Source organism: Mustela lutreola, chromosome 10, assembly GCF_030435805.1.
Source record: "Mustela lutreola isolate mMusLut2 chromosome 10, mMusLut2.pri, whole genome shotgun sequence".
Lineage (NCBI taxonomy): Eukaryota > Metazoa > Chordata > Mammalia > Carnivora > Mustelidae > Mustela > Mustela lutreola.
In genome coordinates, this window is record NC_081299.1 from 79,444,052 (window position 1) to 79,723,593 (window position 279,542).

Here is a 279,542-nt window from a genome sequence, read left to right on the forward strand (position 1 = left end):
AAAGTGATTTTGCTTTCAAGATGCAAAGTTTTGTTTTATCTTTTTTAGAGAGAAAAATGATGTGTTTGAACTGTTCAAGAGTGCCTTGTCATGGGTCCATAAAGAAAAAATCATATATATATATATATATATGAATAACTTAAAACCTAGAGGATTCTGTTTATGTCAAAAATCAACATTCTTGGGTGCTTGGGTGGTATAATTAAATATTTGACTCTTGATCTCAGCCCAGATGGTGATCTCAGGGTCCTGAGATCCAGGCAGCAGGCTCTGTGCTGAGCATGGAGACTGCTTAAGTTTCTTTCTCTTCCTCTCCCTCAGCTCTCCTGTCCCTATACTCTCAAAAAAACAAAAACAGACAAAAAATAAACACAAAACCCCACAACATTCTTATGAACTGCCATACTAATATTTGTGTGTGACTATATATGTGTGTGTAAAACACCTCTAGATGTTTGTTTGCTAAAATGTACCTATACTATTTTAGAGATTGGTTATAGAAAGGAATACTTTGGAAGCTGATTAATCTTTATTATTTTTATAACAAAATATAACACAAAACATACTTATTCATTTGTGATAGTTTTCACTTTTTAATCATTTTGCCTAAAGACTGTTGAAGTAAATAGTGAATTTTAATATAAAAATTTGCAAGTTACAAATAATTATTTAAAATATCAATTTAAGTTGGTTATATGAATTATGTTTAAATTTTATAGCAATGTAGTATAATGGAAATTTTCCTTGAAATTTTTGGCAGAAAATCTAACTTTCTGGAGAGAAATGAATTGTTCTAAGTGTGGAGTTCTGTTCAGAAACTTCGGGAGAAGAAAAGTGTTCATCTAGGAGATAAGACTTCATGTTCATTTGGGAAATTGTCTAACAGTATAGTTAAGGATAATCTTCAATGTGAATGGTAGATTATTTTACTTTTTAAAGGGAAAGCATGCAATTTTGGCTTAAATTTGGCTCCACATGTCTTAACTTTTATGACAATATTTAGATACAGTAAACCTTAGTATTGGAATGGTTCTGAATAATGAGACATCCATTTTATAACTATATTTTCCATTACTAATCTTACTTGTAATTGCTAAATGCATTCATGATGTCTAGGGAGTGAGAGGAAGGAAGAGGAGAAATGGATAGCTGCCTTAGGTGATACAAGTAATATTGAAGGAATTTTATTTGAAACAGAGGCAGTATAGAAAAATATTGGAAAAAGAAAGTGTGCAGTCACTGCTTTACATACTTTTCACTGAATGGTATACTTAAGCATTTAAAACTTGGCCATTGGAGGAGAGTATTTGTGTACTTCAAGCTGGATTCCGAGAAAGGAGGCTAAGAATTCAGCAAGAATGGCGGCCTGTCAGGAAGGCACAGGTTATTTGCCTCTTCACCCCAAAAGGGATCACAGCCAAGCAAGGACAAGGATTGAAACGGAAGAGATTGGGGCACCTGAGCAGGCCGTAGAAGGGGAGGAGTTTCAACTGCTGACACTCCGGTTTGGAGAACTTGAAGACACTCAGCTGTCATAACACTGAGGAGTACTGGGCTAGTGACTGGACTGAGGCGTGTGTGTGTGTTTAGGAGACCAGCAATTAATGCTAAAGCATATGTTAGGAGCTGCTAAGTGTATCTGGTATCTAATAGTACCCGCCAAACTGGCTGATTGCAGTTAATGATTGCTCAGAAAGGCCAGGAAATTAACTCCACGTAGGAAAAAGGAAATGGTGGACCTGCCTCCAAGAGTCCCATATTCTGAGTGAGAGGTCCCTGAAGTTCCAATAGGCTCTTTTGCATTACCGGAGAGGAATCTGGTTCCCGTTCAGATCCCACAGACGAGGTGCCCATTTCTCCGCTGGGGCAAGCTCGGTTCTTTCCTGCAGGTGACAGCTCGCCTCGCCTTGGTCCAGGTCTTTCATCTCTTGTTATGGCAACATTCCAAAATGAATGCTGAAAGATCTGCCTCTTGTGATTTCCTGACAGAACTTATACAATTGCAATGTTTTATTAAAAATAGAATCGGGGCACGTTGCTTTCACATTTGACGTTCAACCTCTACACATGTTGGTGATTCCCAAGATCACCTTACCAATCAAGACTTAAAGAAAAAACCTACCACAAAGGTCCGACTACGTAAACCCAAGGATTTGTAGAAGGCATCTATGTCAGGATTTCTCCCAGGTGGAGGGCGCAAGAGGCAGGAAGGGAGGGTAACTGGAGTTGCCTCATCTAAGGGGTCTCAGGGTAGAGAAGGGCGGTGGGCGTCTTTCCCTTCTCTCCCTTCCACCTTGGAGACGCAGATGCGAGTGGCGGACGGCGGTGGAATTGTCCGAGCCGCAAGGGGCAGGCGGGAAGAGACCTAGCCCCGGAACCAGCAAAGTGGAAGACCCCTACGCGAGGGGATTCGCCCGCGGAGGCCCGGCGAGCGCGGGTCCGCCACGATCCCAGGGTGCATCGCGCCCCGCCCCCCTCCCCTCTCCGCGTCCCGCCTCCCCTCGGCCCAGGCCCCCTCCCTGCTGGCTCCGGGAGGCGGGGACGCGGCGTCGGCGGCGGCTTCTCCAGTCGCGGCTTTCTCACTCACTGGGGAGCCCGGCGGTGGCGGCACCTTCGGAGGCAGAGCGGCGGAGCTGCGAGCCCGTCGGCCAGCCAGTGGGAGGTCGAACAGACTAAGGGCATATCCGACAGACGGACGGACAGCGAGCCGCCAGACGGCCCGAGTCGCCTCAAGTTCCGCCATGAGCTGGGGCACAGAGCTGTGGGTGAGTCCGGGTGAGGGGCGCCCCGCGCGGACTCCGGCCCGCGAGGGGCGCGGGCTGGGCAGGCGCCGCTGACCGTCGGCGCCCGAGCCCTTGGGGCCATCCCCGCCCCTGGCGCTAGCGGAGGGCGGGGGTTCCACTCTTCTTTGTGTGCAGACCCCTCTTCCCTCTCGGCCGGGGTGGAGTGGCTGCTGGTCTGCGCTCCCGCCTCTGTCGCTGCGGCGGGGCTGAGGGCAGCGCCTTGGACGGCGGGTGGAGCGGCCCGCGGGCTCCCGCGTCCGCCGCCACCCTCTCCCTTTCCCTGTCTCTCCTCGGTCTTCACTTTCCGGACGCCTGGCTCGTTGCCGGGCGGCGCTCCTCTCCCTTTGTATCTCTCCGCCCGGAGGCGGGGAGGGGGTCCATTGTCCCCAAGTAGCGCCGTTCCCGGGCGGGGAGGGGCCCTGCCGCGGCCCCCAGCTCCCGCAAGGGTCCCCGGGGCGAGGGCGTCGCCGGGCCAGGACCGCGCTGGGAGCCTCGAGGCGCCGCCCACCGCCCTCGCCCCAGGTAGGGGGAGCCGGGCGGCTTTGTTTCGAGCCCGGCCTCCGGCCAGCCAGGCCCGGCCCACAAACCCATTTTCCTCTCGCTGTCTGTGTGCCCCGAACCAGCGCGTGGCTTTGGGGACTCCGGCTGGGCTATCCCCGGCTGCTACCTTGGGCTGGGGGTGGGGTGGAGGTTTGCTTTTGGAATCAAAATTAAACTGATGGGTCGACGGGGAAGCCAATTTTGCCAAAAGGAGCGTACGGCTTCCCGATTGCTTTACTTCCCCTTCCGCTGTTCTTTATTTTCCATCGTTCTCCCCGTTTTCTTTCTTTTCTCCTCGCCTTTCTTGGGCGCTGAAGGTTTCAGACAATGCCCGGTGTCTGGCCAAGGTGCGGGTGGACTGTAATAGGTCGGAGAATTCGCTCTCGATGCAGCTTCTCAAGGGTGGAGGTGTGCAGGGCAGTGATTTCTCAGGTGCAGCGGAGGGACCCGGGGCATGGGGGCGCTGTCCCGAGAGCCGCTTGGTTTCAGCCACTCCCCTTTTTATCCCACCTGTGCACACTTTCCGTGCCTTTTGTTAGCGAGGGTCTGGTGAAAGCCAGAGAAAGGGGAGGAAGAACTTCGTGGTCTCGACGGGAGCATTTAGGATGCGAATGAAGGTAGATTGGTTAATTGAAGGGCATGTGTTTTCTTCGGTTATTTTTCCCCTCTTACTCACACGCTGGGAATCTTAGAACTGAAAGAGACTTGAGTTCATCTAGTAGAACACTTAGCCAGCCCAGGAATCTCCTGCAACATTCCCGACGAGTGTTTGCCCAGTCTGTAAACACACTACTCAAGAGAAAGTAACTCAGACACACGTTTCTTAGATAGCATTAATTGTTCGTACATTAGAGAGGATTATATAGTAAATGAATTATGTAAAATTTAACCCTTTAGATTCTCAGGCATTATTTGTCTTTTCCCTTTGATTTTGTACATTTTGTAATTGATTATAGTGCATCATCAATTAAAGTAGATACAGCTTTTTCATTTTTATAATTAGAAAATATTTTTATTTTTACATACTTTTAAATGATACGTTTCAGAGGAAGCAAAAATGTACTCAGAATATTTCTTTTAAAGTACACATAGGAAGAGTAGAGTAATATTTAGATTTAACTTTTAGATTTAAGAAGCACTATCATACTACAGAAAAACAGTTTTAAGGAGAAACAGTATTTTACTGAAGATTAAAATGCGATTTTTAAAAGTTTTTTTAAGTTATAATTTAAGAATATACATTCAGAAGTGATTAGCAGTCCCCCAGTGTCTCCCGTAATTTGGTTACTTTCAGCATTTGAATCGTTTCTCAGCAATTTGGAAAGGTAAACTGTAGAAGAGATGGGAATTTCTGATAACTAAAAATTGTCTTTGAAAATTATGAAAAAAAGATTTTAAATTAAGTTTCCTCTTAAAATTTAATGCACCATGTTTTAAAGTTTTTAGTGGTTTTTGGATTTGAGGGAAATATTTGTTAGAAGCTAAATGATAGAGGATCAACTAGTATCATCTGATGCTTAAACCTTAAATAAATAGAAATTGGTGTAAAGGGCTATTGTTAGGACCAGAAGAGACCTTAGAAAATTTTGACTGGACTTCCTGTTTTTACTGTTCTGTTTTGAATAAGGATATTGTGCTTCCAGTGGATTGTAACAAACACCTATACTGTGCTCTTGTCATTGAGGAATTTGAGGTTGGGAGAGTTCTCTTGAAATTCTGAATTTAGAGACCAGTTCTAATTATTTCATGTTTAGGATCACATTACTATCCCATAGGTTTAATTAATGGGAACATGTTGTTAACAAAAATACGATGAATGCAGTTATGCACTGAATCTTAAGTTTTTTTCTTATATTCTTTGGAGTTTCATTGATATTTTAATGCTTCTTAAGTCTTATGTTAAATTTGAGAATAAAGTAATAAAATAGAGAACCACTTTATACTGACTCTGGGGGAGAACTAATAGTGATAGACTAATGGGTTATGTCAGACTTTGTTGTGTGTGGTTGTGAGAGGATACGAATTTACTGGTACTAGATTTATGCTCTGGTTTAAGGTACTTTAGGTGTTCCAAATGAGCATTTCAACATTGAATATATGCTAGAGACTTCTGGGTTCTATGTCCTGGGTAATACCAAACAAAGAGATGACAGTGTCTTTGTTTCTTCAGGCTGCGATGTAATTAATTATAAGATAGCATCTTAAGTGTTGTTTATTGTGTTGATTTTTTAAAATTATCACAGGAAGAATGGTTGGATCAAAAAGAGGCCAAATATGAATCCGTGATTTCACAAATCAGATTTTATAATTATTAGTCCCTTTTACAAGGGAGAAAATTAGAGTTGGAGAAGTTCTGTGTTCAGTCAATAAGTTTTTTTTATTTATTAGGAGATACTTTTATGATGGTCTGAGAAACCAAATTTTGCCAGAAAAAAAATCCGTGTATGGTTTGTGAGTGTGTATATAGATACGAAAAAAATATGACTGAACACATTAAATGCATATCATGATTTATTCATAAATTTGCTCCCTGAGGGAAGTGAGGTGACGAATCTGACATAATTTGTTGGGTCTTTTTTTTTTTTTTTTAAGATTTTATTTTATTTTTTAAGATTTTATTTGGCAGAGAAGGACACAGCGAGAGAGGGAACAGAAGCAGGGGGAGTGGGAGAGGGAGAAGCAGGCTTCCCGCAAAGCAGGGAGCCAGATGCTGGGCTTGATCCCAGGACCCTGGGATCATGACCTGAGTTGAAGGCTGAGGCTTAACGACTGAGCCACCCAGGTGCCTCATTTTGTTGGGTCTTACAAACCTTTCTTATGCCTTAGTTTCCTAATCTGTGTGCTTTTTGCCCTTAGTTTTAAGAGTATGTAATTTCAAGCCATTGTTACTTTCATTAAATTATTAGTTAAATGCATTTGATAAAACTTACGCTCCCTTTTTAAAAAAGATTTCATTTATTTGAGAGAGTGTAAGTGAAAACAGGGAGAGGGGTAGAGACAAGCAGACTCCCTGCTGAGCAGGAAGCCTTACTCAGGATTTGATCCTGGGCCTATAGTCTTGTGATTTGAGCTGAAGGCAGATGCTCCACTGACGGAGCCACCCTAGCACCCTGCTCATGCTCTTTTGGATCATAGATTCATTAGATACCCCCAGTCTTAACCCTTAATGCTTCTTTTTTTTTTTTTTTTTTTTTTAAAGATTTTTTATTTATTATTTATTTGACAGAGAGAGAAATCACAAGTAGGCGGAGAGTCAGGCAGAGAGAGAGAGAAGCAGGCTTCCGCTGAGCAAAGAGCCCGATGCGGGGCTCGATCCCAGGAAACTGAGATCATGACCTGAGCCGAAGGCAGTGGCTTAATCCACTGAGCCACCCAGGCGCCCCCCCTTAATGCTTCTTTATCTTTGTCCTTATAGCATTTATTTAATATCTGCGCTGGGGGCACCTGGGTGGCTCAGTGGGTTAAAGCCTCTGCCTTCGCCTTGGGTCATGATCTCAGGGTCCTGGGATTGAGCCCCATATTGGGCTCTCTGCTTGGCGGGGAGTCTGCTTCCTCCTCTCTCTGCCTACCTCTCTGCCTACTTGTGATCTCTGTCAAGTAAATAAATAAAATATTTAAAAAAAAAATGAAAATCTGTGCTGTAAGTGTACCAGACTTAATAGTCTTAGAGTATAGAACTGGATTAATCTCTTTGTTTTCACTGACTAAAACAATGCCTGTAGGTGATCATGCATGTTTTGCCCAATTGAATTAATAGTTCATTACTTAGGATATTGATTACTGATTAAAAAATGCATCCTGGAGGAAGTCTTTATGGTTCTGAAGGCCTTTGTAGGTGATGATAGATTAAGTGGTCTAGATAACAGTTTGAGAATGTCCAAATAAGTTGAAACCAAGATTATGAAGTTAAGGTTTACTGTTTGGTTCAAAAACTTTTACAGCTGGGGAAAAACTGACCTAACGGGAGTTCTTTGACTTTACCTGACTTACAGTTCTGTGATGTGACTACAAATATAGCTGATGAAATGTTGGACCACATTAATAGATTTGTCTAGAAAACAGAAGTGTAGTTCCATTGCAGTCCTTGTGGTTAGACTATTTCTGTAATATTGACTTGAGCATTACTTCACGTTTTTTAAAAAATCTATGCACTCGTGTGGAGGAGTTTGACAATGAAAACTCCTTGTTAATCAATGTTAATGATATTGCTTTTTTCAAAGACCATAAAATTGCTGTAAGAATTTAAATTAAACAGTAAAGTAACTATTGAGCGTCTGTTAAGGGGAAGCACTGTGAATGTATGGTGAAATTTATGAAAGTTTATAATATCAGTCCTGCTGTGAGGAAACAGAGTCATTTTAAGGTGATATTCTTTCCTAACGCCAAAATACTCCTCTGTGTTTGCATCACTGTCCAGAATGTCTTCTGTTGATCAGTTCCTCTGAACCCCCCCACCTTTTTTCCAGAGTACACATTCTGGATAATATCTTTCTTATGGGACTACCACTTTATGTTATAGTTATTTCTTGTACATTCAAACCTTTGGAAAATAGTCATAGTATAAATATGTTATATTCCATTTTGTTGATAGAAATTGTTGTGTTCAACATTGTATTATAGCCCTTTTTCTTAGTTAAGGAGGCTGAGAATTAATTTGACACCTGTTTATGCCACCATTTTATCCTGACTGTATTAAGATGGAAGCTGGAGAATGGCCTTTGACCTCTGCATTTGCTGCTTCCTTAAACCACTCAGTTCCACTCCCCTTCCCTGCCTTTATTTTGGAACAGTTACACTCTTTCTTCCTCCCCCTGTCTAAAAATGTGAGTTTGGCTGGACACTTAAAAACCTATTTTACCGGGGCGCCTGGGTGGCTCAGTGGGTTAAAGCCTCTGCCTTCAGCTCAGGTCATGATCCAAGGGTCCTGGGATCAAGCCCCGCATGGGGCTCTCTGCTCAGCGGAGAGCCTGCTTCCCCCCTCTCTCTGCCTCTCTGCCTAGTTGTGATCTCTCTCTCTCTGTAAAATAAATAAGTAAAATCTAAAAAAAAAAACAACAACAACCTATTTTACCAGGGTGCCTGGGTAGCTCAATCGGTTGATCATCTGCCGTGGCTCAGGTTGTGGTCCTGGCTCCTTGCTCACTGGGGAGTCTGCTTCTCCCTCTTCCTCTTCTTTCCCCCTACCATGCTTACTTTCTCTCAAATAAATGAATAAAATCTTTTAAAAACAAATCTATTTTACCTACTTTTTCCTATAAATGAGCCCCTGTTTGCAGGCAGAAAATAAGAGAATGGTAATTTATAACTATGTCACCTACAAGTGCTATCTTATTGGTCTTCAGTCTTTAAACATTTTTAGCTCAGCAAAAAAGAAAAATTCTGTTTTGGGGAACACAGTTATACCTACAGTGTATTAAAAACTAGTGGGAAAAGATTATATAAAGATACTGTTTTATAGGAAACAAAAGCTATTCCATGTATTAGTCCAAGCTATGTATATCAGATATAACAAAAAGATACTTGGCATGGGCTTTGGAATAAGGAAGGTTTTGCATATAGCTGCCCAAGTTCCTAGAGGGCAGAGATCGTGTCTTATTCATTGCTTAATCATTGTCTGATTCATTGCTGTATTTTCCCTGTCAGCACACTGCCTGGCATAGAGCCTGATGCTACTCAGATCTTTAGTAAATGTTTGTTGGATTGACCTGAGTATAGTGGTTAGGTTTGGCTTGAAATTGAGTATATGGGATGGCTGAAAGTAGTGATGCAGGGTAGATTGGGACCAGGTTAAGAGGCTGATTTGGCTGAGTGCTTGATTTACATTAATCAGCAGAAGGGGGTGGGGTGTTATTTATTTATTAGCGTATAATAAACTTGATTTTTAGACCATTTAAAACTCCACAGAAGGAAGTTGTAGTTTGTGTTAGTAGAAGGGATTATTTCTTCTTTCTGAATGCTTTGGTGGCAGAAGGAAGAATCCCCCTGGGTAATAAAAGGTGAAAGTTTATTGATTTTATCACCTCTGCAAGAATATTTGAAGGGTGTTCGTTCTTTTAACAGTGTTATTGGTCCTGATACCAGCTGTATTTTTAAAATATATGTTATTTCTGCAGTTTGTTTATACTGTTTTCCCTTCTCTCCCTTATCTGTGAGTTAATATTTTTACTTCCGTATCAGTTTAGTTCCAGTGCTTTTTCTGAGGCTAAGAGGTGTTCATTGGTAAATGTAGTAAGTTTTGATCCTACCACTTTTGCTCTGAAATAGCTTCATGTGTGATTTTCTCATATAATAAAGACATTTTGGAATATTTTGAGGTATCACCTTTAATTGGTGGTTGAATGGTAGATGCTTTAAAATTGCAAATTGTGCTTAAAAATCTGTTGATATAGTTAATTTTAATATTGTCACCTGTGCTTTTAAGCATTTTTCTTTTTTCCTATAATTTGTATTCTGTGATTACTTTTACATGATTTTTATTGACTAGTTCTTTAAAATCACCTCTTTTACACCATAGGGAGCTGCTGTAAGGCATTCTAAGATGGTATCTGATTGCTTTTTGTAATGTAGGATTCAGCATTTAGAATTTGTATAGAGCCCAAGAGAAAGAAATCTAGAATACTAAGAATAAAAGTTTTTGTAGAATGTGCCTATTGAATCCAGATTAGTTATTAATTTGGGGGGCTTAGGAACCATTTTTCCTTAAGTTCTTATTAGAAAACTAATCATCAGACTTTAATAGTGCCTCATTTGTTGTAGTTTGAAAAAATATAAATGTTTATATAGAGTCAGATTTCCCTGTTTTTCCCACACCATAATTTTGTTTCCAGAGTAGAAGTCATCGGTTTTGTTCCTGCTGTATCCTTGCTGTATACCTAATTTGTACAAAGGGAATGGGCATATAATAGGCACTGAAATACTTGTTGAATGAGGAAATCAATGAATTACTATAACTCAGCAGATTATGTTTTGAATACTAAGGGTATTTAGGCATTTTCCCCCAGCATGTATATTTCTTACATCTTTGTTTAACTTTAGGGATCCTTTGTTTGTTTTTACTTGAACTCATGAGTCTGAGATCGAGTCAATGCTCTAATGACTAAGCCAGCCAGGTGCCCCTTTACGGATCGTTTTTATAATCTGGAAATAAAACTGATTGTACTTATTCATATGAAATTTTTCTCTTTTAGGTTTGGAATTCTCATTTCCTTGTTTGGGAACAAATGGTTATTTTTTAGTGATAGCATATCTTATGACCCTTTGGATTCTAAAGTTTTTTTAATTACTAGAGAGAGAGGGTGCATGGGCGCGCACACACATGTGAGAGGCAGAGGGAGAAGCAGACTTCCCGGAGCCTGAGGTGGGGCTCCTTCCCAGGACCCTGATATCATACCCTTAGCCGACAGTGGCTGACACTCAGCCACTCAGCCTCCCTGACCCTTTGGATTCTGAAAATGAGAAGAGTTAACATTCTCTTGGTCATGTAAGGATAATGTAAATTGTCTGAGACTTAATGAATAGGGAAACATAAAAGCTTGGTTTTTGGTGAGTACAAGTGCTGATTCTGAGAGATTCTTCTTCTTCTTCTTCTTTTTTATTTTTTTTAAGATTTTATTTATTCATTTTACAGAGATCACAAGTAGGCAGAGAGGCAGGCAGAGAGAGAAAGAGGAGGAAGCAGGCTCCCTGCCAAGCAGAGAGCCCGATGTGGGGCTCGATCCCAGGACTCTGGGATCATGACCTGAGCCGAAGGCAGAGGCTTTAACCCACTGAGCCACCCAGGTGCCCTGATTCTGAGAGATTCTTGATGAATGTTAGTGGTGATTAGTTTTTTTTCCATTAAAAATATAAAAATCAAAATTATTGAAACAGCTATGGTATTTTTTCTTAAAGATTTTGTTTATTTATTTGACAGAGAGAGAGGGAGAGTACAAGCAGGAGGAGGGGCAGAGGGAGAGTGAGACGCAGGCTCCCCATTGAGCAGGGAGCCCAATGCAGGACTTGATCCCAGGACCTGGGAATCAGGACTGGAGCTGAAGGCAGCCACCCAACCAACTGAGCCACCCAGGCAACCTGAAACAGCTATGGTATTTTAAATAGCTTCTGAATAAATACATACTAGGGGCGCCTGGGTGGCTCAGTGGGTTAAGCCTCTGCATTTGGCTCAGGTCATGATGTCAGGGTCCTGGGATCAGCAGAGAGCCCGCTTCCCTCTCTCTCTCTCTCTCTTTGCCTGCCTCTCTGTCTACTGGTGATCTCTGTCAAATAAATAAAATCTTTAAAAAAAAAATAAAAAAATACAAACTAACTTTTGAGTCAGCTTTCTAGACTTAGATCATGAACTAAATTAACATCTTTAGTACTGTTTGCCAAGGCTAAATATAATCAACATTTGTTAACTTTTTGAATCTGAAAATGACCTTCTTTTACCTTCATTTTTTAAAAGTTTCATTCAGACACATTCATACATTAACGTGTACAAATCTTATATGTACAAAATTAATTTTTTTTAAATCAACACACTCATGTAATTGCCCTTAAGATCAGGATACAGAAGTTTCCTTCATGCCATTTCAAGTAAATATCTGCCCAAAAGTAACCACTATTCTGACTTGTATTGCCTTTGATTACTTTTGTAGGTTTTTTAAACTTCACATGAGTATATGTTCATGCAGTATATATTCTTTTTCATCTGTCTTCTTTCATTTAACATGTTGTGTGTGGCAGTCATCCTTTATGGTTAGTTTGTGGTGTTCTATGTTATGTATAGGATTTATGTTTTCTTCTATGTGCCTGGGGTCACTCCTAGTCTGGGACCATCTTAAAACAAGTTCAGGGCTAGAAATTCCTTTGTGTGGTTGTTGGGCTTTAATTTCTGCCCCCATATCTTATGCTTTTTTACCAAAACAAAGATCCTGATTTTCAGGATTGGCAAACATCCTGAGATCAAATGTAGCTTATATGCTTTTCTCCCCCTCTTTTTGAGTTCTCATATTTTGCTTGTGACTTTGTAATTCCTTGTTATCTTGACTTGTCTTCTGATGCTTTACATTTTTGAAATATATTTTTATCCATATTTTAAAGTTGTTAATCCACTAGAATAGTGATAGGTGATCCAAAAAACTTAGTCTGCTACTGTTGGAAACTGAAAATTGTTACATTGAGTTTTTAATTATTTTGCTATTGTGTTTTTAGTTTCTAAGAGTTGTTCTTTGTTGTTGTTTTTAGTGTACTTTTTTCCCTTTTATTTCCTTTTTAAAGTAATTTCCATGCCCAGTGTGGATCCCAGTGTGGAGTTTGAACTCATGATCCTGAGATCAAGAGTTAAGCTGAAATCAAGAGTTGGATGCTTAACTGACTGAGCCACCCAGGAGCCTCTATTTTCTGAATGTACTTTTTTTTTTTCTGCACCCCTTTTTTACTGAATGTACTTTTAACATAGCATCCTCTACTTAATCTTCTCTTAGTTCTTTTTGAATACCCAAAATAGGTTTTTTTGTCTTATTGTGTTTAGTTTTCTTATCCCTGCGTAATATTGGTAGCCTCTAAGTTGCTTTTACCCCCTTTTTGCTAGTTTTGGTTCTTGTTTTTCATGTTAGAGACTTTCCTTAAATATTTTGTGATCCCAGGATCCTGGAAAGATGTCTCTCAAGATTAGGGCATACTGAGTTCTGATATGCCCTACCTATTAAGTTTAGGGTTTGGGCTGTTTGAAGTTTTGATCCCTTTAAGGGTTTTTGCTTAGTAGATCCCCCTGGCATTGTTCATATCTTCTACCTCCTTTCCAGTCCTATTGTGAAAGCTCAGAAGGTATCTTTCTTTTGAAGTCACACTTATCATTGGTGTTTATGGTGCTAGGGGCCACAACTTGTTTTTTTTTTTTTTAAACAGGTGCTTAAACAAATATTTTTATTTGTTTTATACAACAAGATAGTCTTGTATCTTGTAACCCAAGCCAGTGACTCGAGCAGTCACTGGCTTGGGTTAGCACTTTCAGTACTGTTTTGGACTTTACCTCAGTTGGAGATTGCAGCTCCAAAAATCATGTCTGTTTTTAATGCCCCCCCCCAAATGGGGGGGGTAGGTAAGAAAAAGAAAGAGGAACAACATTAAATATATTTGCCTCTTTGTCAGGAAGACAAAAGCTTTCCCAGTTTCTACAACAAACTTCCCCTTAGGTCTCACTGTCCAAAACTGGGCACATTGCCACCTGAACAAAGTAGTGTTTTTATTAGAAAGGAAAAAGTTGAATAAGTGGAAGGTGTCCAAAAGTACAGAATTTATGGTTTCTGTCCCCAGTGAATTAATGATTGCTTTGTAGAGGCAAATACACGCATACATATTTATTTATGGCTATTTGATAAATAGCAAGGGAGTTAAGAAAAAGCAGTAATAGAAGTGTTGAAGCAGGTATTTTAGAGTTGAGGTCTTTCAGAGTCTAATATGGCCCACTGTCATTTTAAGAGCTTGGTGGTGAAGGGCTTTTGTGTCTCACCTGGAGTTTATAGCCCACCTTTTGTTTGCCATACCTTGCCCTGGCGACATCACCTGCCAGAATACATGGGTGTTTTGCCTAATGGTCAGAATTGATGGTCCTGGCTTGTTGAAGTTTACCTAACCTCAGGCTGAGTGAAGGAAGGCACTGCCAGGACTGAGGAAGGGGTACTGAAATAGAAATGCAGAAGTTTATTTTGTGAGGAGAAAGTTTTCCTGGATATTGGAAACAATAAAGATCTCCTGTAATGACCCAGGTTTCTTAGTCATGTAGATATAATACCAAGCTATTAAATTGACTCCAGGAAGAAAGAGACCATCAGCCTGGTGTTACTGGCACTTGCTTTTCTTTTCTTTAAATTGTTACATTAGAATGGTACATTTCTTACAAATAATGAATATTCGTATATTATTGTTAACTAAAATCCATAGTTTATTCAGATTTCCTTAGTTTTTTTTTTTTTTTTTAAAGATTTTATTTATTTATTTGACAGAGAGAGATCACAAGCAGGCAGAGAGAGAGGAGGGAGCAGGCTCCCTGCTGAGCAGAGAGCCCAATGCAGGGCTCGATCCTGGGACCCTGAGATCATGACCTGAGCCGAAGGCAGTGGCTTAATCCACTGAGCCACCCAGGCACCCCCAGATTTCCTTAGTTTTTACCTAATGTCTTTCTGTTCCACATTACATTTAATTGTCATGTTTCCTTAGGCACTTCTTGTCTGCCATTTTTTTCGGACTTTCCTTGTAGTTGACCTTGAGAATTTAGAAGGGTTTGGTCAGGTATATTTCAGGGTGTTTCTCTGTTGGAATTTGATGTTTTTATATGTGATCAGACTGGGGTTATGGTTTTGAGGAGGATGATCATGTGCCATTATCATCACATCATTTCAAATGTACGTATCAACAGAATTTATTACAGTTGATAGTGATTTTGCTCACTTGGCTGAAGTAGTGTTTGTTGGATTTCTTCACTGTAAAGTTATTTTTTCCCCCTCTTTTTATACTGTATTCTTTGGGAGGAAGTCACTGTTGTAGTCAACACTTAAAGAGAAGGGAGTTATGCTCCCTTTTTTATGGTGGAGTAGTTGCATAATTTATTTGGAATTCTTCTGCATGGAAAATTTATCTTTTCTCCATTTATTAATTTACTCATTTGTTTATAGCAGTGTGGATTCAAGGATAAAATCCAATGCTACTTCATTTTTTTTGCTCAGATTGTTCCAGCTTTGGCCATTGGCTGCTGTGTCCCTATAACACCGTTCCACCACTAAGGACTTTTTAAAAAAAAAGATTTATTTTTTTATTTATTAGAGAGAGATCGTGCGTGCATGCGTGCGTGCGCGCCAGCAAGGGACAGAAGGAGAGGGAGATAGGGGAAGCAGACTCCCCACCTACAGGGAGCTGGACATGAGGTTTGATCCCATGGGACTTGATCCTAGGACTTGAGATCATGATCTGAGCTGAAACCAAGAGTTGGATGCTCAACCAACTGAGCCACCCTGGCACCCCAATAAGGATTTTTTTTAAAGAACAACTTTACTTCTTTGGACTGTAAGATGGTCCAGGCTTTTCTTGCGTATTTTCTGTCCCAGTCCTAGAACCAACCATTTCTCCAAAGAGCTCTGGTTCCTTTTATTGGAAAATGGTATTAGAGACCAAGATATAGGTGGTAGATGTGGTTGTTACTGCAATTTTATTCTTTTATTCTCTCTCAGCTGATAAAACAAAGAAATACGTATGTATATACTAAGCTCTGTAGGTGTACTGTAGCTATAAATATTTCTGTAATAATCTGTGTCTACATTAAATATTTAATGATATCTCTGACACCAGTCGATTTGCATATGTATTCTTCTAGCCCATTCTTGCTTATCTGGAAATTCCCACTTGGGACAACTCCCTTTGGCCACCATCCATTTGCTTGATTGTTCCTTTTCAGTATAGATGTAGTATAGCAATATCAAAGTTATTAACATGTAGCCCTCTGTGGAACAACTTTATCAACTAGAGTACAGTTCTTATATGCAGTTCCTTTTCCCTCGCTTTCTATGGACTCCTAATTTTCAAAGTTACTTAGGTCAGCACCATTTATTCCCTCCATTCCCTTCAGTGAACTTGTTAGTACTTTTTTTTTTTTTTTTTTTTTTTAATCTCAGTCAGTCTGCATTCTTTCTTGGGATCCTCTTACTTTCTCAATGATTTTTTTTTTTTTTAAATTGCATAGATGCGGCACCTGGGTTGATCACTTGGTTAGGCGTTCATCTCTTGATTTCGGCTCAGGTCATGATCTCAGCGTCGTGAGAGCAAGCCCCATGTGAGGCTCCAGGCTGGATGCGGAGCCTGCTTAAGATTCTCTCTCTCCTTTCCCCTTGCCCTCACTGTACTTCTCCCCCACCCTGTTCACAATCCCTCTCTTTCAAAAAAACAAAAAAATTTTTTAAAAAGTCTCATAGACTAAGGCTCATTCCTTATGCTGTGAAGTTCTGTAGGCTTTGACAAAGGTATAATGTTATGTATCCAACATCCCAAGATGATAAATAATAGGTTCACTTTTTAAAAATCCTCTGCGGCCTATCTCACCCTTGTTAGGATAGCTACTATGAAGACAACAGAAAAAAACAAGTGTTGGTGAGGATATGAAGAACTTACATTCCCACTAATAGGTGGGAATGTAAAATGGTGTAGCTACCGTGAAGAACAGTATGATGGTTTCTTAAAAATTAACAATGGAATTACCATGTAATCCAGCAGTTTCATTTCTGAGTATTTACCAAAAGAGTTGAAAGCAGGGTCTTTATTGTTTGTGTGTTTATTTTAAAGTAAGCTCTACAAAGTGGGGCTTGAACTCAGTGACACTGGGATCACAAGTCATATGTTCTGTCTATTGAGCAAATCAGGTGGTTTGAAAGCAGAGTCTTGAGAGAGATTTGTATACCCACGTTTATAGCATTATTCACAGTAGCTGGAGGGTAGCAGTCCATATATTAATCAACAGATAAATGGATAAGCAAAATAATGGTATATAGCTACAGTAGAATGTTACTAAACTTTAAAAAAGAAAGAAATGCTGACATAGGCTGCAAAAATGGATTAACCTTGAGGACATTATGGTAAATGAAATAAGCCACAAAAAACCATTGCTGTTTGATTCCACTTGCGTGAGGTACCTCGAGTATTCACATTTATAGAAGCAGAACATAGGTTGGTGGTTGCTGAGGCAGAGGGGAGGAGGGAATGAGCAGTTATTGTTTAATGGGTGTAGTTTTAGTTTTGAAGATGAAAAGAATGCTGATGGATTGTGGTGATGGTTGCACAACAATATGAGTGTACTTAACACTGAATTGTACAGTTAAAAATGATTAAGATGGTAAATTTTATATTTTTATTTTCCTCCACACATATATATATATATATATAATATCTTCATATATATATATATAATATCTTCATCCATAATCCCCTGTATATCCATATCCCCTGTGCTATTACCTGTTCATCCCTCCCTACCCAACTACTGATTTTTTTTTTTAATGGGCTTCTTTTTAAATTAGCAGTTTTAGGTTCGCAGCCAAGTAGAGCATAAGGTAGAGATTTTCCATGTGTCTTCTGCCCCCAGGTATGCATAGCTTCCCCCATTATCAGCATCTTCCACCGCAGTGGTACATATGCCACAATTGATGGACCTACATTGACAGATCATTATTACCCAAATCCATAGTTTATGTTAGGGTTCAGTCTTGATACTATACATTCTGTGGATTTAGGCAAATGTGTAATTACATAGCCACCATTTTGATATGATAAAGCATAGTTTCACTGCTCTAAAAATCCTTTGTGCTCCACCTATTAATACTCCCTCCTTTCTAACCTCTGACTACTGATCTTTCTTTGGACTTTTCATCAACCTTAAAGCCAGTACCCATTAGGAGTAACTTTCTTTCTTGCCCCCAACCTCAGTTTTAGGAAACCACTAATCTACTCTCTTTTGCTACTCATTTGCTTATTCTGGACATTTCATATAGATGGAGTCATACAGTATGTGGTCGTTTGTAACTGGAACTTTTCAATAAGCATTATGTTTTCAAGGCTTATCTGTGTTATAGGGTATATCATTAAAATTCATCTTTTTCATTACTCAGTAATAATCCATTGCTTGTATGTACCATATTTTATTAACCTCTTCATCAGTGTATGGACATTTGGGTTATTTCTGCTTTCAGCTCTTATGAATAATGTTGCTATAGATATTTGTGGATAAGTTTTTGTGTAGACGTAAGTTTTATTTCTCTTGGGCATATAACTTGTGGAATTACTGGTTATATGGTAACTCTGTGTTTAAATGTTAGAGGAACTCCCGAACTGTTTTTGCATTTTATATTCCCACCAGGAAAACAGGAGGATTCTGATTTCTTCACATCCTTGTCAGAGCTTGGTATCATCTGACTTTTTGATTATAGCCATTATAGTGGGTATGATAAACCTCATTGTGGTTTTGATATGCATTTACTTTATTGACAGATGATGTTGAGCATCTTTTCAGGTGCATTTATATATCTTTGGAGAAATGTCTTTTAGCTTCAGTTCTTAATGTTCACCTTAATTTGCTGTGGTAGTATGTTATTAGTAAAATATAAGTAAAAATCAGTATTGATGGCTATAGTACTGTATTGAGAAAAAAATTTAATTGCAGTGCTAAGATGGTACTGTGTTTATATTTATTTGATGTTTCTCATTGAACTTGTCAGCCACTCTTTCATACAAAAGAGATGTTTGATTTTTGGCCTTTAGTTTGAGAAACTTAAATTCCAAGTGTAAGCGTTAGTTATGCTCTGTTTTTGGTTTAAGAAACCTTTCAGCTAAGTGACACTCCACTTGGAAGCACTTGTCATTGTCAAGTAGAGACTTTATGTTGTTTCATCTCAGTAGTTTCAGCTATGAAAGGCTAAGAAAGGTAGGGTCTAGGAGATATTTAAAAATAATGAAAAGTTCTGTATAATTCATAAATGACCGTTTGAAGTTTGAATTTTACTACAGAATTTAGTTAACGTCTGGAACTAAGATAACTTTGCAGATCTATTCTAAGAAGACTAATGGGTTATATTTTTTATTTTTTTGGAATTTTTTTTTAGGGATGAAAGTTAACATGCTGCAGTATTTATTTACTTTTTATTTTACTTATTCTGTTTAAAATAGAATGTTAGTTGTTAACTGGAGTCACATTTTTGTTTTTTGTATGTACCATATTTTATTATTTTAGTATTTTGACTATGTTATCTAGGTCAAGTACCTATGTGTTTTCTGTTTTTGTGTTTTTCCTTTTTTCTTTTCCTCTATCCTGATTGTTTCTTGGTTAGGTAAAATGTATATCTCTTTCTGCATTCCACTTCTGATAGTCCAAAGGATATTGTTTATTTTGTGGACTTTATACCCTTGAACAAGATGGCTCCTTTCTAGTTTCACTCAGCTTTTGACTATTTGGCCAGTTTGCCCTGGAGATTCTGATTCATTAAGTTGTAGGGATGTTGGATAGTCAGCCACCCGGAGTTTTATAAAATTGTGCTGGTGATTGTGGCTCTTACCTCTGGCTGAGAAACATTGTTGTTAATTAGTAGACCTTAAAACAGCTGGGTGACCATTAGAATCATCTGGGAAATTTAAAGGCAGTAATAACAAACTTCTAAGCTCTGCTCTAACCTCCATGATCAGAATCTGAAATACTTTTCTCCATTGAAAGCAACCAGAGTTCCCTGGAGAAATAACTAATTCCAGGACTGGGGCAGGGAGAGTGCAAGATGAGCCTGAACTTTCTTGTTCTACAGGTAAGGAAGTGCTCAAAGAATGGTGAGGACATGTCAAACAGCTGGCAGCTTAAAGGGGCTTCCACTGGCCAGTTTAATTAAGCATCAAAATAAATAATGATGTTATGAATGATAATTCATGGAATAAAATAGGAACCTGTGAGTCCATATGACAAAAATAAATAAATGAATAAATTGCAGATCTGATGAGAAAGATAATACATAGTTTCACAGTTAATCACAAAGGCAAAAGGAGTGCTTTACAATGGAGAGGCTTGGTAGTTACCACTTTAATCAAGTGATCAGTTAGCATCACCAGTAATGGGACTAATTGAAGTCATGTGCCACCTGACTGAAGTCAATGAGGAGACTGCATCATTTCCTGCCAGAGATGCTTAATCTGAATAATGAGGAAAGATCAAACAAACTCGGAATTGATGGTCATTATACAAAATAACTGGCTTGAAACCTTCAAAAGTGTCAAAGGCATTAAAGATAAGGAACGACTAAGGAACTGTTACAGATTGAAGGACACTAAAGAAACGTGACAGTATTGGCACATATCATTCTAGACCTGGTCCTGTAGTTTTAAAGGACATTGTTGGACCAATTGAAAAAACTTGAATGCAAGGTCTGAGAATTAGATAGCAATATTACATCATTGTTAATTTTCTGATTTTGATGGTTGTATTTTCATGTAAGAGAATTTCCATGTTTGTAGAAAATACATAGTAAAGAATTTGGGGGTGAGAAAAGTAAATGGGAGGTACGAGAAGTAGAAACAGCAAGTACACAAACAACTCTCTGGAGGAATTTGCTAAGAAAGGAAATAAAGTGGGACTAGGTGGGGAAATGGAGTAATGGACTTTCTTTCTTTTTTCTTTTTTCTTTTTTTTTTTTTTTTAAGATTTATTTATTTATTTATTTGACAAACAGAAATCACAAGTAGGCAGAGAGGCAGGCAGAGAGAGAGAGAGGAGAAAGCAGGCTCCCTGCTGAGCAGAGAGCCCCATGTGGGGCTCCATCCCAGGACCCTGGGATCATGACCTGAGCCGAAGGCAGAGGCTTTAACCCACTGAGTCACCCAGGCGCCCCAAGTAATGGACTTTCTTGTTTTTTTTGTTTTTTTACACGGGTGATATTAATGGGATGTGTGTTTATGATGAATAGGAAAGATCTGGAGGATTGGGAAATTGATAATGTGGAAGAGGGTACAATTTTAGAATGTATTGGAGTAAAAAATGGTGTGGGGTCAGTGCCCAAATGAAGGAATTGATCTTAGGACCAGGGACCAAAAGAGCAGAGAAGAAGGTAGAGCACGGACTAATAGTTTAATAATGTGAAGATGAGGTAATTATAGATTGCTTCAATTTTCCTAGTGAAAATAGAATCTAAATTAGTAGTTGAGAATGAGGGAAGATGGCACTGGAGGTTTCATGAGCAAGAGGAAGCAAATTGTGAAGAGTAGGAGAGTAGACAGACCAGGAAAATGTAGTGGGATTAAAGGGCAGCCCTAAAGGCCCTCCTGAGTTTTGCAGTCAAAAATTTCACAGTGAGACCAAGTAATATGGATGGCTGTTTTTCTCCAGCTCTGTTCATTTGAGGCCTGTGGAGGAGTTAGACAACTGTAATCGGGGTTGAGTTTTATCAGAACTACAACAAAGCAAGAGAAGGGCAAAAGAGTTGTGGATGCTTGCATCAGAATGATTATTGTGATAGACCAAATGAGACCATTTAACACTGACCCTCTCCCCCTTGAGTTTTATTAGAAATGGGTACTTACTTTACATTGGCTTGCTTATTACATCTAAGACTTACAAAAAGAGGCAAGTTGGGTTCTCTCCAGCAGTAACTAACTGACTTCCTCTACATACAGTGCTAACTGTATTAAGATTATTCATTTAGTACATTGAAGAATGTTTGGAAGTCCAAAGAGTTCAGTTAAAACACTGGGTAAATTTTAAAGATTTTACTGGCTTTTTCCAACAGTTCATGACTCAGGCAGGATCCAGCCTAGCAGATAGAAAGGATCTCTGAGTTGCTGTACAAAATGAGAGTTTTGTAGGCAGAAGGGAGCAGAAACAAGGAAGTTACACTAGTCAAAATAGCATAGTGGTTATTGCAAGGTTACTTTCCTTTAGGGGATAACAGGGGCCTATCAGGCAGATTATCTAACTAGTGCTGATCAGGTGATTCCTGATTGGCCAGTTTAAGATTTCATTTCTGGGAGAGCCAAAACTGTAATTAAGTCTCAGTTTGGTTATGTGGAACTTAGCATAAACAAATCCATTTTGAGCTGGTTGTCTTGTTTTTAAACATCCCTGTTGCCTTTATCCTGAGTCAGAAACATTAAATGGTATATCTCTGGATATGTTAAAATTTTGAAATTGTTAAATTCTCAGATTTTGTTTCCTTGTACTAAAAATGTTTATTATGGAGATCAGACATCTCCCTTACTACTGGTTTTCAATATTTAATGCACATTTCCAATTCCAGGTTTTCGCTGCTGTCATCTTCTCTTTAACATCTGACCCAGAGTCTCATCACCCCTATTTTCCATTCTTTAAAGTTTAACTTAAAGCTCTCTTGGCTTTGTCTCATTTATGTGTGTTTTAAACCTGTAAAGGCTCATAAGGGGGACACCCTGCTTCTCTCATGTGCCCTTTGTACCTAGGTCACTCAGAGCATTCCTGTTCCCTTATGTAGTGTTCAGATAATTTCTGGGGTTCCAATCTTAAGATTACCAGTGTATCTTCTAGAAGGATCATAGACTAGGTTTCTCAAACTTGGCTGTATTGACATTTGGGCAGGGTAATTTTTTGTTGAGGCAGAGTAGGAGCTGTCCCGTGTACCATAAGAGGTTTAACAGCATCTCTGGCCTCTACCACAAGATACAAGTAGCAGTCCCTACTCCCTCTTGTCACCATTGGGACATCCAAAAAGGTCTCCAGGGACTCCTAAGTGGTTCAGTAGGTTAAGTGTCAGACTGTTGATATCAGCTCAGGTCTTGATCTAAGGGTCATGAGTTTAAGGCCTGCTTTGGGCTCCATACTGGGTGTGGAGCCTACTTAAAAATGTCTCCAGACATTCTCAAATGTCCCTTGGGTGGGGAGGGGTCAAAATTAACCCTAGCTGTCAAATGTCCTCTGGGTGGGGAGGGGTCAAAATTGACCCCAGCTGAGAACTATATAGTGGACTGTTGAACGTTTTTCCTTCCTTCATTCCTTCCTTCCAAGTACGCTCCATGCCCAGCATGGAGCCCACTGTGGGGCTTGAACATGACCCTGAGATTGAGACCTGAGCTGATAATCAAGAGTGAGGCTTAACAGACTGAACCACGCAGGTACTCTGTATGTTGAACTTTTAATAAAGATTGTGAATTTCTCTTCAAGCCTGACATACATACAACCTGTATGTAGTAATTTAGATTTTCAGAAGTGGTTGGATATGAGTGTAGGTTGTGTAAATCTTAAATCATTTTAAGTGAACTGGTTGAAGGTATCTTTAATATGATAGTAGGACATTGATAGAGTTTTACAGAGCTGAAATAAATGAAAACAGCTTATTCTCAAAGAAATCTGCTAGTGAGTTCTTAAAGCAATTAATTTGTCCATTTAGTTTTTGTAATTTAAAAAACTCTGAATTTCTTCAAAGAAATTGCATATACAGGAACGCCTGGTTGGCTCAGTTGGAAGTCTGCATTCTGCCCAACTCATCTCAGGATCTGGGATGAGCCCTGAATTGGGCTCCTTGCTCAGCAGGGAGCCTGTTTCTCCCTCTGTCTGGCACTCCCCCTGCTTGTGTTCATTCTCTCTGACAATAAATAAATAAAATCTTAAAAAAAAAAAAAGAAAAGAAAAGAACCAAGAAAAGGATCCAAATTATTAAAAAAAAGAAAGAAAAAGAAAGAAATCACACATACATACACATGTATAATGACTGAGCAATGTCTTTCTTAATGACTCTGAATGCATCTTTTCTGTGTTGGGTGGAAAGCTATTGGATGGATCAACATCCAGTATTAACTGATACTTGCTATTAAGAGATAAAGTATCCACATAGTCTTTGTATTTAATTTTTATAGCCTCTATATTGTACCTTGACATTAGCAAGAATAAAAATAAGAGTAGAAAAATATAACTCAGGAGCACCTGGGTGGCTCAGTCAGGTCATGATCCCAAGTCCTGGCTCTGCTTATCAGGGAGCCTGCTTCCCCTCTCTCTCTGCCTACTTGTGATCTCTCTGTCAAATAAATAAATAAAATCTTAAAAAAAAAAAAAAGAAAAATGTAACTCAGTTTGAAATTTGATTAATATAAACTGAAATACTAGCCAATAAAGAAACCATCCTATTTTTACAGAATCATTAATTTTTTAAAAAAATTTATATAGTCACAAAATAATTAAGATCACTGAATGATCTAATCTATAATCTATATTTAATCCTAAAGAAGGACAGTCATTCCTTCTCAAAACTTTATGCTATAGATGACAACGCATAGCTCCTTTAAAAAGTTAAAAGTCCAGGGGCGCCTGGGTGGCTCAGTGGGTTAAAGTCTCTGCCTTCAGCTCAGGTCATGATCCCAGGGTCCTGGATGCGAGCCCCAAATCAGAATCAGGCTCTCTGTTGGGGGTGGGGTGGGGAGAGCCTGCTTCTCCCTCTGTCTCTGCTTCCCTCTCTGCCCAGTTGCGACCTCTTTCTTTCGAATAAATAAATAACATCTTTAAAAATAAATGAATGAATGGATGAATGAATGAATGAATGAATGAAAGAAAGAAAGAAAGTTAAAAGCCCCAAGATTCTCAGGTCCGTTGAGGACTTGACTTTTGGCATATCCAAGAAAACACTTAACAGGTGTTCAGGGCTGTGTTAGCTTGCTTTCCCACTATTAGTCTCATCTGGTAGCATGTTAAAATTGTCTTAAAATTGGAGCACATGCCACCTTTTAACAAAACAAAACAAAACAAAGTTTGCTTAAAATAAGATCAGGAGTTTTGATATATTGTTTGATACAACTTCATTGTTACATCATTGTGTATGTGATAACTTCATGAGAATTAAAATAATATCCTTATTCACTTAAAAAGAAGTCAAAAAGTGGGGTTCCTGGGTGGCTCAGTTGGTTAAGTGTCTGACTCATTTTCTGCTCAGGTCATGATCTCAGGGTTGTCAGATGGAGCCCTGTGTTGCATCTGGCTCTTGGCTCAGTGGGGAGTCTGCTCCCCCTTTCTCTCTCTCTGCCGCTCCCCCTGGTTTGCATTTTCTCTCTCTGTCTCTCAAATAAATAAATAAATATTAAGAATAAAAAGAGAAGTCAGAAAAGTCTATAAAACTGGAGTCAGTACTTGTTCCAAATTAGTCAAAGCAACATATGGAACACTTACCAATTATGTTTTCTACATACTCATTTACTTTCGATAAAAACCCTATATAAGGTAGGTATTGTTAGTATTCCCTACTTTACAGATAAGGAAAATGAGACACAGAGACTGCGTAGTTTGAGCAGTGTGCAAGAGCCAGGAAGACGTGGGATAGGGACTCAAATCCACATGGTCTGGCTACAGGATCTGAATTCTAGACTGCTCTACTATTCTATGTCCTACACATACTGCGGGTGGCAAGTGTTCAGTCTGGGATTCATTTTCATCTGCCAACTAGGTCTCCCAAAATGAACTGGTATATACTGAACAAAATGCACATTAATATAGATAATGGTTGAAGAAAAATATTTGAAAAGCATACCTGATATAAAAACTCAATGTTAACTGTTGAAGAGTCAAAAATTAGGGTCTTACAAAATTATAAACAATTTTGTTCTTTCTGCAACTCTTGGTAACTGAGAAAGATCTCTGTATTATTTACTATTGTTGTGAATGTTTTTTTCCCACGAGGAAAAGGTCCTTGTTCTGAACTCGTGAGTGTGATGTATTAAACCCGTTACCCTATCCTATTTTAAATTGTTTACATTTCCCAGAATCTCGAAACCTTTTCCAAGTGTGGAAGAAAAATAGTTTAAAAAAAAATCTTTTAAAGTAAAAATTGACTAGTGCATATATATTGAACATTTCCTATGTATGAACACTATGTCAAACACTTTCTTAGTTAATCTTTACTTAAAAACACAGAGCTTAAAACAAATGACATTTTCCAAACTTGGGATTTGCTGAGATGGTAGCTCTAAGTGACAGTACTATATGCCACGGAGGTCCCAGTGAAAAGCCTGTATTTTTGCTTTAGTTTCTTCCTGCTTATTTTGCCTGTGTTGAGAGTACTTTAATCCCACTGGAGAACCATGGCCCTACTACCCTTCCCTAGTTCCTGCCAACACTCTAGCTCCTGGCACACTGTTGTTTTTAGTACACCTCACCCACCAAGGTAAGATTGATGTATTCTTCTTCATACATCTGCCATATAAACATAACAACTCCAAGCGGGACTTACACTGATTTCCCAAAGGATATCTTCTTGGCGCTTTTGTTCCTCGCGTCAACCAGATAGGACATAACTGTTAAGAAGAACTGCCTGACTTGTTTATGAGGCACCTGGCTGGCTCAGTTGGTGGAGCATGTGTCTGTTGACCTTGGGGTGGTAGGTTTGAGTCCCAAGTTAGGTATTGAGGTTACCTAAAAATACAGTCTTTTAAAAATATTTTTTACTTATGGGGCGCCTGGGTAGCTCAGTGGATTAAGGCTTCTGCCTTTGGCTCAGGTCAGGATTCCAGGGTCCTGGAATTGAGTCCCGCATCGGGCACTCTGCTCAGCAGGAAGCCTGTTTCTTCCTCTCTCTCTCTCTTTCTCTCTCTCTCTCTGCCTGCCTCTCTGCCTACTTGTGATCTCTGTCAAATAAATAAATAAAATCTTAAAAACAAAATGTTAAAAAAATTTTTTTTACTTAGCACACAGTACAATATTGGTTTTCTAGAGTAAAGATAAAATCTTAAAAAAAATTGTATTTATTTATATATAATTAGGACAAATGTTCCCAAACCTAACTGTGTATCAAAATTCCTGGGTACCTAACTCCAGAGATTGATTCAGTAGTTCTGGGGTTGAGTCCTAGCAGTCATTATTTTTTTAAAAAACTCCTAAGGTGCTTCTTTTTCGATTTTATTTATGTACCTGACAGAGAGAGATCACAAGTAGGTGGAGAGGCAGGCAGAGAGAGAGGGGGAAGCAGGCTCCCTGCTGAGCAGAGAGCCCGATGCGGGGCTCGATCCCAGGACCCTGGGATCATGACCTGAGCTGAAGGCAGAGGCTTTAACCCACTGAGCCACCCAGGCGCCCTCCTAAGGTGCTTTTTAACTAATGATCAGTGTTTGGGAATCTTCTCTTTGGACAGTTGATTCTCAAATGCTGGTCTCACAATAAACATTTCACAAATATTGCATAAAATGAGAAAAATAAATACTACATGGTGTTTTTTAAAAATATAAGTTACTAATACTAATGTAAAGGACTGTCTTATTCTGAAATTATATTTTCCTTTGGGGGATTGTGTTAAATTAATTTCTTTTATAAAATGATGATAAGTGGAGGCAGTAATTTATAAATTTAATTTTTAAGTGTAAAGACATAAAACAAACCTAAGGTTGACAGTATTTTGTCATTTTCCAAATCTAATCTGATATCGTGGTGGTCCATGAAATTCAGAAGTCCAGGAACCTCATGCTTTAGCGCAACTGCTGAGGTCAAGTAACAAACCCAGACAGTTTATCCAGGGGCCATTTTCCCCAGTTTGCCTTGGCTGTTCACTCTTCCTGCTTTGTACTCCAGGTAGCCTCAGAACTACACCCCATGCTTTTTATAACTTGGAAACTTGGAATTGTCTCTACAGTGGTACCTCATATTAAAAAATTTAATATGAATAAGTCCTTACATTTTTTAATGGATAACAGTGTTGATCATTAGACTGTGAAATAAATGAATTTTTAGTAATTAAAAAATTTAAATTTAAAAGTAGCAAAAATGTAATCAGCTACATTCATAAAAAAGTGAGAGAGTCAATACTTTTATAGAGTTGACTGTTACCAAGAATTACAATGTTAGGTTTAGGGCCCCTATCCATGCCAAGATTTGGATAGTTTTATCTTTCAGCCTTTAGCAATTTTATGGAGGAGAACGAATTTCCCAAGTCAGGTGGACATAAATGTTACACAGAATTAGCCATTCAGAAATACCTGGGGCATGCTGAGATTTATATAGCAACTTTGAAAAATCCCCAAAATATTTCTTCTTAGGGGAAGTTTAATTTTGACTCAAGTTTTCTTTAATTCACACAGTCACATTGACAGGAAAGATACTTGATGATTCAGATACATACTGAGGTTTGCTTTCCAAAAGGCAGCCCTTGAATCATACATCAAAATTTCTAACTCTTCTAAATCTATTTCACACTTCCCTAAGTTACTGCAGTTCTTCACAGTTAATGATTTTACTGAACTGGGGACCACTTGGCAAGAAGAAATGAGTAAACCTCTATTAGTCACGTGTTTACGCACATAATACCGGCCTGAGTCTGAATACAAATACAAATCATTAATGCTTTTGACTTCCTGCAGTGTCAAATGCAAAGACTCCCAACTTCGTACCCTTCACAAACCACTTAACCTTTGAGAACACATTTCTCTCTGTACAAAAGAAGGATAATACTACTGACTTAAGAGGGTTGTGGGTGAGGATTAAATGAGATAGTACACATAAACTTCCTCCATGCTTTGGGGTACTGGAGCATATATCCTTTCAACCATATTTATACATTCTTACTCCTGAACACTGGGGGCTCTACAAGTTGGGTCTCTCAGGATCTTTTAATTTGAAATCCTCCTAATTTATTTTATTTTATTTTTAAAAAGATTTTGTTTATTTGATAGAGAGCACAAGTGGGGGAGTGGCAGGCAGAGGGAAAGGGAGAAGCAGGCTTCCCGCTGAGCAGGGAGCCTGACATGGGGCTCGATTCCAGGACCCTAGGATCAAGACTTGAGCTGAAGGCACATGCCCAACTGATTGAGCCACCCTGGTGCCCCCAAATCCTCTTAATTTAAAGAAGCAGCTTATTAATCTCTCCAAGTTTCTACTTAATAAGGTTTCCAGACTGTATTTCGAATCTTCCATTTAGCGCATGATCAAATAATGGTTTAAAGTAGAACTGTTGAAAAAAAAAATCCTGATTACTTTTGATGCATGTTACTAAGAATCTTATCTGTGTTACCATAGAATCACTCCAGATAAATGCTGTAGTAGAAGTGCGTAACTAATAAGTAGCTGAAGCTTCCCCTCTTTTGTTGTAGGTGTCTCTCTGTATTATAGAACAGACTTCTATTTCATTTCTACATAAACAGTTAGATAGACCTCAGTTAACATAGGCCTATATAAGATTTTGGCTAAAAATCTCAGTCACTTGATTACTACTCTCTGAATATTTTAATGACAGCACACTTTAGATTCAATCATTAGCACTACCAGCCTGTCAATAATCATTTGGTATTAATACCATCAGAAAGAAAGACAGTATTGATGGCTGAAATGATAAAGAATTTTTAAGAAGAAAAATTCAGGAAACTAATGGACCGTTAATTATGGGATAAAATAACAGTTCTCAAAGAAATTTAATCAATTTATTAAGTCATACTTACAACCCTGTAATTAATTGTATTCTGTGCTTAAATGAAGGCATAGTAAAGCTGAAGAGAAATTGAGGTTCAAAATAGGTTTTTATCTCTGAGCTGGGAATACAACAAAGCAGACTGCTGTCCATTTATAATACCTTTTTAGCACTTTATTGTATTTCCTTGCCACCTATGAATAAACAGTCTAATTCTGAATAACTTTTGGTCATTTTCCTCAGTGCTTTTCAGAAGTAGGAAGATAAATTGAGAGAAGAAAAAGGAAAGTATTGTATGTAAAATTTCAGTCTATTTCATTTGAATACAAATTTGCCAAAAAAACATAGTGCTAACTTGAAAGTTTTTGTTTGCCTTTCCAACTTTTCTTGGTTTTCTTGTAATTTCATAAACAAGTACAAGTTATTCCTTTTCTGTTGACGGTCATTTTGCTTTAGACATTAAAGGTCTAGGTAAGAATTTTAATAGTCTTTGAGGGACGCCTGGGTGGCTCAGTTGGTTGAGCAGCTGCCTTCGGCTCAGGTCATGGTCCCGGCGTCCTGGGATCGAGTCCCACATCGGGCTCCTTGCTTGGCAGGGAGCCTGCTTCTCCCTCTGCCTCTGCCTGCCATTCTGTCTGCCTGTGCTTGCTCTCTCTCCCTCTCTCTGACAAATAAATAAAATCTTTAAAAAAAAAAAAAAAGAATTTTAATAGTCTTTGAGCTTACTTTATAGATATAACACTTGTTAGTATATTTTCATGTACAGTGTAAAGTTTACTCCAGTGCTGTTTTAGGAGTAAAAAGGGATCAATCTTAACAGGAAGTTTTAAAAAAAAAAAACAAAAAACTCTGAAGTTCTATATTATTCACTTAGAGTACTATGTATGGTGATGGTATATGAAATGAAAGCTGGTATTAGCTACCCCACCTGCTCACAAGCCAGTTTTTGAGGTTGAAATAAGAATCCTATAGAATCGATATGGAAAGGGCAAGGTGGCCGTGTAAATTTAAAGTGGTATTCATAGTGCTTTTTTTTTTTAAAGATTTTATTTATTTATTTGACAGAGATCACAAGTAGGCAGAGAGGCAGGCAGAGAGAGAGGAGGGGAAGCAGGCTCCCTGCTGAGCAGAGAGCCTGATGCGGGGCTCGAACCCAGGACCCTGGGATCATGACCTGAGCCGAAAGCAGAGGCTTTAACCCACTGAGCCACCCAGGCGCCCCCATAGTGCCTGTTTTATGGTAACATGCAAGAGAATTCATTTACTTGGCCATTTCCTTTTTACTCCACGCCTAACACCAATAATATAATTGCATTACATAAAAGAAAGAATAAAGAACTAAGTCATGTATGTTTTCTGAATATTCCTGCTTTTGGATCTTAAGAGACTCTTGTGATTAGATTAATGTATAATACGGGGTGCCTGTCTGGCTCAGTGGGTTAAAGCCTCTGCCTTCAGCTCAGGTCATGATCTCAGGGTTCTGGGATCAAGCCCTGCATCGGGCTCTCTGCTCAGCAGGGAGCCTGCTTCCCCTCTTCTCTCTCTCTGCCGGCCTCTCTGCCTGCTTGCGATCTCTGTCAAAGAAATAAATAAAATCTTTAAAAAAAAATTAATGTATAATACTTTTGTATCATATAAAAATATACTTCAGTATTAACAATTATAATTTCTTGATTCTACAGATTAAAATTTTCTGATACGTTTAGGAAAATAAACCATAAAACTTCAGTCTGGGCCAGTGCTGCTTCTTCCAAATATAATAGAGCATATATAGACACAGCTAAATTATCTCAGTACTTAAACCATAATTTTATATGCTAGGAATAGTGTAAGGTCACTCTTTGGAGTTACTCCCATGAATATACATACCAACAACTAAGTTTAAATAATAAATATAGTCTTTGAGAGCATTTACTTACTTAAGTGTACTAATTTTTTTTTTTAAGAATTATATATTTTAGAGATAGTGCAGGGGTGGGCAAAGGGAGAGGGAGAGAGAGAGAACCTTAAGCAGGTTATCAGCTAAGTGAGGAGCCCTACATGGAGCTGACGTGGGGCTTGATCTCAGGACCCAAGGTCATGACCTGAGCTGAAATCAAGAGTCAGTCTCAATGGATTCAGCCATCCAGGTGCCTCCTAAGTGTACTAATTTGAAGGAACAAAACAGGAACAAGACACTTGTATCATTAATTGAGCTCTGTTACTTTGGGCAAATAGCATAATCTTGGCTTCAGTTTTCTCATGTGTAAATAGTGAGGCTGACCTTTGATATCCCTTCTAGACATATGATCTCTTGGTTAGATTTCATACTTAAATTGTGCTCACAGTTTTAAATTTGAGTATGAAATGGGGGAAAGGGGAAGAAGGCCAGGATAAAAAGGAGAATGAACTCAGGGGAAAGAAAACCAAGAAATCAAAGAGATTATATAAAGAGATGCGCTTAGTACTGTTCTAGAGAATGTTCATATTAAAAATTTGAATGTTGTATACATAGGGACTGGTTCTTCTCTTGACCCTGCCTTTGTTAATCATGTTCTTTGGTGTCAGGACAGAGGAGAAAATGTCTGCTCCAGGGGAATGATACTGTGTTATTGGTGTGAGGGTAGAGGAATGGTGGCACAGAGCTGTCCAGGATAAAAGGTAGCAAGGACTGGATGAAAGTTGATGGGTTGCCTGAGTGGCTCAGTCGGTTAAGCATCAGGTCATCATCTCAGGGTCCTGGAATTGAGTCCTGCATCAGGCTTCCTGCTTTGCAGGGAGCCTGCTTCTCTCTCTCCCTGCCACTCACCCTGCTTGTATTCTCTCTCTCAAATAAATAAAATACTTTTTTTTTTTAAAGATTTTTACTTATTTATTTGATAGAGAGAGATCACAAGTAGGCAGAGAGGCAGGCAGAGAGAGGGGGGGAAGCAGGCTCCCCACTGAGCAGAGAGCCCGATGTGGGGCTTGATCCCAGGATCCTGAGATCATGACCCAAGCTGAAAGCAGAGGCTTAAACCACTGAGCCACCCAGGTGCCCCTCAAATAAATAAAATACTTTAAAAAAAGGAAAAAAGTTGATGACCAGAGGATCTGAGCCAGGGCAAAAGAGTATAACGTAAAACTAGATTTATAGTAGTTAATCCTATTCTGTAGTCTCAGCTTTACCCTTAAGAAACCACTGAATTACTGTGGGCTCAAGTTTGAGATTTGCGAAGCAGAGCAGTGCTAAACAAGAGGCTGAAGTGAAGCAAGTGAAAATCAGTAGGATCCTCAAATTACAAAGAACTGAAATGAGAGGGACAGGTGGGAAGATGGATCATCAATATGGATGTTATGGTATTGTCAGAAGTGATAGAATTAAAGTAGATGTTAGATAATTTATAGGTGTAGTCCTTCGACCATTGTTACATAGAACAGATAACATTCTGATAGTATGTACATTTATTTTGGGTTAGTAGAATAATTTTAAAGGTATTTTAAAAATTCATTTTTAAATGAATTTTTCTCCAGAGAAAAGTTATCTTGTAATTTAAATGTCTTGTAAATACAGTATTCATATGTTGTTTGCTTAAAGACATAAAATCTGTATGTTGATCACTTTCAGATATACAGATATGACCACAAAAAATTAACCATCACTGCAGTATTTAATTATTCTGAGAATACTAGCCAATGAAGTTAAAGCGAAATTGTGATTATTTAATTTACTAACTCTCCTTCTCACTAAGTATGTTTTTGCTAACCTTGTGTCCCTAGTGCCAAGCTTAGCACTCTTTCACTTGTTGAATAAATGAGTAATAATAGACACCAGTGCCAAGCACTGTGTTGAATGCTTTATATCATTTAGTGGTCTCATTTTGGAGTCCTGTAATTAGACCAGTTTTACAGTTGTGGAGCCTGAGGTTCAGAGGTCAAGAGATACTAAATAATACTATCTAGGTGGGGGGCACCTGGGTGGCTCAGCTGGCTAAGTGTCTGACTTTGGCTCAGGTCATGATCTTGGGGTCCCAGGATCCAGCTCTGTGTGGAGCCCTGCATTGGGTTCCGCATTCATCCAGGAGCCTGTGTGTCCCCCTCTCTCTGTCCCCCCTTTCCCCCCTGTACTCATGGATGCTCATTCTGTCTGTCTGTCTCTCTCTCAAATAAATCAGTAAAATCTTAAAAAAAAAAAAATACTGCTCTGGGCAGGAGATGCAAAGAATTATAAATAGATCCTGCATTTAGAGCTTGTAGTCTACTGAAAGCTGAATAAATGCTTTAAATGAACACTGGAAACATTAGTAGTCTATTTGTGTATAGTTATTGAAGTATTGATGTTTGGTCCAATATATCAGACGAGATCGGGCGCGTTCAGGGTGGTATGGCCGTAGACAGGTCCAATATATCATATGCTATTTTAATGCATTGATTTGCCACTATTTTTGTTAGTATAACACAGTTGCTTTGGAATCTAAAAAATATGAATCATTTGCATCTTGAGATGTAACCAGGTAGTTGTTTATGTACTCCACATTAGAATTTCAGGTTAAAGGTTAGTATTCTATAATTACATAATTTTCAAGAGGAAGTTGAAAATAATTGATAAAGTATAACTCTGTAGCAAGAATAATTATAATTTAATTCAGAGATTATGAGCATGAAAGAACTAAAATGATGTATAGATAAATGTGTTGGAACCTCCATCTCTACATGATGAAACTAAAGGAGATAAACACCAATCTACAAATGTTCCTTTGAAGTAAAAGCTATAACTTTTCTAACAGTAAAAAACGATTTTAGTTCCCGTTGAAACAAAAGACAGTTCAAAAGATTTTCTCAAAAGCTTTTCAAGAGATTACTTGAAGATTAAAGCATCACAGGAAAATATGTGATGGATATGTGGTGGTTGCTTGTAGCTATCTCCTCATTGCTGTCTTCAGATAGAAAGTGTATCAGCAGCTGGAAAAATGCATAAAAATATACACAACAAAAAAAATGCTGTTGGCTCTTTCAATGAAAGATTACTTTAAAAATGTCAAATGAAATTTTATCTTCAAGTGTCATAATTAAATGATCATCAGTTTATGTACTCTTCAGTTTATTTTAGAATATTTTTTATTAAATATGCTAGTTTATGTTAAAAATAACCCTATGTTTTACATTGTTTTGTAAATTTGTTGTGAAAGTTGCTATTTTGTGATGTTTAGTGTTGTATTTATAAAAATATATTTGTAGTCTATATTTTAATTTTTTAAGAAAATTTTAGAGAGAGGGAGAGCTTGCACATGCAGGGAAGAGAGGCAAAGGGTGAAAGAGAGGAAGAAGAATTTCAAGCAGGCAAGGCATGGAGTGAGATGTGGGCCTTGACTTTAGCACCTTTTACCAGGTGCCCCCCATAGTCTATATTTTAAATGCTTTAGTTTCACTGATTTTTTTTTCGCCTATTTTTTTTAAGGCATTATAAATAGTGAACACTTCAGAATACTGGTATTAAAACAAATGTTTCTATTGTAAATGAAGTAAATGCCAAAATAATATTGGTATTGGTATTAAAATTCGTATTTTAGTATTAAATAAATTTTGAAAATGTTTTCCTAGTAGAAACTACATTTTTGTTATCATTTGGAGGGGCACCTGGGTGGCTCAGTTGATAAACAAGCTGCCTTGGGCTCAGGTCATGATCCCGGAGTTCTGGGATCGAGTCCCACATTGGGCTCCCAACTCCATGGGGAATCTGCTTCCTTCTTGACCTTCTCCCCTCTCATGTTCTCTCTTACTCGCTTTCTCTGAAATAAATAAATAAAATCTTTAAAAGAAGAAAGTTAAACTACATATTCATTGCATACATTCTTTTGCATGTTGGGTATATTTTGCCATAAAAAGAAAAATATATAATTGAAAAAAATGTACTGCATAAGCTGTACCTTAAGAGATTTGGGTATTCAGAGAAAAGAGGAATTTTTTGTATTGGTTATTTTATTTCTTATTTCTCGGTGGTTTTTTGTTTTTTGGTGATCTCTACCCAGTGTGAGGCTCAAACTCATGACCCTAAATCAAGAGTCACATGCTTTTCTGAATTTGGTTATTTTAGAAGTATATAGGTTAGAGATTTTAAAATTTTGTCACCTTTTTTTTTTTTTTTTTAAAGATTTTATTTCACAGACCGAGATCACAAGTAGGCAGAGGCAGGCAGAGAGAGAGGGAGCCTGCTGGGCAGGGATCACCCTGGGTCACGATCCCAGGGTCCTGGGATGGAGCCCTGAAGCAGAGTCTTTGCCTTTGACAAAAGACTCTGAGCCACGTAGGTGCCCCATAAAATTTTGTCACTTTTCTGAAAATATTTTGTATCAAGTTGGTTTTATGTGCTCTTTAGAAATTTGTAGCTTATAATGATGTACTCTGTGGTGACTAACCTAATATGAAAAAATTGTTACTTAATCCCTTCAATTTTGACTTACCAAAGAATCCTATCATTTGCTTCCTTTGTGCACATAGTGAGTTATTCAGAAATTAACCAGATGTTTTTCTTTCTGATGGCCACTTTTAATTTTTTAAATTTTAATTCTGGTATAATTAACATATAGTAGTATATTATTTTCAGGTATACAGTATAGTGATTCAGCAGTTCCATACATTATTCAGTGCTCATCATGATAAGCTCATTATCAGGGAGCTTCAACTATTTCACCCGCTCCCTTCACCTACCAAACCCTGTGGTAACCGTCAGTTTTCTGTATTAAAGATTCCGGTTTTTTTTGTTGTGTCTCTTATTTTTTGTTTGTTTTGTTCTTTAAATTGCATTTATGAGTGAAATCATTTGTCTTTTTTTTTTTTTAAAGATTTTATTTATTTATTTGACAGAAAGTAGTAGGCAGGTAGGCAGAGAGGCAGGCAGAGAGAGAAAGGAGGAAGCAGGCTCCCTGCTGAGCAAAGAGCCCCATGTGGGGCTCGATCCCTGGACTCCGGGATCATGACCTGAGCTGAAGGCAGAGGCTTTAACCCACTGAGCCACCCAGGCGCCCCGAAATCATTTGTCTTTTATTGACCTATTTCATTGAGCATTTTACCCTTTAGATCCATCCATGTTGTTACAGATGGCAAAATTTTCAATCTTTTTTAAGACTGAATAATCCATTTGTGTGTGTGTATACACACCACAACAGTTCATCCATTTATCAGTGGACAGTTGGGCTGCTTCCATGATTTGGCTATTGCAAATAATGCTGCAGTAAACATAAGGGTGCATATATCTTTTCAAATTAATATTTTTGTACTCTGGGTAAATACCCAAGGTGGAGTTACTGGATTATATAGTAATTCTATTTTCAATTTTTTGAGGAACCTCCGCCTAGTTTTACATAGTGGCTATACTGGTTTGCATTCCCACCAGCTGTGCACGAGGATTCCTTTTCCTTCACGTCCTCACCAGCATTTGTTTTTCTTGTGTTTTGATTTTAGTAATTTAGGTAGGTGTGAGGTAATACCTCATTTGTGGCTTTGATTTGCATTTCCCTGGTTATGAGTTCCATTGAGCATCTTTTCATGTGTCTGTTTGCCATCTGGATGTCTTCTTTGGAGAAATGACTGTTCATGTCTTCTGCCTATTTTTAATTAGATTATTTTATTTTTTGGTGTTATTTTAAGTTCTTTTTATATTTTGGATAATCTTTCTCAGATACATCATTTTCAAATATCTTCTCCGATTCAGTAGGTTGCCTTTAGTTTCCTTGATTGTTTCCTTCACTGTGCACAAGTTTTTTATTTTGATATAGTCCCAATAGTATATTTTTAATTTTGTTTCCCTTGCCTCAGAAGATATATCTAGAAAGAAGTTGCTGTGGCCAGTGTCAGTAATCTTTGCCTGTGCTGTCTTCAAGGATTTTTGTGGTTTTAGGTCTCACATTTAGGTCTTTAATCCATTTTGAGTTTATATTTGTGTATGGTTTAAGTAAGTAGTTCAGTTTCATTCTTTTGCATGTAGCTGACCAGTTTTTCCAACACCATTGTTGAAGAGACTGTCTTTTTTCCTGTTGCATATTCTTGCCACCTCCTAAAGATTAATTGACCATATAATTGTGGGTATATTTCTGGACTTTCTGTTCTGTTGATCTGTGGGTCTGTTTTTGTTCTAGTACCATACTGATTACTACAGCTTTGTAATATAACTTGAAGTCTGAAATTATGATACTTTGGTTTTTTCTTTTTCAAAATTGCTTTGGCTATCCAGGGTCTTCTGTGGTTGCATACAAATTTTAGAATTATTTGTTAAAGTTACATGAAAAAAAGTTGTTGGTATTTTGATAGGGCTTGCATTAAATCTGTAGATTGCTTTGGGTGGGGTAGTATGGACATTTTAACATTATTATATTAAATGCATTATTATAAAGCATGGACTGTCTTTCCATTTGCTCTCTGCTCAGCAGGGAGCCTGCTTCCTCCTCTCTCTGCCTGCCTCTCTGCCTACTTGTGATCTCTGTCAAGTAAATAAATAAAATCTTAAAAAAAAAAAAAATCAACATAGAAGCCAGAGTGATCTGTTTAAGAATCTGAGTCCTGGCAGGTCATGCTCAAGAACCTCCACTGTGTTTTCATCTCAATCAGTGTTAAAGCCCATGTCCTTATGGTGGAAGGTAGAGCTCGTGCAATTCTGACCCCATACATTTCCCATTTTAACTCCTACTTTTCCCTATTTTCATTCATCTGTAGCTTGCTTATTCAGCTTCTTACTCTTCTGAAATACATCAAGCATTTGTAGGCTCAGGGTCTTAAACATTTTAACGATTAAACCTGAAATTGCACTCATTCTTCAGGTAGGCAGAAGCACTAAAGTTGTAGATAGTGTATCTATCCAAAGTAATAAGCAGGAGGGCAGAATAAAAGCACATAAGTGTTCATGGTAAAAATAGAGTTGGAGAATGAGGAATTATCTTCTTTTTTTTTTTTTTTTTTTTTTTTTTTAAAGATTTTATTTATTTGACAGAGAGAGATCACAAGTAGGCAGAGAGGCAGGCAGAGAGAGAGAGGAGGAAGCAGGCTCCCTGCTAAGCAGAGAGCCCGATGTGGGACTCGATCCCAGGACCCTGAGATCATGACCTGAGCTGAAGGCAGCGGCTTAACCCACTGAGCCACCCAGGCGCCCTGAGGAATTATCTTCTGATTGTGTCTTTTAGTCAGGTAGGAAGCAAGGTTATTGGTTGAAAGAGAAATGGATAGGAAGTGGTGTAAATTTAAGCTGAAAGGGTATAAGATAGTTGGCTGGGATAATGGGATGGTGAATGGGTTCAGGCTAAGTAGTATTTACGCCTTTTGAGTTAGTAAGCACACATTTTCAAAGGATGACCAGTCAGTGTGGTTGTTTGGTTGGTTCCTCTGCCTTGTCTGTCTGTCCTTCCTTCCCATCCCACCTTTTTCCAGCAGCACGAGGAAGGATTGGTAAAGAGTTAAGTATAAAATCAGTGTTGAAATTTGGCAAAGCAAGAGAGGGCAAAGACACCTGAAGCTATTTGGATGGAGTGATTACAGTGATGGCTTATGGAATCCAGGCTGTGTCAAGATGGAAATGAAGACAGAGGGGCATGGGCAGTAGAAATTGTCAGAATCAGTGGATTAAAGTCTCTGTGGGGTCAAAAATTACTGGCCCTGGGGAACCTGGCTGGCTCAGTCAGTAGAATATGTGATTCTTGATTTCCGGGTAGAGAGTTCAAGCCCCATGTTGGGTGTAGAGATTACTTTAAAAAAAAAAAAAAAAAAAAAAGGCAAAACAAAAACAAAAAAATCAAAAAACCAACCAAAAGTTATTGGCTTTGGAGTACTGGAGTTTGTGAGTTGGCAGACAGGATTGACCATCTGAGAATTAGAGTCTTGGAATTTATTGGAGGAGGAGATGTTTATAGTTATTGCTAATAACAATGGGGATGACCGTTGGAATGAGTTGCTGAGAAAGTAGTAGGAAGAGAAGTAAGAAGTAAAATAATGTGCGCTAGGTATTGGAAGAATTATCTATAGAGATTTTGAAGTTACTGAAAGCTTAATTTTAGTTGAAGGGTGGCTCAGTTAGTTAAGCAGCTGCCTTCAGCTGCCTTCAGCTCGGGTCATGATCCCAGCGTCCTGGGATTGAGTCCCACATCGGGCTCCTTGCTCTGCAGGGAGCCTGCTTCTCCCTCTGGCTCTGCCTGCCACTCTGTCTGCCTGTGCTCGCTCTCGCTCGCTCGCTCTCTCTGACAAATAAATAAAATCTTAAAAAAAAAAATTTAGTTGAAATTTAAAAGGTAATAGGTAAGTTTTCCAAATACACAAGTTTGCATCCATTTTTAAAGAACAGGGGGCATCTGGGTGGCTCAGTCAGTTAAGTGGCTAACTCTTGATTTCAGCTCAGGTCATGACCTTGGGGTCCTGGGATTGAGCACTGCATCAGGCTCCTTGCTCAGTGAGGAGTTTGCTTGAGGATTTTCTTTCTCCCCCTTCCCTTTCCCACCCATTTGCTCTCTCTCACTCAAATAAATTAATCTTTAAAAAAATAAACCCACCCATTAAAACCACAAGGAAACAAATCAAATAATTAAGTTGTTCATTTGAAAATTAAACTATTCCTGTTAACTTTGGTAGATGTCTCTGAATTACAAATTGATTTTTTAGTTCCACGAGGCTTAAAAAATATTTCTAGTTTCATATGAATCTAAGAATGAGAAAAGTCAGTTGTGTTAGATCTTAAGAATGTTTTTGGTAGTACTTTGGTATTCAGAAGTGCTGGAGAAACTTTGGCAGAAAGTCCGAGCTATAGAGTAAGCCCAAACTGGGACAACAAAGTCATTATTCTGCTTTTTAGTGAAGAAAGTTTTTTTTTAAATAGTCATGACCCTTGGTGCTTTACCAAAAGTACTTTATTGGGACTTCATTTGGATGCAAGGCTGTGTCAAAGTAATTAGAAAAACAAGGATTGAATATTAAATAGGACTTCTGAAAAAAATTATAACACTTTGTGATGCATACTTATTTTTAATTATATTGCATTAAAGCTATAATTTTATAGATAAAAGTAAGGTCACTGAGTAAATTTAGTATTTATTATTTCATCACTATACAGTAGAACCTTGGAGCAACATATAATTCGTTTGATTTATGCTGAATAGTGTGGACATTTAGCTGGGTGATGCCAACTTTAATTTAGGGTGTTTTCCTTGTGTTCCCAAATGAATAAGGTAAAATAACTTTAAACATTTTACAGAATTAAAAAAACAGTACTTGAAGGAAACAGAAAGTAATAGTTTTCTTGAATTTAGATATGAGATAGCATTTAATTAGGGCATACCACTGAGGGGAGAGAGCACATTTCATAGAAGCTGTGTAAGGATGAATGTGTTAGGAAAGGAAGTGAGGGGTTAATGAAGGCAAGGAGGTGGAAGAAGTTGTACTCTGTTAGTAATCTAGAGTAAATCCATAGAAATAAGAGTAATGCTAAACATAGAATGGGGGGGAATAAAGATGAATTGCCTCTTTTGATAAAAGGGCAATTTGATAACTTTATTTATTTGTAATCCATAGGTGGTTTCAGAATACTGGTTAATTTCTTTAGTTTGTTTTGGGCATTTCCAGACATTTTCCACTATATAGTCCAAGGTATTTGCTGGCATGGACTGGAGAGAAATGTGGTCTCAGGCTTTGAAACTGAAGGGATTAGAGGGTGTTACCAATGATCCCTAAGGCTTTATGATAGATTCCTTTTTTTTTTTTTTTTTTTTTTTAAGATTTTATTTATTTATTTATTTATTTGTCAGGGGGAGAGAGAGAGAGATTTTATTTTCTTCATTTATTTATTTATTTATTTGTCAGGGAGCGGGGAGAGAGAGAGAGTCTGAGCTTTAGCTTCCCACTTTTCCTTTCTGGGGGAAAGTTCTTTGAGAGTTTTTCAGTTTGAGAGGGAATTTAATTTATAATAGGAAATCTTAATAATATTCCAGTTAAGTTCACTGGGCAGTGTATTTTCTTGCTGTTTTCAAGTCTACTTTGGAAGCCAAGTGATAATGAAAAACTTTTGTGAAAGAGTCGAATTGGGAGTAGTAATACCAAACTGTGGTAGCCAGATGAATTCTATCTGTGCTATTTAGGTAGAATTTACCTTTACAAGTAGAATTGTAAAATGATTGAAGGTAGGGAAAGGGATAAAAAGCAAAAAGACTTGGAGATGATTTATTTGTAAATAATGAATCCTGTTAAACCATAGGTGATTTAGAAAAAGAAGAATAGTTAGAGATAATAGAGAATGATGATTTTTGAACATTTATCAACATTATAGACTTTTGATATGGGAGAGGAAGAAAGCACCAAGTTATTAGTCAATCTGGAGATTATTCTTGAAGGCTAGGAAGTGATGGTTTCTTAAGCAGCAGGTAGAAAGGAGTATCTTGAGGATTGAAAGAGTTTTGCAGGACAGTGATACTTTGTGATATATTAGTTTCATGTTTACTGCATTGTAGAACACTTAAAAACATCATCATAACCCTATTGAGGTGTGTCATGGGACTCCCATTTTAAGATGGACAAAGTTCAGAGAACCATGGCGAATTGCCACATCTGGTAAATGCAGAGCCCAGAATCTGAACCTCAGTATATTTTATTTTATGTAGCTTCATTGGGTACCTGCTACAGTGCCAGGCCTCTAGTGCCTTTAGGAGTTCAGAGTTGAATGATACGTGGTTTCTACCCTCAACAGAGTATGGCAAGTAAATAAGATAGTAATTTTTTAAACTTCTGCACAGCGAAGGAAACAACCAACAAAACTAAAATGCAACCTACTGAATGGGAAAAGATATTTGTAAATGACCTATCCCATATAAATGGTTAGTATACAAAATATATGAAGAACTTACAAATCTCAGTGCCTTGGAAATGAATAATCCAATGAAAAATGGGCAGAAGATGTAGAAGAAGAACTACAAATGGTTAACAGACACATGAAGAGATGCTTAAAATCGGTGATCATCAGGGAAATGCAAATCAAAACTATGGTTATCCCCTCACATCTGTCAGAATGGCTAAAATCAACAACACAAGAAGCAATAGGTGTTGGCGAGCATGTGGCAAAAAGGGAACCCAGAACCCTCTTGTAATGTTTGTGGGAATTTAAACTGGTGCAGCCACTGTGGAAAACAGTATGGAGGTTCCTCAAAAAGTTAAAAATAGAGCTATCCTGTGATCCACCAATTACACCCAAAGAATACAAAAATACTAATTCAAAAGGATACATGAAATCTGATGTTTATAGCAGCATTATCTACAGTGGCCAGATTATGGAAACAGCCCAAGTGTCCTTTGATAAATGGGTAAAGAAGATGTGGGTATGTGTGTGTGTGTGTACACATACACAAAAAAGCCATAAAAACCGAAATCTTGCCATTTGCAGCAACATGGATGGAGACAGTATTCTGAGTGAAACAAGTCAATCAGAGAAGGATAGATACCATATGATTTCACTCATGTAGAATTTAAGAAACAAAACAAGCAAAGGTGAAAAAGGAGGCGGGGAGAGAGAGAAAGGCAAACCTAGAAACTGGACCCTTAATCGTAGAGAACAAAGTGATGGTTACTGGAAGTGAGGTGAGTGGGGGGTTGGTGGAATAGGTGATACGGGGATTTAGGAGCGCACTTACTGTGATGAGCATTGAGTGATGTATGGGAGTGCTGAGTTATTGTATATCTGAAACTAGTAATTATACTGTGTGTTAATTATTTGGAATTTAAATAAGAACCTAAGGAAAAGATTGTAACCTTTGGGAGTCTTGGGGACCCAGAGAAAGACCAACACAGCCAGTCTGAGAATTTTGGATCATTTTCTGGAAGCCATAGTGCCTGAACTAAATCTCAAAGGAGGAGTAAGAAACAGTAAATATTTAAAGAGGTGACCAAGGAGGGTGTTGCATCCAGGGGAAACCACGTAGGTAAAAGCATTTAGACATAAAGTTGTGTGAATTATGCTAAGAAGTTTAGCATTTATAACCTATTTCTCTGTAGATCTAAAATAAAGAGGTGTGGGCACCTGGGTGGCTCAGTAGGTTAAAGCCTCTGCGTTCCGCTCAGGTCATGATTCCAGGGTCCTGGGATCGAGTCCCGCATTGGGCTCTCTGCTCAGCGGGGAGCCTGCTTCCCCCTCTCTCTCTGCCTGCCTCTCTGACTACTTGTGATCTCTGTCTGTCTAATAAATAAATAAAATCTTAAAAAATAAAATAAAGAGGTCGGTAGAGAACAGAAGAGCCTAGGTTTTTTCCCTTTTAGACCTCATTGCTTTTCTGAATAAATATCAGAAGCTGATTAAAATATTTGTGGATACAATTGTAGACTTTTCAGTGTGTTTTCACCTTCTTTTCTAGGATCAGTTCGACAGCTTAGACAAGCATACACAATGGGGAATTGACTTCCTGGAAAGATATGCCAAATTTGTTAAAGAGAGGATAGAAATTGAACAGAACTACGCAAAACAATTGAGGTAAGTTAAAGATTTTTCAGTTTTCAGAAATGAAATTACATTTTTAAGTAGTTGAGTATTAGATAAATGTAAATTCTGTGGCGCTTTTTGGGTCAGAATTTGATTGAATTAAGTAACTGATCTTTTAAATCATCAATTTAATTGAATCATTGCTAGTACCACAAGATATATTGGCTAGCTAGATCATGAATAGACATCATTCCAGAAGCATTTTAAAATCCTAAAATCAGGAAGCAAAATGCTAAGAAAAAGAAATACCTGAGTAATATAATTTTTCCCTGTAACTTTTTGCTTTAGTAATCTTTCAGAAGCATTGAAGATTTCTTCAGTTTCTCAGATCTTCAGAGTTTCTATACCTTGGAAATCAAGTGTGTTGAGCTCTGTTTCTAACAAAAATTAGATATATATTACTGATGAAAGTGATGTTGGAGTAGGTGTTAGAAGATAATAATTTTAAAGGGAAAATTTTAGCCTTAAAGCAGATGGAATTTATCTTAAGATTTTGTTCAAGTGGAAAATCATTGTTAGACTACAATTTGACAGTTTTTGCTAGAACTTAATAAAAATGATGCTTGAGGGGCAGAGGGAGAGAGAATCTCAAGCCGACTCTACACAAAGTGTGGAGCGCAACACAGGACTCGCTCTCACAACCCTGAGATCAGGGCCTGAGCCGAAACGAAGAGTTGTCCCTTAACCAACTGTGCCACCGAAGTGCCTCAAGTTTCCAAGTTTTTCAGTGGAAGTGAGAAGAAATAGAGACAATGCCGTGATGGCGGTATGAAGTGGCAATAAAGGAAAAATTTAATATATTATAAAAAAGAATGAAAACAGTATTTCCAATATCAAAAAGTACCTTGTCAGTAAGGGAATGATGAAAAATACTATGAAATATGCAGTTTAAACAAATTGTGTGTAGCAGGATAAACTTAAAAGGCTATTCAGTCCGTCAGTGTAAAAAGCAAGTTTTGTAGAACTGAATGTACAGCAAGATCTCCTTGTTCACTCAAGTTTGTTTATACAGTAATATATAAAAATTGTATGTATTGTGAAGAGATCTAGAATATACCCCACATTGTTATACAGTGGTTATCCCTGGGGAATGGGAGTGGGATTTAAGGGAAGGAACTTAAATCACTTATTACTTAGACTTTTGAATTACTGAAGGCTTTTCAATGATTATATATTATTTTTATAGTTTAAAACACTTGTTCTTAAGCTAAGAAGATACATTCAAAAGAAAATTTTGTCACAAATGCTTAAATAAAAATTGGTAATTTATAAAGTAAACTTCAGCAATCTGGAATCTCTGGATTCAAGGGTTTCAGGGAAGGCCAAGGTTGAACTAGAGTAATAGGACTAATTGCAGATTTCTTTGCCTTTCTGTTATGTGACTGAAAATGAAAATAACCATTGTAATTTTCACGTGTCAAAATTGATTTGAACACCACTTCATTGAAGCAAGGGTGGCTAGAACCCACAATTACATGATATGGAAAATAAAATTTTATAGTGAGAAAGTAGGCTTTATTATGTATAGATGTGTAGATCAGTGATTTGCATCTTTCTTCTGTCTCCACATACTAAAGAAATTTGGCACATTTCCATTTTAACAGTGCCTCTCCAGGGTAGTGATTTTCAATACAGGAGGATTATTGGAAGGTGCTAAGGAATTCCAGTAAGGAAGAAGTGGGAGGAGGCACGTGTAACTTGAGACCACTACTCCCTTCTCTCCTTCTACATTGAGATTTGCTCCTTTGGCTGAATACTTAGTAAATGATTGAATTATCAGCTGCTCTTTATAGTATCTGTTTGTTCAAAAGGAAGAAGTTTGCCTTGTTTATTTCCTCTTCTTTAATGGGAAAAATTCTTTTGGTTAACTCCCTCCTGTTTTGCTACTACAGAAGACAGTATTTTTCATAGTGCGGCAGCCTTTTTTTCCTCCTAAATAACTATATTCAGATTGTTGTACCTTTACATTTTAGGTATGTTGTAAGATTAAAATTTGTCAGTCTTAAGTACCTTCTGTTTATTTTCTTTCTCCCTTTTGTCGGTTTTGATGGTTCTGGTTTAACTTTATTTTGATTTTTGGTATTGATTGATTTTGGTAGTGGTTTGAGGATAGTAATAAATAGAAAATAAAGCATCTATCCACTCATGGAGACAGAGATAATCAAACCATTCATTTTAATTGATGATATATGATGAATTTGGAATACTTGTAAGATGCTTTTTGGTTTGCAGGGCATAAAAAGCTGAAGTTGGTCATTCTTTTAATAAACTTACACTATTTGTATGGCAGAGATTAAAATTTGTTTAGTAAAAGAAGCTGATGTGATAGGTATGTATCATTTTATATTATTTATTTTTTAAGATTTATTTTTTTTGAGAGAGTGAGTGAGTGGGAGGGTACGAGCATGGGGGGCAGGGGCACACTGAGCATGAAGCCTGATGCAAGGCTTGATCCCAGGACCCTGAGATCATGACCTGAGCTGAAACCAAGAGTTGGATGCTTAACTGGCTGTGCCAACCAGGTGCTCCATTTTATTTTTTTCTAGTAAAGATTAAAATTACAATACTAAGTTCCATCATAGAGATTGCTCTATGAAATTATATTCTCCTACTTCCACCCCAGACCATTCCTTTTTGGTTCAAATGGGGCAGTGTGGTATACCAGAAGAGAAATAGATTGGACGACAGAACTTAAAGCTACTTTTATTTTAACTAGAACAGAAATCTACAGATTCCTTTTGATGTTATGTTCTGTACCAATGCCAACTCTGGCCAGCATAGCTGGTACTTTGAGAGCTCGGTGATTATAATTTGAATGAATAAATAGTGAAATGGTCTGTATTTCAGTTTAGTTTAGAAATTAGGTTCTCTGGGGGCACCTGGGTGGCTCAGTTGGTTAAGCAGCTGCCTTCGGCTGGGGTCATGATCCCAGGGTTCTGGGATTGAGCCCTGTGTTGGGCTCCCTGCTCCATAGAGAGTCTGCTTCTCCCTACCCCTCTACTGCTCTGCCTGCTTGTGTGTTATCTCTCTCTGTCAAATAAATAAATAAAATAAAATAAAAATTAAAAAAAGAAATTAGGATCTCTGGTCATATGCTGAACCTTGTACGAAGTGCTGTCTGTCCATTCTAGAGTTTTTGTCATGTACATCATTGTGATGAGGTTGTTCTACTAAGAGCTGTCCCAAGTATTTAGGGTAGACTTAGATACTAAATAATCCAAATAAAACTGGTTTTTATTTTCTATTTAGTCTTTACTTTCTCATGCCTCTTTATCAGAATTTTCTATTTCTTTCTCACTTTGTTTAGTCTCTCAAGAACCCAGAGAGCTCATCTTAGTATTTATTTGGTGAAAGTGGAGATTACTCTATCTTTAAAAAAAATAATAATAAATTTATTTATTTATTTATTTATTTGAGAGAGAGCACATGTGAGAGAGCACAAGTAGGGGGAGTGGCAGGCAGAGGAAGAAACAGCAGCATGCTCCCCACCGAACATTGAGCCCCACATAGGGCTCCATCCCAGGACCCTGGCATCATGACCCGAGCTGAATGCACACACTTAACCCATGGAGCCACCCTGGTGCCCTGAGATTACTTTAATTATTATTATTATTATTATTATTTTAATTTATTTGCACAGAGATAGAGATCTCAAGTAAGCAGGGAGGCAGTCAGAGGGAGAGGGGAAAGCAGGCAGAGAGCCCAATGTGGGGTTTGATTCCAGGACCCTGGAGTCCATGGCCTGAGACAAAGGCAGAGACTTAACCCACTGTGAGCCACCCAGGCACCCCTACTTTATTATTTTTAATTTATTTATTTTAGAGAGAACATGTGTGAGGGAGGGGCATGGGGAGAGGTGGATGGAGAGAGACTCTCAAGTAGATTCCCCGCTGAGCACCGAGCCCTAGTGGGTCTCAGTCTCATGACCCTGTGTCATCATGACCTGCGTCAAAAACCAAGAATCCACCCTTAACAGACTGAGCCACCCAGGTGCACCTAAAGTGGAGATTACTTTTATTCTTTGGTTAGCTGTTGTTTAACTCTCTTCTGATGTGGTCACTTCTGAGTTTTTGATCAACTGCGTAGTAAACCCTAACAGTGCCATTTGGATAGAGGCAGGAAGAACTATTCCCCATATTTTGGGGGTTTAGATGAACTTTCTTCATAGAATTAGAGCCTGTGGAAATTCTTTCATTTCTATTGATCTCCAGTAATCACTGAGCTTTCCTGAATACATATATCTCAGTGTCTGTATTGGATGATTTATTGGCTAAATAATTATGCTTCTTAATTCTAAAGTATCATCACCTACTTCTTAAATGTAAACTTCCCAGGGCGCCTGGGTGACTCAGTTGGTTAAGTGTCTGCCTTTGACTCAGGTCATGATCCTGAGGTCCTGGGATCCAGCCAAGCCTCAGACTCCCTACTCCGCAGGCACCTTAATTCTCCTCCTCCCTCTTCTGCTCCCTCCTGCCAATCCTCTCTCTCTCAAATAAGTAAATAAGGTATTTAAAAAAATAAATGTAAACTTTGCAAAGAAAAGAGATTTTTGTTTGTTCTTTGTACTGCTTCTAGAGTAGTGCCTGGCACAGAGCAAGCACTTTTTTCTGTATTTACTGAACACTTATGTAGCGTTTAATGTGTCAGCGCTGTTCTAGTGCTTTTACACATACTAATATGTTTTGTTTTCATAAAAACCCAGAGAGATGTCAGTATTATTTTAAAGCTTAGGAAACTTGAGTTACAGAGAGGTGAAGAAAGTTAGCTGGATTCAGACTAGCTGCTAAGTCTGGGCTCTTGATAGTATGTCATGCTGCTTCAGCAGAGGGAGAATGAATAATTCTCTGTTGAGGATTTTTTTTTCCTATCACCAGTGCCTAGTATCACTGACAGATCTTTGGATCTATTTTACTAGAGAGTATAATAAATTATTTAAAAACTATATAACATAGTCTTTACAACTAACACATCTATTTATAATGTTACAGGTAACAGAAATTTGATTAAAATGTAAGTTAAATTATGCACTTCATAAATTTAGATCTAGTTGTATGTTTTCCATAAAGATAAGAATAGGTTGGAAAAAAAGGTTAACACCTTAGAAGTCCTTCTTCCTTTTAAGAGAATTTTTTTAAGGGAAAAAAAAAAACCTTTCAAGAAGCCCTGTTTATTTTCATTTCCTTCTTGAGATGTTAAGAATACTTTTGAGGGCACCTGGGTGGCTCAGTCAGTTAAGGGTCCTGGTATTGAGCCCCTCATCTGCTGGGCTCCCTGTTTACCAGGGAGGCTGCTTCTCCCTCTCTTCCTGTCCCTCTCCCTGATTGTGCTTTTCTCTTGCTCTCTCCTTCTCTCTCCCATAAATAGAAATCTTTTTTTTTTTTTTTTTAAGATTTTATTTATTTATTTAACGGAGAACACAAGTAGCAGAGAGGCAGGCAGAGAGAGAGAGAGAGAGAGAGAGAGAAGCAGGCTCTGCACTGAGCAGAGAGCCCGATGCGGGGCTCGATCCCAGGGTCCTGGGATCATGACCTGGGCTGAAGGCAGAGGCTTTAACCCGCTGAGCCACGCAGGTGCCCGCATAAATAGAAATCTTTAAAGAAAAGAATACTTATGGGTGTTTTTAAATTTCATGCAAAAAGTGTTTTTTTAATTATGAGAATTTAAGATAAATAATACTTTTTACTTTTATTGTTCCTATAACCTGTTATAAATTGGTGTGAGGGATAGCATAATGTTACTTTAGTTCTCTCTGATTCTTAACTCTCATCTCTTTTCTCCTGATGACTTAGAGAGCAAACACCATGACAGCTGGAGAGCCTTTTCTTTAATGTCACGTTACTATATTTTCTTGATATGTTTGGATTGGACTTCATGTAGTTATCATTAGCATATTTTAGCTTTTTGATAGTTTGTTTTTTGATCATTGACATTCTTCTCCTATCCTTCTTTGTACTTTTTGTGAGCCATAGAGCTCTATTTATATCTCATTTCATGCTGTTACACCTAAAATGCTGCTGCCTGCCCTTAGCCCTCCTAAGTTAATTATCATAACAAATTACTAACCTCTATTTTTAATGACTGGATTGTTTGAGGGTCCGTTTCAGTTTATATATGCTTCTGTCTTTTTTTAATCTTCACAAGAGTTTGATGATATTTGTTACCATTGTATTTTTAAGACCTGTAAAGTATTTTCCCTATAGCAAAGTGTTGGAAATGAGTCACAATGTGGAACGATTCATTTAACTAGTAAAGAAACTCAGGCTCATCACCTTAATGAGAACCGCAAACCCTGTTCCTGATTATTCTATTAAAATGTTTCAGACTTTTTTTTTTCTGATTAAACAATGAAGCAGAACCTAACAAGTAAAACACAAAGCTCTTCGGAAAGAAAGTTCAAATCAGTCATATTAAATATTTTAATAGTAAACTTTCCATTGAAAAGAATTTGAAGACCTCATTATTGTTCAAACAACTACAAAAATAACTTGATTGTTAATGGTGTTGGTTGTGTAGATCCCTTCATTAATCTCTCAGCTCTTTGATAATGCCTTGAGTAGTTTAATTTCCAAATTATTTTTTGTACCATTTGAATTATGTAGCAGTGATTAAAATGAGGTAAAATGTTTGTTATCCTGTATGTATAAAACATAGGTAAACCAGACAGATATTCCTCCTTATTTGAATCTGGTCTTTGAAGATGTCATATAGTTGTCATTTAAGAATCTAATATTTAGGGGCGCCTGGGTGGCTCAGTGGGTTAAAGCCTCTGCCTTCGGCTCAGGTCATGATCCCAGGGTCCTGGGATCGAGCCCCACATTGGGCTCTCTGCTCATCGGGAAGCCTGCTTCCTCCTCTCCCTCTGCCTGCCTCTCTGCCTACTTGTGATCTGTTGAATAAATAATAAATCTTTAAAAAAAAAAAAGAATCTAATATTTAGAAGGGAAACAGCAGTTACCCATCTTAGTCATTTTAAGTGTACATTTGAGGTTCCGTAACTATATTTATAACACGAAGCAACCAATCTCCAGAACTTACTCATCTTAAAAAAACTAAAATTGTATACCTGTTAAAAACTCCCCATTTTCTCCTTCTCTCAGCCCTTCTAGTTCTACTTTGTTTCTGTGAATTTGACTACTCCAGGTACCTTGTAAGTAAAATAGAGTATTTCTTTTTTTGCAGCTGGCTAGTTTCACTTAGCATAATTTAAGGCTTATACATGTTGGAACATGTTTAGAATTTCCTTCCTTTTTAAGGCTAAATATTATCCTATTGTACGCATGTACCACATTTTGTTTATCTGTTAATGGGCATTTGGGTCTACCTTTTGGCTGTTATGAATAGTGATGCTATGAACGTGTGTATACAAATACTTGTTTGAGTTCCTGCTCTCAATTCTTTTGAGTGTATACGTAGAATAGGAATTGCTGGATCATATAGTAAATCTGTGTTTAATTTTTTAAAGAACCATCATACTCTTTTCCTTAGTGGCTGTGAACTGTTTTACATTCCCAGTAGCAGTGCCCAAGGTTCCAATTTCTTCACCTTTTGCCAACACTTGTAGTTTTTGTGTTTTTGTTTTGTTTTTTAAGTGGTCTCCTCACCTAACATCAAGACCAGTGTGGGGCTTGAACTCACGACCCCTGAGATCAAAATCAGAGCTGCTGAAATCAAGCATCAAGTGCTTAACCAACTAAGCCTCCCTGGCTCCTTTTGTTTGTTTGTTTTTGATAGCAGCCCTCTTAATGGTTGTAAGAGATCTCATTGTGGTTCTGAGTTGCATTTCTGTAATGATTAGTGATACTGAGTATGTTTTCATATTTTTGAGGCCCATTTGTGTATCTTTGAAGAAACTTAAGTTCTTTGTCCAATTTTTTTTTCTTTGTCCAATTTTTAAATCAAATTTCTTGGTTTTATTGTGACCAAATTTTAGGTGTTTGAATATATTTTCTAGATTTTAACTCCTTACCAGATACATGGGTTGTACATTCTTTGTCCCATTCCCATTGGTTCATTATCTCTTCATTCGTTGATTGTAACCTTGGATGCACAAGTTTTATATTTTGATGTCTCCTTCACTTTTTCTTTCATTGCGTGTGCTTTGGGTGTCATATCTAAGAAATCATTGCCAAATCCAGTGTCATGAAACTTTCCTCCTATCTTAAGAGTTTTGTAGTGTTACCTCTTTATGTTTAGGTCTTTGATCTACTTTGAGTTAGTCTTTGTATGTGGTGGAAGGTAAGGTTATTCGACTTTATTCTTCTGTACATGGGTATCTTTTCTGTTTAATTTTACACTATATGAGAAAAGATTTGTGGCTGTAAGTGATAGAAAACCCAGTTTGAATGATAAGTATAATGAGAAATTTATTGACAAAAGAGATTTGTTGATTTATTTGTTGATATCTTTTATTTTACTTTTTAATTGAAGGCCTGGGGTGCAGCTAGGTCACGGGAAAAAAGAGTCAGTACTGGAACACATCCAGAGCCCATTGTTTTTTCTTTTTTAAATAAATAAAATTTTTTTGGGTTGGGGAATGCATCTGTTGGTGGGTTGCCTTCTATTCTTTGGGTGCAGACTGGATTTCTCTGTAAAGTAGGAAATGCAGTCACCAACAGGTTAAGTTTTATGTCCTAGATACTAAATTCTTACTGGCCTCAAAGCTGTATCAGGTCCCTGTGGAGGCCAAGAAAAACAAGGCTCTACCCACCTTGAGTCTAGCCCTGACATAAGTATAGCCATCTTTGGCAAAGCAAAAGCTGGTACCTTGCACCCCCTCTCCACCCGCTCCCCTCCCCTTGGTAGTATGTGTGACATTCCTCAGCCACCCCTGGCTGCCCTAAAAGAAAAACAAATAGTTAACTTGCAGAGATCACAACCCTGCAAGACAGGAGTCTCCCTTGGTTTACAAATGTCCTAGTGATTTACAACAAAGAAGCTATCTTCTCAATAGCCCAATTTCAAGAGACAAATAACTCAGTTCCTTAAGCCCTAGTGTCTGCCCTCCCCACCATAAAACTGAAGTAGGCTGAGGCAGAAGGAAATGTAAATAAAGTTAAATTTCTTCTTAACCTAAATCTCACTAACAAGGACACTTGATGGGAGAAATGTGAAACTTTATCTCTAAACCTCCAAGATAGTGTCACCAATCATTCCCAAGCATATGACCCACTGATGTACATCTAAAGGGTCTCACAGAAGATTTTTATTACTGGTAATGAGTAACCTTTTCCCCAGACAATAGCTAGCCCCTCAAGGTCCTGGAGACTTTGCTTCCAAAATTCCTTAGAGACTTAAATCATCTATAACCCCCTTTGTTCTCCCCCACTGCTGAGTCTACCCCTACTCTGCCTTTTAAAAACCCTGACTGTAATCTGACTCGGGGTCCAAGTCCCTACTCTGCTGCGTCGGGTATACTTGGGCCCAAGCTTAACCATGTCACCTCAGGGTCCAAGTCCCTACTCTGCTGTGTCGGGTATACTTGGGCCTAAGCTTAAGCTTGCTGAATAAACCCTCATGTGATTGCATCGGTGTTTGGCTCCTTGGTGGTCTCTCAGATGCGAAAACGCGGGCATAACGGTCCCAAGACGTAAAAAATCCAGGAAGAAAACTCTTTCTCCCAGTGAGATTTAGTTTTCTGTCTCTGGATCACTTAAATTTAGATCCACAAATAGGGCCACTTGTATTAATCTGGCAACTCCTAAGGATGTTAACAGATGTGGGGAAGGGGCAGTTAAGAAGAAGGATGCTGATCAGTCTCAGGTCTCTCATACTACCATTCTGCCAGGAGAAATAGTATGATTTGTATCCCATGTTACAAATATGATATCGATCGCCTGTTAAATAGGCATTAGAACTCAGCTTCTCACATGTGGAAATTGATTGAAAATGTATAGACGTGATTTTTAGCCTTTAAAAATCTCTGAGATACCCTATACTACATCATTTAACTGTAATACGTGGTTTTAATAAAAGTGAATTAAAGTTTTGAGAAATTATTTGAGATATTTTATAATTTTCCCTAAAACCAAAAAAATAAATAAACACACGACAAACTAGAATGGATAAAAAAGATTAAAATCAACAATTTAAATTTGGATTAATTATATATATATATATATATATATATATATATATATGGAATACTGTGATTTTTGGAGATGCTCATTAAATTTAGAGGCGTTCTCTGACTACTGAAGGAACAATGAACAATGTTAATTCCTCTGTATCCAGAGTACATGATCCTAAGGTAGTTAGAAAACATGGGTGAAACAGACATATATCAAAACAATGTACCAGTCTGTCTATGACTTTTATTTTATTTTATTTGGGGGAGGCAGGAAAGCAGGGTTATATTGAGTATAAGCTCAAAGCTCCTGAAGAGGGAAGGGACCTGGGAGGGTTGACCTGTAACATTTATTTTAATTTCTCTGATATATATTGGATATGTACAAAATTTTGTATTTTAATTAACTCCTAATTTATAACACCCTACTCAAAAGCATATAAACTGCTTACATATAAACTATCATAATTGGTTCCTTGGAGAATCTCTGGACATGTTAGAAAGGAGAAAGTTCTGAAAAAGAATAATCTAGGGGAACTGACAGTAAGGGCAGGTTTCTTGAGAATGAATTGCCTAGCAGATCTTTAGTTTAGGAGTAACCTGAATGCTTTGCACTTACATGTTTAAGACAAGCTACTCTGAGATTTTTTTGACCTAATAAGCATATTATGTTGAAAATGCAATGCAGGGATTTGTGGGAGCTATTAGCCATTCACACTTGTTATGAATCTTTTCTCACTTTAGACTGTTTTCTTAGACGGTCCAAAGATGAGCAGCTGCTTTGAAGGGATACGTTCTTTTTGTATATCCTTATCACTAATTTTTTTTTAAAAGTTACAAAAATAATGTATGATCATTATAACATATTTAAATATAAGTCCCTTCCCAGTCCTTCTTCCTGGAAGTGAGTACAAATAATAATTTGTTGTGTCTTCTTCCAAAATATATGTTTTCTTAAGAATTAAAGTTCTGATTTGATGGAATATAAGCAATACATTTTGGACCATACTTCAGTTTTTCTAGTCAGGGTTGCCTTGGATGGAGTCAGGTGGCCTGTATATGGTTTCTGTGGCCTCTGGATACTAGGGGTTTGGGAAGATTTTCCTATAGATGGGTGACTTTTTAAAATTAAGAGTGGCAAGAGTGATTTAAAAAAAAAAATGCTTAGGACTAACCCTGCATGCACAAAAAGGTAAAAGTAATATTATTTTCTTCTTCCTCTTCCCTCTTGTATATATGTGCTTTTCCTCCCTGAGGCTAGAGTTTAAATTAATAGTTTTTATGTTATGTTTAAGCTGTGTTATGACTTCTGTGGTTAACCTCTGGTAGTTATAATTCTAAGAGTCAGAAACCCAACCCAGATTGGATTAAGTAAACGAAGGCATTGATTGGTTTAATGTGACTGAAAAGGTCAGGGATCTGGGTACTCAGGAAAAGTGTTAAGAATTCTTTTTTCCTTGTTTTGCTTTCCTCTCTGTTGGTTTAATTCCCAAGCAGTCTGTTTCCACATGGTGGATCTAAGATTATATCTTCTCAGGTTAGCTTCAGCAGGAAGAGAACCTGTCTTCCCAAGAAGTACAACAGAAATTTTAAGATTGAGTTTTGTTAGCTTGGAATAATGGGACCAGATCAAATAAAAATTTCTGGACCATAGCATGTGGCCAGCTGCACTGTAACTACATAGACATGACATTGGGAGAGCTCTAGTTTTGGATCTGCTTAGCCAGTACTGGAATAAGTAATCCCAAATCCCAGGAGTTTTACACAACAAAAGCCATCTTGATTATGCAGTGTCAGCTATAACTCTCTAGGGAAGCCCATGTGGTAACTCAGAAATCTAGACTATGTCCATTTTCCATCTCAGCATGAAGCTTCCACAGTTGTTTCAGCAGGGAATGGGAGAGTCCATAGGGTTATGCATGAGCTCTCAGTGCTTTAGTCTGGCAGTTACACAGAACTTACAACCCACTATACAGTGTTAGCCATGTGGTCCTGCCTATCTGCAAGGGGACTGGGAAATTTACAAAATAACATGTTTTTTTTTTTTTTGATGAGCAGAAATGTGCCTGCCATAAGCTGTTTAAAAAAAAGCTAGTGAGTGATGCAAAACAACTGATGTCCACATAGCCTTGGATTCTAAACAGTGCTTAAAATGTTGATATGTCTAAACAGGTTCAGAGTTTGAAACTCCTTGCTCTTTGAAATGTTCTTTGCCTAAGTTTGGCCCGTTTTTGTTTAAAGTAATTCATGGATTTATGGTTGAAAAATCACAATCTTTCTTTCTTTTTTGGGGGGGGGAAATGACTGACTTTATAATTTTTAGATTACAACACGTTTATAGGTTGGAGACTGTAGTTATCATAAGCAGGGTGCTCATAAGTTAGTTACCTTGTAATTGCTAAATTCCATTGACATTTTTGGTACCAGTGTTTTTACATCTCTTTGATGAATTGACTATTTCTTCTTAGAATTTAAAAGAAAAAAATCATCTTCAGTGGTATGTTTTCTTGGGTTTTCTGAGTGATCTCTCTTAAGAGTTGAAAAACTTTTTTTTTTTTTTATAAAGTGCCAGATAATAATTTTGGCTTTCTGTGCTATATGTTAACAACCATTCAGTTTTGCTGCTATTGTAGTGCAAAAGCAGTCACAGACAATACATAGTTGAATGAGTGTGGTGTGTTTCAGTTAAGTTTTATTTGTAAAAACCGCTGGGTGAGCCATTTTGTTTACATCTGATCTGCCCAACTGCTCATCCTTATCCCTCTTGTTGAGCAGGGGTTTTTTTTTTGTTTTGTTTTGTTTTTAAGATTTTATTTATTTAACAGACAGAGATCACAAGTAGGCAGAGAGAGAGAGAGAGAAAGAGAAGCAGGCTCCCCGCTGAGCAGAGAGCCCGATGCGGGACTCGATCCCAGGACCCTGAGATCATGACCTGAGCCGAAGGCAGAGGCTTTAACCCACTGAGCCACCCAGGCACCCCCCTCTTGTTGAGCAGTTTGTCCTTCCCTCTTAAATGTATATTTCTAGATTATTTTTAGCTACCATCTCATTTTGTACATTTTGGGTGGACCCATTTTCATTCATTATTGTTTTAACTATCTTAGGTGTTGAAACAGATTTGATGTGGGGTTTGGAGTGTCCCCCGCCTTTTTTTTTTTTTTTTTTTTTTTTTTTAAAAGGGAGGGAACGGGGCAAAGGGAGAGGAAGAAAATCTTAATCAAGCTCCGTGCTCAGCATGGAGCTGACCCAGGGCTGATCTCACAATTCTGAGATCATGATCTGAGCCAGATCAAGAATTGGACTGTGTACTGACTGAGCCACCCAGGCACCCCTCATGTTGTCCTTTATTAGCTATCTGACCATGTCTGAGTCATATAGAATAGGGCTAATAATACCTGCCTGTAGGTTTGCTCTAAGTATAAGATTATGGAATACTTTGCATAGAGATTGGTGAATAATATATAGATGACAAATGGTAGTTCTTGTTTTTGTTATTGCCCTCTAATGTGTTAACTCTCACATATGTATCTGGATCCCAGAAGTTTCTTCAGTGTTCCAGTTTTTACTACATTTCTCTGTTGCACATTTTTATTCAGCTCTTCTGTAGTGTTAGTTAAGAAGCATTCCTTTTCAAGTAAGAGTCTTCCCACATAACACTAAGTTTGGAAAGGGATTCTAGAGCTTAGTGATATCAGTGGCATTGTGAATTTCTTGATCTTGGTTACAAGATGTTATAGCTTCAGTCATCCTATTGTCACATGTCTGTTTCCAAAACAGTAGCAAAGTGTGAAAAAGGGACTTCTTCTGGAGTAATTTTTTCCCTTTTATTATAAAAAGAATTAAAAAGTTAGGAACTAGAATCTCTAGGACTTGAACACTTTAAGGTGGGAGAGACTTGATATGTAGGGTGATTGCTAGATTTTTGGCTGAAATGTCGACGTTGATGGTAGTACTATTAATGTAAGAAAAGAATAAAGTTTATAAAGAAGATAAATTCCATTTTAGACTTGTTTTGATGTACCTGTGGCAGATGGATTGCTATCTTGTGGCCTGTCCTTCTCCTATAATAGCTTTATTGACATACCATTTACATACCATAAAATTTACCCTTTAAAGTATACAATTCAGTCGTTTTTAGTGTACTCACAGAGTTTTCAAACCATCACTATTACTTAATTTTAGAACATTTTTGTCATTGTAAAAAAGAAACCATTGTACCTGTCTGCAGTCATTCCCCATTTACCCCTCCCTCAAGCCCTGGCAACCACTAATCTATTTCTCTCTTTGTGTATTTGTCTGTTCTAATTAACTGAGTTTTTTTATCTTTTTCTGTTGATATAGCAACAGAAATAATTAATGTGTAGCACATAGATTTGCTCATGTTTGAATTAATAAAGTAATTCATCCACAAAAATGATTTTTGGTGGTGTTTCAGATAATCATGAGTAAGAACCACAGGTAAAGGGTATTTAGTTAGACTTCCTTAATATGGCATAGAAGGGCCTCTGCTGCCTCCCATATACCTTTCCAGCCTGACTGATTACCATTGTTTGATTCACGGTTGGTGTTCAGCAACATGAACCGATTTATAGATCTTCATAAATGCTGTAATTTTTCTCTTCCGTGCCTATGCTTATTAGATCTTCTCTATTTAGGCTCCTCCCAGGGCTTTCTGGTTGTCTAGTTCTTGTTCATCTCTTCTCAGGGTATGTCAGGAAGTAAGAAATTTCAGACTTTCTCTTTTGGGGAAGCCCCTCCATAGAATCTTCTGTTCTTACTATATTATGTTATGTAAAAGTGTTTTATATATTTGGTTTCTCTAGGCTAGAGATCTCTGAACTTTTATTGCTTACCTATAAAAACTGAACCGTGCATGCATAATTTTTTTTTAAAGATTTCATTTATTTTTTAGAGAGAAAAGAGATCACAAGTAGGCAGAGAGGCAGGCAGAGAGAAAGAGAGAGGGAAGCAGGCTCCCCGCCGAGCATAGAGCCCGATGCAGGGCTCGATCCCAGGACCCTGAGATCATGACCTGAGCCGAAGGCAGAGGCTTTAACCCACTGAGCCACTCAGGCACCCCCTTTCTGTTCTTTCTTAAGATTTCACACATAAGCAAAATCATACGGCATTTGTCTTTGTCTTACTTATTTCATGTAGCATAATATTCTTTAGGTCCATCCATGTTGTCACAAATAGCAAGGTTTGATGCTTTTTTATGGCTGAAAAATATTCCTGTGTGTGTGGTGTGTGTGTGTGTGCGCGCGCGCATGCACGCACAGTCCACATCTTCTTTATACATTCGTATATCGATTGGCACTTAGGTTGCTTCCATATCTTGACTATTATAAATAATTCTGCAATAAATGTGGGTGTGCATACATATTCTTGAATTAGTATTTTAATTTTCTTTGGGTAAATATCCAGAAGTGGAATTACTGGATCATCTGATATTTCTATTTTGTAAAATTTGGAGGACCATCCACACTATTTTCCACAGTGGCTGCACCAGCAGGGCGCATATGTGCCCTTTTCTCCATGTCCTCACCAACACTTGCTTCTTTTCCATTTTCTTTCTTTCTTTCTTTCTTTTTATTTTAAACATATAATGTATTATTTGTTTCAGGAGTACAGGTCTGTGATTTATCAGTCTTACACAATTCACAGAGCTCACCAAAGCACATACCCTCCCCAGTGTCTGTCGCCAAGCCATCCCATCCCTTCCACCCGCCTCCACTCCAGCAACCCTCAGTTTAACACTTGTTTCTTTTTTTTTTTTTTAAGATTTTATTTATTTATTTGACAGAGATCACAAATAGGCAGAGAGGCAGGCAGAGAGAGAGAGAGAGAGAGAGAAGCAGGCTCCCTGCTGAGCAGAGAGCCCAATGCGGGGCTCCATCCCAGGACCCTGGAGATCACGACCTGAGCCGAAGGCAGAGGCTTTAACCCACTGAGCCACCCAGGTGCCTCTTAACACTTGTTTCTTGTCTTTTTGGTACTAGCCATTCTGATAGGTACGAGGTGATTTGTCGGTGTTTTGATTTTCATTTCCTTGATGTTTAGTGATGTTGATCATCTTTTCATGTGTTTGTTAGCCATCTGTGTCTTCTTTGGAAAAATGTCCGTTTAGATGCTCTGCCCATTTTTAATCAGATTGCTTGGTGGTTTTTTTGGTGTTGAGTTGTATGAGTTCTTTATATATTTTAGATATGAACCTCTATTGGAGATATCATTTGTACATTTTTTCCATTTAGTATGTTGCCTTTTCATTTTGTTGATGGTTGTTTTTGTTGCCTTTGCCTGAGAAGACAGGCCCAAAAATGAAGTGCTAAGACCAATGTTCAAAAGTTTACTACCGGGGCGCCTGGGTGGCTCAGTGGGTTAAGCCTCTGCCTTGGGCTCAGGTCATGATCCCAGGGGCCTGGGATCAAGTCCTGCATAGGGCTCTCTGCTCAGCAGGGAGCCTGCTTCTCCTCATCTCTCTCTCTGTCTGTCTCTCTGCCTATTTGTGATCTCTCTCTCTGTCAAATAAATAAATAAAATCTTTAAAAAAAAAAGTTTACTACCTATGTTTTCTTTTAGGAGTTTTATGGTTTCAGATCATTAATCCTTTTTTTTTTTTTTTTTTTTTTTTAAAGATTCTATTTATTTGACAGACAGAGATCACTAGTAGGCAGAGAGGCAGGCAGGGGGCTGAGCAAAGAACCCAGTGTGGGGCTCAATCCTAGGACCCTGGGATCATGACCTGAGCCCAAGGCAGAGGCTTTAACCCACTGAGCCACCCAGGCACCCTTCTTTAATTCATCTTAAGTTTATTTTTGTGTATGGTGCAAATAAGTCGTTCGCTTTCATTCTTTTGCACATAGCTGTCCATTTTTCCTAATAGCGTTTATTGAAGAGACTGGCTTTTCTGCATTGTATATTCTTGCCTTCTCTGTCAAGGATTAATTGACCATATAAACATAGGTTTATTTCTGGGCTCTCTTTCTGTTGTCTTAATCCATGTATCTAAGCATCTATGCTATTTAACAGTACCATACTGTTTTGAGCACTATAGCTTTATGGTATATCTTGAAATCTGGGGTTGTGATATGTCCAGCTTTGTTTTTCAAGTTTGCTTTGGTTATTCAGGGTCTTCTTTGGTCCCATACAAATTTTAGGATTGTTTAGTTCTGGGAAAAACTGGTATTTTGATAGGGATTTCACTGAATGTGTAGATTGCTTTGGGTAATATGGTCATTTTAATAGTATTCGTTTTTTCAATCCATAAGCATGAAATATCTTTCTATTTATTTGTTTCATCTTTAATTCCATTAATCATCTTTTTATAATTTTCAGAATATAGATCTTTAACCTCTTTGATTAACTTTATTCTTAGGTATTTTACTTGTTTTGATGCAGTTATAAATAGGGTTAATTTCTCTTCCTGCTACTTTGTTATTAGTTTATAGAAATAACAGTATGCTAATTTTGTATCCTGCAACTTTACTGAATTCATTAATTCTTAGCTCATTTATAGTTTTTGGTAGGCTCTTTAGGGTATCTGTGTCATCTGTCAATAGTGACAGTTTTACTTATTCCTTACAGATATGGATGCTTTTTATTTCTTTTTCTTGTCCAATTACTGTGGCTAGAACTTCTAGTATTATGTTGAATAAAAGTGACAAAAGTGATCATCCTTGTCTTGTTCCTGATCTTAGAGGAGAAGCTGCTTTTCACCATTGAGTATGATGTTAGCTATGGGCTTATCATGTATGGGCTTTGTTATGTTGAGTAATGCTCCCTATATCTCTACTTTGTTGAGCAATTTTATCCTGAATGGATGTTGAATTCTTTTCCTACATCTCTTGAGATTATCATATAATTTTATCCTTTGTTGTGTTAATGTGATATATCAGTCTGATTGACTTATGAATATGAGCCATTCTTGCATCCCTGCTATCAATTCCACTTAATTGTGTTGAATAATTTTTGAAAATTTATTGTTGAATGTAGTTGACTAATATCTTATTGAGGATTTTGCATTATGTTCATCAGGGATATTGACCTCTAATTTTATTTTTTTTGTAGTGTCTTTGGTTTTGGTATCAGGGTAATGCTGGTTATATAAAATGAATTTGGAAGCCTTTTTTTTTCTCTAATTTTTTTGGAATAGTTTGAGAAGGATGGATATTAATTCTTTTTTAAATGTTTGGTAAAATTCATGTGTGAAGCCATTTGCTCATACATACACTTTTTTTGTTACGAGTTTTTTTCGTTGTTTCTGAGTCAAATTACTAGTTATTAATGTGTTCAAATTCTTTTTCTTTCTGATTCATTCTTGAAATACTGCTTTTTTCTGGGAACTTGTCCTTACTTCTACATTGTCCAGTTTGTTGGTGTATACTTTTTCATAGTAGCCTCATAATCCATTTTATTTCTGTGGTGTTGGTTATAACTTCCCTCCTCTTTCATTTCTGATTTTGAGTCCTCTCTTTTTTCCTTTCCTTTTTTTTTTTTTTTTAAGATTTTATTTATTTATTTGACAGACAGATATCACAGGTAGACAGAGAGGCAGGCAGAGAGAGAGAGAGGAGAAAGCAGGCTCCCTGCGGAGCAGAGAGTCCAATGTGGAGCTCGATCCCAGGACCCTGGGATCATGACCTGAGCCAAAGACAGAGGCTTTAACCCACTGAGCCACCCAGGGGCCCCCTTCTCTCTTTTTCTTGATGAGTCTGACTAAAGCTTTATTAATTGTTTATTTTTTGAAGAACCAGCTATTAGTTTTGATATTTTCTATTTTTTTAAGTATTTCATTTATTTCTGCTGTGATCTTTATTATTTCCTTCCTTCTTTTAACTTTGGGTTTTGTTCTTTTCTAGCTCTTTTAGATGTGAGGTTAGATTGTTTGAGATTTTTCTTTTATCACTATAAAGTTTCCTCTTAAAGAACTGCCTTTGCTGTGTCTCAAGGGTTTTCAGTGTCAAGTTTACATTTTCATTTGTCTCAAAGTATTATTTTCTTTGATTTCTTTGTTGACTTATTGGTTACTTAGTTGCATATTGTTAAGCCTCCAGGTGTTTTTGTTTTTTCCAGTTTTTTCCTTGTGATTGATTTTTCAGTTTCATACTGTTGTGGTCAGAAAATATGCTTGATACGATGTCAGTGTTTTTAAATTTATTGAGACTTGTTGTGTAGCCTAAATGTGATAATCTCCTGGAGAATGTTCCATGTATACTTGAAAAGAATGTATTCTGTTCTTTTTGGGTGGAATGCTGTATGTATCTGTTAAGTGCATCTGCTCTGATGTGTTGTTCAAAGCCAATATTTCCTTGGAAATTTTGTGTATACAGGATGTATCCATTGATGCAAATGTAGTGCTAAAGTCCCCTACTATTTACTGTATTACTGTCAATTTCTCCTTTTATGTCTATTAATGTTTGACTTATATATTTAGGTACTTCTGTGTTGGGTCCATAGATATTTATAGTTATTGTATTCTCTTGTTGGATTAATCTCTTTATCATTATGTAAGGGGCGTATTTGTCTCTTGTTAAAGTCTTTGTTTTAAAGCCTGTTTTATCTGGTACAAGTATTGCTACCTCAGCTTTTCTTGTTTTCATTTTCCTGGAATATCTTTTTCCATCTCTTTACTTCCAGTCTGTATGTATCTTTAGGTCGGAAATGAGCCTCTTGTAGGCAGCATATAGATAGGTCTTGTTTTTGTTTTTTTGGTTTTTTTTTTAATCTATTCAGTCACCTTCTGTCTTTTGATTGGAGCATTTAGTTTATTTACATTTAAGATAATTACTGATATGTATATCCTGATTGCTGTTTTGTTAATAGTTTTCTGGTTGTTTTTGCAGTTCTTGGTTCTTTTTTTTTTTTTTCTTGCTTTTTTCCTTTGTGATTTGATGACTTTTTTTAGTGTTTCGGTGGATTCTTTTTATTTTTTGTATATGTGTTACTAGGTTTTGGTTTGTGGTTACAATGAGGTTCATGTATAACATGCTGTGTATACATGCTATATATAACATGCTATGGTCACTTTAGTTACTAAAAGCACTACATTCTTCCCCTCCCTTTGTTTTACGCATTTAACATATATATTTTACATCTTTCTATTTTGTGTATCCTTTAATTCATTATTGTAGATAAAATTAATTTTACTACTTTTGTTTTTTAACCATCATACTACTTTTATGAGTGATCTACCATTTTTACCATATATTTGTTTTTACTAGTGAAATTTTTTCTTTCATAATATTTTCTAGTTCTGGCCTTTTCTGCTCCAAGAAGTCCCTTAAACACTACTTGTAAAGTAGGCTTAGTAGTGATGGAGTCCTTTAACTTTGTTTGCCTGGGAAACTCTCTCTCCTGAATGAATTCTGAATTCTGAGTGATAACCTTACTGAGTGGAGTATTCTTGGTTATAGGGTTTTTTTTTGTTTTGTTTTGTTTTTTTGGTTGTTGTTGTTGTTTTTCTGTTTTTGGCACGTTGAATATATCATGCTGTGGGCTGCAGAGTTTCTACTGAATAGTTGAAACTGTAGACTTAGGTGATTGTTTCCTTCTACATAATATTTACTTTTTTGTCTTGCTGCTTTAAGATTCTGTCTTTAATTGTTGACATTTTAATTATTATGTGCTTTAGGGTAGACCTCTTCAAGTTTATCTCCTTTGGGGTTTTCTTTCCTTCCTTGACCTGGATATCTGTTTTATTCCTCAAGTTAGGGAATTTTTCAGCTGTTCTTCTTCAGATAAATTTTTTCCCTATCTTTCTCTTTAACATCTGGTACCCTCAAAATGCAAATGTTGGTATGTTTGATGTTGCCCAAAGGTCACTTAATCTATTCTTTTATTTTTATTTATTTATTTATTTTTATAGGATTTATTTATTTATTTGAGAGAAAGAGAGAGAGAGTTAGTAAGAGAGGGAGAGGGACCAAGGAATAAAACCTCCAGCAGACTCCCCACTGAGTGTGGAATCCAATGCCAGGTCTGATCCCAGGACTGTGAAATCATGGCCTGACCTGAAACCAAGAGTAGGATGCCTAACTGACTGAACTACCCAGGTGCCCTAATTGTGAGTTTTTTTATTAATTCGGTAAATATTAACCCTTCTCAATGTCTTGCCTGTTCTTTCCCCCTTTGTTCAGGGTGTTAAGACTTTCTCTTGTCTATCATAGCACCCTTTGTTACTTTTATCATAGCATTTATTATGCTGTATATTGTAATTATTGGTATATGTTTATCTTCTTTCAATAGTATAAATATCTTGAGCATGGGTACTCTCTCATTTCTTAAGTTCCCAGTAGCTTGCACAGTGCCTAGCATATAGTAGATAAATATAGAATGGATAAGCTGAATTAAGTGGAATGAATCAATGATGATTTGAGAATAATTAAGACAATGATTCTTTTGAAGTATTTATTTGAAAGACTATAGGGCCATTTATTTTTTAAATGCCTACAGATTAAAGCAGTGTATTCTCATTATTTGTGTTGATGGATTAATTTCTTTGTAAGTTTCCAGTTCATTGTATATTAATGCTTTTGTAAAATACAGTAAAAATTTAGTACTAGGAAAATTACATAAAAGGAGACATAAAAATAGGCACCAGTTTTTTAATTATTAGATTCAACAGCCAAATTTTTCTCACGTTCTGTACTTAGCTTTTTGTGGCTTTGTAACAAAGAGTCTGTACCTTTACTGTCTATTGACCATATTTTGAGAACTGTACAAAGCACTGGTAAATGCTTTACAAATGTTACCCACTTTAATTTTCATAACACCATAGTGTTTAGGTGCTGTTATCGCCATTGATAGGAAACCAGGCAAGTAAATTACCTAAGGACACATAGATGGCTACACAAAACAATTAGGATTCAAACCCAAGTAGTCCATTCTGACTTTACAGTATATGTTCTAGTTTCCTCTGAGTTTGCAAAGGTAAGATAAGGTAGCATTTTAGGCTGAGACTGTGTAGAATGAACATGGATGCAGGCAAAGAAAGTAAAACAAGTATAAATATAATTAATTTGCTTAAAAAAGAGAATGTTAAGGATCATAAAAGCAGAGTTATGGAGGATGTTGTTCTTTTATCCTGTGAGTCGCATCTGTTTGCCTGTTACTCTTAGTTCATACTAAAATTCCTGATTTGCAAAACAAAAAAGTGATGGTATTTCTTTGAAATACTTGTCTTTTTGCTCTGGCTCAGTTTAGTAGACTGAAATTTGTTTCTTCTATTCTTTGTACTTTGCTTATTCTCACCTCTATTATTTGACAGCGTAATCATCCAGATTATTATGATTACAGTCATACAAACACAGAAATAACATTTCTTTTTATAGGTATCAGTATTTCAAGAAAAAAGTATAGGGATCATTTGATGTTAATGGTAGTAGAGGATTATGTTGCTGTCTTGTTTTATGTCATTAAATTCTCGATATCATGAAATTATCAATTTTTAGAATATTTCAGTTTCAACAATAGTATTTTTTTTTTTAACATATAATGTATTATTAGCCCCAGGGGTACAGGTCTGCAAATCGCCAGGCTTACATACTTCACAGCACTCACCATAGCATGTACCCTCCCCGGTGTCCATAACCCAACTACCCTCTCCTTACCTCCCTACCCCTAGCAACCTTCAGTTTGTTTTGTGAGATTAAGAGTCTCTTACGGTTAACAGTAGTATTTTTTATACATTAAAAAACTTTTTTTCTTCCTGTAGAAATCTGGTTAAGAAGTACTGTCCCAAACGTTCCTCCAAAGATGAAGAACCAAGGTAAATTATATACCTGTTTATTATTGCATATTAAAATAAAAAAACTTATATTTTTGTTATTTAGTAAAATAAATATGCTGGTAGCCCTTTATGATGATTTTTAAAAGTTGTAATTTAAAAAATCACATGTTCTTAAATAAGAAAGTATTTATTCTAATAAGAAAGAATATTTCATTGGGCTCAGTTTTCTGAAATAGTTGAAAGTATGGGTTTCCAAGTAAAATGTGGACTGGGACTGTACTTGAGTGATTTAGTCTTCAAAAGAAAAGGGTATTTTCCGCATACTTCATTTTGCAGTTGTTAGTTTGTCAGATTCTTGCTTTTACTCTTACAGGTATTAAAACAGTTTAGCTGGTTAGTTTAAAGGGATAACAAAAAGGAATAAGGTTTTCAGAGTAACCTTGGAACTCTTAATAAAAGTTTAGGAATTGCTAATGAGCTTTTTGGTAGTCTTAAACAGGGATATGTGGATGGTTGTAAAATATAGAAACAAAGAGACTAGACTTAAAACAACTTTGTGTATTATTGTTAGTTGTTAGGGTTCTTAAGTTTAGTGTTAATGGAGTATTATCTGAGTTACTTGCCTTCAGCTGAAAGAGTGTTCAGGCAGTGTATTTAGAATAGATCCGTACATGTTAATACAGCAATTCTCTTTGTTTCTCTCCTTCCCTCCACACACATTTTTTTACCCTTATTGCCCCTTCCTACCCCTCTTTGGTGCCAACCATAATGGCACTTTACTTCCATTCAGGATGTGGGCAGGCATACAAGCAGCTGTGTCCAGAGCTGATAGCAAAATTGTTCTGTAGATCAGCCATCGAGATGCATTTGAGTGGTATGATTGGCAGGTTCTGTCCTCGAGAGCAAGCACATCATCTCTGCAACAGGTTCAGCTGCCAGTCCTAGGAATCCCAGCTCATTCCCCAGCTCAGGCCAGTCAATTGACTACTTAAGAGATTCCAGTATGCCAAAAGAACCTGCAGGTAGTATTCTTACTATTTTTTGACCCCATATATCCCTTTATTTATAAATTAAGACTACTTGAAGATATACAAACATACAACTTGAGCTAAATATAGTATTCTTTTCATATAGAGTTAATTTGGAGCTACTAGCAGAGAATTAGGTTGAGTATGTTAAAATTTGTCAAGTGTGAGGCTCAATCCATACCTCATGGAAAACATTTTTAAAGAAAAAAATACATAAATTTCACCATTTTTTACTGTTTTTGTCAGGTTTACCTCGTGTATAGCCTTTTTTAACATCCTTAACGAGTTAAATGACTATGCAGGACAGCGAGAAGTAGTAGCAGAAGAAATGGCGCACAGAGTTTATGGTGAATTAATGAGATATGCTCATGATCTGAAAACTGAAAGGAAAATGGTAATTATTGTTTTCATTCAGTTATATAGTACATGAAATATTTTCACATGATTACTTTGCTTTTTAAAGTAACATTCAGTATAAACTGGTTTGCTGTTTCAGTTTCTTTTAACTAAAATTCTCTTAAGATACTCTTGCTAATTTGTGATCCTTTGGGTTTAAGACCAAGATTTGGTAACCTATAGCCCATGGGCCAAATCTAGCTTACTGGCTCTTTTTCTTCGTTCCTCATGAGCTAAGAATGGTTTGTAATATTTTGGATAGTTGAAAAGAAAGTCAAAAGAATATTTCATGGCATGTGAAAACTGTTTGAAATTCACATTTCATTGACTATAATTAAAGTATTCTTGAAACACACCTACACCCATTTACTTATGTATTTCCTGTGGCTGCTTTTGTATTATATCAGAAAGGTTGAGTATTTGTAACCAAGACCACATGGCTTGCAAAAACTTAAGATATTTAAATATGACCCTTTATAGAAAACATTTGTCAACCTCTATTCAAGACAAGTCCTATCTTTGTCTAGAGATTATATCTGTCTTATAGGATATACTTAAAGTATTCAGATAATATTCATTATTCAGATAAACTCATTTTAGTGAGTTTTGCTTTACTAATAGTCTTTTCCTAGTTCTTGATAGAGTTATATAATTAGTACCTCAAAAAAATAAAGTGAAAAGTAAAGGTTTGGGGGAGTTTTTAGAATTTTAGTATTCAAATATAATTTTTTGTTTGTTTTATTTGTTTTTTGGTTATGATCTTCAGCATCTTCAAGAGGGACGGAAAGCTCAACAGTACCTTGACATGTGCTGGAAACAGATGGATAATGTAGGTTATAATGTTTTCATGCTTATAGTTTTATAGACTACTTAGCCCCAAATTCTCCTATGCTTCACATCTTTTGAGTTTAATATTTCTTGATGTATTTATTCTCTTTGACATTGGTGCAAAGAATGTGAAATCATTTTGTCATTTTTTTTTCTATATGGCTTTGTATTGTACCAATTCTGTAATCTTCAGATAACTTCAGATAACTCTAATAGTTTAGGAATATACTTTTTGATTTTACAGTAGTTACTATAAAATATTGATAAGAGGGTGGGGTAGTGGGAGTATTAATAGTGATGTATCTCAGAAGACCATTTGACAGAGACTTAGAATCTAGTTCTGTCTTTTGATTTCTTTAGCCTATGAAAGATGAAGACAGTGGACTAGATTATATGAAATGTTTCTTCCAGTTTAGTGATTCTGTAATGTAAATCTCCCTAGTACTGGGCTCCTGGTCATAGACCATCAAATGTTAGGAAAGAAAATATTTGGTAGTATTTATAGGTAAAATTGTAAAAGTGTAATAATTATTTATTATAAAAACTTTCCAAGGGTGAAAAAAAAAAAAACTTTCCAAGGGTGGGGGCTCCCGGGTGGCTGAATTGGTTGAATGGCTGAGTCTTATTTTCAGCTCAAGTTGTGGTCTTGAGGTCCTGGGATCCAGCTTAGCAGAGAGCCTGCTTGAGAATTTCTGTCCCTCTCTCTTTGCCCCTCCCTGTGCTCACTCGCTCACGTGTATTCTCTCTCTCTCAAATAAAAAATCTTTAAAAACAAAACAAAAAACAAAAAACAAAACCCCAGACTTCCAAAGGTGCTTGCTAGTGTGCTTTCTCTTAAATATTCTGGCATGCAGTCATTTGAAAAACAAGATGTCTGTAAGGAACATTGTTGTCTGCTTTCCTTAAAATTTTCTACCACATTATGTTCTATAGAATAAGACTAATATTCTTTCTGGGGGCACCTGCCTGAATTAGTTGAGCATCCGACTCTTGGTTTTGGCTCAGATCATGAGTTTCAGCTGTGTTGGGTTCCCTGTTGAACGCAGAGTCTGCTTCAGATTTTCCTTCTCTCTCCCTCTCCTCCTCTGCCCCTCCCTACACTCACAGGCTCTCTTTCTTAATACATAAATAAAATATTAAATATATTCTTTCTGAACTCTCAGGTTAGCAAGCAGCTAACTCTTTACTTGTTTACTTGCGTATTTTTTATTATGGACATTATTTCTTGAAAATTATGCCAAAGGGAGTTTTTCCCATGTTAAATTAATTTAGTTTGCGCTAAGGACTTTTAGATTTGAGATTTTAAAAACCTCATGTATATACATGTTTTTGGCCTTTTTTTCCTTTTTTTTAAAATCACAAATTCAGAGCTTGAAATCACGTATTCTTTTTTTTTTTTTTTTAAGATTTTTTAAATTTATTTAACAGACAGAGATCACAAGTAGGCAGAGAGGCAGGCAGAGAGAGAGGAGGAAGCAGGCTCCCTGCTGAGCAGAGAGCTTGATGTGGGGCTTGATCCCAGGATCCCAGGACCGTAGGACCCTGGGATTGTGACCTAAGCCGAAGGCAGAGGCTTTAACCCACTGAGCCACCTAGGCGCCCTGAAATCACGTATTCTAAAAGTTCTGTTATATAAATGTCATTGATATATGATTGTAGACACTTGTGCTAATTGAGAATTCTTATTTATATTAATAGTCCATTTCATTTTTGTTTTCATTTTCATTCTAATTGGTTTTAACAAGACTTTTAGGGAGTGTTTACATTTATTAAATTTTAAATTACCTTACCTAGCATTCTTAGTATCTGCCACCTAATGAGTGTGGATGTATGTGTGTTTTCATTTACACATAATAACAGACTCCTACACTCATGAGTCATTGGTCCCTTTAAAAACTTGTGTTGGCACAAATTATTCCTGTTAATATGTGCTGACTTGTCTTTAGAATAGTTGGCAGTTACTAACCATAAGTTAGAGGGGTCATAAGAAAGAAGCATTGAAAAAAAAATGTGAGAATGATTTCCTTAAGGCATTAACAATACCATTAAAGGTGTGTTCAGCTCAACTTAATTTTATTGAAGGTATCGTTGATGTGTACTAAGTCATGGTCAAAAAGTGAACAGTGGGGAAAAAAACGCATAAGTGACATAGTCCTTGTTTTTGTCTAACCTGCAGTCTAGTGAGGGAGCAGACAAATACAATTTTTGTGGAATATGTAGAAGTATGTGCAGGATCTCATTTCTTAGTTCTGTATCTTCCTGTTTAATCAAGGAAATGAATTTGTGAAATTCCTAACATTTTTGAAATAAATTGAGAGGAGATAAAGAAGTGGAAGAGACAGGCTGAGTAAGTGACGCATATTGAAAGTTGAGGAAAATATTTAAAAAGACAGTTACTAACCTTGGGATAATGAAAATAGGCCACACCGGCATTTAAGATGAGGGCAGAAGAGAGGAGCCTGCAAAGAAGATTTTGAAGGGATGATGAGAAATTACCAAGATAGAAGTATCAAAGATGCCAGGTCTGTCAGGTGGCTCAGGTAACAAAGCGTGCAAATTTGTTAAGAATAGAGCTCAGAAATGGAGCAGTTTCAGTGCTGTTCAGTAGCTCAGTGATATACTTAAGCTGCTTCTGCTTTCTCTGTCCACTTTTTATGTCTTGACTATGTTGGCTTTTTTCCTCAGGCTTGTCTCCTTATGGTCAACAACCAGCTTAAGCTGCCAGGCACCACATCCTCTCAGCTGCATGCAGAAGCAGTAAAAAGAGAGCATTTCTCTTTTAACTGTTCCTTTTTATTAGGGAGGGAAAACTTTGAGAAAATCCCCAGCAGACCTCCTAATGGGTACCTTTGACAGGATTAGATTACTTGACCATGCTCCAGCTGTGGGGAGGCTGGTAAAGCAAGTATCAGCTGTTGTCAGGCTTTACCCTGGGAGGTGGGCTCTTCTAAGAAGTGGTGGAGGAATAGAATTGGCTGCTGATCAGTCTGGCATGTAAAGGGTGGAAGGAAGGGGAGTCTTTTCTGGAGTGTATTCCTATATTCTATAATGATATCTTTCAGGGAAGGAGAATTTTTAATATTACTGTATTAGTATTTTTAATATTATACTAGTGATTCTTTTGCTGTTGCACTGAAATTAATAGTTTCTTTTTCACAAATAATAAGATGACTAATACAAAAGTAATTTTGTATATAGTAGCTTCACATTGAAATAAAATTAGTAGCCTGTAGCTACTCAGTTTGAAAACAGTGTGAACTGAGTTTCAGAGAAGTAAATGTGGAAATTTATTTTTAATGTGGAAATTTAGTCTTAATAGGAAAGTGACATTCTGAATATTATGTGCATTCAGATATATTTATGTGCTTTGAATAAATTGTACATGTCTTATTTGGTATTGTTATACTAATCAAAATGGTACATTTAAAGAATTTGTAAAATTTTCTGCGCACATTTATTTATGTTAATTGTATAGGTGTGTCTGATTCTAGCTATATGACAATCTGAGCTAACTCAGAGACCTCTTGGCTACGAATACTTTGATATAATATCTAAAATATTTTTTATTGTATTTTAAGTTCTTAGAAGTAAGAGAAGAGAAAGGGAAATCTATTACTAACTGCTAGAAAAAGGGTAAACTAGAGGCCAGAGCAGTAGGTTTATGAGATACAGTGGCATTTGAAGAGTAAAGGCAGAGGTATTAGAGTGTGGTGGTTTATTGGACCTTGGTAAGGGTTTACGTTTTAATATACTGGGACAGAGATGATGTTTTAGCTCTATATGTTGTAGAGAGTTGGAACTGATAAACCTGTGTAAAATTTTGAACCTTCAAAGGACTGGCCCTTTAGTGAAACATGAACTGTAAGAACTCTGCCCACTGGTCAAAGGAGTCAGCAGAGAAATTTGTCTCTGTCTGAAGGTCAAAGGAGGAGAGGTGTCTTGTGAAAAATTTAGGCTTTGACCTTGTAGTTACGAGGTTCGGAACCCAGATTTGCCCCGTGTGTAGTTTTGTAATCCCCAAGATAAGAAATAGACATCTAACTTGTTCTAATGAGGTTGTTAGCTACATAGAAAATGTTGACATCCTCTGCTTTCTTTGAGTGATTCTCAGAATACAGTAGCAAGGGATATGTTTTTCCAGGTAAGAAATTGAGGAGTCTCCTCTGGGGAATCTAACTAGCTTGAGAGGAAAGACTTACAGTTAACAATAGTAGGGTTTCTCCGAGGGAACTGACCGGCCATATCACCCTAGAGGAAGAGACAATAATCCAAAAGCCCCATCTGTAGAAAACTTTAATTTAGCTTTTAAAATAAGAACAGAGAGGCACGGATTCTCAGACATTTAGAGAAAACAACTAATGTAAATAATAAAGACCAAAACTTTGGCATGGGGGTGCAGCTTTGAAGAAACAAGAACTGTGAAAGAAAATAGAAAATAGCAAAAACAATCAAAACATTTGAAACACTATTAATATTCTGAAAGGGAATAGAGAAGATACTATATCTGTGAAATAGGAATAAGATGCTGTCAAAGAAGGAATACACACACAAAGAAGAACTTTAGGATAGTAGAAATGAAAAACACATTAGAAAAAAATAAAATTGAAGAAATCTCTCAAAGTAGAGCAGAATGATAGAAATTGAAAATACAAGAAAATTAGAGGGCTCATCCTATAGGTTCATTTTCAAGGTAATAAGCATTCTATAAAAGAGAAAACCCTGAAAATGGACAGACAAAAATAATTCAAGAAAATTTTCCCGGAATTGAAAGACACGAGTTTCCAGATTGAAAGGTTTTTCTAGGTGCTCAGCACAGTAAACTCAGAGCAAGACATATCTTCCTGAAATTTCAGAGCCGTTACGAGAGAGAAGATGCTTACCAGCCTCCAGAATGGAAAACAAAACAAACATGTTTTATGCAGAGGATCAGGAATCAGAATGGGATCAGGAAGCCAGAAGATAGTGGATTAGTTAGTACTTATACATTACTGAAGGAAGACAACTTCTGACAGCATCATACCCAGCCAGATTTTATCAGTTGAAAGTGATGGCAAAGGTTTTTTTGGCCATGGAGAAATTTGAAATGAAAACGATGAAAATGAAAATAATGAAAATTACCTCCTGCAGATCCTTTAGGAAGCTGTTGCTGAATGTATTCTAGCAAAATAAGGAACCAGGAATGGGGAAGGTGTGGAATTGTCAAAAGGGGAGGTGAAAGGAATTGGCAATGATGGTGAAGGAATTTTTAAGGAAGCAGCTATGCAATAGGTCTAGTTTGGCTAAGTAGTCCAAATTTCAGTAGATCAAGGCCTTTGGAAGAGATTTCATTAAGAAAATAAAATGAAGGGCTCCTGGGTGGCTCAGTGGGTTAAGCCGCTGCCTTCGGCTCAGGTCATGATCCCAGGGTTCTGGGATCGAGTCCTGCATCGGGCTCTCTGCTCAGCAGGGAGCCTGCCTCTCTGCCTGCCTGTGATCTCTGTCTGTCAAATAAATAAATAAAATCTTTAAGAAAATAAAATGGATAGAATTCTGAATATGTTTGAATTAACTGAGGAGATTTTTAAAGAACTGTGCACACTACGGTGGAATTAGAAAAAAATATGTTGAAAACTAAGCAAAGATAAAAAACTAAGTCCAGGAGTAAAAAAAAGGAAGTATGCCGGAAAGGAAATATGGTCCTTATCACACAGCTCTGTTGTGAATAGCTTTTACAAAGTCATAGTCATTTGAATTAAGTGAAAATTTCAAAGGCCTGGTTCTGGGCTAACGGTATTCCTGGGACACCCTGAAGAAACAAATTGAAGCCACTTTGGAGGGAGGACATTTCTACATTCCACCACAAAAAATGAAAAGCAAACACCAAAACCAACCAGCTAAACAAACCTGCAAAACCAAACACAAAACATCAAACAAACCAAAAAGTCCTCCTGAAGGTGAGCTTATAATAAAAAATTATAAAATACGTGTGATTTTTTTCTTATTGGCAAATGATGAAGTATATTATATATATTAACTCAGACATGGCTGTGATTTTTTTTTTTCCTTCACAGTCTATGTCTGATATTTAGGTCATATGGATTGATTATAATGCTAACATTTCCTTTCTAATTTAGAAAAATTTTATTTTTAGTATGTAATTCTATACAATGTACAGTTGCAGCATTTTATTTTTTAATGAGATAATTCTGTATCTCAGTGTGATATTTTAATTTTTTAAACAGAGTAAAAAGAAATTTGAAAGAGAATGTAGAGAGGCGGAAAAGGCACAACAGAGTTACGAAAGATTGGATAATGATACTAATGCAACCAAGGCAGATGTTGAAAAGGTAAGAAATAATCCAAACTGACTTCGGTATCAAAATATCATTATTTACATATGGAAAATAGTTACAATGTTTGTATTGGTAGTTTTCCCAAGAAAAAAATTATGTCCAAACCTAAAATATACAAATATTTGTGTACTTCCATATTACAAGTTAGTCTGAAAAAGTAGTTAATATGTGTTACTTTATTTTATTCTAATGTCTTAACTCATTCAGAATGCATAAGAAAGGAATGGTTGCAATTGAGAATGAGTTTCTATTCTTCCAAAACAATAGAAAGTCTAAGGTAAGGGATGCCAGGGTGGCTCATTTGGTTAAGTGACTGCCTTCAGCTCAGGTCACGATTCCAGGGTCCTGGGCCCTGGGCTTGCTGCTCAGCAGGGAAACTGCTTCTCCCTTTGTGTGCTCTGCCTGCCTCTCCCCCTGCTTGTGCTCACACTCTCTGACAAATATATTAAAAAAAAAAAAAAAGTCTAAGGTAAGTTGATGGGGTGTGCAAATGGGAGTTGGGTAGTGTGGTTCCCCAACTTGACACAAGGCAAAACAAGATCAAAGTGTCAGAGGTATGTGATGTTAGCTGTTTATGTGTGTGTGTGTTTGTTCGTTTCATTCATTCATTCATTAATTCATTCATTTTGGGAAACTGAACTCTCTTGTCACTAACTGACCTGGGTCAGATGTTCTGTAACATTAACTGTTTGTACAATCAGCCCTGTAACTTAGGCTGCTTAGGTTTTCCTTCTCTCCTGCTATATGCTCTTTTTCTTAGAACATTTGACTTAGTGATGGAGCTGAAGTGTTGGGATTTTGAACCTTACTCCACATTTTTGTGGAGTATATACCAATATATATACCAAATATATAAATACACCATTGTATATTTTCAACTTAGGATTTTATAATTCTTTATAAGATTAGAACAAGAAAAAAGTAAGGAAGGGAGTAGTGATTTATTTCCGTTTTCTTTACTACTTTAAAGCTACAAAATTGAATAAAATCCAGATTTTACAATTACCTTAAAGGCCTTCTAGTATAGCTTGTGAGGCTTTTTATTTTTTCTGCCTGGTTTTTTGTTTTTGTTTTTAGATTTTATTTATTTATTTGATAGATCACAAGCAGGTAGAGAGGCAGGCAGAGAGAGAGGGGGAAGCAGGCTCCTTGCGGAGCAGAGATCCCCACTCGGGGCTTGATTCCAGAACCCTGAGATCATGACCTGAGCCAAAGGCAGAGGCTTAACCCACTGAGCCACCCAGGTGCCCCTTCTCCTTGATTTTTAATGACTTTAAACCTCTAATGATATTAAGTTCCATCTTGTTGGAAATACACAGTCTTAAGGCAGTTCTCCCCACCCCACCCCCCGCCGGCGTTAGCATTTCCTTATATTGATCCCACTCATTACTCTGTTTAAATTTCTTTGAGATACCAGAAACATATCAAATCTGTATTTTCCTCCTAATAGCTCTTTAGATATTTGTAGCTTATTTTCTACCCTTAGATAAACCATCATGTTTCTTTTATTCTATGTAGGAAATACTTTCAAGTTAACTATTTTCCTTTGGATACCTGTTAATTTGTTAATATCCCACATAAATTATGTTACTTCTGATTGGATATAATAATACAGGTATGGTCTTACTGGTTCTGAGTTTGATTGCCTCCCTTGTTTTGAACACCAAATTTATGTTAATCATGGCCTAAATGTATATTAACCACTTGTTTGGATGGACTCCCATTGAGTTTATGGTTAACCCAATGTTTTTTCATATGTAGTGTGGTATGAAAACATGTTTCAGAAATTGTGCTGTTGGTATTTTAAATGCATATGTACATCTGTGTCAGTTATTAGACTCAGCTCTGCTGTGAAGATTTTTGGATCCTGCTTTTGATCATCCATATATTCATTTCCTTCCAGCATCATGTCATGCATATGATGTGTTACCATTATTTGATAAAAATGTGGACCACAACAGTTGGAAACAGCACTGTTTAATACATGGGATTCATCCTTTCTTATTGTCACTGGTTCCTTAAAAACTCCTTTGACTAAACATTGTTTGAATACATAGTTTATGTAGTAGACAAGTTAAGGAACTCTTTAACTGGACTCTCATTTAACTTTTTTTTCATTTTGTCTGTAAAGAGATCTTTAGTAACAATTAGGTATTTTGAAATCCAGATATAAAATGTTTAATAGTTTGACCTAACTTATTTTCATGTTCATAATTTCCTTTTTCATGTTCATTTGTTTGCAGTTCCCTTACTTATTAGAGGTTTAGAAAACTTTGAGTATTTGCTTTAAAAACTATGGAGTAGAGGAATTCTATTGTAAATGACCAGGGAGGGAAGGGATCATAGTTTCAATTGAGCAACTATTGATAAAAGTTAAAAAAAAAAAAAAAAAAGTGAAGAGGGAGCAAGCTACTTACTGATTTTCCTAAAGCAATAATATAGCATGAGTTTACCATAACACTCCTGAACTGTGCACTTAGAAATGACTACGATTGTCACTTTTATGTTACATGTTTTGTGGTATTATACCACAATTAAAAATTTAAAGGATTTTTAATGCAATATTAAAAAATAAAAGAGAGAAGGCAATTAGTATGAAGCCCACTGTATGTTAGAGGAAGCTTCAGTTGGTATTAGCTTTCTATTGTTATACTCCCACATACCTTGCTGGAACCTTTGCCCCATGCTTTGGCAATCACAGATAGTGACTTTAGAACAGAAATGGTTTCTCCTGATGGAACCATTGTGAGTAGGGAATAATTTGGAATACTGTATTCCATCATAGTTTGTGGGAGCAGGGAGAAAGGGAGAAGAAATAAATGCAATGTGTACTTAAGGTCTCACATTGGAACTTCAAATGTATTTTTCTGTGGAAATACTTTGGGCTTGCTGTTTTGTTTCTGTAGTACTTAAGTATTGTAATCTTCAAGTACCCTGTGGATTAAATCCATTTTTGTGGGCTAATTTGATGTCTTGGCTAGCATGTATTTCCATAGGTCAGTTTGTTTCTGAATTCCGAATAACTTATGGACCTGCTGTTAGAAGGCTAGAGACTCCCATTTGCAGAAAATGGAATTAAAGTAATGAAGTTTATTCACAATGTGCTTTACCATTTCCAGAATACTGTAGTATAACATGATTTATTCCTTGAAACACTAAAAAATTGAGTTGAGGGGCGCCTGGGTGGCTCAGTGGATTAAGCCGCTGCCTTCAGCTCAGGTCATGATCTCAGGGTCCTGGGATCGAGCCCCATGTCTGGCTCTCTGCTCAGCAGGTAGCCTGCTTCCCCCTCTGTCTCTGCCTACCTCTCTGCCTACTTGTGATCTCGCTCTCTGTCAAATAAAAAATAAATAAAATCTTTAAAAAAAAAAAAAAAAATTGAGTTGAATTCCTACTTAGTTTTTTCTTACTACTTTAAACAGTTGAGAAATTTATTTAGATTCCCTTTCATTAAATCTGAAATTAATGATTTTATGTTAAGTTTGTATTCTAACATTCTTATCAATATAGATGATGCTAACCTGACTCATTCAAAAAATACTTCTATAAGAGCTTGAGATGAATACAACTGTATTCTAAATAATCCTTAAAGTACCTCTGGTTTTTTATAGAGATGGAAATCGTTGTCAAGTATTACTTTATCCAAAATTAACATTTTATCATTATTTGATTCCACTGTGGTTCTAGTTGGATATAAGTAGATTATGTTTGAAGGCATATTTCACTACTGACTTTAATTGTCTAAAATATTTCTGTACTGTTTTTCGCTTCTGATTAAGAGCATCCTGTTTTAAGTCAGGCCATAATGTTGTCATTTATTTAATTAAAAAAAATCTGGATTTGGTAAGGAGAAACTTCATTTGAACAGATTATTTCAAGAGGGTGGACTCTTGCAGTAAGAGAAAGGGGATGTTGCAAAGGATAGTGCTCTGGCCAGACGGTCTGCAAGCATCTCTTTAAATTTTAAATGATACTAATAATTAGAAAAAGTCTAGTTTTGGTATAATTTTTAGAAAAGCAAATTAGGTATGATTTTTTTCATTATTTTTGTTGGTAATGATTTGGACCAATTTGTCTCTAGGCCAAACAGCAGTTGAATCTGCGTACACATATGGCTGATGAAAATAAAAATGAATATGCGGCACAGTTACAGAACTTTAATGGAGAACAGCACAAACATTTCTACGTAGTGATTCCTCAGATTTACAAGGTAAAGTTTAGATTTATGAAATTAATGTGGTTTTACCGTTGGAAGAGCTGTTCTTCAGAAATGAAACTTAAATTTCAGGAATAAGCCAGAATGTTTTTATATTTTTTAGTCATCAGGATTAGTGATACGAATTTCCTTTATGATTATAGATTTGCAAAGTAAATTTTTCCTAACTTTGAAATCACAAATTTTCCTATAGATTTATGATTAGTGTAATAAACAGTCCACTAAAACAATGACATTTTCTAGATAAAGTTTAATACCATATCACTGAGCATTAGGACATAGGGAAGAATTCACTGGAATTGTACATTGTAATCTGCTTGACAAGAATTGGGATGTAGCTTTTTGACACTATACCCGAATCTCTGGCATTATTCCATGTGGCAGAAATAAATCTTATGAAGTGGATTTGCTATCCCAGTTTTTGCCTGCTTGTCTTCCTAGCTGCGAGATCATAAATGTAATTTAGGCCATAAGTTTGCGTACAAATTCCATCCATTATCATTTGATGATAAACAGTTGCCAAACAGCCTGAGATAAAAACCCAGAATTTCTGTGAGGGCTAAGTTATGTTACTGCTTATTACAAAAGACAAGAATTTAGAGAACAGGGATTAAGTGAAATGGTGTTGAAAGTAATGTGGGAAAGCAGAGCTTATATGGAAAGAGTCGTGAGCCCAAATATATTTTCTTTTTCATTCTAACCAAATTAGCAGTACAAAGGGAGCATAGTTAGAGGTAGTGGGCTAGAGTGGATATCATATTCCAGTCATTTAATCCAGAGTATCTAGCCTGCCAGTCCTCTCTCTGGGTGCTTTTCTAGGCTCTTCAGCTAAGCCTTCATGTTCTGGGGAGACCATAACTTGGAGATCAACCACTTTCTGTGTTTTGGGCTGATCCTTTTATTTAGACCTTGCTATGGAGCAGTCTTGCCATTTTGTAATGCTGGGAGTAGTTCCTTTTGTGAAAATGTGAGTGTCAAAATAAACCCACAGGCTTTGGGAAGTAATTAGAGAGGAAAAACTGGTATGAAGGCTATGTGAGTTTGGGGATTTGAGCAGTGTAGCTGCTTTCTAGGAGAAAGAAAGGCTTTGTAGCACTGGCAGATTTTAAATGTCAGAAATGCCGTTAATTTATTGGCTTCACTTATCACAGCATAATTCTTTGGTGTCATGTGCCAGTGAATTTTTGAACTGTGGGAATTCCACTGTATATACCATTTTCACCATATGGCTTCCTGTTTTTCATCTTGTGTCCCCAATCCTTTGACAGTCACTCTGAGCAGTAGACTTAGCGGTAGGTCTGAGTACCTGTTGGTATTCAGTCAACTCTGGATCCTTAGTCCAGCCAGATCTTAGGGAAGTAGTCTGAACTAACTAAAGGGCTTAGAAATCTCAGATTTATATGTTATAGGTCAGTTGCTTAAAAGGGGGGTGGGGAGAGCATTAGAATTCTTTTTTTCAAGTGCAACTTTCCCTGGACACATACACAGCTGCTCTGACTGAAGAATGAAAGGTGGAGGTGGTAAGAGGTAGGGAGCTGGTAGCCTGTTAGTGGGTGCCTTTAGAATACTTGAAAACCAGTGTCACCTGGTTTTAAGATGTGCTAAAAGGCTGGATTTTTTTTTTTTTCTTTTGTTACAGAACAGGTCTCAAATTTTAAGTATTTTAAGTTTGTAGCACTGGAAAAAGTATTAACAACAATGTAACTATTACTGTAGAATCCTTAATTTGTAGGTGGGGTTTACTTCAGCATGAAAAGAAAATTCAGTATTCCCTTTTTAAAAAAATTTCTGATTATTAGCAACTACAAGAAATGGATGAACGAAGGACTATTAAACTCAGTGAGTGTTACAGAGGATTTGCAGACTCAGAACGCAAAGTTATTCCTATCATTTCAAAATGTTTGGAAGGAATGATTCTCGCCGCAAAATCAGTTGATGAAAGAAGAGTAAGTGCTATATGATTATATTTGAATAAGTGTATTTGGTTTAGGTATGCAGCTGGTGATGGTGAAATGAATTAGGAAAGGGGCAAAGTAATTGATGAGTACCTGATTCTAAATTATATTCTAAACACTATTTAGACCATTCTAAACACTAAAATTCTAGTTCTGAAAGGAAAGAGTTCTAATCCTTCTCCTCCACTCACTAAGTCTACTCTAAGAGTATAATGCAACCTGTGAACTGTAGGTTACAAACTGTATTATATTCTTACTCTAGTGAAAATTAAGAGAAAGAAATAGATGTGGAGCTATTGTAGGAATTGCTTTTAATATAAGAGTTGACACCTGAAGCATGGGTAATGTATGAAGTAATGGCCCATGGGAAAAAGGGCAGAGGGCTTTAATAAGTAGAACAGCATAGCCCTGCTCCCCTTGAGGAAGTATATCCAGTCACATTCTATCTTGATGAAGGTCTAGCAAGACTCTTGTACCTGGTCATTTTTCAGTAAATGTTGATTGGGTGACCAGAAAGGATGGTGGTTGGCAAAAACAGATTATGAGGAAAGAGTAAGAGAAGAGAACCAGTGTTTGGGGGTCACCAAATATGTACCACATATTTTAGTCTTCATAGCAAATTGGTATTATGTTAATTAGCATCCTTCCTGTAACCCATAGAATTCTAATTTAAATTGTAAAAATAAAAGGATTTTTGGGGCACCTGGGTGGCTCAGTGGGTTAAGCCTCTGCCTTTGGCTCAGGTTATGATCTTGGGGTCCTGGGATTGAGCCCTGCATCGTTCTGTCTTCTCAGCAGGGAGCCTGCTCCCCCCACCCCCGCCTACTTGTGATCTCTCTCTCTCTCTCTCTTTCTCTGTCAAATAAATAAATAAATAATCTTTTAAAAATTAAAAATAAAAGGATTTTGGGGGTGCCTGGGTGGGTCAGTTGTTTAAGTGGCAGACTCTTGGTTTCGTTTCAGGGCTCAGGTCATGAGATTGGGGTCCTGGGATCAAGCCCCATGGGGGTTCCCTCAGCCACCCCCCATCCCGGTGCTCAGTGGGGAGTGTGCTTGAAGATGCTTCCTTTGCCTCTCCCTCCATTTGCTTGCTTTCTCCCGTCCCCTCTCCAAAATAAATTAATAAACTAAACAAAAATAAAAGAAGTTTTGGTTTCTTTAATTGGGAATTCAGAGATTACGTTTACATGTCAGTATGGCTGGATACAAGAATACAAATATAGTTAAGTCCCTTCTCCTTTTTCATATTGGTAGGGGTAGCATTAATGACAAAACTGAAGTGTGGTTTATGAATAACATTTGACTAAATGACAGGTGAAATGCACAATTAACAGAAATAGGCCACAAAAGAGTAGTGGTTAGGGGTCCAGTCTGGAGGAGTTCCTAGAGATAAAGTATTCTGCTTGAAAATAATGAGCTTAAGGTGTCAGTAGAACGTTGGGATCCTGGTAGGTTTGTCCAAAGACAATATATAGTAGTTATGTGAGGTTTAAAGTTTTAGGGAAATTATACTAAACTTTGTATTTTTTAAAGTTGCTTTTTGTATTTAATACTTTTTGTGAGATCTTTCTTTGTTGCTAAGTTAACATGTCTCTAAGATACTTTTTTTATCCTTTCCCATTTGGATGAATGAAAGCCTTTCTACTTGTCTCTTACTCTCTTTTGCAGTTAGAGGCCTTTTTCTTTGAAACTTTTTAGAATTTCTACTTGAGTAGAACCTCTTCCTGTATTCCTTCTGTCAGATCTTTCTTATCAACTAACTTGTCCTCAGATGAATTTCAGTGGGTTGAAGTTATGAAATAAAAATGTTCATTTATAAAGTGTTAACGTGATTATAAATTAGTATTTTTATTGGGATTAAAATATTTAAGGTTTATTATTAATCCACAGGAACAAATTATTCACTTTAAACCTTTAATGATAACTATAGAATTCTTCCCTTTAAATTTTTTTTTTTGTTGTTTTCTTGAGTAAAGTTTTGAAAGCTGATGGTATTAAAGATAAATGAAATGGTTTTAAAAACATGTTTCATATGTGTAGGACTCTCAAATGGTAGTAGACTCCTTCAAGTCTGGATTTGAACCTCCAGGAGACTTTCCATTTGAAGATTACAGTCAGCATATTTATAGAACCATTTCTGATGGGACTATCAGTGCATCCAAACAAGAAAGTGGGAAGATGGATGCCAAAACCACAGTAGGAAAGGCCAAGGGCAAGTTGTGGCTCTTTGGAAAGAAGCCAAAGGTAAAAGTCCTAAAATTCTTCTATGCTAATAATTTTATTTTAGTGTGTCATTTAAATCTATGTAGGTGTTGATTGGATAATGACTTACTATTAATAGAGAATAAGCATTTTTATTTGAATGATTCAGTTAACTTTTTACTTACTAGAAACAGATTTGTATCTTAAATAAAAATTATTTCTGGATTTAACAATTGAACATCACTTGATAAGTAAAAGTATTAAATAGTTAATATCTCATGAGTTATATGCTTTTGAAATTTCACTTGTTTATAGTTTCAGTCAGAATTTCTAAGGAGTCTTTATGATCTAACTGTAAGACCACTAAAATTGCAGTTTCTCTATTAGAATGAATGGGTGACCATAGCAAAAATAAATGTCACGTTAGGTTTTATAGATTATACTAATAGTTATTTTTATCATTCAGGTAAATATTTAATGGGAAGGGCTCAATGTTTGTGGTTATTGGAGGTTAAAGTCTCTAGTTTACTAAGAGATCCACACTCTTCTTGTTGGAATCCATTTTTTGATGTGTTGTATATGTTAGATAAATCTAGCTCAACAGATGAGTGCTAGATGAGTGCTTAATCTTACCAATTTAGTGTTTATAACGGTGTCTATCTAGTTTGAGAATAGATATGTACTTTTAATCAGATATGCTCTTCTAAAGTACACATGATTGTAATTCATTTTTCTGCTCTTGACATAAGAATGTGCATAAATATAACTCAAATTATAATATACCTATAAATATCTTTAGAAATGCACTTAGAATTAATTCAATCATTATTCATGCTTTTAATAATATTTTCCAGGTGAGAAGTTGAGAGGTGAGACTTTTTAAAAAGTCAAATCAAAGTAGATGGAGCTTAGAAAAATAAGGACTACTGATTTTTTTTTTTAATGAGTTGTAATGAGGATGAAATAGAAACAGTCTGAGAGAAAAACCACAAATGTAATGAAATTTGCCTATTTGTGATAATAGTTGCAGTTTTAATATTTTAATAAACATTACCTATTTAGATAACTTTACCTGTAGCTGCCACCTTTATCTCTGACAAGTACAGGATAAGTATAACCAATTAGGTAGTGCTAATATTCTAGAAACCAGAAGAGAATTTTTTTATGTAGGTCATATTGCTCTAACATTATAATTTGTGTACTCTATATTTCTAATGTCAGCTTGTAAAAAGTGATCAAATGAAATGGTACATTTTTTAAAGTAAATTTGACTTTTTAAAATGACAGTTTTGGCAAAACTATGTTAATTCTCTTATTTTTATAGAAAACTTTGAGATTTATTTTGTGAAAAGTATGTTGCCAAAAATAGAATTTTCATTTAGGAAAAAACTATGCACATTTGGCTTATTGATTCCTTTCTTTATTTCCATATTAGCCACAGTCCCCACCCTTAACCCCTACTAGTTTATTCACATCCAGTACTCCTAATGGGTCCCAGTTTCTCACATTCTCCATTGAGCCCGTGCATTATTGTATGAATGAAATAAAAACAGGGAAGCCCAGAATTCCTTCTTTCAGAAGCCTCAAAAGAGGGGTAAGTTTAATAATGGGTTAAAATGCATGATGGCCTATTGTGTGTGTAGTGTGGCTTTTAATACTCTCCACCCTCATTATAAGGCTCTCTCCTGTAAATATGCAGTTTAAAAACACCACAGAATTAAGTATAGCTACCCTCAAGTTAAAAACAACTCCTCTTTATAACATTTGAAATGCTCAACCATAAAAGAATGGTATTATAAAGAGGGTGCTGGGTACAATCATATTAGCTATTTTTTGTTTATGTGAAATCATATGTCCACCATTGTCTTGTAATGTATTTACATTTTTAAGACTTTCAGTAATTTGTCACTGGAGTTACTCATGCAATAATTTGTCACTAATAATGACTTCTGCCAATTTATATTTTGTTGACAATAAAAAAATCACGTTCGATTTTAATTGCCCTACCTTTAGAAGTATAAAAACAGTTTCCAGTACTTAATTAAGGAAAGGCATGTTAAATATTAGTATTGTAGATCAAAGTAAGATAATACATTAGTAAGTATTTTGTAAATTAAAAAGCCTATAAAATACTAGATGTTGAGTAATGTTTATGTGGAATTTGTGTTCTTGGACTAAACCAAAAGTACTTTATATCAGGATTTTTCCTTAAAAAAAAAAAAATTGGCCAGCCTTTGATGTTTACTTAAAACTGAAGATATTCCCTGTAAGTGAAAAATTTTAGAATAGTAAAATGCAATATTAAACTATTTTTTATCCATCTTTAAAATCTTATTTATTTATTTATTTAAGATTTTATTTATTTATTTAACACAGAGAGACCACAAGTAGGCAGAAAGTCAGGTAGAGGGAGGGGGGGGGAAGCAGGCTCCCTGCTGAGCAGAGAGCCCGATGTGGGGTTTGAGACCATGACCTGAGCCCGAGGCAGAGGCTTTAACTCACTGAGCCACCCAGGCGCCCCTACACTATTTTTTTAGCAACAGCTGTTATAGAAGTGATAAATATTAGTGTTACTCCATTATGTCAGTGAAGCTAATTTCTCTTATTTATGTTTGATTTTAAGGTTGTGTTTATAATGTTCATAGCTCACAATTTAGATATGTTTATGAAATTTAAGCATTTGTTTGGACATATGAAAAACATAGGTTTGAAAGCCCACAGGTGAGAACTCTTGAGTCTATCAGTGCCATAAGAAATCTAATCATTAGTGGTGATAAACTATAGTTGGGCTCTTGTTTTTGCTGCCCACTCTCCCCCCACTGTCTTTTCTCCTCCCTTTCTCTCTGTCTTCCTTCTTTGTTTTTGTGTCTTCTCTTTCCTTCTCTGTCTAGCCTGTCTGGTTTTAATACATTTTATAGTCTTTTCTACAAATTGCTTTAGTTGAGTTTCTCTTTGGGCCATATGCAGAGCAAGATATATTTGTTTAGGGCAGGATTACATTATTCTCTGCATTTTCATTAAAACAATATGACAAACTGAAGTGATTGTCAGTAATGCAGCAGATGTGTTCTAGTGTATGGTGTCCCTTTTTGGACTTCCTTTTTTCCTGTAATGTCATGAATATTTTTACATCTATCTTACCTAATTCTGTGTGTGAATGATACAGGTAATTAACGACTTTCTGAAAAGTCTCTAGGAATGAGTCTGTATTATACTTACAAGCAGTATAGGTACCTGTATTCATTTTTAAAAGCCCTTAACACTTCTTTGAAGGACTTTTAAGACATCATACTTGGGATTTCTGTTGATTGAGTTATGCAGGTAGAATTCCCATCTTTATTCTCTATGATGATTTAGACTTAATTAAATTCTGTTACATAAATCTTGCAAAATTACTATTTATAGCTATAGCTTTGTATACACCAAGTCTATCAGACCCAGTTACAGTAATCTATACTGTATAGTTATAGAAATAGGAAATAAATATAGTTCTGTGGAAAAGTTTAGGAAGTTAAAACTGAGCTCTAGAGAAAGAAGTTTAAATATGTGACATCTTCATTTTTAAGGTAGAATTTTATAAGCTGTAGAACTTAAAAGTATCTGCTTAGCCATTATTTGTCTTATTTACGCTTACTGCTTTAATTTTAAATATTAGTACATTGTTCTGGGGGGGGCCAGTTCCAGAAGGCCAAAATCTTCCTCCTCTTATTATTAGTTTTCATACCAAGGGAAAAGCAACATGGAAGGTAGAAAATATGGCAGATAAATTAACTCTAGGGGATTAGAGGATAGAGCAGAAAACAAAGTTTATTATTATTGAGAAATTTTTCATTTTGGTATTTGGTAGTTTATCAGATTCTATTTCAAAATTAACTTGTAGAATATTTTTCTGCCACTGAAGAATTTTCTCAATGTAGAAAAATTGAAAAAGAAGAGAAGCTTTAAAAAGCCAGATTTACATGTCAGTCCATTAAGCTTACAAAGTAAGTCTTAAGATTTCTTAAAGCAGAAGAGTTGGACCGTTCAAATCAGAAACTCTTGTTTTGAACTATGTTTGCTACATTGTTTTTCCTAAATACCTCCTTTTGGCTTTCCTAAAAAATTATAATTTCTTTTTCTTCTTTTCTTTCTTTCTTTCTTTCTTTCTTTTAAATTAAACCTAGTTGTGTAGTTCCTGATATTTTTAAGGGTATGAGAAATGTTACATTGGACTGATGTTTTTGACCAATAGACCTTTTCTGAGGGCTGGTGGTGTATAATTTCCTTCTGTGACATCAAGACCTAACCATTAGTGGTTAGGTGGACCATTACTTTGGTGCACACATAAAATTAACTACTTCATATAGAAACAAATAATTTTACTCTGTAACTATTTGAGATTTCTGTGTAATCCTTTTTTGGAGGGGAAGATTTATCTAGCAATAGTAAGTCCATGTTTTCTATCTAAATTATTCATGATCTGAAAAACCTAAAGTCATATTTGTATGCTTTTATTTATTCAGAATATAGTTATCAGGATTTCCCTATCTTTAAATGAAATACATATAATAATTATAATAGCCTGATTTCCTTTTTAGTTCCTTTGTGTATTTATTAAGGTATGGGGATTTATGAAATTTTCTAGTTATAGGTACATGATAATTGTTTATGAGAGTAAGAGGGTATTTATGCATTGAACATGAATCACTTAAAAAATATTTTGATGTATTTCTAATATTTTTACAAAGAACTTGTATTTTGTATCTCCAAATCTAAGATTATTGAACTATAAATTAATCTTCTAATTGATAAGAAACTAGATTAACCTAAAACTGAAGCATTTGATACTTCAGTTATAATCATCTTAATGTTTTCTTTAAAACATATTACTATAGAAACTGGAAAAATAATTTTTATTTCACTTAAATTTAGCTGGGGAAAATTATAACAGATAAATTAAAATACTTAACATATTTTGCTTCTTGTGTTCTGTATAATTTTGTATTAATAAAATTAAAGATTGTGAATATCTTTTTAAAATTTAATCCTTTTAATATTTTTATCAGGAATTTTGTGATACCAAAATAAGTTGTGGTTTTGTTCCCTGAAACTACTGACAGTCTAAAGAATGTTAAGCTTAATTTGGAAAGATAATGAATAATAAATGTCATCTTTCTTATCATCATAACCATCAGTATATATAGCTAATTCATTGGAGATAAGGGGTAGATATTTTTGTCAGTTATTTATTAATGTTCAGCTTTTTTTATTTGAAATTCTACCTGACATCCCCCACGTTTTCTAAAACATGATGATTTAGAAAATAGGGAAAAATAAATTTCAGAGGTTGTGAACCAAACACATTGAATGTGAAAATTAATTTTTTAAAGCTATATTGCGTATTATGGGTCACAAGGGGTGCGTGTGTGTGTATGTGTGTGCGTGCGTTAGCGTGCACATGTGTGCACACGTGTTTACTGGGAGTGCTTGAGAGATGCGATGCCAGTTGCTAACCCACATAATGTGGCGTGTGTGTGTGTGTGTGTGTACACACACACACACACACACATACACATTAGTGGTATATATACTGTATGAGAGCATTCTGGCTGTCATTTCATATTTTGAGAAATTGTATCCAGTTTTCTAAAAATTGCCATTATATTTTTAGTGCTGCTTATTGAACATACGGATTTCAGAATAAAATTTGAAAAATAGAAACTTGATCTTCAAAGAAACATTTACCCCATATAGTTGTGTCTATTAGGAAATATGTATGGGAAACTTGAGTCTGGGTGACTCCGTTACTATTTTGATAATATAATTTTCTTTAAAAAAAACCCTTAAAACTAAAGTAGAAATGTTACCCTTATCTACCCTTGACATATTTAAATTCAAAATTTTGAATTTTATTTGAACTAAATTTGGAATTTATTTGAAATTTATTTTGAACTATAAAAATCCTGTGATGGTATTTTGTTTAATGCATTGGGAAGAGCCTTTCTTTTTTTAATACTTCATATAAGATTTCTTTTAAATGGCCAATAGTAGATCTTTATATTTAGCTCTTCAGATATTAGTATTTTGAGAATAAAGAGCTATATAAGTGAATCTACTTATAGAAAAGATTATCTTTTAAAGAAGAAAATAAATGATTACTAATCAAATGATTTCTGTTTTGGGTTTTAGTTGCATTTAGAAAATATCTGCCCATTATCATCAGTGTATTTTTTTTTTTTTTTGCAAGTAATTTACTTTCCCCAACATGTGCTTTAAAATTGTTTTTCTGGCATAATTGTTTGGATTGTGAAATGTTCATGATTTATTTTAATACTGTAAAAAAAAAAGTATAAGTTACTGCATCTTCTGTATTATGATTTCATGTGAATAATTTACCATTTCTTTCTGTTTTCCATTGAACTATTCAGTGGTCGGTGAAGATGGTAAGCCTTATGTGCTGATCTATATACTGTGCCAACATTAAATAATTTCAAAACTTTTTTTTTTAATTCAAAATAAGTGGTAAGGTACAACCGCACATTTTCACCTTGTATGCGTCTTTTTTTTTTTTATAATTCATTCCATAGTCCAATATATGCCAGTATCTCTTGATGTCATAAAATTAAATAATGTGATTAACTGTAATCAACCCATTACGTTCTTAAATGTTACTGAGTGGAGTCCTTGTCATGTTAACGGAGCGTAAAATTATAGTTAATCATTATTTTAAAGTTATGTGGTAGAACAAAAGTTCATATTTTTACAGATGGAAAATTAAAAATAATTTTTCTTAACATCTTTTAAAATTGTATAAATTTTTATTTCTAGTTTATCTTAAGAATCATTAGATTTTCAAAACAGTAAGAAAGAAAATTTCCTACTAATTTCATTAGAGAATCCGTGCTTTCTTCTTCTGTACTACTGAATGGGAATAAAAGCACACATAACCTAAATTTTGTGTGTGTGTGTGTGTGTGTGTAGTGTATGTGTGTGATGGTCCTTTATACATTTCAGACACATTAATGGAACTACATTGTGAAGACCTAACCCCCAAATCTTTGCTTGCATAGTTTCTTATTTTTGGAAAATAGACCACTCTCTTTCAAACCACTTAATTTCAGACTGGTAGTCTGTCCTTTTAGAAATTAATTCCCTTGTAGTAGGAAGAGTTGTAAAATGCCTCAGAGGTCTTTATATCTATAGGAAGTAGCATGTTTAGTTCTCATATTCTGTAAAAGAACAGGTTATAGTGTCAAAATGAGATATCAGAAATGCAAGTATCCATTGTGTAATAAATTTGAGAACAAGGTTTAATTAGGGGTAAGTAGAAATCTGGAAGGTTTACTTATGGTAATTATGAGTTTATTGTAATACTACACAAAAACCACACTGAATTATATTTCTTCATTAAGTAGCTTTTCAGAATTTTTAAGAAATATTTTACAAATATAAATAATGAAGTTTTATCTTTGGCACATATATAATAGTTTTCAAAACCTGTACCTGAAATTAGGTTAAATCTGTCAGTTTACATTAGTAATTGACCACTAAATTTAAAGGCACCTTCTTTAAGAATTCTCCCATTCATTTAGTTAGGTCAGATTTAGTTGATTGACAGATTCTTTTTTCTGCTACCTGGTAGATTAAAGAACAAAAATTACAGACAAGATACTCTGCCTTTTTAAAGGCAAGCTTGTTAAATATCCATAATGTATGGGCCACTTGGGGAAAATTCTGGAGATTCTGTTTATTAATTAAATGTTACCTTTGATCATGGCTCTATCCTAAAAGTGAGTTTTTTTAAAGTCAAGGAAGTATTCTTACAGATGGTGAAATAAAGCTACTTAGCATATGTTATATGCATAAGTGGCCTAAAGAGCAAGGATGCATTTCATTTCAACGATACTTGGAAAATTGAACTGGCATATTCCTAAAATCACCAAAAAAAAAATGTTATCAGTTTTTGGAGTGTATAAAAACTTAAGATGTAAATATGGGTTTATAGTAAATGGAATCAGTAGTTGCTAATATTGGCTCTGTTGTGTAAGCAAGCTCTAATAAGACAAATAAGAGTGACATGATTAACACTTGAGAAAGACATAATTTGAATCAGAAGTTTACATCTAAATACTAGTACTTTTTCTTAAATGATAGTTTCTTGAATATTAAAACATTAAAAAATTTTCAAACATCAAGCATCTTTCCTAAAGAACGAGATCCCATCTCTTTTTGGATTATAACTTTCTTTCAGGAATAACTGAGGGTTGTTACTAGGTTGTACAAAAGGATAATGAATATTTCCTTATTAGAATAATTTCTTATATTTCACACAGGGGATAGTTCTACCTTTTGTTTTTTAATAATCAGGTATGTTTTGGTTCTAAAGAGTGGCTTAATAAATGTAATTATTGAAAGGTTATTCAATATCAAAATATATTTCACCAATTAGATTATCTTCATGAGGTAAGTTGCTTATTTCTATAAATTTTCATATTTGCAGTCAACATTTGCAATATTTGATTTGGCAATGTGCTGTTATCTATAAAACAATTTGTATAGGTGAGAAATGTTACGTGTTTCCATTTTTTTGTTGTTGCCGTAAGAAGGTTCATATGTATTTATCTTAACTGCCAAGACCTGAAAATAATCTGATAGTGGTCATTACAATTTTCTTCATCTGGTTACATCTTTACCTATTCTATTTTATGACTTTATAAACTGACTGGAATTTGAGCTCTTTCTTCAATACAGTTGTTTTAATCAACATACATATCTGTTACGATTTCTTAAAAAGAGTTGTTTGGGGGGCTAATTTGAAATTAAACTTAAAATTGATATGTATTTTTATTTTATAGTGAATATATTTAAAAAATAAAATGTCCTGAAAATGTCTTTTATAATGATTTTCAGGGCCCAGCACTAGAAGATTTCAGTCATCTGCCACCAGAACAGAGACGTAAAAAGCTGCAGCAGCGCATCGATGAACTTAACCGAGAGCTACAAAAAGAATCAGACCAAAAGTATTTTCCATTAAGTCTTTTCTACCATATTATTCTTTAAGAGGTTGACTCTCAATGATGTGTTTAAATGTGATGTATGAAGGTTTAAAAATCATATATCCTAATTGAAATACCTTTTGAGGGAAAAGTAGACTCCTAAACTTTGAAAAATTTTATGGTTGCCATGTCACAGGTAATAATGAAATGTTAGTTTCTTAGGTTGCAGCTTACCCCTTGGATGCCAGTAGTCTATATTTGTGCTTTCCTAATATTGCAGAATAGTTTGAGGATTCATTTTCAAAATCGTTTCACCAGCACTAACCATCTCTTACACTTTGATACATTTCATTTTGCTTCGATATATACATTGAGTTCAGTCAAAACCTAAAGTTTTAATTATTTTGTTTGCAACAAATAATACTTATTACTTACAGCTTCAGATTCATTGATTTGAAGCTGTAATTTTTTTTCAATTTTATGTAAAGTTTCCTTTAGTTCTGTTTTGTTTTCATGAACAAATAGTTATGATGAATAAAGGGTTATTAAGTGAATTGGTACCTTACTATCTGCTTTTATACTGAAGATAAAATTGGAGCTTAAACTATAACATAAGTAATTGAAGGTTTTGGGGTTGTTTGTTTTTGTTTTTTTTTGCAGCTCAGGCAGTTTCATTCCAGATTTAGTGTTTTGTTTTGTTTTTCTTGTTATTGAAGTATAGTTGACACACAGTGTCACTTCAGTTTCAGGTGTAGAAGTGATTAAAGTTTTGATCTTAAGAGTTGTACAATGGTGTGATAGTATACTTAATTGTAAATTAAATATTGTAATGTAGTCAATTCTCATTATTTATAGTAGTTATATTCTATAAAGTCACTGTGAATAGTGAAGTACAGGTTTAAGCTCCAGTTAGCCTCTGGTCACATTTTTATCAACTGATCAATTGTAACTTTATTTTGTTTTGTTTTGTTTGAAGATTTTATTTATTTGAGAAAGAATGAGTGGGGGGGGAGGGGCAGAAGGAGAGGGAGAGGGAAATCTGAAGCAGACTCCTGGCTGAGCATGGAGTCCAACACAGGGCTTGATCCCAGGACCCTGAGATCATGACCTGAGTTGAAATCAGGAGTCAGATACTTAACCCACTGAACTGCCCAGATTATAACCCTGTTTTATATATGTTTCTTTTTGAAGACACATAATTTAATATATACTGTTCATTCACTAACTTGAACTCAGGCCCAGTAGCACTGTAACTCATGCATTTAAAAGCCTGTCTAACCACATGTATTTTCTCGATAAGGCACCTCACAGCCTCCTTGCACTTAGAAGCACTAGATAATACTTCACCACACTTAAGGGCTTATTTTAAAAAGAAAAATGAACAAAGAGCACACAGTTAAAGAAACATGGCACTAGGTGGACAACAAAAAGGATACCTGTTCAGGGTGTCTAGAACTAGGTAAGAAGGAAGACTGGAGATTTGAGTATCCTCTGAAGTTAGTAAGAGTCAATTATATCTCAATAAGACTAGAAAACAAAAACAAGAGACATTTTCAAAAATGAATGTAGGATGAGGTGAGAAGAAACGTTTATCATTTTATGTAACATACATTTAGAGTTTGAACAGCAGTAGAGAAGAACCAGAGAGGGAGATGAGATAGTAGAGGTGAGAAGGGAAAGAAAATGGAACCTCCAAGAAATCAGGGTGGAAAAGATTATTAGAGTGTTAGTCAGTAATGTCAGATATTAGAGGGAGTCACAGAGTGCTGATTGAGGTATAACTGGCAGTGATATGATTAGAGAAATGAAGAAGAGATGAATGAACTGGGAGAGGGACAGGTGGAAGATGGCATTCCTATTTCTAGCATAGTTGAGTGGGAGGACAAAGATGCTGTGATTTAAGATGAGGCACACTGAGGAATGTATGACTGCATGGGGATATAATGAATTTGATTTCAGAAGCGAATTTAAGAATATTGAAAAATGGGGCGGCCTGGGTGGCTCAGTGGGTTAAGCCGCTGCCTTCAGCTCAGGTCATGATCTCAGGGTCCTGAGATCGAGTCCCACATCGGGCTCTCTGCTCAGAAGGGAGCCTGTTTTTCTCTCTCTCTCTCTCTCTGCCAGCCTCTCTACCTACCTGTGATCTCTCTCTGCCAAATAAAAATAAATAAATAAATAAAAAAAATAAAATCTTAAAAAAAAAAAAAAGAATATTGAAAAATATTTTTCCAGGCCTTAATTTAACCTATATATGTACAAAGACATACATAATATATATACACACACATACACACAATAAACATATATACAGTATGTATTTATACTATGTATAAAATCTTATAAATGAGAAGCAAGAAATTAGAAATCTATTTTTTTATTCCAAATATTTGATAAGACAGTCTCCATAAATTACTTACTCTGTATACATTATATTATCATCTTTATGCAGGTTATCTTTAGCTGGTAATGTTTGACTAAATTTAAAGAGATGGGACTCTTAAGATCAGGCTATGTGAGATTCACCAGAATCATTCCAGGTATGTTTACCTGGAAACATAAGAAGTGAATATTCTGTGACTTCCTTCCCATTTCCAGAGAAGCACTCAACAAAATGAAAGACGTGTATGAGAAAAATCCACAAATGGGGGATCCAGGGAGTTTGCAGCCTAAATTAGCAGAGACCATGAATAATATTGACCGCCTACGAATGGAAATCCATAAGAATGAGGTAGGTTCGTTTTGCAGTTGTCTAAGGTAAAATCATTTTTATAAACTTCATTATGATAGGTTGGTTTTTGCTACAATTTCATCTTCAAATTTTTATTTAATTTTAGGGTGTATGGTCTAAAAGGGATCATTATAGTGTATAATCTTTAGAATTAGTTTCTCATTCAAGTTTTTCTTAATTAAAACTATGTGAAACTAAACCTGCTTTTCTTACCCCCTGTAAAGTTGGTCATTGATCAAACCAGAATAAAGGTTTCCCTTCTTTAAGAAATAGGTAATTATAAAAACTTAAAGCACATTTGAAATGTAGACTATCTTGGGAACTTTTAAAAATATTTATTGAGCTAAGTTTTACTTATTTTTTTTCCCTAAGGCTTGGCTCTCTGAAGTTGAAGGCAAAACAGGTGGGAGAGGAGACAGAAGACATAGCAGTGACATAAATCATCTTGTAACACAGGGACGAGAAAGGTCACTTTTTGCATTTTATGTGTATTTCTTCTTTTCCCTCAAATTTTTCTCACCTTTTTGTCCTAAAATTCATAGAGTTCTTCCCTGATTTAATAGGTTTGGTTTTTAATAACATTAGTTTTGTGAACTTAAATGACTTTCTGTTTCTTTACAGTAGCTACAGGTAAAAATATGAAATTTCCTATTAATGATCTGTATTAGATTGTCATGCATCCAAAAACAGAGATAGGAACAGAAAATTTGTGGAGCTACAGTCTGGAGGCATAGGCTCCTCTGACCTGGGAATATTCCAGGGTTTAGATGGAGTTGGGTGGCGTATGCCAAAGAAAAACTTAACTATTAAATTGCTCAAAGTTTTGTGAAGGAAAAAAAAAATCTGTATTGTTAGTTTGCATCACAGCTTCCGAAAGGCATTTTGCTAAGTTTCCATGTTTTCATACCATTTGTGATATTTCCCCCGCTGTGTATATGTCTTCTCCCACTCCTCCACTAACATCCAACAAATTAGGATTCTCTTTAGAGAGAATTTGAGAGATCTAGTATAAAATCTTGGCTTACTACTTAATTACAGTGCAATTTGAACAAGTTTGTTTTTAATAATCTGAGTCTGTTTCTTAAAATATAAAATAGAGATTAAAATACCTATCATACAGGGTTATTAGTAATAAATGAAATAATGTACGTAAAGCACCTTGTAGTAAAATACCTGGGAATAGTATGTGCTTGATAAATTTTAGTTCTTCCTTCTCTTTTCTTATGTTATCACTCTTGAAAGAGTACCTATCTTTAGTATCTCAAGAGATACTTAAAAATATACTGGTTTTTGTTACTAGGTAAAACCTAGATTAAAGTAATAGAATCTCTAGTTTGTGTTATTTAAGAACATGGCTTCCAAAGTGCTTTTAATTTCTATTCATACAGATTTCCCATTACCTTATTCAGTCATTTGATTCTTTAGCAAAATTATTAACACTTTTCTCTTTTTAAAAAAATTTTAAGAAAAAAATACCTTTGGATTACCTGTTCTTTTGAATTTTCTGAGTTTTACTAACTTCATTGTTGGCATGATTAATTGGAAGTTAACTTTATTAGGAGTCTTTTTGCTTTCAGGGACAGAATAAATACCCAAACTAAACTAAAAAGGGATTTTATTGGCTTGCTCTAGGGAGAGCTTGATCTAGCAACTCAGATGATAGAACTGTTTCTCTCCACCTTAGAGTTCTGCCTTCTCCTATGTTGGCTCCATTTGAAGTCTTCATATGATGAGCTTCCAGAGTTTGAGGCTCATATTTCTCCAGGTTCAAGTCCAGTAGAGAAGGCAGAGAGGGAGCTTCTCTTCAGTCCTAAAGAAAAGTCTCTGGGGTCTGTTCTACCTGATTGGGTTATAAACCTCTTCATGAACTGTTCACTCTGACCATACACGTGCTGTGCTGTGCTGAGACAGGCCTTTTGCAGTCAGGACAAAGCTCTGCCTGAAGCCTGGGAACTGAACATGGGTCTGGATGGGTCCCCTATGGAATTTTAGGGTTCTTTTGCCAAAAGAGGAGGTAATAAATCTGCAGTGATGAAAGACAAGTGTCCCCTCCATTTCTCCCATTTTATCTCTGGACCCAGTGATAGTGAGACGTACTTATGAATGCATGCCATATGCCTAGAACATTGTAATTTTTTAATTTCAGGAGATTCAACAAAGAAGTATTTTGTATTACCAGCAATTTATGTATATCATCAAGATTGAAGAGAATAAAGGCTTAATTTGAAACTGTGTCGTTGATATTTTTTTTTTTTTAATTTTTTTTTAAAGATTTTATTTATTTATTTGACAGAGAGAAATTACAAGTACACTGAGAGGCAGGCAGAGAGAGAGAGAGAAGGAAGCAGGCTCCCTGCTGAGCAGAGAGCCCGATGCGGGACTCGATCCCAGGACCCTGAGATCATGACCTGAGCCGAAGGCAGCGGCTTAACCCACTGAGCCACCCAGGCGCCCCTGTGTCGTTGATATTTAGTTCTCTGAATTGATCTGAGGAATTCAGCTTGTAGATAGCATAAAAAGTTCCCATGTTTGTGATATTTGATGAGGTATACTTTTATGTTTTATAGTCCCGAGGGAAGTTACACTGATGATGCAAACCAAGAAGTCCGGGGACCAACTCAACAACATGGTCACCACAGTGAGTTTGATGATGAATTTGAAGATGACGATCCTTTGCCTGCTATTGGACACTGCAAAGCTATCTACCCTTTTGATGGTATAATTTTCTGTTGTGTTTGATAAAAACTGGTTTCTTAAAGTCTACATACATTGAATCATGCACTTTAGTGTTCTTAGTTGTATAGTTCATTGTCAGCAAATTGTAATCCCAGCTCATTAGTATGAATATTTTTGTTTTAACTATATTACAAATAGAGGTTTTTCTTCAGTACATGACACTGAAAGAAAATTACTTGTGTTACAAGCATCCTAGTACAGATTTCATTTATCAACTTTGGTCGATAACAGAATTTAATTTCCCCCAGATATCTTAATAATACTACATGTACTCATCACAGGTGAAGCAGCTTGAGCATGTAGCTCAACCTGGGAAGTAAAAGGCTAGCAGATGCCACTTTAATCTCTTCCTTGTAACTTGCTATCATTGAGAGACAGGTACAAGGCACATGGCATAACTGAATGTCCCTATTATATTCAGACCCTGTAGGCTATATTTTCAAGTGAGAGAAGGAGAATATGGTTGCTTCTGACTATGCCGTCCTTCCCTTCTGATGGTTGGAGAACAGTCCCTGTGAGGGAAGGAAGACACTGTGATTCTCTCTTGGAGATTTTTTGTTGCCCTTCCCTCTCTTGGGACTGTGAAAAATCCTTTTCCTAAATTAACAGAGGAGCAGAGTAACACTTCCATAATCATTTGTTATAAAGTGGCATATGATTTAAGATCCTTACCCACCCATCCATTGTATTGATTTTAAAGTTGAATAAAGTTTTTAGTTACTCCTCATTCTGAGAAAGTAGTATTTAAGTTCTTGCTCTAACGTTACCTGGAGAATTTATCATATGTTAAATGAAGATTCATTATTGAAAACTGTTACTGCTAATCTGGTTGGAAGTGGTTGGTAGTGGAGAAGAAGGAGAGCCCTGAGTGGAGAAGGAGAGCCCGGAGTCTGAGGAGATTTCGAAGAAAGTTCATGCTTTGTGGCTATGACTATTCTGCCTCCACCATCAGCGGAATTGAACCTGTGTTTTTCTCTATTCCCTCTCCAAACTATATTCTTTTCTTCTTTCTTCCCACCCTCCAGTAATATTTTCCTGATCCATACATCATGAATTTTCTAGATAGCAGCACCACTCAAATTTGGGAAAGAAGGGGCACCTGGGTGGCTCAGTTGTCAAGCGTCTGCCTTTGTTTGGCTCAGGTCAAGACCCTGGGGTGCTGGGATCGATCCCCACATCGGGCTCCCTGCTCAGTGGGAAGTCTACTTCTCCCTCTCCACTCCCCACTGCTTGTATTCCCTCTTGTGCTGCCTTTTTCTGTCTTTTTCTCTTTTTCTGTCAAATAAATAAGTAAAATCTTTAAAAAAAAAAAAACTGGAAAGGAATTGAAGTAGTGAAATAAGAGTATCCTGTCAAAAACACACGTAATGTAGCTAAGATATTTCATCTGCTGCATTGGGGTGGGGGGTGATATCAATGCCAGTTTCCCAGGGTTATTGTGCATTTCCAGTGACATAATGTTTGTGAAAGTGTTGGTTAAACTAAAGCATCATAGAGCTGTTGCTAATGAGAGTTAGTGGGCTCTTGGTTCCAGGTACATTGAAGTCTAGTAGGTTTTCATGTTGTTTTGTATATTTGTAACTTTTATTTGAAGTTATTAATTATGTTTGTGCTATGAAAACTCTCATTTAGGACATAATGAAGGTACCCTGGCAATGAAAGAAGGTGAAGTTCTATACATAATTGAGGAAGACAAAGGTGATGGATGGACAAGAGCTCGGAGACAGAATGGTGAAGAAGGCTACGTTCCCACATCATACATAGATGTAACCCTAGAGAAAAACAGTAAAGGTGCAGTAACTTACATCTAAACTAACCAGGCAGTTTTGTGATGTGTATGACATAGGAATGATAACATAAAACAAAACACATGGGTGGGAAAACAAGAAAACTTAAAGGCATCCAAGATACATTGTTCACTATGTGAGCTGAGTGTAGGCTCGATCTTAAAGATGTGAATATTACTACCACAGGAAACTGTTCTCATGATGTTTTACCATTTGAATGACGTTGGTGTGAAGCTTTATTGATGTAAAGCTTTATTGGTGTAAAGCCTTTTGCTTTATGTCCTGCTGAAGTCTCTGTGAAAGATTTGTGTTTTTCTGCCTTATAAGTCATAGAATTTGATCTGTTGGGCAGGAATCCAGATATAGGAAGCCCTCCTCCTCCAACACACACTTTGCTTCATAAAACACAGTGACTGTAAGTGAATTCAGATAAGTAAAACTGCTCTGAAAGCTAACTCCCAAAAGAGTGGTTTAGCCTAGGAGTTTGAATTTTTGTAGCTGCAGTTTCCAGGAAGAAAAGTAATAGTTGGCTAATTGAAAAAATCAATACAGTCATTTTCGGTTTTCTCCCTATTCTTAGCTTTGTTTTCTTAAAGGAAGAAAACAAACACCTTGAGCATAAATCTATATTAGTTGTAGGCTAATCAAGAGACCTGTAAAAGAAATCAACCTGGTCTTGCTCTTATGTGAATAAAATGGAGTTTTTTTGAGACCTGAAAATATTTTCATCTAGTATACTAATAATTTTCAGTAATGTACAGTCTTCCTTCCAGATTAATACTTACAGTTTTTCATCTTGAAAAATGTCTTTTGGGAAATACCACTTTTGTGATGATTTAGCAATTATACATAGGAAAATAGATTCTAAATAAACTGAGAGGAAATCTTGAATGGAAGGAAAGTACTGGCAAATTTTTACTTTGAAAAGAAAAACCTTTTTTGACTAACTGGGTTGTAGGACTTTATCTGTATCACCATTTAGGACATTTCCTCATTTTAGCTCAATCATCAATTCAAGATTTTTTTTCAATTAATTTTAACAAGCATTTGTTTGAAAATGCTATGTAATCAAGGATTGTGCAGTGCTGGTCATGTGGGGAAGTAAAGCAAAGAAGCAATTAAGAGACTGGTCCTTAATTTTGCTCACGTCCAGATTTTTCTGGTGTTTTCACATAGCTGACTATTAAAATGATTTTAGACATTTGAGACAGACACTTTAAACTGAATACCCCTTTTGGTCTTACCAAAGGTCTTCAGTAATTGTTCTTTTTTTTTTCCTCCTGGACTACAGGTTCCTGAAGAGGGTTTCTGAGGAAATGGGCAAGATGTTGAAGGAGGTTACATGCAGCTGCTTTTAGGGGGAGGGTATTAAGTTGTCAGGTTCAGAGAGTGAGAGAAGCAAGTTGCATGAATGCATGCAGACATTTTTTTTTTTTTTTTTTACTAACTTCATTATCATTTCCATACATTGTTTTAAAGAATCATTGTTAATACTAGTCCTTAAATTCCTCATTCACAATTATTCACATAAAGGGAAAAAAGCCCAAAATGGCCAACTTTTTTTCCATTTGTTTTACTGATATTTAAGTCAGAAAAAACGTAAAGCTGTCATGAAATTTGTCTTACATTTGGCTGTCCCAACAGGACCGTCTATCCCAGCTCTGTTTTAATTGGCCTTTAGACCCATTGTCTTTTAGACCCCTTGCCATTTGTCAGCGTCTGCCTGCACCACCTCTGTGCTTGCTTAACATCCTGTTGCATGTCTAGAGCGACTGGGCTAGAGTTTTCAGGCATGTCTTTATAATCCCTTGTTCTTGTCAAAGTCTTTGTTTTGTTTTACATTTGTAGTGCAAGTCACTTTGTCAGACATCTCCAGCACTAATGTTTCCATCGTAGTATTCGTGTACCCTACTATAACTTCCCAACTGCAAACATTCCAGTTTTGGCATTATGAAGAAGTAGTTTGTGAATCTGAAGTATTTATGATAAGAAAAAGAAAACATCTCTGCTCTAGCCTACAGCCCAGTTGAAAGAACTCTGAAATGTAATACATCTTCACCTCAGTCTGAGAAGAATCTATAGTCAGCACTGAAATCCTGGCATAATAAACACAAGATACTCACCACCTCAAGACAAAGGACTGTTGTCAGAAGTCAGCTGCTTCCATTCAAATGCTGCCTTAAACTAGAGTGCCTAAATCTGTTGATTGCCAACACTACCACTACAGTATCCCACAAAGGGCTTTATGTGTCAGCTCAGTGCGACCTCCTTTAACTCGGCAGCGCTGCTGCGGATGCCGACCTAGCCTTGGTAGGTGGCTTTTAGAGCTCTACCATGTTTGATGGTGCATCTTCAAATTTATGCATCAAGCTAAAGACATGTCCAAGTCCATTTTACTTTATTCAGTGTTTTTATGAGAAGTTTTATGGACCCCCCATTGTGTTTTAATTTGGGGTGACCATGTTCTTATTTGATTATTACAACGATAGTCTTTCCAAGTGATGCTTTTGTTTGAACCAGATAAAGTTTAGTGAAACTTTGTAATGATCTATGTGCACTTTTACTTGTAAAATGGAAATTTCTGTATGTTTATACTTGTAAATATAATTGTCCTTAGTGCCCCTGTTGCTCATGTTGTCCTGCCTCACATTTGTGATTCTGTTAATGACTTGTATCTTAACAAATTTCTTAGTGGTGTTTAACAGGGAGATGGGCATGGGTTGGGGGGTTGGTATTTGTACCACAGAAGCTTCATTAATTTTGTTTGTTACTGTTTTGAGGGAAGAAAGAACATGAAATGGTCTGTGTATTATTGGATTTTAAGCAATATTTTAGAAGCTGTGTGACTGCTTTAATAATTTTTTCCCCAGTGTTATTTGAATCGTACTACCAGTTATACTGAAGCTGAATGACAATTGTGTGAAAGTTAATGCCTTCATAAGATCAAGTACACCCCTGTTACACAGCTGACATAAAATAGTGTATTACCTTTGAGGCTAGTAAACTATATAGCTTAGACTTTGAATCTCTTTACAGGGTTATTTATATAATGTGACATTATTCAGTACTGACAGACTACATAAAGTAGTTTTAAAATCTAGTGCTATTTTTATTTTAAAGGTTAGCAGTGAGGAGGAAATGTGATCTGGCTGTGTTTGTCCTCTGTACAAAGCCTGAAGTGCTTGTGTTTTTTTGGCTGACAGCCACAGAGGGCAAAGTTTAAGGTTTTCTTGTAAGGACTAACTGTTCTTTTCAAGCTACTGTTTGTTTTTCTCAAAGCAGGATTTGCTTCCGTAGGAGGCAGGGTCCTTCGCGTGGAATAGTGCAACCTGTACATGGGTTATTACAATAGGACAGACATTTGTACTTATACAGTTTAAATCATTCTTAAATCATTCTTAAATTTTGAACATGTGAATTGTCCAAAAGAAATCTTTAATTTTTCAGTAATTTTTACTCTTTTTGTGCACATGTTGATTTAATGGTAAATGCTTTGTTTAAGATCGTGTTCTCTGTTGAGAATATTTTCACAGAATAAAACAATCTTTTCATGGTCAGTTTAAGTTGTATAGTGTGTTATCTCTTATTCCTATGTGAACTAAGGAGATGTAATGATTTTGTTATTTGTTGTGCTGAATTCCTGATGATACAAAGTAGACAACAAGTTCCAGAAGTGGAAGTATCTGTGTTGGGTGACATTTTTTGCAAAGCAGTTTTGGAAATGTTTATTCTAGTTTTAGTTTCTTTGAAGCTTTCCTAAAGGTAAGAAAAACTGTTTCTCTTTTAGAGTAATTTTAAATTGAGTGTAATAATTTGGATCTTTTAATCTCTATTTTACCATAGCTATGTTGCACAGACTTTCCTTTTACACCATCTTATCCTCTGCATCCCTAGAAAGTGTCACTGTACCATAGACTGATCTGTCCACATGCTGGTCAGCATTTACTGTGCTTCTCCTTGAATTCCTGGTCAGAGAGCACCTGTATCCTCCTGGCATTTCAAAGCATGGGAAGGTAGTGTTTGTCACAGTAGTGTCATATCTGACATTTTAGGAAGTCTTAATTTCAGAAGGCTCAGCTTTTTAAAAGGGGAAATATGAAACCATGACTGTTAACTTCTAGAAACCCTAGAAAATACTAAAACTCTGGGTTGATCCTGAATAATAACAGGTTGTAATTGTTGTGATTAGAATTTAGAGATCCATGCTGAGCTTGGAAGTATGGACACATACAAAATAGCAGGAAAATGGTATCAACAACAAAAACTCAAAACAATGAGAAGGGCTTTTAAACTATCTGAATTGAGATCAAGGAAGTCAAATCCTACTTGCTAGGGAAAGATAACATCCTTATAACAATATTAACAAGAGAGAAAGGATCTCCAGACTTGTTGAAGAGGATAGATTTTCTTTGTGAGAAGGTATTCATTAGATGAAAAAATATTAAAGAAACACCAAACCTATTTCAATGAACTCATAAACCTGGGGCCAAATATATTCTCAAGTATAGTTACTGTGAATAAGAAACTATTGGAAATTTTAAGAGATGCCAAAAGATTAGGGGTGGGAAAATAGAAAATGTGAACAGTAAACTCTGGGAAGTTTGACAAGTCTTAAAAGTACTGGGCAATTTTGTCGACATTTAGAAGAAAATGTAATGGGCAACTGACCTAGATCCTAAGAAAAAGACACATCAAATTAGCCTCATTCCTTTCTTTAGATACGGTTGGGAAACTCTAGATAAATATATTTATTTCAGCACAATTTCAGGACTTCCCAGGATTTCTTACTCATTTTTGTTCGATGGTGATAGCATTGTTGGAGAAAATGGGAGCTTGCAACAAGCTGATATGGTAAACCCAGAATGTCAACCCTGAGGAAAATTTCTTGTGGAAAATATGTGTATGTTATGAACCATACAGAATAAATCTAAGTGTATCACACAATTTAAATAGAAAATTACCATTTTCTTTTCCATGAAGGATAACCACTATCCCAAATTTCTTAGTTTTTGTTTTCTCAGTTTCTCTACATGTTACTACCAGAGTATTTTTTCCTAAACCTGATTAGCGTTCCATGTTTCTGAGTAAAGAAGTTGTCATACTCTATATGTGCAGGCCTGATATTGAACCAGTGCACACCGATACAACCATGGTTAATATTAATACTGAAATATTTCCATACCAATTGGTAAATGGTAATTCCAGAAACTTGTAAAACCAAGTTCCGAGTACATGTGGTTTCTCAGAAACCACACATGATACTTTGTGATATATTTCAGTTTTGAGCAATGAGGACAAAGGTGAAGGAATTGCTATAGATTTACTATTATTTCAGGTTTGGGGAAATCTTTGTAAACCCTTGAGTGGAAGAGGAACCTGGGCAACCAAGCTGAAGAAGAGCTCTGTTCATCCTCCCAAAGAAATGGCTCATCCTGCTCAAGGGGAGGTGTCTAAGCTCTGGTAGCAGCTGGGAAGATTGGGAGTGTGGGTAGGCTTAAGTGTTAGGGACATAGTCCTTTGTGGTGGAGGGTAACCTGCCTTGTGCACTGAAGAGATGTGAGGAGAGTGACTGTACCAGGATTCTTAAGTCCAAAAGAGAGTGCTCTCTCCCCAGGTGGTAGCACAACTCCTGCTCTTTTCTTCCCCCTCTTCCCTTGTCTGCTCTCCAGAGAGGAGTATCATTATTTGTCTGCCCTCTTCATCTCCACTGGTTTATACTCACTGGCCTGAACAAGCTGCTCTGTCCCAGGGCCAGCAGAAGCTCTGGCAGACTTGCCTAGGTTTATATTCTCTTTGCTATCCCCTTCTTTGTCCTGAATCATAACTGGCATCTGACCAATCATTGGTTCTTTCTGGTTTGGCCAATATGGGAACCAGTTTGCGTGTGGAATGAGACAGACCTCACATACAAGTTCCCAGTTCATCCCAGATCATCTATCCCCATCCAACCAGTACTACCCCAACCCCCATTCTCTTTCCTCTAGCTGTGAGCTCCTACCACTGGCTCTTGGCATATAGCCAGCACCCAGATGGCACTATCCTGTCCAATGAGGTAAGAGGTGGATCAGCAGCATGTCCCTTCTCTTTAGGTGCCAAACAGCACATTAGTAAATTAATGACTATCAGTTGAATGGGGGATGTCACTGGAAGAGTTCTCAGCCTTTTATCAAATAGTGAGGATATCATTTAGCGGGTGAGAGCCATGTTAAACAAAAAATTATATCAGCCCAGCTGTTCAAAGTGATTTGGAAATTATTAGTGGTTGCTGAATGTGCTACTTTCATTGCTTTAGATTTAAGTTTTATTGTGTAGTTTATTTAAAGGATTAAGGGTTATTTTACTAGAGTTGCACATTGATGTGTATGAACTTATTAGTTCATGTGATTTCTATATTATTAACATTCTACTTTTAAATATTTTGAATACTGCGTGGTATCTTCTGAGACTTGCTTTTTCATTCAATGCTCTTAAGATTTATTCATGTTTATGTATAGTTCATTTTAGTATGTATAGTATCCCATTACATAAATACACAATATATCCATCTTCCTGTTGATGGATGTGTGTGCTTCTTCCTGATTCCTTTGTTGCTATGTACATCCATATGCATGTTTACTGATAACAAAAGTTCTGTGTTGCTAGTTTGTGGGTTATATTTATCTTCAGTTTTTAAAAAATGACACCTTTTCCTTCAGAGCGATTATAACAGTTTTACACACCTACAACTTGTGTATGAGTTACTTAGGCTCCATTACCTGGCCAACACTTGGGAGCTAGTCTTTTCAATTTTTGTCAATTCAGTGAATGAAAATGGCCTTTCATTGTGGTCTTATTTGCTTTCCCTGTGTATTGATGAAATTGAAAATCTTTTGTGTTTCCTTTTCTGTGAAAAGCCAATTTATATCTTTTGACCTTTTTTTGTTGTTGATTGTCTTTCTGTATTCATGGGAATTCTTCATACATTAAGGGTGCTAATTATCTTGCTATGTAGCATAGCTGGTGACTGGCTTAGTTTCTAAGAAGGTTGCAGTCAAGGTGTTGGTCAAGGTTGCAATCATCTCAAGGCTTTTTGTGGACCTGGGGGGTCCACTTGCAAGATGATTCACATGATTGTTGGCAGATCTCAGGACTTTGTCATGTGGACATCTTCATAGGGATGCTCAGAACATGGCATCTTGTTTCCCTCAGTGAGGTATCCACAAGAGAAAAAACTCAAGACCGAGGCATAGTTTTTATAACCTAATCTCAGACATAATATACCATGACTCCTGCCATATGTACTTGGTGATGCAAAACAAACCTGGTGCAATGTAGAAGGGCACAACGGAAGGGTGTGAATATTAGGTGGCAGGGAACAGGCGTAGCCAAGGTTGGAGGCTGCATTTGTAATATGATATCCTTTGATGAATAGAAGTTTGTTTTAATATAGACTGATCTTTTATAGTTAATGCTTTTTCTATCTAGTTTAAAAAATTCTTCCTTGATTCAAAGTAAAAAGTAAAAAATTCTGGATTTCCTTCTAAATATTTTATGGTTTTGCCTTTCACATAGAAGCTCTTAATTCATCTAGATTTTATTTTAGTTTATGGTAGGAGACAAAGGGGCCATTTTCCTCCCCTTTTCATTTGCTTAACCAATTGTCCAAGAGTTATTTATTTAAAAAGCTGCCCTTTCCCCCACTGGTTGCCAATGTTACTTCTGTCATATCAAATTTCCAGTGATAATTTAATTATTATAGCTTAATAATGAACTTTTATATCTAGTAGAACAGATTTCCCCCCTCCCTACATCTTATCTTCCTATGATGGTCTTGACTATTTTTAGCCATGTAAATTTTAGGAAAACCTTATCAAGTTAGCTTGAATAATCCTGTTGGATTTTGGGATTGCATTGAGTTTATAGTTCATTTTAAGAAGTGGTATCTCTGATACCAAGTTTTAAAATCTAGGAACATGATGTTCCTATTTATTTTTCTGACTTTTTTTTTCAAAGTTTAAAAATTTCTTCACCAAACTCTTGTACATCTTTTGAAAATATTCCTAGGTAACACATATTTTTATGAATATTTTAACACATTGTTATAAAATACACAGAGAAATGCATGAAATGTAAATGTACACTTTGTTACTATAAAATCAACAGTTGAGTCAAGAAATAAAGCATTACCAGCACTCCAGACACATTCTGCATCCCTGTTTCCTCATAATTCTCCTAACCTTTTTTTCTTTTTAAGATTTTATTTATTTATTTATTTGACAGAGATCACAAGTAGGCAGAGAGGCAGGCAGAGAGAGAGGAGGAAGCAGGCTCCCTGCTGAGCACAGAGCTCAATGAAGGGCTCAATCCCAGGACCCTGGGATCATGACCTGACCCGAAGGCAGAGGCTTTAACCCACTGAGCCACCCAGGTGCCCGCTCCTAACCTTTTTATATGGACTTAAAGTTTTTATTTTGTTTCTTATAACGAGTGTAGGTTTTATTTTTTATTTTGGGGGGAGAGAGAAAATGCAAGGAGGGGTAGAGGGAGACAGAATCTTAATGAGGCATGGAGCTCAATGTGTGGCTTGATCTTAAAACCTGAGATCATAACCTGAATTGAAATCAACAGTTAGGTGCTTAACCCACTTAGCCACCCAGGTGCCCCAGATTGTTTTGTTTTAAATCTAGATGGCTGTCTCTGATTTCTCACTGGCAGATTGAGTCTGTTTGTATTTACAGTGATTATTGATAACTTTGGAGTCTTTTCTGACATCTCTGTCAGATGTCATTCATCTGCTATTCATCTCACTTTACTGTCTTTTTGCATTCTTGTTTTCTCATTTTTTTCCTCTTCTAGTTTGAAACTTTGATTTTGTTCTTATAGCATTTACCCTTTACATTTTACAACTTAAAGCTAATTAGTATCTTTAATCCCCCTACTGATTAGAAGAAAACACTTTATCAGAACTCTAGTAACCAATCACCCAAACCGATCCTAGTTTGTGCTACTGTTTTGATTGCCTTTTTAACTTCACACAGTAGACACAATGTTGCCTTGATATACTGAGAAGATTACCCATTTCACTGCTCAACAATCCTTAAATCTCTGCCCTTTTTTCTGGATGAATTGCTTCCTCCCACCCCACTTTTCTTCTGGAGCTCTGATGCGATGCTTTGGGTCATTCTGTTTTGGTCTTTTAAATCTTTTCATCTATGTCTTCTACTTTTCCTCTCCTTGTCTCTGTGAGTTCATTAAATCTTCAGTTGGATCTAGTCTTCTGGGTTTTTGCTGTTTGTTTTTTCTTTGGAGAAACTAGGATCATGGTTGGGGTGGCAAATAGAGAATCTCAAGGAGGATCCATACCCAGTGTGGTGCCCGAGGCAGGTCTTCATCCCATGACCCTGAGATGACCTGAGCTGAAAGAATCAGGCCCTTAACCCACTGAACCACCCAGGTGCCCCAAGATCTAATCTTCTGTTTAATATTAGCATCCGTTGACTTTTTTTTTTTTTTTTTTAGTTTACTATACATTTCTAAAGGATCTACCAAGTTTCTTTTAAAATGTAATATATATATTTTTAAGATTATATTCATTTGACAGAGACCGTGAGAGAGGGAACACAAGCAGGGGAAGTGGGAGAGGGAGAAACAAGCTTCCTACCAAGCAGGGAGCCCAATAGGCAGGCTCTATCCCAGGACCCTGGGATCATGACCTGAGCCAAAGGCAGATGCTTAATGACTGAGCCATCCAGGTGCCCCCAAAAATGTAATCATTTTTTTTTATTAGTTGGTTAGATACAGATAATAATTATTTTTTTTTAAGATTTTATTTATTTATTTTGACAGAGAGAAATCACAAGTAGATGGAGAGGCAGGCAGAGAGAAAGAGAGGGAAGCAGGCTCTCCGCTGAGCAGAGAGCCCCATGCGGGACTCGATCCCAGGACTCTGAGATCATGACCTGAGCCGAAGGCAGCGGCTTAACCCACTGAGCCACCCAGGCGCCCCAATAATTATTTTTTTATTTAAATTCTTTTCAGTGTAACAGAATTCATTGTTTATGCACTACACCCAGTGTATTTTTTAATACTCATTTCCTGTTTGGGTTCATTTTCTCTTTATATACAACTATATATGATTGTGTTGCATTTAAAATGTGATAATTCTAGTATCTGAAGGCATTGGGGGTTCTAAATCTTTCTTTCCCCAAAATTTTGTTCATGGTAACATTGCTTCTGCTTGAATTTATATATATTCATATGTAAATATATATTTAGTTTTAAACATTACTTTCTTCATTTTAAAATTTATTTTCTATGAATACTGGATGCTTTCCTCCTGAGAGGATGGGTTTATCTGCTAGGTCCCAGGGATGCCAGCAACCCAGGACCATTGTAAATCAGTTTAGTTTTGGATTTTTACTCTAGATTTGTTTGAGAATAGGCTTATAGTTGCAAATCCTCACCAAAGACCATTCTCATTACAATTCTTTTTTTGTAGTTATGCATAAAAGAAAGGCCTATTTCTTGGTAACCTCTCTTTGCTAGGCAGATGGATTTTATTTTCCCCCCAGCCAAAAACAGGGACCCTTTAAGGATCCTTACTTAATAGAGATATTTCACATTTGGCTCACCTAAGACACCTTCTCCCATTCACTGAGGTGATGTTAGTATTTGCCTTAGGGGGCCACCCTAAGGTTTTTAAGTTCTCTTACAGAGTTTCTTTTTGCTGATCCTTTTGGTAGGTGAAGTGGGAAGGGAAGGATCATTTCTTGGGGATTTCCCTTTCATTCTGTCAAGTTTAACAGTGCATTAAAAGATTTATTTATTTAGTTATAAGGAAAGGGTTTTCCAAGAGTACCTAAACCACCATATTGCCAGAGGTAGAATTGTACTTTTGGTTTGGTTGGGTTTTTTTGGTTTTGCTTTTTTTTTTTTTAAGCAAATAAAAAATAGTAATGTGATAGGTCCTTTGAAAAAAAATGGGAGAGGGCCTTACGATCCTAGGTCACATTAATGGAAATACAGAGAACCAGGATTCAAAACTAATATTTCCCTTATAATAAATAGACCATAATGAGAGGCTCATACTTCACTCTAGTATATTAGAACATATTTAAAATGGAATATTAAGATGGCATACTTAAGATGGAAGGAAAGTGGTTATAGTATAACTTATGTAACCAATAAATTGCATTTTTTTCAAGGGCTATTTAACATGATGGAGAAATTTTTGTAACTTGAGAAAAGTTGGATATTCCATATGATCCCCAAATTATTTAGAAGACAGAAAGAAAAAAGGAGGAAAAAGCAAATTGGTAAGTGTTGGCAGTTTGTGGCAGAATGATTGAAATTTATCATTTTATTTTAAAATCTTGTATTCCAAATTTTCTATAATAGGAAAAAAATGAGAGGGGTCCTGATAAACTAGAAAGAGTTTCCTTTGTGAAGTCAGAAGCCTAGAAAGTAAGCCTGGAAAACTCGTATTTAACCAGCTAGAGAAAAAGGTAACAATAAATTATTCTGATTGGAGCATTTAGATCATTTACATTTAAAGTAATTATTGATAGATATGTACATAAATGCCATTTTGTTGTTTTCTGACTTTTATAGTTCTTTTGCTCTCTTGTGATGACTTTCTTTAGTATTATTCTTGGCTTTCACTTTTCACATTTTTTGTGTACGTATCATAGGTTTTTGGTTTGTGGTTTCCATGAGATTTGTATGTAACATCCTAAGTATATAGCCTTCATATATATATATATGGCCTAGGGTGGTCCCAGTGTTTTCTTTGCAGACCCTGGACACCCATGTCAGCTCTGGCCAAGGCACCAGGGCAGCCCTAGCAAAGAGTACCCAGGACCCCTCGCCCTTCCCAGCCACAGCTCCAGCCAACTAAAATCACCAGGAGCACACAGTTTATACAGGGGACAACCAAACACAAGACCATTTCTTCAAATTTGTGCCTCTGTCACCTTGCTGAGACAGCTGAAGCTATGTGGGTGCTGACCAGGGGTGTCCAGTATGTGGCACACTGAGGCCACTCTGGTGGGGTGGCTTGGGCTGGTGTGGGCTAGGAACCAGGGGCTTGTGGAAGCAGTAGACTGCTCTTTTCCACGCTATAAAGGTGGAGGGAGAATGTAAACAGTGTCGCCAGCCCCTCTGAACAGAGAGCATTGCAGCAGCTCTCTGCCTTTCGGTGGAGTTCAAGGGCTGGATCTTTTATACTCTAGTTGCTTTTTTAAACTATGCCTTTTTTCTGCACGCTAGGGCATTTGGGCCTGGTGTGGGCTAGAGGCCTAGGGCTCACTGAGGTGGCAGGCCAGCAGTGGTGCCAAGACCATGCTCTATCTTGCTGTGTCAAGGTGCTGGGGGAAACCAACCTTGGTGTTTACCAGTCCCTCTGACCCTCTAGAGTTCCAGCAGCTCCCCCACTATTTTGCAGGGCTCTAGGGTTGTTTCCTTTATGTTCTAGTTGCCCTTTTAAACCATGGCTATGCTCTAACCCAGGGCAAACAAATCTGCCTGTGGTCCTTCAGTAGTATCCCTCCCCACTTCAGTTTGTAGCTTTGGGAGTAGGGGTTCCCTTTGTTACGGTCACCATCCCTGTTGCTGTTTTGTGTGTGGTCTAGCTTTCATCTTTTGTTGTGCAGAAGCTATCCAGTCAGCCCTCACTTCTTTAGGAGGAAGTGCTTTATAAATAGGTATAGATTTGGTATATCTGGGAACAAGTGAGTTCAGGGTTTTCCTACATCACCATCTGGAACTGGAAGCTCAGCAGTTGGTTATTTTCAAATGCACGAAGTGCTATCATGAAGTATACTAGCATCTGGGTATTCCCTCTATACTAGGTGCTGTGCTGCACTCAGAAGGATGACTTTGGACTTGACCAAGTCCAGCTGCTAGCAAGCACCACAGCTTCACTTTGAACCTAGGTCTTCTAGAGCCAGGTCTACCTTTTATCACTATTCACTCTGTCTCCCATGCCACAAACCTTACATTTTCCATATCACTCTCATTTATTTTGGTTTATTATTAGGCTATAGTATCTAGGGAAGAGTATACCCCAGGAAGGTAGGAGGTATAATTATTATACTATGATGAGTTATTTAACAATAAAGAGACCAGATACAGTTATTTCACAAAAAGATATATTTTCATATGATTATTTACATTTTTCATATTTAAAGAATATCATACAACTGATACCTTCCATAATCTTTCATGCTTTTCAACTCTTTTCTATTTACACTTATCTGACAAGGAATTTAAACTAAAATGGTCAAATACCTCAGAAAAAGAAGGCAACCAGCCAACATCGTCTTCTCTTAAATTTGCTGATCAACATTAGCAATAGTTACCTTCATAATAAATTATTTTCATTTTAAAATCAGTAGTAATTTTAAACAATTCATAAATAAGTGTGCTCTGTGTAATTTACATGTTTAATATCCTGTGGATACTAAAAGCTTGTATACTGTCAGATTTGCACATTATTACTTTATCAAATGATAAGCCTTCCCAAAGAAGAAACTGGAGAAGCTTCAAATAATATCCTAAGGTTCTCTGGAGAGTTATCAAAGCTCTGCCTGCTTTATAGGAGGTGGTTCCAATTTACGTGAGAGGGCAGTTAAAATCTGGTTGAATTTCTCATATCTCTCTGTCTGATTCACTTGTGCACCTTTGCTGCCCCATAGCAATCGCATTTGAAATTCAGTCTTGAAGATTTCACTCATTTCTTCATCTGGTTGAAAACCTAGGAAAACAGAACAGTTACTTCAGTTTTCTAAGGTAATGTCAGCAATAGACTGAAAATCTAGCTGCTTAAAGTCAGATCAAAATGAAATTCATCTTTTATCAGAACTTTAAAAATGCCCCCAAAGAAAAAACAGGCTCTGCTTTATACAAGGAAAGGGCAGAGCCCTGTCCTCAAGGACCTGAGCATCTTTGGAGAAGGAATACCAAGTAAACTCACTGAAACATGGTAGAATAAAATTCTTGTGCACAAGCCACTGTGGGGAGGAGTGTTCAAAGAACCTTGTTTTTATAGCTTTATTGATATATAATTTATGTGTCATGAAGCACCTATTATGTCTATATAATTTATACATCCATCACCACCAGTTTTAGAACATTTCCATCCCCCTGGAAAACTACCTAGTACCTCTTTGCTTTGTGTTGCCTTTTCTAGGAACTTGATATAAATGGAATCATAAAATGCAGACTTTATGTCTGGTTTCTTTTACTAAGTACCATGTTTTTGAGACTATTCCATATTGTTGCAGGTTATCAGTTCATTCCTTTTTACTGCTGAATAGCATTTTTTTAAAAAAGATTTTATTTATTTATTTTACAGAGATCACAAGTAGTCAGAGAGGCAGGCAGAGAGAGGGAGGGGGAAGCAGGCTCCCCGCTGAGCAGAGAGCCCGATGCGGGGCTCGATCCCAGGACCCTGAGATCATGACCTGAGCTGAAGGCAGAGGCCCAACCACTGAGCCACCTAGGTGCCCCCTGAGTAACATTTGTTATATGGACATTCCACATTTTATCTATTCACCAACCGATGGACCAGTTGGTGAATGGATAAAATGTGGAATGTCCATATAACAAATGCTACTCAGCAATAAAAAGGAATGAATGGATGTATAACTTGTTTCTAGTTTCTGGCTGTTATGAATAATGTAAACATCTGTATATAAGTCTGTGTGGACATGTGTTTTCATTTCTCTAGGAGAGGAATTACAGGGTCATACAGTAAGTATGTTTATTTTAAAGAAACTGTCAAACTGTTCCCAAGTGGCTGTACCACTTTATTCTCACCAGCTCCAGTTTCTTCATAAGCTGCCAAATCTTAGTATTATCATTTTTGTTTTTCTTTAAGTAGGCTCCACATCTAGTGTGGAGCCCAACATGGAGTCTGAACTCATGACCCTGAGATCAAGACACAAGTTGAAATGAAGAGTCAGACACTTAACAAACTAAGCCTCCAGGTGCCCCAGTATTATCATTCTTTTTAAATTGTAACCATTCTAGACAGTACGTGGTATTGTCTTATTGTGGTTTAAATTTACATTTCCCTGATGACTAATGCTTTAAACATCTTATAGTTATTTGTCATTTGCAGATGTTCTCTGGTATATTGTCAGCTCAAATCTTGTCTGTCTTCTCATTGAGTTATAGGAGTTCTTTATTAGATAAACGTTTAGCAGATATTTTCTTCCAGTCTATGGCTCACCTTTTCACTTCCTTAATGGTGTCTTTTGAAGAGCAAAATTTAAAATTTTATCAAAATTTTTTCTTACGGTTCATGCTTTTTGTGTCTTAAAACAGCTTTGCTAATCCAAGGACACAATGAATTTCCTGTTATCTTACAGGAGCTTTACACTTTAGCTCTAATGTTTGAACCTATGATCCATTTTAGATTGATCAGTGTGTACATGGTTGAGGTAAGGGTCAGGATTCATTTTTTCTTTTGCATTGCATATCCAATAGTTCCAGCACCATTTGTTGAAACACTAAAGCCAATGAATTACATTGGCACCTTTCTCAAAAATATATGGATAGCCATATGTGTGGATCTATTTCGTGCCTCTCTTCTGTTACATAAGAGAAGATCTGTCTACTTAAAACCAAGGATACTCAGTCAACTATTTGAGAGGTAGAAATCTCCAGCCAGAGTCATACACATGTGGTTCTTATCCTTGGTTCCTGCTGGATATAATCTGCTCTGTCCTTAAATCTGTTTCTACCATCTAGATTTACAGCATCTTTGTGAAGAAAATAACAAAAGCCAGGGGAGACAAACCATGAGAGACTCTGGGAAACAAACTGAGGGTTTCAGAGGGGAGGGGAATGGGGGGGTGGGTGAGCCTGGTGATAGGTATTAAGGAGGGCACATATTGCATGGAGCACTGGGTGTTATACGCAAACAATGAATTATGGAACACTTGATGTACTCTGTGGTGACTAACGTAAGAAAAAAAGACGACTTCTAGTCCATCCTTCCCTGTGATGCCAGAATATCTTTGACAGATAATACACGAGAGGCAGACGATGATTTCCAATCATTCAGTTAACATGCTTTTGTGTTCCCTGCCTTGGCCTGGGTAGATGGTGAGCAAATCTCTGGTTTTATTGGGTTCATAGTTACTCCCAGCGATGGAAACTTGCTACATAAATCTGTAGCAGGATTAATTGAGAAATGCCATTAGATAACCTTAATTTGTTGTAGAGCAGCTTCAAGCCCTTTTCTCAAAACCCATCCCAATATATTGGCTTAGGCAACATCCAATGTAATATAGTTATTAGCTTTATGTAAGCAGGCACTTCAATATCTGGTGAATTCAATTAGGTGCTTTTATTTTCTGAATCCAACACTTGCCAACCCTAGAGAGCTTTCTGATTAAAAAACTGAAAGATGTATGTAGTTCTTAAAGCTACAGCAGATAGATTGTAAACCACCTAGTTCTGGAGCAACAGCTTTGTTTCAGGAAGAAATAAATGGGCCTTCCCACTTATATCCACCTCCTTCAGCCTAGTTGGTCATTCCTTAAGACACTTTTTCTCCAGGCTCTCTCAGCAGTGCCTTTGCCTGTGTTGGACCCTCTGACACTAAAAGCAGGGGGCCTCACTTCTCAATATGGGAAGAAATAGGAATGCAGGTAAATGAAGTCACATAGAATTCTTAACTCCTCATGTTGCCCACCTTCACATAGGTCCAATCAGAAGTACTAATGGTAGGCAACTGACCAATTCCTTCTTGACCCTTTCTCCCAGTTTATTCTAAGCCACTGATACAACAGAACACATGGGAAAGGAGAAACAGGATTCTCAAGTCACTCAGGGGGACTAAGAGGGAGTGATGATCAATCATAAGAAAGGGAATTCCATGCCTACTTAATTTTTCCTACTTTGTCTTTTCCTAACTGAGAGCACCCATGCTCTTTTGTTCCTTCATTCTAATTACTATGCAGAATGGAGAGCGGCTTACAGAAAACAGCTCTTACCTTCCAGGATCCTCTCGGCATTCATCCGGTAGCTGTCTGCAGTTTCTGTCATGAGCCGGGCTGTGGCCAAGTGGTTCAGCATAATCTCACAGCTTTCATCATTTTTTTCCCACATGTCAGTTCCTTCAAAAGTGACAGCCTGGCGCTCCATCAGGGTGACAAGAGGCATCAGTAGTGGGACTGATATTTTGTTGGGGGGAACACACGTAGACTCTGAAAAATGGAATAAAGTTTTCCATGTTTTTTTTTTTTTTAAGATTTTATTTATTTGACAGAGTGAGATCACAAGTTGGCAAAGAGGCAGGCAGAGAGGGAGGGGGAAGCAGGAGCAGAGAGCCTGATGCGGGGCTTGTTCCCAGGACTCTGAGATCATGACCTGAGCCGAAGGCAGAGGCTTAACCCACTGAACCACCCAGGCGCCCCTGTATTTTTTTTTTTTTCCAAAGTTAAGGAAAGAGAGTTCTAATTCAAGGTGGTGACATAGGAAGAGCCTGTGCTCACTTCACCTGGTGGACACCGAAACTGCAGCTAAATATGGAACTTCCTCTGAAAAAAACCCTAAAAATTGAGCAACTCCTACATATCAGGTAAACAAGGCCCACATCGAAGCAAGTAGGAGAGGCCAGGACCCAACCTGTCTATAAACCTCAATCCTGGCACAGTTGGGAGAGAATGCAAAACTTGGAGCTTTCTCTCTGAGGAGCAAAGGGTTTGAATCCCACATTGGACACCCCAACTATAAAACCTGCACCTAAGAGAAGAGCCCCTAAAACAGCTAGCTTTGAAAATCAAGCCTGTTCTCGCCCACAAGACCCACAGGCTGTAACAAACTGAGAACAAGGTCTTTATTAAAGGGCTTGTGTGCTCAGACTCACCTGTACCAGGGCTCAGCATGGAGGCAGCAGACTGAAAAGAGCTCATTTGCTAAAGTTGAAGTGTTGGTCTGAGGGGCAGGCTAATATAGCACACATCTAGGGGCCTGGTGACTGGTAGGCAACATCTTCATGCTCTTTGCCTTATTCTAGCCAGGAGGTGCTATCATTTCTTTCTTTCTTTCTGCAGGCGACATCTATATGCTCTCCCCTCTGCTAAACTGCAGAGTGCCAGTATCTTCAGAGGGGAACTTTTACACACATTTGGTGCCTCAGTTTTTGTGGGTACTTCCCATGACACACCCCTGATCAACCTGGCTGTAAAGGCTAGCAAAACTGTGATCCTGTATCTCACAGAACTGTTAACAGTTGGAACCCCCCAGGGCGCTGCATGGATAGCAAACTGAAACATACCCCAGTCTTTCTGTGGAAGAGGCCTATTTGCTTGTCCTGGAGCCTTAGCCTGAGACACAGGCTTCACTTCTGGCACACGACTGGGGGCCTACAGAGATACTTGGAGGTAATGTAGGCTGGTGGGTGCCGTCTTTGCACTCTACCTCTGCCTTGCCACTGCTTCCTGATACCGCCTAGAAGGGAGCTAGCTAATACACTTGTTTGAAGTCTTTTTTTTTTTTTGGCAACTGCCACCCATGGGACAGCTCCACACCACCTGGCTCTGGTGGCCAGTGGGGGCTTATACTTGCATTCTCACAGGACTATATATATTTGCATAATTTAAAAAACTGATGCTGGCCAAGACCCTTCCCTTTGGGGCACTGACAGGTCTTGGCATATCCTCAACTGCTGGGAGCCATTAAAAATAAAAGCCTGCTTAGACAATCACAAAGGTTAGAGAGATAACCAAGAACTAGATCAGGGCTTAATGATAAGGTTCATCTCCTACATGAGGCCACTTCTTCAAGCCTGGGAGAGGTAACTGTTTTATCTAACACACAGAAACCAACACAAAGAATCAAGCAAAGGGAAGAAACAGGAATATGATCCAAATGAAAAAATAAGGGGAAAAAAAATCTCAGAAAAACCCTTAATGAAATGGCAATAGCTAATTTACCTGATGAAAAGTTCAAAATAATGGTCATAAAGATGCTCACTGAATTTGGGAAAAGGATAAACACAGTGAAAACTTCTAAGAGACAGAAAATACAAGAGTATCAATTGGAAGCCACAGAGAAGAAAACAACTGAACTTTCTGAAAATTACAGTAGAGAAGTTCAACAGACTAGATGAACCAGAAGAATTAGTGAACTCAAAGGCAAGATAATGGAACTCATACAATCAGAGCAGCAAAAAAGAATGAGAAAAGTGAAGACAGTTTTCTTAATGATGTTCCTTCCATAAATCCTTTAAACTAACATTTGCATTATAGGGGTACTAGAAGAAAAGGGACTAAAAACCTTCCTAAGGAAATAAGACATCCAGATCCAGGAAAGCCCAGAGTTACAAATAAGATCCGCACACCAAGTTATAATTAAAATAAAAGTTAAAGGAAAAAATCTTAAAAGCAGTAAGACAAAAAACAACTTGTAATGTATAGGGGAACCCCCATAAGACTATATCAGCAGGTTTTTTGGCAGAAACTCTAGAGGCCCGAAGGGACTGGCACAATATATTCAAAGTGCTAAAAGAAAAAAAACTTCCAAACAAGAATACTCTATCTGGCAAAGCTATCAGTCAGAATTGGAGGAAAAATAAAGAGTTTTCCAAACAAATAAAAGATAAAGGTGTTCATTACTACTAACCTAGTTGTATAAGAAATGTTAAAGGGACTGCTATAAGCTGAAAAGGGCATTACTTAGTAACAAAATGTAAAAATACAGATCTCACTGGTAAAAGTAAATAGACAGTAAAAGTAGATTAATCATTTATAAAGCTAGTATGAAGGTTAAAACACACAAGTGGTAAACCTAACTACAACAGTTAGGAAACACAGATACAAAGAAGTAAAATGTGACATCAGAAACAAAATGTTGTGGGGAGGGAGTAAAAATGTACAGATTTAGAATGGATCCAAACTTAGTTGGTATCAGGTTCAATAATGGGCTGTTATAAGTTGTTATATGTAAGCGTCATGGTAACCACATGCAAAAACCTACAGTAGATACACAAAAGATAAAAAGAAAGGAATCCATGCATAGCACTAAAGAAAATCACTAAGCCACAAAGGAAGAGAATAAGAGAAAAAGAAATGAGCAGAGAGGAAGGATAAAATAGCCAGAAGACCATGAACAAATAGCAAAAAATACATACCTATCAATAATTAAATATAAATGGATTAAATGTTTTAATCAAGACATACAGCAACTGAATGGATTTAAAGGGACCCATCTTTATGCTTCCTACAAGAGACTAACTTCGGATGTAAGGATACACACAGACTGAAAGTGAAGAGATGGAAAAAGATAATCATGCAAGTGGAAACCTAAAGAAAGCTTGAGTAGCTATACTTAGACAAAACAGACTTTAAAACAAAGACTGTAATAAGAAACAAGCCAGCAAAAAAAGCATTATATAAAGAGGTAAATTCAATAAGAGAATATAACATTTGTAAATATTTATGTACCCAACATAGGAGCACCTAAACAATACAATAATAACAGAAGACTTTAATACTCCATGTACTGGATAGATCATCCAGACAAAACAATCAGTAAGAAAATACTGGCCTTATTAACCTGTTAGACCAGATGGACTTCACAAATATATACAGAGTATTCCATTCTAAAGCAGCAGCATACAGGGACACCTGGGTGGCTCAGTCAGTTAAGCATGTGCCTTTGGGTCAGGTCATGATCCCAGGGTCCTGGGATCAAGTTGGGCATCAGGCTCCCTGCTCAGTGGGGAGTCAGTTTCTTCTTCTCCCTAACTGCCCCTCCCCACTGCTTGTGTGCTCTCTCTCTCTCAAATAAAATCTTTAAAAAAAAATCATATGGATCAACTTAATAGATGCAGAAAAAGGATTTGACAAAATTTCAACATCCATTTATGGTAACTCTCAACAGAGTAGGTATAGAAGGAACACACCTCTACATAATGAAGGTCATATATGCAAACCCACAGCTAATACTCAAGGCTGAAAAGCTGAAAGGTCTTTTTCTAGGGTCAAGACAAGGATGCCCACTCTCACCACTTTTATCCAAATTGGAAAAAAGTAAAACTGTCACTATTTGTAGATGACATAATATACATAGAAAACAAAAACTCCACCAAAAACTGTTAGAATACATGAATTCAGACAAGTTGCACAATACAAAATTAATATACAAAAGTCTTCTGCATGTCTATAGACCAACAACAAACTATCAGAAGGAGAAATTAAGAAAACAATCTCATTAACAGTTACATGAAAAAGAATAAAATACCTAAAAATAAATTTAACCAAGGAGGTGAAAGACCTATATACTGAAAACTATATGACACTGATGAAAGAAATTGAAGAAGACACAAACAAATGGAAAGATATTCTGTGTTCATGGTTTGGAAGAGTTAATAGTGTTAAAATGTCCATACTACATAAAGTCAATGCTATCCTTATAAAATTCCAATGGCATTTTTCATAGAAATAGAACAAACAATCCTAAAATATGGGGGAACCACAGAAGACCCCATATAGGCAAAGACGTTTTGAGAAAGAACCAAGCTTGGAGGTATCATGCTCCTGGGTTTCAAACTAGATTCCAAAGCTATAGTAATCCAAACAGTATGGTATTAGCATAAAAATAGACACCTACATCAATGAAACAGAATTGAGGGCCCAAAAAGAAACCCATGTCCATTTATTTATGTCAAAGGAGCCAAGAACATACAATGGGGAAAGAACAGTCTCTTGAAGAAAGGGTACTGGGAAAACTGGAGCGCCATATGTAAAATAAAGAAAATGGGCACTACCCTACACCATACACAATTATCAAAATGGATTCAACACTTGAATGTGAGACCTGCAAGCACAAAACTCCTAGAAGAAAAGAGAGGCAGAAGCTCCCTGACATTCGTTTTGGTGATTTTTTTTTTTTTTTTCTGACAACAAAAGCAAAGACAGCAAAGCAAAAATCAATACATAGGACTACATCAAACTAAAAAGGTTCTGCACAACAAAAAACCATCAATAAAATGTAAAGGCAAATTACTGCATAGGAGAAAATATTTGCAAATCATCTATTTGATAAGGGGTTTACACCCAAAATATATAAAAAACTCACACAAGTCAACAGGGGAAAGGGGGGGGGGGGCAGAAGATCTGAATAGACATTTTGCCAGAGGAGATGCAGACAGTCAGTAGGTACATGGAAAAGTACTCAACATGACAGAAACGCAAATCAAAACCACAATGAGATATTGCCTCATATCTATTAGAATAGCTATAGCAAAAAGACAAGAAATAACGATATTGGAAAGGATGTGGAGAAAAGAGAATACTTGTGCACTGTTGGCAGGCATGTAAGTTAGCACAGCCACTGCAGAAAACAGTATGGAGAGTCTTCAAAAGATTAAAAATGGAACTATCATATTACCTAGCGGTTCCACTTCTGGCTATTTATCTGAAGAAAAAAAAGTACTTTAAAAAATATCTGCACCCCACATTCACTGCATTATTTACAATAGCCAAGATTATGGAAACGACCAAAGTGTCCACCAGCGGAGGAATGGATAATGTGATATACTTATATATATATTTATAATTAACTACACACACACACACACACACACACACACACACACACAAATTTTATTCAGTCATAAAAATAAACGAAATCCTGCTGTCTGACATGAATGGACCTTCAGGGCATTTTGCTAAGTGAAATATGTCACAGAAAAAGAGCAATACTATCTGATCTCACTTGTATGCAGAATCTTAAAAAAATAGAACCAAAAATGAAATCCCCTCAGTTCATGGATATAGAGAACAGATTGGTGGTTGCTTGAGGCTGGTGGTTGGAGGTGGACAAAATGGATGGAGAGGGTCAAAGGATACAAATTTCCAGGTACAAAGTGAGTAAGTTATGGGAAGGTAATGTACAGCACAGTGACTACAGTTAATACCACACTGCATTGTTTGAATGTAACGGAGAGAGTGGATCTTAAGAGTTCTCATCACAAGAAAGAGAAATTTGATAACTATATATGATGTGGATATTTGGACTGTGATCATTTTGTAGTAAATACAAATACTGACTCATTACATTGTCTACTGACAACTAACATAATGTTGCATACATTAGACCTCAGTTAAGAAAGGAAAGCACGGAGTGAGGTGACTAGTAGCCCAGGTCCTGTTTTAGCAACCGCAATTCTTCTAAAAATGACGTGCCCATCTGATAAAAGCCTCAATGATCCATCAACAATCCTACAAGTACCTCAGATCTCATGAAATGTCCTGCTAAAGGCTCTGATCAAACCAGAGCAGAGCAGACCTAACGGTCCCACAGATGCATGCCAGGTGGCCACCACTCCCACTTTAGCTGAGCTTGTACTCACCCCGGCCCTCATGCAGGATCTTGCTAAAAGGCTTCAGCTGTTTTTCATAGAGGATCGCCGTTTGGGTGTACTGGTGCCTCAGGGCAGTCCACGTTTTTTCTAACCTTGTGATCTGGAAGAGAGAAAGGTGTTATTTTGGAAGAGGCTCTTTTTAGAAACAAGTCAAAGCAGCTAAAAGCAGTGTATACAGAAAGGCTCATCCCCGCCTCTGCCCCTGTTCTGTGTTGTTCTAACAACCTGTCCCAGAGACAACTCATCAGTTTCCTGTATGTGTCCAGGTTTTTGTGTATACGCATATACAACTTTTAAAATAAAAGGCATATCACACTTCATACATTTTTCAGTTTTTTGCTTGGAAATCATTCAAGTATGTATAAAACAGCACAGAACAGCCTTATTTTGTTAAACTTCTGAATGATGTTCCAGTTTACGGATAAGCTGAAGTTTACCTAGTCTCCTATAGAGAAGAGTTTCACAAATTTTTTCCATTATGAAATTACCTTGTGAAGATTTTGCAAATGTGTATGTATGTGAAAATATTGGGGGTATAAATTTCCAGAAATGGGACTACACGGTCAAAGAATATGTGTATTTTATTTTATTTTATTTTTAAATTTATTTATTTGACAGACAGAGATCACAAGTAGGCAGAGAGGCAGGCAGAGAGAGAGGAGGAAGCAGGCTCCCCGCTGAGCAGAGAGCCCGATGTGGGACTCGATCCCAGGACCCTGGGATCATGACCTGAGCTGAAGGCAGAGGCCTTAACCCACTGAGCCACCCAGGCGCCCCAAGAATACGTGTATTTTAAATGTTGATGGGAACTGCCAACTGTCCACAGAGGTTACACTGATGAAAGCATGTAGGAATGTCACGTACAGCATTTTCATTTCCTCGTAAGTAATAATGTCTGAGATGCACGGAAGATTGCCCAGACCACATGATGCCACTCTACTCGCTCCTTTTCATTCTGTTCTTTTAGAACAGTTTAGTCAATGCCAACATGTGCCACTGACTCTGACTGCCCCGAGACAGACAACCCCCACTCATACCATAAAACCAGCAAGCTGAAGTGTCTGAAGTTTTTTGTTTTTTGTTTTTTCCATAAAACAAGAAAGAGGAAGGGCACTAATATTGGGGGGAATGAACGCCAACTCTTTGTCAGGTATTTGAAGAATTTCATTTGATCCTCCAATGCCCTCTGAGGTAGTATTTTGGCCTCGTTTTATAGATGAGAAACCACCACCTCATCTATAGATGAGAATAGTTAGACTGCTCCAGGTTATTATAGCTGGTAAGTGACAGAGAAGAGATTCATTCCCTTGGCCTCTAAGAGCTGCATCTTCCCAGAGGAAGGGGAGAAATGATCGGCACCAGCAGGTCTGCTGGGACAGAAAGGAAGTGACTTGTCTTCCTCTGCCCACCCCCCCCCACATGCACCTCTCTCTTCTCCCCATCCCTTCTCTTCCCTCCCTGAAGCATCGGCTTTCCCAAAGTAGCCCCGGTCTCTCATCTGGGCGCAATCTGCTGGATGCGTCTTCTTGAGACTAGAAGCGGAGAAGAGAAGGCACGTGAGCCCACAGTATAGGGCCATTTTTGGATGAGGACACCCAGGAGTGATATGAGTCCCCCCCTCAGCCTTCTCTGGGTCTGCCACCTCCCTCCCCGGCAGCGTCCCAGCACACTGGGGGGGGGGGGGGGCAAATGCCCTGGAGGGACTGCACACCCTCACTGCTGAAAGGGTCCAGCAGGGCAGAGTCTGATGGTACTGGAGGAGGCCATGGAGCCCCCCGCACAGGCCTATTAAGGCGCGCTGGGAGAAGCCCCTAACCATGGATGGCAAGCACACTCTCAGAGGAAGCTCTGGGCTGGAGGACTACACACAACTGAGCCTGATTTCGCAGCCTTCCAAAATTACATGCCGTTCTGGGTGAGAAGAAATAAATACAGTGCAAATGAAAAACAGTGGAATGAAAAATTATAACCCCTGCTAGTAATAGGAGTCAGCGTATTATGAAAATATAGCTGGATTTTCCTATTTCAAGTATGGATCCTATAAAATTCCAGGGCATCTAAGGAGTTTTTAAACTCTTAGGATATTGTGGTTGGAACTGATTCCCCTCAAAATTTCCTGGTGAAGGCCCTAAGTTGTTCAGCTTGTCTTCAGGGTGACCTTGCTTTAATGCCAGGAAATGACGTTCCTAACATGCTCTGACTTACGGGACATGTGACTGTGGGGTCTTCCCTAGCAGCAGCAGTGGCTTTTCAGTGAGTGCCCAGCAGGCTTTCAGGGACAGTCTGTAGTTAGCAAAAAGCCAAGCTAAATGACCAGCGGTTTTGGTGTTACCAGTTGCAGACTGGGTTTATAGGACTGGAGGACCCCGAGGGTGAGATTACACACATCTAGGGCTTGTGGGACAGAACCAAAATGAGACCACGGATTCCAGGCAGTCAAGATGACAGAACAACTTTCCTCTCTCAGATCTACTGGACTTTAAACACAGCCTCTCAGGTTTGACACTCATCCTAAAAACAGCCCATCCAAGCAGATAAATGCAAGGTGCCTGACTTTAGAAACTCTAATTAGGGGCTTAAATGGCAAATGGGCTAGAAATCTGAATTTTTTAACAGAAGTCTGTTTTAGGTAACCTGAGCAACATAATTTTGAGACAAACCACTCTGGGGATTCTCAGAGATCAGCTCCCCAATTGTCTGGTGACAGATGGAAGTCTCTTCTACGACACACATCAGCCAGACATATCTGCTGACTGGTTCTTAAGGAATACCGATTGTTCTTGAGGACGCCTCCTCCTCTGTAACACCAAAGAGAAAGTGCACACCGTCAACCAACAATCCAGTTTTTTTAAATGGAGCTGAAACACTTCTGACACTGCTTTCGGTTGCCCCTAATCAGAGCTGCTTTCACTAAGATTTAGCCTTTCGGGACCACCTAAAAACATGGGTGCTTTGCTAAGCCTGGGCTTGCAGACCGACTCTAAGTCCACACAGGAGTGCAGGGTGCACCGACCCAGGGGAGACTTACCTGTGGCATTTCCAGGGCTTTCATGATGGCCGAGAAGGAGTAGAGGTCCCCCATGGAGTCCTTCAGTTCCACCGCCACCTGGATGATCCTATTGAGGGTGGCTGCTCGGTCCTCCAGAGTGCCCGTGCAGCCCAGAATGTCCACTGCGATGCCGATGGCCATCGTGTTGTGTCTGGGAAGGAGGAGAGCAGAGGTCAGGCATTGGGCAGACAGGACTAGGAAGAAAAGACTGCAAACCAGCCAGGAAAAGGACTAGATTTATGCCGGTTGCTGTTTCGCCCTGTGAGGTGCTGGCAGCTCAGACACTCTGGATGCCGATTTCAACGGCGAGACCCCCTCCCCGAGGCTGACAGCAGCAGGGCTGGCCAGGCCTGGCCAGGCCTCCAAGAGTGCACTGTTTAGAGTCAGAAAGGGCAGCTGCCCAGGACAGGGCCACGTTCAGCCCAGCATCTGGGGCACGAGGAAACCCTTCTCGGGTGAAGCTGCTCAGAAGTACACAGGGCTTCTTGTACCTTCCACCATAAGAGGTCTGGGGAGACCCCTGGTAGCCTCACACGCTGGGGAATCCCATCCTCAGGGAAGCCCTGGGCCACCTCCCCTGGGCACCCTGGACCGGGAAAGGAGAAAAACGGAAAAATGAGAGAGTATGTTTGACCCCAAACAATGACACGGGTCTTGGCACTTCAGAAGGCATGAGGAACTCAGAATGGAGAGAGTGTGGCTCTGGTCAAGAGGCCGGAAGGTGAACGGAGATGCGGACAAGGACTGCACGGCTGACGGATGGGAATTTCCCTGTAAGTCCGAGCCTAATAAAAGAGAAAGCTTGTATCTGCCAACAATCCTCCCTTTTCTCACCCTATACTACCCGGGTCAAGCTCACAGACCCACAACAGGAAGTCTCCACAGGACAATGGGACTCATATGAATGGGGTCGCAGAGCAGTCTCCGCTGATGGCAGGCAGCACAGACCGCAATCCTTTCTCTCTCTCCCTCAACTGCGACCAGCGAGGTGACAGCACTGGGCCAGAATGGCCTCTGTTAAGTCTCCCTGAGGCCGTGGTACCAGTGCTGGAGGTGAAGCCCCCATCCACAGCAATGGTTACCAAAATACAACATGCCTTTGGCACTCCAGGTTCACAGCCAAGGATGTCACTCCATGGCCATGCTCCTCTCTCTGCAGGCCCGTAGTGTCCAGCATGCTCTCAGTGCCTTGAGCCAACAGTGGCATGACTCATCAAGTGCCTAGTCCCACCACTATATCTAGTGATTATAAGTGATGAGCTCTGCTGTCTCCGAGTGTGTGTGTCTTGGGGCGTGGGGGTGCACTCACTCGTGGTAGGACCACAGGCTCTTACCTAACTGCTTCATTCCTCCATTTCTTCACTGTAAAAATGGGAGAAAGCGTTGTTGTGAGAAAGAGAGAAGGTGTGGGAATGTCAAAATCACTAGAGTTCCTGTCGCCAGGAGGCCCCTCGCCAATGGTAGTTGTGACCACAACTGGCTCCATGTGTACATCTCTCTCTGCATCCTTGTCCATTTTTGCAGTCTGTCTCTATCTGCCTTTTCTTCTTCTTCCTGAGGTCTTCATTCATGGATCCTAACATAAAGTATATTTTTATTATTTGCTGAGTTTATTGAAGAGTTTTCTTATTTATTTGCAAAGTGTTAAGGTTAAGCCGAGCATGTCAGATGTTTCTCTTAACTAACAGTACACTGGCTTCCTGTGTTGCCTTCAGTGGATTTTTCTGTTCACGGTTTTTTCCTGTGTTTTAAACTGCCCTTAATTAAAGATAGGTTCTCTACTTTTTTAAGATCAGAGTAGTTCTATCCATTCATTCAACCAATGTGTGCCTATGACCTCCCATATCCACTGCGGCAGGAAAAACTCAGCACGGCAGGTCTGAGGCAGATGCTCAGGTGGGTGGCAAGGACAGACACTGAACGTTATACATGGGCCATCTCCTCTCAGTAGGCCTGGAATGGGTGAGGTGGTGTGTTAAAAATAAAGGGTGGTCTGTATTTGATTCTCAAACACAAGAAGCTGCTGTCATCTGACCCTTTGAAATGGCTATCCCCTTGGCCTTTATGCAGTACACACACTGTAAGGAGGAAACCCCAGGCTCCAGCAGGCAGATCCCCCAGGTCAGCCCTGGCCAGGAAGCAGAGCAAGGAGAGAGGCCTCGGGGAATTGGCGGCAAGGAGACCGGCGAGGAAGTCCAAAAACAGTCTGAAGGAGCCCCCAGCCTGCCGACCTCTGCCTAGACCCACGTTCACGTACAGTGACCCGGATAAAGTAAGGCCTGGGACCTGGGGGCTTGGCACCGACACACTTTGCATGAGGAATGGGGCCGCGTGATAGCAGGGCTCACCTCTCTTGAAACCGTGACCACAGGACCGGCAACAACAGAGGGCAAAACTAGAGGAGAAGCAGGCCCCTAGAACTTGGGGAGGGGAGAGGGCGCCTGCAGAGAGAGGCTAGAATCTCGGAAAGCCTGTAGGAAAAGGAGGCGCACTCACAACTCTCCAAAGCCATTCAACGATAAGAGTGAACAAAGCCAAGGACCATGTCTTAAACTCCTGCCTCCCAGAGGCCTTTCATTCGGCATTCTGGATGTTTTCTCTCTGTGGCTGGGAACCAAAGCCACAGCGGCATGGGGGCCGACTCATCTGCTTTCTGGCCAGGGAACCTAGAAAGCAGCTGTGTGGATCCCCCAGGCCTGAAATGCACTGTTTACTTTCTAGGGGCTGACATCCTAGGACTGCACCATCTACCAGCCACATGTGGCTGTTTATACCAGAAATAGTCCACAGTAAAATACAACAGTGTGTCCCTCAGTTGCCACATTTCAGCCGACAGGACAGACTGGGTGGCACTAGTGACCTAGAATGTCGGGTGTCCATTACAACCCACGTTCGTATTGTGACAATTAGGAAACTGGCTGGAAAAATAGGACAGTTAAGATAACAAGACAGTCTTGCCCAAATCAACGGTCTTTTCACGTGTGTCAACAAGTCCAACGTCTGCGGCAATACAAGAATCTAGTCTAGCACTTCTCTTAAAAACAGGCCTCGCTATTTCTGTCTTTTTGATTTCTAAACCTCCAACGCTGCAGCATGTGGGTTTCATGGGCAGCCCGGGTTTTGGGGACACTGGGAGAAGGGGGCAGTGAGTCTTCAGAGGTTGGGGGCCCTGAGCGCTGCCATCCCCTGCCCACCTCTCAAAGAAAACACCGTCCAGATTCTGTTCTTCCCAATCTCTCCCACGAACTCCTTAGTCCTGGTGCGGTCTTGAACTCCGGAGGGACAGAGCAGCCACTGCCCAGGGAGGTGGAGCTGTGGGGGGTGAGATGTCCGCTTCACCCAGGCTGGCGACAGGGGTGACATCTGCTAGCGCGGACCAACGGTCTCTTCCGTCCTCCACCCCCTCCTGGAGCAGAGACAGGCACAGCTACTTTGTGCCTCTCCAGGAATTCTGTGGCTAAGGCTTCTGGGAGAAGGGAAAGGTTCCTGGCCAGGTTGGTGCTGGGCCCCCATCGGTTCCAAAAGCTGCTGTGCTGATAAGCCCAAAATGTGTGTGTGTGGGGGGGGGGGGGGGTGCGCCAGCACAGCTCACCTTTCAATTATGTCCAGGCGCAGCTGGTGGCCATAAGGCAGGGTGATGAGCTCCAGGCCTGAGCTCACGCCCATGTTCTTCCTCATCTCTTCCGAGACTTCAAGTATCCTCGTGACCTGTTAAGAACACAAGCGGAGACGGACTGGATCAGGGAGCGAGCTCACCATGAACACGAACGTAGCACGTGAAAAGAAAGACACGAAACCAGGATGGTGTGGATGTGCTTGCTGCGTTTCCTTTCAGGCAGCAGCCTCCCCACAGAGAGTTTCTAGACTAGATTAGAAGGATTCCAAGACACCACAGGAATCCAAAACCAGAGAGAAAAGCCCCTAGCACAGTCCGTAGAATCTGTAGATCTGATGTTTCTGGCCAACAGTGTCACTCTGCCAGCTCCTGGCCACCAGGGGCCGGGTCCCGCTGCCGGGACCAGGGCTGCGAGCACACTGGGTGGGGAGTCCCTGTGGTGGGACAGTGACCAGGCCAAGGGCTTGCGCCTCTGCCGCCAGGTCTGCTGTTTGTGTTTTCACTTCCCAGGAGGGCTGGCCACTGTTACCCTTAATTACATCTCTCCTGAGCTCAGTCAAGGCACCATATGTCTGGAAACTATTAGAAACACGCACAGCAATTTGAAACTCAAGGTCTCAAGCACACCCACTTCTCCCCCTAGGAGGCTTCCTTACAGAAAACCTTTGTCTGTCCCAGCCAGCTCCTGGTCTTGCCTCTAGTGTGTAATCACTGTCTACCGGCACCACGTATAAGCTGACCATTCGTATTTATCACACGTTGCCTCGAAACGTTACAGCCGAGTCTCTGCATCTTGACAATATCAGGCTAATGACACTTTGCAGCATCCTGATGTCTAATGACGCAACCACCAGGCATGGTGCTTCCGATCAAGTTTGGACACGTGGCAGGCACAGAACGATTCTTCTCCTCCTCCTGTTGGAACTGTCCTCGACTATAATGATCCCAGGCTTCGGTCCCGATGTCTTCGTAACAGGCTACAAAAAACACCTGACGCTTGGCTGATATTAACAACCCTGATCCCTAACTTCTGTGGTTGAGCGAAGGAACCACTGTCAGCCCTGAGGAAGTGGAGCTGTGGGAATTAGCTATGCAGAGGCAGACTGGGGAACAGGGTGCCAGATTTCTACTATGCTCTCTGGGCCTCAGTGTTTTTTTCTCTGACGCAGCTGCTAGGTTCGCCTTTCTCAAGGACTTTGCAGAGGATCAAATGACTTTAAAGCCACTTGAAAATATGAGTTGTGAACCACTGCACTGGCATGTAGAAGAGGGAAGAATTGTGGCCAGATCTCTGGAAAGGGATTTACACCTTGAGCATGGTCAGGCAACCCAGATGTATCCCCCAGCCACCTGTGGTCACACACTTCACTTGCTTGTTTAGACAGCTACACCGTCAGAGCCTCCAAACCCAGCCTCCGAGTGGTGGGCATCCTCCAATTCACACATAGTCTGTGTAATGAGATTCAAATGGTTATCACTGATTCAGTGATAACCAGAATGATCCCTGCTCTGAAGCCTCAAAGTCGGTTTCCTTCAGTGTGAACATGCAACCCCTGCTCACTTTCCTGGGGGTTTGCCAGGATACAGTGACACCTGCTTGCCCCAAGGCTGAGTGAGGACAAGGGGCTCCCGAGCTCCTGCTGCAGAACTTGGATCTGGTCCTCTGGGAAAATGCCCAGAGCCATGTAGCTCGGAGAGGAGGGATGGACGCTTCCAGAGGATCTACTATGAGATGCACCTGGCATGCCACCTCAGCACTCCCGGACGGGGCGTTCCAGCCTCCCTCTGCTCTTCTGATCTCAGCTATCCTTGCTCTGCAGGATCTCCAGACTGCCTGAGGGAGCTGCTGCTGTGATCCACGGGGGGTGCCTGGCAGGGGCCTGCCCCTCCTCCCAGCTGCCAAGGGATCTTCTGAAAGACTGCCTGGCTCTGCCCACCATTTCTGCTGCCCTTAGCAAAGGACTCTGATCTGCCCTATGCACTCACAGGCCTGTCCCCTCACTGAACTGCAAAGTGCCTTGAAGCAACAACCTGGAATGAGCCCAGAAGTAGAGACTTAACACCCAAGGAAAGGCCTGCGAGTCCCTCCTCCTCCCCACTCCATCCCCACCTTCACTGCCCACACAGTGAATCCTCTGTAAACCCAACCCTTGACAGGGGAGTCTGCACACATCCGCCGCTTGCCACCCAGAAGACGCTTTTTGCATTCTTCCTCTGGTCAATTCCTATTCAGTCTTTAAAACTCATCTCAGACGTCCCCTCCTTCCTCCATGTTTAAGACCGTGCTTCAGAGGCCCCACAGTTCCTGTGCCTTCCCCTGCAGAGCATTTCCCACCTGGGCTGTGGTCTGAGGTACCGTATCACTGTTGTCCCCCTGCTCACATCCCCCCCCCCCCAGCAGGGGCTCAAGCAAGGCTAAATACCCAACACTAGCCAACACCTAGCCTCATTCTGGCCGGACATGGTGTGTAGACGGGTCTACATAAGCTACTTCATTTAGTCGTAGTTCTCACAGCTACCTGCGCAGCTGGTATGGTTCCCCTCCTTTTACAGGTGGGGACAGAAAGAGCCGGAAAGCTGAGAGCCTGAATGAGACTCAGGGATTTCATCCCCAGAGGCCAACTCTCACCTACGGAGCCCCACTTCTGGATACTGCAACAAATGGGTAGGAGACAGGTTGCACTCAGGGGGAGGCCAGGATAGTGCCCATCTGCAGGGTGAGAGGGGCTCAGTGGATGCCCCCCCCCCCCAGCTCTGCCCAGGAGGGGCTGGACACTGCAAGACAGGCAGCCGTGAGGCACTCAGGGCCAGCCACTGTTATGAGGGCCTTTGCGGGCATCAGCCCCAGGCTCTGCAGGGGGTGGGAACCAGTGCTTGGGATCCAAACACTGTCCAGTGTCTCTTCTCAGCTTCTGAGTGGCCCTATTGGGTGGTCCCTACATCTGGAGTGCATAACAACAGCCCGTCTATGTCCCTCAGAGATGCTGTGTCTGCTTTGTTGGCAAAGCCCTAAAGTCAGTGGTTTCAGGAAGAGAAAAAGGAAATGGCAGTGGACTCCGGAGGGAGGCAGGAAGACTATTAACAGCCCTGCCCTTGAGACTGAAGGTGAGCAGAGTCCAGCGGCTTTCTGCTCCTAGTCTCCACCTTACTGCCAGGGGGCTCTATGCAGCCCTTCCTCCAGGGGTGCCTAAATGCTAACAGGGGAGAGGGGCCCGACCAGAAGGACAAAATGCAAAGAAAGAAACCAAACAAGAAAAAGGGCAGGCTTCATGTTCCTTTAGTCGAGAACAGATCTGAACCCTAGATTCATGGCTGCCAAGATGGTGGGAACATTCTAGACCCTCCTGCCAAAGGACAGTGAGGCATTTCACCTCCTCCCAGACCCTCCTAGATCCTCCAAGTACTGTCTGAAGTCACAGGGAAGAAGGATTCATTTCCTCCTGGGAATTAGGCTGTTCTGTCAACCCTGATCCATGTTTCTATGAGGACCTCCCTCTGTGGAGAACTCAGGCAGGTTCACACCAGACTCCTGGCCTCCTGGAGTCCTAGAGTCCAGGCCAGGAAAAAGAACAGGAGTCTTAAATCCTCTTACTGCCCGAACGGGTTTAGCCCGCTTTTAAGTGAGGTAAGCATTTAATATGACCTGTGAGCACTGACCAAGGACACCCAAACCACCACGTGAACAAAGCCTTGTTCTTCAGCCTGGCCTCTCTCCAGGTCTGTTCCCCAGGGCGCTCCCACCCCCTGCGATACACACACACCCCACCCCCGGGCCTGCCAACTAGGTACTGAGAGATCCCTCAGACCCACTTCCAGGTGCTGGGTTGTAGAGCTCAGAACAGCTAGCACCTGCTTCAAGTTCCTCAAGGCTGTTTTGGGAGGCCTTCAGTCCCCCCTGTGAGCTCCACCAACTAGGGACTCCCCAGGGGGCTGCTCAGAGACTACACTTCCTGCCATGAGTCATTAGGAAAACTCAGTTCCTAAACAGGCCCTGAACTTTGAAGGTAACTGACTTCCTGAACGAATAAGGGCTTTAAATTTCACTAAGTAAAGCCTTACCTGCCGCTCCAACACTTGGATCTGTCTCTGTAACTGAGGGGTAGGCTGAGTCCCTCCCAGTCTAAGACACTTGCTTTCTAGAAAGATGTCTCTAAAGGATAACCTTGCCATAAGGTCACTTAGGAACAAAAGCTGCCCATATCTGAAAGAAGTGCTTACTGTCAAAACTGATGATGATGTAAACATATATTTAGTCACATGAAAAGATAATCATACTATGTTGTTTGGTCGAAGACTCAGGGTTTAAAATAGTATGTTTAGGGGGCGCCTGGGTGGCTCAGTGGGTTAAAGCCTCTGCCTTCAGCTCAGTTCATGATTCCAGGGTCCTGGGATCGAGCCCCACATCGGGCTCTCTGCTCCGCAGGGAACCTGCTTCCTCCTCTCTGCCTGCCTCTCCTTCTACTTGTGATCTCTTTCAAATAAATAAATAAAATCTTAAAAAAATAAAATAGTATGTTTAGGAAAAAAGTACAATAAAATAGAATCATCTGTTCAGGCCTGCGGTAAACACACACATGTGCATGAAATTATTTACATGTATCAGTTTGCAGAACGAATGTTAACCATGGTGATCATCAGGAAAGTAGACCTTGTGTAATGTTTTTCTTTTCTCTTAAACTATATTTCATAATTTTTCTAAATTGAGCAAGTATTACTTGTAAAAAAAAAACGGTAAATTTTAAAATGTCTATTCTCAAGCCCATTTGAGTAACAATAAATGTATGACGTGTGTGTATATGTCCACAGAATGCATCACGTATAATAAAATAAAAATAACCTAGGCTTTATGACTCCAGAAAGTACATTTTCATCTACAGTCCTCTGTCCTTGGACTTGACTCTCCCAGTTCTGACAGAGCTGAGGCCAGGGAAGAAGACCCTGCAGCCTGGCGGGAAGGGGGCGGTGCCGGGGCGGGGGAGGGCAGTTGGTGGAGGGGGGGGGGGATGGGGGCAGTGTGGGGGTGGGGAAGGCCTGGCTGGGCAACCAGCCCGCCATCCCTCTGCCCGAGGGGAGTTTTACAAGCTTCCAGCCGGGGCAAAGGTTGTCCCAGGCCTGCACTTCCCACCGTTTAAATAAATCCCCACCCAGGTTATCTTCTGACTTTTTCTCTGAGCCACACACTTAAAGGGTGAGGTGCAGCGAGGCCAGCCCGCCATCCCTGTCTGAACTCTTCGAAGACAGAGCCAAATCCCCTGCCCAGGCACTTACCACACAATCCGTGCTCAGCATGTGCTGGGCGATGACCTTGGGGTCGTGCTTTGTGAACAGTTCTTTCGCCCTCTTCAGCATTGCCATTTCCAGGGGCTTGTTCTCAGGAGGAAGGAGCTTCGACTCAAAGTCATTGGGTCTGAATGAGGAGGCCGTCTCCAGACGGGGCAGCACGAACTCAGCCTCACTCTTCTCTGGCCTCCGGTCCACCTGCATGGCCACTGCCTCCCAAGGGCCCGCCCCGTCATCCTCGAGGATCAAGTAGCTGGTGCCAGAGTTCCGGGGACCCGGCCCCCCGTTCTGCTTGGCCTTTAGCAGCTCCACGTAGCTGTCCTGGGCACAGATGGGGGGCCTCGCGCCCCTGTCACAGCCTGCAGCGAAGGCTGGGTTCAGTTCACAGTAGTTGGCCTCCGAGTTGAGCCAGGTGGATGGAGATGGGGGAGCCTTGAGGAAAGGTGCCTTGCAGGGCTTGGGGGGTGGCTTGGGGCACAGCTGGCTGTCTGAGCCCCTCAGAGCCTCCCCTGCCCTAGCGTCCGAGGAGACCCTCCGAACCAGTGCGGGGCTCAGGGTGGGCTCACTGCCCGTCCTGAAAACGGGTGAGTTTGGGCGGGGGCTTGTGTCCACCCCCGGGGACTGAGGGGGCAACTTGCAGCCTGTGGAGGGAAAGTGAGGGTCAGGAAAAGCTCAGCTGTGTGGGGGAACACAAGGCAAACCTGGAGTGACATCTCCTCCATTCACGCCCTTGGGGTTTCAGTTGTCACTTCCCACAGATAACACGGTAGGACCACCCCATGCCCAATCTAGTGCCATCCAGAGCATTTCAAGGGCTGGCTGGCCGCACCCCACTTCTGGGGGATTCTGAATCCCAGTGACTTCCAGCAGTTGGGCCGCAGTGTCACTTTATGGTCAGAGAAGACTAGTCCAGTCAAGGACAAGACATGGTGCCTGGAGGGCAGTTAGTAATCTAGTCTTGCCCTAAGAAACAGAAGTCCTTAGTCACAGAGCATGAGGGCCTGAATCACTCTCACGGCCAGGGTGGGTCCAGCCAGCCTGGAGGGAGAGCCGGAGGCACCCTAGGAAGTGGGGGACAAGATGCTGAGCTATCCCACAAGGAAGTGGTTCACCACGGGGCATGAAGAAAATCACCCTGTGGTCCCAAGGAGGGTCAGTTACAAAAATAATGAATGACCAACCATCCCTGGCTCACTAACACTGCTGCTTACAAGGTCGGCCCCCATCCCACAGCTCCTCACTCCTCTGGCTGCGAAAGGAGAGTGGAGAGGAGGAAGCCCAGCTCTGACCCAGCCCCCTCCGCCCAGGGAGGGCACAGGGAGAGGCTCCTCTGTCATGAAGGCTACCAGTCAGCGGTGAGCCGTGCGTCGGAAAACCTGGGTTCAAATGCCGGCTTCACCGGGGGCCGGACGGGTAACTCTGGAGGAGTTATGTCACCTCTGTGCCTCAGTGTCCTCAACAAGGAGAAGAGAATAATAATTTCCTCTGGGAAGGTTTGTAGTAAGGCTTAAAAGCTAGCTTGCACACATCAAGTGACCCGTCTCCCACAGAGTTTCACAAACCCCTTCCCCTCCAGCCTACAGGGCAGAGCCTTGTGTTGTCCCCATACCAGGGGACCAGAAGGGGTTGGAAAGCGCCTGAAGGCAATCAGGCTAACACTGCCACCCTCCTCCCAGAAAAGGTCCCAAGACCTACCAAGTGGCAGGTAACTTTCCGACTGGTGCGCTTTGAGGGAAAAGGCTCGTCGGTCCTGCATGTGATCCAGGCAGGCTGGCTGGCTACCGCTCTTCTCTTTATTTCTGAAGCCAAAGATAAGTGGAGCAGAAACGTGTCATTAAATCATAAAACCTTCAGGCAGCGTCATGGAAAGTTTTTACGAGAAGGCCGAGGGGTACAGCACATCCCAGCAGTAGAGGAATGTCTGTTGGAGGAGGAAATGACTGCTAGGGGCGGTTAGTTAACACAGGATTGTGCTCCGGGCTCCAGCCCCACGTTCCCAGGACCAATCCAGTCTGGTCCTCTGAGCCCTTCCATCCGGCTGAGCAGAGCAGAGCAAAGATCTCATGATCCTCTCAGGAAAATCTGATGAACCAGAATGTGTACTTTTTAACAGAGCTTAAAATTACTTACAGACTCAGGAGGAATGACTTGTTTAACTGAAAGGCGTTTCCACCATACCTCCTGGTGTCAGTTAGGAAGGAAGCCTTGAGGCAGTCTGCGTTTCAGCGCAAGTTCGCCATGTCCCGCAAATAAAGACCCTCTCGTCCTCCTGGAAGGGCCAGGGCCCCACAGCCATCCTCCGGCTGAGCTGGGGAAGGGCCCCAGTCTTCACTGAGCCCCGCACCGGGAGGCACAGAGCACAGTCACGCAGGGAAGCAAGGAAATATCACCTTCCACACAACTTGCTAGTAACCCCCCTGCTCCCCTACCTACTTAGACCGGGAGGTTCTCTAGCCCCACAAACAGAATCTCTCCTTTGCTAAGAAGAGACTGCACCCCACCAGTCAAGTTGTAATGAACTTTAACTGGCCCTCCCACAAGTGTAGGTTACCGAAATCCCTAAGTTCTTTCCTACCTTTGCAAGCGACCAAGGAAAAAGCAAACACCCTCCTACCCCCCAAAACCAAACTCCCAGCAACAGAGAAATTCCAGCAAGCCCTCAGCGATAAGGCAGGGCAGAGGGCAAATTCCAAAAGGCAGTGGCTTCAGCCAAGTCTGCAGCGATCCTCAGAGCAGCCAGACTCTACTGGCCCAGAAACCCCACCTGCGGCGCACCCCGCTGGCCTGCCACCCAGCGAGGCCCAAGTCAGGTAAGGTGTGGGCTGGAGGGTGGGGGAGGGCAGGGCGCACGGCAGCGGGGAGGCGCTTCCCTGCGGAGCCCACTCCGCCCCCCGCGGTCAGACCTTCTGCTGCTCCGGCCAAGAAGGGACAGGGCTCAAAAAACTCTGCTTTCACTGGGCAGTCAAGAGTGGCTCTGTTGGGCCTGCCTCACTGATGGAGAGACTTTCTCAGTCTTCTATTCCTTATCTTAAAAAATAAATTTCTCTTCTAAATCTGGGTCACTGAGCACAGACCAGGAGGCAGGCCTTCCTGCCCAGCACTGCCCCAGGCAGGGGTTCTGGGCATTGCCCAATGCTCCCTGGCTCCGTTCATGACATTACCCTCCTCTTCCTCAGTTAAGCAACCAATTCCCACACTCAAAAAAGAAACAGAGGAAGAAGCACCTCTTCAGTATTTGAGGGATCTCAAGTCCATTCTTATTACTAAGAAAAGGAGGATATCTGTGTATCCATTCTTGCCTTCCTCCCCGCGACTGAGTCCTACATTCTACTGCCCTCCCCAAATAATACTTATTATGATTATTCACACCTACATAGCCCTTTGGCACTGTTCTAAGCACTTTACAAGTCTTTAGTCATTTAACTCTCACGAACCCCATCATTCCGGTTGGGGAGAGTGAGGCCCAGAGAAGGTAAGTAGCTTGATCAGTGGTGGACCAGCAACTGTGGTCCCCAGCCAGACCCTGCCCAACAAGGACCAGAGCTTTGCAGCAGCGCACGGCCTCATGTGTATTGCCCAGCGTCCTGTGTTTTGCTTCTGAATCCTTGGTGTAGGCACGTGAGTTCAGGGGCCAGGGAGCCAGAGAAGGGGGCTGTGTCGCCAAGGGGCTGGAGCTAGTCTATACCCGGCCAGGCCTGCCTTTTCCCTGCTCTCCTTCTCTCGAATGGTCAGATGGCAGCACAGGCACCTAGCTCCCTGAGAGACAGGGTCCTATGTGAAGACAGCACACAGCACTGGCCATCAAGGGCAGGGTGCCTCAACCAGGCCTCCAGTTCTCTGGAATCTTCTCTCCCTTGTACCCAGGTTGGGTATAGCCTCCAGTCTCTCAATGTCTCCCATCTCAGGAATCTCATCTTTTCTCACCAGGTCAATCACCCTTTCCATGTGGACCAAGCCCAAATCTAAGCCTTCAGGCCGAACTCCCCTCCCATCACCTCCAGTCTGTTGCTGGACACTGGCACTCACTCAGAGATAAGCCTACGGCTGTATCTCAAATGCAGCAACTGGTGTTTCCTCAGAGTCTGCCCCCTCTGACTCGCCTCTCTCCAACCTTCTCCACATGCACAAGAGTCCCAGGAAGCCAAGGTCCCAGGCTCTCCCTCCTCCACCCCTGCATAGCCTGACCCTCCGGACTCACTGACAGAGGTCTTCCTTCTCCGGACTCCCTCCCTGCCCCTCCCACACATGGCCACCCTGCTCCATTCTCAGGACCTTCACCATGTCAAGTCTCTGAGGCTCGTTCAAACCCTTCAGCCTGGCTTTCAGGCCTCCATGATCTGGCTGGGGTCAGCTCCCTAAGCTTGCCCCTACTGGCCCCTTACTTGGGCCCTTTGCTCGGGCCCCACCAATCTACCCGCATGTCCTCTCCTAGAGCCCTGCACACACTCACACTGAGCCCCGTGCCTGGAGCGCCCTCCCCTTTGCAGTGTGTATCCAAATGTTCCCTGGTCCTCAGAGCAGCCAGAGTCCTCCTTTCTTCACAGAGCTCTCCTGGCCAGGCCTCCCCTTCTTCAGCAACTGCCTCATCTCATGCATGCACAACTCAGCTGGGAGCTCAGCACGTGCTGCCTCGTGGCACTGTTCCAGAAATAGGTGGCACCCTTAGGAGCACCTCTTACTGCTCCTCACCCGTCTCACCAAAGTCTGGGCCTGTCCCAAGGGCCCCCGTTGGTCCCAGCACCCCCCCCCCCCCAAACACACACACCCAGCGAGGCCCTGACCCACCTGAGGAGGTTCCCCTGGGGCGAGCTCTGCTCCCGGGCCTGCACGCCGCCCATGGTGAGGCTCAGCCTCTTGCCCGCGTCCTGCTGGACCTCGGGGAGGCTGCCGTCCCGCGCCCGGCCAGGCGAGACACCGTACCGCTCCTCCAGGCAGCGCAGAGGCATCGTCCTGTTGATGGGCTGGAAGATGACGGCTCCGCTCTGCTGAGAGATGGGCCGGCGGTTGCCCACGTAGCAGCGCACCAGGCCGGGGATGGAGTCGAAGCTCTCAGTCTCGAACTGGTACTGCACGCGGCTGTAGGCCTCGCTGAGCCGCAGCACCGTCCGGCGGATCTTGAAGTGCTGAGCCAGGTTCTTCCACTGACAGGTCAGCACGAAGTTGCCGGGGCTGGACAGAGAGTCACGGACCAGGAAGTCGCCATCCCGCTGCACGAGGTTTTCCGACACCTTCAGGACAAAATGGGGAGGAGTCGGAAGGGCAAGCGAACATCCTGTTAAAGCGGCACTGTGCTCTGCTTCTTGGGGCTGACAGGAGACAAGGCTATTCTGTCTCTTCTTCTTCGGTGGGCTCTTTGTTTTCTCAAACGCCAAATTCTTAGAAGACCCAGGTATTCACCTAAGAAATACTGGATGCCCACCAATAAGGCACCAGGAATCCTGCTGGGGCGCCTGGCTTAGGGCGGGAAGGGGGAGCCCGCTGGCCTCCCTACGTCCCCACCGTCATGGGGCCTCTGTGGTGAGTGGAGATCCTGCTACCTCAGCGGGTAAGTAAGCGGCCAGGATGGACAGTCAGATGTTGTAAAGGTAAGGAAAAAAGTCAATTGAGAAGGGAGATAAGAAGTGCCTGGGAGGGGCCGAGGGCTGCTCTCTGAGACGGGGTGGGTCAGCAGGTGTCAGGAGAAGATGACCTGCACACAGACTTGAAGCAAGTGAAGTGACAGAAAATTAAAGAAAGAAGGAAATGCAGGGCCAGGGAGCCTGATCCTCCTCCCCACCCCCAATAGGCAGAGGACCGGGTTCTGTTGGCTGGTAGGAGGGGTCCACATGCAAGGGAGGCCAGAGGCTGTGGAAGCAGAGACTCGAGGGGGGTGCTGGGCTTGCCGCTCGCTGGCGGGCCTGTGACCAAGTCAGATCCATGTCTCCTCTCACTGGAGGAGTGTGATCTGCATATACAATCCAGGCAAAGCACTAGGACGGTGCCTGGAACACAGCAGGGGCTCAAAAACTGTTAACAATGAAGATGCTGATGTTTATTGCAAAAGGAGGATCAATACTGTGTTGCAGATGGCCGTTCCTCCAGCCAGACCACCTGGGTTTGCACTCTGGCTCTGCTGGGTGACTTGGGACAAGTTAGGTCATCTCTTTGTGGTTCAGTTACATCACCTGTAAAATGGGCTAATGTCTCCTACACAGTGGCTATGAAGATTTAATGGAGTAAAGGGTTAGCTGTTACTACCATTATTACTGGTACGGTGGGCCGTTTGTTAAACAATCAAAGGACAGGACGTGCAGCTGAAAAGTTGCACTTGTTGCAAGTGGGACGAAAGTTTACGATCACCATAAAGAGAAGGATGGTGATGACGGTCATGAGTTTTATGAGACTGGGACATATCTCCCAGGATATTCCAACACTGGATCAGCACACACACAACAGTGTGCCGCCACAGATACTTTAAACTTGCATCTTTGCCTAAGAATATGTTTTCACACAGAAATTCCATTTCTTGGGATTGAGCCTGAGGAAATAATTACAGTTATAAACATAGTAGTTATCTTAAAGCCTGTTGGTGAGGGTGCCCGCCCAAGAGTGGGGCACACGCACAATGGACATACATACAATGGAGGGTGGTGGGGAAGACTATTTCACAGCAGCACAAAAGGCCCAGAATGTATCATTAAATGAAGACAATGGGCTGCAAAAGTCTACGTCGTATGATCTCATACTTGCCAAGCCTAGAAGGAGGAATTATATCAAAATGTTCACAGTGGCTATCTCCAGGAGGGAGAATTATGGGTGAGAATTTCATTTTCTTCATTTTACTCTCTGTATATTCTACAATCGACTTTAAACTGTTTTTAAAAAAAAAGTTAGAATAGAGATTATTTCTTTGATAGTGCTGAGAGATCTGCTACATTAAAAAAAATTGTCACAACTATGATGCCCTCCCCGCCCCTTTCCTGTCATGTTGTCCTGGGTGAGTGATTGGACAGATCAGGTTATGATAAAAACCTAAGAGAGGGGCGCCTGTGTGGCTCAGTGGGTTAAAGCCTCTGCCTTCGGCTCAGGTCATGATCCCAGGGTCCTGGGATGGAGCTCTGCATTGGGCTCTCTGCTCAGAGAGGAGCCTGCTTCCCCTGCCTTTCTCTCTGCCTGCTTCTCTGCCTACTTGTGTTCTCTGTCAAATAAGTAAATAAAATCTTTAGAAAAAAAAAAAAACTCTAAGAAATTCTATACCCTAATTCCACACTTTTATTTTTCAGTTTCTATATCTTTTTTTTTTTAAAGATTTTATTTATTTTATTTGTCAGAGAGAGAGAGGGAGAGCGAGCGAGCACAGGCAGACAGAATGGCAGGCAGAGGCAGAGGGAGAAGCAGGCTCCCTGCCGAGCAAGGAGCCCGATGTGGGACTCGATCCCAGGATGCTGGGATCATGACCCGAGCCGAAGGCAGCCGCCCAACCAACTGAGCCACCCAGGCGTCCCCAGTTTCTATATCTTAAATTAAAAAACACTCACGGCTATCACTCTAAATGACAACCACACAGCGTACATTCCAGGCCGTGGGGCTATGGTCGTTGGTGTAATTCCTCTTCTTCCCAGCTCCAGACAGGGGCCCGGACCGGGGAGAGATGGAGAATGAATAGTCACCAGCCCCACGAGGGCACTAGCAGCCTTGCTGCTCTTTGCCACCTGCCTCGATGATACCCTCTCTTCACCTGAAATTAAACTACTGCCTTAAGAGAGAAACTCCAAAGGGTATGAGGCTGCAGGCTGCCGGCCAGGAGTTCAATTATCTGAACCACAGGCCAGCCTTGTACCTCTTCAGATTATCCCCCTGCAGCCACAGCCTCCTGCCCCCTCCAGCTCTGCAGACCACAGAACACCTGACTTTCTTCCATCCACTTCCCTGGCATGTGGAAACGTGCCTTAGGTTCCTGACCTTAGTTCTCCCCAAGGTCTCCTTGGGGACGGACCCAAGTTACTAAAGTCCACTTGACTCTCTTTGCTTTTAGCTAAAGCAACGTGGCGCTGGAGGGTGACCCCGCGGGGCAGTCAATGTGGTGGTGTCTGAGGACGGCTGGGCGTGTGCTGGCAGGAAGGAGCAGGTACCTGGCGGGGGATGCGTCCGTGGTACCAGGCGTGGCTGCGCAGGTCCTCACCACTCAGCAGCAGCTCCTCCTCCAGCTCCTTCTTCAGCCTCTCGGAGGTCCTGTCCATGACGTGCCTCTCCTTGGAGAACTGCAACACAGGGTCAATGGTGACGTCCCCCAGCTGCCCGGGACAGCCAGGCCTGCCGGCTGGAAAAACCAGCCAGCGTCGCAGTTGGCTGCTTGGCTAGTCAAGCCAGTTTATGCCAAAAGCCTCGTTCAGGTAGGGGAGCCTGGATAATGATTACAATTAGCTGTGACCTTTCATTTCTCCGGCTACAAGTATGCAGTAATGTTTTCACCTACACACAGGGACTCTGGTAGGAGAGCTGGCGGAGCTTTCCTGTGTGTGTGTGGGGGGGGGGGGGGGCTCAGAAAGCAGCTGCAGACAAGGGGAGTGGGGTAGGGGGCACCAGAGAGATGAGTAGGGAGGAAGGCACAAGTAAGCCAGGGGACCTACCTCCTTCTCCTTGGGAACTGTCCTAAGAGGGAGCAGGAAGGACAGCCGCCCATTGGCTGGCCCACGGTCCAGAGCCGTAGAACATGGCGGCCCAAAGTGCAGTCCCCCCACTGACGATGGTAATGGCCCTGAGTTCTTTGCTACTGGCAAGCTGCAATTCAGGAACTGAGTTTGCCTTTACAAACATTTTAGAAACGGACAGAAGATATTGTCTCTTGAATCTACTTACACAAGTCTGACTTTGTATTTTGTAGGTCTTTTTAATTTCCTTTTTCTGATATTTCATTTTGAGGACAGACTGGAACTTGAAACTGAAACACTGGTCTTTTGCCTCTGAAGGTTTGAGGAGTATCACGGAGGTAGGTGGCCATGCAGCGGCCGGGGCAGGGGTCTGGATGGGCGACAGAGCCTCCAGATCCCTTTAGAATCCACGCACACTCACGTGTCAGCTGCACTTGCACTCCTGCCTCAGGGATCACTGGCTGAAGGTCACGGCAGCAGAAAAAGGCCGTGTCCTTGGGTTTTCCCAAGTTCCCCACCTTGGCCTCAAAAGCTTCTAGGATCTCCGAATTCTCCTCATCACGCTGCTCTGCTCTGCTCTGCAGCAAGGGAAGGGGCCCAGACCCTTCTCCACCCAAGGAAGAGGAAGCAGACTTGGGATTTTTACAGCCCTCAAGTCTCAGTGGGCATGTTGGCCCAGGAGGGTACTGGCTGCAGGACTCAGGGCCACTCTCAAAGTGGGGCTCTGGTTTACCAGTTGCTTACTTCTCCCCCCTCCACTTTGCCACCACTCCCTGTCCCGCAGAGCAGACACCTGCATCACAGAGATGCCAAGGCCAGCTATATCAACTGCCCTCAGTCACCGGCAGCGCTGTTCCACGCTCGTCGTCAACTCTGTAGTTACATCGGAAGACCCTCATTGAGAAGACTGCAGTCCAGAACGCACATCGTCAACCACACTGCGTTTCCTGATAGTTTATTTTCTGTCTCGCCTCCCACTGGATTTTAAGTTTCACGAGAGTGGAAAAAGCCACCTGCCGCCCTCCAGCAATGCTTGAACAAATTAGGCTCTCCGCAGTCACTGAATGAACCAATACCCCAAGATGAGGCCTCTCTAGCCTTTCCTTCGTGATGGAGCTTCTCTTCTTTACTCGCAAACTATATGAAGTCTCATGTTAGCTGAGGCGTGTTGCCACACAACTCAAGGACGTCATTCCTCAATTTTCCTCCCTTAATGTCATCATGTGGCCAAGGAAAGGTACACAGCTGCTTAGCAGGACTTCTAAGCCCAGACCTGACGGCTGGAGCTGTTGGTGCCATCTTGGACACGAGGAGGGAGCCACAGCCTCCAAGTGGGGAGCAGAGGCCCCAATAGGCCCGATCCCTCACAACAGTGGGGTCAACAGGCCAGTCCCAGTTTGCCCACCTCCAGGTATTCTGCATGACCTTCTGTCCTGTTTAAGCCCATATTTTGGTTGTTCCTGTTGCTGGCAGCTGAACTAAACTCCTAACCGATGCTGTGACCCTAGTTTCCATTCGGCCACCCTGACAGTCTTTCTGCCAAGCCCAATTCCCTCATCCTGTGCCCCGGGCCCACTTCTTCTTGGCCTGAGGTCTGAAAATGTAGTCATCAGGAGTCATGCCCCAGTTAACCCTCCACCCAAACTGTATTCACCCACACCCGAAAAGCTATTCCCATGTTTCTCTTTACAGCCAGCCTCCTTTCTCCCGGATGCCCAACACCCAGGCCACTTCCCACCATCATCCCCTCTCTCCTTCTCAGCATCCTTCACAAAGAGCCAAGATTTCTTCGCATTTTATAAACAGTAATCCTTCACTCCAGATTTTGACATAATACTGCTTTACACTTGTTACCGGAGATAGAAAATCTGCTATCTTGTTGCTTCTGCCCTAATTCCTTAGAGGAATATCCACAATTATTGTTCTCCCCCCAACTGTGGACTGTGAAGTTGCGGCACTGTCAGCCGCTGTAGGAAAGTACCCAGGAAGGAGAGAAAAGGGGGGTCAGGTAGATTGACCCTACCTTGAGATGGAAACTCAGATTTTAAAAACTATGCCCTTAAGCTCTTGCATAATTTGTGCAAAGTTAGGAGGTTACCCAATTGACTAGATTTCCAGCTGGGGTAGAGAGAGAAGGAGGGAGATAAAGAGGCAGGAGGAGAGGGAGTGGGAGACAGATCCAGGCCAGCAAGCAATTGCAAGCAAGGGGACTCTTCATTGCAAGCCAGTGAGAGCTGGTTCTACTACCCTAAAAAGAACCAGATCGGTTTCTGAGAGCCTCTACCTCAGCCTCAGACGTGGGCAACATCTCTCAAACAGCTGACCAAGGCAATCAGAAGTCACCCACACAGGGTCGCCCTCGTGATTACATTAGTAATTGTTTCAGGGGTAAATGCCTTCTAGAACTTTCACATACTCTTTTAATCACATACATTAATGCAACTTTTATTATTCTTCTGAAGTGCCTATATTTTATGAGCCTTGCCCTTGTCAACTACGATGGTGCCACGATACATAAGTACTTTGATGGGCTGTCAACCTCATGGTGGGTGAGGGGTGACTGTAAAATTTGGCAAAATGTATCCATTTGCATCTTTAAGAGCACTGTGATGGATATCTGTGCTCCTCTGAGATGAAGAATGACATTCCCGCTTCACAGGATATATTGGTCACATGGGACTGTGAGGTTGGCAGAATTCCGTCGGCTTGCCCCCAACAACCAGAATTTCTGCTAACGGTGCAGCCCTCCACTCAATGTGACCATCTGGGGCAAACATGAATTTGCTCCTGAAATGCAGCCCTTTCAGTCATGGCCTCAGCTAGTTTTGGGGTCTCTGGGGCCACAAAAGAAATTCTAGCAATTTAGGGTAACACAGCAGTACCTCTGCTCTTAGCAATGGTTTATCCCATGGGTGTGGTTACTAGTGTCCTTTGAAGTTCTGACTGATGCCACTAATGCCAGAAAAAGTCTCCTGGCCTTCCTGAGATTATCTTCTGAGGAAAAAAGGAGAAAAGAGAAGTCCCTATTCCCACAATCACACGCGTTGTTATCTTCTGCCGGGCCCAGAATTATGCATGAGGCAGCCAAAGAGTCGTACAGGTCGATCACTCCAGTGCCTTCCAATCTCAGGAGAGGAAAGAACACACAAGCTCTTCATACTAATCTGGCCCCATTCTTATAGCCTCTTCTCTCAGCTCATGTTTCCCAGCTCTTCCCCATTTGTTTCTGCAGACATCTTATGAATTCATGTGCCTCAGAGACTCTCTGGACCCAAGTCATTCTCAGTATTCTGTGAGCACGAGACAGCGGGCTTCTGTGACAGGGGGCACCATGACACCCCAGAGCCAGGTCAGTAGGGCCTGGCTTCCTCAGAAAGTTTACACGAAATGGTAATAGGTCCTCACTGGCCCTTTGGGTTTTATGTTCTTTCACTACCAGAGAGACAGCAAGAAAACCCATGAATATCTCTATCTTACACAGATGTTATGGATGTTAATAACAAGCACACTGTAGCAACACACCTTTTCCTCCATGCTCACATTCTCTAACTACTCACCCCTGCATCTGAACTGCATGCCTAGAAGGCAGGTCTCACTGTGTGACCTGAGCTCCTCGTGTTGAGGAGAGGAGGGGATGGGGGTGGGCTCAAGGGCTGGAGGCAGAGTCGAGTTTCTCTGCCCCAGCGCGGGCTCCGGATCCAGCCATCCCGAGCTCCCCACCACAAGGTAGCTGGGGTGTACCCACCAGAGAAAGATTTGCTGCTAGGCTTTAAATCAAGAACATTCTGGGGGCGCCTGGGTGGCTCAGTGGGTTAAAGCCTCTGTCTTTGGCTCAGGTCATGATCCCAGGGTCCTGGGATCGAGCCCCACATTGGGCTCTCTGCTCAGCAGGGGACCTGCTTCCTCCTCTCTCTTAGCCTCTCTCTCTGCCTACTTATGATCTCTGTCTGTCAAATAAATAAAACCCTTAAAAAAAAAAAAAAAAGAACATCCTGCCTGTGAGCTCTGCCAGGTTCACTGGAGCGACCAACTTCCCCACCGCCCACACGAGAGAAAGACGTGGGCTCCTACTCCGAGGCTTTGCCTGAGTTGGGTGGAGCCACCAGAAATGTGAGAGTTCTTGTTGGGGGAGGGGTGGGGTACAAGAAAAGGGGCTATGGACATAGATGAAGTAAGAAGAATACCTTGAGCAGAAGAGAAAGAAAGGGAGGGACGTTTAGTAACTACTGTATCATGGTTTCCAACTCACACGGCTCCACCTCCAAAATGTCATCTCATCCCAGTAGTTCGTTCTGGGGGCTGATGCAGGGGGTGGGGGAGGCCCACACCTATCCGACCAAACTGAAGTTCAGCCAGTAAATTCGTGCATTACCATAACTGTTGCTTCTCAGGGAAACCTGAGTCTAGCTACCCCCTTCCCGCTGCCAGCATTTTAAGGACCCTGATGTCAGCACACTACCACTCCTCTCCCCCACATCCACAGGCTGCTGGGCCACTGATAGGCTGCGTGGTTTTCGTTAAATGACTTCATCTCTCTGCAGAGCCTCAGGCTCCTGGTCTGCAAAATGGGGATGATAGTACGAGACGAGATGTTCATCAGGATGGAATGGGTCCCTATCTGCAAAGCATTCAGAACATTTCTGGACACAAAAGGCATGGGTTACTATTATCACAGATCTACCAGAATGCGACGTGTCTGGTTATATAAAAGAAACACTTCTCCCTGGAGGTGCCTTCAGTCTGCTGTCCAGGTGCGTAGGGCGTGGGTGCCTGGGAGGGAAGCAGTTCAGGAGAATGGCCACGTGTCCACAGGTGGCCTCGCACACCCGCCCACTTGCCCGCCCAGCCCCTCTGGTCCTGCTACAGCACCAGGACCAGTCCGAGCTTGCTGTGGCCCGCTCCCAGAATCATGCCTATCGCTTTGAATCTGGACTGAACATCTCTGCAGCCCCATACGGCCCCAGCAAGTCTGTTCTTGACAGGCTGGAATAGCCAGAGCCCAGGGGGATGGTTGGAAAACACATTCTGGACATACAGAGCCAGTTCCACAAATGTGCTGCGAACTTTGACACAGAAACCCGCATTTCAACAGCTCTCCCAGAAAGAAAAAGCTGCTCTGGCCCGGGAGGAATGGAGCCCAGGGTCTCCTCTCACAAGGCCTGCCTGACATTAGAGCATGCATTTCAAATCAGATGGAACAATAGGACCCAGCAGCCTTGGAGGAGGAGGTCTGCACTCCTGAGTTTGGGGACAGAGGGAGGGCGTGCACACTGTAAGCTGTGGGAAAGCCCCAGAGAAGGCAACATACTCATTTGTATGTAGGAGACCTCAGAGCTGACTGGAAAAAGATGTCATCTGCATTATAATTAATATTTATTTTACTCTGTTCCTGCCTCTAAGAAAAGCTTCCCAGTTCCCATAGAATTTTAAATTGCGCAAATCACCAGGAAAGATCCTGTCCCCAGGCCCAGGGGCTGAAGGTAGAAAGGGCAAGTCTGAGACGGCACCACTTCCTGGCCATCGACAATCAGGGCCACGCACTTGGCCAAGTTATTTGCCAAGAGGGGGATGACACCCTGGCCCTGCCCTCAGGAGGGCACAGTGCTCTCGGAAGACCACACGCAGAGAACAGTTTAAACTCAGCCCTGAGCTCTGGAGACATGCCACTGCCTGGACCTTATCCCTGCCCTTCTGCTCTGGAGCCGGGGCAAGATACTCCCCCTCACTAGCCTTTGGTTTTCCCCTGTCAAAATGAGAAAAGTCGCTGTGGCCCCACACCGGTGGCGGGTGCATCATGGGACTCGAAGCACATGGTTCCTGTACTTCACACTGACCCACGATGTGGAGCAGACTGGGTGAAGGAAGAAATCAGCGAGCAGAGAGAAGAGGAGCAAGAGAGGGAAGGTGTCCCAGGGGCATGCACATCCCTAAAGCCCCAGCTGATTCCTTCCGCAGCAAACTCCTCTTGTGACCTAAGCTACTTCGCTCTGGACTCCTGTCACCTGTGCCAAAGACATCCTCATGCAGAAGGCTGGGATCGGACCGAGGGGAGTTGGACACTGGAGGCTGAGAGGTCAGACCTTCATGCTCCAGACAGTGAGTCACCGAAAACCTCTGCCTAGATTTTCAATAGGCAACAGGTACCCAAAAAGATGCTTTTAGACAGATCAATCTGGTTGCAGTGGGCAGAGGGGCTGGGCTCGACCCAGGGCACAGAGCCAGTCTGAGACTTCTGAAATGTGCTGATGATGGCCAAATCTCCATCCCCAGCCCTCAGGGTGGGTGTTGGGATACTGACAGAATCCACTCCAGAACTTGGATGTTGATATAAATAAATGGAACTGATCTCTGCAAAGCCTGCCCTTCTCCCCCCTTCCTGGTCACCGGCACCTCCTCTGTCCTCATTACCCAAGCCAGAACCCTCGGAACTGGCTTCCACCAACACAGAACTTCCTGATTCTACTGCTTACCAACATGCATTCTAATCCCCACAGAGGTTACCCTGTTCTGTTCTCCCTGAACTTCTGTAGCAGCCTCGTAACAACCCCTCTACCCCCATCTCTGCTCCTAAACTCAGCCACCTATGAGGTCACACACTTATCATAGCACTCTGGCTCGGCGATGTTAAGTCAAGAGGTGCCCCAGTGAGGGCTGACATGAGATCCGGAGACTCTCTTAGCGCCCCCACAAGAACCTGATGGGCTCCAATGACTGGTTTTTATTCTCCCAGGGCTCAGACCTGGTTCATGGGGGACACAGACCCCTATCCTGCCCTGTCCTCCAACCCCTGACTCTGAATGCATTCCTTTTAACCCCAGTGAGGTGAACTACCCCCTTTGCCATACACTGACACCGCATACTGGCATCCAGGTCTGAATCTGCTGGAAGACCTAGATCACAGGAGGGCTATGGATGCCTATGTGAGGATCCCTTAGGGATTCCCCCAAAGTAACCGGCAGAGGCTTGACAAGTGGGGGAGATGGGCCAGGGTGCTGCCGTCATGTGGTGTGGATCCATGAATCAGAGGGTCACCCCTGCAGAGGCTTCAACTGCCTGGCAAGAGCCCATGCTGGGGAATGGAGAGAGGACAGAGGGGAAGCTAGATAAGGCGGGTAGGAGACTTAAAGGTCTAAGTATGCCAATCTATTCTCTAATCCACTAAGGACAGCTAGCCAGTGAGGCAATGTGGTCCACCAGACAGAAGCTCTTTGAGGACAGAGGCCAGACCATATTTGCCTTTGGCTCCCAGAGCCTAGCTTTGTGCCTGGCACACAGCAGGTGCCTGGTAAACACTTACTGACTGGAACCAAGCTTCCTGACCCTGGGTGGGGAGAAAAATCCAGTTTGGAGGCTGGTCGAGAACAGGTGATCCTGGCCACCTTTCTAGACTTTGCTGAACTAGTTTCTGTATGCACCAAGAGGGGAAGAGCTCTCACTCCCCCAGACTACCTGACCTAAGGCACAGGAAACATAGGGTCCCGACACCCACCCTGGTGTGTGCGGACTTGAGACAATGCAGAATCTGAAAGCCCTTTCCAAGAAGACTGGTAGCCATAAGAATGGAAAGTTACTTCACTGAAGAATTTTTCAAGGACTTGTAAAATCCATCAAGGTTTTAGAGATTAACTGGCATTAAAAGAAGTCTTAAAAAAAAAAAAAAAAAAGAAAAGAAAAGGAGGAAGGGAGGGAATCTGTGCATGACAAGAGGCAAGGGAAGAGAGAGAGAGAAGGAGAGAGGCCTGCTTTTGGGCTATTCTATCCTAATCAAGAGTGGGGGGCCAAAGCACCCTGAAGCTACTGGCTCTCAAACAAAAGCTTCCTTTCTTTGGCCCTGAGCAGGTTATTCCATTGAGGGAGCAGTCAACAACAGTCCGGGACTCTCATCAAGTAGCACCAAACAACCATGCAGGTCACATTTTTCTAGAAATCAAATCCAGAAATTGTGATCACAAACAACACTCTAAGTGTGTCTGGTGTCGCAGATCATAGCACAAAATTGGTCTATTTTCTGAGTGAAGCCCGAGTCCTCCTGCATGCTGCTGGGAAACCCCTCAGGGACGTGCCCAGAGCAGCCACCAGGTGGCTCAAGTTAATGCAGGAGTTCAAAGGGGGCAGACCCCTCTCTCGAACCCACCCAGCCTGTGATGCCTGGGAGCCTGTGTCATTGCAGTCCCGAAATAAGCACGAACAGACTAAGGGACTGAGCTCCTGCTCTCAAAACAGCACACACCGCCGCAGAACACAGAGCATTCCGAAGCCTCACGGAGGCTGCCACATGCAGGGCCGTTCTGCAAGTCTATCCGCCTAAAACCGACATCCTTTGGTCATGTCAGAAATGAGGTCCCTGTGAGGACCTGCCCTGTGCTCATCTTCAAGCAGTGGCCTAGTTTATAATCAAATTCCAAAGTCTATCAAGGGCTCTTTAGAAGATCCAGGTGGTACCTTTTTACCAATGAACACCTGTAGAAATTGGGGCACCTGAGTGGCTCAGTGGGTTAAGCCTCTGCCTTTTGCTCAGGTCATGATCTCAGGGTCCTGGAATTGAGCCCCTCATCGGGCTCTCTGCTCAGTGGGGAGCCTGCCCCCCACCTCTCTGCGTACTTGTGATCTCTCTCTCTGTCAAATAAATAAAAATCTTAAAAATAAAGAAAAGAAAACCTGCAGAAATTGATCATGAACCCATATGACAAATAAAACCCAATTACTCCTGCCATTCTTAACCCTGCCCACTGGCCAACAATAAAGACCCAGTTCTCCCCAAGTTTAGGCCCAGTAACTCTAAGCAGGATCCCTCGGATGTTTTCATCGGAGGCAGAATGGAAGGAAGGAAGGAAGGAAGGAAGGTACCATTTGTGCCAATCTTCAAGCCTTGATATGAAACCACTTGTATACTGGGTTCTGTGTCACCTTTTATCAACACTCACTTTCTTTATGGCTTGCCTAAAAATATTTTATTATACTCCCAAGATAAATGAAGGAAGGCTTGAATGTACTGGTGCAGCTCTCCCACTGGGTGCTAGGCTAGACGAATAGCATTTCCTTGCTAATAACTATAATTAAAGCCAAGAGCTTTAGTTAAGTACACAATTAACTTTGTAAACAAAAGCCCAAAGACGGGATGGGAATCAAATTTAGATTTTAAATACCCCATTTGGTAGACAAAAGCAAATGGTGGCATGGGCAGTTGGGCATTTCAACCTGGTCCGGTCCAGTGCACGGGCACATGGTGGCCTGGCCCTCGGCTCCGGGACACGTGCAGCACATCTCAAGAATGCCCCTCATACGCAGCCACAGAAAATTTCCATATTGATTACAACGGCTGCCTGGCAGATGGCACATATCCTGAGGAAAGGTGCCTTATTCGAATTCATGCACAGGTGCTCTCTGGGCTAGAAGGGAGAGTCTCTGAGCATGTCCCCCACCTTGTAAGTATTGGGCTGTTGACAAATGGGGACCTCCGGTCTCACTGGGGCCCCTTCCCCTGAGCCTGTGCCTTTCAATCCTTACACTAAAGCTCAATGAAATAGTCTTCATGGGCAGCTTCCTAATCCTCTTGGCTAGAGTGTCCCAGAAATGGTCAGGAGGTCAATTTTCAATCAAGAGCTTGATAGTCATGGGAACACCGTGCCTCTGATTACTTCACCTTCTTGGCCACAGTGCTGCAGAAACAATCAGGAGGTCAGTTTTAAATCAAGAGCTTGTTAGCCACTGGAACACCATGCCCGTGATTAGACTCTGAGACCAAGTGCCTGCTGTGCCACTTGGCCTCCTGGACTAGATCTGATGGGAGACGCGGGCGTGGGTAAGAATGACTCTGCGGCCTAACAGTTACCGTCTCTTTGAGGGGACAGACATCTGAAGAGAATGTATGGTAGTAGCAGTTTTGCTGAAGTTCTGGGAGTTCTCTATCCTATCTGAGGTCAGCGAGGGTGTCTGGCCCCTTGTGAGAAAGGAATCAGTGGTGAAGACATCTCATAAAATCTCAGAAAGTTTAGCACTCTGCAATACTTCAGTTAATTCGATGTTGATGTTTAAGTACCCTGATGACATAAATTTCTCCTTTCTAAATCCTAGAAAGAATCTCATCTTCAGAAAAGATTCTGCAGATGGCTTTTGATGCCATTTTACCATTTTATAATTAAACCTGTATAATTTATCACACTTAACACCAGATTCTTGCTCCAGTGCCATTAAAAACAGATTTGCAATTTGCTGTTAAGATGCTTCATTTTCCTATCACATGGGATTTTTCTTTTCACACACAAACGATGATATGGGGGCTGTCAGACCCTAGCACAGACAGGAAACCACCATCAAACCCACTGGAGAGCCCAAATCCAAGAGATTTCGTTTTTACTCATTATCGTACCTTATCAAACACTTAACAAAAGAGGCTCATAAGCCATGAATAAGAAATATGAACAGAACATCTGTGGAACTCGTTGTTTATCAAGGTTCTGAAAAATTTCCATTAAAATTCTGCTTTCCATATGTGTGTATGAAAAAGATTAGTTTCATTTTAAATTGTGCAGGTTGGAGTCTAAACAGGGTGCACCCCCTAGGGGCAGAAGTAACTTGATCTGGACGTCTGAGTGGCTCAGCGGTTAAGACCCTGCTCAGGTCATGATCTAAGGGTCCTGGGATTGAGCCCCACATCGGGCTCTCTGCTCAGCAGGGAGCCTGCTTCCCCACCCCCCCGCCCCCACCGCCTGTCTCTGCCTACTTGTGATCTTTCTCTCTGTTTCAAATAAATAAATAAAACCTTTAAAAAAAAAAAAAAAGAAGTAACTTGATCCCCCCCAAGGCTTAACTCATCCCATTAGGCTCCCCATTAGGTGCCTGTAGCTCCCCCTCGATGCTCAACCCCTGTTGCCTTTTATTCCCCGTCATTCTCTAGGCAAGGTCTCCAAGCCCTTCCGTCTTGTAGGATCACGATGTTACTGCTTTTGAGGCTTGGTTTTATTCTGATGGAACACCAAGGGACTGAAAATTATTTTTCACAAGAGACTGATGAGTCCAAAACCTGTAGGAGGAATGTGAAGTTGGACAGCACGGAGCACCTCCAACACCAACCGATGTGGCCGCTCTCACTCACAACAGTTTTCCCCACGCGCGGGAAATTGCTCCACATGCTCCTTACACTGTAAGATCTCCTTCTCCCGCCGCCACCACCTGTCCTGGTGGCTCTGCCCATAATGTTCTTACCCTCTCGACAAAGTGAGGACAGGGACTCAGTGCTCAGCTCCAAGGCCCAGGGTGTGTGTGTGTGTGCCTCGTCTCATCTTTCCCTGGCGAAAGATAAGCTGAACACAGTGAGATTTTCAACAATCATTTGTTAGCATCTTGCCCTGCTGAAAGCTGGGGTGGGTACCTTCCCCGCTTGATCTGATTCAGATGGGGACTTCCTGGAGCAGGCCCGCAGAGGGGCCAGCAACAGCTAAATCATCCCCATGAGGCAGCCCCGTTTTCAGATTCCTTCCAGTGAGAAGTCAGACTGCCGCGCTTAGGATGAGGGCTGAAGGTCACTGCTGGCACTTAATTACTTACTGAGTCTGTGAGATAAAAGATTTTGAATAAAAGCTGAATACCAGCTGACCCAGGACACCCCTGTGTCTACTGCTTTGCTCCCTTTAACTGTGTCCTCAGCTTCCGAGGATATGTCCCTCACCTGGTCAGCACACAAGGCTAAATGAGACAATGAAGTGAAATATTAATTACTGGGTCTGGTGGTGAGATTCTGTTCAGTAAGAGTAGTCCTTTGTTAGTTAGCATCTATGGGGAAAGGAGAGACAGAGACCACCCCAGGGTGAGGGTTTGGAGACCAGCTGGCCGAAGTGCAGAAAGCAAGGAGGTGCAAAAGCCAGAAATCCTTCCCGCTGGTCATTCGGCCTTGTGAATGCATCTCGATCCAAACTATGAGTGATTTGGGGGAAACATAACTGCTCTCCAAAACAGATGCCCTATTTGCTCTTCAGGAGAACATAAAAAATCAAAATCAACTTAATTCAAATATAGCTGATGCTTGATCAACCCAGGCGAGAACTGCATAGGTCCATGTCTTACATGTAGAGCCTTTTGGGTAAATACAGCACATCACTGTAAATGAATTTTCTCTTTCTCATGATTTTCTTCATAACATTTTCTTTTCTGCAGCTTTCTTTATTATAAGGATGCAGTGTACAACACATGAAACATACAGAATAGGCAGTAACTGACTATTTATGTTAGGCCTCCAGTGGGCTCTTAGTGGTTAATTTATACATGAACTTTCCATGGAGGGATTGTTCAGGATCAACTGCATCATCCTTCTCTTAATTCATCTTGAATGAATGAGGCACTACTGAATAAACAAAATGTATCATGGCTGAAAGACACTAGGAGATGTAATTGGAAAAAATGAAAGGGGCATCTGGGTGGCTCAGTCCTTAAGCATCTGCCTTTGGCTTAGGTCATGATCCCAGGGTCCTGGGATCAAGCCCCACATCGGTCCTCCTGCTTGGCAGGAAGCCTGCTTCTCCCTCTTCCACTCACCTTGCTTGTTTTTCCTCTCTCGCTGTGTTTCTCTCTGTCAAATAAATAAATAATATCTTAAAAAAAAAAAAAAAAAAAACAGGAAAAAAAGAAAAGAGGGAAGTGCCAAGCACACAGAGGAAAATCCAAAAACTCAGAAACCTTTCCAGCATGGGGTGTAGGAAAAATGACTTTCTAAATTTACCTCTCCCAAAGTATACCATGACTAACAACTGTCTCAGACATCTGCTTCAGGAGAAAGCACGCCATATTGTCAGGGACAGATACAAAGTAGGTTCTCAGTAAAACCAAGTGATTCATCACAAGATGGGTTTTGGCCAAGTATCGACTCTACCACTTCCAACATACAACTCACACGTCACTTTAAAGGTATATTTCTCCCAGAGGAGCTCAAAGCACTTGACGCCCACGTATCTCATCTAATAAGCTTTTGAAAACCACAATTACCAAGCTAGAGGTCATGGCAGAAACGGGAAAACAGCAGCTGAATTTCAGAGAACCAAGGCATCTAAAACAACTCAAGATCTCATGAATCTCTAGAACATCCGTGGGGTCAAACAGGTAGTGAGAAGAGTTATATATCCCAAGAGAAAACATCACCAAGGCCCTGAATTTTCATGATTTGCTCAGACTTACAGAATAAGGGATTGAATAAAAACTAGAATCCAAGTCTCCCAAAGTATATAAAGAACTGGAAATGTTTAGTGGATACAGAACAGACTTAAAAGAAACATGAGGGCTGTGTGGAAATAGCTCAAGGCTTGGGCTGTCGCCATCCCAAGAGGATGGTCAAATATCCTTGATTTAAGTCCCTAGGGAAACTAATCTAGAATCACCCCCAACACACGCACACGCACAAACACACAGAGTTTTATTTCTAAGTGTTCACTCATACCAGCCAAAATGGTCTCAAAATAGACGTGTTCACAAGAATGCAAGGGAAGAAATGCATCTGAAGGGCTAGCGTGCCCACTTAGCCGCAAAATAAGGTGGACATTGCAGTGGTGCAGACTTGGACAGTTGTTCGTGTGGGGGAGTGAACTGCCTCAAGGGTACAGTATGTTCCCCATGTCCAGAAATGTCAAACATAAAGGTGAAATATCTCCCTGTGAAGATTCAGGGCAGGAGGACCAGTTAGGAGTCTACTACAGAATTTCGACCAAGAGATGGCAAGAGGCCTGAATTAGCACAGTACGGGTGGTAAAGTCAGGAAGGAAGAGACAGATGACAGAGATGTTTAGGAATAAAATCTAAGGCGTGACTGAGGAGATACGAAAATAAGGAATAAGGACACGGTGGGGGGAAGAGGCATGGGGGCTCCTGGGCAATGCTGAACCACCAACTCCCAACACAGAAGCACACGGGGAGTGGGTTTGTGGAAGAGGCTGCAGAGCCTGAGGTGCTTGTGGGGGTGGCTCACCAGGCCATGGGGTCCAGGTGCTGTGTGGAGAAGGGCTGGACTCAGCGTGAGCTGGGGAATCCTTGGAAGGAGGGGGAGACTGTCTCACCTGCCATCTAAGAGATGGGTGTTGAGGACATATCAGAAGAGGGCTAGGGGATGCTAGCTTTTAAGAGAAACTGAAGATAGTGTCTTAGTCTATTGGAATGTCTGTAAAAAAAATACCATACACCGAGCGGCTGAAGCCACAAACATATATTCCTCACAGTTCTGGAGGCAAGTCCAAGATCAAGGTGCTAGCAGACTGGGTGTGTAGACAGCCTTCTTCTCATTGCATCCTCACCTAACAGAAGGGGCAGGAGAGCTGCCTGGGGTCTCTTTCGCAAGACCACTAATCCCATTCATAAGAGCTCCGCCTACCACCTCCTAATACATCACACTCGAGGTTAGGATTTCAACATGAGTTTTGGACGGACACAAAGAGCTGGTCCTTAGCCATAGGGTGGGAGTGCTCCGGAACGATCCAGGGGAATAAGTAGCGGGTAGCGTCCTCGCCGACAAGAGAAAAGACTTCCAGGAAGGAAGAGCCAATAATCCCAAGTGCAGAAGAGTTCCAATAAAATCAGAATTGGATGGCAGCCACAGGACTCAACAAGGCTGCTGGTCGGGTGAAGGAGGGTGAGTGGCCATTGGGAAGTGAGGAAGCAGAGACGGTTCATCAGTTTTTGGTTGGAGGAAGATAGGGACCAGGAAAGGAAGACATGGAAATCAGTGGTATTTTTAGACTGAGAAAGACCAAAGCATGTTTATAAACTAAGAGGCAAGCAGTGGAGAAGGACAAATTGAAGGTCCCCGAGGACAGACTAATGCAGAGGAGTCTTTAAGGAGGGGGCGGTCATGGGCACAGGTGGCCGGGCCAGCCTGGGTTAGGGAGAGGGACACTTCATCCTCAGAGGAAGCGAGGATCTGGATCTGGATAGAGCTGTGGCTTGTGGAGGCAGGAGTGGGGACGGAAATACTGTGCCTGATGGTCTTAACTGCTGCTGTGAAGAAACAAGATCTGAGCGTTTCAAAAGGGCCCCAAGCGAAGGTGGAAGGAGGCAGACCAGCCTGAGCTGAGCAGGGACCAGCTGAGCTTTAAGGACACGGGAAAGAGTTGGGGGAGACGCTGGTTACGCTCCTCAAGCTCAGGCTGGGACCAAGGCCCCAACCTTCCGCACTCTCCATCCATACTGTTCACTGGCCCCCTGTCCTGCACTATCCATTCACCACCATCTCTCCTTCCACTTCGGCTGCGCCTGAGGTCCAGTGCCTGAGGCTCGCTCACGCTCACTCTCTCAGATCTCTCTGTCTTCCACCTACTGCCCCTTCAGCAGCCTCTCAGCATTATCTCCACCATGGAGTTCACTGACCCAGGGCCGGATTAATGCCTTGGTGCGGGGCTGCCCCCTGGGGGTTCTGCCTGCTGGGAGCCTACCGGGCACCACAGAGAGAGACGCTTGCACGCCCATCTCCCCAGCGGCCACAGAACTGCTCCCTCCACGGGAGCCTGCCGTGTCTCCCCAGCGCCCAGCAGCCCCTCGAGGCACACCCTGGGCGGCGCACACCCTGGGTGCAGAGGGCAGGAGAGGAGCTGATGAACTGTAAGTGGTGGTGGTGGGGGTGGCTCCTGGGTCTCTCAAATTCTGGGATTCTATCTTCCTGGTTCTTTGTGCAAACTGCTTTTGTAACAGCACATGTGTTTCAGAGGGGACACCAAGAAGAGCTGTCCTCTTTCAAACTAAAAGACTGATCGTAGCTCTTTTATGAGCTTGCAAAATAAGAGCCGTGACATTCTCGTGGCCAGAGCCAGATTCCAACAGTAGCCCCTGGGGCTGTGGACATGCAGTGGAGATCCAGATGAGGACGGAGATGCTGCAGTCCAAACCCATAAGGCGCCCTCCCCTCCCCTCCCCTCCTGTCCCCAACTAGGCAGCCCTTGTTTCCTCTGCTGGCCTGGAGACACCCCAGATATGCATCAGCTAAAAGACCCCAGAGCTGTCTCTGACATCTTTAAAGCCAGGGACAGGGCCCTGGGTCCTCCACGTGGTGCAGAGCAGGGAGATCTCTGTGGCCTGAGCACCCTGACTCTCCAGCATCCCCCGCCCCCCGATGTTTGGCACAGGCTCCGTTCTCTGTGGTCCTGGAGGTGATAAACCCACTAACAGAACTTTCCCAGGATCCCAGTCTCATTTCTGCTTCCCACCCACGTCTCTCCAACAAAAACAAGTCCTGGGCTGGGATCCAAGCTCTGGGGTCTGCGGAAAGGGGATGCCGGGACCCAGCCACCATCAGGCATGTCCTCCCTTTCCCTGATGCTGAAACCAGATCCCCCAAGCTCCCAGATGCCAATGGAATGCATTTAGGTCTCTTTAAAAAAAAAAAAAAAAAAAAGCTGTGCTAGGCTTTTTTTGGGGGGGGGGGGCAGGAAAGATAAATGAGCAATTAGCAGCCTCCAGGGGGAGGGGCTGAGTCACTTTGAAAATATATCTTCCGACTGGCCTTTTCCACCTTGCACAGCTCGTGCTGATGGTGCATCGGCCCCACTGACTACGGCAACTCAGGCCATCATCAACACCAGGACAGAGGAGAGGACTAGGACCCAAGCTGTCATAGTAGCAAACAGACCAAGGGACTGGCCACTGGGGAGGCAAACGGAACCGCAGCTCTGCCACATTCACACAGGAAGGCAGTTTCTAAAGAAAACAAGTTCCAGGAATACAGCCCTCGAGGGATGGGCAGATGGGACACCTTGGGCTGTAATGTGCAATCGGAGAGACTCCAAATCCTTTTTGTGGGGGCAAAGGAAACGACTGAAAGCAAAACACAGTGGTAGCAACAACCCGATTTCAGCTCTTCCCACTATAGAGCGCCAAGATGATCAAATCTACGCGTGGGAAAGCATGTGCTTAAAACCCATTGCCTTCTAGCCATGACTTCTCATTGATAAGACCACTGCCACTGGACTTAGCGGCTGGCCAGCCGAGACTCCTGTTGAGGCTCCTTCTGAAACCTGGCTATTCTGTCCTTGCAAGGTAACTCCCACCTCTTGGGTTAAAACCACACTGCTTTTCCTCAGGGCAGTCATTGGTAAAAGTGGCAAAATTCAGCTCCTTTCCCCCTGTCCCCAGACAAGAAAATCAGAGGCACAGTGATAAGAAGAAGAAGGGGTTTGTTTTTACTGCCAGTTCTAGAAATGGGATCTATTTATTTGTGCTTCTCACCAAATTCCTTCTGGGGTTCACAAGGGACCTAAAGGTGGTCCCACCACCGGCTGCAGGAGGATTACTGATTCTCCAAAAAGCAGTTCCACACAGCCCCCTCACCTGCCTGTCCCAGGCCTCTCCTGAAAACTGAGGTAGGCACTGTTTTTCCCCAACCACACTGCGCTGAAGTAGTCATCAGTATCATCTCATTTTAGGTGTCAATGGTCTTAACATGCTATCGTAGAAAGGACACTGGGCTTGAAGCCAGGTGAGGGTAGATGCCAGTTTCTAACCCTTGGTGCCCCACTAAATGATTCCAGGTACGTAGTTTCTCTGAGCTCCCGTTTATCCTCTGTGGGAAGGGGTAAACTCTCAACTTGGAGCACTCGTTTTGAGACTCCAGTAAGACAACTCACGTGCATTCCTTGTGAAGGGACTACCAAGGAAGCTGGAAAGACTTTTGCAAATGTAACAGAATGACACCATGATCCAATGCTCTTGTAGTAAGTCCTTCAAAGCCGGGGGCAGGGGGCGGGAGGGGGGCGCACCTCCACCACCGTCATTTACTGTCCCCGCCCCGCCGAAGAGTGCTCACGCCTGGATGGGCTACGAGAGTCGACGTTCAGGGTCTTTTGAACTGGAACGTGCCCCAGGAATGTTATGAATCAGTAATATCTTCACTCCAAACTCTTTTCCACTGGGCATAAGCAAAGTAGCCCTTCCTTTTGACCCTCAACATGGCCCGAACATCTCATCTCTGACCTCAGCTCCCTGGGGGCCAGCGAGGTCTGCATACCCTTAATTCTCCTCTCCCTTTCTTGCCACCAACCCCTTGAGCCTTTGTATGCAAGTCCACACCAGCCCCTAAATACTTTTTAAATTCCAGCCAATCTCTGCAAGTAAGATTTTATTCCCTCTAAGTGCCAGGGTGACTGGTCTATGTAATGAAGGAGCTTTTACATTTTTAGTTTTCTTCCCATACAACAAACACTATTAATAACATTCTAGTTTCTCCCGAGATAATATGGATTAGACCAAATGGAAAGTTACCATGGCTACCAGAGTGTTATTTTTGGTATGAGAAATACATGCCAAGGGAAGCAGCCTACACGGTCACGAACTGGAGCCTTGTTTCCGCTTTGCTATCAGGCAATCAATCCCAATTTAATTCTGAAACCCTAATTGCAGCGGAAACTAATTATGAGTGGCAAGACCTGAAACCCCTAATTAAAGTCCAAGTCAATAAAGCGATGCAGTGTGATCACTGGGGCGACACTGGCAGGTACTGAGGCCCAGGACGACTTTCTTCCCCAGGTGACTACTGAAATGAGACAGGGCAGGGAAGCGCACCCCGAGGCTCGGTGGGGGACCCTAAACTGGGTCTGGAAGCACCAGTTTCTGGTGAGAGAGCAAACCAGGTCCTCTCTCTGTGCTAAGAAGATGCACCAAGCTGGGGGCAAGGTGAGAAGCCCCGGGTGGAAGGGAGGTGTTTCTACGGCCGGTCAACCCCCAAGAGTGGTCAGGAGGAGGCCAGGGAGGGAGAAGCTGAGGGACAGCGGCACACCATACATCACTGTGGTCTTCCTGTGCAGGCAGAAGGGACGGGGCATCCAAACAGAATCTCATCACTCAGACCCATTTATTTAGGGGCTGTTTCCTCACATACCAATGCTGACTTGCACTTTTCTGAATTAGCAGAGGTTGGCTTATGAAAGGACTTCTCTTAGAGTGAAATCCTACTGCCAACTGGAAGCACATGGTCCCTTTGGGACCTCCGGGTCTATCTTTGACAGCTTTACAACCCCATTAATGGCATGACTTCATCTACCCGACGCTAGAATGATCCATATTTAGGCCAGAAACCACACGGTCCTCATATCACCCCACTGGGTTCCAGGATAGAGAGGGCCTCTTCAGTCAGGGAGGAAACACTTTTAACTGATGATTAATTGCTCATCCCCCTCCAAACTCCTTGACAAAGAGACAAAAACGAACTTTGCTAAATGGTTAGAAAGCTTCTCTGAACACTCCAACAGGGCAGTAAAATCAGAAGAAACCTAACCTCTTCTCGCTCAGTGTCTGTTCTCCTACAAAGGGCTCTTTCTCCCTTTAGCAGGTTTTCCTGTTACATTTTCCGGAGAGTTCTTTTAAGCATTATTGAGAAGGAAGCAGAACATCATAACTCTGCTGTAGCTCTTTCAATTGCACGAAGTCAGTCAGTCCCTCAGGAGACAGAGCTCCACCATCGGGAGGGGGGAGAATTTCATGAGACTTCAGATTTCTATTTCCCACGAATAAGGGAGGGCTGTGGTCAAGCTAACGGCTGATGGCGATTTTTTTCCAAGGCAGACAAACCCTGCGGATCAATGAGAGCCTGTATTAATCCTCATTCTTAGTGTTGTCCCAGGCAGGCAACACAGAACACAGGTCTCGTCTTGAATTAGTCAAATGAGGTTCTTTGAGGATTTTCATCAAAATAAACAGTGTTCCGACGTATTACGCAAAACCTTTGGCACTGGTGTCTCGTAACAAAGGTTCCAGATGAGAGCAATAAAGACAAGGCGGTTCCAAACACTGAAATTGTTTTGGAACCTGGCTGAGATTGGAGAGAAGGTATTTCGTGGCTTCTGTGGGTTCTAGACACTACTGACTTCATGCCCCAGCCAGCTCACAGTCACGGCGAACAAGGGGAGAGAGAGCGATGCAAAGACAGAAAGAAGAAAAACAGGTCCATCCTACTGAGTTACTTTGGTATAGAATTCCACCCAAGGAGACTGAAAGTGTCCTGAAAAACAGAGCTTCTTCCCCAAACACAGAATCGGAGCCCCCCTCTGTGCAGCTGCGTTCCGTTTCCAGGGGAGGGAGGCCCATTACGGGGGGCTTAGCAAGATCTACCCACCAAACAAAGTGCCTCTGCTCCATGGCCAGCAGGCTGCAAACTTTTTCTGGGGCCTTTTAGAAGACTAACACTTTCAGGTCTCCCCAAACAATCTCCAGTGCATCTTATCTCAAAGCCGCACCTACCTTGGCTCCAAGGAATGACCGGCGGTGATAGAAGCAGCACAGGGCCGCCGACAGGGCGTGGAAGGCATTGCATTCCTTAGGCATCTTGCAGTGTCCAGTCCCTGGACCACACACTTTTTCTTTAGGGCTGAAAGAAATGGGGCTCAGGCGTCAGAGCCCCAGCCCCGCCGCGGCAGCCCTGCTGCTCCTGCCTGAGGTCCAGCGGCCGGGCAGCGGAGCAAGCCGCTCACTCCTGCTCACAGGCCAGGCTGGGACTTTTCCCCTCCGCTGAAGCCAATACGATCCGCTCATTCAATTCTGGCAGGCTGGACACCAGCCTGCCATGCACACAGTGCCAGAAATTCTCATGTGACCAGACTCGCTCTCTGATGAAATTCTAACCTCTCCTTGAAGAGCTTTGGGCTTTCGCTGTCCCCTCAATCTAGAGACCCGGCAGAAATCATTAACCCCCGCAGAGAGCCTGTCCTTCCCCAGGCCAGGGCACCAGGCAATCGGCTCCCGGAGTAGGGATCTGTATGCTTGTCACCCCAGCAGCTAAGGGTTAAGGAAGCACACATCACACCACCTTGTGATGAGACAAAGGCTCCTTTGAGAAAAGGACCTAAAAGGTGACTGGGGTGTAACTTCTCCTTTGGACCAATCCTAGAAGTCTGAAGACACAGGAACAGGGTCCCCATCCCCACTCTCCCAGCCCACCCGCGGCACTGTTTATTTTTAATTAGAATGCTCCTGGCAGCCAGTTTGTAGCTGATAACGTTGGCACAGCCATCACCGTGGGTAATACGGTCTTCTGGTGTTTAATTAGCACGTCTGTCAGCAAACACCCTGGGCGCCCCACACCATCCCACCTGGCCGAGCCGTCTGCTGGGAGGCTGGGGGTCAGGCTGTATACCCTCTTCAGACTCAACTCTTTGTCCCACTTCCCTCCTTCACTTCGAATACTTCATCCAGTGGTCCTCTCTGGCTAACCCGGATCTAGCGCTCGGACCAGGCGGCACACGCAGCCAAGCCAGTCTCCTGGCCTAAGAGGCCCTTGCGCCCACCAAGAGCCTCCTGTGACCTTTAGGGAACTGCTTCTCTTTTTGCATTCCAGCCAGAGTGGATGCTCAACAATTCTGGTTTTTATCAAACCCAGGTTCCTGCCTGTAGCTCTCCCTCTCCTGCTGTTTCAGATGTTACCTTTCTGTGGCTTCGGCCACTCAAAATTGGAATGTGTCCTGAAGCTTGCTCAAACTTCACACAGGCAGAAACTTGTAACGAGGAAGAAACAGAACCCATTCAGTCCAGAAAGGAACAACACCAGATGAGGCATGAGGGAGGTATGAGAAATATCCAACAGGATTAGTGTCAAATCCTCAGGAGGCCTTGGCCTTTGGACTAGGTCAAGTCGGCCTGTAAAAATAGAGACTTGTTTGTTCAATGCCTGTGAGCAGCCTCTGTGCCTGAACACGGCCTGAAGGGGCAGAGGGGCAGCCCTAATAAATACAGAGGATGTGGAGACAGAGCCACAGAGGGTCTGTCGCCACAGCAGTGATGGGGGAGGGGAAGCTGACTTCCTCTGTGATCCCTCAGTCCCTGTCTTCTGTGATTTTGGAGGCCAGATGCGTAGTCCTGGGGGCTCCACCCCAGGGAAGTCCACCCAAGAACCTAGAAGCAAGCATCAAGGGTGGTAGAGGTCACAGGGCCCTTGGAGATGGTCCAGTTGGTGGGTCGATACTGTCCTCCAAGATCCATATACTGTATCCATGAACAAGCGTTTGCTGTTTGCCCTGGTTTCTATTAGAAAGGGTTCAAAGGTAAGTCCTCTTGAGCAGCGAGGGCCCATGACCTGTAGGGATGACTCATCCCTGAGGCCTACAGCCACCAGGTAAGGCGCCCAGTGTTTACCTGCTCAGCCCCACTGCCAGGAGACATGCTCTGCCAGCCTAAGAAACTCCCCCAAGGGGCTACAAAAAAGCACCATCCCCAGTGTGGGATGAGGAAAGAGAGCAGCTCCTTAAACCCCACACAGAAATTCAGAGAGATTGGCCAAAGCTTTTGACCTCATACCCTCCCCTCAGAAAATCTGAATGGAGTGCACTCCTGAAAGAAATATGCAAATAATGCAGACTTGTAAATGACCAAGAATTATGTCATCAAGTGCTCTGGGGCCAGGGAAAAAGCGACACAAGAAAAAGACCCTCAGGTCACTGTAGAATCATGGTTCTTGTCACTTGAGGCTTTCTCGGTCTACTCTAAGAAATGTCCTCCAAATGCCCAAAGAATTGGTTGTCAGGATTAAAGAAGGGGCTAATCTTATTAGGTAACTGTTTCCTAAGCACTTTTTTTTTTTTTTTAAAGATTTTATTTATTTTATTTGACAGAGAGAGAGATCACAAGTAGGCAGAGAGGCAGGCAGAGACAGAGGGGGAAGCAGGCTCCCTGCTGAGCAGAGGGCCCGATGCGGGGCTCGATCCCAGGACACTGAGATCATGACCTGAGCCGAAGGCAGCGGCTTTAATCCACTGAGCCACCCAGGCGCCCCACCTAAGCACTTTTTAAAAACAGATTTGAGAGAGAGAGAAAGAGAGTGAGCCTGCACATAAGCGGTAGGGAGGAGCAGAGGGAGAGGGAGAGAAGCAGACTCCCCAATGAGTGCAGAGCCCAATGCAGAGCTTGATCTCATGACCCTGAGATCATGACCTAAGACTAAACCAAGAGTCCAATGCTCAACTGACTGAGCCACTCAGGCACCTTGTTACTTTTTAATTTTTCTGCTCCACAGCAAAAATAATTTCTGAAACATCACTCAAAGGTATTAATAAATTTCTCCTGAAATGGCCAAGGAGTGAGACTAAAATAATGCATCGCTGTTGCAACGAAAGACAGTAACCACATGAATTTGCAAAGTGCCCTTTACTGACTTGTTATGTTTTTCAATATCTGCATCCATAGTGATCAATTCTCCCACATTCTCCCGTCAGTGATTATTCTCTTCCAGTTACAAAGAAACTGAAGACTAGGACAGCATGTCACTCAGCAGAGAACGGACAAAGGACTAGGGATTCTAGCGTGTGATTGCAGAGTCTGGTATGTAATCACAAGGAAACACAAATGAGAGATTTTCTTTAATGTCTTATAGTTAAACCCGTAACTCACACAGCCCCATGAAAAGGCGGTGACCTGGGGCAGGGGGTCACTCTCTGATGATTTGCTGCATGTGATTTAAGACCAAATTTGGATTCAGAATTTTCTACACACCATGCTCTTCGCAGGACAGGGGTCAGCATCTCTAGTGCAGCCCCAGGGACTGATAGGGAGTGGTGCTGGCAGCACCCACAACTCTGGGGAAACTGTGCTCTTTAGCCCCCGCCCCTCCTGGAAGACTTATTCCTTGGTACCACGGGACACACCTGTGGAGAAAAACCAGAGCAAGGCAGCCAGGTAGACCCCTTAGGGAGATTCCCATGCCTTCAGGTCAAATGCTGCCCACCCCATCTGGGAAGAGGTTTAAAGGAGGCCGGAGGAAGGCCCCTGCTCAGTGCCGTTTTCTCCTTGGGCAGCCCTAATACTAACCTGCCCTATTTAGTAACCATGGAAACAGGAGCTGCCTGCCAGCCATATCCCACACATCCCTGCTTCCTGTCAGCAGCAGCCCTTAGGTTGAGAGAGGCTGAAAGCGTGCAAGAGACCCTCCCCAGAGAGCCAGCGTCCTCACTAGAACATCAGGCTCCCAGTGAGGCCGCCCCTCTCTCTAACCCGGCACTGGGGGAAAAGTCTATTGGGGAAAAGATGTGCCCACCAGGTATTTGCTTTTACCTGTTTCAGGGCAACTGGGAAAACAAAGCTGCCAATAATCTGCCATTCTCCTCCCCACAGCCAGCCCAGAACCGAGGCATCAAGCCTGCCGTGCACTGAGGTGCTCTTTTTTTTTTTTTTTTTTTAAGATTTTATTTATTTATTTGACAGGCAGAGATCACAAGTAGGCAGAGAGGCAGGCAGAGAGAGAGGAAGAAGCAGGCTCCCTTGCGGAGCAGAGAGCCCGATGTGGGGCTCGATCTCAGGACTCTGAGATCATGACCTGGGCCGAAGGCAGAGGCCTAATCCACTGAGCCACCCAGGCACCCCCACTGAGGTGCTCTTGGTCATGGTCTACCAGTCCTGTGGACACTGACCCTGCCCACAGCGGGCAGCACACTGTCACCAGAGGGCACCGGTCCAAAACTGCAAGGGCTGGCTCATCCTTGCCCACAGGGACACACTCAGAGCACGAGTCAAGGGATGAACACTAGTCCTGGAGGTCAAAACAGCTCAACCTCTCATAGCAACCAATGAGACTCTACCCTCTCAGCAAGGTCTCTCTCTCACCTGGCTTTTTGGCTCCACTAAACCCTGGTGATCAGACTCCCATGAACAAAAACAGCTTTACTAAGCTAGGGGGTAAAACCGATGCTACTACCATATCCATTTCCCCAGGCTTCCTAGGAAAGCCGGAAGATTAACCTGGATGGGCCCACTCCTAAATATCCAAGACTGCCCTCTACAGGTTTGGCCCTTTGAAAAGCAGGGAGGCAAATGCCTGGGGAGGAGCCCTGGACCAGAAAAGGTGTGTTTCTCTGCAGCCCTGTCTCCCAAAACTTCCCAGATGCCTGGCCCTATCCAGCAGGCAGGTCTGCATGATTCTGAGCACAGGAAACCTGGAGGGAAGCAGGGTAGTGGAGGAGGGGTTCTGAGCGTCCACCCTCCCATAAAAGCCACAGGACCTGGGGGATTGAGGAGAATTTGCTGGGAGACCACTGAGGACGAGGATCAGCTGTCAGGGTTCCCCTCACGCCAGACTGGGCAGCTATAGGAGCTGCCGAAGAGCGCTGGACCCATTTTTCTGTATTCATATGCAGTTTATCTCTTGCTCTAGATGGGAATACACCCTGGACTCGGCAGGAGGAGGGTGGGAAGCACTGGCCTGGCTCTCGGGGCCACTGTGTGTATTGCTGTTCACTTACGCCAGGGAATACAGAGGGTGCACTGAAGTGCACTTGCCGGGCAGGGCTCCGGCCAACAGTCCCCCCAGATTCCTCAGGGGGCTGAGAGTATGGCTGTTAAGTGGCCTCCTTCGGAAGCGGTATTGATCTACCTACTGCATCAACAAAGGAACTAAGGGCAGTACTCAACAAACACACTTCTCTCTACGGGGTCTTACCCCCGTACCCCCACCCCGCCCAGTAAATTCCCTGTTCTCTAACTGGCTATTAAAATTGTAGAACTGACCATGGGGAGCTAAATCAGGTCAGGGCCCAGCCCGGACCTCGCCATCTTGCTCTATCACATAGAATTCCACCCCATGCGGCCCTCTACCACCACCTACTTCCTGGTATCACCCCAGAAATCCTAGGTTACACAAGCCCCATTTTCTGTTTTCAGCATCAAAGCAAAATGAAAAGAACAAGCATGGGGCATAACCCCAGCCTCTCCACCGGCAGGCTCAGACCGCCTCTGGCAGTCTCTGTCTTTCTTCAGATCCATGAAAACCATCGACCCTCCTCCCCTAGCAAAAAGCACATACTGTAATGCTTTATGTGTAATTTTAGGGAATACCTTGTCCCCTGAAGCTCAGCCATACGACCCTGGGAGTCTTATTCATCTGAGATGACCTAGCCTGTCCCCGCCTTCTCCCACTCTACCCTCACGGTGTGTGCTCCTTACCCAGAGCTGGCGTTTGCTTTTTTGGTCACTGTAATGCCTACATTTTCCATGCTGCACACTCTCCTTTCCCCTTTCTTCCACTTTGGTAAGTGTGAGCTATCTAAGCAACTAAGAGGGGCCACAAATGCCCCCTCAGACGTCCCTCCCATGCAGACCTGCAGAAAGGGGCCGAGGGGTGTCGGCAAAGCCAGAACACCAGGAAGGCTCCCCAGCCAGGACCAGCTGCACTGTCTCCCATCTCCCCTGCCCCCGGCTCCCCCATTTCATGAGCACTTCTGCAAAATGACATCTTCTGAAACTGAGCTGTGAGACACAGATTTGCATGTCTCAGAAGCGACAAGGAGGTAGCAGGTTAGAAGGACAGCCAGGGTGGTTTCAAGTCTTTGCTACTCAGCTAGTGAGCTTAACCTCTCTGAGCTTAAGCTTCCTCCTCTAGTTGACCAGGTCTTTGTGAGGACCAGGTAAAATAACCCATAAAGAGCTGGGCATCCGACACAGAGTAGGCACTGAGCAAATGTGAGTCTCCCTTCCCCATTAGGTCCTCCTGAGGGACAGATGCCCCACCTCAGCCACCTGTGGGGCCTGGGAGCCACGCCCCCCCCACCCCGCTGCAGCCCCAGCGGCTGACCTACCCGGCAGGCTGGTACAGCCGTGATCTTGAAAGCCAGGGAGCAATGAGGAGGTGTTTAAGAGTGGTCTCAATCTTAAAATATTTCTAGCTTTCAAATTTTAAGATCCCATATTAAAATTGCACATATGGTTTTAATCACACTTGCTCAGATGTCTCAGATGATTTCCTACTCCAGAGCTGTTGTCATTTGGAGAGTTGTTTGTTTTAACAGGCGGCATGTATGTCCACAGCATCTGCCTACTTGGCCTTGACCCAGGGGAATTCCTGGCCCATCCACAACTACTGAGCTCTCGCTATCACACCCCATCCCCGCCAGTTTGACTGGGGAACCTGTAGCCCCCTAACAGGATCTGGGCCGCACCCCTCCTTCCACCTTGCCCCCACACTGAGCTGGCTGCTGCAGAGCTGGGCTTCTGCCTTCGTCCTGCCCGATGCTCCTCCAACCTCACCCCCTTGCCTAGCCCTCCAGGGTCTTGCCCTAGGACTAGACCTTCCACAGGAGACCAGAGGCCCCCAGAGGACCACCTCCCATGGACCCCACGCCTTCATTCTTCATTGGCCCATATTACTGGCTCCTCTGATGACAGCCATTTCTAGAAGTAGAACAGGGTCTGGTATAGACACTTGGGTCCTTTGCCTGCTCTGTCCAGCCATTTCAGTGTCCACCCAGAGTCTGCTTTCCACCTCTAGGTCCCTTCCCCTCTTTCAGCCCTAGTGGCCGGAATTGCCAGTTACGATGCATTCTTCCAGTGCCACTCCATGCCCTTCTTCCCTCTCAGAGAGGCTACCGGATGTGTGAGCGGATGGAACAGGCACTGAGGAATGGCTAAGAAGGCAGGAATCCTAGGGTGCATGGCGGGGTCGGCACCAGGCAGGTGGTCAGAGCCGACTGCACTCATCCCAACCTTGAAAGGGGGACAACATCCATCAGAAAATGATCTTATTAATCTCTCCTGTTTTCAAGCAAATTCCAGCCACCTAAGTGAACTATTTCGGTGGGGAAAATACCTTGTTGTCATGGTCATAAACTGATTGTGGCCCTTATCATCAGTGACATATTGGTGAATTCGGCCTCCTGCCCAAAGAGCTAGGAGAAGCAGGCCAGGCCAGGCATTGTTGAGCTGGGGACAGAGTGGGGCTCCCACGAGCTCCCGGATATTGTCTACAAATGGTTGGGTGAGTAAGTGTTCACCAAGGTGAGGAGGACACGGCTTTTACCCACTTCCTAAAGAGCAATGGGACCTAACATCCCCACGGATCCAGAAGGACCTTCAGTGGTTCTTCAAGAGGGGGCTTCCGAGGGTCCTACTGGATCTTTTAATCCAGCGGAGAGAAGAGGGAGGGGGAAACCTTGGTCACCATGGACGTGAGGAACGACAGGGAGAGCCTGCAGCTACCATGACACAGTCAGCCCAGGAGGGCTGCAGACGGGAGAGGAGGAGACAGAAAGCCTTGAAGCCTGCCATGCCACCTTCCCGTCTGCCGCTGGAGCTGCATGACACACGTGTGACAGGAGGGGACCCCTTCCCTTCCCCAGCTGGGGCAAGGGCCTTGCTTGCCCACCACACTCAGCATCTCCTTTTCTCAGGGAAATTAGCTGCAGGCAGAGTTTGATAGCAGGGTCCTAGATACATGACCTCAGCAGAGGTCGGGCATCACCTCGGGATACACACACCCTGCAAGGTGGACTCTCAGCCCCCCTTCTTCCCCTCAGATGCTCCGGGGGCTGCCTTTGTCAGAGGCACCCTGCCTCTCAGCAGGAGCTGCCCTCACCCCTTCCCCAACCCTGGATAAGGCCCCCGAGAGCCAGCACTTATCCAGGCAGCATTCTCCCTAGTGTCTTATTTAATACACCAGGGCACATGTATCATTATCACCATGTCACAGGTGAGAGCAAACAGGACTCAGAGTTAATCATTAAACCAGAGTCTGGATCCCTGGGAGGTGATAATGGAAGCCCGGCTACCACCTGGTCACTGAGAGTACCTTATCTTGTGCAAACCCCAAAGGCAGAACCATGGCCACGACAACAGCCCCACCCTCCTACCCAGGGACAGATACCCTTAGCAACAGTGGCAGCAGGTCTCATCCGAAATAGCCCATCAGAGAGCTCCTCATTCACTCCTGATGGGAAAGGGTAGGACATGGACAGACCGAGGCGGAGGCAGAATCTGCAAACAGCCAGGAGGACACACAGCCCTAGAGCACAGGGGACAGCCCCAGGGCTTGGGGACCACCTTAGTGTAAGGAGAAACACCATCTAGGTGTGTTTCTCTCCAAGAAAAGGCCAACTCAACACAGGGTGTTGCATGGGAAGGATCATACTGGTTACCAGCCAGTTTCTTCACTTCAGTGAAGAGTGCTTCGCACAGTGCCGCCTACTCCTACAGAAGTAACATCCAGACAGTGAACACTCCTGGTGCCTGCCCGAGGTGGGACAATGGGCTCCTTTATCAGTGATTCAAAGGACAATCTGGGGCGCCTGGGTGGCTCAGTGGGTTAAGCCTCTGCCTTCAGCTCAGGTCATGATCTTCAGGATCCTGGGATCAAGCCCCGCATCGGGATCTCTGCTCAGCAGGGAGCCTACGTCCCCCACTCTCTCTGCGTGCCTCTCTGCCCACTTGTGATCTCTCACTCTGGGTGTGTCAAATAAATAAAAACTTAAAAAAAAAAAAAAAAAAAAGGACAGTACAATCCCCGGTGTGGGAGGTGCGGGAGGCGTGGGAGGGCAGGCTGCAGGAAGGGAGAGCTGCCAGGGAGAGCAGCAGGAACCCCTGTCCCAGCCTCTGGGAACATCACAGCAGCCTCAGCGCTGGGGTGCCTGTGACAGCAGATGAGGGAATTTCTCCAAGACCAGACTATAAGGGGAATCCAGGCCCCTCTGCTCCGCTGCCCACAGTTTCTCTACTACAGGGTGGATCTGACAAACTGGGAGGCAGGGGGGGTCCGTAGGAGAAAACTAGAGGAAGGGGAGTACAGGGTTTGAAGAGGCCAAAAAGAAAATATCTCTGCACCACCTACTATTCATATGTCAACATTTCACGTATGTACCCCACATAGACAGAGGCAACTAGAAATATAGCCCATTATACTGAAAATTCAGGCCAAAAAAAAAAAAAAAACGATGGAAATAGCAGTCAGTGGTTACTGCATTTAAAAGCTTCACCCCGTGGCATGTACCTTCACACTTGTTTTGGATGTGTGAGCCAATCAGAATTCTGAACACTGAATGGTTCTGGAGTGGACATAATGGACCCAAGTTACACCAATTGGAATGCTTCCCTAGGGCTTTCCAAATCGGAGCAGAAAAGAAGGTCTCCTTTCCCCCTGGACCATAAACTCCGAGATGAGAAGTCAGGACAGCCTATGCCCACATGCCCCCACTATATAAAGTGATTGGACTGAATGCGGCCAGTGTGCAGAGAAGCAGGTACAAGGCAGAGTGTGGACAGGCCTTCCTTCTCCAGAACAGTCATCAAGCCAGGCTACTGGACCCCTGTCCTGCCCCGGTAAACCTCCCAGCTTACATCATCAGCTTGACTTCACTTTACTGATGGGTGGCTAGATGAAACCTGAGATGGAGACAGAACGCACCGTGCTGGGCTCCACTGGAGTTCACATGCATGCGACATGATCTCCCTACCTGAGAAATGCTCAGAAAGAGCCAACCTGAGCCGATGTTACATGAAAACATGTATAAGGTCCATCCATTAATAACAGGGTTGTTCCCTCGTGTTTCAGAGATGGGTGAAAATGAAGGGTGGTTCACAGCCAACTGCAAGGATGCTCCATTAAAGAACTGAGTTGCCTTGAGTTCTCAAGGAAGAAGCAGACATGAATTTGCCTCCAGGAAAAGGGAGAGGGATTCATGGAGTCGGAATGTCCCGTGCTGCTGAATGTACGTGTGAGTTTTGCTCCCACACCCAGCACCCCTCCCAGGCTGGGGGAAACCACTCACAAACGACTCATTCAGCCCTACTCATGCAGGCAACAGCACCCTCTTAAGTTCCTGGAGGACATTTCCGAAGGCTATTGTGTCTTGTGGGAAGACGGAGGACCTGATGCAGAGGTAGTGAGACATTCACTTATTGAGGCCGTGTGGACTTTGCCAGAGAGAACTGATTACCTGGGAGGGCAACTCTCACGACTTCTTTGTATGTCAAAGAAAGGGCAACCTACATCACCCCCCAAATATATTCAAATCTTCCCAAATTTACTCCTTCTGTAGTCCTTAGGTGAACACTGTCCAGAAGAAGCCTTGGAGCCTCGGTTCTCCGTCTGTGTGGCCCTGCAGGGCTTCCTTCACCTCCTGCTATTGCTTTATTTACCCCAGTGAAGGGCCCCAGCTCCAAGCCTAAAGCACTCATTAAAGTGACCTGTGTCCTTGGCTATTTGCTTCAGGACTTATTCATTGTCAACACTCCAATGCCTGGAAGTGTTGGAGCCAATGCCTGAACAGGAGAGGAGCCAGAGAAGGTTTGGAGAAAGCACAGGGATTGTCCATCTGGGTCCAGAAATACCTTGGAAATAAGATGCACAAGAGGCACACATGCATATTTCTAGTTCTTTTCATCCCCATCGCAAAGAGATAGGGACTGCCACCCCGAAACAGTTCAGACCCACAGGGGCCTTAGACGTGACTTGCCACACAAGCGTCATCATTCTCACTGGTGAAGCAGGCTGGCCCTTCCCCGCAGCTAGATGAGGACTGGTCCCTTCTTCGGCCCCTCAGAAGCACCCTGCTCTCCACCGTGAGCTACCTGGGTTCCCAAATGGAGAGAGGCTTCCAGAACAGGTGACTTCCAGCTCCTACCACCTCTACGAGCCATCCCCGAACGCTCTGCAAACCAGGAGAGAAGAGGATGCAGCGCTGTCCTTCCCGAGCTTGTTCCGGGAAAGACAAAGTGGGGGGAGACCGGGCCACGATGGACGAGGTGGGCCACGATGGACTCAGAGGTTTCCGAAAAACACACACCTGGGCCTGGGAAAAATGAGACACAAACTGGAGCCTGGTGGTCACAGGAAACAGTCCATCAGCTTCATCATCACTTCTGAACAAAACGCTCTTTTGAGAGTGTGAATGGGGGCTTTATGTAGTTCTCATCCACGGGCTAATAAATATGTGAAATGCCCTCTCAGACCAGGTTCCTGCAGCCTGGACACTGAGGTCATTCAAGAAACAATTAGATGCCATCTGGAGAGAGCTGGGACTCAAAGGAAATGGTCTCACAGGGCCAAACAGCATGTTCTTGTTCCCGGGGTCTGACACATCCTTATCTTCACTGACATAAAGGACGGATGGAACTCGGCCAGCTAACCCACACTGGGAGCACAGAATGGGCCAATGTGGCAGCAATTAATAAAAGCTTAAGGACCAGGAGAATGTTCATTTTCAGCCTGCCTCAAGTAAATTTATCCCTTGACTGCACTTTTCGCATCCAAGCTGAGCGTCTCCGCCATAAACCAGACCTTGGCTTCACTGAGCTTGGGGTTTTCATGGTTTTAATATAAAACAATCAGAGCAGAACAACAACTGCCTCTGGACCAGCTCCTCACGGTATATAACGAGTGGCTCCATCATCGGAAACAGGTAGTATTTACAGAGGCCTCACAATCTGCTCAGTGGTAAACAACACACCCTTAGTTCTAGGATAGATTCTCAATCTTCCCTCATTTTTAAAAAAGGATTTTTTTTATTTGACAGAGACAGCGAGAGAGGGAACACAAGCAGGCTCCTCACTGATCAGGGAGCCAGATACGGGGCTGGGTCCCAGAAACCTGGGATTATGACCTGAGCTGAAGGCAGATAATTAACAACTGACAGGTGCACCTCTTTTCTCATTAAAAAAAAAAAGATTTTATTTGTTTATTTGACAGACAGAGATCACAGGTAGGCAGAGAGGCAGGCGGCAGGTTGGGTGGGGTGGGGGGGCAGTCCTTGAGCAGAGAGCCCGATGCGGGGCTTGATCCTAGGACCTAAAATCATGACCTTAGCCAAAGGCAGAGGCTTAACCCACTGAGCCACCAACGTGCCCCTCTTTTCTCATTTTTAAATGAAAATTTAATGTCTCTTCTGTCTTAATAATCAGTATTTTTTAAATATAAATGTTACTGTTTTAAAAAATACCCACTTAGCCAGAGGAAAAAAATATGGATTTAGATCAAGAGGAGCTGATGATCACTGTTCTCTTTATAGAGAGAGTTTTATATATATATATATATAGATAGATAGATCCTATATATAGGCTTTATAACAGCTCTTAAGTAGCGGGAGCCCCCCTAGGACAGCGATGTTGAAAGTGCACCCTATGCGCCCTTAGGGCCTTTTAGGGAGTCCATGAGGCTATTTTCATGACAATACTGAGACGTTTTGGGGCACCTGGGTGGCTCAGTCAGTTAAGCATCTGCTTCAACTCAGGTCTTGATCTCAGCTTCTCCCCCTGCCTGCAGCTCCCCCTGTTTGGGTTCTCTTGCTCTCTGAAAAAAAAAAAATCTATTAAATAAAATCTTAAAAAAAAATACTGAGACATTTTTTTGCCATTCTCACTGGGTTGACACTTCCACCAATAAGGTGAAAGCAATGATGGGGCACGCTGCTAGGACCTTAGCACAAAGCAAGGGAGAGTCACGACATTTAAAAAAAAAAATTATTTTAGATATTGAAGAAACAATTTTTAAGTACGTCTCTAAAAAAATCGCCAGTTTTGCTAAAGAAATCCTCGATGAAGCCATAAGAATTACTCGCTTTAAATCACAGAGGGACCTTTGCATCCATGTCTCTCTTTAATATTCTGTGGGATGACACAGGAGCACACATGTGGCCCTTCTCCAGCAGACCCAAGTACAATGGGTGTCTTGAGGGAAAGCAACTGTGTGTTCAACTAGCTGCTTTTGCATGGAATGCCATTTTTACTTCAAAGGATGTCTGACAAACTGGTTATTCGGATGTGGTATTTATCTGGCAGGCATTTTCTAAAAAAGGAACAAAGTAAGCCTGTCACTTCCAGAAGAACAATGGACAGTATTTGTTGCCAGTGATGAAACCTGAGCTTTCAATTGAAAAATCAGAATTTGGGGAAACTTGTATTCATGACCATGAACTTGACAGCTTTCCGATACTTTAGTGGTTTTTCTGATAACTGGTGATATAAATGAAAGCGACTTTTTAATATTGTATAATGAAATACATTAACATTTTGAATATCCGCCTAACTCAGAAAACCAGTATGTCTCAAATGCCCAATGCACGGTGGTATAAAGTCATACACAGGTATGTTCTAGGAGACTAGACACTCAAGAAATTTGCAAAGATATAAAACAATGCCATTTTTCTCATTAAATTTTGTTTTAATGATTTTGTGAAAATGATTATTTTCACAAAAATAATTACTGTTATTTTTAAATGAGTTAACTAAATACTTAAAAATTCCTGTATTTTAATTTCTAATACAATAAGCCAATAGTAAAAACACATAAGAAAACCTCTTTGGGGGCCTCAATAATTTTTAAGAGGGAAAAGGGGTCTTGAGCTCAGTTTAAGAACTTCTGCTCTAATATTCCTAAGCTACCGTTCTATGTAATTTTGATTAAACCCTAAGTTTTCATCATATTTATGAAGTAGGCTAACAGAGGGCTCTTTTTATTTTAATAAATAACTTTACCAGAAAAACACTAACCTGATACTAACTAGCCCGAGGCCAGACTCCATCCCAGGACAGGAGATCATGACCTGAGCCAAAATCAAGAGTGGGCTGCTTAGCCAGCTGGGCCCCCAGGCATCCTTCTCCAGTATTATGCTTCACTCCTCTGTGCTCCCATGTGCACCCAATATGGCAGGAAATCCTGAAGACTCTGTCCTCATATGAGACCAGAATGTCCTTTACCACCTCTTCCGCTGTCACAGGTCCAAACTACCCTGTCTCTCCTGGCATTCTCAACTCCTCTCCCTGTTCCTACCCTTGCCCCCCAAAGTCTGCCAGCAACATAGAAGTCAATGTCATCCCTACAGGACTCCACAAAAGTTACATACGGGACCCATGCAATCTGCCCTGTCCCCCTTATCACTCCCTCACATCAGCTTTGGTCACTCTCGCTCACATTCACCCCCGTCCTTCCAGCCCCGCTGGCCTCATGGCTGTTTGTTGGTGGAAGAAATGAACTCTCACTCCGCTCTCCCTGGGCATACAGGGCCCCATAGCCACAGGGTCTTCCCCCTCAGTCTCTAACACACTGATAATCTGTTTTCTACTTCACCTAATATCAGCTTCCTTCTGGCCATTTTTTTTTTCCAGGTGTCAAATCACAATTCAGATATAACTTTTCCCAAGGAGACTTCTTGGTTACCACAGGTTAAACATCAGATCCATGCCAACACCTCACACAAAATCTACATACAGTGTCACAGCAACTTAGAGCTTTTTTCCAAGAATGTAACATAATTCACTCTGTTAATAAAATGCCTTAACAATTTTAATCTGTACTCTTTAAAGCCAACAAAAACCACTTGTCTTTTTATATAATGTTAATAATTTAATATCGAAAGCTCCCAGAATAATTAGCCAAACGTTGCACTATTGTGACATTTTATTACCACTAGAGGGCGAAATTCAACAGCAAACGAGTCCAACGCTAACAGGCCTGGCTTCCCGTTTGGGAGCTGAAGAGTTACTACTAACTGGGACCCTATAGCTGATGACAAGATCTCCTGAAGAACTGACAGGTCTGACAGCCAGGGGCTCAGAAACTTGCCCAAAGTCACCTTAAAGAATGTATCTACTTCTGCCTAAATATGTGAGTATTTAAGATGATAACAGTGATCCCACAATTTTTATCCTACACCAGGTTGGCAAGAGAAGGTAGGCTGAGGTTAGTTATAAGAACTTTCTTGCTTTCCTTAAATAAGATCACTGAAGAATTTCCGGAAAAATTTTAGAGACGGGAGTGTTACTTGCTTTAGGAAACTTTGAGATCTTTAGAAAAAATCTCATTCCTTCTTCAATTTAAATGCCCTTTGCATCTGGTTTTATGTGGTCCATCAGTCAGCCAGCCAGTCACGAAATATTAAGACAAGAAAAGGTCCTTGCCCTCAGAACTCACATTCTAATGAGAAGACATTTGGGGTTTTTTGGTTGACTCTTTGTTTTTTATTAAAAAAAAAAAACAAAAAAACACACACATAGAATTCCCAACAAGTGCTGAAGCATGATATACGGAGTAAGGAGATAGTGGGACTTGGCGAGGCAGCTCTTAGCAGAGGCGTCAGGGAAGGTCCCTCTGAAGCAATGACATCTGAGTCAAGAGGGACCAGCCACACCGAGCACCAGGGTGACAGTTACTACTACAGTATTTACTGAGTGCTATCTGCGTGTCAGGCACGGTGCAAACAACTTCACATGTGTCAACTAATTAAACTCCTGCACTCTCCCATCTAGTGTTAAAGAAATGGGAGTGCTGGAAAACTCTGGAAACTTGCCCAAAGTCACCCAACCAAAAAATGGCTAAGTTAGTATCTTATCTCTGTATCTGCATTAGTTTCCTGGGGCAGCTCTTACAAAGCACCATGGATTGGGTGGCTTAAAAACAGAAATGTATTCTCTGGGTTCTGGAGGCTAGGCGTCTAAAAATCAAGGTGTCGACAAGGGCTACATTGTCTCTGAAGGCTCTGGGGGCCACTCTTTCTTGCCTCTTGTAGCTCATGACGGCCAGAACCCTTGATGTTGTCGGCTTGTGCAGGCATCAACCCAGTCTCTGCCTCTGCGGCCACATGGCATTCTCCCTATGTGTCAGTGTCTCTGCACAAATTTCTCTTTTCTTGTAAGAACACCAGGCATTGGCTTAGGGCCCACCCTAATCCAGTGTGATCTCATCCTAGTGTGATGTATCTGCAAAGACCTTATTTCCAAATAAGGCCACATTTAGGTATTAGGGGGTTAATACTTTGCTATATCTTTTGGGGGAACACAATTCCACCCACTTTAAGCCATCTGACTTCAAGAGAAACTTTTATGCTAAGGCAAAGATCCAGGGCAGTGGGAAAAGCCAGCAGGGAGGAGTAGAGTGACAAAGGCAAATGGCAGCAGATGAGGTCAGGGGTAGACAGGCCACATGCAAAGGGCTCTAGGGTCCAGTTATAAAATGGGAATCTAGCCTGACACCATAGCTTTAATTCTTGTTTGCGTGGTAGTTTCCCAGTCTCTTTGCCACCTCTCCACCAGCCACTGCTTGGGATCTCAGAGGAGTCTTTCTCCTTCCAGTCAAGGATGAAGGTTGCAGCATAGAATACAAGCAGGAATCTAGCCTTTCTCCACTCATGGGCCAGACAAGGCTCCTGTGCGCGCTTCTAGAGGGCAGTTCCACGAGTCAAACCATCAAGTTCAGGAGGCCCAGAGAGAACTGACTTCTGACTTGGGTCAGGCATTGGGACAGGAGTACACTGGCAGAGCAATCTGGCCTGAGGACATTATCCAGACAAGCCCCAGGCAAGAACAGTCAGGGTTCAAGCACCTGTGCTGTCCCCACCTCCCTTTCAGGCTGCAGAACTGAAGGCGTCAGATGTGACAGGCCCAGTGGGGAGACGCTGCTCACAGCAGACAGGTCCACCCCGCGAGGTGCTGAGATGCATCTAAATCGTGCAGTGGGCTGCCACAGCATCATCTCTGGGATTGTATAAGGTCTCATAACCTGCATGAGGACTCCCTGCTGTGTTGTCAGGCAGGGGGAAAGTCCTGTCAATAACGCAAGGTAGTATCATGGAAGTGTCAGCGTGGAAGTTTTTGCTGAAAGCCTACTGTGCGTTCTTCAGAGGTGAAACAGGGACAGTGTAAATGCATAGGGTCTACAGCAGGAGTCTGCAAATCTTTTCTGTAAAGGGCCAGACAGTGACTATGTCAGGCTTTGCTGCCCATTCTGTCACATCTACTCAACTCCACCGTAATGGCGAGAAAGCAACAATACGTAAGTGAATGGGTGTGGCCGTGTTTCAATAAAGCTTTATGCATGTTGGAATCTGAATTTTAAAGTTATCTCATTCTTCTTTTGATTAAAAAAAAAAAAAAACATTTGATGAAACTAGATGTGATCGGGAGGGAGACAAACCATAAGAGACAATCTCACAAAACAAACTGAGGGTTGGGGGGGGTAGGGGTGTGTGGAGAGGGTGGTGGGGTTATGGACACTGGGGAAGGTACATGCTATGGTGAGTGCTGTGAAGTGTGTAAACCTGGCGATTCACAGACCTGTGTCCCTGGGCTAATAATACATTATATGCCAATAAAAAAATAAAAAAATTTTTTAAAAAAATCTGAATTGTAAAATCCATTTTTAGCTTGCGCTGTACAACAACAGGCGGTCGCCCAGATTTGGTCTCCTCCGGCCGTAGTTTGCTGATCCTCCCAATTCAATGATATCCCCAAATGCTCATCAACTAACGTAATGTCATTCCGGTAACAAGGTCTCCAACTGGAAGTTTCCTGTCCTCCCTTAAAATATTCACTGGCTTTTGGCAAGATGCCAGGCACTCTGTGAACTCTGGAATCTTCCCTGGTTTCCTCTCCCTCCCCTTCTCCAGTGAAGCCCACATGTAGCTGTCAGCTCATCAAATAAAATCGCTCTTAATTCTCTGAAAGGCCTCGAGCCCTTGCTCTGACTTTCCATGCCCACTGCCACTATCTAAGGTTAGGCTCCCAGGAACACTTGGCTCCTACAGCTCGCTCCCCCGAGCAATTACTAACACATGGTATGGGCTTCAAACTATCTGCTGAATGAGCCTGGCCACAGAATACCCACAGCTCAGCACTTTCTCCATGTGATCAGCAGTCTGAGGTGGCCCGTCTCAAAACCAAACATTTCTCCTACGGGGGGGTGGGGGGTGGGGGGTGGTGGCATCACCTAAGGGCTAAAATATGATGAGGTTTTAGATTGCTTTTTTAAAGTCAGGCTCACTGAGGTATAATTTACATACAGTAAGAGTCACCCTTTTGGGTACCATCAGGTGAGCTTGGAAACAACCACAATCAAGGTATTTCTATCATCCTAAAAGTTCCTTTGTTCCCACTTGCAGTCGACCTCTCCCCTACCTCTTTTCAACAACTCATCTGTTTTCTGTCACTAATAAGTTTTTATAGGCATCCCACAGTCCATCTTTTAGGCTGACCATCATGCCATCCTAAGGTGTACGATGGTTTCTCCATTCACCAGCTGAAGGACATCTGAACTGCAACCAGTTTTTAATCAATCATAAATAATGTCACCGTCAACATTCACATACAGACTTTTAAATGAACGTTTTTCATTTTCATGATAAGATTTCACTTTGTGTAAATGACCGCATTTTGAAAGACCCTGCAGCAAAGGATTCCACTGAACGAAGGGCTGTCCTCTGTCCCTAGTCTTCTGTTTTCCTACCCTGCCTCAGCAGTTTTTAAATCGCAGTGACATTAAACCTCCCAAGAAGATCCAGAAGAATGTTTTCGGGGTGGAGTGGGAGAAGTTTGGATGGCAGCGCTCTCCCGGGGCTCTAAATGGGAGTCCCCTCCCCCCTCCCGGGGCTGCTTCACAGTCACCGCGGGGGGGGGGGGGGGCGGGCGGGTAGGAGGGGGGCGGCGTTTGATCTCCGGCTCCCCCAGGACGGCGCTGGCCCTGCGGATGTGCACACTCAGGCAAAAACCTGCAGAGCCAGCCAATCGCGCCGTTATTTGGTTCCTATAACTTGCTAAAATCTCACGGAATGTACAGCGTACCATTGTTTTTGTAAGTCCCTTTCATGGCTTTGTCAGCGGGCTAATTCAGAGCAGACTGGCCTGTTTTCTCTGCTGGAAGAAAAGGCGTTCGTCCAATGCAGCTATTTAACCGTGACCATGGCTGCGGCCATCTTGAGCACAAAGCGGGAGCCGCAGCCTCCCCGGCCCCTCTGCCAGGAGCTCCCCAACGCCTGCGTGCACTTATTCTTGGCTCTGGAATTCGCATAATTACTCCTCTTTTAATCCACTGGGTGACCTAATGTAGCCTGAGGCCGGGCTGCAGGAAGAGGCCTTGCGGAGATCTGAGCCTTGAGCAGCCTGTCCTATCTCTAAGGCCCTCTCCGAAAGAGCATTTCAGTGCGTTAACCCCCTCAAGGACTGATTGCCAAAGCACTCAGGCTGGGGAGCTGCTCCTGGCGCACTGCGTGGGGAGGTGGCGGGGGCTGAGGCACGGGGAGGGAGGGGACGAATCCGTCAGAGGTGCAGGTCCCCACGCAGGATAATGGCTCCAGTCCTGTCCCTTCTCCCAGCCTGCGAAGCTCAGAAACTGCAGATCGTTTCATAAAAGCTCACAAGTGGTTCTAGCAAGAATCCACCCAGGCTGCCTATAAAAGAAAGGATATTTGTTCACTAGGAGGCTAACCAGGGACAAAAGGCTGCATTCCGTCTTGACACTTGCTAACTGCGGTCGCCTGGAGAGCAGGCCTTTGTCCACAGGCAGGGCGCTGTTGACAGCCTGGCCACGTAAATAGGCTTGCCTATATCTTGGCTAATTTGAAAAACAGTCATCCGGATTTTCTTTTCTACTTGGGTTTATTTTCTAATTTATCTTTCTGAAGGGCCTTTAAAAATGAAAAATCTATCATAAACATTTCTTTTAAAGGAAAAATCACCCAGCTCTGCCCCAATCACCACCTCCCTAAAAAAATACACTTTAAACCATTCCCAGAAAAGAGATGCTTTATTAAAATGATTGTAAGGCTTGTATGTGAAGAAGCTAGAAAGAATCTTCAGTCTATAAGGAAGACAGGTACAAAGGGGGAAATGACGAGAAATAATATGAATTTATAACATTTAGTATATGGGGAGACAGTTCTTGAAGCCTAAAAAAGTAGCCCCAGGAAAAGAGTGAAAAGAATGATAAAGAGTGAAAATGAAAGTAGGTTTTGTAGGTTCAAGAAGGGGTTACAAAAGTGAAAGCATAATGGATCTGAGAGCAGATGGAGGAGTGTTGAGGTGCATCCCCAATTCTGTGAGGTACTATGATAGACCCGCACTTATTAGCTCTCACATCCTTGGTCTTAATGTCTGAGACACATGTTCCAATCAACATGCCCCTTCCACTCATACTGACTGATATCAAGAATGGATAGATTAAGAAACCCTTCCCACTTGCTAAAAAAAACTTTCCCCTTTAGCCTATCACAGGTCTAGAGGACCCTAAAAATGTTCAAAGGACATTAACCCATCCCCTGATGTTCTAGTTGTGACAAGATGGCGCCTATAGAAAGAATGTAGTAAGTCCACAGGCACAGAGGGTGGACGGGGATCCTCTCCCTGAGGGTTCTTCAGGGTTGTATAACTTGGGAGTCTGATCTGGGAAGGTTAACACCCTGAGCTATTATCATTTGTTCACATTTTAGTACAATTATTTTATCAAATGTTCTAAGCAGTTACTTGACACAGGTCTAAGAAACGACACTGAATAAATACATTGCAATGGGGGTAAAAACATGGCAAAAACGGAACAGGGCACTGAACAAGTCAAACAGCCCAGAAGATAAAGCCTTCCTCACAATTTTGCCTGCAGCTATTTCCTCCAAAAGCTATTTCCTCTGTTTAAAAAAAAAAAAAAAAAAGAAAGTTTTTATCCCCGGTAAGGTATGCTAGGTACGCAGAGGAAAATTCCAGAGCTGTACACCACTAAGCAAAGTCACAAATGACTAAAGAGCAGGAGGAAGGCGGAGGTGAGGTAAATGTTTCTGCTTTCCAACCTGGAAGAAGTGGTTTCTTTTGCAGTGAAAAAGAGAGTGGGTTGTATTTCATTACAGCAAAAGACCTCATGATTACACAAACCAGTTAAAATCAGACTTTCAAGATGATCATGTTTTGAACTACTGTGGGGGAATTTTAAAAGTAGGGAGGGGCACCTCAATGGCTCAGGTCATGATCCCAGGGTTCTGGGAAGAGCCCCGCATCCACATCCGGGCTCCATGCTTGGTGAAAAGCCTGCTTCTCCCTCACCCTTTCTCCCTGCTTGTGTTCCCTCTCTGGCTCTCTCTCTCTCTGTCAAATAAATAAAATCTTAAAAAAAAAAAAAATGTAGGGAGAAGCAAGGGCTCAAAAAAATAAGGCAAAACTAGAAAAAGAAAAAAAAAAAAAACTCCTCTATTTAACACAATTACAGAGACAGACATAGCAGCAAATGAGCTTCCAAAATCCTCTGGCTGTTTTGGAGCTTCTCTAACTTTCTGATCACATCCAAACATGGAATTCAGCGGGTAGGGTCTAGGTGCTGTTGGGAGGCAGCAGGAAGAAAAAGAACCTCCATCAGCCTGGGGCTTCTCTGCTTGCCCGCACACATTTCCCTCCATCCACAGCTCAGAGGAGCTGCTGGTAGCCTAGCAACAGCAGACCGGTCCCCTTTTACTCCGGATTAATGTGCCACGATACAGACTGCACAGAGTGTTAGGAGAACACAGAGCACAAACCCGACCGAAGTGAATTTTGGATTCATTCTCTACCTAGCTCTCTCGGTCCCAATACTGCAGCCCCACCCTCCACCCCGCTCCCAGTGCCTCAGTTCCCCCAGGCACACGGAAGCAGAGCCATTCCCAGATAGACAGATAAATACATGGATCCACTGATTCATCATCATCTCTCTCTCTCTCTCTTTCTCCATCCTGGGCACTGGGAAAACCAGGTGAGGATGGTTAGAAAGTCTTCCATGGGAAGGAGAAGGCATCTGAAAACAGAGACCTGGGACTGGGTTTCTCCACAGGATGAAAGCTGCTGTCTGTCGGGCCACATCTGGCTGCCTCCACTGCTGTGAAGACTCTCCATCAGATATCAGACCACCCCCATTAAGAGGTCCCTAAAAATGTGCTCCTTTGATTTTTTGTTTTCAGGTTGTAAATCCAACTCTACCAGAAGGGGACCCAACCTAATGTAATGAATTTTGCAAAGAATCTTTACTTTTCTACACGTCCCAGAAGCTTTAAGTGCACCAGAAGCTCGTACGAAAGTAACAGCTCAAAGCCAGGGGGCACCAAACTGCATTCCAGTTTACCTACAACTGTCTCACATCCCTTGATTATTTTCAGTCACTCTCCAAATCACGAGGTACCACCTGGCACTGATTTACAAGGCCTTCGAGACACGGACTCATCAGCCAGGCTTGAGAGGGCAGCCAAGTCTGAGGAATGCCAGGAGGAGCCTTCACTGGCCCAAGAAGCAGGACACATGGGTCCATTTAGACCTTGAGGTCGAAGGCCTCCATGAACATGCTTTCCGAACTTCAGCGCCCATAGAAGCAAATGAAAATACTCCACATCTGCCCAATAAATCCCCAAACCATCCCTTCAAACCAGGGGCAAAGGGAGAATAAAATAAAATAGATATTTATGTGATGCATCTAGGAGGAGCACAGAGACTTCCTTTATAAAGCCCTGACTAGATTCAAACAAGGCTGGGAGCAAAGAGTGACCTTCAGAACACCTCAGCAGGTCCATGGAAAGAAGTGCCTTCAAGCCACTGAGGGCGGTCCCATCACATCTCACTGCTGGGGAAGACAAGGACTGCCTAGCAAGACAGATGCCACCGAGAGTCCCAGTATATTTTCCCCCTCAATGCAACTCAACTTAGTATGAACGACATTCATGAATGAGACAGAATAGCTTAAAGAATACTAAAACAGATCATTCCAGAATCTACGTTTAGCTTTAGAATTCATCACCGGATTATCTTAAAGGCTTGGATACTGTGAAAGAAAAACCAGGTTCCTGGAGTACGGGAGCCTGCAGCGGAAGACAACCACTTTCAGAAAGATGACATGGGTGCTTTTAACGGGCTGCTGTGATTTACACACTGCCTAATTCTAGGGCACAGTTCTTATGTCATGCTCAACCCAAAGCATAGTCTCTGTGAATAGCAGCCACCACCACCGCCACCACCCCCCCACCCCCGCCAACTGATGCTTTGCAGTGTACAACCTGCAGAAAAACACTGGTTGTTGCATGCAGGAGGCACACAGACATCCTTTCTAAAGCTCTCTTGTGATTCTGACATGACAGCCATGCAGGCTTAGGATTTTACATTTGCTGCAGTGATACTACAGTTCAGACAGACTGGGTAGGAGAGAGGAGAAAGGAATACCCACTTCCATTCCAACAAGCTTTATTATGACTACTTCAAGTGACTAAGTGATTCTACTATAGCTTTCTCCTTTATCATCCATCCTCTGGTCTAAAGAGAGAAGACATGCCAAGAGGAACACAAAAAAGTAACAGGCCTAAATACTCCCAAACTGTGACACTGCCCTTGAAATAAAGAGGATGGAATGTGGCTCCTAGGACACAAGCCCCTTCAAACTTAGCACATGCCATGATTTCTCCTAAAAATTAAGGATGTATGTTGTCATAATGCAAGAAGCTAAGTGTGACAAATCAGAGTTCTCTTTTCTGTAGTAAGTACCAGGTTTCAGTTCTCAAAAATAAAAGAAAGCAAACATACACACGCCAAAATATGGGGGGTTGGGGGGGCTGGTAAAAGGCATCTTTTCTTTCTGCTAAGAAGGAAATCATTGATTCAGAGTATTGACAGTTTAGAAGCAATGAATGTGAGCCCCACTGGAAAGCAGCACATGACCACAGCTCCTGGTCCTAGATGAGCTACTACTACACAGGACGGTGGCTGTCAGAAAGGAAGGCCGACTCAGAAAACCTCAGGGAGCCTGCAGTCCTCCACTGAGGATAAACGCAGGCTCACAATTCATTATCTACCAGCTCCCCAAAGTCAAAACACTCTGAAAACGGAAATATTTTAAGTCATTTGGCAGCAAAACAAACCTGACGTCATTTGGTGGCAAAGCGTGAGCTGAGCTACATAAAATCATTTGTAGTCTATCCCACTTTGTGTGAATATTCTCACATCTCACTGCTGAAATAATGGCTTTGAGTCTGGAATGTTGACCCTAGCTAGACGCCTCTGAGGGTCTTATAGATGTGTACCATATTACCTTTCCAAAAATTCCAAATTCTAAAACCCATCTAGCCCCGAGGGTTTCAGATAAGAGGAAAAGGAACATAGACCTATGATAGGATGATGTAAGACCCTTAGAAAAGTTACTGAAGGCCCAAGAGTCAAATTACCCCCTGGTTGTTCCAATCTGAGCAGTTTTCTTCACAGGCCAGAATGCAGCATTATTTGGCAACACTGTGGTAAAAATGGGAAATCTATTACACAGGCTCCTAGTTCCACGTTAAATCCTGGTTTCCTACCTTCACATATTCCAGAGCTGGGTCCAGAAGATGCTGATCCCTGGAAAGAGAAAACACAGTATGAGAACAATTGGGAACAATGCATTCTTGTGCTGAGTAAAATGTATCCAACAGCATGTTTACCCTGTCACCCTGTTCCTTCAAATTATTAAGACGGGCCCACCTCCCCGGCAGTACTCAGAGCAGACAGATGAGGAAGTTAGAACAGACACAGATCCCTTTTGCAGTGTGTGCTGGGGGTAGGGCTAGGGGGTAGGACACCGCCCTAATCCACCTAGAAACTCCATGGGCTTTCTCATCACAGTCAGGCTCCAAATGTTAGACTAGTTCAGGTGCTAATTCTACATTCACTTGAGCACAAAAATTAGCCTAAATATCTGAAGCACAGAACAGCAAGGATGACAGAGGTGGGTGGGAAGCAGAAGTGGAAGCCCAAATGAGGGGTCCTCTGGACAGAGGCTCATGCAGGCTCAGTGGCTTCCTAAGGTCACCCAGTTGCAGGGGCAGAAGATGGAGTCTGTAGACCCAGCTCTGCTTCTAGACCACGTCTTCCTCTCTTTTATTTATTTATTTTTTTAAGATTATTTATTTATTTATTTGACAGAAATCACAAGTAGGCAGAGAGGCAGGCAGAGAGAGAGGAGGAAGCAGGCTCCCTGCCGAGCAGAGAGCCTGATTCGGGACTCGATCCCAGGACCCTGAGATCATGACCTGAGCCGAAGGCAGAGGCTTAACCACTGAGCCACCCAGGAGCCCACTCTCTTTTTCTTTTCATTGCTACCTTGATTACCCCCCACCCCTGGTGTCAAGTGGAGCAGGTCGTCCTCATTCTGTTTGGTGCCCCAGTACGGTTCCCTCTCCATCTAACATCTGCTCGGGTCTGTCATAATACGACATCAGGATTACTCAGACAATTACAAGTCAACAGCAGCAGGTGGCCCTGAGAAGGCTGACTTCTTCCAGAAATGACAAGAACCGACTAGGGCAAAGGAGAGGAGCAGGAGACTTGAGAGTGGCCCATTGGGAGCGCCTGCAGAGTTATAGTGAGGTCGTCTCTCAACAGAGCATATGAAAAGACAGCTAGCTGCCTTCAGAAACTTAAACTTCAAGAACACAACACATCCCTGCAAAGACGCCATCCTTTCTGAGAGGGCAGACTGGCTCAGAAGCCTGTGAGGGCAGTCTTAGTGTAGCCACAGAAAGAACAGGTGCCTCACAAACACCCCCAACAAGCAGCTTCCTCTGCAAGGGTGGGCTCCACCCCTAAACCCTGGTGGTGGACAGACCCCGCAAGATGGCAACCTTTCTTCCTGGGATAAGGGAGGATTCTGGTCATTGCCTGAGCACAAGGAGTCCCAACCCCCTGGCTCAGGGATACCACCATCTTGTGGAAATGGATGCAACCCCCAAAGCCATGCTTGGCTTGGTATGACTGTCCCTTCAGGGCTGCACATGGGGGCACCTGTGTGGAGGCAGGCTGGCATCCAAGATGCTCCTCTCCATGGCAGTGGATGAGGCTCTGAAGCATGGGCCCTCAGAGGGCCAAAGGCTCTGAGACCAGCATAAGCCCACCATCCCTGAGTGCATTCCCATTAAAGAGGGATATAAACCAGGCTTTGAAGCCTGAAAATTCTCTGCCTTCAAGTTCATTTATCAGGCATCTTTTCCCAAAGCACTGGAGTCTGGGCTGTGCCCGGTCACCACCTGGGCCACATGTCCTGGGACACTGTGTCAATGTCATCAGGCTTTGTATCCGCGGAACCACCTAATCGGTGACAAAAAACTTCGTGGGCACTTTGGCTGTGCTCCCTTTTAAGCTCTTAAACCCCTGGTTTTCTCCTGAATTAACATTTCAGGCTTATAGCTATCAGTCTTAGGCTAATCATCTGGCCCAGAGGTCTGGCCCTGCATAGGCAGGAAGATGCTATAAGCACCGAAATGCTGTTCTCATCTTCAAATTTCTCTGTTTATGTACATTTAAAAATGTGCATTATATACATTCATACACCCATGTCTTAATGCATGGATAAACAGGATAGGAATGTGGGGGGGGCTGAAATCAGTGGTTCCCAAATGTTTTTTGGTCTCAGGATCTCTGTACACTCTAAATGCTAAGGACCCCAAGGAGCTTTTGTTCACGTGGGTTATACCTACTGATTGCTGGTATTAGAAATTAAATAGAAATTTTAAAAATATGTATTAATATTTTTAATAGCTATTATTTAGCTATTCCTTGAGCTTCATTCCATTCATTTTTTGGAAAATATTTGCCAAATTCCAAGACTATCATATAGTCACTGTTGTCATTTTAATTCTCCTTTTTTTCGGTGCTCAAATGTCATTCTTTTAGTGTATTTTTTTTTTAGAATTTTGTCCAGGATCTGCTCTTCTCACCAGATTTCGCTCTAAAATACTTTTCCTTTCACCTCTGAAAGCTGAAACGTTCCTTTCTTCCTTTTTCTACAGATGTACCTGGAAACTCTCTGAGCTAGTTCTCTCAGAACAGGGCCTTCAAGTTCTCTTGGGAAGAGGTAAGGTAACCAACACAGACAGACTAGGCCTGGAGCTGTACCTGGTGGTTCCTAAGGCAGCACTGATTAGCAGGGTCCCCACTCAGAGACAAGATCTCCTGGAAGCAGGGCAGCGTTTGCTCTCTCATCCACAGAGCCCAGCACCAAAGAGCCCGGGGTGTTGTCCAAAATGCCCCCCTCCCCACCTCAGAGAAACTTCCTGTATGCCTTTGTTTTTTTTTTTTTTTAAGATTTTATTTATTTATTTGACAGAGAGAGATCACAAGTAGGCAGAGAGGCAGGCATTGAGAGAGAGAGAGAGGAGGAAGCAGGCTCCCTGCCGAGCAGAGAGCCCGATGCGGGACTCGATCCCAGGACCCTGAGATCATGACCCGAGCTGAAGGCAGCGGCTCAACCCACTGAGCCACCCAGGCGCCCTTTTTTTTTTTTTTTTTAAAGTAGGCTCTGCACCCAGCGTGGAGCCCAACATAGGACTGAATTCACAACCCAGAGATCATGAGTCAGATACCTAACCAACTGAGCCACTCAGGTTCCCCTCCTGTGTTCCTCTTTGATCCTCTACCACATACTTCTTTGGGCAGAAGAGAAGGAAACAGGGAGGCTCTGATGAGGGAAAAGACCGAAGTCCTCTTTGACCCTGACCCCAAAATGAACTCTGCGAAGGAAACCTTGTTCATTCTGCTACAAGAGCAGAGGGGAATCCAAACGTCTTACAATTCTAACTCAGGACTCCCGGGGGTGCCCTAGAGGATCCTCATGTTCTCCTCATCCTTTTTAGACAGTCAAGGAAGGAATACAGGAGAGAGTATCGTAAAACCAAGAGTGTGTTACGAATCCAAAAACTTAAAAAATCATTGCCCTGAACTAAATTATGTTTATTTTTAATAGCTAGCTTCTATTTCTTTTTTTTTTTTTTTTTCCAATCTAAAAAAAATTATGTTTCAGTGCAGAAGGGCTATGTCTCCCCTCTCGGCCTCCACCTCATCCCAGCTAGCCAAAAGGAGATAGGAGCTAGAAAACATAGCAGTTAGCCCTGCAGCCCCAGCCTCTAATTTGAAATAGAATATCCAATTATTCATACAAGTCTCTGCAGCAAACACTCCTTAAGCCACAGATTTATATTCTCCAACAGAGATCACTAGAAAACAGAGGAACTTGGCAATATAAATGAAAAGATTCAAAAAAAATTTTTTTGCTTATGCAAATTATGAATCCCCACCCTTGAGAATCTATGATGTTCTACACATCTCCCTTTACAACTGGCGAGGCTGGCAGGCGCCCACGGCCCCTCGGTCAGGCATGCTGCCCTGCCGCGCAGGGCCCGCAGACCGCAGGAAAGCAGCAGAATGAAACTGGACCCTCCTGCGATCTTGTTCTTATGTTTATTACATTTTAAATAACTTGGGTTAAAACAGTCTCTCTAGGGTCCTGCTTTCTTAGGTTCATACCGAGGGATGAACAGTTGGGAGTCACATAAATGATGTATTTACTATTTTGGTTTGTTTCTCATTAGTAACCAGGTTAATAGTTCCTCCTTCTGAAAAGGACACTTGATCTACACGTTTACTATGTTGAGTTAAGAGGTTCTCTGTCTTGAATATATAAGCCAGATTTCACTAACAGATCTTTTCTGAGTGAGCAGAATACAGATGAGGAAATGAAGAACCCTATGTCTGTCTTAAATTATAGAATGTTTTAAATGAATAAATGTTTTGACTTTTTTAAATATTATAGAATAAATTAATGGCTAACAGTGTTGCCAAACAAATGTCCTTCTGGATATAACAAAGAGGAATCGTTTGTAATAAGAGGATTCTCTCATGCAATAGATCCAACAGATCCAACTGTTCCAGACTGAGTAGAATAGAGGTTCCCCTTAAACTCCATGCACACCAGTAATCCACAGAGCAGGCAGCTCTCCTTGGTGCACATGGCATGGTATTTGCATTCTGATTCATTCTAGTGTGTATTTACTCATCTATGGTCTCTCCTTGACAAGGTGAGAGACTCAAGAGTAGGGGCGAGTCTATTTCACTCCCAATATCTCCACAGTTCTTGCATTCATCCCACAAACATCATCAAGCATCTGCAACATGCTATGCTGTAGACCAGACAATGGAAACAGAGGAATCAGGGACAAAGGCTCTGCTCCCAGAGAAGCTGCAGGCAAGTGGGGAAGACAGATCAACAGCCCCGGCACAACTCAAGTTGGTGTCGGTAGGAAGGAAACACCATAGAGAGGCTTTTCAGGCCACTTTTGAACTAAGGTTTGAGGATTAGGTAGGGACTCACCAGGTGAAGAAGTTGTGAGCTAGCTTAGCTCTTAACTGAGCTAGGTGAGAAATGTCCAGGCAATGGGAGAAGCATGTGCAAACACACAAGGACATGGGACACTGTGGTGCACCTGGGAAACCACAGCAGCCAGCATGATCCTTCCCTAAGTTAAAATCCTCTGGTAACTCCCATCTGATCAGAACAAAACCCTAGAGTCCTCACCAGAGCATTTGAGGCCCTGGTTGGCATGGTCCCTGCCAGCTCTCCAACCTCACTGGGGAGGGCAGAATTCTAAAGATGTCCCCCAACAAGAGCCCCATCTCCTGGAGAGTCAACCAAACACTAACATCAGCATTGATCTGAAGGGATTTTGCAGGTGTAAGCCTCCAGTCAGCTGACATCAAGATCTGGCAACTATCCAAGTGGACCTGCCATGCAAAGTAGGGGGCCTGGACAGGAAAGACCGTGTTGCCAGCATGACGTTACAACACGGCCTGTGACAAAGTCCATGCCATGGAACTTTGGGAGGCCTCTATGTGGGAGCTGCCCTAGGCAGATACCCAGGAAACAGACCTCAGTCCTATAACCACAAGGAATTGAGTTCTGCCAACCACCTGAAAGGCTGTGGAAGCAGCTTCTTCCTGGGGCTCAGATGAGAACACAGCTGCTAATATCTGGAGTTTTTTTTTTTTATTTTTATTTTTTTTTTTTTTAAAGATTTTTTTTTTATTTATTTATTTGTCAGAGAGAGAGGGAGAGAGAGCGAGTACAGGCGGACAGAATGGCAGGCAGAGGCAGAGGGAGAAGCAGGCTCCCCGCTGAGCAAGGAGCCCGATGCGGGACTCGATCCCAGGACGCTGGGGTCATGACCTGAGCCGAAGGCAGCTGCTCAACCAACTGAGCCACCCAGGCGTCCCTGCTAATATCTGGAGTTTTAAACCCGTAACCAAGAGCCAGCTGAGCTCTGTGGGACTTCTGTCCTACAGAAACTGCGAGGTAATAAACAGGTGTTAAAGCACCAAGTCTGTAGTAATTTGTTACTCAGCAAAAGCATACTAATACACTCACTGGCTATTCTACTCATTCATTCCAAGCCCTAGTGACAGCTGGTTGCTGCCTCTGTGGCTCACCATTTACTCAGTTCCTTTGCCTAGAATGTTCTCCCTGCAATTCTCAAAGGCTCTCTCCCTCACAACAGTCATGTCTCTGCACAAATAACACCTCCTCAGAGAAGCTTTCCTTAAAAGGAAATATAAGTAAGGCCCACCTAATATTTAGATGGGTAGGCCCATCTAAAGAAGGCCCACTACCAATTTCTATCACCTTATCTGGCTTTATTTTTTTCCCATATTATCTGGTATTATAGGAAATGTGTATTTGCTCACAGTCTTTTTTTCTGGAATATAATCCTGCAAGACTGAGACTTTCTCTGCTTTATTCACTTTGGTATCCCCTGGGCTCTGCACACAGCAGTTGCTCAGTAACCATTTGCTGAATTCATGAATAAAAGAACAAGTAATGGAAGCACAGGGTTGCGGGGAGGCTCAGGAGCGGTGGGGGTTTGGGAGATCAGGATGAAGAGGCAGAGCCAGAGCACACGGGGCTTGGATGCCATGTAAACATGTCTAGACTTAGGAAAGCAGTGGGATTTGTTGAAAAATCTTAAGCAGCAGCAGAACCAGGGATTTGTGTGTCAGAAACCCGCCCCCTGTGCTGGTGTGGAAAACAGATTCACAGGGGCCAACATGGAGTCAGGAAGACCAAAGGAGACAATGCTGGAGAGGTTTGGATGACAGAGGGAGCAGGGATGGTACAGATTTAGGAGACTTCTCTAAATCTATGAGAAAAGACAGATGGTGGTAAATGACTGGCTTCAGTGGGTGAAAGAGAAGAGAGAGGTAAGGGCACTTGCTGAATTCTTTCTAAGGGAACTAAGTAGATGGTGCCTAGCACATCTCAATACAGTCATCAAAAATGAACTGGCAAAAACCTTTGCTTCAAGCATTGTACTATATGAACTTTCAAGACTATATCTGGATCTGAATTATCTCTAAGACTTTGCCCCATTACCACCCTTTTTCCACGGTTAGCAGTACACGGTTAGCAGTACACGTAGGACTGCCAGCATTCAGCTACTGAATGTCTCAGATAAGGTCCCTTCCTTTTCAACTGCTAAGTAAGTTACTTTCAGAAGGGTCACTCACATCTTTCAAATAACAAACATGTAAATCTTTCTTTCCCATAAAGTATGATGAAACAAATATTTAAGGGATCCCTTCATACTGACAAAAATAGTTAACTCAGGAAGGAAACACAGAACAACAAAACAAGATAGCTGCATAGATACTGCCCGAGAATACCTGTCCTACGTAATAATCCTTTGATCTCCTCCACCAGCCCCACCCCCACTGTGAGCACCCAGTGCTTGTTTATGGCTTTTCCATGGGACTGTACCCTCCATGAGGGTAAGGGCTACTTCTGTCTTGCTCACCAATGTATACTAAGCCCTTAGAACTGTATTGGTCACATGGCAGCCAACTAATAAATAAATAAGGGCAAGTATGGACAAATGAAAATTTAAGTCCACTGGGGCGCCTGGGTGGCTCAGTGGGCTAAGCCTCTGCCTTCGGCTCAGGTCATGGTTTTGGGGTCCTGGGATCAAGCCCCCCATGGGGCTCTCTGCTCAGCGGGGAGCCTGCTTCCCCCTCTCTCTCTGCCTGCCTTTCTGCCTACTTGTGATCTCTCTGTCAAATAAATAAATAAAATCTTAAAAAAAGAAAGAAAGAAAGAAAATTTGAACCACAAAAAACTACTTTTGTATATAATGCAAATAAGGCCTCAGAAAATTAGAAATTTCTACTCTGGGACTTTGATTCACTTAATATGGTAGACCAGATACCCTGAAAACTAAATGATAAGTTACAAGTATATTTTCAAATGCATTGTGGAAGTCACAAGAAAGATAAATCCTCAAGGAGCATAGACATATACAAAACCTATAGAGAAACAGAGAACAAATCAAGAACACAAAATATGAACAAGAAGGTAAGAAGCAGAGCAGGAAGGGTAAGCCCTAAACCCACAGAAGCCAGCAGCTAACCGTAAGGCAATAAGAAAGGGACTATATCGCCCTACAAAAATAATATGCAAAAACAAGTAAGTACATAAAAATTAAGAAGGTAGCATGCTCTCCAGCAAGGGGAACCAAGAAGGGAACTTACTGTCTCCACCACAAATCCTGATGGAAAAAATGACAGTAATAAGAGTCTCCTCCAAAAACTTGTAACCGTAGATCGGCCTTCATGTTGGTTGGGATTCAAATTTATACTACCTGCTTTGACAGAGAATCCAAAGCTAAGAAATTAAAGTGTCTGGGTTGGTGGTGCCATCAGTAAGGAAACAGTGTAAATACTTTGTGGGGGGGAAACTTTATCAACAGAATGCCACTCAGGATATCCACAAATGGGGTCAAACATAAATTTCCTTTCAGAAATAACCACATACACAAGGAAGCAAGCCCCATTCACTGAAATCAGCAGAAAGAACAATAGACTGAGATCCTCAAAGACTTCAGGTACCGGAATATCAGATATAAGTGATAAAATAACAATGTAGGATTTTAAAAAAAAAATACGGAATCAAAAAGTGATCTCAGAATAAACCAGATGGTTATAAAAATAAAAACTGAATATAGAAACCGCTACAGAATAGATTAAACATGACCTAAGAAAATATGACAAATCTATGAAGAAACTATAAACAAATACACAAAGACACTATACAGAACACAGCACAGAAAGAAAAGGTGATAGGAAATATAAAAGTGATGTGGAAGGTAGAATGAGAAGGCCTAATTACATTTAACCAGAACTCCAGAAGAAGACTCGAGAGAGAAAAAGCAATCGTCAAAGAAATAATGATGGGAAAGCTTCAAAATCAATGAAAGATACCCATTCTCAGATTCAGGCATCCCAATGTATCCTCTGAAGTATTTCAACAAAAATACACTCTCACCTAGACACACCGCAAGGGAACTATAAACCATCAAAACTAGAGAGAAGATGATTTAAAGCAGCCCAAGAGCCAAGGAAGGCTGCCCTCCATGGATTACGTTGGCCATGGGGGTCTTCATCAGCCAGAAGTGAACGTGAGGAGCGCAAAACTTCCTTCCCAGTGAAACTACCAAGAACAAGGGTGAATAAAGACAGTTTTAGATAAATAAAGACAGAGAACACCATTTGGGAAGAATGAAGAGGATGCCAGAAGAACAGCTGAAGATCTCAGAGCGAATGAGGCACACAGTAACTGGTTACCGTGTAGATGACTCCGAACCAGCACGGATGCTATAGAACAAGACGGAAGTGTCATCTGTGGAGTTAAAAAAAAAAAAAAATAGCAAGTGCCGGCAAAGATGTGGAGAAATCAGAACCCTTAAGCGTAGTTGTTGGGGACGTAAGCAGTACAGCTGCGAGAAGACACAGTATGGAGGTTCCTCACAAAATTCAAAATAGAACTACCATCTGATCCAGCAATTGCACTTCTGTGTAGATACCCAAAAGAACTGAAAGCAGGATTTCGAAGAGATATTTGTGCATACGTGTTCTTAGCATTCTTCACAAAAGCCAAAATGTGGAAGCAACCGAAGCCTCCACTGATGGAAGAATGGATCAACAAAATGTGTACATACACAATGGAATGTTTCTCGGCCTCAAAGAGGAAGGAAATGCTGACACAGGCTACCACATGTATAAACCTTGAGGACTTTGTGCTAAATGAAGTAAACCAGTCACCAAAGGACAAGTAGCATACAATTGTATTTATTTAGATTCTATTTATTTATTTTAGAGAAAGCGCGAGAGATTGAGCGTGCGCACACAAGTAGGAAGAGGAGTAGAGGGGGAGGGGCAAGCAGATTCCACGAGTGCCGAGCCAGATGCAGGGCTTGATCTCACAACCCTGAGATCCTGACCAGGGCTGAAATCAAGAGTCGGATGCTTAACCAACTGAGTCCCCCAGGCACCCCTGGACGATTTACACAAAGTTTCTAATTAACTCATGGTTCATTAACTGTACACTTAAAAATGGCTAAGCTGGTAAATTTTATATCAGTGTACTTTACCACATTTTTTTTTGAAAAGACAAAGGAATGGAATGGCTGGGCAACTCAGTCAGTTAAGTGTCTTGATTCTTCATTTTGGCTCACGTCAGGCTCTCAGGGTCATCAGACTGAGCCTCATTTCAGGCTCTGCGCTCAGTGGGAAGTCTGCTTCAGAAATCTCCCCCTCTCCCCAAACACTAACTCTCTCTCCAAAATAAATAAATAAAATTTTTAAAAAATAGTAAAGAGACAAACTAAAATATAAGGCAACAATGGTATATAAGCCAAGTGGAAGGCCACAACCAGAGCTAGAGTCCTCAGGTCCTGTATTGTTCAAAAAGAAGTAAAGGTACTGTTTCACTTTATGTTTTATAAAGTAATTGTATTTTAAAAGTTACCACTCAATGAGGAGTAGAGTATTTTTAAAAAGACAGTACAAGATAAGGCAATTTTTAAAAAACTATAGGTTTGAAAAAATGTATAGTTAGTACAGACATACAGAATAAGAGGCAGTGATAAGCCCAAATACTATAAATCACTAAACACAGTAACTGTTACCTAGATTAAACTCACAAAGCAGATTTTCAGAAGGTAGAATATAGCATATTTAGGATACAATAAGAGTGGTATTTTGAAGGAAATGTATAACCATAACAAAAACTAAATATAAAACAAATGATACAACAGGGGAGCAACAAATAAAGCCTTGTTCTTTGGAAAGCCTAATAAAATGAACCTCTGACAGATGTCACCTAGGGGAAAAGAGAGAAAGCACAAAACAATCTAGGAATGACAAGAGGGCACAGCCATAGGTACAAGAGAGCACAGGAAGAGAATCCTCTGAACACTTTTAGGCTAATAAATTTTAAAACTTAACATAAATGAACAAATTCCTAGAAGATACTAAATAGACTCAAAAAGAAACAGAAATCTGAAGAGCCCTCGAACCCATTTAAAAAACTGAATCAGTAATTCAACATCGTCCCACAGGCCCCAACAGTTTTACTACCTAGCAAATTCTGCCAAATGTTGGAATTATTTGTTACTTGAAAATGATCCAAAAGCTTCGAGAGACTGGAAAAAGAGGATATTTTAACTTTGGTCCCCAAAACAGAGAAGGTCAGTAAAAGGAAATATAGTGTAATCTCGCACATGAATAGACATTAAAAAAAAAAAAAACAACAACCTTCAATCAAATATTAAGAAACCAATTCTAACAACATATTAATATACGCCATAATCACACTAGGTTGACTCCAGGAATACAGGGTCAGTTTAATGGTGAAAACCTACAGATACAATTTACCACATTAACAAGTTAAGGGAGAAAAATCATTTGAGGCATCTAATTAATGGGAGAAAAAAGTACTTTAAAAAAATCATCCTTGGGAGCTCAGCAGGGAAAATCAAACTCCTCACAAACAAAATACAGAACTTCCATGAGGGCTTTCATGCCCTCAGCAAGTATTATTTTTAATGGCAAAGAATTACAATCATTACTAAAATAAAACCATCAATCAGAAACAAGACAAGGATGTCCATTCTTACTTCTATGCACTACTGTCCTGAGGTCCTAGCCCATACAGATAAATGAGAAATAAAAGGTATAAGAACCAGAAAAAGGAGAACAAAACTGTCATTTTTCACAAATGCTTACTGTCACATTAGGACAAAAAGAATCCCTACAGACCTTACAAGGAAGTACAGCAAAGTTCCTAGATAGGAAGCACCATCAAAAATCTTCTACCTAAGACTTACTGAGCATCGTGGCTAAGAAGGCTTCTATGCCAAGGGCAGAGTTCTTGCTTGCGGGTGCCCATTCACCACAATGAACTCATTCTTAGAACACCTAACTGAAATGCAAGACAAAGAGATATGTGGGACGCATAGGCCAAGTTTTTCTGTTTCCCCCAAGTGGTGGGGCCAAGGAGGAATAATCACTGAACCCCCGAGGTCTACTGGTTTACCATTCTTAACCAACTCATGACCAGGGCATGTCCCACAATCAGGGAAGGTGAACCCAACAACCGAGACAAAGTTCGCCCTCCATTGGCAATTTGGTGGCTGTAGCCCATTCATATGTGGATATGGCCTTGGAACCTAGAGCCTTCACCCTCCATTCTCCACCATAAATAGCCATCAACATCTCAGGATCCTGGTTGGGAGAATGTGGGGATGGAAGGATGGCAGGAAGAAAGAGCTAGCAACAGGCTTTAAATCTACTAGGAGTCTGTGTCCACTGGACAGTATTTCTCACTAGATCATGTTCTTTCAGGTAAAATATGCAGGACAGTCTCGCATCCTCATTTTATTATTTATTATTAGATGATATCCATGGTGCTAAGCCTTGCCCATCTCACCAGCCTCAGCTCCTCACCCTGCTCCTCACACTCTGTAAATCCAAATTGTTTGGAATTCCCTGAACCAAGAGGCCTTGAATCCCCACCATCTTCCCACCTTCTCTGACCACTCCTTCCCCTGCCCTCTACAACTCACAGAATAATAGCTCCCCAGCACTCCTTTTTTATTATAAAACTTTACGACAAATAATTATAGTTCAATACATATACTCTTGTCCATCTCCCTTATGGGACTGTGAGCTCACTAAGAAAAGGGACTGTATTTTATACACCCTTGTATCCTCAGGGCACAGTTGCATGATAAGTGTTGGTCTGAATGAGTGAATGAACAAATGTGTGTGTGTGTGTGTGTGTGTGTGTGTGCCCGCGCGCGTTTCTCTCCACTGTGCAAAAAGGTCTAGTCAACCCTTCTCTTTGCCACTCCCTGAATTCACCAAGGGAAGAAAAACACTGAAGGGAGAGAGGGAACAAGAGAAATGTTTTTGATGGATGGGCCCCCACATTAAGGAGCCACAAGCCTGTGCCTGAACTGTGGTGGCCTCAGGGTCATTGCTGCTGTCAGGGCTGTGCCCGGCTCCCCAGCCCCACTGAGACCAGATGTTTTCTAAGTGACATTGAGGACTAGCTGCTCCTGCTGAAAATCTGGAGATGTCTGAAATGCCACGTTTGAAGTTCATCAGGGAGTGCGCCAAGAGGAAACAGAGTTTACTACAGGGCCATTTCCATCAGCTTGTAGGAAAATGAGAAAAAATGGACACGTAAAACGGGCTGGCCTACTGAGTAAAGAGATGGTGTTTCTTGAAAAAATCTCAACTGGTATGTGATTAGATGGACAGGTTCTTTACTGATGCTGGGAACCATATAGCTGTCCCAGAGACCAGGAAAGAGGTACTTCCTACTCTAGGCGGGGGCTCATTATATATATAGTCTTTTCGTCTTTTTTTTTTTTTTTTTAAGATTTTATTTGTCAGAGGGCGCCTGGGTGGCTCAGTGGGTTAGGCCGCTGCCTTCAGCTCAGGTCATGATCTCAGGGTTCTGGGATCGAGTCCCGCATCGGGCTCTCTGCTCGGCAGGGAGCCTGCTTCCTCCTCACTCTCTCTCTGCCTGTCTCTCTGCCTCCTTGTGATCTCTCTCTGTCAAATAAATAAATAAACTCTTAAAAAAATATATATATATAAAAAAAAAAAAAAGATTTTATTTGTCAGAGAGAAAAAGAGAGTTCACAAGCAGGGGGAGCAGCAGGCAGAGGGAGAGCAGGGCAGGGAGCCTGCTGCAGGACTTGATCCCAGGACCCTGGGATCATGACCTGAGCCAAAGGCAGATGCCTAATTGAAAGAGCCACCCAAGCATTCCAAGACTTAGCTAATTTTAAAAGGGATGTAGCTTTAAAAATGGATAACTCTAATACTTCTAGATGTGCACCCAGGAAAAATGTATTTTGGTTTTATCATCTTGCAAAATAAATGAGAGTCACTCTCCCACATCTCACAATGTATTTATTGACCTCACCTGTTAAAGTCGGCTTCACTAGGAGGAGACGGGATTAAGGGTGGTACATATTTTATATTCTCCTCCAGGGTTAACATACAGACATGAGAAGTTCTTCTTCACTAATACAGCACAGCTTGGGGATATTCTTTCATGAATAAACCAAAAGATCTGCTTTAGGGAGGCACACCCTCCGCAGAAGCTCACGGCTCTGCGGGGTTGGGGGGGTGGTGGAATGCACCTTCCATTTCTGGTTGTCAAGAGCTACAAACAGTTCACCATATTCGTGATCGGCGGCCAAGACTGACCACTTCCCTTCATCTGAATATTAAACTTGAGCTAATGCTCCGAAAATCCCATTCACGTCTTTGACAACCAGAGCACACTCATTCTGAGCTGCCCTTACCCAAATCCTGCAATCGTTTTCACATGCAGCTACACCCCGAACCCCATACTCTGACTTTGCTTTGGACTCCAGTGCTCGTCTTTGCCTCTCAACTACAGTCTTATCCAAACAGATTGGGTCTACTTTTTCCAAACGCCTAGATCTTATTTGGATCTCATTTCTGTCATTTTGACATATCTTTCTTCTATGATTCATGTCATCCACCAGTGTGATCTGTAGGTCAATACAACTATCTAAGCAATTTTTAAAAAATTGGCCAGAGTGGGCCAAGACATGGGTCAGTCAAGACACATCCTACATCAGGCTTCATCTACGCCTCCTGGGCTGCCTCTCACCCAAGTTCTATCACCAGAGACTGACATCTGCTTATGCACCTTTTCAACCTTCCTTTAATCTCCCAACAAATTACCCCCGGAAGGAAATTAATCTGGTATGACTTGCTTTAGGCAACACCCTGTTAATATAGGAAAAGTTGCTGTTTCCTCCACCACCTATGCAAAAGTCATCGCCCTAATAATCCTTTTAAGATACTTCCTGAGATCAGGTCAATTGCATCATTTTACAGGTTAATTTCATCTCTTTGGTTCCTTTCTGGAAAACTGAAATACTCCTCTGTCTTCCCTGTAGGGCCTTGTGCCTGCATTCCTCCGAGTTGATGGTCTCGGCCTCAGGCTCAGGCTCTTTTGGTCTTTTGGGGTGTCCGGGCCTCACCTCATGTGGTAGTATTAGAGCCTCTTGCCTCGGCCTCTTCTGCTCCAGGCTGACAGTTCTCTTTCTTTCCACAGATCTTACCCTTTCCAATCAGACAAGTCAGTTCTCTGACCAAAAAAAAAAAAAAAAAATGCAAGCCAGACAGAGGCTCAGCAGTTTGGTTTCTCCCATGCCCCTCTCCCTGGTTTTATTGTTCCAAACCTAACTTCTGAAAGCCCTTTTTGTTACCCTTAGCCTTTTGCACAATTCTCTGCTCACTCTGCACTCAGTTTCTTTGCTAGCTCAGAGCCACCCTCTGATATGGTCCTTGGTTGCATGGATTGCATGGCCCAAGCTTTCCTGGACCTGGGTCCAAGGCCAGGACAGCCCAGAGCAAGTGGTGGTGGCACAGAGCAGGCACGCCTCGAGGGAAGGGTTATCTAGAAAGCACCATCTTCAACCACCCAGTCAAGGATGTGTATACCTGGAAACGTGGTATCTAGAAATATGTTAAGGTCAGAGGTCAAGAAAAGCAGAATTGTTTAGAGACTAGGGAGTGATGCGAAGGGCTAGCCCATGGGTGGGAAGTTAGGTCAGCGGCGAAGATGATGGAAAGAACAGATGCTGGTAAGGTTGGATGCCTCAAAAGGGTACCACTTTTCCCTAGGGCCATGAACGCTTCACACAGACACAGCCCCTGGCCGGCCTTTAAAGCTCTCCCACCCAGCATGAAGCTAGGCACACAGGCCACGGTCAATGTACCCGTGGATGAATTCCTCAGAATGGCCCTGTCTCACCAGGCCACATGAGGGGGATCCAGCTGAAGACAGTCCTGCAGACACAGCCTGAGACCAAGAATGACCTGAACGGTCACCTACTTCCTCCTTCAAACTGTGCTGGGCGTGCTACTCACAGGTGTCCTCAACTGTGCTTCCCTTTCAGAGCCTCGGGCCGTGGGATTGCCGTAATATTTCCTTCAACTCTGGCAACCTTTCTTCTTGGGCCCCGCGGTAAGCTGCAGATGAGGACACCCTTTCCTCCCTGGCTATCCATGAGTCTAAGGCCTGGGGATTTCAGATACTCCTGCTTCTTTCAATCGGCAGCCACCTCCTGCTTCTCCGCGTCTCTTTCTATCTCATTTGAGAAGACAGCAATGCCTGATTAATATGTTCATGGCATGTATTAAAACAATGGCAACTAAACCACCTCCTCAGGCAGATTCCCTAATCCTGTGAAAAAAGGCATCATTTAAATATCCGACACGGCACACACACTCTGGTGAGTCTATACAGGAATCCAAGGTTAATCTGTTGATTAAAAACTTGACACGGTCAGCGGTCAGCAGCTAACCTATGCTCAGCACAATTCCGGTGACAGCATTAAGCTAAAAGCTGCGGCTCAAATCTTGGCAGCAGTCAGTCAAACTGAATAGAGGAAGAATGAGAAAAACCGTATCAAGGCCAGTATGTCTCTTGGCAGGCCGAGAGGGTCTGGCATCGTGACTCATCAGGCTTCAGGCTGTCTGAGCCCAAACACAGCACTTTTGATAAAAGCAGATGCTTTGTTTGGCTGGGGTGCACTATTTGCCCTTTCCTCACTCCCCCGGGCCCATCCCCCCCAACCTCCAGCCGCTCCTTGTTCCCTCTAGATAGATCTGTGTGTCTGTCAAGGTTTCTTCTCAAGTAACTCAAAGGCAGAATAAGAGTGCTGTGGTTTTGAGATAATGTGCTTGAGACCTCTAAGAGGAAAGATTCCACCGAGCCAGACAGACAGAACACATGCCCTCAACCTGCCTTCCAAGGGCAGGCAGCCGTCCTCAAGGGGGCTGCCCAACCAAACCTTGGAAAAGCAGCCATCACCCCTCAGGCAGAAGATGTCTCCCACAGTCATCCATTTACCTCCTCTGCCCAGAGAGTCATCATGGGACCCCGCAGGAAAGCGTCATCCCCGTGCTGCTGACACAGGCCCACAGGGAAGGCAGCCCTGGGGACACGTCTGCTTTTATTAAATAAAAAAGTTTTAGAAAGAATCAAGTAATGAAAAACTGTTTTGTTTTATTATATGCTTAAAAGATTAGATCTTTTCCTATTGAATTCTCTCATCTTAAGAAAAACCTTCCTTTCGGGGCACCTGGGTGGCTCAGTGGGTTAAAACCTCTGCCTTCGGCTCAGGTCATGATCCCAGGGTCCTGGGATCGAGTCCCGCATCGGGCTCTCTGCTCAGCAGGGATCCTGCTTCCTCCTCTCTCTCTGCCTGCCTCTGACTACTTGTGATTTCTGTCAAATAAATAAATAAAATCTTTAAAAGAAAAGAAAAGAAAAGAAAAGAAAAGAAAAGAAAAGAAAAGAAAAGAAAAGAAAAACCTTCCTTTGAACAGTACCCTGAATGCAGCTCCTGCCTAACTTCTCTGCTCCCCTCCAAACCCAAGGCTCGGGCTCCAAGGCTGACTCCTTTGAACAGATGTGGTGGGGTTCCTCAGGGCTGGGTCCCAACGTCCCTTCTTTATGCTTTACACAGCTCTCTCCCTTGGGTGAGCACATCTGTTTCCATGGCTTGAACTTCACATCTATACAGACTCCTAACTTTGCAACTTTCAGCACAGCTCTCTCTCCAGAGCTCCAGGCTCATAATACTGGCTGGTGAACACCTCCACTTGACACACACCCCCCGAACAGAAGTTTCAACTCTCTGCCATCCACTAAATAAAATGCAGCCGAAGAAACAAAGCCCTGTTTCCCTCCCAGTCTTTGCCATCTCAGTAAACGGCCCCATCTCATACACCCAGCTGCCTGAGCCATGCCTGCTGTCCCCCCCCCCCCGTCACCCCACATCATCCCACCTTCAGGAAGTCCCACAGACGCTACCTACCAAATAGATCTTGAACCCAACCCCTTTACCTCCTCTACCACGGTCCTAGCACAGACCTCCGCCGGCCTCCTGTGCTTCTGTGACCACTTCCTGCCCCCAACTCCACTCCCTCTGCCCCACCAATTTCTTTTCCATGGAGGCCAAATGATATTCTACAAACTGAATCAGATCACATGATTCCTTTACTTAAACCCTTAAAAGGCTTCCCTTCGCCCTAAGGAGAAAACCTAAACTAACACGGAGATGAAGACTAGTACCACCAAATAGAAATACAATGTGACAACCACATGAATTTTTTTTTTCTTTTAACAAAACCTCTGCTGTGTAAAAGTGCCCACCACCTATCTCCCCCATCCCCCGAGCCATCTCCCCTCTACTAACCATCAGTTTACAGTTTAGTTATAAGTTTAGTTACAGCTCTTGGTTTGCCTTTCTCTCTTGTCCCCCCTTCGCTCATTTGTTCTGTTTCCTCAATTCCACAAGGGAAATCATATAATTGTCTCCTTTCCCTGAACATAATACCCTTTAGTTCCATCCATGTTTCTGCAAATGACAAGATTTCATTCTTTTTGATGGCTGAGTGATATTCCATTGTGCATGAGTGTGTATGTGCACGCGCGTGCGTGTGTGCGCACAAACATCTTCTTTATCTGTTCATATGAAAACATGTACTTTTAAAAGTTTTCTAGTAGCTGATTAAAAATAGATAAAATTAATTTCAATCTTATTGAACATATTTCAAAAATAATACCGTTCTAATACATAACAACATAATAAATATTAGTGAAGTATATTACATTCTCTTTTTATATTAAATCTTCAAATGTCCCCCCCCCCCCAGAGGTCTTCCCTTCACCCAATCCAAGGAACTCTTGCCTCTCCTCATTTTGTGGTTCTGTACTGATGGATGTGTTTGTCTACACGCCCCCTACCCTGTGCACTGCCTAAGGGCCCGGCCCGTTATCTATGTCAATCTCTATGGGTACTTGGTACCCAGCACCATGCCGGCACAAAATAAGCTCAATAAACATTTACCGAATTATAAATAGCAAAGATACTAATGTTAAATACAAGGGCAAGTGGGAAAGGGCTGGGCCCATCCACAGAAGACAGGCTCTGTTCTCTCTGTATAATGGTGCGCTGATCTTTCAGTGCCATGCAAGGCTATTATACCTGTAAGCATGAATGGTGGCCAAGACACACCGCTCTAGGGCAGCTCAGGGCAGACCCAGAGAGCAGGACTCAGGCCAAACTCCGGCAATGTGTGGGAAATTTTCTCCCACAGAAGCTGCAGGCACTGAATGTGATCTCAGGTTACAGCCAAGGATTAGAGCCTCCAGGAGGAAGGAAGGAGGAGCCCCTTCTTCATGCTAGGTTCTGTGGTAGGCATCCTCACATGGGATTCTATCTGGCCTTATAGCTGCCCTTTGAAGAAGGGGTCAGAATCAGAAAGGTAAAGTAATTTACACAAGGTCAGAATCAGAAAGATATAGTAGAGAATCAGAGAGACAATCAGAAAGGTAAAGTAACTTACACAAGGTCACAAAGCTACTGGGTCTGGTTGCTTGAATCAGCACCAAGGTTACTAGCAACATTCTTTGATACCCACAACTACGTCAGTATCCCAGCAAAGGCATCAGTGGCCTTCAAGGTCAGGTGTCACACAGCAGAGTCGGGGCAAGAGGAGAATAAAGGACTGGTGATCAGGGGGCAGCTGCTGAGACGCCCCAGAAGGCGGTGCCAGGCTCCAGTGTGGAAGTTATTAGAGCTCTGCCATTTAGCACAGCCTTCGTATTTGGTGACCAGTGAACCTTCACAGCACTTCTCAGAGGGAGGCATTTTCACCCTCATTTTATGATTTAGAACTTGTCCCAGCTCACATGCGTAATAAGTGGCAAAACAGGGATCTGAACTGAGGCCTTTGGTTTGGGAGCCTGCAGTGTTCTCCTTTTCACAGCAGGAGTTATTTCAGCTTTGGTTACCATGTCTGCGGATGCATCTGGGATCACAAACAGTCCAAGAAGCACAAAGGCTGGGCCCATTATGGAAGGTTTCTCCGACTTCTAGAATCTTTTTAATTTTATTTATTTATTTTTCAGAGAAAAAGAGAAAGAGCGCACACAAGCAGGGGAGGGGTAAGGCAGAGGCAGGAGAAGCAGGCGCCCCACTGTGCAAGGAGCCCAATGCAGCACTTGCTCCCACGACCCAGGGATCATAACCTGAGACGAAGGCAGACGCTTAACCGACTGAGCCACCCAAACATCCCAGACTTCTGTAATTTTTAAGTAACATCAGAATCCTTAAAACAAGAAGACCATGTGCTTGTCTTTGGGACCTCTAAGAAAAGACTGCCTGAAATTCTACAACCAGCTCTGTAGCTAATCTCCTGGGGACAGTTGGCATGGTGGCAGCATGGCAGAGGGGGCCACTGTGAGGCGGCCTGCCAGCTTGTCAGTCCTGAGGCTCCAGTATGCGCCCCATGGAGGCATCTCCTGCCCATGAACAAGAGCAGTGACAACTTCTCTTTCCTGTATCTTCAGTCCAGGCCATGGAGGCTCCCGAATCTACCTACACTGAGAGGTGTGGAAAACTCTGGTTTCTGACTCTCAGAAGACTAAAAGCCTGACCTTTCCCCAAACAGCATGCAGGAGACCTAAGAAACCTTCGTTTATATGTCCTGGGGAGGGCAGAGAAGATGTCGAGCAGTATCACTCGGCAAGGACTGCTTTGTGTAATTCTCTGACCATTTTCTACGTTGACATTTGCACTCACTAAAAAACAAAACAAAACAAAAAAACTTTTCCATTTTCCCCAGAACAGCTGAGAATGCACAGATCCCAGCCTTTAGGTTCAAATCATCCCTGTCAGTAGAGGACTGAAGACCACTGTCAGGCAGCTGGTAGACCAGTAGGCATTTCCCAGTCCCCAGGCTCTCTGCACCACCCCTGCTGCACTGGTGGTTGGGGGTAGGTGGGGGAGGGGAAGATGCCCAGCAGGGGCTGAGCTCACCTCTGACCCAGCTGCTCCTGGCTCAGCACACTGGGGGCCACCAGGGCCTGAAAGTGCCCCATGCCTCAGAATGCATGACCCCAACCACAACAGCTGCTTTCAAGCACCAAGGGGTAGAAACACATCTTGAAATTTCAAAAATAAAAATTCAACAAATGGGGCTACAATTTGCCTGGAGACATTCTTGGCTATTAAGTGACTGACACTCGGCTAACTCAATAAATGTGCCTTCTATTAAACAGAATCTGTTAATCCAGTACATAGACTTTTGCAACTCTGAACCCAACATTTCCTCTGTGCACAAAAAGTTTCCAATCTGCAGAGAACAGATACACTTGTATACAACTAAAATGCAGGTATTTGCATGTGGACCTTTACACTATAGATCCCTCTGATTAACTGCAAGCTAAAGACATATTTACATGTCTGGGGAAACATCCTGCTTTGTTAAAGAGAAAGTAGAAAGTTCTAGAACTTGGTGGTTCTCAAGAGGAACCAATGAAATAATTTGGGGGGTGAGGGCACGGATACAGCCCAGAGTTAGATATGTAAATCAGTGTTTTGAGGGACACCTGGGTGGCTCAGTCAGTTAAGCCTGTGCCTTCAGCTCACATCATGATCTCAGGGTCCCAGAATAGAGTCCCGCATCAGGCCCCTTTGCTCAGTGGGGAGCCTGCTTCTCCCTCTCCCTCTGCCTGCCGCTCCCCCTGCTTGTGTTCTCTCTCGCTCTCTCTGGCAAATAAATACAATCTTTTAAAAACTCAATCAGTCAATCAATCAATCAGTGTTTTGAGAAGAATCTGCACAGATCCAAAGCCTTCCACTTTGCTTCCACTCAAAAGAGCAGACACTGCAGCATGGTAGGTAACTTACAGCCTGGAAAAGTATTCCGGATTTTAATTTGGGATCATTCTGCAGACTTTCTGGGTCCCGTCAGTTAAAACACTTGTGACTAGTCAGTCAGCTCTGCTCATGCAAACTAATGAAACATCACATTGTCCCACCACATGCTTCCACAGCACACAGGGCCGAAGGGATTAGGCACCAGGCAGCTGTTCCCAGGAATGCATGCTTCCACGTACCCGAAGACAGGAAGAGGACCTGCACCGCTCTCCCAGAGCCAATCCTTTGGCTATCCCGACAACACAGACATCTCGACAACAGGAACCAGTCCCCTCTCAGCCCAAGGAAGGTCCCAGATTCAAATAAAAATTCACCCTTGAAGATAAGTGACTCAAAGGGACAGCAGTCAAACAAATGCTCCTGTCGAGAGGAAATCCTGTCTGCCCACCTCTTGGGGAAGCCTTACTCTGCCTGCACAACAAAGGCTCCTTCTGTGACATCAAGCAGCAGGTTTAAGAGCACCCTGGCTTCTCACTTTGGCCACCTTTCAAAACCACAAGTACATCCAAGGGCAGCCAAGACAACAACAAAGCCAAGAGATACAGTCTCCAAATGAGGAGAGACCAACTCTCCCTTCCAGGCTTGCCTTCTGCCTGGCTCCTGGTGGCCAAGACTCCATTTCCCCAAGGTGGGTATTCAAGGTGCCCTGGGTTTTAGACTCTGGGGACTGCAAGCTTTCCAGGCAAAAGGATAGCTCAGAAGATGCCCCCAGCCGAGGCCAAGCTTTTCAGAAGACTGTGGGGCCCAGTGTCTGGGGAAGGACCCACAGCACTCTGGGTTCTAATCCTTGCTCAGTCACCCACTAGGGTCTGAGCTCAGGTGCCTCAACATTCCTGAACCACCTTCTCAACTGTGAATGAGAACAAAAACTGCTGCTACTCATGATGAAATCTGCCAGGTCTCTCACGTGGGGTGAGGATGGGCACACAGGATAATTTATGATCATATCATTAAGGATATTTTAAAAATATAAAATGTGAGAGAGAGTAATTTTTGTGGCTAGGACACATGTTTATAAGACTGCTTAATAGTACAAAATTTTAGGTGATTTTTAGGAAATTTCCTCTGTTTTGCCTGGGGCCTTCCACAGGGCAGATATTCAATTAATATGCAATTATAATAAGGGTAACTTTTTAAAGATTAATGAGCTAAATATATTTGTCAGGAAAATAGCAAACTTGAAATTTATCAGAGTATTTTGCAAGGCAAAAAGGTGTTGTCTGGTGGGTTTCCCTCTGAGTATAGGTGGGGTGTACAAGAAAAGTGGTCTGGGCTTTCCCAGATGACCCCATTATCATTGTGCCAACAGCAAACAGGACAAAATGGAAGATTTTCAGACTTGACGTCCAGGCAAGTCACTGTCGAGTAACTGTCAGGCAAGTCACTGTCACTGAAATTAACCTTTGAATTCATTATGAAAAGTAACAAGTAAGGCCAAAAAAAGTTAACCTCAAACAAGTCCCCCGAACCAAAAAAAAAAAAAAAAATCAATAATCTTGTTAAAAGTAAACCTAACTAGTCTCACACCTTGGGGCCAGAGATCTAAAACTCTTAACTTTAAAAGCTCCCAGCATGGGGTGCCTGGTGGCTCAGTGGGTTAAGCATCTGCCTTCAGCTCAGGTCATGGTCCCAGAGTCCTGGGATCAAGCTCGGTGTGGAGCTCCCTGCTCAGTGGGGCAGTCTGCCTCTCTCTCTGCCCTGGCCCCTCCCTGGGCTCGTACTCTCTCCCTCTCAAATAAATAAAATCTTTAAAAAATTTTTTTAAAAATTTACCAGTTCCCAGCTTCCAGTGGTGAGTGAGTGAGCAGTGGGTGGTTAGTGTTTTCATAGCAGCTGAGCTGTAAGAGCTGAGTTAGGTCTAGAAATGCTATTTCGCCCTCAGGGCAGCTCTGCTGAGGCACCTCAGGCAGTCCTCCCCATCTGGGGGCCCAGATTCTCATTCATATCTTTTTGTCCCTTCCTTTACAGGAGCACAAGCTTTATTTGCTAATCCTGTGGCTTGTTCCAAAAAAGGAACTGAGGCAGCTAATAATCATATCAGCAATATTTAAAAGGATAAAAATAATAAAAAAGGAACTGAGGCAGCTAATAATCATATCAGCAATATTTAAAAGGATAAAAATAATAATACAAGGTACTTTGAACTCCTCAAAACCGGGAACACCTCAAGATAGTTTTTAAAGTGCATTGCGTGAACCAAATACAGGGGCGTCTGGCTCAGTTGGGAGAGCATGAAACTCTTTAGGGTCCTAAGTTTGAGCCCCATGTTGGGGGGTAGAAATAAGTAAATTAGTAAAATAAATAAAATTACTCAAAAAAATAAGTAAATAAATAACATTTAAAAATAACAAAATCTATTAGTAAGGCCAGGGAGCAAAATGGGATTTTATGATCCTTCGACATGACCTGCTCACTCAGCAGTAACCCTAAAGGATATGAGTTCTTTACTTCCTGTATTCGCCTTTCACAATGAGGTATTTTAAGTTAAGCGACGGCGTTGTGAATTTGGACGAATGTAGTTCTGAATGATAAACACACGTAAGCCAGCAGAGCTTGTCAAGTCTTCCACAGCCTGGACTTCAAACCAAGGACTCAGGCCCATCATCTGATAAGATCTTCTATAGAGATCTGACCTCTGTCCAAGTCATTTTCAAATCAAAAAGCTTTGAACTCCTGGCAGGGTTGACGGCTTGGACCTTGGGTGTTGATCAAGGACTTCCTCAAGATAGAAAAGATGACTCCATTACCACCCCTTGGGGCTCCTGGGAGCTGCCCCCTTGTGAGAGCTGGCACCCAGCCAGAGCCAGTGGACATGCAGCTCACAACAGAGTTAACTCCATAAATAAAAAGTGGCTACAGGAAGTCAGGGACTACTTGGCTCTGACTCTAGGAGTGCTTGTTTTTGGCTGGCCAGAAGCTCTTCTTCTTGGTTGCCTCTTAACCTTCCCAAGAGGGAGCAATGACAGCACCCATTCTGCGTGTTCCATGCCAGTGATTCGGTATGAACAATACCAAATTGGGCCACTTCCACACCAACCTAGGCCGCCAGCGGGCTGCCTGTGAGCTCTCTGAGCTGGGAGGTCACCCAGCTAGATTTTGCAGAGCAGGTGCAGGGCTTTCTAATGCCCAGGACACCCTGGGGAATCTTATGAGCTGACATCGGAAACATTTCAGGACTCTCCAGCACTTTCTACAGAGTATATTGGCCTCTACTTGTTTTCTTCTTATACAACTGCAGTTAGGGCCCTAAAACAAATTCTGACCTCCTACCCGCCTAGCTCTCTCCCAGGAATCTGTACTGTCCACCTCCCAGCTTGCTACACAGCAGCCACAGGCCACAACAGCTTCGTCTGGAGTTTTTTCAAACATGCCAGACTTGTTCCCACCTCCAACTTTTTGCACTGCTCTCCCTGTGCCTGAAACAGCCTTCCTCTGGTTCTTCCCATGGCTGCCTTCTCTCATTACACAGGTCTTAGCTCAAATAGCATCTCCTCAGAGACCTGTCTGCATTATAAAAAAAGAAAAAGGCCCACTAAATCTTCAGTCTATTGCGATTTCCTTCATAGCACTTAATCTGCAATTAATGTGTGTATTACCTGGGCCCTTCACTAGAATAGTGGCACCAGGAAGACACCATTTCAGATGCCTCATCACTATCCTGTCAGTTCACATCCTTCCTCACCCCACTAAAGGGCAAGAGCAGACTGTTGGAAAAATTTGGTTGCCAGAACATCTTTAAGGTCGGACCAGCCCTTCGGTTCCACTACTAAGAGGGACTGGGCAGAACTTTCCTGGTGAAGCTCTAGTGCTTAAAAAAAACCAATGTACTCTGACAAAGATGCTCAATATATAGATATTGAACAAAGAAGTGAGCTAGGATCAAAGTGGCTTTCTTTGCTGCAGGGTCGGACAAAAAGAGACACCAGGAGATAAAACAGAAAGAACCAGCCCCTTCTCTGCCCGATAACATCACAGGTTGCTGATCTTCCCCGGCAGGAAAAGGAAGGCAGTTTCTAAACCAGCTCTAACAAGCAGAAACTAATCACAGCCAGGCCCAATACAAACCCCGGACAAGAAGCTTTTATAACCGTAAGGCTTTTTTACCCAGATCCCTAGTGGGTAGGAGAAATCAATCCTTGTTGTAAAGTATTCAGAAGCCAACCCGATGATGGAGCCAGACCAAATTTTACTTCAGCATGTTGGAGATGTGGGTCCTAATTTACAGCCATCTTGGCATCTCTATAGAATCAGATGGACACAGCTCAGAATATGATATCATGATAACAAAAACATATACCCGTGCTTCCTTTTGAGGGACTTAGCAATATATAGGAAGTCAGCTGTAAAAATACTCTCAAATACTAGATACTAAGAAACAGTTAAAGTTTTTAGGTGTTATAGTTTTTTATGCTATGTTTTTTTTAAAAAATGAGAGTACTTATCTTTGAAAGACACATACCAAAATATTTACAGATAAAACAGGGGCTGAAATTGACTTCAAAATAATCGCAGAGGAAGGCAAGTGGGCGGGAGTACAGAGGACATGGGGCTGGCCCAGGCCCAAGCCCAGAGTAGCTGGAGGGTGGTGGGCCCTTGGGAGGTAAACTCTTCGCTATGCTCTGTACAGCTGACATATTCCCTAACAGAAAGGCTTTTTCAAAAAAGCCCAAGTCATTTTCACTTGTGGCATTAAAGAAGTTACCTGAAGGGGCGCCTGGGTCGCTCAGTCCATTAAGTGGCTGACTCTTGATTTCAGCTCAGGTCATGATGTCAGGGTTGTTTAAGATCAACCCCCGCACTGGACCCCACGCTGGGTGTGAAGCCTGCTTGGGATTCTCTCTCTCTCCCTCTGCACCCACCCCATCCGCTCCCCCCAGGTTCTCTCTCTGGGGAAAAAAAAAAAAAAAAAAAGTAAATAAATGAAGAAGTTACCTAAAGGTGAAGGTTTCGCCTTTCCAGTCTTGCAGGGGGTGCTCCTGGATGATGGCCGGGGTCAGAGGAGAGTTCTGCCGTGGGGATTTGGAATGGGGCAGGGTCCCTAGGTGACTGAAGTTATCACAGGACCTGATGGGAGGAGGGCCCTTTTTCTTCCGTGGGAGGGTGCCATGTATAGACACGTCCTGATAGGCATCTCCGGGATGCTCAGCTGGAGGGGACTTGCTGCTCAGAAGGTCCATGGACGAGGCCAAAGGGAACTGGTGATTCACTGGCATGTTTCTGGGAAGGCTCACAAATTTTCCTGCAGCCATAATTCTCGGCTCCTCTAAAGGGAAGAGAAAAGAGCAAAGACATGAATCTCAGGCCATCACAAGAACGGACTTCCTACTCACAAATAGAAATGGAGACGAACCGTAGAACAGAAGAACAGGTTCGTGGAGCATTAACAGGACAAACAGTGCATGGCACCACCAGTGAAATGTAATACAAATGGGAAGCTTAACCATGTCCCTTTTCTGATCCTACAGAGGAATTCTCCTGGGTTGGCAGCAGATCCACTGATGGAAAAGGGCAAACGTGTTTCAGAGACTCTAGGGGCACATGAGCCATTTTATTAGTTCAGATGACCGAAGCTGATGGAAAAGCATGACTAACAAAAAGGACTCTTGAGGAAGTACTCAAGGTTTCGAGGTAAGTGCATTAGAGAACACATTATAAATGTTAGATAATTAGCCTCCATCTTCCCACCACCCTGTACATGATAAGAACAGGTGGAGATTACTGGAATTCCTCAGCTGCTAGGACATCAGTGCCGACTGGCCCCTCAGTTGTGCTACCCAGGGTAACCAGGCAGAATTTTTTCTAGCAAAGACTTGGTGCTTACCAATAAATCAATGTACTCTAATTAACGAAGACGGGCCAGGGTCAGGGGTGAGGAGGTGGGTCACTCCTCCCTACATGAATGGGCTCAGCTGCAGAGGAAAGCTCCTGGGGTGAGGGTACATTGTCCCCCAGAGGGGTCGGAAACATGCCTGCCACTAGCAGGGTTAAGCAGCAAGCATGTTGTAGTCAGGGAAGAATGGGAAGGAAGAGAAATAAGACAAAAGGAGGGAAAGAGGGAAGAGTACGGAAAGAAAAAGAAAACGTGTACTAGGTTGTATACAAAAGTAGACCCAACAATTATGCCCAGCTACGATCACTAGCAGAAATGTTCACCCTGAGCAAGAGGCAGCATACGCCCACCTCCCCCTCCCACAAACAAACTATGGTTTTGGCCTCAGCCAAATTAGACAAGTCATTTTTAAGGCCAATATTATAGGAAAAGAAATCCATGCCTGAATAAAAATTAGAACTAGTCCCTGGAGACATTAAGGATCCAGAATCCATCCCACCCGCCAGGGAACCAGACTGGTCTGGACAACACAGCAGCCTAACTCAGTCTGCCTGATGCACTGGCCTCCCTGACACCGGGGAGCAAAACATTTCCTTTGCTCTGTAGTCTGTCCTAAAGCCCTGCAGCCCCCATTCCTCACAGGCCACCCCTCTCCACTGCAAAAGGACAGCTTGGAGTGAAAATCATTACTGAATAATACCCCTGCAGAGTCCGTTCCACAGAGGAACTGGGGCCTTGGGATGTGGCCTGAAGATAAGCAAGCGCACCGCTGCAGAAGCTCACGGTGTAGAGCGCAGAACTGGGATAAAGGCAGCACGAGGGGAACGACAGACAACAAAACATCCACAATCCCTTGCTTCACCTGCGACAGACAGAAACACACAAGTGCCAGGGGCTGGACAGAAGGAAAGCCTTCCTACAAGGTGTATGATTCTAATGCTGTCTTCCTTCTTCCCCAGACCTGGTCATTCTGGGGCCTGTCTGCTCCATGCCAAACTGTGACCACACAGAAGGCCTGGCTCACGGGGGTGCGAAACAATAGGACTATGAGTCCCCATGTGGGCCGCTCCCGGTTCTGGCCAGCACCTGGCACAAGGTCAGAACTTACTCAATGTTAGTCATCATTATTTAAAAAGAAATCCAAGCTCCCTGGCCCTCCCTAACCACCAGTGACGTAAGCCTACCAGGATTCCTTTACCCTACACACACACACACATACACACACACCGCCCCTCACAGTTGTGACTGCTTGCCTGTCCAAGCTGTCAGCACCCTAGGGAGGCCTAGATCATTCCAAAGAGCCTGCTGGGGAGTCCCAGAGCAGCACAGAACCTCTTTCTATGCAGAGGGATAGTTGAACAACTCTCTCCAGTTCTTATGATGGGTAAAGGTTGCCCTGGCTCCAACGCTTCTGGCCACAGGTTTCTTCTCTGCTTATCCAAGATCTCGATTTCAAAACAGGGCTAAAGTGCTCAAGAATGCCCTTCAGCAAGCTTCCCATACTTCAGTTTACTCTCTGCATTGAGGGTTAACACGTGCCCTTCCTACTTTCAATTCAAAATACACTGAAATACTTCTTCCATATAAGATACTTAGAGAATCAGTGATGTATCAGCCCCAATCCCTGACCAGGAACTCAGAATCACCAGGGACCCTTCATATGCTGGAGGGAAGAACAATTAATCTCAACAAATTGACTTGAGGAGCATCTCAAACAGGGCGATGCTAGAGATGAGACATTGTGGAAAGATTCTGAAAGGTCAGGAATTGTATGGAAAAGCCTTCCGAGAGGATGCTAGAGGCAAGGAGGTGCCTCCAAGGTTAGGTGCCAGAGAAGATCTGGAAGGGAGAGAAAGAAGCCGGTTTGTGTCCAAGTGGGTAACTCCTGGACTTCTGGAAAGGAAAGAAGGGAGACAGGCAGGCCAGTCAAGCTGCTACCCACAAGCCAGTGAGGAAGGATTTAGAACCCTGACCTCATGCAGTGGCCAAGCAAAGGAGGGACAGAGGGAAGAATGAGGAGCTCAAAGCCACAGCCATGGGAGGACAGTACGATGCTGTAATGTGCAGAGTGGGTAAGAAGAGGCCTCCTGCAGGAGGGAGGCTAAGAGGCTGGCCGCTGAGCTGGGGGCGTGAGGAACCAATGGCGCAATTCAGTCTTAGGAGATGAGATACTGGTATGTTCGCTTAGGAGCCAGAACAGGATGTGGATTTTTAAAAATCATCAACATAAAAGGAATATTTAAACCAGAGAGCAGATCCCTTAGCTTGTTATTATCAACTGTGATAACAGATGTGAAAGTACCTCTTAAACTGTCAGGAACCATACAATATCCATGAATTATATTCCTGCTCTCTCTCACCATGGCTGCTTCGAGCCTATAGGGCCTAAAGCAAGGACTGAGTTTTGAAAACCTGAAGCTGGGGTGGGGAGCAGGGGGCAGTGGCAGTCCTCCAGCTGGCTGCACATAAGAATCTTTGGGAAGCTTTTAAAATCCTGACACCCAGGGCGCTGGGTGGCTCAGTCGGTTCAGCCTCTGACTCTTGATTTCTGCTCAGGTCGCAGTCTCAGGGTTGTGGGATCGAGCCCCACGTCTGGCTCTGTGCTCAGTGTGGGGTCTGCTTGTCTTTCTCCCTTTGTTCCCCAACCCCGCTTAGTATATGAAATCTTTAAAAAATATCAAAATAAAATCCTGGCACTCAAGCTGTGACCCAGACCGATGACATCAGAACCTCGGTGAGTGTGACCCTGGCATCAATCTTTTGAAAGCCACCAGTATTGTCCAAAGTGGAGTCGGGGTTGAGGCCCACTAGATAAGCAAATCTCTTTGGTAAAGAGCGACTCGCACTCGGACTGGGCTACCCAAGGAACAGAACAGAATGGCAATGAGGAGGGGTCCCTCAAAAGAAGCATCAATTCATTCTTCTCATCACCACACACAGGATGCAGGGCCTCCTCCATGGTGGGTACTGTGACTGGAGTTGGGGACAGTGTCAACAACAGTACTCACGAGGTTACTACTCTGTGGTGGAAGCAGACAGCAAGTCCCGGCCACACAAGCTGGTGAGTCTCAGAGCTATGGGAGCACAGAGTGGGGACCAGGGTCTAGACTCAGCCAGTGGCCAGAGAAGGCTTTGCTGAGGATGGGATGCTGAGCTGAATGATGTAAAGCAGAGTTTAATAACCGGAGGGAGAAGATTATCCAAGCTGAAACCTCCAGAGAATTCTTAGCTGCAGACAAACTTGAAGTATGGAAGCCAGGCTCCCCTCTACAACCCACTACCTCGAAATTGGGACTCTTCCCTCATTAAAACATAGGCTTGCCCTGTGTGTAGTCACTTGGAAACACTGGCTCAACCCTGGGCCCAGTGTCATGCTTGACTCAGCCTAAGAGTGGGGGAGTTGGGCCAGACCAGAGACACAACTTCCAAAAATTATAACTAAAAGTGGGACGGAGGGCAGAAGGGGGAACTATAGGTAGAAGGAACTCATTTACAACCTTACTACAGCGTACTCCCTGTATTTCCTACTTGACCCTTATTCGCTTTTATTTTTTCCAGACTCTAGAAACCTAGGGCAAATCCAAGGGAAGGAAGTACATGGTATGTAGTTGGGATCTAGGTTCAAGGTAAGTAACTTTCAATTTTTTAACTTTTATTTGAGAGAGAGAACACAAGGAGGGGGAGGGAGAGGGAGAAACAGACTCCCTGAGGAGCAGGGAGCCCAACTTGGGGCTCCAGGGCTCCATCCCAGGACCCCGGGATCATGACCTGAGCCTAAGGCAGACACTTAACTGACTGGCCACCCAGACGCCCCAAGTACCTTTCATTTTGAGAGCAAAGCCACTTACTACATTTGACTCCACCAGGCAGAATCTCAGAGTGTTACATATAAGTAGGATCTCAGAGAATCAGGCCCAAATAAAGGAAGTAAATGTTCATTCACTGAGTATATGTTGTCTGAGGGCTTACAATGTAGCGGGGATGAAGACTTAAAAAAACTAGACAGGGTCCTGGCTCTCATGGAGTGTAAGTTAGGATGGAGGGGGTGTCCAGTCAAAACAGACAAGAAAACATACCAGGTAATATCCCAGCCTCATCGTCCTAAAGAACACAAACCAGGAAGAAATGATAGAACATACCAGTTGGGATGGAGAGCTAGTTAGATGAGGGTGGTATGGGAGGACTTCTCTGAAGAGGTTCCTGAAAAAAGACACAGAACCAGTCAAGAGAAGCTGGGAAGGGAGTTCCAGGACAGGTACGGGGCAAATCAGAGACTCTAAGGTTGGCACAGTGCTTGGAAAAGTATGGTGAAGACTAACCCCAATTCTCCACTTCCTGGCTCCCAGGTTTTCTCTACTTGGTGATGCTTCTGTCTCAATGTTTCTAGCCATTACATGCTTCTTATGTACTTTGTGATTCCTTTTTTTTTTTTTTTTTTTTTAATCAAACACAGTATGACTCAGAACCTAGGCTTTGAAGACAGACATTCACAGGGCCAAATCCCTATTCTGCCATTTACTTACTGTGTGGCCTGGAACAAGTTACTCAACCTCTCTGACAGCTTCCCATTTGTAAAAATGGGTTAAAAATAGCTCTTCTGTGGGACTGCTCTGAAAAGTAAATGCAACAGTGTACAGAAAGCCCTGGACATGTGGCAAGAACTCAATAAACAGCCGGTCTCCTCCCAGCAGGTCAGGGACCAGGTCTGTCTTGCTCAGCATGGTATCCCTATTACAAAGAGAGTTCACAAAAGAAGTCACTGCTTCTGGGAAACACCGCAGCCAGGAAGGATGGGGAGGTAAATGTTTTAGCTCAGAGCCATAGACATAAACACCAAACCAAGTAGGACACAGACACACACAGGCCCATGAAGAGAGCCTACAGGCAGTCTTTAATAAAAGAAAAGCCCAGGTGAGACTTTGGCCACCTGACGTCACCTCTCTCCACTATGCAGGTAAACAGACACGGTGTCCTAATTCAGTCTAATGCCAGACCTTGAAATATATACAAAGGTCAAAGATTCTGCATCTTGATATGAACATATGAGACCTTTGTGAATGTCCAAAGAGCTGAAATCTCAACAGGGACAAGACTGAGCCTGAGCAACTCCCACCCTCTGTGCTGCCCTCCTAGTCCTGCTCACCGGCTGTCTCTGAAGTGCTCCTGACCAGCGGTCCAACTCGCTGGCTTTGCAGAGATGTCCCGAAGAAACTGAAGAGCACATGCTAGTCAAGGCAGAGACAGGCAGCCCGCTTGTTTGGATTTTTCCAGTTTATTTCTAAAATGAGCTATTTTTCAAGTTAAACTTATAGAGGGTCACCTGATGTGGGAGTTAAAAGCTTTGCCCAATTTGAAACTCTGGAAATGTAACTGGGTCAGCTGCCCAATTATGACCCCAACAGAGAATTTCTCATTTGGATATGGAGTTTTGTAACCTCTCTGTAGAGTCAAACAGGAAGAGAAGATTAAAAAATTGGCTTAGGCACTTAGAATGAAGTTTTTCTTCAGTTTAGAAATGAAGAGTATCCCTATTTTCGAAGTAAATTTATGAAGTCTAGCCAAATGACTGAGATATGAATAATTCTTCCATGGACTGTATTTCAAGCAACACAACACAGAATTTACATGATAAAGTCCTTTCTATATGAACAGGAGATTGAGATCTTGGTTAGTCATCTGGAAATGCCAGGCTTCTCAGCAGGTTTAGAGAAAGCTGGCACGCCTTTCACATTTCACATTTTGCATACCCCCACACAACAGCTTGACTTGTGGCCTCGCCACTATTAACTGGGCAGCCCCTGCACGGATGCTCTGTTGAACCCCCTCTCGGTACCGAGGCCTCCCCTTCCTCCTGCCTCCGTCCTTGGCAACGTGCAGGAAGATCATCCGCTCCCAAACTGACCTTCCCTCCGCCAATGTATTTTCCTTGGACAGATCTGTGCAGCCTTGGGAGATAAGTTTCAAGGTTTAAAAAAAAATCTCTGAACGCCTGGCTCCATTTTTTATCCCAGCCAATGGCTCTGGGCGAAAGCACACGCGAGGCTAGGTAAATGCTCTGGCCCCTTCGGTGTACTCTTCCTCAAACGAGTTAATGCCAAAACCAGTTTTCCACCCCAGCCACAACCCACCGTGTTGCCCACGGAACACTTCGCCTTGCCAGCTGCTTCGGAGCCCACTCGACCGCTCCCAGACAAGTGTCTACACCTGATCCAACTTTTAAAGTGGTGGCAGCCGCTGCCGCTAGGGAAAGAGGGGCTGAGATCCGAACCTCTTCCAGTCGCGTCCACCGTCCCTCCCTACACCTCCCCTTCCCTCCCCTCTCCGACGCAGAGGGAGCGACACAAGCAACTATTCATTCTTTCTCAACAAAGACAGAGGGAGGGGGATGTTGTCAACAGTTACTGGGCAGGCTCCTTCGCTTTCATTGCAAACTCTCGGAGATTAGGGGAGAAACTCGCTTCCTCCAAGCCCAGGGCTTCCAGCGGAGCCCCCAGGCCCCCGCGCCCCCGACCCCCTCGGAGAGGGGACCGGACGAGCCAAGCAAGGGCGGCCGGCCGAGCCGCCCCGACCGGCGGGGGACAGGGTGGGGGTCGGGGGAGACCAGTGGCCGGGAAGATGCCGCTCGCGAGCAAAGAGCAGAGATGCTCACGGCACTGCGCTGAGCGGCTCCCGCCGCGGGCCACGTCTGGGGAATACCGGCCAATTTCGAGGGCCCTGAGGGCACAAGCCGGGTCCGCACTTCAGCCACTCCCGCCCCCAAACCCCAACTCTGCTGGGGGCAGGGGATCGCCGGCTCAACTTTCCCCCTATCCTAACTTTCTCCAACAAACTTCCCAGCCCGTCCTCCCAGACGAGGGGGAGACCAAGGCGCCCTGGGACGACCAGCAACCCCGCGGGGCGCGCGGCCGACACTCACCTCCCCGCGCGGCGCTCGGTGCCGGGGCTCTCCGGCTAGGGGCTCAGAGGCGCCCCTCGGCGGCCCCCCAGCCGCGGCTGCTCCCAGGGCGCGGGCCACTCATGGTCGGCGGGGCGTGCCCGCAGAAAAGCCCGCGCGCGGATCTCCCGTGCGCCGGGTGGCTCCGGCGGCGGCGGCTTCGGCGGCGGCTCCGGCTCCTCCAGCTCCCGCCCCGGCCCCGGCAGCTGCAGGCGCGGCTCTGAGCCCGCGGCGCGCGCTCCAGCCCTCAACTGGTGATTTGCGGCGCCGCGGCCCCACCCCGGCTAGCCGATTCGCGCGCCCTCGCGGAACCCCGAGACATTTACATGCCGTGACCTCGCCTTGCCCTCCTCTGCCGGGTTCGAGAGTTTGGTTCCCCTTGTATTCCCCCCGCCCTCCCAAAAGTCTTGAAGTGAGGATTGGCCGCTTCCTCGCTGTACCCCTCAGGAGGGACGATACTCCCTATTCCAGTCCTCCCCCCTTCCCCGCGTTAATTACCCGGCTGGTCGGCTTTGCTGTCTGCAGACACCTGGCTGGCTTGCAGTTTAAAGGGCTTTGATGAGGCAACGATCCAGGTAACCACAAATAACCAAATCCTGGGACAGGCAAATCAATCATACCCACCTGGACAAATTGAAAGCAAAGTGGGACGTGGAATTGGCGTTTCAGTACTAGGTAGGCTTAGTGGGGTGAAAAAGTGGAGCCAACTGGAGGTCTTACATTATCAGATAGCAATCAAGACCCTTTATAAAGCTACAGACATAGTAACTGGCATCAAGGGTAGACAAACTGACCAATAGAATAGAGAGTCCAGAAGCTGATCTACATTAAATGGTCACGATTTATGTCAAGGATGCTACTGCGATGCACTGAGAAAAGATGGCATGTCTTTTCAGTAAATGATGCTGGATTGACTGAATACCTACATGCAGAAAAAGGAAGAATCTTGACTCCCCCTACCTCACACCATGTAAAAAGAAAAATCAATTCCAGATGGATTTTAAATCTAAATGTGAAAGATAATAAACCTATCCAAAGAAAAAAGAAAAGAAAGACCTGCAAGGCAAAGATTCCTTAAACACACAGTACCGGTTATAAAGGAAAAAAACTGATCATTGGACAGCATTAAAATTAAGAACTCCTGTTCCTCAGAAGACACCATTAGTGAAAAGTCAAGCCACAAAGGGAGAAAAGATCACTGCAACACATGTATCCAATAAAGGAGTTGTATACAGAATCTATGAAGAATGCTTACAGACCAGCAAGAAAATGGCAGAATATCTGACTGAAAATAGGTAGAATATTTGAACAGCATTTCTCAAAAGGGGATAAACAGGCATTTCTTGAAACAAAACAACAAACATATGGAAAGTTTCTCAATTACTAATCATCCCAGAATGAAAACTGAAGATGCAATCTCTCACTTTACACCTACCAGAATGGATAAAATTAGAGAACTTTGAACAACACTTTACAGACCTGTTTGGTGAAATTAGCATGTAGCCTGTGACCCAGCAATTCCATCCCTAGGTTTGTTGTCTACTCAACAGAGATTTATGTACACATTCACCAAAAGACATGTTCAGAAATGTTTATAGCAAAGAAACCCCCGGGGGGCGCCTGGATGGCTCAGTGGTTGAAGCTTCCCTTCCTCTCTCTGCCTACCTGTGATCTCTGTCTGTCAAATAAATAATATCTTATAAAAAAAAGAAAAGAAACCACCCAAGTGTCCACCAGAAAGAGAGAGATAAGCTCTGGGCAATAATATACAGTAATAACAACTACCTCTATATTCAACAAGATCATATTCTCACAAATAAGATGTTGAGTGAAAGAAGCTGAACACAAATGCATACATACTATATACTTCCATATACATGAATTCCAAAAACAAACAGTTCTATGATCTTAAAGGTAAAGATAGTGGTTATCTTGAGGATTGGGTTATCTTGAGGGATAGCGGTTATCTTGAGTGGATTATCTAAAGGGTTGGGTTGGGTAGTGATGGAAAGGGAGCCCAGAGGAGGCTCCAGATGCAGGTAATAATACTCTATTTCTTGAGTCAGGTGCTGGTTTTATAGATGTGTCCATTTTATAACTGACCTTCATTTTATAAAAATTGGTTTGTGCACTGCTCTTCTTGCATGTTCTATTCCAGTAAAAATGTTTTGAAAATTGTGCCACACTGGGTCTTTGGGGGAGTGGGAGGGGCAAAGGGAGGAGAGAAAATCTCAAGCAGTCTCCAGACACAGCACAAGCCTGGGGCCCAGTCTCACCACCCTGAGATCATGACCTGAGCTAAAATCAAGAATCGGAAGCTTAATGGACTGAGCCACCCAGGCACCCCTACGTTGCATATGTGTTATGTCATTTTCATCCTTTTGAGAAAGAATTATTGGCAAGTCTGTAAGATTTTAAGTACAGCATCCTTAAGAATGAGTTTCTACATTTTCTTCACAGGTGTTTTTGTTATTATATTATATGTAATATATAATATATATTATTATATATTTATTTTAAAAAGGTTTTTTTGGGTGAATTTTCCTGAAGTGTTTAGTGCAGTGAATGTCAGACCAGCCGGTATATATCTAAACTAAATTATCAGAAATACACTTACTGACTTTCTCCTGCTCTGAAGTGTCATTAAAAACAGTGATAAAACATGTTGGATTTTCTTGATTTTCAGAACTGCCTAAGCACCTACTATATATAAAGGTTCTACTTCGTGACACATGATAGGGAGATAGCAATAAAGAAAGACTAGACAACTCACATGTCGAGAGGCCTTGGGCAAGTCACTGTTCCTCTCAGTCCCTCCATTTCCTCATGAGTGAGTGAGTGAATGCATGTGAGAAGTCAAGGAAATAATAAATGTGAAAGTGCCTGGTATATAGTGGATATCATTAACTATACTCTACTTCATGACACATTCTATGTCTTCATAATACCCCTGGGGGACAGGAACCATCTTTAGCCCCATTTATATGGGAGGAAATAGACTCAGAAAGGTTAAGTAATGTCAACCATAAATTCATTCAACAGATATTTGTTGCATGCCTACTATGTGCCAGGATCCATGCTAGTGAGAGGCAGAGCCATAATTTAAATCAGAGTCACAATTTAAGTTCAGTGGTCTTTTCACCACACAACTACTTTCACACTTGTACCCCCAGTGCCTGGCTCATAGTAGGTGCTCAATACATTAATGGATGGATAATAGCATTTTAAAACATATAGTTGACACCTGAGCAACATGGGTTTGAACTGCACAGGTCTACTTATAAGAGGATTTTTTTGGATAAATACAGGACAGAGAGTACTGTAAGTGTATTTTCTCCTCCTTTTTTCCTTTGGTTTGCTTTATCGTAACAGTGCACTATATAATACATGTGACATGCAAAATATGTGTTAACTGTCTATGTAAGGTAAGGCTTCTGGTCAACTACAGATTATTAGTAGCTAAATTTTTGGAAAGTCAAAAATCATACACAAATTTTCAACAGCACTGAGGTCAGTGCCCCTAAACCCTGCATTGTTCAATGGTCAACCATAATTTTCTGATTAGGTAATATCGAGAATATAGTGGTATACTATGAAAAGTCCCTTTCTCAATTCTTTCTCCCAACTGCCCAGTCCCCCTCCCACCAGAGGCAAAACCACAATTAATATCATGTATTCCTAGCAGAGCTTCTCTAAGTGTGTGTATGTTATCCCTGACTCCTACTACAGGAAGTAACATACTATACCCACAGTTCTACACTTAGCTTTTTTTTTTTTTTTTTCACTTAGCAGCATGCCTCAGAGATTTTCTCATAGTAGTGCATTGTACTCCTTTGAAGAGATGTGCTGTAATTCATTCAATCAGTGCCCTACCCATGGACATTTAAGTTGTTTCCAAATCCTTTCCTATTACAAACAATACTGCAATGAATAACCTTGTATGTATGCCATTGGTATGTCCAAGCATATCTGTAAGGTAAATTTCCAGAGGTAAAATTCCCCAGTCGAAGGGTATTCACTTTTGCAATTTCTATTAAGTGATTCAAATTGCCTTCCATTAGGACTGTACCAATTTATACCTCCCAGCAATGTAAGATTTTCCCCTTATGAGGGGCAGAAGGTCTTATTAAACTTTTGAATGTTTGTCAACCTGATAAGATGTGAATTTCACTGCAGTTTTAATTTCCATTTCTCTTATAATAAGCGAGGCTGCTCATCTTTTCATGTTCAGTAGTCATTTAGTTTTCCCTTTTGGCATCAGTACTCCCACTTTTCTATCCATTTGTAGGTCTTTTCATGATTAGAAAGCTTAGCTCTTTGTAGTATGAGCTGCAAAATTTTTTTTCAATGATAATGTTAAAGAAAAGAGCTGATATATGCAAAGCACTGTTACTTTAGGAAGCTCATTCTAGAAACCATGCAGAGTGAACCAAAGAAATCACCATGGGATACTGATTAGAAGGCTATGGCAATTGTCACATGACAAGGGCCTTGACCAGGCTAGTGGTAGGGGGAACGGAAGGACCAAAATGACCAAAGTTATTCCAAGAAATAACTGGCAAGAGTTAGTAATTACCAGTGATAATGATGACAATAACAGTAGCTATAACTGGGTTAGAAGTAACTACAAGCTAAGTACAATGCTAAGCCCTAACCCACGAGCTGGTGCTATTAGTGCCTCATGTCACAAAGAAGAAAAGTGGATTTTAGGAGCTAAGTAACTTACCCAAATTCACTGTAGTGGTAAGGAGCAGAACCAAGGCTAACCCAAGGTCTGTCTGACCCCAGTGGGCTGGCAGGTGAAGGAAAATGGTCAAAGGTCTGCAGTCCAAGAGGCTGAGTATTGCCTGGCTTGATGACAACTGTGGAAGAGGCCAGAGCCCCTGCCTTTGCTAGAGAGTAACGTGATCCAGTCTAGGCACACTGAACATTTTTCAACACCTTTCATGTACGTGATCACTCCTCCCTCAATGTCTGTGAGTCACAGAGGGTAGCAGTAGCCCCATTTTACTGATGGGGAGACTGAGGCACCCTGAAATTAAATAGCCAACCCCAATTAGAATGTCCAAGTCCAGAACAGGTCCTCCATTAATATGTGCCTTTTAGCCCCCTCTCCTTCTTGGCATTTGTCACAGTTCATAGTCACACATTTATTTTTGTTATTTCTGCTTAACATCCATTGCTCTAAAGAATCTAAGATCCATGTCTGGTTTTATTTTTGTTTTGTCCTGAGTTTGGGGCCTGGAGCATTATTGGCAGTCAATATATATTTATTGAATGAATGAATGAATGAACTCCAGGCTTCTAGACCCTTTGTCCTCTATCTTTGTACTAATGGTAAAGCTCCCTTATAAGCTAAATAAATGTAATGCCATGGGTGCAGGTTGTGCTATGAACAATTTTAAGATTCAAAAAAAAATTTTTTTTTAAGTTTTATTCCTTTATTTGTCAGAGAGAGAGGGAGAGAACACAAGCAGGGGGAACAGCAGACAGAGGGAGAGGGAGAAGCAGGCTCCCCACCAAGCAGGGAGCCCGACACGGGGCTTGATCCCAGGACCTTGGGATCATGAACTGAGCTGAAGGCAGACACTTAACTGACTGAGCCACTCGGTTGTCCCAGGATTCAAATTTCTCCAAGTGTATAGCCACTTCCACATTAATGTTTAAACAATAAAACCCTGGACCAAAGACATATGAAGGGACAACATAACCAGTGACAGGGAGGTGATGTCTTCTAGACAGTTGCAAGAGACTTTGCCAGGGAGCACTCAACTTAGAGTTGACCCCTTCCTGCTACAGAGTAATCTGTTGACCTCCACCTACTCTGGGACATCACTAGGGAAGAGACAGCTGGGACAGGCATCGGGCAAAATGCAGTTTAAGGAAAAAAGAACTAAAATTCCAGCTTGGCCCAGCCCTAAATGACAAAAAGTAAGAAACAATGGATGTTTTAGCTATCAAGACCAAACAGGAAGCCTGAACTCGAACATCTGCAGACAGAGAGACAGAATTCCCTTCACGTTCTATATAATAAACCGCTGACATGAAGAGCCGGCATCTCTGACGTGCATCAGAGCAGCCAGCATGGCAGTCTTTTCAGAAACCATACGGCTGAGGCACCTGCCGTGTGAAGAGCTAGCCATGGACTTGCCCTCAAGGACATCCCCTGTGTACGGAGCAGGGACATCAGCTCAGCCTCCAAAAGGTCTGTGTGATGGCTGCCAACTCAGTGAGACAGGCTAAAGAAGTCCCTGGAGGAGGCCCATGGCTGGAAAGACCCTCAGACACTTAGCGAATGAGTGAGTGAGCGGTAAAGAGATGCGGTTCTTTACAGCGGAGGCTTATTTTCTATATAAGGTACACCTCAACCTGATGGTCTACATCTGAACTACCAGTTTCAGGACTTGCCTCATCACCAAGCTCTGGACACTTGTTCCCTAGCTACTTTCTTAATTTAATGACCAGCTTTGCATGAATAAGCTTCTCAATGTATTTAATAATTGAAAAAAAATACACTGAAATATGTCTAGATAATGATGGAATTCCAGGTGATTTGAACTTCTGCATTTACAAAGCTCTCCTTTTCAGGTTTTTCTTTTCTAGTAAACATGTATCATTTTTATTATTTAAAATGTCACTTAGAGTGGCACCTGGGTGGCTCAATCAGGTAAGTGTCTGCCTTCGGCTCAGGTCATGATCTTAGGGTTCTGGGATTGAGCCCCACATCTGGCTTCCTGCTCAGTGGGAAGCCTGCTTCTCCCTCTCCCTCTCTGTTCCTCCCCTCTGCTCATGCTCTCTCCCTCTCTCAAATAAGTAAATAAAATATTTTTTAAAATGTCACTTTGGGGTGCCTGTGTGGCTCAGTTGGTTAAGCATCTGCCCTTGGCTCAGGTTATGATCCTGGGGTCCTGGTATCAAGCCCCGAGTCGGGCTCCCCGATCAGTGGAAAGTCTGCTTTTTCCTCTCCCCCTGCCCGTCTTGGCTCCACTCTCTTGCCCACTCACTGTCCCTCTCTCCAAAATAAAACATTTTTTTTAAAATGTCACTTAGAAAACCAACTCATAAGGCCCTACATTATGGAAAGCATCACTAGGCTGAGGAGACAGGAAGCTGAGTACGTCATCAGATAGCATTGTGCAGACACAGAGCGAGAGGTGCGCTGGCTCGGCAGAGGTCCCCTGTTCTGTGTACAGAGAGAAGGGAGAGTGCAAAGTCCTGGAGATGGACTGTTGATGCTGGCAAAATAAAGAAGGGGTAGTTTGGGGAAAGAAATGCTTTGCTACAGAAATGAAGAAAGAGAAAACATGTATGTAAAACCTAGTACAATGGCCACTTGGCTGCCATCTTGAATCATGGTGGGAAAGGGCTCAGACTAGATGCTGTAGGCTGCCCCAGCCTAGGTGGAGGGGAGCCCTGCCAGCATGGTCTAATGCAGCAGAAGGAACCTGGAAAGTTGGAGGAAATGAAGAGAACACAAAGCCTGCCAGCTCCCCTAAACAGGAATAGTCAAACTGAAAGAAAAACCTGACTTGCTTGGATGTACTAATTCAATCTTTGATAACAAAGCTGGCTTCCCACGTGAGTAGGTTTCAGCTGAATAGAATGGTTTGTGGGAAGTCAGCAAGACTCACTCCGTGTCCTTAAAAAAAAAAAAAAAAATCGTCCTAACAATGTTATCACTTAAAACTCCAAGATTAGCTGCAGATTCCTTTCTATGAGGCACCAACCTCTCTGTATAGTCCTCTGTTCTGTAAAACAATGTTAATCCTTAATGGGTGACCTAATAGAACTTTGGCTCTGAAAGTGTCCTTTGCCCGGAAGCTTTACTTCTAGGAATTAGTCCTGCAGAAATACTCACCTGTACACACTAAGATATTCATGGCAGCACTGATCGTGGTTTAAATAAAAAAGTGTTTACCTGCAGAAGGATGACTAAATTACAGCACAGCTAGTCTATGCACCCACTGTGCAACTGATAAGAATGAGGTCATTCTATAGGAACTGATACCGAAAGGCGTCTGAAATACCACTAAGTGAAAAAAGCAAATTGCTCCATTAATGTAAAAATCACGAGCTTACATATTTGTGTGGGTTTATGTGTCTACATGTACAAAATGTGTGAAAGAATTTTCTTCTTCTTCTTTTTTTTAATGTTTATTTATTTATTTGGAGGGGGGCAGAGGACAAGGGAGACAAAGTCTGAAGCAGACTCTGCCCTGAGCATGAAACCAGACAAATGCAGGGCTCGGTCTCAGGGTCCTGAGATCACAACCTGAGCTGAAACTAAGAGCCAGACGCTTAACTGACTGTGCCATCCAGAATTTTCTCTCATCAAACTGAAAGGTGAAATTGACAGGTGAGCAGGAAGGGACTTTGCTTTTTCCTCAATATTATTTGAAACTGTATGAATTTTTTCCTTGAGCACTGACTGCTTTCATAATTAGTGATAATTTACATAGTGCTTACTATGTGCCCTATACCATTCTTAAAGCTTTACATATATTATTAACTCATTTAATTCCAACAATAATCTTATGAGGTAGCACTATTCTTTTTTTTTTTTTTAAGATTTTATTTATTTATTTGACAGAGATCGCAAGCAGGCAGAGAGAGAGGGAGAAGCAGGCTCCCTGCTGAGCAGAGAGCTCCATGCGGGGCTCCATCCCAGGACCTGAGATCATGACCTGAGCCGAAGTCAGAGGCTTTAACCCACTGAGGCACCCAGGCGCCCCAAAGTGGCACTATTTTTAACTCTTTTTATGGATGAGGACATGGTCCCTGTCCAGGTCACACAGTGATATGAAAAGGCACTGAGCTTTGCACCCACGGCATCTGGCTCAGGCTTGTACTGTAAATCACTAGATTATAGTACCTGAAGAAAAAAATGATAAACAAATAGCAAATAAACAAATAGCACTGGCTTTAGAATCAGATATGTCCGCATTTGAGAATCCCGGTTTTTCCTGATTAGCTACATGATTCTTAGCAAATGTCTTACTTCCATGTCAGTTTCCCCATCTGTAAAATGGGGATGACAGTGACATACTTCATGAGACTGCTGTGAGAACCTCACAAAATACATTCAGTGCCCAGCACTTAGTAAGCCCTTGTTAAATATGCATTATTTCCTCTATTGAGATTAAATTACCAGCACTTTAGTGAATATTAATTTAATTGGCTGTTTTCTCGATTAGCTGTCAAGAGGCATCTGGTGCTTCCAGGGTAAGCAGAGAAGGGGGACTTGGGAATAAGGGGGAATTGGCTCAGATGCAGAACGTGGAAAGTGCTAAATTAACCCTTCAGCTTTTGTGCAATGTTGCCTGAAGCCGGTGCAGTTAATTAATAATACTTATATGGGTTTTTAAATCATTCTGGGGTAAAATACTGTTATCCCCATTTTTTGAAAGAGGGTAGTGCTGCTCAGGGGTTTGACCACAGGCAAATTAAATAACAGAACAACAGGATTGAACCCATTAAACAACAGAGCCAAGACCAAAATGTAGATTTTTCTTGTTCTACATTCCCTCCTCTTTCCCTGACCCCTGCCGCCTGACTAGGTGTGGCGGCATCATGACTGAGAAGTGGGGACTGCAGCTTCTCAGAAGGAAAGCCCTACAGCAACAATGACAGTATGGGAGAGAGATCAGTGATCATGCTTCTGGGGGAGACAATCCATCCGTTCGCAGGCTGCCGGAGCTGAGTGGGGACAATGGCCTCCTCCACACCTCTAAGCTAAATAAAGTTGGTTCACTGACAAGCATGCCAGACCCCCTCCCTATGGGGTCCATACAGCCCAGGGGCAGATTCACTAACCCTTTCTCTCCGCTTTTTATGGTGCTTATCCTTACAGTAGTCATCACTCTGCAAAACAGGACAAGCATGCCATCCTGGAGGTCACAGGTGACCTCAGCAGGCAGGCGGCTGCCGGGAGGGAGGCAGTGGAGGGTTCCGAGCGAGAGGAGTCTTGCTCATTGCTCCCAGCCTAGCAACCCCTGGGCTCTGTCTGATCCTTCCTCATTTTCCTTCCCCTTGAGAGTACAGAGGTCAGGCAGAGCCAAGGAAGGACGTTCTGTTTGTGACGCCCAACCATACCACCCACTTTTCAGGCTCAGTCAGTCCCTGCCAGGTGGGGGTTATTACCATTCTCCAGAGGGAAGAGAGGCAGAGTTCTAAGCCTTTTTCCCCCCGACAAGACATGAATGTTGTATAGCTCACTCCCAGGGGAATGCCAAGGGTCTTCAATTCCAGGGCAGGATCCCCCAACTTTCTCTTTCATTCAGGACACCTTCTCCTGGCCAAAATTTGGATAATTCATAAAGCTGGGGTTTGCCACACTATTTTCTTTACTTTTGTGTGTGCTTGAAAAATGCCATGGTGAACAGTTAAAATTTAAATTTAAAAACCTCTTTGGAATGCTAGCCCATGAAGGTGATGTTCTGACAGAGACAATTTTGTGTTTGCCAGTGATTTTTTTTTTTTTTTAAGACATTATTTCCTGTATGCAGGGTCAGCCATCCTGCATTGTCAGTAAGGAAGTGCTTGCCACACACCACACAGTTCAAAACCCAAGTGCAAGGGCTGGGATAGCAAGTGGGACTGCTGGAGGAGGTCATCAACTTGGTCCTTTCCTCTCTGGTTCTTCACATGAACCCCTCCCTCCCCGACACACACACACACACACACACATACACACATAGTCGGTATGGGGCTCTCCTCTTGGGGGTGACCATCTGAAACTCCTTTGAATGGCCTTCTTGATGGTACTAAGATTACCAAAACACAAGGACGTGGTCAAGAGCCCCTATAGGTGGATGCAGTGAGGGGAAGAACTGAAGGGTCTGTGGGAGGAAACGCAGCCTGAATTCTAATTCATAGCTACGCTCACCAGCACTCGAGGAAGAGCTTTACACCCATCATCTGGATCAGTCCCTTCAGCAACCCAGACAGGTGAAGGTTAAGCCCATCTTAGAGATGAGAACACAGAGGCTGAGTAACCAGCCCAGTTCACACACCTAAGATGTGGAGGCCCCTCGGCTGGACTTCCTGACACCACCACCCGCACCCCCTCCCAGTGTGAACCCCTGTCTCTCAGAGAGCAGGAGAGTTTGGGTTGAGCTGCTTGAAAATGGCGTGAAAGGAAGCAAGCCAGCTAGCTGGGTTAGCTCAGTGGCTGGCACTTGGTGGGCATTTGGGAGGTATTTGTGAACTGGACTTTTGAACAGACTTTCAGGCACAGGGCGGGGGTGGCGGGAGTTTCCAGTGGGTCGGGGATCACAGTCTGGGCCTCCCCATACACTTGAATTTCCCCCATGGCAGGAAACCACATAGAAAGGTCACAGGTGCGAACTGTGAAGTCCCGGGCATCCACCCCCAGCCCCTGCTCCGTCCTCAGGGCTCTTCCTACCTGGCCAGGGGTCTGGGAAAAGTGGTCTCACCATTGTTGCGGCAGGAGGGGGGTGGGGTGGGGGCTTGTCAGAAATGCTGCAACTCTGCTCAATGTCACATTTCTACTCTACCCCAGACCAGCTGATTAAAAATCCACATTTTACTAGTCTCCCAGGTGACTGTGCATCAGGCCCAGCCCCTGCTCAGCAACCTTCCCACAGCGGAATGTGCCAGTCATCATCCTCGTCATCCCTAGGCAGTCTGAGGAAAATCCCTTTTTCCTATTGTAGGTTTGGGGGGGCTAAGCTGCTGCCCTAATCTCCTCCTGCCTGAAGAACCCGTCTGAAATGAGACTGAGAGGCAGACTTCTTAGTTGTCAGTCTTTCCAGGAAGTTCAAACCCCTGTGTGCTCCCCATGTGACCTTGTCTGTCTCCATCTGGGGCTCATGAACTTGGAAGGCATAAGAAGAGCTCTTCCAGCGTGACCAGGTGGTGACAAATGTGCCACATGGAAGGAAATCAGTGAATAATCCTTGCATATTCTGAAGTGAGTCACATTAGCCTTTCTTAGACATGGCACTCCAGATGATCAGACTCGTGGTTTCTGTTTCCTGATTTAGAGTATACTATTAATGAACCTCTAGAGAGTGTTCCCCAAAGTAAAAGGCGCTGGGGACAGCAGGTGAGGTAGTCCCTGACCTTGAGGCACTTTACACAGAAATAATACTATACGCTTACCCCCTCTGGTTACAAAGCTAAATAAAGGACAGGTAAGATGCCTGTGCGAATAGGGACTACAGTGATTCTGGTAACTGTTGGGGACAAACTGTCAACCACAGCTCTAAGAACCCTTCCCACCTCCTGCACTCTGCCTCCCCAGCCCCTTGCTCTGGGCTTACTGACAAGTGCAGCCAATATACTCAGTCACGTGGTGACTGGCCCTGCCTGTTGCTCGAGCACCCACCACCAGCGCTCTGGGCTTTGCCTGTCTAAGCCTCACAGTAGCACCTGGAGGTAGATATTATGCCCGTTTTACAGAAGAAGAAACTGAGGATCAGAGAAGTCAAGTTGCCCGAGGTCACATGTCTGGAAAGTATCAGAGGACTAGAATATAGATCCGACAGAGATTCTAAACCCAGGCCTCTCCCTCCACACCTGGCTGCTTCAAACTTGCCCACCTCCTCATGGGATTTCAGGTGAGGGATGCAGACCAAGTTGGGCAGGGGTGGTTGTCCAACTGGTGGCTGTTGACCCCACTTACGTATCAATCTGGTGCAGATCCAGGACCCAGAAGTGCCCTGCTTGAATCACCAAGGGGTGAAAAGAGAAAACCTTCCAGTACTGGGAGGGTCATCTAAGCCCATACAATTTTGGAGACGGTGTAAGCTCCTTCCTAGAATGGCTTTTAGCTTTTTACTGGATCTATTTGGAAAGAGGGATGAGGTCCCTTAATAGAGCCCCTCTGTGTTTTGAAACCCAGTGACAAGTGTGGCCACTTGCTCTTGGGACCCACCAGGATGACAGCCAGACAACAAGGAAGAGGAAGAGAGGCACAGGAGTTGAGGCCATGTTTAACCATCCCACTGCAGACAGATTAGACAATTCTGAGGAGAGACAATCCAAACCCACAGCCACAAAATGATTCAGTTCCTTGTGTTCCCCAGGCACACTCTTCCGTCTTTCCCACCAGGACCAGAAGCTGAATCTGGTCCAGTTCTGTCATGTAGGAAAGAAAGGGGAATCCTTGTTCACCATCCAAAATAAGCCCTCTGGGCATGGATTTTCTCCACCCCTTCTCATGGCCCTCTTCCTTCCTCTACCCATTCTTCTCTAAATACCCCTTCTCTGCCCTGCTTATCAATGTTCTCCCGCTTGCCTGAGCCTAAGAATCTCCTAGGGAACTTGAACATGCAGATTCGCAGGCTGGTCTCCTAGAGGTCTGGATTGGAGAGATCTAGACAGAGACCTGGAGAATCCGTGTTCAGCAAGACCCTATGTGTCCTTAGGATACCAGATGACTGGGAAACCCTACACTGCACTCCCTCTGTTGTCAGACGCTCCTCTGAACCGAGCCTGGAGCTGACTGGCCCTCAAAGCCTGCCCCCCTCCTTCACCCAACCACCCTTACCCGACTCCTGACCTGTGACAGCATCTCCTGTACTCCAGTGTCAAAGCCACACTGAGGTCTGGATGTGGTTCTCCATGGTTCTCCGTGGTTCTATTGCAACCTACTGCTTGAACTTCAGTTTCACATCCCAATGGTCTGCTACATGTCGCTTGTGGTGCAGACAGTTCAACATGAGCACATCCCAAACCTGACTCCCCCCACCCACCCCGAGCTAGTCCTCCTTCTCCTAGACTCCTGTATGTCAGGTGGGTTTCCTGAGCTGGGACCCTGGGAGCCGTCTTGGCTCCCCGTCTCTCTTCAACACCACCCCACACAGCCAACGACTCACTAAGTCCTGGGGTCTCTGCCTCAACAGTCCTCAAATCCACGTCCTCCTCTCCTTCCCCTCCTGCCACTCCAGTAGGGCTCCTCTTCCTCTTTCTCCTGGGCTCTCCTGAGGGTCCCAGCTGGTCTCCCACCCTTCAATCCTGCCCCTCTCCAATAGGTGTTACACCCAGCCACCCGAGCGATATTTCTAGAACACGAGCCTGATCCCATTTCTCCATTACTTGAAGCCCCTCAAGAACGTCTTGCCACCCACAAGTTAAAGTCCAAATTGCTTAGGATGGCTCCCTTAACTCCTCACTTCTCCCACGCCTCCACATCATGGTTCTGTTTCCCCCCTCCTTTACCCAACCACCCTTACCTCCAGCCCAGGCATTACATTCTCACAACTTCTTTGCTGGCTCTACTCAGCTGGGTTAGTATCGCTCAAACGTGTTCATACAACAGCCTACATTTACCGGGTTACATGGACAAGTTCAGCTATTAACTAGAGAGAAAGTCTGAGGGTTGTTTCCCAGCCTCTCTCCGCCTCTCGCTGTTACCACAGTGACAAAGAGCTGACTCTTCCTGGTACCTATGACTGCATCTGAAGCCAGCTCTCCCCTTCTTCTGCCCTTCAGAATGCTGTGCGAGGACCACCCAGGGATCAGCCCACCTCTCTCTGCTCCTCAGAGGGCGTGGCTTCTCCTGGCTCTTGGCAAAGCTGCCAGAAACTTGGCTTTGAACCCTTTGTGTCTAACAGGTGGTCCGGATATTCTGGCAGAGACTGTGGGTTTAAAGAGAGGGAGAGATGGAATCATAATATGCCACGTTTTCAGACCACCCTGAACCCTAAGGGCCTGTCACTGGTGAGGGAGTACTACAATTGCGGAGTCCAGAGGGGGAGAGAGGATGGCTGGTCCTCATACCTGCCTCCTCAGAAAGCCAGGGATGTCAGAGAAGGCTACCAGGAGGGCTATTTCCAAGCCAACCTGCCACACCTCGAGGAGGAAGGGTGAAGAGCTAAGACTGACACTAGAAGCCCCCGGACTCCAGGGAGTCTACAACCATCATGGAGGGGAACACTGCCCAGCCTCTGCAGAAGCTCCCTGGAGAGACAAGGTATTCACACTACTACACTACGGTAGCAAATGGAGCAGGTCTCCACCTGGGCCCAGACTGCTGAGTAGTATCAGAAAGAACATTGTTGCGGGCACTGGGTGGCTCAGTTGGCTCAATGGCTGACTTTTGATTTTGGGTCAGGTCATGATTTCAGGGTCATGAGATGGAGCCCCATGTTGGGTTCCATGCTGGGTGTGGAGCCCACTTAAGATGCTCTCTCCTTCTCCCACTGCCCCTCACCCCACTAATCTCTTTCTCTCTCCAAAAGGAAGGAAGGAAGGAAAGAAAGGAAGGAAGGAAGGAAGGGATGGAGGAGGAGGGAGGGGAGAAAGGGAGAGAGGGAGAGAGGAAAGAAGAGGAGAGGAAGGGAAGGAGTAAGGAAGAGAGAAAAAAGGAAGAAAGGAAAGGAAAGAAAGGAGGGAAGAAGGAAGGAAGGAAGAAAGAAAATAAATACTGTTGAACTAAATTCTATGGAGCCCTCTGACCAAGCCCTAGTACTAGTGGGTCACAGATTCCTTCAAAGAAGTGCTGGAAAAGCTGATAGTGCCAGGCTATCTCTTGTGACCTATCAAAAAAAAAAGCTGGCCTTGCTATGAGAAAGGGAGTGGAGGCAGGAGCAGTAAGTTCAGAGGAGGCAGCAGAAGCAGCATGGCCAATCCAGACCATTTAAGCAGAGAATGGAAAATAGGGCTGCCATGTGCAGTTATGCAGGTTGTTCACTGCAAAGGTCATTCAGGGGAAGGAGGAAATGGAGGCTGAAATCCAGCCTATGCACCCATTTCCCAAGCTGTGTGTCCCAGTGCATTTTCTAGGAAGAAGAGGGTCTGTTCTAAATTGCAAAAAGGCACCATTTGGGAATGTTGTGACCTTGAGGGAGAAGACATTGGCAGCAGCATCGAGAAAAGTTTAGATGAATGCAAGAGAAACCCAGGATCTGGCAGACGATGACAAGGGCTTTGAGAGCCCCAGGGACACTACTGGGTGGGAGCTCAGAGCCTCATTGTATTGATACACTGCCCAGGCCCATGACTATACCCTACTCCTCCCCGTCACCCTCTTTACCACAATCCAGCTCCCTCCTAGCTCACCCCCAGCCATCCAAGGCCTCCACGGCCAGAGGTGCTTTGACTGTGGCTCCTGTCACCTAAACCCTAATGATTCATTCCTGAATGGGGTGGAGGATACCAGGTAAAGAGAGGCAGTCTCTCCAAGACCACCCTGTAACTACCACCGGTTTCGGCTATTACCGGAGACTTCACTTGGAGAGCTAGGCCACCAGCTCGTGGCTGAATGCCAAGTGATAAGAGGCTGTTGAGTTCCCCCCTTCGTTCCTTTCCTATTTATAGCCTCACCTTAACAGCATCCACTCCTGGTGACAGCTCACAGGTTGTAACCTGCCAGGGGCACTTCTAGAAAGATTATAGCCTTGTTCAGAAAGCTAAAGCACACAACATAAAGGAGCCTGGGCGTTGCCCCCTGACTTTTCCGCTTGGGACAGAAGATGGCCAGGTAGGTGGAGGACCCTTAGGCACAGATGCAGAAAAGAGGTGAAGGGAGAGGGAACTAGCTTTTCTGAGCCCCTACATTGTGCTGTAAGTACCGGATTGTATTTAATTCTCCAATAACCCTGGAAAATAAGTACCATTCTCTCCATTTTATAGACGAGGAAACTGAATCTCAGAGAGAAGAAACACTCTTGGCCAGCTGGTAAGCTGTAGGGCTCTGATTTGAATTTCCTGGTCTTTCTGGCTCAGACACATGGGTTTTTTTAACCCAAAGTATGTCACCTGCAAAGTATCTCCCTTGTGGGTAGAGAAACTCAAAATAGTGAAAAGGAACAGAAAAGGCTTGCCTAGTTTTGCCTCAGCAACTGAAGCCAATATCCCTATCCCCTCCCCTCCTGTTCCTGCTTCTAGGGCATCCTTAGGGGGAAATTACCCTCCTTCCTCACCCTCCACCCCCTTTAAGGATTTTTATTTAGGTGAAATAATTGTGGTAAAGCTGCACCTTGTGAGGGGGAGGAAGAGTGGGTAGAGGAGCTCATGAGCTGATTACATATGAGCCAGCAAGGGAGAACCTTCTTTCCCTCCAGCCAGCTTCGCAAGCCACTACTCAACCAAAGCATTGCCTCTCATGGAATAACCGCCAAGACCCTCATTTTGATAAAATGTGAGAGCAGGAAGCGGCTGTTAACAATAATAGCAGTGTTTAATAATAATAGAGTGCTTTTAATATAATAATATTTTAATAATAGAGTGCTTTTTACCTAACAGCCAAGTACTGGTCCAGGGATATTACACAGAGACCCATTTAATACACACACACACACACACACACACACACACACGCTAAAGTATAAATGGGGAAACTGAGACCCAGAAAAGTGATAGAACTTACCCAGAGTCTCCCAGCTTAGGAAGGGGACTTGGAAATCAAACTCACACAGCCCAGCTCCCAGATGCTGCCCTGCCTCTCAAAGGTCATCTCTCCTCACTGTCCCTCCTGCCCCCTCCAAGGACAGAGCCAGCAAGGTGTTGGGTCTTTGGGCTGGGACCCAGGGCTCAAGGCACACCCTGGGGGCTTGGCACACTCAAGACTCCAGGAGTGTGCTAATTGCTCTTCACTCGGCTCAGATTTCAGATCCCACCTAATGCTCCCAACTAGAACATTCCTAAATGCCTATTTATTTGTCTGACACCTGTACTGTACTTGAGCCTCCCTGTTGGGCTCATAGAAGGCTCGACAGAACTTCCATTAGATTCTTCCCACTTCCCCTCAGCAGATACAAACAGAAGCAAGAGGGAACAGAGGCACCTCCCATCTCACACACCCAGCAGGGTTTGGCAACGACCCCAAGCACTCCCTGCAAGGCCAGCAAATATTTTGATAATCTTTCCCCTACAGGATTCTCCTGTGGAGAACACATGGACACAGTCAGGCGCCATCTTTCAGCAGATTCCACAGGAAGAAACACTACATCCGTGGAGGGGATTTTGACCCTCAGGGCTTTAAAGGGAAAGGAAGCATGTTTGGAGGCAGGGGCTGCCCAGATGTTTGAGGTCCTTCTGCCTCCAGCGTGGAGCAGGGATGGGGGGCTGCCATTGGTGTTGTCGAGTGGGAGGCGGATGGGGTGGGGGGGTCAAAGTGCAGCCTTTACAGTCCAACCTGGGCTTGAGGACTGGCCCTGCTTTTTGAGCCTGTGTGGCCACTAGCAAACTGCCTCACCCTCTCTGGTCCTCAGGTTCCACACTGTAAAATGGTGATAACAGTACTCACCTCTTGGAGTGGCCCTTGAAAATTAGACACAATAATATTGCAAGCGTTGGGCTCGCACTGAGTCACCACCATAAACAACTTTTGTGGTGCGATCCTTCACTTTCCTTGAAACAAGCTCAGGGAGCGTGTTTTCTGCTGTCACTGGTCCCCTTTATTGATCCTCCTTTAGGGCACCTAAGCCCCCCCCCCCCCCAACCATCTGACCCAAAATATGCCTATGGGAGAAGAGGGAGAGCCCTGAAGGATGGGCTGCCTCACAGCCACACGGGCCCCCATGTCACCACCCTCAGCTGCGTCAATGAGAAAAGTCCCACAGGTTCTTAGCATGGAACATTTCCTCACAAAGGCACAGATCTTTGAAAAAGATAAAACAAGATTAACAAACATGCATAAAAAGCAAAATAACAGAAAGCCACTGGGACAAAAGGACTTGGTGCTAATGACCTAGCGTGGGGTGGAGCACAGACTGGGCAGGACCCAGGGGCCTGGTTGACGTGTGCCTCCCCCGCAACCTGCCTGCCCACTTGCTAGCCCCACCCCCAGGGCCCTTTTCAGGAGAGAATTTGTTCTATTTTTGGTGTACCCTAAAGGATACAGAGGATTGCCCTAGGGCCCCACATTCTTCTAGTTACTCACTGGCTAGGCAGCAGATACCTGAGGCAGAAGAACCACTTCCTGGGTCCCTGAGCCATGGGTCATACCTGCCCAACAGTCACCTTCTCCTCCAAGGGCACCTGAGTCATCCACGTGGCAGAAGGGCCTGGGTGAGTTTGGCTCAAGAGCCCAGGCCATGCCCAGACCTGTGGTTTGGGATGGGGTAGCATGGACACACTGCTTGTCCACAGAAGAACCTGAACCCTCCTGGAAAGGTGTTGACCCATCCCACCTGAAACTTGAGGAGAGACATTCTCATATGGGAAGGTCTTGGGGCCAACAGACAAGCTCTTGTACACATCCCACTCCCCTGTGACAGACCCTCCTGAAGCCGCAGGCTCACTAACACTTCCTTTAACCCATCCAAGAATCCTGCTTGGTGCTATGGGGAGAAAATGTGTGTCTAGGTGTGGAGATATGGGAGATAGGGGTTGGGTGTTGAGGTGGGAGAGAGGACGCCAACAAGAAATCCAAGCACACAGACTAGAAAGAAGTCTTAAAAACAACCCCAGCCTGACTGCCTCCTCTCTCTTACCCCAACTGATCAGCTCCAGCCCAGAGTCAGGGGAAGTCCGAGGCCAGCTTTGCTCACTCAGTGCGCTGACCTAGTTCCCGCACCTGGCACTTGGCTTTGAGCAGTGGAAGTGACTCCCATATGGCTATCAGGTCCTGCAGTAAGTCCAGGAAGTCCTGGGCTCAAGCCCAGGGCCGGTGGAGCAGGGCCAGTCACGTACCCTGTCCCTGATCAGACTGTGCCCACCAGATGTGAAGCCAGAACAGTCCATTAAGTCTGAAGCTCGGATGACAGCCTGGGCCTTCTGGAAACCATGCGTGGGGCAGCAGCACAGAACCAACCTGTCCCGGGCCTCCCCGGAGCCCTGCGCATCAGATTTCAGCACACTGCTGCAGCAGCTACTCCCACAGGAAGCAGAGAGCCTGCTGCCGCCTTGTTTTTCATTTCAAGCACACACCATCACCCACCCTCGTGTTTTCATTAGAGTCAGAGCGGTGGCTACCCACGCATTTTGGATACTTCAAACCTGATCCGAGTCACGCCCCAAGCCATGGCTCTCGAAGCAGACACCCAAGCCCTGGAGGCCAGCCAGGGGATCCCACTTGCTATGGTGACGGATGAGAACACTGATGCAGAGAAGTGATCGCGCTTAGCCAAAGTCACACGGCTCGTGGGGAGGCGCAGCCAGGAGTTCAGCCCTGCCACTGGGCTCTGCAAAGGGACAGGGGCTGTGGCCTGGCTGTGATGGGAAGTCCCTGTGAGTTTTTAGGCCGCAGAGCAACCTGACTTATTGCTCTTTTCAGTGACCGATCTGCTCACAGTGGGGAGACGAGATTATGGAAGATGAAGTCAAGGATTCTTTTTAATGCAGGCAATAACATGAGTGTGACTTTGACTAGCACAGAAGCAGCTCTTTGTTTTTACTTTACAAAGCCTAGCAGAAACTGAATTTAAATTCAATTTTTTAAAAAATGGGGTGCCTGGGTGGCTCAGTGGGTTAATCCTCTGCCTTCGGCTCTGGTCATCATCTCAGGGTCCTGGAATCAAGCCCCGCATCGGGCTCTCTGCTCATTGAAAGGCCGGCATCGCCCTCTCTCTCTGTCAGCCTCTCTGCTTACTTGTGCTCTCTCTCTCCTCTGTGTCAAATAAATAAATAAATAAATAAATAAAATCTTAAAAAAATAAATGAATAAAATTAAAAAAAAAGAAAAAAGAAATAAAGCCTGTCAGACATTATGCTTTTATTTTTCCTGGTTTCTCTTCAAAGACTTTTGGCAGCTAAAACAAACAAACTTTCCTTTTGTAAAAAACTCCCAAAACTCAAGAGATACACCTCCAAAATCACTGAGGAGAGGAAAGCCTGTTTTTGCCAGTCTTACCTAATTCCATTATAAAAGCATCTTTTCTAGGTCGTCTTCAGTTCTTTATCAAATTGAGCCAATGATCTTCCTGAGCTGGGTAGTTCTGGCCCCACTCATGGTTGTTTCCACAGCTGGGAGTAGGGGCAGAGTCTTGACTCCAGTGGGAACTTGGGGTGTGGGATTCAAGTGTGGAGGAGAAGTTCATGGACTGTACAGAATTTCAGCATCTGATCTTTTAATGATCTTCTAAGCATTTAGAGGGGCAGGTATTAGGACTGCAGCGATAATGATGGCTCCCCAGACCTACTGCCCTGTGACACTGACTTTGGGCTTGGTGTCTCTGTGTTCCAGGTTCTCCTGAAAAGAAGAAATAAAGGCAAACTGACAGACCTTCCAGGGAGAGATGCACGAATGTTATTTCACATAAACCTCCAAGCTCCTATAAACAATTGCCTAAGATACTTATATAAAATGCAACTTCTTTCTCTCTCTCTCTTTTTTAAAGGTTTTATTTATTTGGGGGAGAGAGAGAGAGAGAGATCGGAGAGGGGGCAGAGGGGGAGGGGGAGGGAGAAGCAGACTCCCTGCTAAGTTCAGAGCTTAACTCTTGTGGTCAGTGACCTGAGCCAAAACAAGAGTCAGAGGCTCAACTCACTGAGCCACCCAGGGCCCATAAAATGCAACTCTTTTTTTTTTTTTTTAAAAGATGTTATTTATTTATTTGACAATCAGAGATCTCAAGTAGGCAGAGAGGCAGGCAGAGAGAGGAGGGAGCAGGCTCCCCACTGAACAGAGAGCCCGATGCAGGGCTCCATCCCAGGTCACTGGGATCATGACCTGAGCCGAAGGCAGAGGCTTTAACCCACTGAGTCACCCAGGCACCCCCATAAAATGCAACTCTTAGCTGCCTCTAGCAAATTCCTATTGTTTCCTCAGATCTCCTCAAAGAGGTGATGGGACTAAGGGAGAAAGTGGGCTCACCTAGCCTTTTCCTTCCAGCCACAGCTACCTTCTGAGGCCCAGAGTATGGTGGCCTGCTTGACGGTGCAGGTTCAAGCCAAGTTTCCTGGCCCTGACCCCCTTTCCCTTATGTCAGGTCGTCTAACTTCTGTGTGGCTCCCTGTCTTCATCACTAAAACAAGGATCTTTACGGTTAACTATTGTTCTACCCCAGTGCTGTTGTGAGAATTAAATCAGTAAAACAGAACAATGGTCATCACTAGCTATGACATCATCTAGAACAGAAAGGGTAGGAAAGGAGGTGGCCAGACCCAAGCAGACTCAAGGCTGTGATGAATAAGGGCTCAGAATTACCCAGGAAACAACCCTTCTGAGGCCTCTGTGGATCAGCTGGAGGATTCTCATGAGCTCCACGTGCTGCCCCAGAAGCCACTCGGGAGGCTGGGTCAACACCATTCCATAGCCAGGGCCAGCTTCTGCTGGCTCAACACCATTCCATAGCCAGGGCCAGCTTCTGCTGGCTCAGCACTGCCCATGCGCCCCAGGGCAGGAGGCAGCCGGCTGGCTGCTTCCGACCTTGCTGGTCCCTCGCCTCCAGAAGGCTGCGGCAGCTACTGTGGCTGAATGCAAAGCCAAGGCCTTCAAGTTACCAGAGCTCCGGCAAGGCTGGGGCTGCCTTCTAAGGCTGGTTCTGCCACAGAGTGAGTAACCTGGGTCTCTGGCTGGGTGGACCCAGGACTGCAGCCTCTCCTGGGCTTGCCTTCTGGGCTGCAGAACTAACACTGCCCACCTCGCCCAGATGCTTCTTTGCCTGTTGTCTGGATGGCTGACCATTTAATTCTAAGCAACAGTGACTCAGGAGACAGTGGTTCCCTTTTTTGCCAGAGCAGTTTTCTGTAAATCAAGCCTTTCTCCTAGGTGGAGAAAGGTCTTTGCTTTTCAGCAGACAGAGCGGGAGGCAAGCCAAGTGCTGTGATTAGAAGCACACAGACGTGAAGCCTAATTATGTTTCAATCTGGGTCCACCACTTACAAAGTGGTGTGACCACAGACAAGTTATTTAACCTCCCTGTGCCTCAGGTTCCTCATCTGTGAAATGGGGATATTAGTACCACTTACTTCATAGGGCCATCATGAGGGCTAAATGAATTTAGACCTAAGCCTGGTTCGTAGTACGTCCTTCTATCTGTCTAATAAATAAATGTCCAATAATGGAGAACTGGTTACATAAAATCCATACAGTGAAATACTACACAGCCACTCACATCTCTGTTATAGAAGAACAGTAACATGGAAATTCATTCATCATCTATTACCCAGAGAAATAATAGGTTCTAAAACAAACTACAGTATAACCATTATTGTTGAAAAAAAGAAGATAAATCTATAAACATTGAAATATGTACTGAATGTACACTGAAAGAATGTTTTTCTATCTTCCAAAATTTCTGTGTTCTGTGTGTGACTTTAGTAATAAAAAACCATGAGAAAACAATACAAATTATTCAGTAATAAAATACAGTAGCGATTATTTAAATTGTAGTAGATGTGCATACCCAGATTAAATGATCATTATTTAAAATGGTAATGATGATGATGATGATACTGGTTTTAATAGTCCCGAGCCTAGATCATTCAGAACTGAGGCTACAGGGCGCCTGGGTGCCTCAGTAGGTTAAGCATCTGCCTTGGGCTCAGGTCATGGTCCCAGAGTCCTGGGATCGAGTTCCGTGCCAGGTTCCCTGCTCAGCGGAGACCCTGCTTCTCTCTCTGCTTCTGCCCCTCTCCCCTAGTCATGCACATGCTCTCTCTCTCTCTCTCTCTCTCTCACAAATGAAAAAAAAAAAAAAAAGATTAAAAAAAGAAGAGCTGAGGCTAAGAGATAACCATTAACACATACATTAATGGTTACCCAAATGTTATCATCAAAAAGAAAAAATAATATTCCGTGCTTAAATAGCTATGACATACTGTTTTGTTTCTGGAAATAATCAAAAGCTAATCATACAAACACAGCCAGATTTCAATCTTACCTAGGCAACAGGTGACCTACATAGGTAAAAAACAAAAAAACAACCACGTATAAAAACAATGAATTGAGAGTGCTTTGCAAGCTGGTGAGTAAAGGGGGCATCAGGCCAGTTGCAAGCATGGACAGGATGGGGTGGGGTGGGGGGGCGTTCCTCCAGCCATTGAGTCAGAGGTTTCAAGAAGGAAATGGAACTTCAGGCTGCTAAAATAAAGGAAGGAGATAAGCATCTCCTTTTACTGCTCATTTGTGTAGAACTGGAATGGAGAAAAGAATAAGTCGAGAACAACCTCCTGAACCATGACCTTCAGTAATGAGCAGACTTCTCTCCTCTGTCACCGAGCCACTTCTCACTCTGCTCCATAGGCCTTACCAAACAATAAAACTGCAAACACGTCGCGCGGGAGCCCTGATGGATGGGGCTGACATGAAAGTGAACCCTCAGTGTGTCAAAAAACAAGCACTAGGATGAATCCCCAAACCATTTTAGCCCCCCTTGCAAGGTGCCCCATCTGGTTTTGCCTGGTTTTCCTGTTAGCACCAACAGTTCCGTATACCCTTTCCCCAAATCCAACCTTGGGTCCTTTGCAAGCTGTCATGATCTTGTTCATCTCCATATTTTTAGCCCGTCAATTCTTTCCCAGCATCCTGTTACCCTCAAAAGATGTGAAGAGCTTTGAAAAGAGAAGAAAACGCAAGCTGCAGATTCTGAAACCTGATGACTGAATAAAACTTTTGACTGACAGACACTGGTTTCAGTTCCCATTTCGGGCTTTCCGAAGGTCACCACTAATAAAGCCCCACATATTACTTGCCTACTCACAAACCACACTGATATCCACATGGGATAATCCTAGTAATCCCCAAACACCAGAACTGGCTGGAATTGCTCCTTTTCTTCCAAAGAACCACCATGGGGTCCTGGTGCTGCTCCGGCCCCTCCCACGCACGGCTGTGCCCAGGCACAGGCAGGGCGAGCCGGCAGGCTATTTTTTTCAGCAAGAGCCAAGAGTGATTCCAATACCCAGGTGCTTTCTGTTGATGCTTTGGACGATCTGCCTCTAAGCTTCAGGCTTATAAAAACATGGGTCACAAAATTTGTATCAGGAGAACTGATTGCACATTTGAAAAAGGCAAGGAAAAGAACCACTAGAAATGCCACAATAACCTGAAAAAAAAGTCCTCATTGTATTCAGAGAAGGGAGGGCCAGGGAGCCCAGATGAAATCAGAGTTTTTTCCCTTCCAAGAGCTTTTTGGATCAAAGCCACAGAGAAGAAAGGAACAAGGGGGTGTCCACAGGCAACTGCTGGGGCACGTGTGATAACAGCAGGCCTTCCTGGGGGTGGGGTGTCTCCCTCATCTGTTCACTAGCTTTCTGAGCCCAAGACTTGGAGAGGCTACAACACTGATTCACAGCCTCATTTCTTTCCCCTTCCTTCCGATTCTCCCAGTCTGCGGTCTGTTCAAAGCACACTTGAGGGAGAGAGAAGTCTATGAATCTGCCTAGCTGGGAAGTGGTTTTGAGCAAGCCCTGGCACTCTGACACACACCTTGTTTTCAGATGGGGCCCCTGCGCTTCAGTGGAGCGGGGCTGGGTGTGTGCAGGGGTTCGCAGGGGCCCCCGGAACACAGAGCCTCTCTTCGTACTGGCAACCCTGATAAGGTTGTCTTTGCTGACTGGCGTCAGGTTGGGATCGACAGTGCTGGGTGCCCCGAGGCAGCTCTCCTCTTAGTTCACCCTTTGAAAGCAGGAAGGGGGCCCCTGGGTGGCTCAGTTGGTTGAGTGGCCAATGACTTTGATTTTGGCTCAGGTCATCATCTCTGGGTCCTAGGATCAGGCCCCCAAGTCTGGCTATTACCCGCTCAGGAGGGAGTCTCCTTGAGATCTCTCTCTCTCCCTCTCTCCCTCTGCTCCTCCCTCTGCTCACTCAGTCTCTCTTTCTCTGAAATAAATAAATTAAAAAAAAATAAAATAAAAAGAATGGCAAGAAGGAAGGACGGGAATAATCTCCTGGACTAGATGCAGAAAGAGAAAAAAAAAAAAAAAGAAGAAGTCAGTTTAGATACAAAAGGTGTTATGTGGGGGTACCTGGGTGGCTCAGTGGATTAAAGCCTCTGCCTTTGGCTCAGGTCATGATCCCAGGGTCCTGGGATCAAGCCCCTCATCAGGCTCTTTGCTTGGCGGTGAGCCTGTTTCCTCCTCTGTCTCTCTGCCTGCCTCTCTGCCTACTTGTGTTCTCTGTCTGTCAAATAAATAAATAAAATCTTTTTTTAAAAAAAGGTGTTATGTGTGTGTTTTTAATTCTATTTCTCATTTGTGGATTTGAGATTGAGGGAAAAAATTCTTTAGGTGATCAGTGCAACCCTCCTCTCTAAGGACCAGAGTTTTTCTCCTATAACATAATCTCTGTGGAATCTCTTTCCCTGATGGAACATCATGTTATTCTTTCACATCTCTATTTCAAATATGTATTTTTTAAAGATTTATTTATTTATTTGACAGAGAGAGATTACAAGCAGGCAGAGAGGCAGGCAGAGAGAGAGAGGAGGAAGCAGGCTCCCCGCTGAGCAGAGAGTCCGATGCGGGACTCGATCCCAGGACCCTGAGATCATGACCTGAGCCGAAGGCAGCGGCTTAACCCACTGAGCCACCCAGGCGTATTTTTGTTGTAAAAAATACAAATATGTATTTTTTAAAACAAGAAAAAATATGTTAACTTTCTATAGTCAAGTCACAAAATGAATAGGTCTGTTCAATGTTCTGTTGTCTTTGCTTTTCCTTTGCAAAGGTGTTTTGGGGACCACTCATACCTTTCGATTGTTTTCCACCACGCAAAAAAGGTTAGGCTAGCTTGATCAAATCCATAAGGGAAAGAAATAAAAATTCAGGTGTCCCACTACTTTTAAAATAGTATAAATCCATTCCTGGGTGGGACAGGGGATAGGAAGGTGGATGATGAGACCCAAGAAAGGCAGGCCAGAGACAGACTCCCTTCCTGCCCCTGAGCCCTTGCTTCTTCTGTCTTTGCACCTGCTGGAGGGGCCAGTCCAGGAAGCTGGGCAAGCATGGCTTTGCTGAGCCTGGCATAGTTGGGACCGGAGAAGCCTTCCCCCTGCTGGGACAGGTACCTGCCACCTCTTCCTCGGCCCCTCCAAAGGTATTTTTGAGTACAAAGAACTAAAACCCAAAGTCACTGGTTTGGAGAGAACTTCCCCTAGCAGGGTTCATCAGAGAACGCCTGCAGAGCCCGAAGGGCCCGCTAAGCTCTCCAGCACTTGAACTGCGAAATCACCACTCTTCCTTAAAAGAGGGCTGTGAGGGTCACTTCTGCAGGTCCCGTGCAGCCCTGAGTGATGGCAGTAAGTTCGAATCCCTGAGCCAAGACTGCTTTCCGTGGCAGCTCTAGCTCCCCGTCTCCTTCCTGTCCAACTTTCCATCTCTCTTTTTCATCCAGCTGTCTGTCGCTGTCCTTGAACACTATACACCAATGCCTGAGTTTTCCAGGTTTCCTGGACACTGGTGTCTCTAAAAGCCTGCTATTCCCTGGTCACGTTTCCACCTAAGTGCCATCCACGGACTTCCTAGGCTCCTCTGTGTACCCACTCCCTCTTCCTCCTCCCGCCCGGCCTGGACTCTGCACTGCTCTCTCTTCAGCTGCTTCCTCTCTCCGTTGGCTCCTCCTCCTCCCTGACACCCTTCTCTCTGTCCCACCACCTTTCCCCTACACTTGCCCACCTCTGCTGCCAGTCATCGTCCTTGGCCATTGCTGACCTCCAGGGTCCAGGGCTGGTGTCACAGCGAGATAAGGAGCCGCCCACACTGAGGATGGTCTCCAAAGGGGTTTTCCTATTCTGATAGTTTCAGTTCATGATGGCCACAGCAGGACAATATTCCTTAGGACTGGGTTATTAACTTCTTCTTTCCACTAATCTAAGAACCTGGGCTTTTTTGGAGTCCCCAGAGCCGGTCCCCTAATTATCTGACTTCTTAGTAAAACCCACAAGGCCATGCTTGCTCTCTGAATCCTTGCCACACAGGTCTTCCTTCAGTTTCTCAGAGGCGGTGTAGTCCCTTCTACCGCAGGTCACGCTAGTCCCTCTATCTGGAACATTCCATCCCTTCCCCCTCCTTTATCTATTAACTCCTTTAGTCACTTATTTGTTGCTATGTAACGAATTAGCCCCAAACCTGCTAGCTTATAATAACACCAACTTGCTATCTCACAGTTTCTTTGGGTCATGAATCTGGGAGCAGCTTAGCCAGATGGTTCCAGCTCAGGGTCTCTCAAGAGGTTACATTCAAGCTGTTAGCCTGGGTTTCTGTCATCTGGAGCCAGGGAATCCTCTTCCCAGCTCCCTTACTTGGGGGTTGGTAGACCTCAGTGCCTCGGGGACTATTGGTGGAGACCCGAGTTCCTTATCCCATGACTGTTACATGGGCTGGCTCAGTGTCCTGAAGACATGTAAGCTGGCTTCTCCCTGAATTAATGATCAGAAAGAGAGGAAAGGAGCCCCAAACAGAAGCTGCAGTCTTTTGTAACCTAATCTCAGAAAAGACATATCATCCCTTCTGCTGTATATTATTGGTCAAGCAGATGAGCCTGGTACAGTGTGAGAAAAGAACACACATGGAGTGGGTACCAGGCTGTGAGAGTCCTGGGGGACCATCACAGGGGACTGACTTCACTATCACTTCCTTTCCCTTCATATATATTGGTAGGATTTTGTAACTAAAGTTTGTCTCCTCCATTTGACCATAAGCTTCTTGAGAACTGGTATCTGTTTTGCTCATGCATCAGTCAGCTTTTGCCATGAAACAAAACAACCCAGCACTTGGTGGCTTTAAAAAAAAAAAAAAAAGCATCTATGTGTTAGTTCTCAGGGGTCTGGCATCAGTTATTGGGTGAGCTGGGGGCTGATGGGCTTAAGATGGCCTCATTCACCTGCCTGGCAGGTCACTGGCCACTGGCTGGAACAATGACCGTGAATGGTCCACGTGTCTTTCATTACTGAGCAGGCTAAGCAGGGTAGGTGTAGGGATTCAAGAGCAAAATGGAAAGGTGCAGGTCCTCCTGAGGGATTTGGTAAAGCTCCAACAGCACTTCCACCGCTTTCTGTCGGCCAAGACAGATCACAAGGCCAGCCCACATTCAAAATGGGGAGAAAGGGACACAACCTCTTAATGGGAGGAACTGCAAAAAGTCACACTGCAAAGGGCCATAGATAACGGAAAGGGGAAAACACAGCCATTTTTGTAAATAATTTACCACAGCGCCCCCTAATATGCCCAGAGCCTAGCACAGTGCCTGGAAGGGATTCAATAAAAAGAGTATTTCCTAAATGAGTGAGTTTGAACATTTTATCTTTAGACATCTTTATTTTGCTTTTGGCTTGTCTCCCTCACTGTTGCATAAGTATCTTGAAGACAGGGAGCCCATCTTATTCGTGTTTGTGATCCCAGGACACTGACATGGCATTGGGCTTCAGTAGTGATGAATAAATGGAATGCCTACTCTTCTCAAACTCTCTGCACATCACGATCATTTGGCCTTCCTCAGAGCTTAAAGCCTCCCACGGCAGATTTGTGAGGGCTTGGCAATGCAACAGACCAGGGCTTGCATCCAGAACCTGTCATCTACCAGCTGCGTGACCACGGCAAGTCCTTCACCCAGCTGAGTCCCAGTTTTTGCTTCCACAAAGTGAGGGGCCTTCCTCAGAACTGCTGCACGATTTCAGTGCAATTGGATGTATGAGTGCTAAACGCAGTGGCGGGCACTGCATAAATGTCACCCCCTTCCCTTTACCCTGGTGCTCTGCCCACCCTTGACATTGTGCCCCTCCTGCTCTGGCCCTGGTTCTCCTAGCCATGCCTGTTGCACACTCCCCCATGTCCCTTGAGCACAATCCCTGGCATAAACAGAATAGCTAAGCCCCCATCAGCAGTGCAATTCCTACTGCCACAGATGGGTGGGAAAACTGTCCATCACAGGTGATTTTTGCCACCACCTAGCTGAGCTTCTCTCATCCTGAAGCCAGAGGAGCCCCATCTTGTGCCCCCAGGTGTCTGGAGGCCCAGCTGCCTTCTGTTGATCTGTCCTAATGACTATTGGCCCTCCACTCGCCATAAAAGTGCTCACCGCTCGGGCCCATTTAAAAATCCTCTGCATATTTCTTCTTCCCAGGTTGGCTGTCTTAGCTCATGCTCCCCCCTTTCTCTCTTTGCACCTTCTTCTCCCCTCTTACCCCAACCCTTTAGTTTTTTTTTACCTTTTTTCCATATGTCAGGTAGCACGGTAAGCACTTAACACTAATTGTCGCATTGATTCTTACATCAGACCTAGTGGCATAAGAACTATTATTACACCACCGTTTCACTAATGAGGAGACCGAGGCTCAGGGAGTTCACCTAACTTGCTCACAGCCATGCACTTGGGAGGTGGTAGGACCAGGATTGAACCTGGCTTCTTGCCCCAAAGCTTATACCCAATCTCTCACTTTATACCCCCTTCCCTCTTGTTGTCCAGTTGTGCATCCTAAGGCAATTTCCTGCTAGAATGTTCCCTCTCCCCTCTGTATGGCTGGTCTAGAAGTTCTCCAAAATGACCTTCTTCCTCTTCAGCTCCTCACTTGCCTTTTTCCCTAGAGCAGCGTAGTTCAATAGAAATTTCTGTAATGATGGAAGTGTTCTCGGCACTGTCCATCAGGGTAGGCACTAGACACACGCGGTTTTTTGAGTACTTTTGATATGTGGTCAGTTTGAGAAACTGCAGTTTAAATTATATCTCATTTTAATTAAATAAATAAATAAATGAATGAATTAAATAGCCACGTGCAGCTACTGGACAACACAACATTCCAGTCTCATCTTTGTGTAGTTTCTACTGGAGGGAGGGTGGGAATGGAGGTGGGGAAGGGTACCTGGGGGAAAAAAGCAACTTGAGGAAGCCACAGAGCTATAGTCTCATGAATACTGACCTAAGACTAAGTTTCTCATAAGGAAAAATCATTTCATAATGCCCAGATTCCTGGTCCAATATTCTTTCCTGGACCTCTGCCTCCCAATCATCAAATTGCTGGTGAGGTCATCAACTCCTGTCAAGGCTTTGGAGTTATGCTGAGGCTTTCCAGAGGGACAGCCTTCCCGAGCAACATGCAAATTGAAATGTACGCATTCCAGTGAGAATTCACGGAAGTAAGATTTCCTTCGTCAGTGTATTGCTGCTGAAATCAATGTGCTATCAGTATGACCTTTAGCTTGCAATTTACAAGTCTATAGAGCTTTCCACTCTATACAATTTCTGGAAATGCAGATTTAAAAACTCAATAAGTAATGGTTTCAGAAACCCCAAATGCCATTTTTTGTATTGAATCAAACACCTTCTAGAACTTGTATACAAATAGACCTCAAAAATGTTACTTGAGGGGCGCCTGGGTGGCTCAGTGGGTTAGGCCGCTGCCTTCGGCTCAGGTCATGATCTCAGAGTCCTGGGATCGAGTCCCACATCGGGCTCCCTGCTCAGCAGAGAGCCTGCTTCCCTCTCTCTCTCTGCCTGCCTCTCCATCTACTTGTGATTTCTCTCTGTCAAATAAATAAATAAAAAATTAAAAAAAAAAAAATGTTACTTGAGGGGCGCCTGGGAGGCTCAGTGGGTTAAAGCCTTTGCCTTTGGCTCAGGTTATGATCTCAGGGTCCAGGGATTGAGCCCTGCATCGGGCTCTCTGCTCGGCGGGGAGCCTGCCTACTCCTCTCTCTCTGCCTGCCTCCTCTCTGCTCCTTGTGATCTCTGTCAAATAAATAAATAAAATCTTTAAAAAAAAAAAGAAAAAGAAATGGTTACTCGATGAACTTGATAATCATGAGCCTTGGAGTGCCTGGGTGGCCCTGTCGCTTAAGCCTCTGCCTTTGGCTCAGGTCACGATCCCCGGATGCTGGGCTCCAGCCCTGTGTCATTGGGCTCCTTGCTAAGCAGAGAGCCTGCTTCTCCCTCTGCTGCGGCTCTCTTTTGTGCTCTCTCTCGCTGTCAAATAAATAAAATTTTTAAAAATGTTTTCTTTTAAAGTTAATTTATGAGCCTTCAAAGATGAACAAATTTCTATTGGAAAAATCTGCCCAGCTTTTACAAGCAAAAAAATTATTCTTTTACTCACTTAGTCATCTAACTATCTATGTATCCACTCACAAATATTTTATGATTTTACAAGAAGTTCTAAAATGCAAGTTTGGGGGTGGTGCACCTGTGAGGCTCAGCTGGTTGGACGCCTGGATGTCTGACTGTTGGTTTTGGCTTGAGTGGTGGTCTCCGGGTCTTGGGATTGAACCCCAGGTCAGGCTCTGTCCTCAAGATGGAGTCTGCTTGGGATTCTCCCTCTCCTCTCCTTCTACCTACTCCCCAACACCGCTCAAGTGTGCAAATATGTGCGCGTGTGCATGCTCTCTCCTTCTCTCTCTCTCAAATAAATAAATAAAAACAAAAATAAAATGCAGGTGTGGGATGCCTGGGTGGCTCAGTTGGTTGGACGACTGCCTTCGGCTCAGGTCATGATCCCGAAATCGCAGGATCGAATCCCACATCGGGCTCCCGGCTCCGTGGGGAGTCTGCTTCTCCCTCTGACCTCTCCTCGCTCATGCTCTCTCTCACTGTCTCTCTCTCTCAAATAAATAAATAAAATCTTTAAAAAAAAAAAATGCAGGTGAACAATGGGGGGTGAAAGAAAAGAAAGACAAAAAACTTATAGATTCAAATTCTTTTTAATTTCAAAAGTAAATAAGTAGGCTTTATGCTAGTAACCCATAGGACGTACAGCACTGAGTCCCTGCTCTTAGTAATTTCTACCAGGTGTCTTTAATCTATCTACCTATCTATCTATTATCTATTATTTATCTACATATTTTTCAAATACTGCCAAGTCCCTTTAATGCACGGATTGTCTGTTACCACAGAATTTTGAGGTTATAAAGCATTTTAATTATATTTTTATTATGAAACTTACCTCAATAAACTGCAATTTGTCTTGTCATACACCTGCTTCTCCCTCTAGAGTGGAGGCCCTCGAGGGCTAGGACATCATGTTGACTGCACTGTCATCACTCCCTAGAGCACTGCCTGGCACATACTGGGTGCTATTATATGTTCTCTGAAGGAACGTAAAACCACAGAAATGTGCTACTCGGATAGATCCATGATCCCCCCGACCAGCAATGTGTCTCCAACATGAAGTCAAAATCCCAAAGGAATTGGAAGCAACTGGTGCTGAGGTCAATGTCCCATGAATTCAATGACTCGCTCCCTACCTGATTATATGTTCAGTTTCTAGTGTCTTAAGAAAAGAAATTCTCTAAATGTACTAATCACAATAGGACCTCATTTCTTTTTCCTTTTCTTTCTTTTTGTGCATGCATCCTAATACTTCGTCAAGTTCAAAAGTTGTTCTCTGTCTACTTCTAACAACACAATATTTGGTGAGGGTTTCAAGATTATAATAGTCTGTCTTATCCATGACTTTCACAGTTTTACGAACTTTTTTTTTTTTTTTTTAAGATTTTAAAATTGGGGTATCTGGGTGGCTCGGTTGGTTAAGTGTCTGCCTTAGGCTCAGGTTGTGATCCCAGGGTCCTGGGATTGGGCCCAGCATCAGGCTCCCCCCCACTTTTTTTTTAAAGATCTCATTTATTTATTTGAGAGACAGTGAGAGAGATCACAGAGGGAGAGGCAAAGGGAGAAGGAGACTCCCTAATGAGCACAGAGACCCACCATGGGGCTAGATCCAAGGACCCTGTGATCATGATCCAAACCAAAGGCAAACACTTAATCGACTGAGCCACCCAGGCGCCTCCCTCCCCCTTTTTTAAGGACCTTGAAATTGTGACCTTAGCTGAAGCCAGACACTTAACCATCTGAATCACTACCCAGGCGCCCCTCACAATTTTGTGAACTTCTGTCACATCCAGTTTTGACTTGTGCCTTTACAAACCAGAATGTGTTCTCGAAAAAAGGCTTTTTTTGGATATGAAAGCCATCCATTCTGCCTCTATATATTCTATTCTGGGTGTCTTTTATAAGGTCCAGTGACAAAATCTGTATAGACTATTCATTTTTTTTTTAAACGATTTTATTTACTTGAGAGAGAGAGAAAGCAAGCTAGAAAAAGAGCACGAGCAGTGGGGAGGGGTAGAAGGAGAGAGAGAATCAGACTCCCCCTGAGAAGGGAGCCCAGTGCGGGACTCGGGTCCAGATCCCGGCATCGTGACCTGAGCCCAAGGCAGACACTTAACCAACTGAGTACCCAAGCACCTCTATTCTTCTATTTATTTATCTGACCACTCATTCAACAAATATTTATTGTATGCCTACTATGTACCAACCCCTGCAATTCTGTATTGGGTTAAGACTGAATAAAACTACAAACCAGAAATGCCTTCTTGTTCTTCCCTTCCTGATGTTCTCTCCTGTTCAACTTCTAGAGCAAACATTATGTTTGGGGTTATGGGCTGAACTGTGTTTCCCCCAAATTCAGATATTAAAGTCCTAACCCTCAGTGCCTGAGAATGGGACTATATTTGGAGATAAGGCCTTTAAAGATGTAATTAAGGTAAAAATGAAGTCAAATGGATGGACCTTCACCTAGTATGACCCGTATCCTGGTAAGTGGGAAAGATCAAGATATAGACACAGGGGGAAGACCGAGTGAAGACACAGGGAGAAGGCAGCCATGTACAAACCCAGGAGAGAGCACTCAGAGGAAACCAACACTGCCGATGCCTTGACCTTGGATTTCCAGTCTCCAGATCTGTAAGAAAAACTAATTTCTGTTGTTCAAGCCACCCAGACTGAGGTACGTTGTCATGGCTGCCCTCGCTGACTAATGCTTTTGTCAATTCATCACCCCTGTGTATATCTCCTTTTACTTCTTTTCCTTTCTCTTCTTTGTTTTCTTTTGTTGATCTCTGAAAGAGAGTTTCTTTATCTTTTTCTCATGTGTGTCTTCTTTCTTTGGCTAGGTTGTAAGCTCCTCAGAGGAAAAGCAAAAGAAACAAGACACTATCTTTGGGATTTTCACCTACTCCAGTGCCACAGGCAGGGCCATTTTAAAGGTGAAGAAATGGAGGCTCCGGAGAGAAGCCAAGTTGCCCATGATCTCCCCAGTTGCCCAAGGGGTGAGGGATGCTGGGTTCTCCATACATCAGCTTTGTTTTCAAAGCCCTCAGCCCTGACGCCTCACCAGTCCTCCCTGAACTCCTGAGCTGGTGGCTCACTATTATCTAAATACCTCAGAGATGGCCCACAGCAGACCCCCAAAAACTATTTATGGACTTCATTGATTTAAGTAAATGCAGATGGTTTGGCTGAACCAGGGCAATTAACCTGAACACATTTCTGTCACATTGTGGACAGATGGAAGCTCTTTGGGAGAATTAAAGACCTGGGGTGTCTCTTCCTCTCCCCAGCTAATAGGTAAGAGTGCAGGCTTGGCCTTGGGGCGCCTCGGTGGCTCAACAGGTTAAGACTCTGCCTTTGGCTCAGGTCATGGTCCCAGGGTTCTGGGATCGAGCCCTGCATCGGGCTCTCTGCTCAGTGGGGAGCCTGCTTCTTCCTCTCTCTGCCTGCCTCTCTGCCTACTTGTGAACTCTGTCTGTCAAATAAATAAATAAAATCTTTAAGAAAAAAAAAAAGAGTGCAGGCTTGGCCTTGACAGTGCACTTTTAAAAATTTCTGTCAGAACAAGCTGCAAACATTAACGCACTTGGTAGCGTTCAGTCAGCTGACAATTACTTGTGGTGAGGAAATAAAAATGGCACTCGCCAAGGATGCCGATGTCTGACAACACTGCCTGGTCACCTTTGGACCGAGAATGTCAGCATCTTCTGCAGCAGTGGGACAACTGCTTCACCTTGAGCAGAGGACTGCAGGCAGGGAAGATGTTGGAAGAGCCCAGGAAGCGCTGCAGGAGCAGGGAAGAGCCAGGAGCAGCCTCCAGGAGGCCCACTCTACCATGGGTTAAAACACTCTGGAAACAATGGATAGTTAATTGCTTCTTTGGAGTGAAAATGGCTATAAAAATAGATCTGACCTTTTGTGTTTTTCTAATTTTGCACCATGTGTATATACTACTATTGAAAAGTAAATGGGGAAAAAAAAAAAAAAAAAAAAAAAGGTTTTTTAAAGATCTGCAGTCTTAAGCCCAGAGCTTGAAACCCTGTAGAACTGATTTAAGGGCATTGGTCTGGGGGTGGGCGTGGTCCGTGAACCAGTATTTGTTCCTACTCAGCTGCTCACTTGGTTTCTAAAACACATACTCCTCCTGCTTAAAATCCTCAGAAGATCCATCACACCCAGAATAAGTTCAAACTCCTTAGCTTGGCCCGGTGAGACCGAGAGAGACCTAACTCCTGCCTCCATGTCTTAGTGTAGGATTCCCCAGACGAAGACCCTTCTGCAAGGGTGTGGGTGAAGTAAAGATGTGGGATCACTTGCTGAAGGGCAGAGCTCCCCAGAGCACGTAAAGGCAGTGGAGGCAGGACAGACAAGGAAGGAAGGGCTGTCAGTGAGGGGCGCATTATGAGCCATTGATCACTCTGGGAAACTTCAATCCTTCAGAGTCTGTGCAGACACACCTTAGAATTATTGGCTCAGAGTATGGAAGCTGGGGAATTCGTTCACCAGCTCCCTTCTCCTCAATGGTTGCAGGTTGACCTGAGGACATTGACTCTTTAGCCCTTTTCTTCTGCCTGTTGGGAGGGCTAAATATGTTCTTAGGACCAAAGAACCCTCTCAGGCAAGGAGGTGTGGATGCTTGAAGCAGAAACTACAAATGGGCTGGACAGATCTTAAAAATGTCTGCAGTACCTTGCAGCTCTTTCCGTCAAGAGGCAGAATCTACTTTTCTACAACTTGAATCTGGACTTGCCTTTCAGCAACTAGCATGCAGATCCTGCAAAGCTGCAGGGGCTCTTGGCCTAGGTCCTCAAGGACCTTACAACATCTGTGCTTACACTCTTAGAACTATGCTGCCACTGTGCGAATAAGGCCACGGTAGGTTGCTAGAGGGTAAGAGACCAGATGGGGCGAGGATGTCACCTAGCTCAGCACCTTTGGGGCAAGCAGCCCCAGTCATCTTGCCAGCTGACTAGGGACATGCACTGTAGTGAGCATGGCCCAGCCCAACTCAGGGCTGAGGACCACTCAGCCTAAATGGCTGAGTTCACAATTGTAAACTAAGTAAAATGGTTGTTGTTTTAAACTGCTAAATTGGGGGGAGGGTGGTTTATTACGCAGCAGAAGCTAACTGATAGAGCATTTAAGGGAGCTGATCAAAGCTGCAGACCAAAGCTGTATGCTCTAGAGCAGGCCTACGGCCCCCAGTAGCTTCCAGCACTCTGCCGGTTTTAGTTCTTTCTTACTGGGCAACGAGTCACCCTAAAACATAGCAACTTAAAACAAACTCTTATGATAGATTGTTTCTGAAGGTCACACCTGGGGAGGGGCTGAGCTGGGTAGTTCTTGTTCAGGGCCTCCCATAAGGTTAGAGTCAAGATATTGGCCAGGGCTGCAGACGTAGGAAGGTTTGACTGGGGCTGGCTGGTCTGCTTCCAAGCTCTTGCATGTGGCTGCTCACAATTCTTTGGTTCCTTACTGGCTTTTGGCTGCAGGCCTCGCTCTTCACCCCATGGGCCACCTTAGGACTGCTTGTTGCAAGGCCGTATTCTCCCGGTCCACACTGTTCCACGCTGTGGAACAACGTAGGAGAGGGCTACCCAAGGGTGGGAACACCAGGGGTGGGATCACCAGAGGCTTCCTACTGCACTATCTTTTCGCCCTCATCCACCCAAGCCCTCTGCCATTCACTCCACCCTTCAAATGACTCATTCATTCCCTGAATGCTTAATAATGATAAGAGCTATGATTGTTTTTGTAAGCCCACTAAGTGCCAGGCACTGTGATCGTCTGCTCATGTATGAAATCCACATCTTTTCTTCATCTGTGAGCCCTTGTTCTCCTGGGAAGGATCTCCTGTGATACAGTGTTATAGTAAGAAATATATATTTGGTCTTTGTCCTTCATCCTGGCCCAGGCCTCTCAGAACCTTTGGAATTTCTGAGTGGTAGGGTCAAAGGAGTGTTTTCTGTTATTCATAATGAGCCCCCTGCAACCACATCTGCCTTCCCTGGAAGGCACCGCCTTCACACCCCCAGTCCCTTCCTCAGCCACAGTGTACCTGATAGAGAACCCAAGTCACTACAGGAGTCTCTCTGGCCACTCACAGACAAAGATCATAAAACTTCCATCTGCCTTTGGTTGTTCTGGCTTTTGTTTCCCAAAGAAAGGTATTCAGAATCACTTTTATTAAGAGAAATGAACAGTGACAAGAAAAGGTAGAATGAAAGAACATTCTGAGGAGCAAAAAACCACACCCCTACCCCATGTCACATACACTGGTTCTGGGAGCCTTTCTTTGCTGAGGAGAAGAAAACAAATGAAGAGGCACACTGGAACCCAATCTCTGTTCCTGTCCCTTCCTCTCCAGGTTCCCACCCGCCCCGCCACAGGCCTGCGTCAGGGTGTTGAGCAGCTGCAATGAGCCCAAGCCAGCTCCACGGGCACCGCTAGCTGAGGCCATGCTCAGCCTGGTAGAGCTCGTAGATAGCAGCCACTGGCACTAGCTGCACTGGCAGCTCTGGAAGCCTCAGAAGTTCAAGGATGCCTCAGGCTGGAAAAATTTCATAGGCATTTAGGTGGGGCAGGAAGGAAGGGTAGAGGAGGCTCCTGTGAAGTCAGCACAGTAGGGGCCAGCGGTGAGGGGAAGAGGGATGGTTGCTCAGTTCCTGCTGTGTCCTTCAGACTGGAGCCCAAGGCCAACAGCTCAGAATCTTGAATGTCCCCTCCCCCGGGGAGCCCTCCTTGCCTGCATATGGGAAGCATTCCTATACAAGAACGCACGTGACTTCACATTGTGATTCTCCCTTTCACAGTGTTGAAATTTTGGTAGAAGTTTGCAGCCCAATGGACTAGAGACCTTCAGAACAGAGTGGGACCCTCAGTAAGTGTTTGTTGACAAGGGGACGATAGAGAATATCTAAGGAAAGGCTTTTATACATGCTCCAAGAAGGAGAGACACCACTCACCAGGCCCGTTCTGGTGGTCTACACTTAGGACTCGAATACAGCTCTCCCAACTGACGGCAGCTGGGCTTTCTGAGTGCTGGAGTATGGTGACAGCTCAGCTCCTGGGAACGCAGTGTGGCAAAGCAGGGAGGGGCCAAGGATTCCTTGGGTTCACATTCTGTCTCCACCACCTACCAGCCGTGTGGCTCCAAGCACACAGCTTGAGAAGATAGCAGAAGTGCCCACCACGAGGACTTGTGAGGGCGGAAAGTGTCACTACACACGTGAGCACAGACCTGAGCATGCCGTGTACCAAGCACTCTGTACTGTCAACTCTTAGGATTTGCCCTGTCTTCCCCAGATCACAGAAGCGGAACTCCAAACTCTTCCAGGAGCTGCCCCAAATGTGTGCGAGGACAGGGAGTGTGCTGGGGAATGGCTGTTACTGATGTTCCCACAAGCTCAGACGGGGTCCCGGGAGGGAGAGGGCAGCCCTGGGCCAGGGTTGAAGGAAAGGCCTCCAGAAGGGCAGCAGTGAGGGGTGACCTTGGCTCTGAAAGCCTGATCCTATGTAACCATGAGCCTCCCCAAACCTCTGCACCCGGGCTGGGGACTCCAAATGAGGGCCTGCTTGGATCTCGGGCCTGCCTTTCTGTTTCTGGCCTCCTGGCCTTTGCTGCTGTCCTCAGGGACAAGCTATTTTAGGTAGCAGTCAAAATAAAACTGAGATTAACCCAGAATTCTTGGCAGCCAAACAATACCATAATTATATGCTTTTTAACTTCAGAAATCAGGCAGCTGAAGCTGACTCGCTGGGGTATGTGGGGTGCTTTGAGGATAAGAAACCTCCATCCTTTGCTGAGTTACCTTCGCACACCGTCTGCCACGGTAGCCACCAGAGAGCCATCAGGCTCTGGGGGGACACTTTTTCTTTTCCAGGGAGTCATATTGTTTAAACAACAATACAACTTGCTTTCACACTAGATGCTGGCAGGTTGGAAGGGTGACTTATTACTTTCTATATCATAAATCCTTCTCCCAGCAGTCCCGATCCCAGTGCCTGGTGGCCATGAGGGAACAGAGGAGGCTTGTGTTCAAGGGCTGGATTTTCAGGACAGGAAATCACCCAGAGGAATGTGTTTGTGCTTTGATTGCCGACAAGGGGCGCAGACCCCCTCATAGGGCAAATAGGCACCATGGTCTTTGCCAGGAGCTGAGGGGGGAGGGGAGGGAATTAGTCACACACAAGAGTGACAGGATTAGGCCCCTGAGAGTAAAATCCTTCACTCCAACCAGAAAGGGGAAAAAGAATGGGAGATTCAAGTAGATGGGGGGAGGGGTTTGAGATTATGTCAATAAAGGTCACTGCCTGAAGAACAAAGAGGCAGGCCTGACTGAAGGCTTCGGGCACATCTTTAAGCTCCCAGACAAGCCTTCAGAATGCAGGGGAAGAGAGAAAGAAACCAACAGACCCCAGGTCCCCGGGGCAGCCCCAGAAGTGTGACTGAAAAAACACAGTTTCCCACCAAACACTCACTTGGCCCTGGGAACAAGGGGCTTCTGGAAACATGATGCTCTTAGCAGAGTGCTAGATATTTGCCAGGAAAGTTGACCTTGCAGGGAGAATGGAAATAGAAAAACATACCCCAGTGCTCTCTGGCTGGCCTGCCCTATCGATACGGAGGCAGACACCTTGGTGGTGACAAACCTCCATTCCCTTCAGGGGAAGGCCATCTGGTCTCAGGCACTCTGCAGGGCAAGGAAGTGACGTGTGGGATGGTTCCTTGGCCCCAGCCCTCCCTACCAGGCATGCATATGGTTCCACTGTTGTAGTTGAGGGGTTTCATGCCTTCATGGGCCCTTCATTTACCCCCTACACAGGGTCCTGAGACCCAGTCCTCCCGACAGCTTTCCTGGGAGGAGTCCTTGTCTTTATGCCCCGGCTGGAGTGCAGATCTTTAACGAAGTATGTGGACTTCCTGCTTGGTTTTAGTTTGTTTGATTTTTATTTTTGTCTCAAAAGCCTGAAACATCTTTCCCCACCAGACAAGCCAAAAGAAAACAAACCTTGGGAGGTTGACCATGGGGACTGGACATGCCCAGAGAAACAAACCTGTCTCAGAGACAAAACCTTGATTTTGGACTGGGGGCAGGCAAAGGCAAATGAGGCTAAATGACAGCCAGTGAAGGAGGCCAGAGGTTCTAAACAGGTGGGACTGGAATGCAGGTCCCCCCACAGCTCTTCCTGGTAAAGGGCGGTGGGTTTTTACGCTAAAAAGGCTGCCTTGCTCATATTTTCCATCCTGTGTGGTCTCTAATTAGAAAGGGAAGTCACATTCCAGTGCGAGAAAGAAGCCACTTGGCCCCCTCCCTCTGGGGACTTCATGGAAGGGCCTTTGTCCCTGCAGACCTGGAAGAAAGGGCTGGCCCTCTGTCTAGGGCAAAAGGGGTTTTGGACCAACAGGTTGGGTGGCAATAAAATGAATAACAAGGGCCAGAAATTGATCCCACTGGGCCTTGGCCAGTGCTTGGGGAGATAAGGCTAAGTGAAAAATAAGGGCAGTCTTAGAAAGGGGAGTAGGGGCCCCTTGAGTTCAGATGTCAGCTGCTGACGGCTGGGGCTCCACCAGAAAGGGCTGCCATCCCGCCAGGCTCATCGTAAGTGGTCTTCTGAGGTCTGTGTCCCATCACAGGAGTAGTGCCTTCCAGGCCGCTCCCACTTGGCCAAGACTAACCTCAGGCCAATGTACACGTGGGAGCCCTTGTTTGTTGGACTATTTAGAAACCCCTGAGAGATAGACCCAACCCAGCTTACACATGTAAGCAGAGCCTGCAGAATTCAGAAAACTGCCTTAAATCCTTCTTTTTGTCCACAGGGTGCATCAAGCTATCACCTTTCAAAAAATGCTTGCTTCCGGCCAGCATGGTGAGGCAGCGTCTACAAGGGCAACTGATTATCCACAGGAGCAACCCTGGGGCCCCTCCTGCCACCAACCCTCGGTGGCAAAGGACCCTCTCCTCTGAAGTTTTTTCCTAGTGGGATTTTTGAGAAGGGGCCCTTCCTGTGGGATGAGCTCTAGAAGAGGATGGCAGAAAGTGATGGAATGTCCCTTCTGCCTCACGTGTCCCACCACGGTGCTTCTCCTACCCCTGACCTGCCATCCATACCCGAGTATGCTGGGTCTGGGGGTGGAGTTCTCAGGAATTTCTTCCCACATCCACTCACCTACAAATATCTCTGAGAGGAACAAGCCCTCCAAGCTGTTATTAGCTGATTCTCCAGGCAGCGATGTACTGAAGGTTTCAAAGGAACCAACAAGCAAGGGACACCCTATGAGGCCTACTTCGTTTAAATACCACCCCTCAGAGCTTTCTGTCCCGCGATCCATTTCTTCCTCTCACACTACTCTTCCTCTCCACCCCATGATACTCATTACCTTCTAGCACACTATGGCATGCTCGCTGTCTATATCCCACCCAACATAAGCACCCCGAGCACTGGACTTTTGCTACTTTTGTTCACCAATATGTCCCAAGTGCACGGAACATTTCCTGGTACCTCACAGGCACTCAAAAATACACATGGAGTAAATGAGTCTAATATAGGATATGCTGCCCCTCCCCCCACTCATATGCTCTCACATGGGTGCGCTCTCTCTCTCAAATAGATAAATCTTTTAAAATTCAGGATCTAATAGCTTTATAATGGGAGAGTCCTTCAGCGAATCTATGGTCGCCATTCAGAGAATTGTATCTTGCCCCCCATTCAGAGAGCAGGTACATTTTAATCCAGACTATACTGTCTAGGTCCAACTACCAACTTAAGGAAAAAAAAAAAAGACTCTTACAAAAGTAACACACATTGCAAAAAATCTGAAATAAGCAAAAAAGTACAAAGAGGAAAATTTAAATAATCTATAGACACACTCCCATCCCAGGGGATAACATTTTTAATATTTAAGCGTGTGTAGTAGTTTGAGTGTGGTCCCCCAAAAAAGGCCCACCCAGAAATTTTAGATATTATTATTATTTGGAAAAAGGGTCTTTGTAGATGTTATGGATCTCAAGAGGAGATCATCCTGAGCTAGTGTGGGCAGTAAAAGCAACTGCAAGTTCTTGGAAGAGGAGAAAAGAACAACATAGTCATGGGCAGAAAGGCAAGTGAAGACTGAGGCAGAGACTGGAGTTAGAGAGCCCCCAGAAGCTGACACAGGCAAGAAAAGATTCATCTGGGAGCCTTTGTAGGGAACGTGGCCCTGCTGATGCCTAGGTTGTGACCTTCTGGTCTCTGAAACTGACAGAGGATAAATTTCTATTGTTTTAAGCTGCTCGGTTTATGGTTACTTGTCACAGTAGCCCTAGGAAACCAATACAGTGTAGAGCTACTATAGGTCAAGTTCCCCCCAAAATCAGATGTGTAAACAGGAATTTGCATACGGGTGGTTTATTGGAGAGTGCCCTCAGAAATGACCCCTGCAAGGCTGTGAGAGAGGTGGGGTTCAGCAGGGGGAGAGATGAACTGAGATGTGCTTGTCCCAGAGGCCTCAGCCTTCCCTGGGAGCCATGAAGCTGGCATGCATGGCCTTCCAGAGTCGTCTCCAACAGAGGCCAGGGAGCCAGACCTCGACACCGGCGTCAACCAGTCATGGATGTGGGCAGCCCCATGGGAGTCAGCTCTCTTCAGAGGAGAGCAATGTCTGGGGAGTGGCTACCACTCCCAGAATGTGGGGAAATGAAAGCCTTGCTCCTGAAATGCGGAAATGCTCTGAAATAGCTTTCTAGTCTAATACACGTGTTCAGTTTCAGCATTTAATTTCTGGAACTCTTGAACTTTAGTTTCTACCTAAATTTAGCAGAATATTAGAGCTATAAACTTATTAGTAAAATATCACTGAGCTGTATGTGTTCAAGTCTACAGAACAAGTTCATTTTAAGGAACTAGAACTCATCCACATGACTCAATTATCATGTGATTTTTCCAGGAAACAAAGTTTTCTTTCTATATATACCTCTCAGTTCCAGACATCCTGGTCTCCTTTCAGTTCTTCCAGATGTCTCTCTTGACACGAGTTTGTTTCTGACGTGCATACTGTTCTCTCTGCCTGGTGGGCTTTTCTCCCTCTCACCCCCCAGCATCCCCACCTCCCATCCACGTGGCTCCCTCCCGCTCATCCCCCTCACATCTCAACTGAAACACATCCTCACAGAGAGGCCTTCACGGATGCCCCCTAAATCAACTCCCCCGAGAACACCTCAAACTCCCCTTCTTATTCCTCATCACACTTGTGATTGCTGCTGCATCAGTTCCTGGCACTGGCAAACAGTGGGAGTACAAAAATATTGTTGAATCCTATGTGACCGTCCTCTGCAATGGCTGGGGTCTAGATTCCTGCAATAGCCCTTCAGCCCCCAGCAGATCGCCATGGATTTATGGACACTTGCTAAAATGGGGTCTGTGGTACCAGCCCTGCAAAGTCCATGCATCAGGGACCACTGGCCTTCTTGTAAGTGCTGGAGGGTATTTCTGGCTTGCTTTAAGAAAATCTCTGGGATCTCTCCTACAGGAGACTCCAGATAATAGATGTGATTCTCCTCCTCCAGAATATGGAACTCAGCTTTTCCTTCCCTGTCCGCTGAGTGTGGACTTGCTTTCCAGGAGAGCAGTCTGCCAAGAGGGGACAGGAATGGGGACAGTTCACATCAGCGAGAACTTATGTTGAAGATGTGTACACTTGATAGATGGTGATGAGAATAGTACTTCACCTCTATGGTCTTCCTTCCCAAAACGTAGAACCTTAGTCTAACAATGATGAAAGCATCAGCCAAATGCAAATTGGGGGACATTCTACAAAATACCTGACCAGTAGTCCTCCAAACTGCAGAGGTCTTTTTTTTTTTTTAAGGTTTTATTTATTTATTTGTCAAAGAGAGAGAGCACATGTGGGGGGAACAGCAGGCAGAGGGAGAAGCAGTTTCCCAGCTGAGCAAGAAGCCTGATGCAGGACTCAATCCCAGGATCCTGGGATCATGACCTGAGCTGAAGGCAGATGCTTAACCACCTGAGCCACCCAGGCACCCCTGCCAAAGTCTTTTATTCGAGGAAAGTCAGGAGCTATCACAGGCCAGGGAGACTAAGGACAAGCAAATGCAATGTGCTATCCTAGAGGGGATCCTGGAACAGAAAGGGCTCTGTGGGAAAACTAGTAAAATCTGACTAACAGGTACAGTTTACTTAATGGTAATGTACCAGTGTTGGTTTCTTGGCATGGCCGATGTACCCCAGTGATGTGAGATGTTACAACAGAGCAAATCAGGTGAGGGGTATATGGGAATTCTAGTCTATCTTTGTTATTTTCCATAAATCTTAATCTATTCTCTTAAAAAAAAAAAAATCTGGGAGAAGTACAACAGCAATTCCATGCCAGGGAAAGGCCTCTGGGCCTGCTCAGTCCTCTGATGGGTCTGTTTTATTGTAGAGAGGTGTGGGGTCAGGGGTGGGGGGGGATCTGGAAAGGAAGGACGCGTGAGGTCAAGGACTCAGCTATCAAAACATGTCCAAAATGAGAGGACAACATCAGTGGGAAGCCAGTGTCTTACATAAATAAAGAGCAGATATTAAAATATTGCCACCTGAATCCAAGCCACTTTCTCTCCCTTTGACACAGCGAATGACTGAAAGCTTCCAAAAGGAAGTTCCAAAATCTACACTCTCCTCTGCAGGTCAAGGGTAGATGGTATTAACACTCAGTATCTCTTCACAAACAGTCCTATCCGGGACTCCCCAGGGGAGCAGCCAGCAGAGGGCCCAGTGCTCTGAGGCTGCAAATTTGGGGTGGGTAGGCTTTCTCTTCGCCCACCCCACCTTGCCTGGGCCAACAAGGCATGGAGGACTCTGACGCCAGAGCCCCAGAAGTTGGCCTGCCAGGCAAACCCGTGAAACAGGTCCATGAAACACCTGGCAAGTAACTTCTTCCCAGTGTCAGCAGGCCCAAGAGATACTCTGCTCTTCATGGAAAAGGACAGAGAGAAAAGGGGAAAAAACTAATTAGCATATTTAGGGAAAAGAAAGAAGTTCCTAGAACCAGCCTCACAGTAGGAAGCCAACACCAGCAGGACAGGCAGCTCAGAACAGGACCCTGGATGTAGAACCTGTCCCAAGGCAAGGAGCTCGACGCCAGAGGAACTTTGGAAGGCCCGAGAAGCTGTAGGGACAGAAGAGTCAGCGCTGAGAGGCAGGGGTGGGCAGAAAAGGAAGGAGGGCTAGAAAGGAAAATCAGTTTGGACAAAGACCTGCACTTTACAAAGTGACTTCTGCCATGGCTGCAGAGTTAAAAGAGTGTGTCCTAAGCCAGGACCCTGGTGATGGTCAGGCTGCCCGTGTCACCCACTGGTTCTCTACCTAGGGCTCCCCACACCTCCTCTCACCCCCCACCCCAGGGAGCCCCCACTGTCCTTCAGCCACATGGTCTGCTGTACAACCTTGAAGCCCTGAAAATGTCCGCAAGGAGATAAAGAGGTCTCCCTTACCCTCTGGTTTGACTTCTCCTTGTGTAGCAACTCCAGAATCTCTGGATACAGACCATGCTCCGGCCAGCGGGGGCCCCCTCCCCTGCCTGATGTGCAGCAACGAGATCTCTTCTAGACAAACACCTGCTACACCCAAGCAGTAGCTGCAGAAGGCGAGGGGTTGGCTCTGCACCCTAGACCTTCTGCCAGTGGGCCTAGTATCTGAGGCCCCGGAAAAGCAGCACATAAATTGTAAAACTGAGATCTGGGCAGCGTTTTACCAGGTTTTAATGGGAAAGGAATTTGGGAATCTGATCTTTACTAGATTCTAGATTCTAGGCCACTTTTTAAGAAGTCTTCAAGGATGATCTAGGCACCGAATGAGGTACTTCCTCTCCCTGTAATGGTCCACTGCAGCCCAGCAAACCAGACTCACCCAGATTCCCATCCGGAGGAGGACCTTAGAGGAGAGGAAAACCCTAAGTTCCCTCTTTGTAAATATTCAGAAGCAGCTTTCTACCAGGGAGACAAGGAGACTCAAGTTCATCGAAGGTTGATTCCGTCCAGTAAAGCGTCTTGGAATTACTGAAGGCTATAGCCCAACACCACGTGATTCTTAGAGGATTCTTTGCAGAAAAACAATTGATGGTTCTAACAAGGGGGGTTATGGAGTGGGATGGGTTATGTTCATAAACACAAAACAGTGAGAAGACATTTGTGGAGAGCTAGGAGATGCCGGACGTTACCCCTTGCCCTCAGTCTTAGACCTCTTGGGTCATTTATCCATCAGCTGGATTATCAAAAAAAAAAAAAAAGTAAACTTCTTCTTCAGTGGAATGCAGTTTACTAAAATATCTTGGATGTAGAAATTGCTTTTGAGAGCACTGAATGTATACATGAAAAGTCAAGAAGAGGAGGGAGGTACCCTGAAACATAGGCACTGAATCTTTACAAAGTACATGTAAGATCCAAAATTAAACCAGTAATATGGAGTAAAGATACAAACTGATCTGCTAATATAAAACCTGCTTTGGTCCTGGGAAACCCATCTGGACCGAGGCTGAGGTCAATACAGTTCATATGAAAAGAAAGAGCGCATACAGAAGAGAACTCCCAAGAAAGTGTCCTGGATGCAGACTAAGGAGTTTGGGTTTTGTTCTGTCGGAAGTGGGGGACGAAAGAGGCTTTTGAGCAAGGGAGTAATGATCAGATTAATTCACAGAGTCAGGAGTCTCTTTGTGTTCAATTGTCCTCTCTCTTTTCCCTTCCCACAGCATGGCTGGGAAGCATACTTGAACTGGTCTAGGGGCAGAGCAGAGCTTCGAAGGAACCCCTCCCCAAGGACTTTGCTGGGGGACTTACAGCCCACCTTTCCTGCGAGAACCTCTGAGCCCCTCAGATGAACATCACCACAGACCAGCACCCTTTCCTCTCCCAAGAGACATCAGCACTGCTGGCTGGGATTTATATGTGCGCGTGTGTGTGCCTGTGTGTGCACACACATGTTCTTTCCTTTCTAGGCCTCCTTTGCTCAGAGCTCTTGACCCACTGCGTGTTAGTGTAGTTTAACTATTACCCAAATAATGTTTTTTTTCTTTCAAGCATTAGGCCACACAGGCAATAGACAAGTTAATCCAAAAAGCAGAACTTAAAACCGGAATCCAGTCTTTGAGGAGTAGAAACCAGTGGGTTTTCTACAAAAAAAATGTGGCCTTAGGTCATTTCAGCAGGAAGTGGAAGTGGGTCTTCATTGGAGGAGAAAGCTCGAGATTACTGAGGTGAAGAGGGTGGCTGCCTCTGTCAGCCGACAGAGAGGCTGAAGGTCAATAACAATAATACATTTCTAATTACCTGGTATCTTCAGGGGGAGTTCAAAGCATTTTACAGGGTGGGGACAGCCCCCCACCATAACAGCAGGGGAGGTGATGGTTTCCCACCTCAGGTAACCACTGTCTGTAAGCTGGCAGGTCCCACCAGGCAGCTCACTCAGGCACCAATGATGGGTCCAGAGGCCTGGCTCTACCCTGTGCCACCACTCAGGTGACAAGCCATCTTCATCATCCAATGACTCCTCTGGTGTGCGGGTGTGTCCTCCAGCCTCTCTGTGCTCCACCCTCCCAGCCTGTGTACGTCCCTCCTGCTGTTTCTGTTAAGTTTCTGTAACATCGCCTGTCCCTTTCCATAAAAACAAAAAAAGAAAGAAAAGAAAAAAGAAAACCAAATTGTTTTGTGGACCTCACATGACTGATAAAATGTTTAGGAGGTATGTAAGAAGCAGGCTGTGTAAACCCATCTCTGAGTTGGGAAAGCCTGCGGCCCAGAAAGGCAAGGTGTTCCCTAGGCTCTGAGGTTTTAAGTTCCAGAGTGGCATTTACAAACCCCTCAGGAGTTCAAGGAAGCATTCTAAGAATAACCATGACCATTCTCTGCAAGAATTATTTTTTATTTATTTTGATGCTAATTTTAAAAAATGAACATTTTGTGGGGCACCTGGGGGGCTCAGTAGGGGCATCTGCCTTTGGCTCAGGTCATGATCCCAGAGTCCTGGAATTGAGCCCCATGTGGGGCTCGCTGCTCAACAGGTTCTCTGCCTCTTCTTCTGCTTCTTCTCCCCACTCATGCTCTCTTTCGCACTCTCTCTCTCTCAAATAAATGAACAAAATCTTAAAAAAATAAAATAAAATAAAATAAAATAAAAATAACCGTTTTTGTGACATGTGGTTGACTGCCTGACAGCTAAGTGTTGCCGTGGTTTCAGGTACACATTTGTGTTTGTATTTACAATCATGTTATCTGAAGTGCCTGTATTTATCTTCCAATGTAGTGTTCCTCAAACTGGGATGCACAGATACATCTTTAGCATTCATTGGATGTCCCAGTTTGGGAAATAACGCTCTAGAACCCACAGCATTCCAGTGTGATCTGCTGCATGGTGTGGCTGAACCTGAGGAAAGAGCCAGAGAGAAATGCGAGGACTGCAAAAGGGTGGCTCCCGTAGTCAGAGAGGCCAGAGGGGAGGCAATATGAGGTTGTGATCTGGCCTGGGCTGAGCTCAGAAGAGGTCAGATGGGGTAGGCAGGGGCATGGTGTTCCAGGGCAGGAGTGAGGCTTGGAAACAGGTGGTGGCAGACTTACAGCTCTGCACAGGCCACCCAGGGGCCAGCCATCACAAGCAGAGGCTGGGGCAAAAGGCGGTGGGGAGGGGGAGGGAGGAGGAGGGGGAAGGAGAGATGGGTCCCAGCAAAACAGGCAGAGCCAGCTGTCGATCTAGCAGAACTCAAGAACCCAAGGCCCAGACCCAAGGCATTCGGAGTTATGACTGGGTAGCCCTGGAGGGGCTTCAGAAGAGTGGGCACACACAGGATGCCCAACCCTGGCACCACCCTGCCTGTCCGAGCTGGAGGACACACCCGCACATCAATCCAATGATCCAATCAATCCAATCCAATTAATCCAAAGAGGGGTCATTGGGTGATGAAGATGGTTTGTCACCTGAGTGGTGGCACAGGATAGAGACCATGTTTAGGGGGGCACAGTAGTGTGCAGAAGGCTTTCCACCCAGTTCACTCCTCCTCAGGCTTCAGTGATCAGGACTTAAATGCCACTTCTTCTGGGAAGTCCTCCCTGACCCCAGATTCACCTCTCTGACAAACACCCGCAGCACCCTGCCCTTCCCTGTGACCTAGCGGCTTTGTTTTTATAACCAGACCATGAGCATTCTGAGGGCAGGGGCTGTGCCTGTCCGAGTCACTGCTGTATCCCCAGGGCGAGAAATCCAGCAGGGTTCTGCAAGTATTAGTTGATGAAATAAAAACAATGGGGATTCCACGTTTGGTGGATCTGAGCTTCTAGAACACTGTCTGGCTTGGTCAGAAGTGATCTAGACCTGGACACCCTTGCCTGAGGCCACCGTGTCTAAAAACAGAAACAACCCTTGACAGAAACGTTCTGTTGTGTCAGAAGCCTGGACTGTAGGATAATTTTGCAGGCACTCCACATGATCTCCTGATCTGACCATCCAGATAAGGGCCCTCTCCTCTCACTCAAGTCCACACCATTTAAAGCAATGAGCTCTGTCATAGCGGGCAACACGAGGCCACTTGGAGACTTGTCTAAACCTCAGGCACTCCTACTTTTGGAGACCGTGTTCCATATCAAAACTTACTAAGATGTTCTCTCACCTCACCATGAAATATAACGTATTTAACAACATAAGAGCCAAGTTCAGATGGAGATATGAGCTGGAGTCATGTTCCATTTCACAGATGTTCACTTAAATATTTATTAATTTTGATTTCATAGGTTCTTTTTATTTTGAAAAGTTTATATAGTTTTTCAAATCATAAAAGTTTTCATAGGTCTATAAAAAGCTTCTTTATTCATTTATTAGATAAAGTGGTCCTTGGACCACGGCAGCTATGTTTCTTGTCCAGAAACCACCAGACAAGCCCCTATCCTCTGCTGATAGAAGCCAAACTTCTTTACGAGGCTTGGACACATCTACTCAAAGTATAGCATTTGGCAGCCTTCTTATGGATTCTGTAGGCAGAGCAGAAGAAGAACATTCCTGCCTACCAGAAATAAGGGCCGTGTCTATGAGTGGGTGGTGAGCATTAGTTCCCAAATAAGGCATTTGGAATGCAAAACAATCCTCTCAGGCTAGTCATTACACACTGACCACAGTGATGAATCTTTGAAGAATCTAGGAGAAAGAAAACAGGGAGAGTGGTAGGAAGGCGTGAGAAGAAGAGCTAATTTAATAGTATAACTATTAAATTAAGTAAAAAGCTCCCAGGGGCACCTGGGGGAAGTCAGCCTGTTAAGTGTCTGCCTTTCACTCAGGCCATGATCCCAGAGTTCCAGGATCGAGCCCCCCATTGGACTTCCTGCTCAGTGGGGAGTCTACTTCTCCTCCCTCTGCCCCTACAGCACCCCCAGCCTGCTGCTCATGTTCTCTCTCTCTGGCTCTTTCTCTTTCAAATAGATAAAATTAAAAAAAAAAAAAAAAAAAAGCTCCAGAAGTTCAATTCTAAACTAATAGATCTAATATCCAATTTTATGGAATGGGGAGAGGTAATGAGGAATTTAATATGCTAGGCATTATATATATATGTGTGTGTGTATATATATATATATATGTATATATATATATATATATATATTTTTTTTTAAGATCTATTTGTTTGTTTATTCAAGAGAAAGCACAAATGGGGAGCAGCAGGCAGAGGGACAGGGAGAAGCAGATTCCCCACTGACCAGGGGGCCTGATGTGGGACTCAATCCCAGGACCCTGAGACTATAGCCCGGGCCAAAGCCAGATGTTTAACCGACTGAGCCACCCAGGGACCCCACTAGGCATTATATGTTAAAAGAGTTTATTTGTTTATTTTAGAGAGCGATTGAGAGTGCAAGTGGGGAGAGAGAAAGAGACAAGCAGACTCTGCAGAGCCCAATGCAGGGCTTCATCCCAGGACCCTGAAATCATGACCTGGGCCGAAACAAGAGTTGCACACAACTGACTGAGCCACCCAGGTGCCTATGCCAGGCATTACATTAAGTCTTCCAGAAAGGTAGGTGCTCTCAGGCTACTCACGTATGTAGATAGAATATGTTTGATTCCCTAATACAATGTGATAGTGTGAATAAAGAACATAAAGCAATAATTATAGGGGAATGGATGAGCAATAATTAATGGGGCTTGAGGAAGCCCAGGAAGATCTCACAGAGACTACGGCTTCTTAAACGGGATCTTAAAGGATGAAAAGAATTTTTCCAGGTTATAAAAGGAGGGAACAAAATCCCAGGAAGAGGAGGCAAAATGAGCAAAGCTATATCAATAAAAAGTAATAATGGCTAACTTTCACTGAGTGCTTTCTATGTCCCAGGTTCTGCTCTAAGTACTTCACAATTAGTAATTCTCCTCTTAACGCTCTTAGGGTAAGAATGTTCTTCCACTTAATGGCTGAGGAACTGGCGGCATGGGGAGGCTAAGCAATTTTGCCATCAGGCTCTATAGCCCTGATCCTCTACCCCCTCTTCTAGGACCCACACAGGTATGGGGGGTAAAGGGGAACAAAGAGAGGGTAGAAGGGGGAAGCAAGGAGTCCAGTTGAGGGGATACAGGCTCCTTCGCTGAGGCTGGGGAACTAGAAGATGAGACTGAAAACAGACCTTGGACCAGTCTGGGAGTACCCTCTACACCATGTTAGGATTTGGCTTTTACCCCACAGGCCTTTCTTGGAGTGTGTGTGGGGGGTGGCTCTGGATCCCCTGCATGAAAAGCACCTTGAGCTTGTGAAAATGCAGATTCTAGGTTTGGCCCCAGACCTGCTGAAGCTGAAGCTCTGGGATGGAGCCTGACAATCTGAATTTTAAAAAGCTCCCAAGTTGGGGGGGGGGGCACCTGGGTGGCTCAGGTCATGATCCGGGGTCCTGGAATCGAGCCCGGTTCGGCGGGGAACCTGCTTCCCTTCCTCTCTCTCTCTGCCTGCCTCTCTGCCTACTTGTGGTCTCTGTCTGTCAAATAAATAATAAATAAAATCTTAAAAAAATAAATAAATAAAAAGCTCCCTGGGTAGGTCAAGTCAGAGAACCCCAGCTGCAGGTCACGTGGACGTATGGCCGTTTGTCAGCTGGGGGTTAAGTGATCTGATGCGCTTTACACAAAGCAAAGTTTAAGTCATGGATGAGTTGGTGAGGGCAGAGCCTCGAAGCAGAAGATCAACTAAGAGCCCGCTGTCCTCTTCAGCCACATGAGAGCCTGGGACGAAAGGGGCATCAGACGTGTTTCAGTGACAGCATGACAAAGACCTGGGGATCAGACTGGATAGTAAGGTATGACCAATTAATTAATGGTGACGTTTCTGCCATGATGGAGAGAGCACAGACTTGGATTTAGAAGACTCAGGTTCAGAATTCAAGCCCTGGCACCTGCCAGCCATTAGACAGCCATGGGAGGTCCCACTCAGCCGTGGGACCTGAGTCTTCTCATCCCCCAATAGGGACACTATTAGCCACCTCGTAGTCCTGTTGTGAGGACTGAGTGACATGCTCTAAGGAAATAGACACATTCCTGACACTTGAGACTTTTCACACTCATCTACAGAAAGACTAAAAATGAAATGAAATCGAGGGAAAAACTTGTCTAAGGAACACCCCCTAAGCCACCCTGTGGGAACCCACCCTGAGCATCCTCAGTGGGGGTGGGGTGTGTGGGATGGAGCTGTGCTTAGCCCTCCCTCCACTGCTGGTCTCCGTGCCAAGGATGAGCTGAACTGGGAAGGAATGTGCTGAGGCTAAGCAGACCTGGCCGCAGGTCAGAGATGAGTCTACGCCTGGCACCGGCGTCGTCCATGGCCGCTAACAGCTTCTCTGACGGCATGCCCACGAGGTCCCTCACCAGAGGGCTGGGCAGGCCAGGGCAGAACCAGTGGCCAAGTCCAGGAATACCAGATGGAAGACTCTGGTGGGAAAAGCGTCAGCTGGGGGAGCATCTGTAGCCCTACAGAAGCTGTCCAGAGTCAGGCAACGAGATACAGGTTTAGGGCTAGAGCTGCTAGATAAAAGATCTCATGTAATCCTTATACTGAAACATTATTCATCATTTATCTGAAACTCAAATTTAACCACAGGTCCTGTATTTTGATTTGGTAAATCCAGCATCCTTAGTTAGGACCCTTCAGGTCTACACAGGTTGACACTGGAGCCAGTCCCAAAGAATAGGACCCATGAGACAATGGGTGGGGGGTGAAAAGGGATGGGGGAGGTGGGCTTTGGCTCTTTGCTCTGAGGGTGACATGCCTCCTTGCCCCCCTCATCCAGGAGACTGGTGGGTCTAGATGTGGCACTGCCTCTAACCTCGAATTCTGACCTTGACCTGCCTGCCAAACACTGAACTACTTTCTTTCTCATCATACATGTTAAGCTCCCAGATCTGGTTCCTGGGTTTCCAGATCTGGTTCCTGGGTTTCCAGCTCTCTGACTGTGAGCTGAACTCCCCTTCCCCTGGGAACTGGCTCCTTCTGATAAGCATGGCTGTGTGACCACTGGCACATCTGAGGTGACCCCCATTCCAGTTAGAAGAGGTGCTTTCAGAGCCACAGAGAAGCCTGTGAGACGGGAATGGCAGTGGTACCAAGGCTGGGGGGAAATGTGGTTTATGACACACAGCAATCAAAGACAGTCATGTGTTAGTGAGTGACATGACTACATGTTCAGCTCGCCCAAGTTTGGTGTCCTGGATATTTTTATACACCCAGTAATGACTAAAATCTTTATGCTTTGATCTTTTAATACTGTTACAGCCTTCTAAAAATTTAAAAAAAAAAGACTAAAAATGTATACTGTGCCATCTTTGACTCAGTTAACCTTGCCAATAGAAAATTAGCCTCTCAGCCTGAGGCAAGGCCAGCTTCATGGATGTGACTGGTACAGGGCTCCGAGCTCATGAAGAACCCATGTTTAGCCTCATGCTCTGCCATTACCATCTTGCAATTCTGAATGCCCCATTTTTTTCACTTTGTGCTGAGCCTCACATACTATGTCCTTCACCCTGCCCTTAGGCATGATGGGAGAGCCAGAAATGGAGTTCAGCACATGCAGGATGAAAAAAGTTTCTGAAACTCCAGCCTTGAAAACCCTATACTTGTGATGGGGTGGCACGAAATCATAAATAGGAAGGCATTTTCATCGCCGGAGGAAAGTCAAATCAAATCATATCAGGCAGGTATCCTGTCCCCTGGAAGGTGGCTCGTTGCTACAGGACATAGTGACAATAGCTTTCAGGCCTAGGAAAGTCAGCATACCCACAAAGATGCTCTTTCCCACAGACACAGACATAAAGAAAGTTAAGAGTGCACTGTGGGAAGGGGGCCTTCCCGCCAGGGCTGTGACCCGGGCCATCCATTTCAATCCCACAGAGCACAACCTCTAAATCCACAGCCAAGATCTCCCCAACCCATCAGGGCTAGGATGCCCTCCCCTAGAGGACTCAGTCAGTGGGCCCTGAGTCCCTGCTCCTGGGACTTCCAGCAAGGTTCAGGGGACCATGAGTCAGAAGAGGGTATTTGGGTCTGTTCCCCTACTCACTCAGCACTCCTTTCCTTCTTTTGGCTTTCTGCTCAGTCCTCCCCCCTCCCAACACTCCTCCCCATCCCATGCCCAGTACCCTTCCAGGCTGGAAAATCCTGATGCATCTGGGTTCCCACAGGATCAGTGGCTCAGTGGAGTGGAGGTCAGGGAAGGGATGGCCTTTCCCATCCTTTTTGTTCTAGTTCAGCAGTTATCTTTGCTATCTTAGGTGATAGGCATTAGGGGCTGGCTGCCAAGCCGTGAAGCCAAGTGGGAAATTCAGTAGAGCGGGCTTTTTGTTTATTTCCAATAGGAAGTTAGGAATTACCCGAGAGCAAGGGCTGTGTTTCCAGCTGACAGCCTTGTGTTCAGCCTGGGATAAAAGTGCTCCTGCTGACTTCCTCATCCTCTGCCACCAGCCTGATTGATAACAGCTGCAGGTGACCCTGGGTAGAGCTTGGCTTTCTGCCTGCTCGTCTCCGTTCAAGAGTCCTTGCTTGGCCACCATCAGGTGACCAGCGCCCAAATCTGCCAGATGGCGTCAGACCACATGCTCACCAGAGTCAGAGGTAATTCAAGATCCTGTTACTGGAAGGAGTTCTCAGACTGTCACTTAGTGTGGGGCTGGTGGCTGAGCCTCACATCCCGCCAACATCCCGGTGACAACAATGGCAGCACGGCCCAGACTAAGCAGCTTGCAACTTGGGAGGACGAGCCAAATACTAATAGCTGTTATTACTAATAAATCCTGACACCTCCATGGAAACACTACAGTGTGGCATTAAGAGCGTCAGTTCAGGTTAGGCCGCCCAGATTTGAAGCCTCCCTGTGGCATTTGTCAACCCTGTGACCTAACGTCTCTGTGCCTCAGCTTCCTCATCAGTAAAATGGGGCTAATGAAAGTGCCTGCTTCATAAAGTCGTTGTGAGGATCAAATGTGTTCATATTCATAAAATACTCAGAACGATGCCTGGCACATAAGGAATGCTTAATAACTGTCTACTATTATTATCATTATCATCATCATCATCCTCCTCACAATAACACTAGAAGGAATGCATGTTGGAAGGTTAAAAACTAGCTTCAAAGAGGTTCTATGACTTGTCCAGGTGACACAGATGGCAAATGATAGAGCCCTGACTTCATTCAGATCCTGTGTGCCAATGTCCACGCCACCGTGGTGCCTCCATGCAGGGAGGTGAATGGGGAGAGGTGCTCAGGTCTGGCATCTCTAACCAACATTCCCAACCCCAAATATGTCCTTTTGAGGTTACCCAGGGCACTGGAGAAAGGAAGGTGGATGGGTCCAGGGTGTCAGAATGAAGACCTCTCCTTGGAAGAATAACCTGCCAACCAGAAGACTATAGGAATGGAAGGAATTAAGGCAAGGACCCTGGACTTGTCCCATAGTCCCTCCCGCTATAATTTA

General features: G+C 43.1%; 2 protein-coding genes and 2 long non-coding RNA genes across 13 annotated transcripts; 3 read left to right on the forward strand and 1 right to left on the reverse strand.

Annotated features, from left to right (window-relative positions):
• The first annotated feature begins 2,468 nt into the window (after positions 1-2,468).
• FNBP1L (formin binding protein 1 like) lies at positions 2,469-103,191 on the forward strand. Of its 4 annotated transcripts, XM_059134879.1 has the most exons (16): positions 2,469-2,765; positions 43,537-43,652; positions 66,437-66,490; positions 67,726-67,873; positions 68,642-68,704; positions 74,925-75,029; positions 79,117-79,245; positions 81,051-81,197; positions 83,247-83,450; positions 84,844-85,002; positions 89,816-89,830; positions 92,298-92,407; positions 94,979-95,111; positions 95,484-95,578; positions 97,679-97,827; positions 99,480-103,191. In XM_059134879.1, exons 1-16 carry the CDS (start codon positions 2,742-2,744, stop codon positions 99,656-99,658), a joined length of 1,830 nt encoding a protein of 609 aa, XP_058990862.1. In that variant the 5' UTR covers positions 2,469-2,741; the 3' UTR covers positions 99,659-103,191. The 4 variants fall into 4 exon arrangements, with proteins under 4 accessions (XP_058990862.1, XP_058990860.1, XP_058990859.1 ...); XM_059134877.1 differs by lacking the exons at positions 84,844-85,002; positions 89,816-89,830 and having other exon boundaries at positions 99,480-99,638; positions 100,926-103,191; XM_059134876.1 differs by lacking the exons at positions 84,844-85,002; positions 89,816-89,830.
• Positions 103,192-112,739: 9,548 nt separating this feature from the next.
• BCAR3 (BCAR3 adaptor protein, NSP family member) lies at positions 112,740-222,918 on the reverse strand. 7 transcript variants are annotated; one of them, XM_059138572.1, is made up of 13 exons: positions 222,689-222,918; positions 219,912-219,972; positions 214,875-215,205; positions 188,316-188,355; positions 143,050-143,178; positions 139,724-140,166; positions 136,634-136,737; positions 134,927-135,579; positions 129,635-129,750; positions 126,022-126,193; positions 122,982-123,093; positions 116,617-116,829; positions 112,740-113,366 (listed from the first exon to the last, which is right to left on the reverse strand). In XM_059138572.1, exons 3-13 carry the CDS (start codon positions 215,189-215,191, stop codon positions 113,188-113,190), a joined length of 2,478 nt encoding a protein of 825 aa, XP_058994555.1. In that variant the 5' UTR covers positions 215,192-215,205; positions 219,912-219,972; positions 222,689-222,918; the 3' UTR covers positions 112,740-113,187. The 7 variants fall into 7 exon arrangements, with proteins under 7 accessions (XP_058994555.1, XP_058994554.1, XP_058994557.1 ...); XM_059138571.1 differs by lacking the exon at positions 219,912-219,972; XM_059138574.1 differs by lacking the exon at positions 219,912-219,972 and having other exon boundaries at positions 134,927-135,297; positions 222,689-222,917.
• Positions 140,148-147,646, forward strand: LOC131810586 (uncharacterized). The gene is made up of 3 exons (XR_009345603.1): positions 140,148-140,483; positions 142,953-143,310; positions 143,845-147,646. It is a non-coding gene; the product is annotated as an uncharacterized LOC131810586 (long non-coding RNA).
• Positions 210,405-232,444, forward strand: LOC131810585 (uncharacterized). Its single transcript, XR_009345602.1, has 5 exons — positions 210,405-210,570; positions 215,408-215,570; positions 218,713-218,833; positions 219,331-219,398; positions 232,264-232,444. It is a non-coding gene; the product is annotated as an uncharacterized LOC131810585 (long non-coding RNA).
• The last annotated feature ends 47,098 nt before the right edge of the window (positions 232,445-279,542 follow it).

Bases quoted from the DNA above. Each gene is read 5' to 3' on its own strand.
- FNBP1L (XM_059134879.1), top strand. From the start codon at position 2,742: ATGAGCTGGGGCACAGAGCTGTGG. The intron at 83,451-84,843 runs GTAAAAGTCCTA...TTTCCATATTAG, and splicing joins TCTTTGGAAAGAAGCCAAAG to CCACAGTCCCCACCCTTAAC. The intron at 95,112-95,483 runs GTAGGTTCGTTT...TTTTTCCCTAAG, and splicing joins TGGAAATCCATAAGAATGAG to GCTTGGCTCTCTGAAGTTGA.
- BCAR3 (XM_059138571.1), bottom strand. From the start codon at position 215,191: ATGGCTGCAGGAAAATTTGTGAGCCTTCCCAGAAACATGCCAGTGAAT. The intron at 136,738-139,723 runs GTGGGTCAGGGC...CTTTGGCTTCAG, and splicing joins CCCCAGGGGAACCTCCTCAG to AAATAAAGAGAAGAGCGGTA. The intron at 116,830-122,981 runs GTGAGTACAAGC...TCCATTTTTCAG, and splicing joins GATCCTGCATGAGGGCCGGG to AGTCTACGTGTGTTCCCCCC.